The sequence below is a fragment of the Anser cygnoides genome, chromosome 1 (assembly GCF_040182565.1).
Source record: "Anser cygnoides isolate HZ-2024a breed goose chromosome 1, Taihu_goose_T2T_genome, whole genome shotgun sequence".
Taxonomy (NCBI): domain Eukaryota; kingdom Metazoa; phylum Chordata; class Aves; order Anseriformes; family Anatidae; genus Anser; species Anser cygnoides.
The window spans coordinates 120,358,515-120,646,872 of NC_089873.1; the positions used below are offsets into that span (position 1 = coordinate 120,358,515).

At 40.5% G+C, this 288,358-nt stretch overlaps 3 protein-coding genes and 4 long non-coding RNA genes across 8 annotated transcripts; 2 read left to right on the forward strand and 5 right to left on the reverse strand.

Annotated features, from left to right (window-relative positions):
- Positions 1-396: 396 nt before the first annotated feature.
- USP9X (ubiquitin specific peptidase 9 X-linked) lies at positions 397-102,332 on the reverse strand. Of its 2 annotated transcripts, none has more exons than XM_066980093.1 (45): positions 102,195-102,332; positions 76,253-76,506; positions 74,098-74,243; positions 73,713-73,792; positions 68,353-68,465; positions 67,369-67,587; positions 66,210-66,325; positions 65,706-65,957; positions 65,492-65,630; positions 63,740-63,892; positions 59,109-59,213; positions 57,471-57,677; positions 56,761-56,897; positions 51,738-51,871; positions 45,663-45,750; positions 44,016-44,358; positions 42,279-42,374; positions 40,202-40,413; positions 38,287-38,527; positions 37,940-38,089; positions 37,712-37,832; positions 37,143-37,273; positions 36,600-36,878; positions 35,772-35,897; positions 33,037-33,162; positions 29,551-29,717; positions 26,828-26,936; positions 26,079-26,225; positions 25,808-25,954; positions 24,877-25,084; positions 22,702-22,922; positions 22,108-22,298; positions 21,501-21,674; positions 19,033-19,174; positions 18,104-18,854; positions 17,462-17,585; positions 15,963-16,188; positions 14,735-14,864; positions 11,272-11,457; positions 9,364-9,584; positions 7,263-7,351; positions 4,849-5,005; positions 4,246-4,458; positions 3,648-3,743; positions 397-2,196 (listed from the first exon to the last, which is right to left on the reverse strand). In XM_066980093.1, exons 2-45 carry the CDS (start codon positions 76,346-76,348, stop codon positions 2,062-2,064), a joined length of 7,644 nt encoding a protein of 2,547 aa, XP_066836194.1. In that variant the 5' UTR covers positions 76,349-76,506; positions 102,195-102,332; the 3' UTR covers positions 397-2,061. The 2 variants fall into 2 exon arrangements, with proteins under 2 accessions (XP_066836194.1, XP_066836187.1); XM_066980086.1 differs by having other exon boundaries at positions 24,862-25,084.
- A 14,317-nt stretch (positions 102,333-116,649) lies between these two features.
- Positions 116,650-159,295, reverse strand: LOC125180961 (uncharacterized). Its single transcript, XR_010825852.1, has 5 exons — positions 158,988-159,295; positions 154,355-154,455; positions 127,517-127,664; positions 125,431-125,527; positions 116,650-120,059 (listed from the first exon to the last, which is right to left on the reverse strand). It is a non-coding gene; the product is annotated as an uncharacterized lncRNA (long non-coding RNA).
- Positions 159,296-159,570: 275 nt separating this feature from the next.
- Positions 159,571-196,581, forward strand: MED14 (mediator complex subunit 14). Its single transcript, XM_013190909.3, has 31 exons — positions 159,571-159,862; positions 161,663-161,689; positions 168,108-168,213; positions 168,894-169,067; positions 169,827-169,956; positions 172,060-172,188; positions 172,550-172,657; positions 173,529-173,661; positions 174,186-174,336; positions 176,505-176,616; positions 177,306-177,431; positions 178,043-178,121; positions 179,705-179,864; positions 180,248-180,442; positions 181,027-181,161; positions 181,611-181,687; positions 183,139-183,299; positions 183,574-183,720; positions 183,809-183,900; positions 185,029-185,181; positions 185,417-185,686; positions 186,520-186,675; positions 187,214-187,325; positions 187,971-188,102; positions 189,242-189,424; positions 190,091-190,326; positions 191,006-191,185; positions 191,384-191,491; positions 191,929-192,054; positions 192,619-192,808; positions 196,441-196,581. Exons 1-31 carry the CDS (start codon positions 159,681-159,683, stop codon positions 196,512-196,514), a joined length of 4,344 nt encoding a protein of 1,447 aa, XP_013046363.2. The 5' UTR covers positions 159,571-159,680; the 3' UTR covers positions 196,515-196,581.
- Positions 196,582-202,905: 6,324 nt separating this feature from the next.
- LOC136786643 (uncharacterized) lies at positions 202,906-220,279 on the forward strand. The gene is made up of 3 exons (XR_010825863.1): positions 202,906-204,041; positions 204,722-204,808; positions 219,484-220,279. It is a non-coding gene; the product is annotated as an uncharacterized lncRNA (long non-coding RNA).
- Positions 210,804-222,729, reverse strand: ATP6AP2 (ATPase H+ transporting accessory protein 2). Its single transcript, XM_048053851.2, has 9 exons — positions 222,575-222,729; positions 220,274-220,404; positions 217,824-217,952; positions 215,331-215,426; positions 214,998-215,135; positions 214,651-214,704; positions 213,568-213,717; positions 212,661-212,777; positions 210,804-211,812 (listed from the first exon to the last, which is right to left on the reverse strand). The coding sequence occupies exons 1-9, from the start codon at positions 222,630-222,632 to the stop codon at positions 211,618-211,620; spliced, it is 1,068 nt and encodes a 355-aa protein (XP_047909808.1). The 5' UTR covers positions 222,633-222,729; the 3' UTR covers positions 210,804-211,617.
- A 5,912-nt stretch (positions 222,730-228,641) lies between these two features.
- Positions 228,642-231,079, reverse strand: LOC136786644 (uncharacterized). Its single transcript, XR_010825864.1, has 3 exons — positions 230,350-231,079; positions 228,943-229,222; positions 228,642-228,836 (listed from the first exon to the last, which is right to left on the reverse strand). It is a non-coding gene; the product is annotated as an uncharacterized lncRNA (long non-coding RNA).
- A 37,354-nt stretch (positions 231,080-268,433) lies between these two features.
- On the reverse strand, positions 268,434-272,332 carry LOC106042146 (uncharacterized). The gene is made up of 3 exons (XR_001210935.3): positions 272,117-272,332; positions 270,390-270,515; positions 268,434-270,181 (listed from the first exon to the last, which is right to left on the reverse strand). It is a non-coding gene; the product is annotated as an uncharacterized lncRNA (long non-coding RNA).
- Positions 272,333-288,358: the final 16,026 nt, after the last annotated feature.

The following is a 288,358-nucleotide window of genomic DNA, read 5'->3' on the forward strand; positions in this document are numbered from 1 at the left end:
CAATTGTTTGAGTTAAAACCTTCAACAAGCGTTCCCAAACATAAATGGGAAAACTTTACCCAGATTTACTGAGTCCAGGTAAAATGGTATTACTAAAAAACTATGAAAAAATCTGAATTAACTCGAGCACTAGAGAAAACAAGGAAGCGTCAAAAGTGATCATCGCTACATAGCATACTCTTAAACCTGTGTCCCTTCCTTATACTAAATGCATAAGAATGCACTTGCAACTGAATTTTCCTTTGTTCGTTTCAAAACTACAGATCTTTAATTTGATAAGCAGCTTTGTTTCTATCAACTCATTTGTAAAAAACACCATCAAGCTTGTGCTCATTAAATATATATATGTATATATAAAAACATACAAAAAGTACAAGATAAATCACATTAAGAAACTTTTACAGTGTAATTGTCCTGATTACTTTTATTCTTAAGGGCCAATTTTTTTTTTGTGTATGCACAGAAATCTCAATGTGACTGTTGTTCCAGAATTCAGCATAGTGCCACTGCACAGAATTCATCTTTCTGTGCAGTCCATTAAAAAACAAAAAAAAAAAAAAAAAAAGAACCAAAAAAAGAAAAACAAAAAACAAACACACACACCACAGGACAAAACATTCTTCTTAAATCAAATTCTATTTGTGAATTCAGCAAAATAATTTCTATAAAATAAAACAGCAAAATATTTAAATAGTATAGGGTGGGCTGTATCTGTTTTGCAGGGGTATTTGGTTTTTAGACAGGTTCCAAAAAAATTACACACATTCAAGTTACCAATTTTCATTTAAATACAGTATTTACTGATGCGTTTCTTGAAGTCTTTAAACAAATGTTTATTCTGGAATAGAGATACCTCAGAATTGCAGTTGACTAACCAGTAGTTTCTTTTATAATTAAACCCTGCTTCTAATGTTAAGATTTCCTGTATATGGATAAAGAGCTAAGACAATTCTTGCTTTCAAGTAGAACTGTGAACGAGCAGAAAACCAGCAAGTTAACTTGGTGCAGTGGCACTCACAAGTACTGTGTGATTTTGTTGACTTCCACTTCACTGGGATGCAGTAGAAGGAAAGTGTTAGAAGTTTATCTAATAAGCTCTACCAAAGAAACAAAACAAGCACACCAAATACAGTCTATTATGCTCCAGGCATCCTGGCATAGCAAATTTTTGCATATTTGTTTTAAATCTTTTAAATTCCTATTACTGAAAACTAAGTGTTCTTTATCCCACCCAGAGACAGAACTGTCAAACATCAGAGATGTGAGGAACACATGTGAAACTGAAAACCACTTGTTTGTCACGTTTTCCCTCCCCATTTTATAGTCTAGGTGTAAGAAGAAAAAGTTCTGAGCGATACAGTTGTCACATTGGGACAACTGCTGTCACTTTTTTTTCCCCCTCATTGGCTACACTAACTTGGTGTGAAGCCATGCTAAATGTTACAGCATAACTATAGCTTCAAAAGTGATTAACCTAATACCAGAATGAAAAAGGCAATGAAAAAAGATCTAGAAACAATGTTACATCACCAATTTTCCACATCAACCAAATAATTAAAAGGTTACCAGCCATTACGGTTGCTCATAGTAAAATCGACTCCAGTGGCAAAGAATTAACATGAAACTATTTTTGTGGTTGACATGGATAGGCTTTTTCGTAAAGGAGTTGATCCAACTGCCATGAGGCAGGCAACACTGGTTGCAGAGCGCAGCAGATATATCAAGATTTTTTTTTTGTAGATCTGTGAGTCTCATCAAGACAAAAAAAATGTTTCTTGCTTAAGAATTAACAGTCAAACATTAATATACTATATACACCTTTGCCATTTACACATTAGCATCAGGCCATTTATTACAAAACACTATACACTTTCCACTGCAGGCGGGTTATATATTGACAGCAATTTTCTGCAGATAAGACAGTGAATAGACTCTCCACTCCATGTTGATTAGGAATAGTTTTTCTAGTTTTAAATATTAGCCAGACACAGAGAAAGGTTGGACTGTAAGGCCTGGGTGCACAGTCTTGATGGAGCAAGTTAATTGATTATGTGCATTTCACTAATCTTTTGTCTGAGGCGGGGAAACTTCTTCACTGCCTTCAAAATTTTCTTGTGCTCGTTGGCCAGTTCGCTGAGGGTTGTTCATATGATGTGCTGCCGGGCCTGTATATGGCTGTCCATGCACATGGTTATTCTGTAATAAAGCATAAACATTTTAAAAAGACATTAAACCTGTGGACTGTTTCCTAACCAGTTCCTTGGTTTTCACCTCTACATTCAAACTACTGAAAAGTATCATCAAGCACACTGAACTTCTGTAGTAGTATCTGTATGGACATACATCAGTTCCTTCATTCCTCTGAATCACATCCCTCACTTACCTTTAACTTACACAGAACGTAAACAGACTTTCAATTTGTAAAGTTAAAAGGATTAAATAGTAATGTCAGCCTTTGAGTAAAAAACATTTACATGCAAAGCAAAAGCAGAAAAAAAAGGAGACTAGAAGAGGCTGCTTATGTGGTCTGGGCATTAACCTGTGCACATCTTACTGACACATTCAACTAGCGTGAATGTTTTTCCTAAGACGATAGAAAAACCGTATCTGTATCTGTGTAGCATACTTCAATCTTTAAGAGGGCAAACTTCAATGTTACAGAACTGAATGAAATCTAGACCAGCTGTTTTCTCCAGATGCTCTGTCCCAATTTAAAAAAGTCTACACACAGCTGGAAAATGAAAATATATCTTATCTACCTATTGTTTTGCAGAGTTTAAACAACTGTGGAGAAATTAGGAACATGAGGATTGTGCGTGTTAGTGAGAAATGCTGTCTATTGCAAGAAAGTGAACACATCACACAGATAATGGTGAGGTTACAGTATGTGTCTGAACTCAGGAGCTCAGAAAGGAGTGGGAAAATCTGCATGACTTACCAACTGCTCTGCTGAGAACACCAAGTAAGGAAAGCAAGATGGAGGGAAAATAGGTTTGGGCAGGAGAGGAAATTAAATTAGCAGATTCAGAATATATAAAATTAATTGGAACAAAGAAAAAATGGCATCTAAGGAGGGGATCTACTAATTTAGTCAAATCCATTAAAAAAAAAATCTTGTTAGGATTTCTTTCAGATTTGGCTTTCCACTGGTAGATTAACAAAGCAGCCACTTAGCCTAAAACAGATTTAGATTTTGCATGTACTTGAGATTTGCAGGTCAGTGTTCATATCAAGTTACACATCACAAAGACACCCATTTTTTATGAAAGCCTTCCAATTACTCAAACTGAAAATTAGGTGTTGGGACTTGATTTTAAATTAAAGAAAAAAAAGAGAACTACTCACAAAATATCAACATGAACAAATATGACAGAATCAGATTTAGTATGCATGAGCCTAGGATGATGTCTGTCCCCCTGCTGTTTCTATGGATGATTAATCTCTGATCTGGTAACACAAAAATTCTCACGTGAAACTGGTGACGAAACCATTCCTGGCAAAATGGAGCTGAATCTTTATTTCTCCAAGGGTGATATTTCATAGTAACATGCTTCTGGCTAAATGCCTGTAATTTGAGCTATCATGAATGCTAACTAAAAAAGCTATCCTGGGACTCTAAATAAAGGGTCAAACTCTCTAGCTTTTACCTGTTGATACTGGGAACCAGGTGAATGGGGATACAATGGGGCATCTTCAGGTGGAGAAGACTCATGTTCATCTGGGGCATCAGGATCGTCTGGTTCCTAAAGTTTGAAAAAACATTTTATCTACTTAGGTAAAACATACTATGATTATTCTATCCAGAACCAATCCAATGTGCAATTGATCATTTCAGGCATGCTCAAAGAAAAGACATGCCCCCTGTCCCCAGTATCACTTATAACTTACAGAATCACAGAATCATTTAGGTTAGAAAAGACCTTTAAGAGCGTCAAGTCCTGTTGTATTGTATAGAAACTGTATTTATTACATATAATGCTTAATTGTATAAAAATTCCCACTATTAACATATTATTGGGAAAAAATTAGATTTTTTTTTAATAATTCATAATCTACTTTAAATGGTCAATTTTAATTCTATATTGCTAATTTTTACAGGACAGATGTGCGTAAAAACAGTACAAGAAGTGAAAAAAACACAGGAGTATGTAAGTAAAGCCAACAAAAGTGTAACTCCTTATTGATTGCTTATTTACAGAAATGTTTTACTCAAAGTTTTTAACAGATGTCAAATTAGTTCTTTACCTCCTCTGGGCAGAGTTCACAAGCTTTTGCAAGAGTCATTCTAGCACTGTGTGATCTCTCTAGGAAGTAGCCGTTCGATGTTTCATTGCTTTGTATTGGTGGAGACCAATTATTATAGGTGTATTGGGGATTGCCAGTGTATGGTCTACGCTCAAGCTCATCTCCAAGCCATTCTACTGCCCAGGTCCACTTTCTCTTCAAATCTCCATTGCTCTGCAGATGAAAAGTTAATACTTCAGAATTATTTTATTTCAAAAGAGAAATGTATTTCTCTTCCTATACATCAGCTCAAGAGAACAGACCACCGACATCACCAGGCCACCACTATGCTGCTTATAAGACTCCCTCAAACATTCTTTTTTGCACAAAGAAACTTCCAATTTGAAATGAAATCTGAGCAGTTTGCAGCTGCATCACATGAATGCAAGTTTAATCAAACTGCTCTCAATTCAAAATACTGACCTTATGATATTAGAAAGTCTGCATGAGTTTCACTTGAAAGTCAAAATTTCATTAAGTCAATGAATTGAATTTATTTTATATTTTATTTTATTTTTACACAGAACTGGAGAAAAAGCAGGAAGAGACAGAAAAAGTTATTACCTGAAGAATCTGGTAGGCTACAGGACAGTTGCTGAAGAGGGCTACCATGCACTTTATACACTGGTAAGCTCTTTTCTGATAATGGTTCTTAGAGCGCTGAATGGTGTCAAATAGTCCATCCCTATCATCTGGGATACCCTTAAGTGCATTGTGAATCCTACAAAAAAAAAAAAACAACAACCAAAACACAAAAATCAAGGGTTAAAATTCAGGCTTCACTTACAGTGCAATTATAAAAGGGATAACTCATTCTAAATATTCTGACTTTGGTAAAAGTGCCTTCTGCTCTTGAACAATGGGTAGGGGAATTAATCTCCATCTTCACTTCTTGCAGGGTTTCCAAATTCACACACTTTTTGGCTTTGAAAAACCACTGGAGGGAGACACGGAACCTACACTGTCAGCATCTCTAAGAGCTATGTTCATTGCAGGAAAAGTAGTAGACCTCTTTTTGTTTCATCTTTGTCAATAATCAGCAAATAGTCCCCAGGCAGCAGACATCCTAGGCCTCACTACGAGAAAGATATTGAGTTGCTTGAGTGTGTGCAGAGAAGAGCAACGAAGCTGGTGATGGGACTAGAAAACAAGAGTCATGAAGAGCAGCTGAGGAAACTGGGGTTGTTTAGTCTGACAGAGACTGAGGGGAGACCTCATTGCTCTCTTCAACTACCTGTAAAGAGGTTGCAACAAGGAGAGTGTCCTGGAACGTTAACTTCTCAAATCAAGAGAAATCTATGAGAGGGTCTGATACCAAAGAACAGCAGCAGACATCTCAGTAAGAATACAAGGAGCAACTGAAGGATGCGTGCTGTTTAAGACCAGATGATTCTTATTTTCTATAAGTTGGAAGAGATTACTATTTACTATGGACAGTCACGCTATTTAATTATGTAGTAGTTACACTACTTATTAAACTATGATTATCAGAGGAAAACTAAGAACAGGACAGAGACCAGTGCTCCAAGCTACTGCCAGAAGTGGCAGCAAAAAATCAGAGGGTGATTGCAGCTGGCAACTTTATACTCCCCTCTGCTGAGGCCTAGCACAATTTCAAGGAACACTATATTTAAGATGGCAGTCTCAAGAATAACAGTGATGTACATCTTCAAGTATAGCGAGTCATACTGCAACATTTAACCTCCTCCATACTCCATTGTTTCTAACATAGCACTATCCTAAACAAACACTTCTCACCTACATTTCCACCCTAATATATATATATATATATATTTACTTCCCACCTCTTAAAATATGCCCATCCTCCAGCGTCCTGTGAACTCAGGACTTCTTATGGAAGTATTTGCTTAGCAGGAAGAAAATATAAACAAACTATATTATATATGCATTACTTATACATATATATGCAAGTGTGCATATATATAAAAAATGCATTCTCATCCCTTACCTAAGCAGTAATTCCTACACAGAAGATGAAGAAATCTCTCCAGCCTAGTCTTGAGGTTTTGGAGTATGCTAAGCCAGATCACCATCTTCTCTCTGAATATCTTCTGAAGTAAGGCTAGGCAACTAATGAATTGAATATAGTCCTAAGAGTGTAGTCTACAAGTATATATGAGTTGACTCCAATACCCTTGCTGTTACTGTCAGTTTTTTAAGTGTGCTCTTACTTAAAATATTTTAAATGCCATATGGGACATGGTTGCAAATGATTTAGTAATTCCAGTATTATCTAAATTCACTAATTATGAAACAGAGATATTTCAAAATATTGACAAGTAGCATTTACTTTGTGTTACCTCACCTACTACTACTACTGTATAAAACTTCTAAGTAACTGACTTGCATGCATTCTCTTGGATAGTCATTATTTGTAGTAATCTCACTTTTCTAATCTCAGCTTTCAAAACCTTTATTCTCTAGACATACAAAAACCAGGTTTGAAACTGGGTGAGTATTTAATATTTTAGTGAAAATTCTATTGAAATATGACCGTAGAAAATATTTTTGTCTATGAAATCTGCTTTTCTCCCAGGCTCACACTTCATCCATGTCTCAGTATCACTCCTGTGATTGTTGTGCTTGTTAGTAATAAGACCAGAACATCATCGAACCCTCTTAGATGACAAGTTTCCAAGGATCAATCTAAACAACTCACAGAAAATACCAATGTGTTTAGCTTGACTGGCACATTAGTAAGCATCTCCTGAATGTGAACAACCTTGCATTTATAGGACTGAGTAGGAAATTTCTCAATAGTAAGGAAGATACAGGTTAAAATGTAGATTCAAGTTGTCTCAACATTTGAGATAAATGGAAAAAAAATGCTTTATCCCTGTATTTTGGTTCATATATATTTAAAACAAACCTCTGAAAAAGATTAGCAACAGAAATACTGGGAAAACAGTCTGTATCAAACATAATAATGAATTATAAAAAGACAGGTAACTACAAACCTGTGAGTTTGCCAAGAATCCTCAATTAATAGGATTTGCAGAAGCAGATCCAAGTAAGGTCGAAGCTCATATGTGTATGAATATGCAACCTTAAAAAGTAAAAATGCAGAGAACACAAGAAAGCATTCTTTGAAGCGTGTAGATTACATGGTGCAATACAAGAACACAATTTATGTGAAGTTTACTGTAACTTAAGGAATATTTCAAGATACAATGCATACTTTATTATTAGTTTAAATGCTGGTAGGTGTTTTTTTCTTTAATACATAGCAGGTTTTGTAAAGGACAAGTGTTTTATCATGAGTTTCCAACACAATTGATCTGAAGCATCTGGACCAATCATGAGATGCCAGAGAAGCTACCTTGAAAAATACTTTTAGAAACACAAAATTATAAAACAGTATTTTCCACTAATATTGCTACTTTTAGACAGTATGTTCAAGTCCATACTAAACCACAAAATATATGGCTAAGTAAAATATTAGTAAAGTGATTTTATTATGATTTTTCAAGTGCCAAACAGACACACAAAACTTTATGTTTACATAGAAAAAAAATGCACTAATCTAAGACTAGCTAATGAAAGTTATAAACAAACCTTATTTGGAGTGGAAGAGTGTGATTAATCCTACAGAGATTACAAAGGAAAAACAAAACAGCCCCAAATAATGATTCTTTCCTGAGCCTGAAGCCAAGTATGTTTTGCAGACTTGTAAAAAAAAAAAAAAGCACCTTACATACATACTCGAAATAAATACAAGGGAGATCTTAAGAAATAATGCTAAATTTTGATTCTATTGAAAGAAGACATTTTATCGATAATGAGAGAAAAGCTGAATGAAATGCACTTACATTACACCCCAGCCTACTTATTTAGAATCACAGAATGGTTTGATTTGGAAAGGACCTTTAAAGATAACCTAGTTTTAACCCCCCTCTGCCATGGGCACGGACACCTCCCACCTGACCAGGCTGCCCAAAACCCCATCCAACCTGGCCTTTAATACTCCCAGGGATAGGGCATCCACAGCTTCTCTGGGTGACCTGTTCCAGCACCTCACCATCCTTACCGTGAAGAATTTATTTCTAGTATCTAATATAAATCTCCCCTCTTCTAGTTTAAAATCATTACACCTTGTCCTATCACTACAGGCCCTGATAATAAATCCCTCCCCCATCATTCTTGCAGATACCCTTTAAGTACTGGAAGTCTGCTATAAGGTCTTCCCCCAGAGACTTCTCCTTAAGCCAAACAACTCCAACTCTCTCAGCCTCTCCATAAAAAGGTGCTCCAGTCCTCTGAACATTTCTGTGGCCCTCCTCTGGACCTGCTCCAAACAGGTCCACGTCTCCCTCCTATGCTGGGAGCCTCAGACCCAGATTCAGCACTCCAGGAGGGGTTTCACAAGTGGAGTAGAGGGGGAGCATCACCTCCCTTGACCTGCTGGCCATGGTTTTTTTGATTCAGCCCAGGACGCAGTTGGCCTTCTGGGCTGCAGGCATGCACTGCTGGCTCATGTTGAGCTTTTTATCCACCAGTACTCGCAAGTGCTTCTCTACAGAACTGCTCTCAATCCATTCTTCACCCAGCCTGTACTGATGTTTGGGATTGTCCTGACCCAGGACCTTAAATTGGTTTTGCTGAACTTCATGAGATTCACATAGGCCCACCTCTCAAGCCTGTTCAGGTCCCTCTGACATCATTTCCCCTCTGAAGTGTCAACTGCACCACTCAGCTTGGTGTCATCCACAAACTCGCTGGGGGTGCACTCAATCTCACTGTCCACGTCACAAATGAAAACACTAAACAGTACCAAAATATTAAACAGTACCAGTCCTAATGCAGATCCCTGAGGAACAAATATGGAGCCCTGAGGGACTTAACACTGTGTTCCTAACTCAAAAACGGTTGACTGCTTTCCTAGACTTATAAAAGGATTTATTTTAATATTCCACTATGATGTATACAGAAGAGTAAAATATAGTGACAGAAGATACTATCCTATGGAACTCAATATTTAATAGTATTATATTCCTATGCATATAGATCTTGCATCATACACATTCATATGCCCATCTTCCTCCTAACAGTTATTTTTACCTGCCAGAGAAGTTCACTGAGGACAGTGGAAGAGAACTGAGGATTCTCCCAACAGCAGAAACGAAGCAACTTGATGGTCTCTTCAGAATTACTGCAATCTTCAATAATTTTCTTCACATAACTGGTTCTCACGAACAAAATGTCTGCTACGTTCTGCTGAAGTGCCATTATAGGTTGAGATAAATTAGGATCACCGTAAGGGTTGGCAAGTGGAGGATTACCTGGAACAAGCAGTTATTCCAGATGAAAAGGTACCAAAACACTTTCGGTGTGTAGAGACAACAAAATATAAGTTGCTGTAACTAATCAATTAAAAAAAAAAAAAACAAAACAGGAAAAGTACATTTAGCAGTCAATTTGCTTTGAAAAATACTATGATATGAAATAACTCTATTTTCTGATTGTGAAGCTCAGCTCTTGCTGCCCAAGAGAACTACTAGTTCCTCTCAGGAAAGAGTATGCAGTGACAATCAGTGCAGAACAACTGGAAACACATTCACATGCAAGAGGAGGAATTATTGGGAGTTTCCTTGGTGGAATCCTCTTATCTCCAGAATCTGCTTCAAACCTTGTGTAACACGGCCCAACCCTATCAAATTTTAAGACACATTAAGTCTATTTACTTCACTAGGCAATGGGAATGTCTATAATAAAACACTCCAGTTCGAATCTCTAAAGCATAGATAAAAAAGTACTAATGAAAGAATCAAAATTAATATAGCTTATTTAGTAAGCTTCATTTTGTGTAGAGAGACTGTTGATTTGCTCCTGATGTTTCTTGATTTAATAGTGTTGTATTTTCACTTATTATAGGAGGATGCTTAGAAATCCAAGGAAGAACTTTCCCAGCTTACAATGCTAAAGCATAAAATAAATTTACTCTGAAAACAGTAATGATAATTAATAAACATAGTAATGTTCATACAAAACTTTTGTTTTTTTAAAGTACAACATTAAGAATACAGTGAATATATGACTCAATTTTCATAGGTAGAGTATCTTTTCCTCAGATCCTCAAATAATAAACTGGAAACAAAACCAAATCAAAGTCACCAAATGATTCTGCAGCTTATTATAGCACAGTAAATTTTTCAGTTCATTAATCTTACTATAGCACATTCTAGCCTATTGACTTTACAGCCTGACACATTGAGCTGTAATGACTTTACCATTAAATAGCTTCTCTATGGACTCCTAATTAGGTTTTCTAAACTATGCTTAATATAGAACACATACATACACAGGCTATAAAATTCACATAGCCGAATATTCTGTCACCATTTCTCAAAAGTAACTGTGCATTCTCTTCACCTTGTGGGGATATTAATGATTTATACTGTGGTAGACTAATTTCTAGCTGATTCTTAATCTTTTATAAATGAAAGTGGTGGCTTCTGTTTGTCTTTCTGACTGCAAATGAGCACCAAGTGGATATTTTCAAGAGCTATCCAAAGCAATATCTCTTTACCCGTAACTGCTATTAGGTACTTCAGAACCTGGTATATTTTTTTCCTGTACAGATTACTTTGTCCTGGTAACATGAAAGTAATTTATTATTTTCTATTCAGAATCAAAATACCTTTATGCAAGTCCTTGCAATGAGTTTAAACTATTAAACTAAATCATAAGTAGGTTTTTGCTCAGCAAAAACCTACTACACTATTTAGATGTTTTCCCATATCTTAAAGTAGTAAGCCAAGGTTTGTCTCATCTGCTTTTTCAGTTTGTCAGTATATAAAATCAGTTTTGTCTAGAACAAACATTTCTGCCTTTAAACAAGGTTTTACTACACATGAAAGTCAAACATTTTTCCAGCTGATCCTTTTCATACACAGTTAACAAAATATGCACAAAAGACATTTATTGATATACTCAATTAACTTAAGGAAAATGTAAAATTTACCGTACCATTGATAGAAGACTGCATCCGTGATGACACATTGCAACAACGGATCAGTTGTGACACAACAGTGTATAGCTTCCCCAGTTCAGCATACTGGTATTTAATTGGAGGGCCTGGACCTTCGTCCAGAGCCACAAGCATGAAGGTTGCAGGAACATTTAGTTTCAGAAGTTGTGTCTTCTCTGCTACACCTTTACAGGGGAAAAAAATAATTAAGAAAAAAAACTATTTTTAGCACTGACAATACATTTTTTCAGAAAAATAACTACACAACTAATAACTTCTCAGTTGCTGGTCTTTGTTATCATTGTTATGCTTTCTGAAAAAAGAAAATCAGTAAGATGCACAAGGAAATTATGTTCAGCTGAAAAAAATCACAATGAAGAAGAGCAGTAAATGACTACAATTTCTTAATAGCGCTCATTAACACTTAAGTAATTAGCATTTGTGTTAATAGCAAAGTTTCAGAGAAGTCTTCTGGGACAAAAATTAATTCTTTTTTTTTTTTAAAATAAGTGTTTATAGTGAGGCCCAGCAGAGGATGAACACCCTACACTGTATATTTCATGATTTGCCCATCATAACCTAGATACATCAGTTACAAATTTAAGACGCTTCCAACCGTGGCATACTATGCAGTAAGTGTAAATAAGAGTGACAAAAATCAATTCAAGGAGAGAAAAAACAAAATGAAAAAACCTGCAAAGCCAACCAACAATCCAACTAATTCAAACAATCAGTTGGTTTCACTGCAAAAGTACCTTGCACATACTTACCATTAAACCAGAAATGACCCTTCTGATCTTATATTCTGTTTCTCAGTTTGGTTAAAAAGTCATGCTTTCTCATACATTTGCAAAGTTTTTTCTTAATCTGAAATGCAACTGAACCTTACATACCATCTTTCTAGTAAGAGGAAGGAATCCAGATAGCACATTAGAGCTGTTTTACGGTATTTTTGGTTATGCTAGATAGTTTTGTAGTCACATTCTCCATAGAACTGACTTCTCTCTCTCTCTCGCATTGCCATGAATTACTTGATTTCTCAAAATGTCAGACAATTTACTCTTATTCACACAACCTGGGGTGTTGCAGAAAGGATGTATTGTAGATTTTGCTGAATGAGCACTCCACATCCATACAGACACTTTCAGTTAACAGTAGTAAGACAAGCACAACTGGCTGCCTTAAACTGCTTAGTATTTCTGTGTTTGTCTTTGCAGAGTAGATTGGGATAACAATCAGCCCCAGAAATAAAATTAGCTTATGCTTTCCCATCTGGATTCTGAGTGCTTTCCTAGTCAGAGCCTTCAAATGCACCAAATAACACAAAATGCACTGAATGACATGGAGAATTCAGAAAAAGTAAGTTACAGCAGAAGAATTGCACCTCTTTTCTATAGTGACATTAAGTCCATTCTGGGGGTCAGGATGGAACACTGCCTGACAGAGAACGCTTTGATAGACAAACTATATCAAAACATCATACATCATAGATGAAATTTAATTAACATGATTACCTAGGGTTATTTTAAAATATTAAATTCCTTTTGTGTGGGTAGACAATTTTGAAGAACTTCCAAAACTCTGTGTGTATGTTTGTGGCAATCCTATGTGGGAATACTGAAATAACTGTTTGGATTGATACACTTAACACTTTAGCCACAAAGGAATCCAACAGAACCTCAGATTTATAGCCTGCATGAGGTGATAACCAGCAATGGATGAGCTGTTCAATACATATCACAAAATTTTGTAGACTTTCCAGGGAAACAGATTTTCTCACTTCACGCTACTTGACATAAAAGGATGAGAATATCTTGTATGAGAATAAGAGAGAGAGTCTAATAGACTATCACTATAACTAACACTGTATCTTGGGTAGAACTTGATGTAGAGAAAGACACTTTGTTACTTATGTTATCACACGAGAAAGAAAAACAGCCCTGATAGAAGACCCTCATAACTGGGAAGAGTAAAATGTAGAGGTTGGTGACAATTCACTAGGTCTGAACCTGTGGCTACTCTCATCCATCTTGGAGTGCAGAAACAATCCTTTATGCATTTGACTAACATTTTAATCCTCTTAATTGCTCTTCCTGAGAGCAAATATATAAAGCAGCAATGTTTTAACCCACCTGAGAAACAGCTTAGCATTATTTTTCAGTGTGCTGGTAATGCTATATGAAAAAGTGATACAGCCGTTCATTTCAATGTGAATAACACCGATCTCAGTTTAAAAGCAAAAATTATCTTTGTTTTGAATAATTACTTTGGATATTATTTTATCCTACTCTTAGCATATAGGCTAGCGACTTTCTATGCAAAGAACCTACACAATCCAGAATTTGTTACAAGTTTTTTATACTTTTAAATCCATACCTATTACTATTTCTGTAGTGCTGGATATAATTAAGACCCACAGCAGAAATGATTGATGCTGTAAGGGTCACAGCAAGTATTTCACATCCATCACTACAAAACTGATAATCATCTCACGTCAGTTATATTTCAGCTTGCGTGTAATGGGTCTTCAATGCAGCATCTGCAAATACAGGCCGTCCTACTAGCCTTGCATTCAAAGATGCTAATCAAACATATATTAATATGCAATCATACTCAATTTCTAATTTAATCTTTCATCAGAAAATGTAGGACACTAGCATTTAAGAAAAGAAACACTTTCCCAAGCCTGGGAGAACTCTACTTAAGCCTTCCTATATTGCAAAAACACTGGCTTTTCTTGCCTGTGTTTATTTTGGATGAACTGCAATACTTGATAAACTTAGAGTGGAATTTCCTGATTGTTGCATTCTTTTACCTCATCTGATGTCTATGTTGAAAGCATTCTGGCAAGCAATGATGTCTAAGAACAAGCACAGATTAAACTATTTCCTCAGTCTCACATAGAGGTTTTAAAGGGAAGACAGTTGCAGAGCTAGAGTTTTGCATTTGTAGCTGTGAAGTTCCTTGGTTAACTAAAGAAATTAGTATCAAAGGGGCACAACTGAAGCACACAGATAAAGCATGACCAGCTGCACTACATTTTCTTTATGGAAAAATCATCCCTCTCTTTCCTGAACTTTCACCTCTCTCAACTTCTTCAGTTCCAAAAGTTAAGACAGTCCCACATGCTTCTTGGATCTCATGACCTCCCTGCAAAGAAACCTGAATGAAGCATAATCTCTCTTGCCATGTATTTTCACCCCCACAATCTTTTAGAAGGACACACTCTCATAGCTCCAAGCTTCTTGTGTTAGTCTTCCAAAGTTGGCAGGAAGACAAAAGCTCCAAATCCTAAACTGGAAGAGCACAGATTCTCTAGAGAGAATTTATGAGACACCTCATGATAACAACCTACCCAAAGCTGAGAAACTGGATCCTCATGCAATTACCTGGGAAACTGAGAAATTAATAAAAAAACAGTTTATTACAGTACATCAGAAAAAGCGTGTGTGACTTGCTTACCTAGATTGGCATACATCACAAACAGATTGAAATACTGCTGCAAATGGCGTCCATGTTCAGATACTTCCCTTCTAAGAAGATTTAGTACCGCTCTCAGTAAGTGATCACTTAAACTTAAGTTATCATAAGCCTATAAAAAAAGTTTTATTATTAGCAGTTGAACCTGTAAAATCTTTATTTAGTTTATACTTTCTACTACGGCAGAAAGCAAGAGTTAAAAGGCATGGGCTGCTGCCAAACAGAAAGGACTTAAAATACTAGCAGCTCGTCTTCTGTACCTCACACAGAAAGTCCTGAACACAGCAATATGATAATATACTAGTAAGATAGATATACAAGGAATAAGACTTGCATCCCTAAGTATCATACAAGTCTGAGAAATTATGCACGTATAGAACTTTTTAACTGAAGAAGCACATGCACTGTGAGCTTCACAGAATAAAATAAACAACCAAATCATACCTACAGGTTTATCTCAAATGTCTCCCGCAAAACAAAAAAAAAACTCCAAACAACCCACTATCAAAATATATGTAACCTTAACATAAAACTAATTCTTTTGCTGGATACAGTAGTGAAAATACTCTGAAAAAAAAGGAACAATACAAATGAAGTAAGTGTCTTACTGTAGACATTAAAACTCTTAAAAATATGGCGAAGCAAAGGCTCAGCAAAGTTTATTTTTTTCCCGTAGATTTTAATACCGTTCAATTTCAATACAGTGCAAACAAGAACACTGTTATGCCAATTACAACACTAAGATTTTGGCTTTTTTTTGTGTTTTGTTTGGCAGTTCTAGGCGTATAAAAGTAGGCAATTCACTTTCTACTCCTATGCAAAGTTAAAACTTTTGATTATTTCAGTGTTGCAGAATACAGGGAAAGTACTCTAGGTAACTCCTCTTTTTAAAAAAAAATCTAAATGGAAAACAAGGGTTCGCTTTCCTTCTCATTACCTAATTATAAGCCATTCCTTTTATTTTGTAATTTCATGTTTCCAACTAAACTCAAAGTTCTCGCTACTTAGTCTTGACAGAGATTTACGAATGAGGTGACACTGAACCCCTCTGACAGCACCTCTCACATAAACTGGTTGAGTTGCATAACGGTACGTAGAACAATTTTCCTGTAAACATTAATGCAACTATTCCAGAATTAGCTTATATTAAACACTTACAATGAAGAAATAAGAACAAGTTTCAAAAGCTTTTCATTAGAAAATTAAATACCTGACTGGAAGGTCCAGGAGAGGCAAAAGGTGAAGGACATGGTCCATCTTGCAACGAAAAATGTGCAATAAATACTATAAGTTTTGCAAATGCACCCCTAACTTCAGCACTAGGGCATTCCAAAAGATACTCAGAGAAGCGGTTTGAAACATTAAAAAGGACATTGTGTGCAAACCAAAAGCGTACATTCTTGCTGTGACGAAGAAGGATGCATAATGCATCATACCTGAAAATAAATGATACAACTTAAGAGATCATGACACTAATAAATTGAAAGATGTATTCTTTTTGCAGAATTTGAAAATACACATTAAAGGTGACCTCCAAACATTTTTGCTCACAAAATGTTTACAATCAGATAAACTGTAGTTCTTATAGTAATACTTTTTTACAGTCACACAAAAAATCAATAAAAAAGGTATTGAACTGTAGCATTTCACTTCTACCATCCATAAGAATGAAGAAAGGATTACGTTCCCTAACCTCCAAACTACTACTCAACACAGTCCTAAACAGGCAGCCCTTATTCCCTCTGGATTGGAAACAGGGGAGAGTGAATGGCAGAGAATGTTTGAGGTGGACTTCACAAGCCGTATGTAAGACTCGTAACCAAGCATGTTATTCCTATCAGGAATTTATATTCTCATTTACAGATCATTAAAAAAAAGAAGAGTAAAATATCTGTCTTGGAGAGGTCTTGTGTGACTTCTGTCCTCTCTGCAGAAATATATGAACACCTCTTGATCTCTTAAAATAACAGGGGTAACAGCTGCTTTGAAAATTGCTGTTTGAGAAGAAAGCGAGGCACACATTTGCCACGTATTACAGAACTACTTCCTAGTTTCTGATAAAATTACCGATCACGAATACTAAATTTTCTCCCTAGCTCTGCCAGTAGTAACCCGCTCTCCTCTCCCCTGAACCGAGTAACAGTTCAAAGAATGACTGTGGTGAAAATGCTGTGGTGCTGTAAGACTATTGCAGTTTGTTATAGCCCACACAGATTTGAATCACAGGCCCCTTAGCAACATTTATAAGCACTCTGAAACTTTAGACTCTTTTAGCAGAGTATGAAAGTAACAGACTTTCAGAAACAGAACACAAATTTAAGCTGCATAACTGGGTTGAAAAGAGCTTTGTTTAAAACTAACTGAACTATGAACAAACCATTTTGAATTGAAGTCAAAATACACAACCTATTATTTTGCTCTAAAAATGTAGACTCTATTGTCACAGACGAAAAAGCAGATTTAAGCTCTATTAAAAAAATAAAAAAAAAAATCAAAGTTGCTCAGCTCAGCAGCTTATTTTAAGGCTCATTTTCTTCCCAGCATTTTCCCCCTTTTTCATGTGAAGCTTAGCTTGACCACACATTTGGGGGAGGGGTGGAAGACGGGACGGACCACTAACACCTTTTATTGTCATATATATACAACTAGGATCTTTTAACAGACACTGAACGTCCAAAAACTATAATTGTTGTTAAAAAGATAAGATACCAATCACTAGCAGGGCCACGGACTATTTTCTTTGTATGAAATCCTGTGGTGAAGAGAAATCTAGCAGCAAGCTGAATACTAATCATAGTTATTTCTTCTGCTTCAGGCAACAGATGATCTTGTCCTAAAGAAAAAACAAAATGCTCACATGTAGACAAAGTAAAAGTGATTTAGTTTTAATAATTTAACAGATTCCAGATTAATATTTTGTCTGGCACGGTGTTCAAATTTTAATAGGAAACATCAAAACTGCCTTAGCTTCTATAACGTATCATTTGAAAACGTAAGCTTTAAGACAGGCATACGCAAACCTTCTGTTACATGTTATTGATGTTTAGAAATCTTTCAGCATCTCACCTGCAAGAACTGTCTTCAGCAGAACCCCTCATAAACGTAAGTACTTTAATGTAACTTAGTACATAAACTGACCAACGGTTGCCAGTTTATCGGAGTATTTTTTGCTCAATATTCATACATGCTATCACTGATGACCAACCAGCAACAGATGTCTAACTGCAGAAATCCAGAAGGTATTCAAAGCAGAATGTGTAAAATTTTCATTGACTAGACAAATTCTTGACAATGTAATCAAAACTCTCCTTACAAGAAATTAATTCGTAATTACGGCACTCACATACTAACCTGGAGGAGGATTTAAGTAGACACTATTACAAGTGAGCAACTTCTTTATGAACTGGAAATATTCTAGGCTGTACTGCATACGATTATGCATGAACTGCACGTTCTGCTTCCGGACACTTCGCTCAATGGCTGATGGCATTTTAATCTGATGGGGTTTAGTGGTGATAGCAAGTTCCGAAATGTATTTTATTAGTTCATTGTCTTTGTCTATCGTGTCCATACGTTCATAAAAAAGGATATAAGCATTCCACCACCTCTTCTGGCGTCGGTAGGACATACGCTTCATCATGTGATCAAATACTTCTCCCATGTATTCTCCACCAAAACACTGATTTTTCATTTCTTCATCATCATCCATTTTACACTCTGTCACATCTCCATCATCAAATTTGTACCACCGATTTTTCTCACCATCTCCACCATTCCTCTGGATAATGTAAGAGTAATAATGTCCACCACTGGCCTGGCCACTGTGTACAAGTACACCAACAAGCCTGTATTTTGTGCTCCCAGAGTGTTCATTTTCCGACTGTTCATTTTGTATTATTTGATTTTCAGGATTTACATCATCCCCTTCCAATTTAGCTACACCTGCCACTGTGTAAGGCTCCATGTCCAGCTCTCTTGGAAATTCAAAATAGTCATTGAACTTGATTGCACATTCCCTTTCCCAGTCATAATCAAATCGTTTCAACTGGATCGCAAGAACAGGAGGCAACTTCTTAATCAACAAGCGTTTGACTGTATCAACCTAAAAAATACAAAGCATTAGCAGTTATAAGCTCTTTAGTTCCCATTCATATGCTTTTATCAACAACTAAATTTGGTAAATTAAAGGATAACTTTTTCCTGAACACAAACCACAACTGAACCTGGAACAGCTGTAGCCATACATTTGTATACAAGTTTAATATATAAGGAATCATTACCTTTTTGTTGCATTTTTCACAATGATATGCATTTGCACCTTCCAATAAATCTCCTTTGACATACTGTTCCAAAGAATCAAGAAGGTTTTGGTGATTTCTTATATCTACATTCAGAGTTGTGAAGGATTCCTCACATTCATACCTACCAATGAATAGGCAGATATAAGAGAAAGGCATATTCAACTTATTCTTATCCATATTCATATCCATGTTCAACTTATTAATAAGGCATATTCTCAATAAGAGAAAACATATTCAACTTACGCTGATGCTGCTACATAGTACCCTACTGAAAATGGGTTATTCAGCATTTGATGTCAACCTCTGGCAAAAGGGGTTAAACAGTAAAAAAAAGACCTGAACTTTTTTTTTTTTAAATTGCTGTCTTCCTACAATTACATTATTGTATCTGCACATTGTATTTTTAAATCTACATTAACCGTAGCTACTATATGAAGACTGCAATTGCTTGCTTGTCTTCTAAGTTTGATGAAAAGACTGTGGAAGTTGAATCTTTTAGCACATCTTGTTTTTAAAGCAGCTGAAGTATCATGACAGACTCTCAGCATCCTTGAGCCAGTAGAGAAGTACAGAGAGCAAAGTAGAGTACTGTAATACAAATCTAGCGATACTGGTTTCAATTGCTGACCTTTGCTGTCAGGAATTAGACTAATAAACACAAATATCGTATCACATCTAAACACAACAGTTTGAAACAGATTTTAAACATGCCTTTTAATTTTTCTAACTGAACAAAACTAAATAGCTGTCTTCATAAACACCACTTTGAATACTTATGTCTAACTTTTTACTGTGTTCTGATACAACCTTTTAACAAGCTCAAAACAATGAACCAGAAATGCCTGAGAGACAACTAGTTAAGGCATCTTGGACATGAATGGATTTATTTGTTTTTTAAACAGAGAAACAAGCAATGAAAAATTAAAAAGGTCGTGTCTATTCAAACATAACTCTACAGGGCCTGTTTCTTTGATAAACAATCAAACATACAAAGGGTTTTATAACAGTGAACAAATTAATATTTATAAACACTTCAACCAAACAAAACAGTAATGTTCATTCACTGCTAAGTAACTCTCAAAAAAAAAAAAAAGAGAAGCTGTTAATCTGCCATACTCCACTGGTTAAATTAATCATCAGTTTTCCCCTTCCAAAACTACCATCAGGCTACATTTTTATTAAGAAGTAGTTATGCAAATTCAGTAGAGTTCCAAAAAGAAAATTAGTACATAACAGAGAGAGTACATAACATCAGGAACGAATGGTTACTCGGGATGCTTCACATATTTATCTTCTATTTATTAGTCATTACACACAAAATGAAATCCACATTTTTATCTCACGGTATTCGACTTATTTCTAGTCATATATTTTAAACCATGAAACTTAAAGAGATTCCATTTTTAAAGAGATTCCATTTAGAAGTTTTTTTAATTCACATACAAGCTCAACTGAAGTCGAAAGATTATCACAACAAAATCAGTTTGTATCAGTGTTCTTCACTGGTTTTTATTTGCTAATTGAAGGACAAGGCTAGATGGTCAATTTTCACAAAGAAGAGAACTTGCAATAGTAATGCATATAGAGATTTATCTTGTGTAAAAGTCACAAATGATCTGAAAGAGCTAGTGAACAGTAAGAAGGCCAACTGTTAGCAATGCCAAATATAACTCAATAATAAAGCCAACTGTTGAAAGAACAAATCCATCAGACTGTCTTGAATTTTGCATATGATTCTGATCACCTATCTCCGTAGGATACAGAAGAAAAAGTCTAGAGAAGTAAAACATTATGATGCCTACAATGCCCGATCATTTGTCATTTATCACCATCATCAACAAGATAGCAGGCTAGAGATATTCAGTCTGCTCTGTGTTTTAATACATACTCTACATGAAACTGAACTTCCAGTATTTCCATATTCAAATTTTATTAAAAAAAATACAACAGAAATCAGAAGGGAAACTTTCTAAATCGCTCTGCTTAACTATACCTTACACACTGAGTACAAATGGAGTTTTACTCATTGGAAAAAAAAGTTCATACTTGGGTCAGCTCTATCTGCACACTATAGAAGATAGAAAAGAGCAACAGCTGTTGGCCACGTCACAGAATTTTATACATTGCATTTGGTCCCTAAGGTGTTTTCACTTTTAATATGAAAAAGCTGTATCTTTTCCTCCCCTAATCAATACACAATGCTTCACATACAAACTGGTTAAGTAGAAGCAATAATAGTTATTTCAAATCATTTCAAGACAATTAAATTAATTTTAAGGCTGTGGAAAAACAAGATAGCAATTTCTATGAGCTTAAAAAAAAACAACAAACCAATTTTGATTCTCCACTCGCTTTTATAATGTTGTCTGCTTTACAGCATCTTCATTATAGTTTTCATACAAAAACATAGGTTATTTTTCTATAAGAACGAATCTGAAAACACTTACCGATGTGGGCATCCTTGACAAATCTTCTGATCGGCGAAGGACCCTCCTAAAACTTTACTTAACATTGCTGGATGGCCCAAAGCTTTTAAAGCTTCATCTAAACTGTCCACCAAGGAATTAAAAAATTCTAAAGCATCATGTTGTTCACGCAGATTTACAGGTTCACCCCAAAGTCTGAAAGCAAAAGCATATTATCGTCAAACACTTTTTATTCTGTTCCTCAACAATTTCTTTACAAAGAATTACTTAAGATACTAATCCTTCCTCCTGACTGAGTAAAACTACTGGTTTGTGAGGTAGTATGTCAACTGTCACTCTGTTCCTGACACTCATTCACTGATAAGCAGAAAACAGCTTGTGTGTACAAACTTCAATACTTAATTCAAAGATTAAATATCAAGCTCAAGAACTGACAGAATTAAAATTATCTTGCTGTACATTTTGGCTTATTAACAGACTTCTACCGAATAGTGAAAAGGTAGGGTAACAGATATAAAGTTGCAGAAATTCTACTAATTTACACTTTTAACATTTCTTCTACTACAATTTGTTTTGTGTTATTTCAGTGTTCCAGCAAACAGACAACAATAATAAATTTTCTATTTACCTAAATTGTTTCCAAAACCCTCTTGGTACATAGTACTGTAGCCTGGATGCTGCTAAGTGACCAAAAATTACTTGGAGATGCCTCAGAACCCCAATATTATACTCTTTTCTATCTTCTGTTTTACTCAGTGCTGGTTTGTCTTCATACTGATGTGGATAGCCAAACACATCATCTCGTGGATCAACATTGCTCTGAAAAGCAGAAAAAAAATCTGTGCAATTAGTTTTGATATGTAGCTATTTCATAGCTGGTTATATCCCTTTTTTATTTTTAACAATCTAAGGTGTTTCATATACCCACAATGAAGAAGTAAGCAATATGTTTGTATGCATTAGTGGAGCTCTGGTGACAGAAGCAGTGTATGGTGCTTTCAAGTACTTATCTATGAGAAGGAATTGTGCAAACCCTGCTCCTTGGATCTGTTCAACTGCCTCTCTGACGGCAAGCCTACTCAAGTAAGAAATATCATGCTATTGTCCCCACTGCTAGCAATGGAAAGCAAAATGATTAGTCACTTAGATTTATTACAAGTTTTTCATGAAAAATATTTTTTTATTTTAAAGATGTTAGCAAGTTGTATGTAATTAAATTTACCTCATTGTCCTGCTTTTCATCCCCGGACATATCATCGTCTACATCACTGCCTGTGCCCTCAATTGCAAGAATCCCATTTCTGATGGCTGGAATCATGTACAGCTGCTGAATGACAGAATTCATGTAACAAGTGGCACCAGCGTTTTTTAATCCTACAAATCCCTTTGGCGGTCGAGGCCCTACAGGTGGTAGATATTCCCATTCTGTAAGCGCTTCACAAGCTAAGAAAAAACAGCAAAACGTGATTAGAAAAATTACTTAGTTATAGAAGTATTAGACTATCAGTTGCAGTAGAGGACAGTTGTATAAAATTAGTATTAGTCTGCATCATGCTGCCATTTAACAGAACAAATATTTCACCTGAACATTAACTGTTAAAATTAACACACTTTTTATAAATCATAGAACTCTCTTTAATCTTAAGGTTACACCACTTTCTTCTACTCTGCAACTAAAACAGTGGCTAGACAAAAAATCAGTCTATGTAACAAACATAAGTCTTCCCCTCTGTACTAGCAAATTTCTTAGTTGAAGCATTAAAGATTCATTAGAAGAAAGAAATTAAACTAGAACATATAACCAACTTACAAGTCTTTCATATATTTATAATATTCTTAATGTTAGAATATTTCACTTAAGGCTCGCTTTTGGATGGAAAACAGTTTTAAATGTATGACTTGTAATAGATTTCTTTTTCCCCCCCCAGTCTTCTCCTTCAGACTTCTTACATCTCTTCAGAATGCATTTACAATCACAGGTTTCCTACACTAACCTGCTGTCCTGTGGTTTTTAAACACAAGCAACTCTGATATGGACAGGTATGCAAGCATGCATGCATTTACAGGCAAGCTTTACTTGCTGTATGAAACACACAGCATATACAATTCATACATATGCACTGTCTTCTGTCTGATGTACTATGGAGACTGGCCTTCTAGCATGCTTATCATATATTCAAATAGAAGGAAAAGCCATAAAATTCTTCTAATTGTGCCAAGATAAGGAATACAATAGAAAAAAGTGAAGGAAAATGGATGGGGCAAGGGGGAAAACCATAAAGCTGCCATTTTCATTTGTTCATTTGAGATGGAACCAAACAGCAAGAGACTGCAAAAACCTCACAGGCAACTAACTACTCAAGAGACTCACTGATACCACCAACTTGGCAAGCAGCACTGCTACTGTGAGAGGCAGCCGACAATTCCCACTATTTCTAGTTGCAAAGTTGCAACTAGAAATAATGGGAAACAAAGTTTCTAGTTGCAACTATTTCTAGTTGCTTATAGTTTTGCTAAACTCTAGAAGTTTTAAAATTCTGTGAAATATCAGCCCGTTTTACCCCTGTTAGTATTACATCCTAAATAGTTTAGCTATCCTATACAGGGTTGCACAAAATATTGTCTTGTTTGTTCGTTTTTAAGAAAATCTTTCATATGTTTTTTACTGATAAAAAATGGTGTGTTAACTACAAACTTTTTGCCATCCCTGTGAAAATTTGCCCATTTTTCATGACTGTAAGCTTTTAAAACACTAACTTGCCTATATTTTTGTACATACATTTGCTATAATCTTTCTCCACTAAGAAGGAAAAAGTTCTTTAAGTGTAGACCTGTGCTGAGGCAAAGCCAAAAATGAGACAAAAATGTTAGAGAAAGGACTATGACAAGCAAAGAATTAGTGTGGTGCTAAAAAGCAGAACAGAACAGTGGAGCCGTGTCTGTGTACAGACAAAGATGACAAATAAGATGAGCAACCAAGACACTGGCATTAAAACTAGGCAGAAAGTATTTGATGAGGTGCTGGGGTTGGTTAGGCAGAGCCTGAAACAATTAGACAAATGTAGAAGATGGACAGAATGAGGTTCTCAAGAGCTGGTAGGAACAAAGGCGGATAGGCAGAGATCAGAGTAGGAAGAGTCTCTTCCTACGAGACGGGGGCTGTAACGGATACACAACCATGTAATGTAGTCAGTACGTTAATGAATAAAGAAGAGTAAATATAGGTTACACTAACAGACTTTTCTAACTTTTGATGGCCTGATTTTGCAACATTAAAAGCAGCTACAAACCACAACATAAAAAAAATCTAGTTCACTTGATAACACAAACAAAAATACATTATATATATAAAAAATAGAAAATAGTTTAAAATATTACATACTAGTGATAGCTGTACCTATGTAATACATTTCAGTCAAGGTGTCTACTATCTGTTTGAGATTTCGGACACATCCAACTGCTAGTGCAACTAGTAGCTCAAAGCCAGCATTGATAGTAGCTGGTGAACTACAGACTGGTATGGCCTGCTCAGCAGGCAATTCTCCATTTCTCATGTACTGTAAATAAACATTGGATGCTGGAAAGATGAAATCATCTATCAACTCCTGAAAGAGACAGAAGAAAATAAATCACTTATTAACATAAAAATACACACTACTTTGTAACAGATCAGAATTTATTACATAAATGAATAAGAATTGGAGTACATAAAAATAAGAGTTAAAATTGAGATCGATAACCTAGCAAGCTTTTACATTTAGAACAGAATAACTCTACTCTAAAGTGGTTCAGTGGAACCTCCTTCCCCAAGTTAAAAATAAACCTATATTATTCTTGATTGGTAATTTTTTTTTCCGAATCAGTATTATATAAAGCTCTTTATCCGTTACTGCTGAAAAAACATTGCTGCTGTATTATGTCAGATACATAAAGAAAATGTCTGATTGAAGAGATGGCCAGATGTTGTGCATTTGTTCAAACCTACCAAAAACATTAACAGCACTAGTTAAGAACACGTGGAAAAAGAAAATACAGAGGCAGTGAAAGAGAGTAGTCCTATACAGGTCTATCCTGTATCTAGCTCACTATCCTTGTGTGATGTTTGCTGAGTCTTGGAACATCTCACACGGTGATTCTGAAGAATGAGAATCTCAAGTACTCCTACAAATGAAATATATATATATATATTTTAAAGAAAACACTGAACTCCAATAAGAAGCCCTCAAACAGTTAAATTGGGACCTTTTGTGTTTATAGACCACAAGAAACAAAGCTTCTCTTATTGATTTAGAAGTAACAATCAAGAAACTACAAGTCAGAAAGCTTACTTTAATGAGATTAGCACCTCCTTTTTCACAACCAATATGGTATTTCTTCTCAGGTGTCTGGAATGCTAGCAACTCTTTTGTTACTCCAAGGTGACCCTCTAAGATAGTTTCTTCGACACCTGTTTCCCCTGTTCTTTTTACTTCATCCTGCCATTTAAGAGAAAGTTAAGATACTGTAAAATAGCATACATCTAAGCAAAGCGTAAAACTATACTTCACAGCAAAACATAAAAAAGCTGATTATTAGACACAAATTGATCCTAAAACTTACCCTAATCCTTTTCAGCCAGTCAATTTCATTATTGAGAAGAACTTCAGCATTAGGTACATTAATATTACTGTTGTAAGCATAGTTCAGAAGATGTCTTAAGAGAGTGAAGTAGTCTCCAGAATGCTTAGCTCTTTCTCTTGCAGTACTCTACGTAAACCAAAAATGAATGATTTATAATTCATACATGTTTCCGTTTATAGTGCAACACTAATGTTTTCTGTAAAACTGGCAGTAAATATGAAAGAAAAACAAGAGAATTTTTAACCTTTTAGGAGTTTACAATTGTGTTTAGCTGCTAATAATTTGTTTCTGGACTGTTTAGCACCACCTTCTATACTTCACTGGGAAGAAACAGGGAAATGATCAAATGTTGAAGAGTGCCACAAGCATGCAGAATTTAAAAGCCCTACCAGACCCAGTAAAATAAGGCAGTATCTGTACGTATCTAATCTGCTAATGATTTTTACTTGAAGGTTAACATTCACTGAAGACTGAATATATATATATATATATATATAAAAATATATAAAGTTTATTGTTGAAATTCTTATCAGAAAATGAATACACACTCCCCCATCAAACTGAAACTCACTTTGCTGCTTATCTACAGGTCAAAAGGAATTTATATTTTAATGACTTGTTAACAGCAATTTACATTCATAGCAATTTACATTCTTTTGCACATATTTTGTCTTACTACTTTTACAGAGAATCACATTGTACTTAAGCCTTTACCTCTGGCAACTTACCCCTAGAACAGTAAACAGCAGGGTAATGAAGAAAAGGAGAGGTCTCTGTCCCATGCAACACCTGGTAGCCATTAAAAAGAATTGCTCCTGTGCCATCTGACGAACAGTTCTGAAAATCATTTAATAAAAAACACTGAATACAATCTCTCTATCCAAAAAGAACAGTCCAAAAAAAAGTGTGCTCATCTGTCACACTGCTTAATGCCATTTTCCTAAAACTGCATGTAAGAAAAGAAAAAAAGAATACCTCAATTATTCATTGGCTATTCACTTTGTTTCTCCAAGTAATATTTCAGACATGAGTTACTATTACAAAATCTGATCCACAAATCAAATATTTCAAAGTAAAAGAAACTATCACCAACTAACCACCAAACCTGCGCATCTACCAGCAAATATTGGATAGCTCATCAAGCAGTTTGCAACCCTAAATAAATGTTGCCTTACATTTCTTTCTAATCAAGCATAAGATGTGCCTAAAAGACAAAACAAAACAATCCTCGTAAAAACACTTTTACCTTTTACTACAGCAGTATGCTAAGCATCTATAATGAGATCAAAATTTATCATCAGAAGATTAAAGAAAAGAGGACCCCTGAAAATTCAAATGGCTGACATTAAAATAAACTTTCCTTCTTAGAACTTAATCTAACCAGTCATATTGCAGTGGGGAAGGGATAAACTTAAAGAAAAAAAGATAAAACCTATTGTAAGTTTTAAAAATTCAAAATTTTAAGATCGCCTTAGTATCATGTCTTGTAAAACCTAGAAACATAACTCTGCTTGGGTGGGAAGAGAGAAAAAAATCAATGTTATGCTCTATGAAAGTATCTCAACATGTAAGAAACTACATTTTAATGTCTTTTTGGTGTGGCTGTCATTGTTTTCAGCACTTAGGGTGACTATGGAAAGCGCACAGAAGTATTCTATTTCTTCCAGAGTTCTCCTATGGATGGTTAACTGTGCTTCAGAGACACGCAAGAATGACCATGAGGTCAGAGCAAAGAAGCACCTAGGCTAAGACGCTGTCTCTGGTATACACTTCGGAAAGCAAGCAGTAATACTTCCCCAGAACGTTCTCTCAGCTTCTAGCAGCTTGTGGTTCAGCAAGAATACCAAAAGTAGTATTTTATAGCCCCCATTGGGCAAATTCATGAAAGAACCCCTCAAACCATTTCTGAAGGTTTACATTGCTTAAATGTTACGCTCAAGAAATTTTTACAACTATGAAAGGGAAAGAAACACTGTTCCCTATTTATTCCTATTTATTCTCTTTGCTACTTCTGATTTTAAAGGTCTCTGTGGTATTTTCCTCCCACCATTTATCTTTTCTCCAATACAAAGTGCCCCAAGCTATTCAGCTGTTCCTCAGATGGAAGTTATTTCAGAGCTTTGATCTTCCTTGTCACCATTCTCTGATCTTTGCAAGTTCTACTGCATTGCTCTGAGTTGCAGAAGGACCATGGGATGGTGGGGGGCGGTTTTGTTCTTAATGATTGGTAACTCTTTATGGGATCTGACTGCTGAGCCAATGTTTTCATAAAACTTCTCAGACAAAAATACAACATCCTGTATCACAGGCTGTAATAAAATGTGCTAATAAAGCTTGTGGGATTTTCACTGTAACACTCCACAGTTTCACCTACATGTACCCAAATTCTGACGCCAGTCACCTATGAGTACCACAATCTGACTCCATGTAAAACATATTGAGAGGCTTAGAGAGCTACAACTTGACTAGTTCCACAAAGATGCTGCCACTGTGCCACATGACAGCTCCAATGTGACAGCTTTATATAAATGTTTGCAAGTCATGTGATGAGTCACAAGTGTTACCACTCTGATGCAAGAAAGCCAAAGGATTAAATTTAAACTTTCTCCACCTCCTCAAACTGCCAGGACTGTATCTTGTCTGTACATAACGGAAAGAAAGTATTTATTGAAAAGTTCTACTGCATCTAAGTCACTTCAGTGTTCTGATGTAGTGAGTGTTCACGATTTCTGAAAAAATGTAAAGCACATAATATTTTATTCAAAATATAAATTAATTATTCAAAAGCTACCAGCAGAACATTGTCAGGCTTGACAATATTCTCCTTAAGAGTACATGGAAGATAGGACTGATAAAAGAGAACAGTTCAGTTTGAAGGGACCTACAAAGATCACAGAGTCCAACTGCCTGACCACTTCAGGGCTAACCCAAAGTTAAAACTTAGAATTAAGGTCCTTATTTAAATGTCTCTTGAACACCGACAGGTTTAGGGCATCAACCACCTCTCTAGGAAGCCTGTTCCAGTGTTTGACCAACCTCACAGTAAAGAATTTTAACCCAATGTCCACTTTGAACCTCCCTTGATGCAGTTTCGTGCCGTTCCTGAGCATCCTGTCATCGGCTACCAGTGAGAAGAGACCAGCACCTCCCTCTCCTTTTCCCCTCCTCAGAAAGTTGCAGAGAGCAACAAGGTCACCTCTCAGCCTCCTTTCCTCCAGACTAGACAAACCAAGCGTCCTCAGCCTCTCCTCATAGGACATGCTTTCCAGCCCTTTGTTGCCCTCGTTTGGACACTATCATCTTGTGATAGGTATCAAAGTTACAGATTTATATTGTTAAACAGTAAAGTAGAAAAAATTATTAAAGTAAGTCACTTCTCTGTGTTTAGGCTACCTATTCATTCTGAATTGGAAAATAATACTTGTGATCAAAAAAGACCAACAAAACTTACTTGCTGTGACAGTGCAATAGTAAATCAATGATAAACGTCTGCCATGCCTTTTCTTTACTGAGTGCATCCAGTGCTGTTGGAATCAAAGCAAAACACAGGGTCATCACCTCCAATGCTTCACAGCAAACTTGTTCATCTTCCATGTCTGGTTCGTTTCCTGCATTTGTCTGTGAAAATAAACAAGAGAGCACAACGTAGGATGGAAAAAAATCTGGAGAAATCCAACCAGCTTCCAGGTGTACATACTAAATACAAACCCAAACCATGAACTTGTTTACTAAGGGATTATTAATGCCATATATTTTATGCACTTTACTCAGATGTGATTCAAAGCACTATTCAGGATGTCTTGAACTTCCAGTACTGAGATTCTTAAAGGAGGATTGAAAGCACAAACTTAAGTCAGAAGTTAAATAGAAAGTTTGTAGGCAGAAGTTGCAGCAATTAATTATTTAATAAGATGTTTTTCTGCACTACTTAGAATCCTGGAGTTTAAAGCTTTGAAAACAGTTACTACTAAAACAGAGAAAAGCTGTAGTGCTGTGTAAGTCATCAAGAAGTTCAGTTTTACAAAGCTCTGAATCTCACAATTAACTTGACCAACAGCTTCTTAGCACTGCTAGAATTAATTCAGCTCGTCACTATTTTGACGAAATTGAAATTTGGTTCAGCTGTTTCATAACGTAACATAGCTTCTGTGCATAGGTTAATCTTTCAATTAAACACTTAAATGAGGTGATTTGGGGCCTATTAACGAAAATAACTGCTTTACAAATAGAAGCAAGCCCCCTTCTCCATCTAAGTCAAAATGAATTAGCTTGAAGAAATTCTGAAGAAAATAAACCTGAGTAGGTTTCCATCTTAATTCATTGGTAATCATGCCTACAGGTTAGCAACATTAACCAGAGGAAGAAAGTAAGTGTATGTTTTATACACTGAAGGATTAAGTAGGCAGAAAGAAAGGATAACAATACAAAAGACAGGACTAAACATAAACAGTAGCAGCAGAAGACAAGTATGTCTCAGACCAGCCAGAAACACTGGTTTTAGTTGTGCAATTAAAATATCAGTAAGGTCCCTACCACTACAGTGGGAGGATATAGCAATTCTTAGATGTCTCAAGACACAAAGGTAAAAGCAGAATGCTTCAACAAGTTCAGAACTGTGCCTGCTTAACACTGATGCCTTGTTTAGAAAAAGTTATTTCTGCATGGGTGCAGATCTAGTAGCAAGGTAAAGTGAATTTTGTACTCAAAGTGCTCCTCTATATTCTGACAACAGGAGCTGACTGGTCTGTATAAACAGCATACTTGGAGTAGTACTTCAGAAAGTTATGGGCCTTCTCTAAGCTAATAATGAAATGGCAGTCCGACAGACAGAAAGTTGCACGCAGTCTTCTCAATCCATTAATAAGAGGACTGCCATTCCGTATTTTCTGAGACAGTAGTCAGAAGAAATTCTGTAAAATCTATGCTCTCCAAATAATTTATCTTGACTTTAAAGTCGAACTGAATTCACCAGTGAAGTTCAGAATACTCTTAAATTGCTCAAGAACATTCTTCAGAAGTTATAGTTAACATAACCAGTCTGAAGTGCTGCTTATTCACAATTCCACAAAGTTCAGCCCACTTTTTTTCTTGATCTAGCATTTAATGATAAATCTCTCCCCCACAGACTTAAAGTGCTCTTACGATTTAAGGGTTAAAAAAATAAATAAAATCTAGTTCAGTGGTTGACTTAAGAAACAGAAAGCATTTTTCTTAAATCGCTTGCTCTCAGTATAAGCCAGTGTCCATCAGTCACTTAAATATTCAGTCTTTATAAAACTACTGTAGCAGTTATTTTTCCTGCTCTGTAAGCAAATGCAATGTATTAGATTAATGTGTCTTTTCTTGCATCATATTCATCTACTTCTGTGATAAAATAACATTGAGAGAAAAAGTTAACTAAAAGTACTCTAATCCAGCTACTTATTACTTCTGCAATCTCTTTTTTTTTCCAATTTTCCCCTTCAATTTTTATTTCCGCTTTGCTTAGCATAAACCAAATGCACCTGCCTTTTACTACAAATGTCCATATAAGCATCAAGAATTGAAAAAAAAAACCACAACACAAACCAATAACAAAAAAACCCTTTGAAGTATGACCAGTAACAATGGTATTATGAAACTCTAAAAAGCCTTTCCTGAGACCTATGCACAGATAAATTTCATTTAAGACTTCAGCTGCTGGAAAATATTTTTACAAAATTTAACTGTAAATTTTTCACACAAAAAAAATGTAAAAAAAAAAAAAAAAAGCAAGATACTGAAATGAAGGGAAACCTAATCTGTTTCTCTAATGCCTCATCACCTGATTCTAAGATCACACAGTAAATAAGGCACATCTGACACGAGAATGTCCAAAATGTTAACAACAGAAGCAACTGCTACAACATAGTGTTAGTCAGTGAAGGAGGAGCAGTCATGACTTACCAGAGTATTATTAAGCCTTAATAAGACAATATCCTTCTGCATTATCCTCAAGCAACTCGATCACTGACCCAAGCAGGAAATAAACTCTACCATATTTAAATAATCTACAACATAACATATACTCTCAGCTGTACCAAGAGTTGTAATATAAGTCAGCATGTTGGGAGGATAAGAAGTGTGTACGTGATTTTATTTACTTTTAGCCAGGTATATTTTCTCTGCTACTCTACTGCTCTTAATATACACATCAAATGTACAGATGTAAGAGCACATCTGGACTGTCATACTAATCAAACCACATTTTAAATGCAAGTTATCGCCTCAAAATAAAAAGTGTGTGTGGAGGGCAACTTGTTTCATGGTCATTCTAGTAACAACAGAAGCAAATGCTATCATACCACTACATAAACTAAATTGAAAGGTGTTGCATTTTGCTCAAGTACTCTAACAGATCATCTAAACACAACCACTCGTAATGCCAAAAATTAGATCCCCCTACACATTCCTTTCCCTTTTACTCTCAGGAAGGTATTAATGAGTAGTAAATTTGATTTTGTAAGACAAACAAGATGTTCAGAGAACAGCAACAAAAAATTAAATTACTCTCAAAATAGTTTAATATTTCTCATAACTATAAGCAACACTGGTTAAACACAATATGTGATAACGTCACGAAACATCCCAACTCCAAACTATTTATGTAAACCATGTGTGAAACCATGGTTTACCTACCTACATAATGAAATGAAAAAAATTATGTAATTAGCATTTACATAGTTTTACCAGTGCTTCAGTGTCAATTTCAGATGAATTAGTTCTTGTTACAGACTGCATATATTCTTTAAATCAACTTTTGTACAACAGACCTTTTAAATTTGAAGACTAGAAAAATTAGTGTTGCTTATATAGGTATGGAACATAAGTGTACTGGAAACATGTCACAGCAATTTACAGAACAGATGCATTTTTGAGCTGTCACTATAATCAAGCCACAATGAAAAGAGTTTCTTACCTTTTCATAAATTTTACTGATTTCCTCATTAGAGCTGAACACCAGCTGAACTGACCCACAACCTGACGCCCAGACAATTTTTTGTACTGCTCTAATAACACAGATATCAGGTATGTATTTTGAAGCCTGAAAAAAACCACACACACACAAAAACAGAAATAAGCCAAAGTAAACAAAAACGTAAGTAACATAAAAAAGCAGTTACAGATGTTACCATGGATTCTACTTTCTCTAAATAATGAACTTTATAGAAAGTTTAAAATTAAAATTTTTATAACATTCTGATTTTTCCTTAAATATGAAAAAAGATTTTGTACCTAGAAAAGCATTTGTACTTCACTTAGTTAATATTTTATTTTTTTGTTGGTATAATGTAGCACATATTTTAGATGTATCACAATGTTAAATCATAATGCTACAAATGAATATTTTTGATAAATAACTAACTAGCAGAAGCTACCAATTTAAGTCTAGATTCTGAGAATAGGCTATTGGCTACTTGAGCGATGACTGGAACACATTTCATTTGTTGCTTTTTTACTTCAGTGCTAAAAATTCCTTGAGTTGAAAACAAAAACAAGCATGCATCTGGAAGGCAGCAGGCCTGTAAAGTAATGTAACAAGTTTAAGTTATTTTAGGATTCGGCCCTTGCTGTGATATTAATTACCACACTAGCTGACAGGTAGACAAACTAAAGCCTATCACGTGCCTCATTAATATATAAAGTGATTCTTCTGAATTCAAGTTATACAGGGTTTAAAATGAGTAAGAACACAGATCACACATTTTATGAATGTAAAACTACTCTGGTATTTTGGATGTGGTCTGAGTTAACATCCAGTAGTTTCTGCTGATGTACTTAAGCCACGGCACATTTCAACACCAAAATTAATGCCAAAACACTACTGCCATTATTTACAGTTTGCATTGACTCAAGTCCATATTGAAAGTAGGACTGTCAAAAGATTGGACAATCTTTAAAAACAAATGGTAGGCAGTTCTCAAAAATTTCAAATTTCATTTTTCTAATGGTCACATTTAATAATGAGACTCTAGAAGCTTAACAAATAAGCCAACCTCATCAGAAGACCTGAACAGTGTGCATTCTTGCTTTTAAACATTAACAGTAGCTAGAAGAAAATAGGTATTTCACCTTTGTCACAAGCAAAGAAATCTTACAGTAGCAGCATTACAAGAAAAATTTGTCAAAGAAAGAACATTTTCAAATTTAATATCATCATAGTTTTAAAATCACGAACCACCAAAACCTTTTTTAAAAAGGTGAGAGATTTCTCTCTCTGCTGTAGTCCTCTGCCTGGCCTACAGAAGCCATGGCAATTTTTTTTTTTTTTTTTTTTTTTTTTTTTTTTTACATTTCTGTTTTTTTTGATTGTGAGGTCAGGAGGGAAGAGTCTTTGACCATCAAAAAAGCAAAAGAAAAAAATTGTTCAAAGAACAAACTAGAACATATGTGAAATCTAGATCTAAAGTGGTTTTAATAATTTCAGAAAAGAGACAAAAACAGCAACACTGATTAGCCACTTCTAAAAGATGTTCAGGTTTTGCTGCTTTGATGGACCTGTTGAAAGAAAAAAATTTAATTATGTATTTATTAGAAGTCCTCCAAAATGGACCATTTTAAATGAAGGACTATTTATTCATACCTCATCTCAAAAGAATCTTCTTCTATGGAAGAAATTTAATTAAATCAGAGTTTAACTGGCTGATTTTACATATAAAATCACCTATAGGTGCAACACCACCACTAATGGAAGACAGATGATTCAGACTTGCAGTTTAGTACATTGTTCTTTCTTCAGACAATTATCTTTGTTCATAAACGAGTTGTTGTCTACTTTTCAGCATTAAGATGATAATATGACTGCTTTTATTTAGGTATCTCAGAAATGTTCTGGAGATAGCTTTGCAGAGATTCTGTACAGTATCGAACAATAACATTCAGTGCTTCTACACTGGAAACAGAGAGATCTCAATTCAAGTTGACAGAGTAAGCTACAGAAAATCTGATTTTAGCTTCACCTTCAGAATTCAGCAGAATTAACTAATGTTTTCACTAACATGACTCAATACCAATTCCAAATGTGGTTGGTCACACCATATAGTACCATAGCACTGTATTTGCAAAGCACACTGTTTAACCTTGCCCATCTCCACAATTCATTTTTCCACTTCCATCATTAAAGTGGTTTCAATATATAAAGATACACTAGTAAGGATTTTAGACTTACATTCTACTATTTAAAATCATGCTCAATATTTAAAATTTCCTCCCGTTTTCAGTGTTTCTTTTCAAGAAGAGTGTATTACTTAGAACCCAAAACATAAAAGAAAACCAAGAAAAGAACAATACAAAAACATTTTTGAAAACAAACCTCAACGCCACTAGCTTCTCTAAATCTATTACATTGAGTTTCCAAATTTCTGATATAAGTTCAATAATTATTCACAACCCATTAAAGAGCTTGTGTGAGACCTAGCTCACTTAAGTCTCTTCATGCTATTAGACTCGGAATTTCATAATTCTATATGGAAACAATTCATGAAATACTTTTAATTAGTTAACAGCTTATTAACCATATACAAACATTACTTAAAACATTTGATGACATTGAAGGAGGAAATTCCCTTTGTTACGAAGTTATAAATTTAATAATACTTAAAAAAAAAATGATACTCCTGGAAAAAAAAAAGATACACAAAGGAATTTACTAACCTCATCAGATATTTGCTGTGCAAGACGTATTGCTACATTTCTTAGCATGCACTCTGAAGTTGGGTTAGGAATGTTTTGTAGGGCGTTTTGTAGCACCACTGCCTGGTCATGCGTAGCCTGGTTTACCTGTAAGAAAGTATTTTATTTTTACATTGGGAAAAAAAAAAAGAAGATATGAAAACAAAGTTACTCGGAAGGGTTTGGTAATAGTAGGTAAGATCTTGGAAGGAACAGTTGCTTGGAAGCAACTACTTGGGAAAGAACTTCAAAGAAAAAAGAAAGGTGGAACACATGAAAGCAACTGTCCAAGAAGGACTGCAGCAAATTTTAAGCTTTGGGCTCTATGCCAGGGGCCTACTATTAGAGGACAGAAATAAAATATTGACCTACACCATATTTGTTCGGATGTAGAAAAACTAACATGTTGAACAAGCACAAAATCTATTACTTTAGACATGTAATGGAGATGATCTGAAAAGGAAGCCACAAGCCCTTCTAAAGACTCAGCAGACCAAAAGAATCTGAGTTCACATCTATGGGATAGATGTACCTCAAAACTGGAAGTTACCTGTACTGACAACCATGCAAACTTCTGAAAAGCACATATAAAGCCAGGTGAAACTCACACCTGACTTTCTACAGTCAGAAAGAAACAGGATTTGTTCTCTACTTTTTAGGTTTCTCACACAACTTTATCTGAAAGCACTCTGAGTTCTTGACATGCAACTTGCTTTAAGAGACTGTCAACGGAGAGTACAGACAGATGTCATGTCAGAAAATATAAATTCACAGTGCGCTGCTATTTGCATCAAGGAAGATTTATATTACCGGTGAAACTGTACTTGTGCCTTCCACAACCGGCTGACAAGCTTCTGCCACAGCTCGAACGTGGCCATATCCAATTGCTGTTAGCAGTAACTTGGCTATTTTTAGAGCATTAAGGTAAGCACCCCTCCGAGTTTCCATATCTGCATTTGGCAGGAAGTTATTTCTAGTCAGCATGCTCAATACAAGAGGCAAACCACCACTTTTTAAGAAGTTGTATTGGAAGTCACTGGCATCTTCTCCCAGAGGTGCACTGGCAGGCATTAACAAGGCATAAACTACCTGTAGAACGAAACACGAAGAGTTAACAGAGGAGCACTAGCTCGAATATGGATGATTAAAACATGAGACTATGCTGATGTACTTCTTAAACAATGCTTTGACAGTACTGGCCATGCACCAGTTTACTCCAGTAAACTATTAGGTATTGCTCATTACTAAACAGTGTATGATCTTAGGTTTCCACAACGTTACAGAAAAGACTAAAAAAAAAAAAAAAGAGTTGAAGATTTGTATTTTTCAAAGAAAAGGCAAAGCATCACAAACCTCTGTTAGATATAGCACTTGTGAGGCAGAAGGACCAAAGAATAGAGAGTCAAGGGATGGACTAAGGCTGCTTTCCCCAAGTTTTGCATGATCTAAACAAATAGCTCTTAGTTTCTCAACCGTAGTGTTATCTGCAATAAAAACACAATGTATAAACATTTTGTAATACAGCTACTTCAGAACAACCCAATACCATTCACAATTACCAATGTGACTGACAGACATCAGACTATAAAGTGTTGTGCATTGTTTATTTCTGTCAGTACAAACATGATCCTGCTAAAATAGTGCCACAAAATCACTTCAAAATACGCTTCTCTTTATTTTCACTGCACTGAACTGCACTGTGGGACTGAACCCCAGCATCAATTACAAACTACGTACATTTATATGACAGGCAAAAAATAACTGATTTGGCAAGTACATTTACAACCCTAATTAGTATAACAGTCATGAATTACAATACCAATAAATTAGCAGGAAGCAGAAAACGTTTCCCTGATTACATTTTTATGTAACAAGTGAGAAATGTAGTCACCAAGACAAAACAGGATGAAATTCAGTTTTACCTGGTGGCATGAGCTTCATAAGAACACGTGCTCCATCTCTAAGAGGTGGCATATTTAGGCTACTGCCCAAGTCTGCAACTTGCCAAAGGAAAGAAATGTATCGAGGATGCAGTGACATGATCTTGAAACAAGCAAATTAAAAACAAACAGGAAAACACACAAAAATAATTGGTTAAAGACAAAGTATAGGAGAAATGTTTCTGAACTATCATTTCAGTACATGCTTACCACTCCAGGCAAACAGCTTTCAACCTCTGGGTTTGGACCATCACTGTAGTGATTGCCATGGTTGCCCGGAGAACCAGTTGAAGAGTCAGAAGAACTATCAGGACTTGAAGGCATATTAGAATTTATCTGTGTGAGCTTAGCTGTAATTAGCTGCAAAACATAATCACAGTTTTATTAAGATTACACAAAAATGAAGATTCTTTACTAAATAAACATCTGATAGAATGTTAGTGGCACATTACAAGGAGGAAGGGAACTGCTTCAAAAGAATAAGTGATCTCCATTAATGGTATTTTTAAGTACTTACAAAAGACAAGCAAAATAAATAATCAACGTGCAACACTTACCGTTTTATCTTTGAGATTCAATTGGCCAATTAATTTTCTATCATCTGCAGGATCCACCAGCTCACCACCAATGAACAGTTCTACTTTTGTGTGTGCACTGTTGGCTTTAATACGATTGAGAATACAACGTCGTACTTGGCCAATTGTGTCATTTGTGTGAGACCAAATATCCAAATCTTCTACCTGTCGGCCTTGATTTGGAAAACGAACTACCAGTGTGATATGTTTACCACGGAAAGCTCTGAAAATAAACAAACCAGATAAAGTTTCTTTTGCCCTCATGAAATACGTTAATTTTTCCTGCTGTTATTTTGTATTTCATCAAATCTTTACATATGGTGGTATACTCCAGCATAAGATTATTTTGTGAAGGCACCAGCAATCATGCAAACTAAACATACATGGTAAGTTTCAAGAGCTGTACAACTGCATTAAAACAGTCAACTTTACAGTCAGGTTATAAACAGTAACAGAACTGTAAGAAGTCTTTTATAAAGTTTTAGGTCATTTCTCTTGCTTGTAATTTTCTGATCAAAAGGAAATAAAGCTCAATCAAACTGGCAACTATGTTTTGCTCTTTTAGTAACATAACACAGTTTTAACATATACCATGATGAGAAAAAGCCATCAGGTCACCAATGCCTTCTGTCAACAGTTGCTAAAAGTTTTATATTAGAATTCCACTTTTAAAATCCCAATGCTATTGAAAATTAAAACAAAGTAAAAAAAAAAAAAGGAAGAAACATTTTCACACTAGCAGTGACTACACTTTGCACATTGGCAGGGCACCTACTAGGAAAGGTGTGTCTAGATAACCCCAACAAATTAATCCCATACAACAAAACAAGGCAAAAAGTCCTTAGCTTCTTGCTAACAACACCTGTGAAAAAGTCCAAATAACTAAGTGCCCACATAAACAAGATGCACTTGCAATTAATATATACAATAAAAATGCTGTAGGAGCACTACAATTACTGCCACATCATGAAGAAACAGAAACTCTTCAGTTTTCTTGACAAAGGGTGCATTTAATATAAGAAGGGGGCAGCAACCCCCAGCCATTACTAAAAATATACATTAACTGCATCATAAATCCATATACTCAGTATATTCCTTATTTCTTTTAGGGAATTTCTCCCCACATGTAGCAGCTACTAATGCTGCAACAGATAGTTTTCTTCTCTTCTGCTTCCCTCTCTGATGAGATACATTATGTTCTTTATGAAAAAAATCTACACAACATTGGATTTAAGTGCTTCCCTTTTCTTTGTACTGAAGACAGAGTTAAAGAAGGAGCAGCTAGAATTGAAGTTTTTACCCAAGGCTTAACATTACAAACAGAAGAGTGAAGGTATACAGAAAATAAATGCACTTTGAAGTGTCATTTCTCCTCTTCCCCCTTTTATGGGGAACGTAAAGAATATTTCATTTAGAGATAGTACTAAATTTAAGCTTGCCAAGTAAGATCAGCATCTCTAAACAACTCCTGAGGAATAAGACACACACTGGCAACATGTTTTTAGTATGAAAGGGCTATGAAAAACAAAGAGGATTTGCCCATGCTAACGTAAAGAATGGTATTACTTTTAAGTAACTATTTGAAAAAAGGAAATACACCCAAAACAACCTAGCCACAAGGTACACAGTGCCAGTTCTAGAGCAAAAGACCAGAAACAAGGTTATTCTCAGGTCTCTTCTCCCTTTCATGTACAGCAGAATGCCTGTTCCTTTAAAAAAAACTATTAAAGCTACAGATCAGAGAATACAGGGATAAGACAGATACAGGGAAAACAGAATTTTGAAATTCCATAAATACAATCTATGAACAGAAACCCTTCACAATATGAAATCCAGGATGTTAATAATACTTTAGTTAACAGAAATTAAAATCATAACGGTGCATTTTCACACATACCTTGACATAGGTAGGATAGTTCTCTCTTCATGGTAATCACTGTCACATTCATTTATATACTCTCTTAAAACAGTCAACACTCTGACCATTCGTATTGCTTCTTGTCTTGCACAATTAATACTGTCTTTATCTCCATCCAACACACATAATGTATCATAGGAGGCTTTGAGACGATCAAAACAGGACTGAATGAAGTCTTCATGAATCACTACCTATTTACATTAAAAAATTGGCGTATTTACAACAAATGCTAAATAACAACATTCATAATCAAATGGTAGAAATAAAAAACAGGTAAGTTGCTCTATAAAACAGTTTTATTCCGTGTTAGAATACACTTGCATAGCAAATGAGCTCTAATTTAGCATGCACTTCAAAAACCTTGCACGAGTCATCAGTAGCTGTAACTGTAGAGCGTAAACCTGCACTTCAATAGAAAAAGTGGAAGTTTGCACAGAGAATTCTAAATTGGACTTCCTCTTATTCAGTAACTCAGACTTAATTAAAGAATCCCAAGCTGACAATCCAGGATAGGTTAACTTTCTTTACACTAAGAGTGAACACAGAGCTAGAGAACACCAGATTTTTATTTATTGTTTAAATCTCGCAACCTAGTTCCAAATAGCCTATTTTTCTGCATAAATGGACTTCAAGCTACAGTAAGTATAGCGGCAGCTGCAGCACATCTCTTCCTTCTGCCTGATTCCTAGCATCACCTTGTGCCTGACCTAGACTGACATACAACCTATAGTATCATCGTAAAAGGTCTGAAGTCTCCAGGTATAAGAAAATGCTTCCACTGCGGACTATATTAAGTCATAGCTACAGGAGGACCACGAGGTTGATCAAAAGTCTGGAGCACCTCTCCTACGAAGACAGGCTGAGGGAGCTGAGGTTGTTCAGTCCAGAGAAGAGAAGGCTCCAGGGGGACTTATAGTATCCTTCCAGTACCTGAAGGGGACCTACAGGAAAGCTGAGGAGGGACTCTTGGTCAGGGAGTGTAGTGATAGGACAAGGGGTAATGGCTTTAAACAGAAAGAGGGTAGATTTAGATTAGATAGAAGGAATGCCCCATCCCTGAAAGTGCTCGAGGCCAGGCTGGATGGGGCGTTGGGCAACCTGGTCTGGTGGGAGGTGTCCCTGCCCATGGCAGGGGGGTAGAACCAGGTGGTCTTTATTCTGTGGCAAGATACCCAACCCACTAGCCACTTTTCTTGATAGTAACTCAGAAGCAGAGGAACTACCAGCACACTGAAGCCCAATACTTGCACGTATGTTAAGCAAATCTAACACTTCCTGGAAGTGTCAGATGTAACCACTTGCAAAACAGATCTATGCATGCTTACTGAGTCCAGCCACAACAGCAAGATGTAGCTTGCATGGCTGTAAGTGTACCACCTACTGCAGCTGTGATCTATCTACCAAACTGGCAGTTTGGAAGTCTATAAAAATATTATTTTTTTTTGAAAATAACTAAGAACATGAGAGTCTTAAGAAATAAAACTGACAAGATATCAACTGGAGATTGTCTGAAGGACAATATTCCGCCCCCAAATTTGAGAAATCCCAACAGTTTACTTCCCCTGACCTTTCAAAAACTCATTACCTTCTCTCTCTATTCACTAAAGTGCATCTCCCTGCAAAAATTAATGTAGGGAGAAAATATCTGATTTGCTGGAGTTCAGCCTGACAATTATACAGAACATTGTGATCCTTTATAAGGGACAAGACAAAAAATATTACATTAGCTTGTGACAACACTCAACAGATACAGCCATACTGGTACAAGTACCACAACTGCAAGTTCAACAGACGGTTTTCTTAAGTATATGATATCAGCTGTTTTGCGAGTAGAAAGAGCAAATACACCAGATCAATTGAATGCAAAAGATTTATGAGAGCTCAGCCCATACATATCAGAAAATACTCTTAATTCCACATCTGACAGCTGGACTCAGAAGTATACTCTTTATCAAGGAAACCACCCCACCCAATTTCAATACTTTCAAGTATCAAAATAACACTGAACTGAATTTTACTACTGTTTTTCTATCACATTATAATTTGTTATTTTTACCTGATTAACTTGTAACCTTGGGCCAAGATTGGTATAGATCTCTTTAAGAAGATCTATTGCTCTGTTTGCGATGTCATCATTTCCCTGAATCACAACCTTGTGTAATTAAAAAACAAACAAAAAATGTATTAGAACATGTTATAACTTTATGGTATAAAATTTAAAAACAACTACATAGAAATACCTTGGCACAATAATAAGTCTAATTTATAAGATGGAAGTAGCAAAAATGCTTAGTTACATACAACCAATACAAATTATACTAGTTAATTGTGTAAGAGTCACAATTAAAAATTAAGTATTTAAAGGGAGTTTAGAGATAGAAAAAAGCTGATGTTTTATAAACGGAATGAAAATAATGTTTATATATTCACCTTCACATTACATTTCCATTTTTATGTAAGAAAATAAGACAATTTGTTAAAATATTAGCATTGAAGTCTGTCTTCAAGTAATGTATGTATTGTGTATTCTTGAATGCATTCTTGACTGTATTCTTGAACGAGCTAGACATACCAAACTTGCAAACTCTGTGTTAGTATTCCTTTAGGGTATCTGGGCATTTGAACTACGATATTAAGAACAGCATTATAAAACATGTACCTTTGAGATGCTTAAACAATCCATATTAAAAGATCTAAACCCAGAATTTTCAAGTATTTTAAATGACCAGGGCTGGGTGGGAGAGGTATAGGGGAATGAGTTATTTTTCTGATAATCTAGATTTCCATTAATATCTACCATATCTTCATGGACACTGAAAGCAGAGCCTACAGGCAACTTCTGCAGCATACTGGGCTGATGTGTCATGAGTTGTCATGCTGCCAAACGGCAGGGCAAATCCAATTAAGTTGATTCCCACAACTAACATACAATAGCATTGTGTCTAGCATTACGTGGGCACTTTGTACTCAACCACTGCGTGAAAACTTACTTGTATAAAAATCCCAATCTACTTTGGTTTTAACTGATTGGTTTTAACTGATTTGGTTTTAACATGATGATTAAAACACCTAACCCTTCAACAAGCCACAACCAAAACTACTGAAGACTCCTGCTTTACACACAGCATGTTGTCGAAAAAACAGTCACAACAACCATGCCACAGAGTGCTACTGTGGGTTCTACGCAGCTCTTCAAAACTAGAAAGACTGAAAAACTAAAGTATTAAATTGGATACTGATGTTTTTCACTACTGGATTTGGCAAGCTTCAGAATGCTTTTACAAAGAAGCTATAATGCTTCCATTGAAAAGCTATAACCATGTTTAGGCAAAGGGCTGCGGATACAAGAAGAATCAAACCAGTCATCACTTGGTCTAATCTGGAATCACTCCAGTATACCATACTGGAAGGAATAACATGAGTAAGCTTATGAAGTCCATAAAATGAATTGTGTGTGTACACAAGGAGAGAGAAAGACCTACAGACGATACACCACGAATGATTCTTCCTAAACAATACAGACACATTTTTATTCTCATATGCACACATAAATATACTTGATGTTTCAAATAAATTCCCATTAAATTCTCAAGTCCACAGACCAGTCTGCAAGACTACCAACTTACCTGCTGGAAAGACAGCGGAATCAACGCCTATGTACTTAAATAGAAAAGGAAGCTTTTTGTAATTCTAGTTTATAAGTAATAAATTACACATTCTTAAAATATTTAAAGAAGAAGATTGAGAAGGACTTAATAGTTAACCTTTCAGCTATTTCCTCCCATTAACTTACCCTCCAAAGGTAGTCTAATCCTATTAATTCCAGATCATCCATCATATAGGCTCGTCTCTTTGCTACTAGCTTCCCTTCTCGACAGTTCACAGCTTTGAAGAAACGTTCAAAACATTTCATTCCATTTTCTGTTAATAGGGAAGGATCCAGCTGAAGCACATTATTTTCAAAGAAGTCCTTATTAATGTCAGGGTCTAAGTCTGGTTCATCCCCCATTAGTTTGGAATACCATTTAAAACAGGCTTCGCGATCACAAAGATAAACCGCATTTTCAGCTAAACACTTCCATATTTGCTTCGCCTGAGGGGCACACAGCCACAGCTGACCATCCTTCAATAAAAATCTTGAGCAAAACAAAGAGACAATTAACAGCACTGTCTAGTTGACATCTACTGTTACAATTCAGCAAGAAATACAAGCAAAAAGTTGAATATGCATTTTATATATGTATATATACACACACCCACAAACACACACAATCATCTAAGTACAATCCTGAAAACTATATTTACATCATCAGTCCTCTCATAGTTAGCCCCATGATTTCCTGGTAAAAGTTTGCAGCCGTCAGAACATTATATTTCAAACAAGAAAGAAATAAAATTAGGCAAAAGATGCATTACACTAAAACACCAAGCACTGTATACATAATATATATAAATGCACATCTCCTAAGGTAAACAATTCATTTTGAAGTCAGGTCACAACATACGAGATTAAATCACTTCTGCAGTCATTCACAATTATGCTTTAGCAAAACCACAAAATAAGGGATTGATTTTATAGAATAGAAGTGTAAGTCAAAAATAAAAAGAAAAAAATCTAGTTGTAAGTTTTTGACTTGTGGTAAATTATTATGAAAGAACTATTAAAAACTTTAATTATGAAGGTTAACACTAAGAATGTTTCAAGAAAAACAAAGGATAATGAAAGTTCTTAAAAATATTTTTACAAGTCTAAAAAAAAGTTAAAACCAAGCAAGAAAAAGCTGTGAGTGTGAACCTGAATAGCATCAACATACTGCAGCTCTGTCGTGAGCAGAGATCCTTTGCTTTTTTATTTTATTCAAACAGCTAGTATTAAAAAGTCATCCCGTTATTTTTTATTTTTATTTTTTTTTGCGTGTGTGTCTTTTCCAACCTCCTTCTAAGGCTGACAACCTACTATCAGCGTATGACACCAGTACATATCTATTTATGAACATGGACTTAGATTTGGCATGGTGCTACAAGTAAGGACACGTGGGCATATCTTTACTTGGAGTATTTCAAAGTTTCAGCTATGTTATCCTAATATGCGTGTAGCTGTATCCTCATGCATATTGTATTCAAGTCAGTAGGGTTCTGCACACAGACAGAAAAAACCCATAGATATCTTAGGGCAGAATCACAGTTATGGATTACAAAGATGCTAATGAACTTCAACTGATTATTCCTATACTAGCATAGGAACTTTCTGGAAAAACAAACAAACAAAAAAAACAAATAAAACCCACCCACTTGGTGCATTTTTGCATCTGAGTTTTGAAAGAAGTTAATACAACAGCTTAAAGCTAAACAAGAAAAGCAGCTAGCATGACTTTTTTTCTTTCAAGTATTTAAGATATTTCTACAGAAGTAGAAAAAAAAAGATCAAGTCAAAACTAACCGTAAGAAATTAAGTCGCTCTTGTACTTCTTGCACATGACTGTATCTGCTTCCTGGTCTTACAGTTTGTGGATCATACTCACCATGCTCTGTAAATATAAAAAGTTTTATTAGACAATACATGCTGAGAAGACATGCTAACTGTAAAGGACAGGATGTATTTGAAAACTTGATAGCCAAAATATAATTAATACCAAGGGACAATAAATTTTCAGGAAGGATTATGAAAATCACTTTCAGCAGCCTCCTAACAGTTAATACTACATTCTAAATTAAAATGGGTATAGGCAAAGATTGCTGAGGGCTCTTATCACATCAACGAATACTTACGTACAGATATATGTGTTCATCATTCAGTATAATGAAACTATTACAGAATAATCAAGAAACTTCATTCTACTTATTCAAATTAATTCTTCCTCAGTTAAACACATTTTCTTTGGGAAGTAAGTCAGTTAAAATAAAAGCATATCAAGCATATCACTCAGATTATTCAGTTTTTTTTCCTAAGGATGCTCTAATTTCATTACAGAACATCTTCTCCATAACATGTTTTTACATTTTTAGGGTTTTCTCTCTCCAGAGGAACCCACAACTCCAGCTCCTTAACACCTTTCTAAGTAGTGATATACATGATAACACAGAGAGGAAGTAAGTATATGACAAGCTTACTGCAAGCTTGCAAGTACAAAAACTAACTCCTGTAATACTGACAAGCTTGAAACAGCAAATGTTGTGCAATATAAAAATAAGGCAATAAATCAAACTTTTATCTATAATTTGTCAAATCTATGCATAATACTGTTTAGCAAACTGTTGTTTGCTTCACACAAACACGTTGTTTTGGTTTCTAACACCTCCCCCCAAAAGACACAATCTAGGTGTCTCTCAAATAACTTGTTACTGTAATGATCTTCTTTAATTCCTTGTGAAAACAGAAGAAAACAGCTACATCAAGAACTAGTTTTATTTCCAGAGCTTGAGGATCCTCATCTGGATTTATTGTTGAAACAGTACTGTATACGAAAGTAACCTCTTTCAGAGAAAGGATTTTCAAAACCATTAAATCAATTCAAATTCAGAAAAATATTCCTTTTGTTCAGCAATTAAAATAACGATTGCTAGCAATAAATTAGGCATCATTGGACCTTGATGCATTTTGGAATTCTTCACAACAGGAAACACTTCTTTGTTATGTATTTTTATTATAAGCAGGACTCTGGTACTTGACATGTACTAGTAGGAAATATTTCATTGTGACATGCGTCACATTACAGCTCCATTATAAACTAATTATTACTGTATTACTTATTTGCAAGAGTTATATAGATTACTTTCAGCTAAGATGACCCAGTTGTGGGAGACTGTATCACGATAGCATCCACTCATGATAAAACTGATCTTCAGAACTGAAAAATAAATCAGTATTTCCTATTGTATTTATTTCTTTTCTTGATACAAGTCTAACAACTGAAGTGCACCAACAGTGTTTCAAAATTAAGGGAAAATAATTGTCCCAAATACTGCACTCTACATACAATAGGCTAAAAGTACATTAGCTTACGAATTTTTATAAAAGGCAAATCAGAAGACTAATAGTTAATTGATAATTTCTAGAAAAGTGGAGACATAGCCACCAGAAATCCTTCAGAAATTTAAATCTTAATCCTAATGAAGTCAGCATAAATGGGCAATTACAAAGAGATTCCTTAAGAAAGTATATAAAATTAGCAAGTGTTAGATGTAGGAAACTTAAAGAATAAGCTGTGGGACCAGCAGAGGAAACTATGACAGCAGGTAAGTAAATTGCAGAGAAAATGTAACTAGTCACCTTCAAATGTCGGGTAGTTTTTTGGTGGTTATTTTATTTTTATTTGGGGATGGAGGCCAACTGTCTGGGCTTTTTTTTTTTTTTTTTTGGTGAATATAGATTAATTCACAGACACAAGTACCAAGAATGGCAGTGATAGAAGAATTCAAGTTATTAAAGATCAGTCAGTTGTCCAAAGCCAATATAAGAGTACTTAAAAATTCTGAAAAATGGTGAACTACAAAAATTCAGTCTATTCTCTATCTCAGCTACTGTCTGTATCTCTCCCATTCACTTTCTACACTGTGCACCTCACAGCAAGCCCAACCATAACCTTCAATTTTTTTTTTGTACATAAAGGAACCAAAGGAATGACCAGAGAAACTACAGATCAAAAAATGGTTGAAAATTTACGTATAATTAGTGATAAACACATATAGGAGATTATATGGCAAAATCTCTCTAAATAATTACATTAATAGATTTGGATTTTTTAATTTTATTAGGAAATAGAAGATGAAGGAGAACTGGCTATCAATCCATTCAAGATTTGAAAAGATTTTTGATCAACAGTCAAAAAGATGGAACTATGAGCTAAGATACAACTTATCACTAAACAAAAAAGCAGCAGAAAGGAGAAAAAAATACAGGTGGCAAGCTTTACACCTTAGGCTTCTACACTACGTCCAGAACTTAACGGACTGAAACATGATCTGCAAAGATGATGAGAGCTGAACAGCAAAAGAAATCAAGAAACAATCAAGAAACCTAAGAGAACTGTAAAATTAAGAAAATCTAACCTACTGTAGTCAATAAATTACACTGTGTCAAGTCTGGTGTTTGCAAAGTTAGGGACAAAAATTTCAAGTACTTAGAATTAAGGATACTCTACCATTTATATCAACTCAAGATCTGAACAGTATTGTTAAAATACACACAAAGACATTATTAACCAGTGCAAAGGAAGAACTGAAAATATCTACATTAAAAGGAGACGGAATAAGGACAGACATATAAAAATAATATAATATATAGTTACTTTAAAAAAACTACCCTCTTTCAATATTACAATGCAATACCAGTCACCTCATCTCACAGAGGACTCTGAAGAATAGGGGGGAAGTGAGTTCAGTAGAAAGTAAAGAGAGTGTCAGTAATCAGGAGAATTCTGAAACATGGATTAGGTTCTTCTTTAACCTTAAAAAGGCGAAAATATAAAAGGGGATATGATAGAAAACCATAGAATCATAGAAAACACAGAATGGTTTTGGGTTAAAAGGGACCTTTAAAGATGACCTAGTCCAACCCCCTGCCACAAGCAAAGACACCTCTTACTAGAGCAGGTTGCCCAAAGCCCCATCCAACCTGACCTTGAACACTTCCAGGGATGGGGCATCCACAGCTGCTCTGGACAACCTGTTCCAGTACCTCACCACACTCATAGTGAAGAATTTCTTCCTAACATCTAATCTAAATCTACCCTCTTTCAGTTTAAAGCCATTACCCCTTGTCTTACTGCTACCTACACTCCTCCCTCAATCGAAGAATCACCTCCCAGTCTGTATGGAGAGCAGGGGTTGCCCTGTCCCAGGTGCAGGTCCTTGCGCTTGGCCTTGCTGAACTTGATGAGGTTCACGTGGGCCCACTTCTAAAGCCTATCCAGGTCCCCCTGGATGGCATTCCTTACTATCTTATCAACTGCACTGCTCAGCTTGGTGTTATCCATGAACTTACTGAGGGTGTACTCAATTCCACTATCCCATGACATACTAATGAATAACAGAATAGAATCATCTGTTCACTTCTTCACAGAATACAGTTATAGGAGCCTTTTCCTTCAGAAAATAAAAATATTGCAAGTTCAAAACAAAAAAATCACAAAATACATAGTGATTTTGGAGTTAATCAAAAAGATCTATGGGCAACAGAACTTTTTTTTTTTTTTTTTTTTTTAAATATGACATTTCTCTGTCCTGGGCTGTCTGGGTTTTTGCCTCTAATCTTCTCCCCATGTCTCATTCACTTTCACCAACTTGGTTTGATTCTACAGCTGTCCAGTTCTTACCATCTGTCTGTACAATCATGATAAACTTCCTTCTCCTTTCATTCATTCCCTTCCCTCCCCCGTTATCTTCTCTCCTCCTCCAGGAAGGCGTGGAAATATTGGGATGAGTGCAAACTTGATGCTGTTTTCTCTGTATTCTGCTCTACTTATTCTACAAAACCTGAAGTTGTATAGGTAGGAATTGTGTAATACTGTCTCAGTATAGTAACTAGAAGATTAGTAGATGGTGTAATACATAATTAAGGGCAGACAAAGTATCCAGGAAGAAAAAAAAAAGCTGCACTAGTGTTCCTTTGTTTTTGCACTCTTATACAAATGGGAAGAAATTTTGAAGCAGCTTCATTTCAAGAGAGCACAATTTAATCACTGAGTAGATTAAAGTTATCCTCTTTGCAAATTTTTAATTTCTACTGTGCCAAAAATGTTTGTATTACTGCTTTATTGAGTCACTGTGCGTGCGTGTGTAGGGGGAGCTGGAAAGAATAGGGGAATGGGATGCAGTTTTTTGCTTAAGAAAAAAAAACATGCAAGACATTAGCCTAACTTTTGGGCTAAAGTCATTGACAATTTGATAGGTAAATATTCGCAAAAATGACTTTTTGGCTTCTGAGTTCAAAAATTAATTTAAATTAATGAATAACAGTTCATATATGAATAGCATGTATAGGCTATTTTTGTACAAACACAAATGCATTAGAATATAGTTGCTGATTATGTTTCCTTCAAAACCTTGAGGCCAAACCCCAGATTTTCATCACTGGCCAAAGTCCAAGAAAAAGAGAGCTATCCATAGAGTTAAAATGCAAAGCTCACTATAAATGGAATTGTGTTTTTGCATCACTTTTGCAAAGTTAAACAGCACTCCAATAGCTTATAAAAGTTACATGAAGTAAAACACACACTATTCTACCTTCCCAGACAAGACTAAACTTAAGATACTATTGCTTGAGAACACAACAAACCATCTAGTACCATTTTAATATTAATTAGTATAATGTTATCATTAATGAAAACACTTAGATTAGGGTAAACTCTCCCATGTACCTCTGAATAAAAAAAATATAGCTACGGTATGCAGATTTAGCTTAAATGTAGTACTCATTAACCTGCACCAGGATGAAACTACCATTTTCACATTGCACCACTTTGAAATCTTGTTTTAATAGAACATTTTAGGTATCTGTATCAAGCACTCCAAGATTAAAATAATTACAGAATTAAAGGTTTATAGGCAACTTACCTAAGCATAGGAAGACACAACCCCACACAGACAGACTTTACAAAATGCACATATCCTGTTCTCTCCGAACAGTCAGAATTGAATTCCTACATATTGTAGTACCATTTTTGAGATGTAACTAACAGGTTGGTAGGATGCTATGTAGGGTACGCATATGTATGCATAGGGTAGAATGGTCCCTGGTTGCAGTCAATAAAGTACATGTGTGGGGGTAAATTTACTCCTCTCAGTTTTGCTGGCTTAGTTCAATACATAGAGTACTGTTGGTCCAGTGTTACAGGGACAGTCATTGTCCAACATTCTCCTTCAATTCCCTACTCCTACTTCAGCAGCTAGAAAGCTAGCTTCCTTCAAGGATAAGAATGTAAACTCATCAGTGCAGGGCTGAGTTTAAACTGAAATTTATAAATACTAACACAATATGCTGCCAAAGTATTGCTGGTAACAAACACAGTGAGAAAGCAGCTAAACAGAAACAGAACTGCATGGTAAAAATAAAATAAAATGGTACCACTGTGGTCTTAAGTCCTTCTCCCTGACAATTTCCAAACAATGGCTTCAAACAGAATTGATTAAAACACTTCTCAAAGGACCCTACAAAAATTCAAAACTAGGAGTGGGACAATATCCAAGATTATTATTAGGACTTTCCACAAAAACCACCACCCTAATCTAAGTAGGGCAAGATGATGCTTATCAACCCACAGATAAACAAGTGCAGTCACTTCCCCATATTGTGCTGTAGACCACCATGTTTTCAATCATGAACCAACAAACCATTTGCATTTTAAGCTTTTCTTGCCCAGTCTGACACCACAAAGGCTATCAAACCCACAAATGCTCTAAAATTGAGTGAACAAACAATAACAGTTATTTCATTATGAGAATTGGCTTTCAACTCCATTTTCAACTGGAGTTTTTACACACTATTTATGAGGCCAATTTTTATTTAATAACTTACCTTTAGCATACTGCCTCATGCTTTCCATATAGGCAGAGAGATTTTCTGCAACCAATGTAACTAGGGCATGATTGTGCTGAAGTTGATTGATTAAGTCATGTCGGTAAAACACATGGGGACTTCGTTGAGTTTGACTGAAATTAAAATATAAGTGTTGTAAGAAAAGCAGAGAAGTCTTGCACCTAACAGTCCATAAACCAATTTAAGAAACTAATGTCTTCAATGCAAGTTCTAAACTTTGCTAAAAGATCTAAAATAAAAAGCATACTAGGTCTCTGACAATGCTTTTATTTTTTTCTTCTGATGCACCAATAGTTTTTACCAGTTATTAAAAGCAGTTACATAATGAGGATTATACAGCTGTAGTACGTATGAAAAGTATTGAAGCAATCTGAGCAGTTAAGTATGCCGGAGGCAGAATATCTGCAGCGAGTCAGGAATAGAAATACCTGCCTGCAAACCGCACAGTAAAGATGGAGACTCTCGGCTGTAGTATAGCTACAATATGCATAACCACAGTTTCCTCCACATCCCATATTATTTTCTTAATTTAATATTAAAATAAACTAAAACTATCAACTTTCGGAATGAAAGCTGTCTTGTATTTTTTTCAATACTTCAAAAAACTACACAGCTCTACATTACCTTTTTCCTTCCCTAACAATATCTAAAAAAAGTTGGTGCAGACAAAAAAGCAGTTACATGCAACGTACAGTGTAAGAAAAAAACAGAAGTTAAAAAGAAGAAACACCACAAATAAATAAATGATAATTTATGTCTACTATAAAAAATCTCACCAAAATGCTACTCTTAAAGGATATTAGTCATATTTAGTTTGCAAAAGTAAACTGCAAGAGCAAATACATAGCTTGAGCACAACACCCACATGCCATGAGCACTATCAAATTCTAGAACGTGGGACTACTAATCGCCCCTACAGAATAACCTTAAAATGCTTCAACCCCTCTATAGCACAGCACTCACGTCTTGGCTGCATAACCAATGCAAATTTGCATGGCTCTTCCAAGAGAAAGAGGGGGAAAAAGGAGCTATTTGTTGTACTGCCTCTCTGCTGTTCCCAATAGCCTGCCCAGAAGAAATATAAATGAGATTTCAGAACTGTTCTCCCTTCCTCCAACTCTCAGAGTACACTCCAGAGCTAGCTGACTAGATTGCTGGTAGGAACTCTTATCCTTCCTGGGAAACCTGGACTCGGTACCACATGAGCTACAACACTTGACAGTATCACCACACCTTGTGAGAACAGTAGGGGAGGCAAGAAATCCTAGTTCCATAATCAGCTGCTAATGACCTTGCAGATGATAACCACACTGCACTGTAGATGTAATGACAACAGCTCAGTTGATTCATCAGAACAAAGATCACTGTCAATTTGGGTTTAAAAGACAGAAGCCATCAACTTTCTTCCCAGATATCCAGTAATTTTGTTATCTGCTACCAACAGAATATGGCCTACTGAGCAGAGACATCTTCAAAAGACTGTTTCATAATATGCAGAGTTTTCCAGAACAGCTTGGAAAAGGCATTTAAAGCACAAATTGTGTTAAAAAAAAAAAAAAAAAAAAACAAAAAACGAAGTCTGCAGTACAGAAAACGAAACACATAGAAGCATGAAGCCAGAAAACACACAGGACTTCAAATATACAGAAAGAATGTCCTTTGTTTTCACCATAAGAAACTTTCCAAGTACACTTCATTCCAGCCCTGTCAACCCCCTGGCTCAGCATAAGGTAGAAGTAAAAACAACAAAACATTGCGTGTCTGTTTTAGTGGCTACCTGAGACACTAGCTCTAGATAGAAGGATGTATTGACAAAAGGTAACATTAAATAAGAACATTGATGATTTAGGAAATACAGATGGTGAAACACTTAAGGGAACAAGCATAAGCAAGGTGTATTTTGTTGGATCTAGATGCCAACAGCTTGGTTCATACACTCATAATATTAGGCATTTGTATCAATCTCACCAAATATAACAAAGGGAAACTTTATCTGCAGAAGACTAAGTAAATCTTCCAAGATACACTTTACATTTTGCTCCTCACACCCCTCAATCACATGCACAAATGGACAATTTGGACACGTGGATTCACCTGGGTTAGCAACCAGTTCAAAAAGCTGATAATTTTAAGAACTAGAGTTATGAGCTAGGAGTTGTTGCATAGTATTTGTGAGCAACATGTAAACTGTTATTTTAATCATCTGCTAGGATGGAGTCAAAGGCAAGATGACTGTACATATGCACAGAAGAAAAAGATAATTTGACAAGACTTTTCAAGTTTGCTTTCTACAGTTAAAGCAAACTCCACATAAAACTACAAAATTATCCCATAAGCCTCTAAGGTTGGGTTAATTGATTACGTTTCCATTATAATATACTGCTTTACTAATTAACTGAGAAACATGAAAAATGGATGTTAAGAGAAAAACTTATCCTTCCATTACTCTTCTGCTAAATGGATATCAAAAGCCAACGTATAGGAAGAGAAGGTACCATTTTGAAATGAATGCCCAAGTACTTTAGAAATGCTAAGAAGAACATACAGTAATTAGACTGTATTTATTTTCTTCAAAAAATATTTGCAGTGACAAAGCCGAAGTCCCAACCAACTTAATTTAAATGTAATTTTCAAAAAAACGGTAAGATTATTTATCTGTGCATATAACTTGCCTCACATAATACTGCATATGACTCAGCTTTCAAAGTCGAGAGATCATCTATTAAGCCAGTAAATGCTATCTACCATTAAAAGCAGACATTAAAGGTCCAGAGTCATAAACCAGCAAATTCTTTTTTTAGGTTAAAAAAAAAAAAAAGTGACTTGAGACTAAGTTCATCATTGTCTTAAAGCAGTTACAAAATTCAAACTCTTACAGAAGGTCCTATCAATGTTCAATTAATTCTTCTAGGCAAGCAATTTTGGAGACCAACCTTGTACTGCTAGGGTAGACACGGGTCAAACCTAAGCACTTGAGAGTGGTCTACAGGAGACATTCTCCCTTTCAACACAGAAAAATGAATAATTTTCTGTACCCTAAGAATCGTTGAGTAATGAAGTTGACTATTTCTTAACATTAACTGGTATCCTTGCACCCATCCAAGAACTACTTTCTAATGCTATTGCAATTCTGGTTAAACTAAACTCCCAAAACATATAGTGTTTCCCTGTAGTTAAGAAGTTAAATGTTGCCAAAGCAACTATATAACCTATTTGTCACTTTGCTCAACTTCAGGAATAACTGTCAACAATTAGATCCTCCTCCCCAAAAGAATCTCTACAGTGCTAATGACATAACGTAATTTATACTTATGTTTGCCAAACATCAACAGCCTTACTCGTTCTGGACTAAACTTATAATTGCAAATGAATTTAAACACCCAAAAAGAGTAGTATAACAATTATGGAATTAACGTCACACACAGAAAGCTCTGTGTGATGTTTTGAGACAACTGTCACAATGAACAACTGTTTCAACCTATTTTCAACCCAAATTCTTGAAGGACAGTACAGATTTAAGTCGGTATGTGTTAGATGCATGCATTACAGTTTCCCAACTGTATCAATATTACAAATTATCTGGAAGCTCAGAGGACTGGAAAGTCACTAATTACTTCAAAATCATGTTTTAACTCACTATGGTGTCCCAGTCACCTGTGCAATAATTTCTGATTAAAGAACTCCCTCAAATGCATCTACCTAATAAAGGCTTCTTCACATGAAAGTCCCCTGAGTAAAACCTTTAATCCAAAGTTTTCTTTCCTACTTCACATGTTTTCAAATTCTGCATAAAGCTGATGTATTACCACATACTGCAATGCAGACTTCAGTAAAGTTTGACAAATGGAAGAGACAATCTGACCAAAAATAGGGAGAGAGATTCAAGCCATCCAACTGTACATATGCTTGCCTTAGAGCAAAACTAAATTTCTATAGTCAAAAGAAAAGTTAGGTTCCTTCCAAGATTAGTTCAGAGCAGAAACCCAATTAGTGCCTTGAATGAGCTCTGATTCAAGAATTGAAAGCAAAACTTTTTTGTTCCGGCACTATGCTAATAGGTGTCCAACTTGAACAAGTACCGAAAGTAACCAGGTAGCTACATTCCCCTAGATCTTAGAGCCTGTAAAAGGTTAAGAACTAAGACACAGAAAACAGACATATGTGCTAATAAGTTAGTATCTTTGTGACCTTGCTGCAAAAAGCTCAATCAATCATTAATGGAAAATTGTAATGGATTAAAGTGTCATGAAAACTGAGAAATAGGTTGCAAACTAAATGAATAAAGAAGCCTCCAAGAGCCAGGAATGCAATATCACAGCTCCTTAAACCAGTATCAGTAAGAAGGTAGTGTTGGGTAAACTGAAGGCTTGTTTTCTTCAACTTTCCCTGCCTTGATCTTGTAAGCAGACTTTAACAGCAATACTGATTTGAATAGTTTACCTGCTTACAAGAATGAAAATAAAGCAATTATATAGCACTGATAAATAAACAACTTTTTTCCTGAAGTTTGTAAAACTTCTCATGTGGATACAAAATTTTTTTGGCAAACAATTTCTGTAGTGAGAAAGTATGTTAATGAAATCAAGTTTCTAGATTTTAACAAGTCCTGTTTTGGATTTTCATATATATATATTTATAAATTACACACAAGATAACGTATCTTATTTATACTTTGTAAGCTAATTTTACTGTTAAGCACTAAAGTCCATACATAACAGAAAACAAACCCAGATTCTCTGCAAATCAGACTACTATTCTTCTAAAAATGAGTAAAAGCATGTTTCAGAAAAAGAGTTCACATTAATGCTCTCTTACAAAACACTGTGTTTCAATTTTTAGATGCTGTCTATACACGTTAAAACACTAAAGAGCATCTTCAAACACAGGTAAAGATTTAACTAAGGTCTCCCTGCCTCTCGTTTAAAATAAAAAAAGGCAAGAAATTGCTTCATTCCAACCCTCTCAACTTATAAGAGACACTGTATTTGCATTCCATTCTTACCTCATATTCTGTGGTGCTTCACCAAACAAACTGCAAATTTCTCTAATTTGTTTCAGTGCAGGAATGACCCATTTGTCGTTTGTGCGAAGCTCTTCTATAAAACGATCTATCCACTGGATCTTTTGTGTATCTCGATCCTTAAAGAACAAGTGTTTACAATCAAGTATATTTTAGAAACAATAATCATTCCCCTACTTTATTTGCTTCCACAACATAACAGAACACACAAAGCCATACAACTACTAGACCAACTTAGTTCTGAAGCATACATTCGTAAGATTATCTGAACAGCACTGCATCCTAGCAGAAGCTATCAGTATGATACAAACTCTGCCTGCAACAACCACTGAAGAATTCAGTACATATTTAAGAAAAAAAATATAGCTAGATAAGATCATTAGTCTTAAACTCATTTGCTTTTTCTCCTTTCAATTATTTCTACCCATTGGTCAGACTAAACTGCTATAAAATATCAAGAAACAATGAGGAGCAGTTTCTCAACTATGAAACAAAACCTGCCAATGGCTGTAAAGGTGGATAATAGATTAATTTTGAAGCATGACGAATTAAATATTTTGGCTGACATTTGCTATATTACCATCACCCTTAATTATTTTTTTTTTGGGGGGGTGGGGGGGGTGGGGAGGGGGTGTTGGAGAGTGAAACTTTTAGTGACTGATTTCACAACAGAATCATACCAGATTACACACCTGTGAACAGCTGTAATCTAAGATTTTAATATGAGCACTAAGAGCCTGGTCCATGATATCAACTGGTACATCATCGCTATGAGCCAAATTCCATAAAAGGTTCAGCACTTTGTGTGCCATCACACCATCCTTGTCATCCTCTGCAAGACGACGGATTAACTCAAGTAGCTTCTCACGTTGTTTCTTGCTTGCATTTGTCCAACTTGCCTAAAGAAAGATTTTATTCAATATGAAAGTTACGCTTTTCCAATCTCACATGCTATAGCATGAACCATTAAATTGATGCAAAAATATAGTATTCACAAAAAATAGTATTCACATTTTTTCATTAAAAATACCACATCATAGCAATACCTAAGTCAAAACTGAACAGTTCTAGCATTTACAGTTTAAATGTATTTAACTTTGAGACTTAAAAATTAAGGATCTTTAAATAAACACCACAGATATGTTTGTAAAAGTTAACAACACCGACCAGTTCACGAGTAGTCAAAACAGACTGGACTCAGCTGTTTCTTACAAATGCTCTCTCAAAACTCCTGTGCTTATACTTAAACACTCCTGATTAACTTACAATCGCTAAATGAGTAAAAATTCAGTATTCCTGGTGCCTCTGAATCTGACAGAAACAAATGTTCTCTCTATCAAGTTAACCTTTTTTCTGAGTGAGTTATCAATATAACATTGCTTCATATCCATCTCTCAGAGTCAGACATGACGGCTTACCCATAGAACTTCTGAGCATTTAAGTCAATATCTAAATTACGGAGGATTCAGCTCATATTTACCAAATCAGAAGTCACCCATTAATTGGAGCACAAATTGCATGCAAGCCAAAATGTTACTGTCAGGCATTTATCTAAAAACAGAAAACTGAGTCTACAAAGCTCGCTTGCATTTTCTCACCTCCTGAAAGTGCAACAGGAGAACAGTCCATATGACTACTACTAGAAGCTAAAAATGTAAATGTTAGCATACATAAAAAGCCAGTGAATAACACAATCTTTCAGAAACAAGTTGTTTTGTGTAATGGCTACAATCAAATCATTCTATGTTTATAAACATTTTACTTTATCTTCCTGTTTCCTCCTATGTGTATGTTAACCAGGGCAAAATTATTACATGATAAAGATGAAGTGGGGAAAGGAGTCCTTCACCTCCTCCTCTCCTTGAAGATGGTAAGTAGCAATACCTGGTAAATTTCATGAAAGGTACTCTAACACTAAGAGAAAAACATTATTTATCAAACCACCAACAATTAATAATTTAGAATAGACACAATAAGGTATTAAAGGTAAGTAATTTATTTGAAAAGGTCAATATGCATAGCATTGAAGTGACATTTAGCAATCCTACAGTCCTCAACATATGTGCATTATCCAGAAGTGATCATCAATTAATCTAGGATAATGACCCTCTGCTTTAGACAGGAAGTAAACAAAACTCACAGTGGATGCTCAATGAAGTATAACACGATCTATCTAGTTTTAATAGTACACATTACAAATTGTTGCTATATACAGGAAAGTCTTTTAACACAAGAAAACTGCCCACGTAAAGTACATGTTAAAAGAGTCACAAATCTGTAGCCAACTTCACAATCCGTTTCCTGAGTACAGTCAAAACATGCATAATTACCTTAAAACAATCGAACAGATGATCAAGCTGTTCAGGAGAGAAATCCCAAGCTAATTTTGCAAGGAGGTCATGTACATTCTTTACAATGGCTTCATGTTTTCCTGCCTGTCAAGAAGACAAAAAGAATTGACCAACGTTTGTAACAATCAATATTAACTCAAGTAGCAAGACATCCTCTATTGGTTTTACAAGAAGGCTGTCTGAAGTGCTCAGCAAGAATAGCTGATGTTGTGGGAGCAGCGTCAAACTAGTATCCATTTCACTGGGAAATCATATTATTTAAGTTTGTCTTGTATGTGTAACTATTCAAAAAGTGAGTGCATTGTGCATGTACACAAGTATTTGTTTAGAATTATGAATGCTGCTGTCACAATATTTATTTTTATATCATACTAGGATGGTAAAATGTAGTCTACACCAGCATTTAAATTTACAAATCAGTATTTTCTCTTTTTTTTTTTTTTTTTTAAGGACTCAAAATCCCCTTCTTCAGTGAATTTCACTGAATTTCATTTAAGCTGCAAGACAATTTTTAGTATTTTCACATATTTACACGTAATTTCTTGGGCTGAAATATTTCTTTTGTGCTAGCAGATTCACGAATGACTTGTTAGCCAACAGCAGCTTATAACCTTATAAAATCTATCAACCAAACAACTAATGGCAAAGTCTTGAGTTATATACTAGATAATATTTTAAATTAGAGTTTGGCATATATCACAATTTTGACATTTAAGGACCAAGACAACACAGTAAAAACAGCTAACTGAATTTTGACTCTGGGTGAGAAGAACGTTTCCTTCTTATAATTCCCAGCAGGATAGCACATCCTGTACTTTAAATCTGCACTCATGAAAAACAACAGTTTTGGACTATATGTATCAGTAGCTAGTCTACTATAGAAAAATTTCCCCCAAGTGTAGAATAAAATATGCAAGAGAGAAAAAAATCTCTGATGTAATTAATCTTTTAGAGTATTAAAAATACATGCTTGAGCAGTTTTGGAAATCATTTCCTTCTAAAAGCTTGCATCAGTAGTTCACTTAAAAACAACAAAAACAGCCCCTAATATGCTGTGCTGTAGAATTCTTAATTGTGGGCCCTAAATTTACTTAAAAAAAAAAAAAGTAGCAACATTCATTTTCATGTTATCAGTCAAATTATGAGAGAAGGAATTACTGAACCAGTTATACCACTCAATTTTGCAAAATATCTCCTCCTTTTATTCTCTTAGTAGTCCATTTTCTGGATAGAAAGAAAAACTGAGAGCATACAGGACAGAAAGACCATCTCTAGTGTAACATATGAAAGGAGAAGCATGTACTGGAGCTGTATAACACAGCATGAGGAGATACAAAACCTAGTGTGTGAACTGTAAGCTTACTGTATGGAAACAGGGAAGCCCATTTAGAGTCCTAGTTAAATGCTCTAGAATGTAAGTAATAAAATCCCAACACTAATCTCTGCAATTTTATTTCTTGTCCATCTGGATGAATTCCTGTAACTCAACAGGTTGCAACTTAATTCTTGCCTTTAGAGTCTTCAACGTTATTCCTTGAATCAAACATACTTTTATTTTGTAAATGCTGTCTTTGTAAGATCAGTAAAACTTAAAGCTTATGTTGCCTTCTAAAGCCAAAAGTAGCATATTTTTATTACTTCTCATGGACTACTTATTTTTATTCTAGTTGTATATTGAGATTCTCAGGGCACTACTGTATCATTAACTGTAAATCTGTGCATGCTCACCCTCTAAACCCAGGCAAAAACATAATGGCTCCAGTCTGAAAGCAAAACCACATCAGTACTGCACTGAGTCAGAGCTAAAATAGCCTGCCTGTTATATAAAGCTACACAGTAAATCAACTCCCGCTACCGAAATTTCATGCTCCAGCTGCTCTTAGAGGCAATCATTTAATAAGAACTTCTAAAAACTACTAAACATGCTGAGTAGTGAATATGGAAAAATAATATTCTATATTAGCAGACTTTGGTATTCTTACCTTTTTTTTTTTTTTTTTAATTTAAGTCTGTTTTAATTTCATGGCCAAAGCCACGGTGAAAACATCTACCTGAGTAAGGCCTACTGAATCCAATTTTCAGTGGAAAAAAAAACAAACACAAAAATGCAAAACAAACCTGCAAGTGCACCATGGCAACAATCTAACTGAAAGCAAGAAAAAAAAAGTGAACAGAGTAAAGCAGGTATTTGAAAGCATGGAAGATTTATTCCCAAACTGATTTTATAACTGTTGCAGTGGGCTATCCGTATCTTTTAGGGGTTGCACAACTTGTTCATGCATTTCTGGAACAGTAGAAGTATGGCTTAAACTAACTTATCCACACATCCCTGTTTTCAGGGCCTCTGAGTAATATACTTAACTGCCTGGAAGATTCCCCCCCCCCCGCCCAAATTTTGGTCACTTTTTCCTATAGAAGGTGAGGCTTCCTATAGAAGGTGATAGCTAATACAAGCCTACAAGTAGCATAATTACTTTTCTAAACCTTTCCCCACTGCCCAGATTTCTTACAAAGACAGTCTGGAAAGCTCTACAGACAAGCTGAAAACAAACAGTATGATCACCTTAATTCAAGTGATCCATGATTGCTTTAAGTTACGAGATGTAGTTTTCTACATGGGATTTGAGGATAACTAGGAAAAAAACATTGTCTTGAGTTTCAGCCTGTGTAGTTACTATCATGCTGGAACTGAAGTCTAGAGATTATGAAGCTGAAACATCAGAGATCTCAAGTCAAGCCTCCACTACACTGCCTGCAGTCCCAAGTGCTTTAAACAAACCTGAACAAGGGGTGCCTGAATAGGGATACCTATATAAATCTGTTTAAGTCAACCTGTTACAGTTCAGAAGATTGCAAACACATACTAACAAGGGGTACAGTAGTACCCAATTGCTGTATTAGCCCTCTATCTTGAAAACAAGATTTAGCCTTCCCACACTTTAACTGACCTAAGGGCTTGTACAATTACATTAACAGTTTTACTACCAATTATTTATGAACAAGGATATGTGCCCTCATGCTTATTTCTATCCTAAAACTACCCTTCATTTTCTGTATACTCAATATTTAATAATCATTATGTCTCTTCAACTGCCCTTTGTGTGATCTAAACTCATGCAGCCCGTAACTAGGTAGCCCAGTCTCACTGATCATTTAAGTAATCAAGTGAATATTCAAAAACTTACAAACGAAAGCATTTGCTGTTAAACAACTTCCAGAACAGTCGCTATTGTAAGCCTTTTTAATAGCTCCCTGCTCAGGAAAAGAATTGTAGTGAGTTAAAAAAAAAAAAAAAGTGATGAGAAACTGTACTGAATTTAGAGAATAACAATATATATTTTTACTGTATTTTAAAACATTAAATCATAATTATTAGATTTTTCATAATTCAGACTTTCCTCAACTTTGGGGTTTCCTGAAGACTTACCAACCATAATGTTGGATCATAGAATAAAGTTAAATCATAGAATAAAATAGTTTTAGCTGAAGCAGACCTACAAAGACCGAGTCCAACTGTCAGAGTATTTCGGGGCTGACCCAAAGTTAAAACATATCATTAAGGGCCTTATCCAAATGCCTCAAACACGGACAAGCATGGGGCATCAACCACCTCACTAGGCAGCAGGTTCCAACATTTGACCACTCTCACAGTAAGAAAGCTTTTCCTAATGTCTAGTCTGAACCTCCCCTGATGTACCTTTGCCCCATTCCTATGCAACCTGTCACTTAGATACCAAGGAGAAAAGATGAGCACCTCCCTCTCCATTTCCTCTAATCACAACATTGTGGAGATCAACGAGGTTACCCCATAACCTCCTTTTCTCCAAGCTTATCAAACCCAGTGTCCTTAGCCTCTCCTCACAGGACATGCCTTCCAGCCCTTTTAACAGTTTTGTTGTCCTCCCCTGGACACAGTCAAGTATCTTAACATTTAAGTTGTTTAAGATGTTGAGCCCAGAACTACACAGAACACTCTAGGTGGGGCTGCACCTACACAGAGTGACCAGCACCATCCAGTAATGGTCCAGTATTTTCCTTAGACCTCCTCTTGATATTAACATACTTTTAAAAAGCTTTGCTTGTTATCTGAAACATCACTGGATAGCTTTAACTCTAGTTGAGTTTTGGTCTTTGTTTTTTTCTGTAAATGCAAACTGCAGCTCTGTAATCTTCCTGTGCGACCTTAGAGAGATCGTATGTTTTTTTTCACTGCTTGAGTTCCAAAAGGAAGTCCCCGTTCAGCCAAGCTGGTCTCCCACCTGGCTTACTTGACTTATGATACACCGGAATTGCTTGCTCCTGTGCTTTTATAAGGTGGTTCTTGAAAAGTAATCAGCTCTTGTGGACGCTTAAGCCCTTAAAAGCAGATTCCCATGGGATGCTGTTCTTTAAGACTTTGCATACATAGGTATTTAACCTCCTTTACTGACCACATTTGAGAAGACAATTCTCAGACACAGAATCCTGAAAAAGACCGCCACTTGGTTTCAGATTTTTCTTCAGCTTTGTCTAATACCAATCATAAGAAGCACAAGTCTTCCTCTTCTCAGTATATGACATAGAATAAGCTCCTTCCTGCTCAGAAGCAGACTAGCAGCTTAATTCTTTACCTGTGCAGCCCAAATGTTGTCAAGATCCTGCAAAGTGAGGGCTTTCTCTTTGATGACAAAACGAAGAATCTTCTCTAATTTCTCTACATACTGAGGTTGATGAAGACTATCTCTCAACACAATCGATAAAATATTATTCTGCTGGATCCATTCCTGAATATAAAAAGAAAGTAGTGCCATCTCAAATTACTGAAGTGCTATCAATAATATTTAAGCAAATAAAAAAAAATACATCAGACTGTTAAGGACTGTTTTTATATACAATATTCTAACTGGGAGAAGCCAGAAAGATTGAGAACAAGAGGAAGGTATTTTGTCTTTACTTTCCTCTTTTAAAAATATCAGTGTTTTAAATAATCCAATGTGCCAGTCATTGTGATACCTTAAGGAAAATATTTTTTCCTGGCATATTAAAATCATGAACTCTAAGCATAAAAAAAGTTCAGACAAACTCAAACAAAAAGCCGATGAGAAGAACAGTTAAGTCTTCTATTCAAGGAACGAACCTTTTCTAATTCAAAATCATTAAATATCAAAACCATTTTAAGACACTTCTAGTTTTACTGGTATGCCCTACAGTATAGGGCACAAGAAGAGCATAAGCAAAAACTGATGTGTAAAAAGGTTAATTATTTATGTATTTCCACTTGCATTTTTTTTATGCTTCTAATTGAATTAGAGGCAAATATTCAAGCAGTATTTAAGTATATACAACTTTTTTCAGTGGTGTCATTGACTGAAAATAGCTTCATACACTTATTTTTTTGTTCCAACTGAAACAAAGCAGTGTGCACTTTGAGCATCACAAAAGAAAAACATATACAGCAAACTGTCCAATGCAGTGTCCGTGATCACAGACTTAAAACGTTCAATCTAGTCTTGCAAAATACATAAACCTATATATTTTCATTTAAAAACAGAGGTCTTGTCTGAGATGCCAAACTATAAAGAGTGCATAAGAAAAGAGAGCTATTTCTCCCTATTGCTTGAAAAGGTCAAACTTAGCAACAACTTCATTTTGCCAGCAGTCCTGCAGATTATAAACCATTAGCTAGTTACAATGCTGAGGCAGAATAGTGCAAAAACAACAAAATTAAGTTCTGCAAAGATCAAGAGAAAAGAGCAAAATTGCTTTAACTTTATATATGCTCACGTTATTTGTTAGTCACATATGCTTTCAAGCGTAGAACAGTATCCAAAGTTTGTGAATGTTAAATAAAATCACAAAATGTGATGTCTAGAACTTTCTGTACCGAAGAATACAGATGAACATTTTACTTTTCTACACACTTCTGCTTCTGAATGGTGGAAAGCAGTGTAATCATTCGGAATTCTCATTAGAAGAAAATAATTTGAAGTATAAAAAGTGGACTACACCCTCATTTAAACGAACATTCAATTTTTAGGTACTGTGTCACTTACGTTTCAAATAAATAACACCTGTTTCATCTATTTTTTTTTTCCTTTTTAAACCCTATATAAAAAACGTGCTATTTGAGGATCCCTTTTTAGAGCATGTTTTTAGCAGCACTGAAAATATTTCTTAATGGAAGCTTTGAAACAAATATAGCAATTTTTCCCTGAAAGATTACTATTAAAATGACATTACTATGATGTAATACCTACTGTTTACAACATTATATATGAAAACGAGTACTGTGCAGGATACATCGTATATACCTCCTTCTACAATTTAAGTGATAAGAAGGAAGACAACCTATTGAATGAATTATGATGAAGAGGAGAACTTACTGCCATTCTTTCAGCTGTAAGCCATTCTTCCTCTTCAGGATTACCATGCCGATGGGTATAATACGACACACTGGTTATTACTTTGTTAACTTCATTTAGTGCGTTCATTTTACCATTGAAAGAAGAAATTTGTAACAACCTGTAAGAGAAATTAAATGTAAGAAGTGTGAAATAAATATTGATGGATCATATCATATTAGGAATAGCATCTTACCTAAGTATCATTTTTAACCTAAATATTTCTAAGTTTTTTACAGTTTCTTCTTGTCCTGGAACTCTTGAAGCTAAGTTCTTTAGAGATTTGATTATCATTGACAGAGCATCGTTTTTGGCTTCATTCTTTGCTTCTTTTTTCAGTTCATCATCTGTTAAATTTTCTAAAAATTGTGGAACCATTTCTATAATTGGAAGGAAATATTTCTTCACTGTATGTAATGTTAGAAATTCATAACATTGTCCAAATGGCCTAAATAGAAAGAAAAAAAGTGAACAAAGTGTCATAACCCATAGTTGTGTAATATTAAGACAGTAAGGAGCAATTTGTTCTAGAAATTTAAGTCTATTTACAAGCACATGAAACATTGAAGTTAAAGGCAACTAGTTAAGAAACGTGGCAATGGGAGTGCTTCAACAAAAGACTAAGTTTCGTACTAACTCCATATTCTATTAAACATATTTGGAAAACTTGAACTATGTAAAATATTCTTTAAAAACTTACTTAATGAGAGCTGCAATTATCTGAACATTCAATGCTGATCCACTCATGAAGCGATCGTGCAAGATCTGAAATCCATTTAATGTGCCAAACTTGTTGATAAGATCTACTAGCCAACCCTGAAATATAATAATCAGTTATTATCTGACTTTTACAAATAATGATCTAGAAGTACTTTTAAGTACCTATCGCTAACAAAATTACTTAAAAAAACTATTTACAGAATAAACTATTAAAAGGTAACAATTATCAGGGAATGAGCCTATATAGTTTAAATATTCAGTTTTATGGAAATGCTTAGGAATAGACAACTCTTTTTCCCATTATCATGGCAAACAGATACTGTATGTTAGATATTCAAGGAAATTTATCAAATAGATAAGAATTTAAATGCCTGTACTTCGGGCTTGGCTGCTAAATTTCTACGGAAAACAGGATGATTCTGATACTCTTTTCTGGTCCTGGATGTGATAATGCTGCATAAAAATGCAGCAAGAACACAAAATAACATTCTTACAAACAAGGATAGCAATGCAAGGAAGTCCAAGGACACAGAGTTCTTTATCTTCTGTTCTCACATATCAATAGCTACCAGTTCTACTAAAAAAAAAAAAGCAACAAAAATTTAATTCATGTATCTCCTGAGTTTATACCAATACCAGTGGGCAAACAACGCTGAAAAATTCAGACCTGAGAACTGAAACAAATTACCGATCTGAACTGCCAGTTGGAAAAAAAAATCCCTAGTTCCCATCTTCTGGAACTGCAAGAAAAGGGAGGGCAAATTCCTATGTTATCACATAATCCCCTCCTTAAAATGTGTCACCAACAAAATCTCATTGAATGAGAAGTTAAATCCATCACCTGGCAAATACAAGCAAGCACATTAACACAGTAGGAATAGCATTCCAATAGAGTTGTGCCAGTTTACCACAGAAACCCAACTCAGTTTCATTGTGGACCAAAGACTGAAAGAGTCAGAAGAGCGAGCATGTATTAAATCATGATTGATCGAAGAGTGAAAAGCAGCAAAACATTTTATAGATATACAAAAATCAAGTACAACCACCCCCCGAAACAACTCTCTATTGCTATTGGGTAGCTAGGTAACAGTACGTAATAAAATAAGCGTTTCAATATTCAGGTCTGAAAAAGCTGATACCTTTGGTGATCGTGGGTCAGGAGGACGGGCATAAAGTTCATCTTCAGCAAGCTGTACTCCTGCAGGAACTGTTTCAGAGGGACGTGTACCATTGTATAGATGGAATTTGCAGTGAGGATTTAAGGCCATGGCAAGAAGTTCAAGAAGGGGAAACCAATCCTGGGACAGCTTGGCCACACAGAGTTCAACTAGTCGATGAGTGTTGTTAATAATACATCTCTATTAAGAAAACAAACAAACAAACAATATGGCAGGTGACTACTCCAACACGAACTATAGACTCTGAACCATTTGCACCTAGCATGCAGAGTTGCACAGGAGTTTTACAATGCTGCACTTACAACTTTGTACTTCCTCCAATAAAGGGTTTAAACAAACTTATATCTGCAGCTAAAAAAATAGTTTGGGAAAAAGACCCAAATATTTTTGGTTATTTGAAACACAATTCAACACTGAACTATTGCCTTTTCCTTCTTTCACCCATCTCTCTCACAGATTTCTATTTGCTTATCAAGATCTTCACAGTTTCTCATTTGGCACGTGCCCAGCTGTCCAAGAGGCAGCTTTTAATATTCAAGTAGCTGCTACTAACATTCAGAATTTACAAGGCTGATGAAAGTTTTTATTAAAAAATGAAGTTTTCATACCACGCACATAAAAATAAGCAGGTCTCTATACATCTGACCAAAGACAGTCTCGCGAACAAGAACTGCCCTACTGAACATTCAAAGTTCAGTTCCTGTCCATTATCATCTCGTGTTTTATTTCCTTCCAAAAACACCAGAGGCGCTAAGATGAAATAATGATGAAAGAAGGGTGATTTTTCCTCCCAAGAGCCACGTATATGAGAACGTTTCCATTTCCCTCTTGTGATGATTTCTGACATTCAGTCTCTAAAGTCTCCTCAGTCACAAATGCAGTCTCCATTCTCATTTAAATTACTATGTTTTTCAGAAACAACTTAAAACAAACAAAACCACTTACATGGATTTCAAACTTCCAGCCACTCACTGCCTCATCAGTAAGGATTTTTGTGAAAGATATTGTTAACCCATCTCGAAAAAATCGCTGGCATGCTTCACTTTTGACATCAAGGCCTATTTTAAAAGAAAAAAAAAAAAGAAAACCAGCCACAACTATTACATATGTAATTTCATTAGTTGTTACACAAACTTTTAAATACTGGAAGTAGTGACTTAGACATCAAGGGTTTGGTGTTCAAAGTTCCAGAGTTATTTTTTAAAGAGATACTTTGTATGAAGCCAAACTTATGTAAGACTGAATGGACAAAATAAATGGTGGATTAATGTTCAAGTAAAGACACCTGAACAACTGCACTCCTCTAGCTTATTTTTCAATTATTTTGAAAACATGATAGTTTTTTTGCCATGCTTGTAAAACTGAAGGTATAGTAGCAAAATAGGTACAGTCTTTATTTTTCACTCTTCCAGTACACCTGCATTTCACAAAACTACAAAATGGTTGAGGTGGGAAGGGAGCTCTGGAAGTCACCAGTCCTGCCCCCACCCCCCCCAATTCATTAATGAGACCTCCTGACAGTCAGTTCCCTGGCTTTTGAAGGCCTGATTTGGTTTATCAAATTGAATTTCTCATAGTCACGAACAACTGTACAATAGAGGTTCCTTTCAAAAGTGATCACATAACATCTGTCCTCCATGGTATTATTACACCATAAAGACTTTTACAAACTCTCACAACAAGGCTTGGCAGTCTATATGTTTACAGGGGGTGCAGCTCTCAAGCAGCTTCAGTAAAGCAAGAATCTTTGGAAAGCCCCTGTTACACCTTGAGAACTACACCAGCATTCCCTCTTTTATCACTACCAGAGGTACATGATATATACTGTGTAGCCAAGTATCAAAAATTCTACCTTAGCTTCCCCTCTAGCTCAGTCTGGGTGCCTGACATCTGCACATTATAAAGTAAAGGCTACAAAGCACAATAACAAAATGACAAAAGAGAGCAAGAGAGATAGACACTGCCTAAAACTTCTGCATTGGTAGTAAACAAAGGACTTTAACTCCCCAAGAGTGTAAAGATGACAACTTCAGCCTATATACGAAGAAGAGGACAATAGAAGGCATCCAAACCCACTCAACTTGACCTAGAGGAAATGCTCCTTTCAAATTTAACAATGAACTTAATTCTCAAATACAAATTTAAAGCATGCCCTCAAGTGATTTTTATGTTCCTCTGAGTACCAGTAAACTGCACTAAAATCTCTCTAAAACTTCGAAGTACTTCTAGCACCACCTCCTCCCACAATGGTTGGCCAGCTTCAGACAGCAAGACTTTTCAAATGAAGTTTAGGAACACCAAAACAGATTTTGTTTCAAAATGCATCGTCCTTTCTGTGTTTCACTGAACTTGGGAAGAAAGGAAAGATGGAGAACCTTAAAAGGTGCCTGTATAACTAACTTCTAGATATATAATGACCTTCTACCTTCTCCCACGATGCTCTGTATTTCTGAAACAACATATGCTACTCATGGAAGGAGCCAAGACTGGGTATCTACAAAGACAGGAGAATCATCAAAAGCAGGGTACAGGAAGACAGCAGGGTGGGAGAGGAAGCAGCAGCAATCCAAAGGCAGTGAGAAGAGAAGCAGCAGTTATATTAGCCACCTGGTATCTACTGCTTGAATCAGATTCAATATCAGTAACTCTTAGGTAAGACCACAAGCAGCCCTTTTTCGCTCATTTTCCAAATTCTAAGGGTAGAGAATGAGAAAGACAAGACAGAACTGCATGCATGCAGCTCTGAGCTGCATATTCAGAGAAGGGTTGTGGAAATGGATTATGCAATGAGAAAAAAAGTAAACATGAATTAAAAAGGCGATGTGCAACATACAGTAAATGCAAGCTGCCATTACGGGGATTGGAAAAGGAAAAGGTGGAGCACCAAAGCCCCAAGCAGAATCACCCACCTCCTCTCTAGGGCTCTGGATTTCATAACTTTGCAGCTGGAACCCCAAAACCTGAGCTGGCTCCATGCCTTGTTATGACACTGGGCCTGTGAAGCGCCCCCCTAAACCTGAAGCCTTGGGCAGTACAGCACAGAAACTTTTCAGTGGCTTGGCAAGGGCTGGCTCAGACACTGCAGAACAGAAGGTGACCTGGAGCTGGTAAGCCTTGAGGAACACACACTTGCCCACGGATGCAGTAGTTACACATGGCACTCGGATTCTGGCACTTCCAAGAACTCTTAATTACCTGAAGTATTTAAGTTCTTCTATACCCAGATACCACATTGACCTTGCTGTAATTCATTTCACTGAATTAGTTCTATCCCAACAAACTTAGCTAAGAAATTTCTGAACATGAAGCAACAAATATCTGCTGTCCTTGCTTTAAGAAAGATGGCTGAAAATATACAGTTCAAGAAAACGCAGAAAATAATTTCAGTAATGAACTCAAGGGTAGTCCCACAGAAATGCAAATGACAATCCAGAAAGAGATGATCTTTAGAAAAAGCTTTTTTTTTTTCCCTTCATAGGTTCTAGGGCCTGCCCCTCTACTCTTCACCCTCTGTAAGCCTTTGCAATTCATTAAAGCCAAAGATTTGGGATAAAAATTGAAGGCTTAAGTTATGTGGTGAAATCTCATTTCAGTTTCAATAAGCTACAAATTGTTAAGTTGCATTGCACCTTGCTTGTGCGTGTTGTACAGAGAAGTTTTGGCAGCATGTTAAAAACCGAATGTAAACATTATGAAGAACAAAATCCACAACAAAGACAGCAGTAGAGAGTCAATGAGATTTTAAAAGAAAGAATGAAGAATATTCTAGCCTACAAAAAAACTAACAAGAACCATTTTTTCCCTTATAAATTTATAGCATCCAAATCATTATGACATTTATTTCTGGAGCAAGGCGCATTATTCAAAACACTTTGCAAGTATTCCAGAATTATGTGAAAATAAACATCAGTCTTGCTGTTCAATGCTGTTTTTCAAATAGAAACTCCAGACTATCACTTGATAGTCTTATGGTTTGCTTAATGAAGAATAACCCATTGATGTCTACACATAAAAAGATAATCTTCCATAAATAAACGCATCTGCCAGGAATAATGCAAGTCACAGTCTAGACAGGATTCATACTACTCTGTCAAATTTGCTCCTCGCACTTGAACATAACAACGATGAAATTTTATTCTTAATAAATACTTTCAATTCTGATAAGTTCCTTTCATTTTAGTTCCTGAAACAATTTAAAGAGGATGCAAACATCACCCTAAAGACAGGGTCACAATGAAAGAAATTACTCCAGAGTCACTCCAGAAAGTCAATGCCGATGGCCACTGGCAACATCAGGAATAAAAGCTACTTAAGAACTCTAACCACCAGAAAAAGGTGCTTGATTAAAAAAATAAAATCAGTGGGCTCTAATGAGTTACAGATCACAATAAAAATGTATGTGGTTTAGCAGGTGATTAATTTTCAATTTCTGCTTTCAGTTCTTTTGAAACAGAACTCCTCAGGTTAAAAAAAAAAAAACGTTCATAGATAGGTAGCAAGATGTCCAATTTCTGATCTTACTGAGATAGCAAAACACATTTTCAAGTTAAGAAATTTACATAATAATTGCTTTTATTACTTCTGGAAACAGACAGTGTCAGCCAAGTTCTGAACTAGAAAAGCAGTGTCTGTTACAGCAAGTGAGCAACCTACCATATGCCTTGAGAACTGAAACGTGTTTTAAAAAGAAAGTGCCATCTTCGCCACTGTATAACTTCAAGTATCAGGGGAAAAATAAAATCTGTGATGTAACCAACACTGTAACAGTTAAAGAGCAACTATTTCTAACAGCCTTCATGGAATGACCACACAAAGGAATTTAGAGGGCAAGAAGAACAATAGTTACACAGCAATGCAGAAGCACTTTTCAAAATTGGACACTGACTTAATAAAATCATACTGCATAAAGTGTATGCTTAGATTTCCACTGTTTTTCACAGCTTCAAGAGGAAAGAAACAGATGACCAGGAACTTTCAGCTATGTATGATGCTTTTGTGAAGTACTATGATGTTAAGAGTAGCCAAGAATCTCATTCTGCTCATATTACTTCATTGCATTGCACTGACATGTTTTTATGTTTTTTTGTTGTTGTTGTTTTGTTTTCATGACTTAACAGCTCGCAATACATACATCTCCTCTCTCATAAATCACAAGCAAAAAAAATTGTAAGGCACTGGTAAAGGGTGCATTTTCTTTCTGTAAGTTGCCATTTCTTTTGTTCCTGAACAGGTGCGATCTCTTAAAAATTCTACACTCTCCTTAAAATCCCTGCCAGATCTCACTACATGCAATGAAAGCCAATTCCAAATGCAACTCCAGCTGATAAATCAGTGTTAGCAACAGTGTATAATTAACTTATTTTGGATCACCTGGGTGCAGCCTATCTTTTGTTTCTCCAGAGAGAACTCCAAAGCAAAAAAAGAGATAGAAAATGAATCAGGATAACCAAGAATTTCATGACCACAGCCAGCTTTTTATTCTTGAAACTGCCTAAGAATAACCTTTATCATCATAGAAATGAAGTCATCCTGGTCTAGCTATGTCAGAGTAAGGAACAAGCACTTTGTATGTCACTATATTTAAAACACGACTGGCTGGTAAGTATAGATACCCAAGAAAAGTATTTTTATCTGACTTGAGGTATTACACAAACACTGGAGCTACAAATATTGTCCAGAACAAGAGTCCAAAACAACTTTCCAGAAACACAACTTTCCACAACATGGGTCAAATTTGTCAGTTTAGCAAATATATACACAATCCTGACAGGGAACCATCCTAATTCCAAGTAAGCTAGCTACAGCAAGCAGTATGGTAGAATTACTACTAAGTCATGCTAATATTCTAACTTTTCCTCTAATATTCTCAAAAGCATGTATATGCCAAAGTTGAACAAAAATGCATGGCAAGATGTCTGGAAAGCTAGATAAGAAACTTGGTTTTAGAAACAAAAAAAAAATCTTTGAGTTTTAGTATCTGTTATGAAGACCAAACCCAGTAGGTCTGATATCTAACCGAATACAGAAAACAGGTAGGACAGGAATGACAAGATTTTTATTGCTGTCAGCTTCTTCAACCTCGCTACTCATACTGCATGAAGTACCTAATTTCTACCTACACTGATGTCTTTTTTTTTTTTTTTTTTTTTAAAGTTTCTGATTTATGAGGGTTCTGCATACCACTCACACCAGGGCTGTAATGGTAATAATTAAGAACTTTTAAGCCTCCACCAGGAGCTCAAAAGAACTCTCACAAGCAAAGATTTTGAGTGGTCCAATAATCATTCATTGTTTTTTCAGCTTACCTTTTTTACTCAGGTCAATAGCAGCTTCTAGAAGAACTTCTAATTCCCCTTTCGGCAATACAGGAACAACCCATCGAGGCCTATATTCAAAAGGCAAAATAAAACAAACCCACATAATTCAATTGTTCTCCTTAAAAATCAGGAATCCTCAATCCTTTGTAAAGCTTGTAATATAGGGTAAAAATAAGCATTTTTAAAAGCCCTGATGAAGACTCTACTTTTCAAAAAAATACTGACCCTCTCTTTATAGCTCTAATCCAATACAATAAGGAAATTCAAGAAATCCAGTTAAACAAAAATGCACAAATCCTACTTCTGCTGTCAAGATAGTTGCACAAGTAATCTGCACACACTGGAAAAAAAAAAGCATGAAGTATGAAAGTACCTGTTGATCATGTCATCCAACTTTGCCAGGTCTGTGTGTGGAAATGCAGGCTCCTCATCTTCAAGCTGGGGTGGAGCATCTCCTTGTCCCTGCTCATCAGGCGGGGTAGCTGGGGAGTTCTCATTGGAAGAATCAGGTGAAGACGTCTAAAATTGATGTAGAAAACACTTTTTAAGTACCATCTGTACTTCTGTGCCACTTATTTGCCTTTTTGCTTCACATTACATTTCAAAGAATCACTTGAACTATACGCCTATTATCATACAGTATAATAAAATAATTTGATTTTAGATCTATTAACAAAAAATAATAGAAAGCATACAGCATGTTTATTGTTTTATCTTAATGTTTTAAGAATTTATGTACTTTCCTATAGAGGATTTTTTTTTTTGAGACTTACTTTCAGTCACCCATCTAGAAGATGAAAACAGACTACATGGATGCTCTGTTTTTACATATCTTCTGAAGAAAATATGAATAATTTAGGTAGAAAACCTTCAGCAACAGCACAGAAGGATCATGAAAACATTTTCTGAAAACGTTTAAAATGAATACTACTGCAGCTGACTAATAACCAACCTCCAAGCACACAATTAGTTAAGCCCATTTTGATGGGCTGTGCAAACTACAATTTATTTTGTAGATGCACATTTATTTGTGCACAGAAACGGTATGGATTGTCAACAAATTGAAAATAAAGGTTCAGATCAGAAGAGCAAGATCAGAAGACAAATGAGGACCAAAAAGACCAAAACCTCAAGATTTTTTTTTTAAACACGTTATACTGGATTTGGCTGGCATGGAGTTAATTTTCTTCACAGCAGACCACATGGTGCTGGGTTTTGGATGTGCAACCACAACAGCATTGATAACACACCAATGTTTTAGATATTGCTGAACACTGCTTACAGCGTCAAGGCCTTCTCCATATTCACTCTGTCCCCACAGTGGGCAGCTTGTGAGTGAACAAGAGGCTGGGAGGGGACACAGCTGGGACAGCTGACCTGAAGTGACCAAAGAGATATTCCATACCATACAGCGTCATGTTTGGCAATAAGACTGAGGGCAGTTTTCCCCCCAGGGGAGCAACAGGCTGGGGACTAGCTGGGCATCCGTTGACTGGTGGTGTGTGACGGCTTTTGCATCACTTCCTGCTCCTCCACCCCTTTACTTATTAAAACTGTCTTCATCACAACCTGCAAATTCTCTCACTTTCCCCTTGCAATTCTCTCTCCCATTCCACTTAGATGGAGAGAGCAAGCAACTGGGTTGCTATTAAACAAACATCACCTTCATAGTGCATTAAATGAAAAGGTGTGGCTTTTCTTTTAACCAGGTTTGGTCACAATGTTTAAATGCATCTTTTTTTTTTTTCCCTGACAAAAAAAAAAAGAATCATCACATTATCATGTAGCGTATCTGAAAGTTTTTAATTTTCTTTTGAAAGCAGGATACCATGTTCAAAAAAAAAAACCCCAACACTATGTGGTTCAGGTAGTCAAGTACAATGTGTTCTCCTGCGTGCCTGACAGGACGAGGGGGAATAAAGTTGCGACAGTACACCGAAAGGGTTATTAAGCATTGGAATGGGCACAGACTTTAGACGTTTAGATGTAGAGCTTAGTGATATGGTTTAGTGGAGTACTTAGTGTTAAGTCGGAGGTTGGACTCGATGATCTTGAGGTCTCTTCCAACCTAGAAATCTGTGATACTGTGATACTGTAACACAGGCTTAGATGATGCTGATAATAAAGAGATACCTATGCCCATAAGCTCTTTTATCCAAAAAGTGCTTTTGCAGAACTGAAGTCACAGAGTAGCTTTACCAGTCTGTGGCAGACACACAACAATGCAGTTCTGAGCAATCTTCCAATATAATTCCAAGAACACTTATTTTTCAAAATAAATACGCTTGAAAAAGCTATGCCACTGCCTGAGAAGGGAGCATTTTTTGCATGCTCCCTAACAGTACCTAATGTGCCAATAGCACTGCCTTCATCCCTGAAATTTCTTGTGTACTTCCGTAAAGAAAAAAAGAATAGCTAATTTAACTAGACATCTCTAGGACTATACAAACTCACAGTTCAAATAAGTCATAAATGCCATTTGTAAAGAAACGACTCATTTATTGCTAGATAACTTGATAGTAACATACCTGATTCTGTTGGAGGGGAGGCTGGGACTGTCCATCAGGAGCCTGGCCCTGGCTATCATTGCCTCCTACCGGAGAGCCACGAGTCGTGGCTGTCATACTCGACACAGGGCAGATCTTTGCAATTTTGTCTGCTTAAGTAGTTGTTGTGAGAGAAGAAATTATAGTCCACTTATTAAAGTTGAAGTACCAGCATATGCTTGCCTTAAAAAGCTCCAACTCAAGAACATGCCATCTTGCAGAGACCATTGCATAACCTGAAAAAAAAAGATGATATTCTATATTGCTACATGCATAAAAGAAATATACTGCTATAAAGGATCTTTTATTTTAGACTTAGTATTTCTTTTTACTGAGTACAACTGACATCGAAAGGTAACAGTTGAAATATTTAACATACTTTAACACTCTAAGCAAAAATTATACTGATAATTACTGTTACACCACTGAGAAACTGACACACATCCAAACACATGCAGCTGTTTACTCTGACACAATCGTGCTTAAACTGCTACAGTAGATTTTCAATTTGAATTCAAGGTGCTGATCTAGGCCCACAAAGAAGTGTACCTCATGACCTGATTAAGAGCATAAACCAGCACATTTGTCATCTTTTCCAATATTCTCTTCCCAACAGTGTCCAACTGCAGATGTCTGAGGGGAGTTAGGGGAGATTGTTTCTACCTCAGTTAAGACTAACAGAGAGTCTGCAGCTAAACTTCTGTAAGCACGCCAGTATTCATTCTGGGCATCTGACCTGTATTCCCTTCTTCCAGCACTTGCCTATGGAAACCTGGATCTGTTGACTTTTCAAGCCCACTACAAAGCTCATCTCACCCCCACCAAGTATTTTAGGAGATTATACGAAACCAGGGACATCAGATTTACTTACTGATGTTGTAATAATGATATACCAACAATTCAATAATTGCTACATATTTAAACTTCATTATTTATCATGTAAATAAAAAAGTTTTATTTTACACCTATTATTTTATTTTAGACTCAGTATTTAATTTACTATATAGTAATTTAACAAAAATAAAAGTACTAAGTTACACAAACAATTACACACTCTACCACAGGGCACTATATAACCATGTTATCTTCCAGACCAAGTCAGGCTTCTAACTGCTACAGAAACTAACAAGAGTACTCAAAAGTTAAAAAAAAAATAAAAAAATAAAAACGTAGGGTGGTAGAAAGAATTCTGTAAGCTTTCAGTAAGAGTGATTTGGTGCTACTAAGCTCCTGATTCACAGCATCACAGGATGCGTGAGGCTGGCAGGGACCCCTGGAGGCCACCCGCTCCAAGCCCTGCCCAAGCAGGGCCACCCAGTGCAGGCTGCCCAGGCCCAGGCGGCTTTTGGAGATCCCCAAGGAGGAGACCCCACAGCTCTCTGGGCAGCCTGTGCCAGGGCTCCTCACCGCACAGCACAGAAGGGCTGCCTGGGGCTCAGAGGGAGCCTCCTGGGCTCCAGTTTGTGCCCACTGCCTCTGGTCCTGGTGCTGGGCACCGCTGAAAAGGGCCTGGCTCTATCCTCTTTGCACCCTCCCTTCAGGTATTGAAGCTTGGTTGCAGATATTCAGAAAAGAGCTTCAACATGAGCCAGCAGCGTGCCCTGGCAAGTCAAGAGGGCAAACCAAGTTTTGGGGTGCACTAAACACAGCACAGGTGGCTGGTCAAAAGAGGCCAGGAATAGAGATTCTCCATCTCTAGTGTTGGTGTGGCCTCACTAGCCTCACTATGAATATTACATGCAGTTCTGGGCTCCACTATAATAAAAAGGATGTTAAGGTCCTTGACAGCATCCAAAGGAGAGCAGCAAAGTTGTCAAAAGGCTGGAAGGCATGTCCTGTGAAGAGAGGCTGAGAACACTTGGGTTGCCCAGTCTGGAGAAGAGGAGGCCAAGAGAGACCTCATTGCTCTCTGCAACCTCCTGAGGAGGGAAGTGAACAGAAGAGAGGCACCGGTCTCTTTGCATGGTAACCAACAAGAGGACGTGCAGGAATGGCACAAAGCTGCACCAGGGGACGTTCAGAGCGGACATCAGTAAAGATTTCTTTACTGTGAGGGTGGTCAAACATTGCAACAGGCTGCCTGGTGAGGTGGTTGATGCCCCATGCCTGTTCACATTTGAGGCATGTGGATGAGGCCCCTGCTGGTAAGTTTTAACTTTGGGTCAGCCAGTTGGACTTGAAGATCTTGGTAGGTCTCTTCCAACTGAACTATTCTATTCTATTCAGGTTAACAAGTTAAAGTTTCTGCTGTAACACTATGCATATTAGTAATTGTTTTATTACAACATCTCATGCCAATTCCTTTTCAATGCTGTTGCTGTCTTTCTCTAAGACACTTTAAAATTCTTCCCTAAATTGTGCCAATTTGCAAGGCCGGTTACAAATACAGTGAAAATTTGGATCATATATAATACTCCTCCTCCACCCAGCCCCCGATCTTATTATCACCAACAAATTTAGAAAACTCTAGTATTGCCACTAAACTAATGCTTGCATCTGAACAAAACTGTGTCCTTGGAATACAGTCAATTGTAATCCATCCCCACCCTTCAGGACTTACATTTACAGAATTTACTAAGCCTGCTAAAATCTAGAGCAAAAGGCATTACCAACTCAAGTTTTCTTCAGGATGAAACTGACTTTTAAAATGCAACTTTAAAAACTAACTTGCTTTAATTGGTGTTCTTTTTTTAAGTGCCCTCCTCCGAGTATTTTTCTTCCGATGAAGTTTAGAAAGATTGCTAGGTAGAAAATATCAGCATGACTAAGTTTCCGACCATGTGAATACACGCTGTACCACAGTTCAGTGCACTCAGTTCCCCTGCGTTACCTGACTGAGGCTTCCAAGTGTCTGCATAAACCAATGAAATCAAACTTCTGCCAACTTACATTGTATTTTTCAACAGCCCTAAGCCAACTCTATGACCACAATAAACACCTCTCTCCTTCCTCAACAGGTCTGGTCTGCAATTTGGCCACACAAAAACTTGCGCTGGCACACTGACTGAGGTAGCAAAGAGGCCGGGAGAAAAGGGTGGAATCCTGGTCCAGGTTGCCCCTAAACTGCAGAAGGAAGTGACCTCTGACACCTGGGATTCCCCTACAACTTGCGTGACATGCGAGCTGCTTCCGTCTCATCTCCTTCTGATTCTAATTCTTTTGCTCAACTCATCCTCAAGGGAACCACTGCAGAGTATGAGAAGAAACAAACACTGATTATTTTTCAGTTTCTGTAATTACCTGAACTGGCACACTGCAAAACCACAGAATACTCACCCTAGTGCTAAGCCAGGACAAACCTGCAGCTCTCCCGTTACACTGACCTTACAGCAAGCATGGATTTACACTCAGATTTTGCCTCTGTGCTTTGTTGAAAAGTCTGGGCAAAGCATTCTTGTAAATTCATTTCTGCCCAAGGCACATGATGTAATTTAACTAGGAGACAGAAAAAAACGAGTGCTGCATTGACCAACTTATTCACAGTCTTGCAAATTCACAGATTAAAACAAGATCTGTGTAGTAAAAATACCCAGAATTCTGTAGACACTAGTAAATACAGAACATTTACAAAAATGACTTTCTGATGTGTCTTCTTCCTTCTATTTAGTGACTTTACACACTAATCATGATAGTTTATGCATACTACTGATATTATATTCCCATTCTTCACAGAAGCGTATTTCAGGACCCTCAGAGAAGTTCACCCGGTTTGGCCACATCAGAATACTTAAGACAAGGACAACTGTGAGGGTTGTCCACTTCCCTCTCCTCTTCCCCCCAATATTTTCTAGATGTACTCAGAGATACAAAAGCTGCTGCAGAGCTTGAAGTTACTAACTAAAACCCCTGCACCTCCGATAAACAGTCTGATTGCTTCTTACAGTATCCACACATTTTAAATTTCAAAGATATCCTTGTTGAGGTATTTTCCTTCTAATTACAAAAGAAAACATGTTTTTGTAAGCACAAATCATTATCAATTTAGGTATTTTAAACAGTAGTAGAAGGGAGTCATTTACCACTCCTGCTTTTAGCCGCCAATTTAGCCATTTATGATGTAGAGAAAGCATCGAACTGCACACCCTCACAGAACACAGTACTGCTTTAATCTCTGCATTACGTTTTATTAATTACAATTCCGTAGAACCGATTAACCGTGAAATTCTGAATTCCAATCATTTCTTTAATTCAGATTATTCAATTTCAAACGTTAAAGAGTTAAAACTCACCAAGGCATATAGTTTGGCTCAGCCCGAGATTAACCTTTACACCTAGTTATAATTAACCTGTCCATATTCACATGTAAACTGATTCAGTGGCATCCCATTTTGAGCACACACGTAGCCCAACAGAAACAATTCTAACTGCCTGTATTCAGCTGAATCCTGTGGAGACTTTGCGTTAGTTTTTGCCTCATTTCTACTATATTTGATCTAGGATTCAACATACTAAGCAGTGGTTAAAAAAATTACCATCCTCATCCAAAGGCTTTGAGAATGGATGCCTTGATACGATGTCAGGATGGAGACAGACACCTATTAACTGCCACACTAACTAGTGCACTGTTAATCAAGCAATGTGTGAGGCTATGAAGACTCAGTCAAATAAACCCCGTTGACATTCCGTTTGGGTTGCCAGCTAAGCAAATCCTGATTTGCCGTGCTTCTTCCCGTTTCTTTACGTCATGCTGAGCCGCCATAAAATTCCAGGTGAAGTTCTGCTTCTGCTGGCTCCCTGCCACGTTAGTCACACCGGGAAAAGACGACCGCAGCTTTGACTCCACACGCTGCCCATGTGGCCACTGCAGGCACCGCTCTGCCTGCACTGGGGCCTCTGTGCCGAGGTGTGAGAAGCAGCTCAGTGTGGTGGCACACCTATGCCTTGGCTGCTTGCTCCCTCAGACGTCGCTGAAATGCCCCAAAACAGAGAGCCTTCCTCCCAGGTGAGCTGCCTGTACTCTTGAATCCCAGAAAAAAGCAAGTACACGGGGACAGATGACAGCAGCAGACCTCAAAATACAGTTCATCATTCATGTGCGTTACCAAAGCCCTACCTTTTATTTAAATGGATCTGATTAGCTGTATGAGCAAGAATATGTGCCCCAGTACTAAACCCACTGGATGTGTGGTAACAATGTACCCCAGCATACTAACCTACCCAACAGGTAAGACCACAGCTTTCTAAAAATCATACAACTTTATTAAGAATTTACAATGAATACAATGAATTTTTTCCAGCATTTGCAGATACATTCCTATCTTAACAGGATCTCACAGAAGATGAGCTTTTGAACCATAAGTTCAAAAACTGAGGCAGTACAAACTTCAGATTGAAAGGTATCGCAGCCTCGCTTCATAGAGGATTCTGGGAACTGCCTTCTTCAAGTCCTAATAAATACTGACTCATCACACGGGTTGTGACGTGCTTCTCGTTTAAAAATTCTAGGCTTCGGAATCCGACCTTCTGCCCTATTCCTTCATTTCAATCAGAACACCTTCTCATCTAGAAACACGTTCCCAAAAGTGTAACACTGACCTAATTCAGCAGTTACATTCCATACACACCCCCACAGATTTATCATTATCCTCCTTCTCTGTGCCTTGTATCTTTCAGGAAGGAGGAAATGATTTATGTAATCAGAAAATAAAACCGGTGGTCCCAGCAACTTGCTCATTAACACTGACAGGCACTAAAATTGAAACGTATTCATGATTCATACAAACTCATCAGTAAGCTACTACTGAAGAGCAAGAGGTGCCTAACATACAACGGTGTTTAAAATATACCCCATCAGCTGCAATTGGAGAAACTGTTATTTATTTTAAATAATTTATATTAAAGACAATTAATTTATTCTCCCAGTAAAGAAGTAAGTGCATTTGGAACTTAGACAACTGCATCAGGTAACAATACATTATGTCAAAATAATAAATTCTTAAGTAACTGATGCCTTATCATGCAAGTTTTCAAGACACAGACTGATTTTGAGCAACTGTAACAAACAGGAATTAAAACTACTGCCATTAAGAATCAGGTTAGCCAAGTAACCTTTTTCACTGATCTTTCTATGCCATGTCTGAAATTAAGATAGTCAGCAGCACAAGTTTCTGGAACGTTGGGAACATCCATGGAAGCGTATACTTCTATTTGTCTTCAACATCAGATGAGAAAATAAAGAGGAATATCCTCAAACATACTTCAGTTTCTTCAGAATGAACAAACACATACATTTAATTTCAAAATAATGTTGAGACAGGTGAAGACTAATCTACATCTACTTATTGGTATGCAACTTCACTTGCCAGAAGCTCCTACATCTACCATTCACATGAACTGAGCGAACTGTAAAAGCACAGAGAATGAACTACTGGAACAAAGCATCACCTTTTTACTGCCAGGTCAAGGGGAAAGCAAAAGGACCGCAGCTCTCAACTGCGTAAGTATAGTCTCAAAAAAGGAGTTGCCTAAATGCATTCTCAAAGGAGGAGTTGCCTAAATGCATTCAGATTGTCCAGTACCAGCTATGCAGCATTCTATGCTGAAGAGACTGCACAGGAATGCTGCAGAAAATGCCAGTTTTTAAGCAATGATGTGTCATGCTGCTTGATCAACAAATACAATTTGCATTACACATTTAGAGATGTGACAGCCTGATCCTACTGTCCTCCACCTGTGTTTTAAGTAACTCTGGACTTTATGCAGAAGTCTTGTGGAAAATTTAAAGTTGTAGGGACATTCAAAGATTGAAGCCTTAATGTGAATCAAGATCTGGGGAAAACAAAGTTCAATAATGTGAGAGAAATGAAAGTGTCTAATTCATGTGTTACAAGAATTATAATAATGATTATGTGTGGCGTAATTCAAGAATGGGGATATAGAAATCAGCATTTTTTCAGTCACTTAAAAAACACAACTAGGCCTAGTAGTATTGATGATGTAAAGAGCAAAATTTTTTGATAGCTTTGTTACTGCAAAAACAATGTGGATTATTTCACCTTTTGAGAAGTCTTCTCAACAGCAAATGGGACGGGTTTCCCATGTAAACAGATGTGAGACATACTGATGAAGAGCAGAATCTGGCTACATTTAACTCTTCCAGGTGTAACAGTAAGCCTAAGCTTGTGGTTCACATGGAAAGGCTCATCAGATGATCAGAAGTAAAGCCTCTTCTCACATTTCCATGGCTGAAGTTGCCCCATGAGTCTTGATCTCATTTAAATGCCAAGGTTAAAGCCCAAGAAATTTTAATTAAAGCGAACTGTATTCAAGTTAAGGCTGAGAACCCAGTTTGGCCCTGCACATCAGGACAGTAAAACTGACATCTTGTTTCCACATGGAATAACATCCCAAAGGACTTGAGGAAAAAAAAACCAACAACACAAAAACAACACAAACAAGGATATCCTTTAGAACATAAGAAGGATTGTCTTACTTAAAGGCAAGAATCAATGAAGTTCAGTCCCAGTATACCAGTGGGTACTTAAGGTACAGGATGCTTTTTCCCCACAGAGCACATCAGCAAGAGGTCAAGTGTTCAGATCATACACATCATTCCCCTGGCTACCAAACAGAAAAGTCAATTTTAGTTCCTGTTCTGAAGAAGAAAAAGTGTTTTGCTCACGTGACCGTCGATCAAGTAGAATGCCAAAGACACAGCACCAAGAAACAACAGTCAATGCCGTACACACAAAACCAGCAAATAGTGTGACAATTAACCAGGCTCCCTTCAGCCATGGCCTTGCTATGCGCTTCTGCAGGCACATGTTCAGGACTCTGCCCTAGACAGGGCCTGGAGTGGGACGGCCTCTCACTGAGCACGACTGTTCCTTTGTTCACAGGAGCTCTCAATGCGAGCTCCCCTGGCTCAACTGGTATCAAACTGTGCCCTCAGTGACACTTAATACAGCTGAATGATGGATGAAAGAGGGATGTAAAATTTACAGACCCTGCAATTCTGTTTCTTAAGTACTTAAACACTTACAGGTGATCAACAAACTACATTCAAGCCACTGGTAAATAGCGAGATGACGTGTGTTTTATGCTGGGAGAGGATGATTTTGGTCACAACAGTAAAACAAACCAGACTTTGCAGGCACATCAAGAAGTCAAATAAATAAAGCAAAACACTGGTGCATGCACTATAGCCTAAGAATACCGCACTTAGTAACTCAGAGTCAATTCTATCTAGAAAATGCTAACATCTGTTTTAAAAACTGTTTAAATGTTTTGAGCTACAACTTCCATTTACTATACAGACCTTGAATTCACAATGAATATGCAAAAAAAGTGGCTAAGATTTCCTTCCACCTTATATTAAAAGAACAAGCTTCAACAGGAAACAACCTCAAAACTAAAAAAATAATTAAAAACCAGTTCTAAGAATTCTGTTACGTACATTTGCTTCAGAGTCAGATTCAATCTTTCCCAGCTAAGCAACACAATGCTACACTTTTTTTCCAATTATGCTACAGTTTATTTACTTAGGAAGCTGCCCTTCTGCATTCCAAAAATGTATTCCTGGCAATAGAGCCAATTAGGATCGAGTTGATATCGTGGGTCCAACTGCAATCTTAGTCCTTTACAGGCCGCAGTGGAACACTATAAGCAAGGACAAATCTTGGTTTCATGTTTATATTTAGACAGTGCTCTAGATTTATTAAAAGGAATATACACATTTGCAATTGATACTCTACCATCTATGGAGATACTACATTATGTCTACTTATTGCTAGAGCAAGAAAGTAAAGAATATGTCTAATGTTTGCAACAAGGATGGATAAAATGCTTTCAGTTCCTTCTTATATTTGTTGTTCGGTCATGGCCATATTAAGTACTTCACATTGTTTATCCAATTCTAAAATGGATGTAGTAGTTACAACTCTCAAAGCTATATAGTGAAGTTTATAGTCCGTAATACCTTAAGAACCCTGTTTGCTCCTTAAAACATTAATCCAAATGTTAATAATTACAAGATGTTACGCTATTAGGCTTTTTGAAAAGATTTCATTTTGCTTGATTTTGAAAAGGTATAATTAACTTTTAATGTTACTTTGCATTTGACTTGACTGCTCTGCCTTTTTGCTACAAAGAGCATTATTATTGGATGCTCAAAAGTCAATGGGAAAAATCACAATACATTCTCATTATTATGGGTAGCAAAAAATAAAGACTTAATTCCACCTAAAAATGAAAGGTTTTTCTCAGCAAGGCATGAATTCCTACAGCAATGCACTAGGGAACAAAGAAAATTTAAAAAATTCCTAACACTGAGATATCAGTGACCTCCTGTGAGTTGCCCAAGCACACTACAAAAGGAGAATGAAAGGTTTGGGGAATGGGATGCATTACAGAGTCTGAAAGAGACAGCAGACCAGACACTTATGTTTACACAGCAGTACTCATCTTCGTGTCTTCTCTGCATGAGGATGCGCACAACACAGCCTCCAATTCTTGCCAATTAATACATTTTTTAAGAGCAGACACAAATTATGTAAGTCTGTAATGGCACTGAAAGTTTTGTTTTTGTTCTTCATTGTGACAACATGTAGCAGTGGATCAGGAAACAATAACTGGTCAGCAATGGTAACAGAGATAGTTTTTTTGGCACATTGAGTCTTTAAAACTTTCAGTGGAATACAAAGCTTTGTATACCAATGCAGGTAGTAAGTAACACTTTGTTTTTCCTGCACTTCTAAATAAGATTAATTTTTAGGTAAACATATTAGAAAACACTAACAAAACAGAATGAGGTTTTCCTAAATCACATGCCCCCCCCCCAATTCATTTTAATGTACAGTCCACAAATTTATTTTAATTTTTAATCCTTATCTACGCTTACGTATTTCCCAGCACAGGCATGTTATCATCATACATAATTAAGAAATATATTTAAAATGTCCTAGCAATCATTATAGAAATCATTAAACAATTCAACCTTTTCTGCCATATTAAGTAATATTTCTGCTCTGAATCGGATGCACTTTGTGTTATGATACTGAACACAAGACAAAAAACTGTTTCCAATATTTTTCATGTAATACATTAAAACAACTTACAAAAACTCTTGTGTGAAGCTGACCTGAGTATTTAGTATTTATACTAAAATATTTAGTATGAGATAATCAAGAACCCTAAGAAATCCATAGATGTGACTTCTACTAGATCTTTGAAAACAGGATATAGTCCAAAATAGCACAGAACGGAAGAGGGGGAGAAGTGGGGGGAATAGAGAGAGGAAATCAAATTACCATCTCTGGACATAAACCTGTTAGTTGCCACTAATGCAACTTCCTACAGTCTAGTAAGTACGATCAGTTTAATATTTTATCATGAACGTGAAAGGTGTTAAAAGTTACCTGCATTCTTACATGCTTTTTTGATTATGTTTACAGTAAACAAAACAGGTTTTCTCAAATAAAATGAAAAATATATATCCAGTGATTAAATTTGAAGCTACTAACAAGGTTTTAACAAACAGGGACAAACACTCCTAGCCAAACCCTACAGGTTATCAATTCTCAATCACGTATTACTCATTATTACTGATAATTCAGAAAAAGCTATAAAATCTGTCATAAATTCCACACGTGGCATACAAACTAACGGGGCGATTACTCTGTGATGAGTTCTCATTATCATCTGGTAAGCCTGGCACAATAAAATGTGCACTGACATAGCCAAGTGTCAGGTCATTTGACTAGAAAAAAAAAGGTACAAAACTTTTTTGTGTATATTGGGAAACATGACTGGAAGAATACTTATTCTAGAAAAGCAACCAAACGTGAACACCACAATTGCATGTTTTTAGCAAGTATAAATCTCTGGATCGTTATCTTTTTAAAAGAAGCATATCATTTTGGTTGCAGAACTGGTAAGAAACTTGTGAATTACAACCTTTTACATCTAGAAAAAAAACAACAAGTGGCAACAAAGATACCCTCCACATGAATTAGTTGCCCAGTCAGAAGAGAGTGTTACATGCTGAATTAAATATCTGAAGCGATTACAAGACTGGCCACAGGACACAGCATCCACTTCTGAGACAGCCTAGTTGTTCTGGGGTTTTGAACTGCTGTTTATCTCACTCCCTTACAGTAAGGGAATAAAGATGTCCTTTTCAGACTGTTACTTCTACTCTCTCGCTCAACTTGTGAACCTATCAGAGGAGAAAAAGAACTGAGAATTCAGCAGGCAAGTACTGTATGAGCTGCATTTATAACTGACATTTTCTTTTCAAAGAAAAAATCATTGCCAATCAGGCACGTAAACAAAGTCATAAAGAACAGAGAGGACCTGCTGTCACCCTACAACTTTTGAGGAGAGGCGTAGTTTTCCACACAACATATGTCCTTTACAGTGTGGAAGACCCAAGTTATAAATACAGTAAGGTATTATTTCATGCTAAGAGATTTTAAGCTGCAGACTGCAAGAACAGAAACAACACCTGAAATGTGTGTTTTGCAAAAGTTTGGCTAGTTAGGCACAAAAACATTTCTTGGATGTTTGAAAAAGTACACAAAGCTAAGGAGACCAGCTGATACCCCTCCCAGCTACAGGACACATTTTCGATTAAGAACTAACGCCCAGACACAGAAAACATCTTTAAACATAACTCTGAAACTGTATATGATGAAGAATAATAAATTCAGTAACACTATTCTCCATACCAGGTGAGGAAGGAGGATACTGAATGCCTGCACAGAACACCGGGTAATATTTCCATCCAGTGCCATTCTCCCAGGGATAACACACTGGAAGGGGTTAGGAATTGTATCTTCTGACACAGGAGGAACTAAGTACTCTGACATTGTCATGGTTTTACATTGGAAATTTTAGCAGCCAGCAAATACAGACAAAATACAAAGTTAAATGGGGGTCAATCAGTCTTAATATGCTTGAAACAAAATGAGTAATAACAGGGTGTAAAAAAATTACTACCGGCTATAAACAGGAAAGAATACTGGTAAGCCTTCATTGTTGAAAAACAAAACCAAAAAAGCACCTCATCACAAAGCTCTTAAAAGGAGTCAAATCATGCCAGAAAAGGTGCAGTACTTATTTTTTTAATTTTTACCCCCAAAATCTAGGTGGTTGATTGGTTTTATTGGGAGTGGTGGTGTTTTTTTTTTTTTTTTTTAAAGCAAGTACTCAGCAAGAAACTACAAGGTAATGTTAAAACAAACAAAAACTGCTTTTGTTAACATGTAACCTCCTAAGCAACTCAACTAAAAAGAAAATGGTTTATTGCCTTTGCATTCTTCTGTGTTGAGGAATTTCCATTCTTAAAGCATTAAAGTAAGTGCTCAAGAAAAAGGCGGCCAAAAATTCTGTTTGTAAAAGAACTGCCAGTCTCACTTTTGTTTTGCCTTTGAGAGATGAATGTCATCACTACATTTTTCAGTAGCTTAAGCCTAACTTGAGTAGCTTAAGCCCGATTTGATCTTGTTTTCTTTGAACGTTATATCATTATCCATAACTTCAGTTCTGCAACTTATGTAGGCAGCTTTTCTTGTTATTTCAGGTTGCATTAAGTTCTATAGTTTCCTTCTAAATCAGGTCTTACTGTTAACCAGAGAACAGCATGAGTTTTGTGAATTCCAAGAAGTGTCCACAAATATAAAATTATTATTACGGAACTGGGCTCAAGCCCTTAATGACTGTTAAGGCCCTTTATCCTCCAGCTCTAGTGACCTTCAGAACTTCCTTGAAAACTGTGTTCTTCCTTTGCTGCAGGGCTCACAAAGAAATCTCAGGGATTTTTAGCATCTTTTTGTAAGCAAGGGGAATGAAGCTGAAACCAAGAAGCATACAGCTCCTCCTCTAAGAAAAGAGTTAGAGAGAATTCACACATCTACAACTGCAGACAAAAATAGAAGAAAAGTTGATGGAAAAAAAAAAGTTTGAATCGAAAGTACTCCCTTTGATCTGCTACACCAGAGCAGTTTCATGTATTTTAACAACTTCTTGCTGGGGGATAGAATGAAAAAGGTAGTAGCACTTCACCATTCCACCCTTGGGAGATCCCGCTCAACGCAGAGCTGTACAAATGTTCACGTTATGATTCCTCATGCTCTGCGCCATCCCCGTGCTTGGTTTCTGCCAGAAAGACGTAAATACGTCATGGCTGCTGTTATTTCTGCTGTGGTTTGTGTGTTCTACCAGGCTACAGGTGCATGGCCTCTCCTACCTTCATTCTTTCTCAAGTAGTGGAAGGGAAGCTTAATGGCATCTTTCAGGTTCATTTCAACTATGGCTTTAGAACATGAAAGTATTTATAGTATAGTGCACTTAAGACTCCGAGCAACTCAACAGTATAAATTACACTGTAGGAATTCTGTTAGAAAAGTGAAGTTTGAAGTTAGCCTGCCAAATCAGACTAGACTCTTCTGACTCCCTTCCTGTTTTCATGTTCTATGCAGAACTCAAGGGCTTCTCCAAACTACTTTAAACATTACATTTAAGAGAATTATCCAAAGTCTATACCCATAATATCCCGCGACATTATCAATACCTTTTACAAGTTCTCCCTTAAACAACAGAATTCAGAAAACCTACTGCTTGGTTTAATGCAAGGAGTTAAAGCATGGTACAGCATCTAAGCCAGATATTAAGTTGGAAGCATTTTATACTCCTGAATCATGACAAAGTTAACTTTATGAAATTCGTACATATTTAAAAATCCCTATATTTAAATACTTTAAGTGTTCCCAGTATTGTACCAGCCTTCATTTCACTAAAATTTTTAACTTTGCTTTTCATGTAATATTGAATTAGAAAGCACAGACTAAGCACAGGCACTCAGACATTACCATCATCATCAAGAATAAATTAAAATACCTCTAATACAGATGAAAGTGTTACCAGCATTAAAATTGATCTTTCGGTTAAACGCTGCTTCTTCATAATTGCTTAACAAGCTTAGCCAAACTTCCAACTAGTTATCAGTGTACCAACTGCATATCTCAGCCTGGAGACTTTGCAGAGAGAATTTTTTTGAAGACTGTCTGCCTGAAACATGCTCTATTCCAATTAAACTCATACAAGCCATCTGCCCAAACAGGCTGAATGCTCCAAGAATCACTGAAAATGATCTATCTGCTCCAGAGGACTTGTATAACAAATCCCCTTAAAAATCTTAGCCTCTCTGAAGGGAAATAAGAAATGGCAGCAGGAGCAACAGTTTTGTCTTCTTGCTCCTTCTGCCAGCACAACGAAGGTGGTTGTTGATTTAAATGCCAAAAGGTAGTAGCAGAGGCAGTTGGATACAAACAAGTAAGGAAGCCCACCGAAAGCATATGAAGAGCCAAGCAGGGCTGAAAACAGGAGAGTTATTTTCATACCCACAGCCCAGAGGATCCTCTGTTCCAGAAACTTAATATTCCTGTAGCTGTAAAACCTATCAGAAAGCGTATCATAACCTTTCTTTTTGGGAAATGCAGGAGATAACCGTCTACTACTACTATATCCCAAGGACTGAGCTGGGGTTTTTAAAATTCCATTGCAGTTGTGACTAAAACCCCAAAACTTATTCTATTAAAAAACAAACGAACAAACAAACACACACATAACAACCCCCCTCCCAAACACACAAAACCAAAACAAAACCATACAACTACTCTCCCTGCATAGAAAATGGTTAAACACTAAATCACATAATCCCCCTGGCTAACAAGCATCACCTCCCCCCAGTACACAAAACAGACTAATAAAGATACCAGTTTTCAGCTGAATCCATGAACGGGCCAGGAGAGAACAAGAGCGTCCAACTGTTCATTTAACACACAGTGCCTACAGTAGCACAACGCGACAGTGACAGAGCTTTACCGTCACAGTGCATAAATTAAACTCCTCAGCTTGTATTGTTGGACTCTCAGTGAGAAAAGGCAACCTTATTCCCCAGTAATAGTATTACACCCCGGTACATTTTCAAACAGAAATTTCACTGCATTTCTGCATGCGGACAAGCCTTAGCTGAAGGTATGGTTTCACAGTCTGTTTGAAATCAGGTAAGTCTCAACTGTCAGGAGAAGAGGAGGAGAGTGATGTTGTTTGCTTTCATCCCAACCACCTCCTCACTGCTAGTATTAGCCCTTGCATCATCGCATAGTCAGCCACATCAAGAAACCGTTCTGGCTGAAAGGTAACTGGGGGAAAGGAATGAAAATTATTTTAGTTTTCGTCTGGATCACACGCCATGTGAACACTAACAATGGCACAAGAAGCAGGCAGAATATATATATAAATACATATATCTCCACGGATAGAACTGACTCTTTTAGCACCGGTGCAAATCCATCATGAAATACATCTGAGAGAGGAGGAAAAGAAATGCAACACTACATGGATAATTATTTAGCGACGATAGCAACCAAGGCTCACATACACCAGAGCAAGAGGTGAGTCTTGACAATGCAGAAGCATCGTGAAGACCGATACTCTTCTCAAGCATAATGAGTACACAGGAAAAAGCGCACAGAGAAAGCTGATTAGTATACAATAAATGCCAGGAATGTCAATTCATAAATAGCACAAGTTCAGTCATGAAAGTCACATTAACTAGCCAGAGCAAACAGGGCAAAGGGTGAGAAGATTACGAAGGTAAAGGCAAAAAATCCTCTTTGCCCTGGACATTATGGTAACGCCACTGGAATGAACAATAGAAAATGACACGCAGACTCCAGCGAGTCAGGAAAATTGATTTAGCAGCAACACTTTGAATAGCCTCACCACAACCTCATAAAACTGTGACAAAGCAGGAGGCAAGGTACAAGATGTATCACACGGAACCAGGCAAAAGTTTTACTTCTGTCGACAAAGAAAATGGCCAGTTATAAACCTGTAAACAGGACTGCATCATCCAGTTATTGTCTGCAGACACAGGTTAAAAAAACTGGAATTGGAGTTGAGAGCGTGAGCAACTGAGTACAACAGCTGTACCCACCATGACAGCCAAAGTCTCACCACCTTTCAGCAAAAGGAATTTTCATATAACAACGCTGTGTGTGAGAAACAGACAGACGGACGGACAAACGCTCTCTAAACTGGTCAAAGGCTCAACGTGCCATTTTTCTCCTGCACAATTTGGGATTTTCAGAGTGCACTAGTTTCCATTGTAATTTAATTTCCATCAAAATAAAGTTTGCTTTCATCAAACTAAGTCCCCTGCGTGGACAGTTACCAACTGAGGGACAAGGAAGAACAATTGCCCATACCTTATTTGTTGCAGGAATGGTTTTCACAAGAAAAGAAACAGGACTTCAGAGTCAAAAGGAAGCTTCAAGGTTTCAAGGCAGCTATACAGAACCCCTGAGAACTGAATTCTGCCTGTGTCTTGTTCATACACATTGCTGGAGGAACTATTTTTTTCAGATTAATCTCTTCATCTTCTTCCCATTTTTCTGGGTATTGAGCTACACGGGCAAAACTGAAGAAAAGCGAAGAAGCAGAACAGCAACTTAAGCCGACATAAGCTGTGTCTGTAATGACAGAACATCTAACAAAAATCTGTAGAAACGTTACGATAGGAGGCTCTTTTTGAAGCTTATGGCCACTGTGTCATAATTCCTCATCAATAAAACAAGAGACAATACATGCCTTTTAATTTACAGAGTGAGGTGAGAAGTAATACAGTAATGTTTGGGAAATTTAAAGGTTGAGAGTGAAAAGCTCCTATAAAGGTTATTAATGGATTAATAAATCTAATCTGTATGGGAGTTAGACCGATGTAAGACATGCATTTGCAGAATTAAGTCAAAAGATAAAATACTGAATGACAATCCCACTCAATCAATCTTCCAAACTGATGGAGTCAGGGATTCAATAGGAAGACGAGCTCATAATTAACTGGGGGAAACAGCGGTTAATGACAAATGTAATTCTCAGATTGCTGAATTTTCCATCTTCGCTTAGAGAAATCTTCTTAATTCACCTGTAGCTAAGTGAAAATTTCACCCTTAAATCATAAAGTGCTTACATCATTCATGACCTTTGCACTTTTGCAAGGCTCTCTGCTTCATTTGCTTTACATAGCACACAATTTTCAAGAGACTTCCCTGAGCCACCTGATAACTCAACCGAAAAATGCATGATGGAAGCACTATAAAAATCAAGCTTTGAGTTTTACTGAAGTATTACAAACCACAAGCCCTGATGAAATAATACGCACAACAGACAGGGGAAAAAAAGTAATACTCCTATCTGAATTCCACTTAAGTCTTAACTTGGGAGTAGGCAGTGGGAGAAATTAAACTTTTCACTTGCATTTATCAAGTATCAGACCAAAAAAACGGTACCTCATATTTACAAGCTCAGCAATGACAAAACAGCCACAAACTACATATACCTGTGACAAGTTGTTGTCTGTAAACAAGACACTTACATCCAAGCAAGGAAATCTGTCCAAAGTATGCACCCAACCCCACCAATTTTGGGAAAACAAAATATTAGCTACCTAGCAGTATGCACGTATGACAGGGAGAAAGATAAAAAACCTCCAAAGGAAGATGGACATTAAAACAGGCACCCCAAATTCACAAGTAACGTTGCCAAGGAAAAAAATGGCATGAGAAACATAGAATGGGCTAAACAGAAGATATTCAGGAAGGAAAAGAAAAAAAAGGAAAAGACATAGCTAGTAGTTTTATGAGATAAATAAAATCTCACCATGGAGCAGGTAAATAACACTAGACCATGCAGGCGAATAAGATCAAACTCCAAAACTTTAAACAAAAAAAAGTTCATTTCTTATTAAAACTCTTTTTCATGATGTTTAAGATATCCTAATAAAAAACAAACATTCCCAGAGGTTGTGAAAGAAACACTGAAGTCTTTTTTATATCTACTGTACCAGTCTACAGAAACATACTCCCAAATTAATTTCTTCATAATTCCCACAGATATATAGAAAAACTTGCAACTGAACTGTTTAACATGGTTGTTAAGGCTTTTTTTCCTGCCTCAGGTGCAGAAGTTCTGAGAAATTACGTGTGTCAAATACACTAGAGAAGCTTAAGCAGATACGGTACAATAAAGAATCCTAGTGTACAACTGTCGTTTAGAAGTTAAATAATACGCGATAGTCATATTTAAAGCAAAAATTTGAACTTAGATTAACAGAAAATAGAAGTAAAGAGACAGTTTTCATTATAAGTGTGAACGACTACTTTGTATTGTATTTTCAGACTCGTGAGGAACCACCTGGGCTTATCAACATTAAAAGCCTCAAATTGTTTTACATGTAAGACAGTATAAGAACATACAACCTTGAAGCAACTCTCACAGTGGAGACTTTGCTTCTCTGCTCCCAGCTGTTAGTTACTTGCTGCTGAACTCAATAATGTATACAACTTCTACAACATCTCAGTCTTCCCAGGTGATACACGCACCAAGCAAACACCTAGCATTTAAGCAAACAGCACATCAGGTACTGAGTACGATTTCAATTTTAGAAATGTTTTACCTTATCTTTTATCTCCTTCCTTTGTGCCCAACTACTGCAAAAAGTCTTCAGAAACCTGAAGACATCAGCTTTATTTACACTGAATTTTCTACGGCAACACGGTTTCAAAGACAACTTTCAGAAGTACAAACAAATCTGCAAATCAAACTGATTTTGGCTACTGCTTGCCAACAACTAAACAAAACTAACAGGTTGGTCATCCGCTATTGCTACTCAGCTGCCTCCAGGCACTGTATCCAGAAGTTGTTACTGGTTCTCTAAATACCTGTTGCATTATCAGGAAAACATGATGAAAAAGGAAATATCATGACAGGGTGCATTACCAAAATCTACTTCATCCAGTCAAAAATCTGAGGATGGGCACATAACTGAAAAACTTCAGTGGCATACCTGCTAACCAGAGGCTGATACCAAGCACATTTTTTCCCCATGGCTGAAAACACGAATCATAATAATTTTCCTTACCACAGCAAGGTTTCCTTCCCACTTTGCTGGCCTTGCTGCATCCATTGCCACTGAGGAAAACTAAGCTTTTCATTTTTACTTCTCACCTTTTAATTTTATGAAAAGAAATCTAGGTGTTTTCCCAATCCTAAAACAACAAAGGAGAGGTAAAGGAATTAACGGCTTCTCAAATGCCATAAGGGGAATCCATGTTTCAAGTTACATCTTCACTAGACGCGTTACAAACTGTCAACCACAGCAATCTGGCTAAACTGCAGTAGGAATAAAAACAGAAAGAGTTTTCAGACAATCTGGAGGTTATCTTCCTCTCTAATTACCAGAACTATCATGAAGAAACTCAAAGAGAGCAAGAGAGCTCTAAAGCACTGAAGAAATCTGACACTACCACCTTACCTAGAGAAAGAAGTCTGTGCATCACCTTAAAAATATCTGATGGTATACGTGTGTACGTCTGTATAAACAACTACATGCAGCAAGGAAAAGCACCTGGGATTTTAAGGTCCCACTGTGATTAATAAAGCACTGTCTGGAAGACGGGTCTGGGCATATGGAGGGCTGTGCAAAAGTAGAGCCTGAAACTATAGAATAAATCACCGGAGTTTTCACCTTCAAGCTCCAGAGGGTTTGTGTCATAATTTGTAAAATAAATAAGTAAAAATATTGTGGAGATTGTCACAGTTAAAGGATTTGGGAACACGCACAAAACAGAAAGGTCAGCAATCACCAACCAATTAACATTCTATTTCTAAATCAGAAATATACAAAGCCTTCTAGCAAACAAAACTGTAGTTTACGCTTTTTTAGCTGATTGGAATGGCGGTCTCTCATCCCCTTATTCACCTAATAATAAGCCAAGCAGATCCACGCTCCTTATTTAAGATTCAAATTTATGGTCTTGTTCTGCCGAAATTTATTAAAAATTGAAGTATTTCATTGCTACAACAGCAGAAAAATTAAACACCAAAAGACAAAAAGGCTCATCTACTGAGATGCCAGTATATTTTGACAATAGCGTTCACTCTCATATTGAGTTAGAAAAATAAGGGACTTCCCCCCTTCACCGTAAATGTTCATTTCTAGCAAAAGTGAACAAAAAGCGAACTTCCACCCACAGCCAATACAAATCTGTCACCACTGTCCTACACCACAGTGCTGTCAAAGGCACTCCCCTCTAACCAAAAAAGCCCATCTGGTAACAGAGGGATCCTAGCTGGCACACATCACGACTTCGCTCTTTAGGGAACACATCTTAACACTCCTTTGTCATTTCAGAGTGCTAGAGCTAAGACCACTCTACCACAAAACAACACCTTTATGTCAGTCTAGTCCCATTGAAGCTAGGCAAAACGCTGAGCAGCATCTAACTGTCTTAAGGACTGAGGCCTACAGAATTTACAATGCACATTTCCATGCCTTTTCACTTCCGCATTTAGCTGTTACAAAGTGTTACTTCTGTAAAAGAAAGCCTCTTCTCGGGAATATTTTCTACTATTTAAATTTGGGATATTTACATGAAAGCCTAATGAAAAGTTGGCAACGAAATTCCCTCCATGAACTTTTCATTATCTTGAAGCGTTCATCTTTAAAAAAAACAAACAACAAACAAAACAAACAACAAAAACTCTAGTTTATAGCAGAGTTTGTATCTAGGAAATATTTTAGAGGTTATAGCAGAGAGTAAGAGAAGACATGAGCAAATATTAAAGAGTCATATGTTTGTGTCTTGCCTTCAACATATTCTTGAGTATCAGCTTAAAAAAATTTTAGAAAAAAAGTTGAGCTCTCCATTCATAGATGTACAACTTTAAGAAATGATGTAATGTGGAATTCCCCTCCTATGAGTAAATTCATGGCTAAATGCTAGCTACCAGACAGTATTATTTGCTAAGATGTCAAGTAAGGTTAAATTTAACTTTTTTTTTTTTTTTACATGCAAGAAACCCACATTTTTCTATTGGCAGTTACACGTGTTACGAAAATGAAATCACAAAATAGGCTTACAGACTGTTTTGTAAACAGACCAAGGATGCCACAAACAAAAGTATTCCACAGCAACATTCCTGATAGCTATGCATTACTGTTAAGCAGTTTACATTTTAACTTCATGAAAAAAGTTGAAAATACTAGCATTGAAAACATTACTAGATTTTAAAACAAAAGGTATCTCACGGATCTCTTTTAGAGGTGTAATAACAAAGAAGTAAAACAAAAGCAATTAATCAGTCTCACAATTAATGATAACTTATCCTTGAAGAAAACCACAGTGCAGTGGTGTTTCCTTTAGAAAGCAAGCAATACACAAACACACACACACACGCATTTAACTCCCAGCATTCCAATTTTTATTTGAAAACACATCGACAACAGCTAGTAGCCAAAAAGCTTTGATACCGAGCCGACTGACTTCAACTCTCAAATAAAACAAGACTAATGGGCTCATATAAAGAGAAAATACCAGAAAGTTCACAACAGAAAATGCAAAAGGAACTGTCTGTGCTGTCAAGCTCTTTCTCAAAAAAAAAACAAAACAAAAAAAAAAACAAACAAAAAAACAGTACACTAAGTCACAACTGTCTACTTGAAGATCTTATTTACCTTCCTCCCCTCTTCTATTGTGGGGAAAGTTACTAACAGCTCTCCTGTAGCCTCACCAATACTTATGTTTTTAACAATTTTTACCAAACCAGACCTATTGCACAGAAAGTGCTCAACACGCAGAGTGGGGCCCAGGGGACACTGGAATGTCTAGGAAATGCAACAATTGACACTTTGCAGGAGCAAAGTCACAACGAAATGGCTTTCTGCCACGATCTCTTCACAACTCTAAACAAGAGGACCTAAGTCAAAACACAGTCTTGTCAGGAAGTGCAGAGGGAATCTTTGTTAATCCTATTCCCAAGTCAAGCTACAGCCTTGAACATAGCAGAACTTTAAGAGACAGCCAATATAAAAAGAACAGTTTTAAAATGACAGCTCGACTCATTATGAAACTGTAATTCCTTGTAACAGTGTAAGAACTTTAAGATGGCCCTCCAGGAATAAGAGAACAAAAACTAGATTTAATATATGAAAGATGTTACTGCATTTTTATAACTTGTGAGTTCAAAGTAGCTCAAACTTCCCAGGTCATTTGTACAAAAATTTCAGTCTCGTTGCATGCAAGCATACACTTATGAAAAGACTTTCTTCCCATCCCTTGCTGCTCTATGAAAAAAATCACTTCTTGTAACTACCATTCTGCAATGCGAAGGTTTACCGCATTCCCCTTCCTAAACATAACTGCCCAACCAGCCCACTAACCAAGGGACATCTGCCACTACTGGATATTGCAGAAAAACCACCTCTTAAGTGTTCAAAACAGAGCAGAATAAAGACTGTGATCAATGTTCTACACTGATGGGACAGGGCAGGTACAACATTGTAGCTTAATTTTTATCTCTTTTCTCATTAGTTTGTGTCAGGGTGAAAGTATGCATAACAAAGTTTAGTTAGAAAGAAAAAAAAAAGATGATGTTGCGTATTTATACACCACAAATGTTATGTATGAAATAAGGGAAGTCCACAGCAATGCACACAGCACTGCCAGTTTTGCAAAAGGCAAGGTACTACAGCAAAAAGGGGACATTATCAAGCTAAGTTCCCATAACATACCCTCAAGTGTTTTGAATAAGATGTTGAACTCTGTTTTTAAATGAGGATAATGTGGATAGTAGAACTGGATGCACCCACACAGAGCTTCAAGCAGAGATGCATCCATGGCGTAAGGAAAACATGGATTCCTGAACAAGAGAAACTACGTCCGCATGTTCAAATTAATACGAACACTAACGTCCAGGAAATAATTTTCTAAAGGACACAAAAGCCTTCACGCGTACAACTTCCCAAGTGATCAGAATCCCAGTGAAGTTTCTCGTATCTTCAGATGACCACCTAACACTGGTCTCTGCAAGTGCTGGGTAAGCAAGACTACTGGTTTGATTAAGCAATGTTTGTGCTGACAAGGAAATGAATTAAGGTAAATGTAATTGTTTGTGCTGGGGGGTGCGGGTTTGGGTTTCTGTTCTGTTTTAACCATGCTTTAAGGGAAGAACAGTAAGGGACAACTTTGATTCAATTCCTTTACAGATGGGGCTAACCTGCTCAGGATGTTTTAAAAATATATCCACAGTCTTTAGATCTATTAGGATATATAAAAGAGCATCTCTGAAACAAAAGCAAGCCCACAAAGTACTGCCAAACACAATACCACTCACTATTCAAATACCAGAAATAAGTTCAAAACGTACTTCTAAACTGGAGAGGGAAGACCAGAAGTATTTCCCAAGAAACTTAAAAAATAAAAATACCAATACATACCTGACAGAAATGCAACTTTATAGCCATTTAAAAATAAGTTGTTATAACTAACAAGTGACTGAAGTGACTAACAAGTGACTGAACTCCTTAGTTTTATTCAAAGTTGTATTCATACTGCAAAGTCCTAAACTAATTTCAATTTTAAATTGAAAGATGTCTTTAAAGATGTCTTGGAAGAAAGGTACCTTTACTTTCTTAAACGTCTGTGCACCAATCCAATATTTTCATTTATCCTGAGTCTCACTCATAAGAATTCCAGCACGTTAAATAAAACAGATAAACCTAAAAGTGCATTTGAAGAGAGAGAAGTTGCACTGGCCTACTTCTGAATACAAATGCACCACAATGTGGGAAAGAAAATGTTTACATAAGGGTGATGGTGTTCTACAGATATAGAAACAGTAAACAGTTTTGGTACTGCTATCCTCATTGATTACCACCTCCAGATGTAGTCTTCCTGTCAATTCAATGGGCAGAAGTATCACCACAAGGGCAAATTCAACAAGACATGAAACAGCAGCCTGGGAAGATTAAAACAGAGACTACCCAAGAGAAATACCATGAAGATAATCTACACAAAGGGCAAGAAGAAAAGTACCGAAGATATTGAAGAGAGGAAAGTTACTATGCTACAATCTTACATGTTTATTTTTAGCTATATTTCCCCCCCCCCAAAACAATCATGCTGATCTGTGAGTTTCTTCCACTGCAGCTTTATGATTATGTTTATGTTTTTGTTCAAATCTGTCATTAGACATCACTGTGGTGCAGGGTATTGTAACAGAACAATCAATGCATGTACTCGACGTGCTTCTCCAAAATTCTTGATATTAGCTATTGTACTCTGTTGGTTCCAGAAAAAAAAAAACATTACTTTGACTCAGAATAAAAGGCATTACTTTAAAAAAAAATAAAAAATGAAACAAACAAACCCCCACTCATACATGACTTAGATTTTGCTGAAATAAGTGTGTTACTTGAACAGGAACATTTATGTTGGCGAGTCCAGGCAATTTCTCAAAGTAGAACCTTAAAAGATCAAGAACAAAGTTAGCTGCCTACAGATTTCAGTCACCCCTAATATTCCTTACTGTCACTTAAATTCCATAACTGATACAGGTCAAGCCTCCAAAAACCCATCACTAGGCCCTTCCTAAACATAACAACTTCAACGTCCATTTTTTGAGCATTTGAGAAGCCTGCTGGAAAATGCAGATTACCTGGGCCAGCTGTCATAACAAGTATTGCTACTTGTATACTTAAGAAACCATCTTAATATCTAAATTCAAAAGCTTTTCAAAAAAAACAGGCCCCAGTTCTGTAACTAGGTCAGCAAAAGTGGGCCTTGTGCTAGCTTTGATCCTGTGACTTCAGAGAGGTCTTTGGACCGATACAAATGTCCGATACGAATACAACTGCAGAACTGTGAATGTAAATCAGGTTGTACAGACAACACGAGGACAGCTGAGCCTAGGAGTCCCTTGAATATTTAACTAGACGAATTCTTTTTTGAAAGATTTTTTTTTCCTGCACAGTTGTGCACGTTGCATATCGTTGTACGTCTTCAAAACACTCTACTGAACTTCTGAAGGAGCAAGCTGAAAATCAAATATGGCATCTTAAAGTCCACCTCAACTCTTTTACGAACAAAATCACTTGAGACCGAAACGAATAATTTTGCGAGACTATTCTCTTGGTATCCAAACAATGGTGCACGAAGCGGGTCGGCACACGTTAACGGGGCGACTACCAACACACGCAAAAACCGGCAACCCATCCTACCGGCGAAATCCTCGGTTTTCTCGAGGACAATAACAGCGACTGGCCGTGGCCAACCTGCGCGCAGCCACCCCTGCCTCACACCTCGGACGGGGGGAAGAGGATGGCGTCCCCCAAAATAAATCGCGACAGCCGAGCCCTAACTCGGAGGAGAAGCAGCGGAGCGAACTGGAGGGAGGCGACGCAAAAAAGCCACGAAGGCTTTTTCGTGCATCAAAATAGGCTAGCTGGAAGCCCAGGCTAGAGGAGTGGCCTACGTGTTAATAATGTTTACAGCGGGCGTGAATGAGCTGCTGCTGCTGGTGGTGGTGCTTTTCATTGAGACCGGAGCAAAAGCGCCTCGGCAGGGCCTGATTTCCAGGCGTCGCCCGGGCCTAGGCGGCTCCAATCACTCCACCTCAGTAATGGCGTTCGGTGCGGAGGGAGGCGAGAACCGGGGGCTGCCAAGCGGGGCGCAGCGCTGCGGGCAGCCCCCGGCCCTCCAGCGGCCGAGGGGGCGGCGGTGGGGCTGTGGGGGCCCGGCCGGCCGAGCCTCCCTGAGGGGGGGAAGCGGGGCGGGGGGCGCCGCCGCCGCCCGCCGGCAGCCGGGCCGAGGCTGAGGAGCCGTCAGCCATTTTCCCTTGCCCTCCAAAACACCGGCGGTGCGGGGCCGCACGCCGGCGGCTGCCGCCCGTTATCGCCCCCCCTCCCCAAAGGCCCGGCTCGCTGCCCCCTTCCTCCTCCTCCTCCTCTTCCTCCCCGCTGCGCCCCGTCCCCGGGGAGCGCCTCGGCCCCGGCTTGCGGCACCGCCGAGCCGCCTCCACGCAGCCTCTCGGCTCCTTCGCTTCGCCTCCCGGCCCCGCCCGGCCCCGGCTCCCCGCCACTCACCCCCGCACGGCGTCCCCTTGTCCCGCGGCTGCCGCTGCGACGGCCCGGAGCCCTGCCGGGTGCTGCCCGAGGAGCGCGGCCGGGGGCTGCCTCATCCCCGGCGGCCGGCGGGGCAGGGGCTCATGGCAGGCCCCGCGCTCCCGGCTCGGGCGACGAGGGGGCGGCTCCGCTTCGCCGGGCGGCCGACGGGAGGGAGGGAGGGAGGGCGAGGAAGGAGGGCGAGGAAGGAAGGAGGGCGAAGCCGCCGCCGCTCTCGCTGGGGATCCCGGCGCTGCCCCGCTCCGCTCCGTCCCCGTCGCCGGCGGCTCGGCCGGGGCGTTTTTCCTGCGTCACCAGCTCCTGCCCGGCGGCCCTGGGCTCCGGCTGCCGACGGGGCTCGGCCGGGGCCTGCGCGCTCCGCTCCGCCCCGTCCGGGCACCGCGGTTGGGGGGGGCTGGAGGAGGAGGAGGAGGAGGAGGAGGAGGGGGGGGCTGCGCGCACACACACGGCACCCCGCGCCGCTCGCCTCGGGGGCCCGGGGCTCGGCTGGGCGGGGGCGGGCAGGAAGGAAGGCGGCGGCGGCGGAGGGGCCGGCCCGGGCGGCGGGGAGCGCTGGGCGCTGACGGCTCCGTGCGTGGGGGAAGGCGGCGGCGGCGGCGAGGAGAGGAGACGGGGAGGGAGGCAGGGAGGGAGGGCAGGAGGGGGGGAGGAGGCGAGACGCGGCGGCGGCTCCTCAGTCTCGCGGGGCCCTGGACAAGATGGCGGCGCCGGCGCGAACCCCGCCGCGCTGAGGGGCCCCGGCGGCGGCGGCGCGGCCCGCTCGCAACCCTCACACGCGAGGGAGAGACACGCGTGTAACGGCAGTGTGTGTGTGTGTGTGCGTGTGTGTGTGTGTGTGTGTGTGGCGGGGGGGGGCCGTGTCACGCGCGCGGCCGTTTCACGCCGGCTGGGCTCGCGCGGGTTCCATTGTGACCCGCCGGGCGGGCCGCGCGCGGGGCCCGGGGAGTGACGTCACGCGGCCGCTCCTCCGCCTCCTCCTCCTCAGGGCTCCGCCACGGCCCCGGGGGAGGCGGGCGGGAGGGAGGGAGGGGGGGGGGGGAGGCGCCGCCCCGCCCCCCGGCACCGGGGGCTCACGGGCGTGAGGAAATGGCCGCCGGGCAGCCCCGGGGGGCGGGCAGTCAGCCCCGGGTACGCTCGGTTGTACCCTCCCTGAAACGGCGCTTAACGTCTTATTTCGTTCCCCCCCCCCCCCCCCCCCCCCTTTTTTTTCTTCTCGGTTCCCAGGTCAAAGTCTCGCCCTAACGCCGTCGCCCAAGAGTTTCAGGGCGGGAAGCGAAGGACGCGGCCTCCCGCTGAAAACGCAGGAGGGATTTAGGTCGCCCGGGTCGGAAGCCGCTCGAGAGGCGCGGGGCGAGCTGCCCGAGCTCCTGTGCGAGATGTTTCATCGGCTGCGCCGCGCCGTGACAGGCTGAAATGCTGGTGGCCCGCTGCGGGAGCCGCGGGTGGCCGTTCTCCGTTTTCGTTTAAAAAAGCTATAACCCAAAACCAGGCAGTGACGCCTCCTGTTATTCCCTATTCTAACAAAGTTACGGTTAGCAGGCTTTTTGCTAATCGCTGGGATTATTCGGGAAGGAAACCTGAAGTACATCTTTGCATTAACCGCTCGGTAAACAAAACAAAGGGTGCAGCTGCTTCATCACTGTACAAACGCAACAGTTTTCTTACAGAACATTTTTTTTGTGCATTTTCCTCACCAACACTAAAACAAGCCATAACTGGTGAAAATCTGTGTAAGCCTATTCATTTTAGAAATACATTAAATCATAGAAATAGCAGCCCTTTTATCTCAGCGATTTTCGTGCCTGTGAGCGTATTAGTCTGGCCTCCTCGCTCCTTTTTTTGTGCCTTACCAGTTACTTTGGGCTTTCCCTCCTATTTCCAATTTATCCAGTTTATCCTCCTGGGAAATGTTTAAAAGTTACTGCGGCCATAATGCATATAACTTTCTTGCCTGTCTCAGTACTCTCTCCCTGGAGCACTTGACTCTTTCTGATGACTTACAGGGGCATGAGTGCACCTCAGACAATTTTAGCTGTATATTGTTTGAGGGTTCTTGATCCTTAAAAAATAAACCGCTGTGTTTATTGATGTTCCTTTCTTTTTATTGTTAGTTAGACCCCATTTTTTAATGGCATGCCAAATATTATGTGCCTTCTCACTATTATGGCTTTTTTGGCAGAGCCAAATAGTGACACATCAGTGGAGTTTTATAATGTGGGCAATTGTCCACCAAGAAATTGACTGTCGGTTCACATAAAAGTCAACAAAAAGGGAGAGGGAGATGAACAACACTTCTAGAAACAATACTGGTACAACTTGTAGCAAGTATTCCCTCTTGTAAAGAAGTTTTTTTTTTTTTTTTTTTTTCAGCCAAGAGAGAGTAGAAGCTTTGTTTAATTTAATTGAAACCTTCGGTCTGGAACAAACTTAAGAATTGATTCCTTTTCAGCTTTTTGGGACCTTTGGAGGTATTCTTCTTATTTTAGATTCTACTTTATGTACAGTTTGCAGAACAGCATTACTGTCCTGTAACGAGATATAAGAGAAATGTTGCATTTGTGTGCGGGGAAAAAAATAAAACACGCATTATGCTATGTTTATTCTCTTAACTTTTATATTTGACCTCCTTCCTGTTTTAAAAGTACATTCTAAAGTGCTCTGACAGAGCAGCAGTTGCTTGTAGCCGTGCTAATCAAAGGTCACGATAGGCTGAAGTAGACAGCTATTTATGGCACCAAATAAAAGAAGATATTGGGATGGCGATGGCACTTTGTGGTTGCTAAACAAGCAAAGTGTGCACCAGACCTCTGGCTGGGGAATCCTCTCCATTCTCCTGAACCAGAATTTGTGCCTGTCCCTCCTCGTGCTGGCTCCCAGGGCTCTCCAAGGGGATTGCTTTGGCTCAGCTTGTATGACACTGTTTGGCCTCTGGAAAAAATTCTCACTTTTTCTCTCTCTCTTTTTTTTTTTTTCTTTCTTCCTGGAACTGCAAATACATGTTACAATTTTATCTCTGCAGCAGCTATGGAAACAAAAAGATATGCGTTAGAGGAAATTGCTGATTAGAGAATCCATGGTATGAAGGCAGAAGTCAGTAGGCACGTGCAGAACTCACTGATTGTTTTCAAAGAGGTGTCCACGCAGACAACTATGCCAGAAAAATGCATCCCTCAGTAGTCGCTCTGGTTACTTTCCCTATGTACACAACCTTTGGTATGGTTAGAAATGCTTTTGCAACATTTTTAGTTCAGTGGGTGAACGTGGGGAATTGAAGCATTTCCCTGCAGGCTTTCCAGCTCAGGCATTGCAGTCAGCCTTATCAAATAAAAAGTGAAACTGGTCGCAGGGAAGCTGATTGTGTTCATCATTGACTAAACCAAAAGAAATGTAAAAGGAAACAGAGAAGGAATGAGTCAGAAATGTCTCTGTTAATAGGTGCATTTATCCCCATTTCTTAAACTCTGGTTAACACTGCGCTGCTCCACAGCCAAAAATAAAATTCAGGATCTAAATATACGGAAAAAAAGTTGTTCACCCAGAGTAATGCTACGGAGCTTTGCAACCCAGGAGCATAAAAGAATGAAAACCTACAAGAGAAAGCAGATTTTTACCACAGACCAATAAAAGATCATTTTTTTTCTTCCGGTTCAGCCCCCTAGGCACTGCACTATGTAATATCTACTGACGTTCAGAAAACAAAATAGGCAGTGCAGCAGACAAGGAAGTAAAATGCCGCTTGAAAACCAAACAAGTCACTGCCTGGACATTAAGATCTGTTTTAAGGGATCGCATCAAGGATCAATCTTTGCAACATTTTCGGTATTTTTGGGCCCAATCCAACAAATCACTTAAGCACATGAGTAGCGCTGTTGGTTTACATAATTTTTCATTGACTTATTTAAGCCTGCATGAAAGTGCCAGTAAGGAAAATAATAGCTCGCGCTTGCCCAAGTCTTTGGTTTATGCAGCATATATTTTGTGTAGTATTTTGGCACTAATGACGTGTGGATGTGTGTCATTTGGTACGACGGAGAATCGTAGGCTATCTCCCCTTTCAGAAAAGAACTTCTGTTTTTCAAAGTACCATTTCCAATGTAAAAACATTATCATATCACAGAGGTAACAGAACACTACGTAGACGATGAAGGGATATTTTCAGCTTGGGTAAAACAGCGAAGCCCGCGTGCAGCACAGTAAGGGCAGGCGGTGTTTGATGTTTTCACACCCACGCTCTAGTCGCCTGGTGTTGTGCACCACTGACAGGGCACCGGGGGGGCAGCTCCAGGTGCTAGGTGTCTGCCTGCTTGGCCAGGCTGGGATGAAATGGGGTCGCAAGCAGGGCTGTGGGGCCAGTGATGGGCCAAGGGGCCCATGATGCCCTCAGGGCCTGGGCACGTTTGCATTTCCCAGCTAACAGCGGGAGATGCGATCGGTGTATTGGACAGGAAAATGCCATGCGGCTCAGTGAGAACTTTGCCTTCTGTAGCCAATACGTTGGCAAGCAAAAACTAATGAAGTTACCCTAATAATAAAATTTAAGATGGGTTTAAAGTGTTTAACATGTAATTAATGTATCTAGACACTATATATTTAGGCTTTTCAGTATGGAAAAAAGCTGGACTCGAAAAGCAGTAAATTTAGAAATTTAGCTATTGTTTATATATTCCAGGCCTCCTCTGGAATTTGTGCCCTCCATACTGCCCTGTGTTTAATAAACTCGTGGTCTGGGGAGTCACCCCGGGGTATCAGACAGTACTCGGTGCACATACTAATTAACACTCAAAATTAGAAAAAAAAATAATCCTGTAGGAGTGATATATCAAGAAGTTGTAAAAACTGTTCTGGAGTGAAGCTGTATCCCTTTTCTTTTATGAATAAAGGTCAAGTATGGGCATTTCCTTTCAGTTTCTACTGAGATGGCTGCTGTAACTGCTGTTCCTCGCATCAATATATGACTTCTTTTCATACTCATAACTTTCCATCTTTCTGCTTTTGATCTCTGGTTGCATGAGATGTTAACAGTCATGTTGCAGGGAGCCCATAATGTCACTGTTGAAGCGATTAAACACAGCTTCTGCTCCATACTTACGGCTAGAAAAGAATGCACATTTAGGTAAAAATAGTAGAAATTTGATAAGAAAAAGATTCCGTAGGGAGCCTTGGTCCCTTCAGTTGAAGGAAGAATGGTCCCTGATTATGAATCATTCTTATGATAAGAAAAATGTGTCATGATATTTTTCTGTTATTTGTTTAGTTGTTCAAATAAGGGTTAAATGAATGGCATAAACAGAGACTCTGAGAAGATATCACAGAGACTGGTTGTGAAAACCTTGATTTGCAGACCCCAAACTGCATCTTGTCCATCTTTTGAAAAGGAAGCAATTCAGTGTACTTGGTTGTTCCTGCCTAGCTGGTTCCTAGCCGAACTGTCCTCGGATAAACCATGTGGTGTCCATGTGAAAAGTATCAGTCTCACAGGATTTGGACAGAGTTCAGCAAATTGATTTGACAACCATATGGTCCTCTTCATCCACATGAACCTTGAAGAAAGTCTGACTTCCTTCCAGCCTGATGAGTAGAGTGAGGGAAGACAGGAATCGTTCTTAAAGCTTGTCAATGTTATTCCTAAGTTTGCTAGACGAGAACACTGTCAACAAAACGCTAGGAATTTCGTAGATTCCTGAACTACTGCAATTTCCTCACTTTTTCTGAATGCGTCTCTGCACACTGTTTGTCATTGCACCAGCATGAACTCGAGGGGGACTGCTGTCCACAAAATGGCATCCCTTGCACATCACGCTCATTTTCACTTACACAGGGTTTCTAAACACAAGGCTTGCCACGTGAGCAGCGGAACTAAGGAAGCTTGTTTTCCTGCAAGAGCGTCTTACACCCTTCCAGCCCTGAGCTCCTTCCAGCTTGAATTACATCCCTGCCATGCTAAAGTGTCTGCTTCGTGTTAAATATGCTGGACTAGTTGGTAGCTTAATTGGCTCACAGCAAGAAGGGTGTATAATAGCTAAATCCTACTTGCCTTTCCACCAGTGCATGCTTCTTTTGTGCTTCTCCCTCCCCTTGCTAACCGTCTTCCTAAAATTTGTAGGAATTAACTTCTCTTTGAAAGCCTTTGTCCCTCGTTCAAAGTTTATTGGGACTGACTGAAAGGCTCAAGGGGAACTGATAGGCAGGGGTACAGAGAAACAACCGGATCATGTGAACCCAGTGTCATTAAGAAACCATTAAAAGTTTCAAAACAGGCCAGTCTGATAGGACAAAGCTTGCTACTGCAGTTTTGGAAGGGAAAAACAAGGCAGAGGTGTGACCTTTATCAGCGAGAAAGAAACAATAGAAAAAGCTTATTCAAGAGTAAACCACAAAATTTGAAACAAACCCACTAACATTATTCAAACCAAAGCACGGCCCCGTTGTCTCACATCTTCGATCAACAGTTTTATCCAAGCTTTATGAAATAGTTTGTCAGAAAAGTTTAAGCCCCAAAATACGTACATTAAGGAAGTTAGTAATTTTGTAAAATCAGTTTTCCTTTCCTGGAATTAAAGTTTTGTTGTTGTTGTTGTTGTTGTTTCAGTCTAAAGAGGAATTTAACAGTTCAGCGTGCAGGGTGATAGGATTTTGGAACCTTTAGTTACGTGTTTGTCCCTCCACGCTTTTCTTCTTTGTCAGAAGTTTTTTCTCAGCTATCTGTATCTTTTTGTCAGTTAGCCACAAAAATAATTCCCATTGTCAAAAACTTCTCTAAAACAGCATTATTTGTCTTTCCATGAAACAATAATAGTAAGGAAATTTCAGTTTACATTGCTGATTTGTAAAGACTGAGTTTTGGTGACTGCAACTGTAGTGCTATTCCGTTATCTCACTGTGACGGGTCGTTTCAGAACACAATGCAGATTAACTTTATGCCATATTGTATGTCATGTAGCCCTGTAGCATTTCTGAGAGATTACATACTTTTAAAATGTGTGATAAATATGAAGTGGCTCTTACTAAGACTTCTGTAGTGTTGTTTTACCTGGGAGGTTAGTGGCAGCAATAGTGTTGTCTGAGCAGTAACACTGTCCTTGTAGCCAAAATGGTATAAGGCTATAAGCAAGCCAAAACTTGTAAGAACGGGTAGTATCTTTTATTAGATCTGAAAACAGCCTTGTACGCATCAAAGCTTGTCTGTTTTTACTAGATGTATCAGCTGGCCTATTGAAACAAAACATAAGTAGATCCTTTATCATCCACAGGCAATCTGTTTTTTCTCAGAGCACTAATTCTTTTCCATTATTTTTTTTTTTTTAACATTCTATTTTGGGAAGGTATGTATAATTCAGGATCTATATATATGGAAATAACCTCAAGTGAAAACCCAAAGTTTATGTTGTAAAGAATAGTTTATTTCTGCATATTGCCTTTTTGAATATTAAGTATGACACACTTTAAAATTCCAATTGATTTGTCACTACGTCTCTCTTTTGCACTGCTCACAATTACAAATTGAGACCAAATGGACAAATCTGACACCAACAAGTTAATTTTCCTTTGGAAATCTTAACTGCTGGAATTCTGCATTTCTTCTGCTTTTAAACTCACTGCTGGTTATTTCCTATGTTAAAATGAGAGTCAGATTTCAGATCATAATGTTTGTTTGTTTGTCTTTTCCTGTGTTTGTACTTTTACATGCACATGTAGTAATACACCTTTAGGGGTACTTCTGTACTTCTGTTTTTTTGTTTGGTTGGTTGGTTGCTTTGTTTTGTTTTCATAAAAATCTTTAACAGAAAAAACAAAACCAAATTAAAACAAGCCCCCAAAACTGTATTTTTAACTTCCTGGAGACAAAGTAGTTACTTCTTTATTTTCTGAAATAACAGAAAGGTCTTAAATCACAGATGTTTTGTGGTGTTGTTGTTGTTGCTCTTTTTTTTTTTTCCCCTCTAAATAAGATTTGTAGTAGGTGAACGATAAAGTACCAGCAGTTCTTAGGGATTTTAATTTGTGACTATACATCATTATGACAGACTAATTCCGTGTCATTCTCAGGTGGAGAGTCTGACTGACGTGCATGGGTTAATGCCATTAGCAGTATTTATTTCACTGAGGAATAGTAGACTTCAAAGTTTTCCTTGAACCTTATTTCAAGGAATGTTAGAAGTATCAAAAACATATGGCTGAAAGACTGCAGCTGATTGCAGTTCAGCACAGATCTAACCCCTACATAGTGGGCTAAACCCATCATAAGTCTCTTTGTGTTTCAAAGGAGAATTAGGCTCGTAACATGTCGAACAATAGTCGTTTCAGCTGAGTACATCTCACCGAGTTGTAACCATGTACAAATAAGGCACGCGGTCCCCTGGCGCCGCATGGCATCCCACAGCAGGCCATGGGGGAAGGTGGACATCCCCCCAGCACCACTCACCCCACTCCACCATTGCCCTCCACTGACTGCAGGGAGAGAACAAGCGTAGCTTTCGGTCTGTAAGCATTCGGTGCTATGAAATTGGGGTTCTCCAAAAGTCGGATGCTGGACAGAATTGAATTTTGCAGCTGTAAGCAGGCTGACCAAGGAGTGCGCCAGCAAGCAAGTGCCTGTGGTCGGGCCCGGAGGAAGCCTGGCATTCACATTTCCCTTAGTCAGCAATTGGACAGCAAGTGTATTACAAACAGCTCAGTCCAGAGGAAGAGAAATGTACTGTCCAGGGCTTCTGAAGTATTCAGAGAGCAGATATAATGAGTAATTCATGTAGTGGGGTTGATGACAACCACTTATCTGTTCTACCAGACACAGACGAGGTGCCACCGCAGCTAATGGGGGAGAAAGATAGGGTGAGAAAATAGAAGTGATACTGGGAGTCGGAGCAGAAAGAATTATTTCCAGAGAACAGTTTCTCTAGCTTATCCTACACAATGGGACACACTGTCCAAATATTACCTACACAGTACTTGAGAACACTCATCCTAATAGCAAACAGCTGCTCGATACATGCCCTTCACTTAGCGTTCATGGACATTTGTATGACTCGAATCTTGGTCAGCTGTTCAGGAAATGGCTGATCTTCTCAGTGAGTATCTGTCCTGCACATGAAGATACCCACTGTTTGACTTCAGTCAAGCATTATTCCTCATTTTACTGCTTCAAAGGTTTAATTCATTGTATCAGACAGTAGAAATTACAAGATGACCATTGTTTATGTGCAATTTGAAGGTTTGGGGTCCAAGTTGTTCTCGGAAACTGCATATATACATATCTATATTTTAAATAGTTGTTTTAAAATTACTTTACAAAATGTAAACTGGACTTAGGGAATGTGGGGCTCATCACATTGCAAACATTTTTCAGATGTAGCATCTTGTAGTTGCCTTAAGGGTGCTAAATTTAGATGTCAAGGGTGCTTACAAGAATTAGTATGTGACACACTAGCTCAGCCTCATACATGTGAAGAAATCACCAACATTTTACCTTTTTTTTTTTTTTCATGTGTGGCTGACACTTTTTTGTTCACTTACTTTTAATAGTTGTCAAAGGCCATCCTTGAAAGCCATTTGTCCGCAATGGCAAAATTCAGTATCACGTATTTTAAGTTACATTAGCACATCTGGGAGAACTACTTAATTATTTCAAAATGATTGCAAAATGAAAAACAAACGAGCAAGCAAACAACAACAACAAAACACTTCTCTTAAACTCTATTTTTTAATTTTCTGTAAAGAATATTGTTTTCTAACACTATAATCTCCCAGTTAATGACAAAAATGGTACCTCAGAAATTGAGGATTACTGTTGTAACACTTGACATTAGCTTGGAACACATGTAGAGACTGCATATTGTCTTTATATTATACAGAGAAAACATCAGCAGCAGAGAACAGAAAATGCGTTGTTGCCTTTCTCATCTTTCTTTTGAGAGTTCATGAAAGACCATCTAAATTTATGATTGGCAATATTCACTCTCACTTTGACTGGATAAAAAGGAAGAGTAAAATAAATAAAGGAAGAGTAAGTTGCCTACTTTCAATGAACAGTTTGGATTCTCTCATCTCACATTCCAATTTCATGCAGCAGAGCACAGCATGCTGTATTCTGAACATGCTAGAAAACCCTGTTATTTTTTCTAAATCCCATATTTCTTTATCTTATTGAAGAAAAATACAAGGTACAAGTTTTAGCTTTTATGAAAGCTTAATCTTAGTAAATATTACAATTATCTATTTAACTGTTTCCCACAGAGCTGAAGTGCAGCAGCACATTTTTGTCTCTTTTGGTGTATATCACACAAGGAAGTTTCTCCAACTGCAATCTACTATTGGGTTAAGGGCAAAAAATTAGGAACTATTCAGTGTGTTATTCAGCTTCTGTGAGCACAAAATTTTAAACCAACTGTTTTTTAAGACAGGAAAAAAAAAAAGTATAATTTTTACATAAGTAAGCACTATGCATTCATTTAAGAAATTCCTGCATATAAACATGGAAATATTATTTAAAACAAATACAAAACGAAAGTGTGTAATCGCCCTTGCAGATTGTCAGAAAGCATTTCGTGCAGTCAGAAAATTCTCTCCCATATTCTCACCATACTAATTAGCTTTGACTAATTAGTTTTTTTTTCCTTCTGTGTATACAGAAAACTTTGACTTCATAGATATCACCAGCACTGTAAGATGACTATCTAATCTGTTAATTCTGTTATTTTGTACAGTAAAAATGGATGATGTGTTTAACATAGGTAAATTTTAGTTAAAAAAATCTATCATAATCAAAATATGAGTTGTGTCAATTTTAGTAGGAGTATTAAAAGATAAATATTTGCAACTGCATAATGCAGGGTTACAGCTACAGAGCTGCTCACACATGAGAAAATGTGAAAGGATAATGCACAGGCTAAGTCCTTCCCTGTCATACATGTGTATGTAGTGTATTGTTAAGTGATTACATACTGTGCATGCTTAATTACAAAATGAAAATAATTATAAAGTGTAGTATGTCTTTTCTAGCACCTTAACAATGCATTGATATATTGATTAAGAAAGATCAGATAAAAATAATAGACTATTTTGCTGCAGCTATGAGGCTTGTAGGAAGAAGATTTTTTTTTAATGCCAACTGTCATAGCTAAGAAATTTAGACAAACTTTGGTATACAAAGCCATTCTTCAGAACTGAAATAAAAGCAAATAATGTCAAAGATGAATATGAATTGGGAATGATTGCTCAGAGTTTAGCTGATTATGTACCAATTACATCATTGCTTAAAAATAAAGGTGACTGTACCTGGGAAGTATGGGGCATACTGCTGGAGAGAGGAAAATGCATGAGACAGAGAAATTTCAGGTTTGCTACCTCCTGGGGGAAAAAGAGAGACTTGTATTTTACTCCCTGTAGAAAATGGAGAGGTTAACTGTGGGGAAGAGAGATTACAAAATGTTAGAAATATCTTCGTGTTAGGTCTCTGGTTTCTGGGATTGGGCAGAGTTATAAGTGAGTCCATAGTTCCCAGGCTCGTCTTTAGGAGGTTCCTCCCGAAGAACAGGATGGAAGGATTAGGATGGAAGGACTATTTTGTGAGAAACATTCACCAACCAGCATGTAGGTGTTTCTCCCTCTGTTGGTATTTTGTATGAATTCTTTCTGAGACCCAACGGTTATTTTGTTTTCTTTGCTTGTTATCATGCACTGGATGAAGTATATTACATTCCTGGACGTGAAGGGACAGGATCCAGGGACACCAGTGATTTTGCTGAAGATGATATTACCTCTGCAGTTGTGATGGACAAGAGTTGCTGAGTTTTACATTATCTGATTAGATGCAGTCTAGATCTAATTGGTATGCCTTGGCCTGTGAAGAGCTTGCTTCTGATCCCATGCTTGGTGGGACTGGAGAATGGTTTGAAGACTAGGATGGACATCTCTGAGGAGACTTCTTTCTGAGTAAAATCTTCTCCTGTACAGGACACAAGTTCTTAATTTTTTTTTTAAATTTTTTCCCCTACATTCCAAGGCAAAATGGTATGTGACAGTCAGGAGTGTATAACAAAAGGGAAATCCTCACATAGTGCTTGAGCGTCTCTTCAAAATAATGCCTATTATATTAAGGAGCTATTTCTGCGTAAGGATGAAAGAAAAACTAAGGGTTTGATTTAACAACTCTAAATGCGTCTCCAAGATAACAGAATTCCACCAGCTGCACTCCTGCTGTATTTTTGCCAGTGGTAACACACAATGATAGAAGCAGTATCTAACATTTAAAAAGTGTTCATTTCTAATAAGAAATGAGATAATGAAGGAGAAAAGGTTACAACAAATGACAAATGCAAAGGGTAGGTATTGCTAATGCAACCAGCAAGAGGGTGTTCTGTCCTGGAGGATTCACTCCAAAAACATAAAAGGAAACGCATCAGGTTTTGCCTTTTTACTAATGGAAGCACTAATGTGAGGAACTTACAGAAGGCAAAACTACATTCTGAGGTTTTAGAAAGTAAAATCTCAAAATGTAGGGCAATAGGAAGGAACTGAACAACAAACAAACACACAAAAAAGGAGTAATTTGTTCTAAAATCTCCTCAACTCTCACTAACACAGGAAAAGCTGCTAGAAGAAAGAAAATCCTGAGTTATTATCACTAAGATGTTTTATTTTGTGAGATGGGGCACTTCCAGATGGTTGGGGTCTTCTGTTTGTTTGTTTGTTCTTTGTTTTTGTTTGTTTTGTTTTGTCTAGGACATTAGATACATGCAATTGCTCTGTTACTCTCTGCCTCCCTAAGATATATTTGAATCCCACCAAAAACTCTTGACCAAGGAGGTGATGAAGCTATCTTGTTCCTGCAGGTACGCTGAATGGTTGGTGGCTGTGTAGAAGAGAGGGACACAACCCAGGGTCCTGGTGGGAGAGGGGATCAGGTTCTCACACATGGCATGGGTGATGGCTGCTGGTGGCTCAGTACATGAGTCCTCTCTGAAGCTCTTTTTTGGGGGTGAACCAATGAGCTCCCGCCAAGACAAAATATGTCAGGGGCTCAGTGGTAGCTTGTTTCAGGAGCAGGTCGTTACAGGAGCAGGTCGTTACAGCGGTGTCTACACAGCCCTGCGTAACCCTCCAGCTCCATCGAAGCCGGCCTCACCCAGCATGTGCTGGTGGTGTAGCCTTACAAAAGCATTGCTCTGGGCTTTCAAGACAACTCTGGTATTATTTTGTGCGTTTTGAACCGAACACAGGAGGGGGAACCTGGAGGGGGTGAGGGCTGATGGCCGTGCGGCAGGGAGGCGGCCGCGTTGCAGAGGGCCTTCCCTGAGGGCAGGCAGGTGGCACAGGGCCCCACCAGGCCTGCTGCCCAGCAGGCGCTCCCTGGGGGGTGCCTGTAGGAGGGGGCAAACAGCCTAGAGGGCTACGTGCCGAGGTTATCTCAGTGAGAGCGAGGAGCTCAAGATGAAGGGGGCAAACCCACAGGAAATCAAACCACGTTAGTTCCCCTGACTATGGTACAAGTCGCACACTAAAGCATGGAGACAAATGCTCGCTGCCTGTCCGTGCTGGGATATGATGAGCAATCTCTCATGATCATGACTGGGAAAAGGATGTGCGTTAGAAAGATCTAAGGAGTTGTCTTACCAGATGGGGCCTGGTTCAGAAAGGACATTCATAGTACTAACGAAAATATAAACATGTTTAATGTTCTATGCCACGTTAGGAATACCTTCCAGCTTAAACAGTAATTTAAATGGTCCCCAAAGAATGAACGTACGATGATCAGATTGTGAAAATCAAAATCAAGCAATAGTTAAGATAAGGAAAATCACACCCTGTACTCATTAATTGCCTCCAGAATGGCTACTGTGTGTATGATGATGCCGTTTCTCAGCCTTAACGAAAGGAAGGAAGGAAGGAAGGGAGGAAGGAAGGAAGGAAGGAAGGAAGGAAGGAAGGAAGGAAGGAAGGAAGAGAAGAAGAGAAAAGACAAGTCAACAAAGAGGATACCTTCTCAAGATCACTAAGACTTCAGATTTAAGCTTCTGAGAGTCTCACTGCTAAGATCATTCATGCTCTGTAGCCTGTGGGAAGATTACCCAGGCCGTGAGCAGACTGTGTCAGTGGTATGGTCTTATTTCTGTATCTTATCTGTGAGGAGCCGGCTTGGCTAACAAGCTCTTGCAGAAACTGGAATGCGGTACAGAGATGCCAGAGTGACTGCTGGGTCTGCAACAGCACTGCCACTGTGTTTTCACATCCATGGTGTATCTCAGGCCCAGGCTGTCCTAGATAATGGAGAGTTGGTGGCATAAGGAATACATCATGTGGATACTGTTGGTGGTATTTTTCCTCTTCTTACTATTAGATGACAAGTGGTGAATGGTTTCTGCACTGTTGTTAATCTAATGTGATTAAAAGGAATGATAAAAATCAGGTGATGGTGTTGCTTTACAGAAGCTCATTTATGGTAATGAACTTTGTCCAGTGCGCGTAAATGAGGGTGGACAATTTCAGGGTTATATTTCTTGTATCCCAATTCTTAGAATTGACGTCTTTTAAAATAAAATATTAAGACGCTATGATTCTAGAGATATGTCTTATTTAGTGGTTATACTGAATCATTGTAGTAAATATTGATTTAGACAACTGTCTCCTGAGATAAAATTAAGAAACACACACTGGCTACAAAAACAAAAACAGACATATTTATAAGGGAAATTTAAATGTTTAATAGTGCTTATATTAAGGATTAAGAATGATTCTTTTCTGCTGCTTTTTTTTTCTTAATTCTGTAGGGAGGGTGGATGTTTTGGAAGTCATTGTAGGAATCTTACCGCTGAAACATTGACTGAGGTAAGCTACAGGCTTCTTAGGAGGTCAGCTACAGGCTTCTTAGGAGGTCTTTCCAACTCTTCTCCGACATTGCCTGCAATTGTGTGACTTCTCTTTGGCTAAAATCTTGTGGATGAAGGTTTGCGTTCTCAGTTAGAATCATGCTGCCTGTTGCATTTACTATCCAAATCCAGAGCACATCTGAGAACACTCTGTACAAAAACAGGAAAAGATTGCTCTAGACTGAATTTTAGAAGAATTATGTTTCATCCACTGATACATAAACTCAGTGAATATTTTAAATTTTGGTAGGTGTGCACTTAAACATGTTACTTGGTTTTGTTACAGTGATGTTATCAGTGATATTTTCCATTTTCCATTGTGAGCATGGAAATGTGATTTTTTTTTCTGATGAAAAAGCTCTTTTCTTCAAGAATAACTGTCTTTAACATGTGTGAGAAACTGAGTGACATAGGATAACAAGCAACTACTTTTAATTTCTGTATTTAGTGAAATAACTCCTAACAAGTGTATTTGATTTTAGTCTACTTTTGTCTGCTTGCAAAGAACTTTGCTTGTCAAAAATTCTAGGTACCTACTCTTCAAGCAGAAAGAATACCTGGCCTCCAGTCTCCCACAGGGAGAGCGGAGAACTAAAAAGATCTTTTAGAGAACCTAAGAATTGGTTTAGCTCCTTCGGCTGCCGAGCAAGGATTTGTAATAAAAGTGCTAACACACAGGCTACAACTCTCGGTTAAAAGCTGTCATGATACCACAGTATTTGCAATCTAAAAACCAGCTTTTTTTGTCAGCCTCCCCCACTTTATAAATGTTTTTGATGTACAAAAAAATATATATATAAAATAAAAATCTGGCATAGCTCTAGGTAATTCTTCACAAATATTTTAAAATTATAATCTCCTGTTATGAACACAAATTAAATGTATGTGTTGAAAGGCTTCTTTTCAATCTATAGTGTACAGCGGTATGGGCAGAGGCTGTCTCAAATGAGCTGCCAAATTGTTAGCAATGAACATGACATGCTGCAGGGAGGTTTGTACCTGGCTGCCCTGACTCTGTCAACTTCCTTGTGTGCTCAGGTACTGTTGGTGATGGGGACCTTTGTAAATGCACCCGATAACAATTACTGCCAGTGCCAAATTCCTCAGCATGAGCATTAACAACTTCTGAGCTTCTTTAATGCCCAGAAGAAATGATCACTACTTGGGAGACATAGATTTGTACTTCTAAGCAAGTTTCAACCACTGGATGCAAGTGCAAGCCATAGAGATGGAGATCAAGCTTTCTTACAGATAGTGCTGCAAACCCCAATACCAGTTTCCATTCCAAGGTTTTCCATCACCCAATTCTTCTCGCACGTTCTCTCCCTCCTCTAGTTCTGCTGGCTTCTTTTTGCATTTGCCCTTTTCTTTTCCAAACTTCAACAACACAATTGCATCTCCCTCGCCATTCATCATAACTTTATCTCCCTTTCTCGCCGCTGCCCATCCCTTGCCCCCTTCTGCCTCCACCACATGTGGTTCACTGGAGGGATCCCTTTTCTCTCTTTGGTTTCCCTTTCTTCACTCCAGCTGCCCCGGACCTTTAGTTTTTCATGTCCTCCTGGCCCCTCTCACTGAGGGAGGGACTTTGCTGAAAAGGTCTGCCCGTTTGAAAGGATGAGGGATAATAGCTGCTCTGACTCCCGCATTATAGCATGCTTTAGGAATGCTACATTCTTAGGAGTAAGGCATTTAAACACACATATGGTATATAGTCAGGAGTACATCTAACCACACTGCATGCCCATAACTTGTCTTCTGTCCTAACAGTTTGAACTGGGTAAAATTCCCATTTATCCATGCTGCATAGTCCCATCTGTTCTCTGCCTGGTCTAGCTGCAGTCTCTCCCCAGGCATGTGCATTTGCAGCTCGAAGTTGTGGAAGCATAACCCAGCTTCCTGCTGTCCACCCTAGGGAGAAGAGAGGCAAAGCTGTGACCAGGGCGGCTGCACATAGGATTCACCGAGTTCCCAGCCTCGCTCCTTTCCACTCCTCCCCTGCTCCAGGGACTCTCCGACTGTCTCCATGTTTCCTTTCCCCTGCTTTGTTGCGTCTTCTCATAGTCTCTGTTCCCCTTTTGCGTACTGGGGAGGATGTCATCTGCAGCTCTCTCGCTTTCTCTTCTGTTGCACTAAGCACGCTTAGGCCCCTTCACAGCTCTTGTCCTGCTGAGGCAATGAAAGACAGTGCATTCATCGCCTCCCCTCTTTCATGCAGTCCTTAACAACAACAAAACCTTTTCCATCCTTGTTCCTCTGTGCAGTTTCCAGCTTATTTTTAGTATGCCTGTGCTTGTCGTTTGTGAGATCAGCTGCGCAAAAACTGTAGGTGTAAATTTAGTAAAAAGACATCTGTAAACATTACTGCACTCTGTACCATGATTTTTTTTTTAAAGTGTACAGCAAAGTTGGCTGCCCTTATCATAGGGTTTGGATGGTAACTACCAAAGCTTTAATTTTAAGCTTAGGTTACTGGATCATTTTCCAGGCATGCCAATAAAGACAAAAATCAGAGAAGATTCTGCAAGGACAGGAAGAGGCATCTCAGACTGGTGTATAGAGTCACTCTGATACTCCAACGGGATTTTTCGGAGTCAGAAGAAAGCATGACAAATCAGTGAGGGGAAGGGTCAGTCGGTTGCAGGGGAAAAAATGCCAAGTTTGCCCTCTCGGCTACCTTCACAGACTGACTGACATTCCTGCTGCATGACAAACGCGTGTGCGTCATCTTCCCAGGCTGGGAGGGGAAACAGCAAGAATGCTGAAGAAAGGAGACAAAGCCGAGAGTACGATGGAGGGGCTTAGGGAATGAACCCCTGCATTATGGAAGGGTCAAGGCTACCAGGAGATACCCGTAAGGGAAGTGATGGTGAGGGAGCCAAAGGTACTACATGAGGTGGGAAGCATGCCAGGGACATCAGGCTTGCTGAGAGGATGCAGGGCAGCATGACACAGGATTCAGGATCTATTAAAAAAAAAAAAAAAAAGAAAAGAGTGGGTGAGACATTGCTTGTTTCTAAAGGTTCACATGATCTTTTACAATCCTCATAGACATGGCTTTCCATACTCTTGTTTTTGTCCTCTTTACATCTTTTCTGGGTTGTCTGTGATGCTTTGGTGTTAGAGAAGGAAGGCAGCCCAGTTAACAGCTTCCACCTTAAAGTATTTCTGGTCAGCATGTTTGATCTCCTCTCAGCATTGACAGTTAGTCCTATCAACAGCCAGGGGTGCCAGAAATGGCATGATAGCAGTGAACAGCTGTGGTGGTTTGGCAAAAGAATGAGGTTCTTGGCATCTTTCTTCCATAGACTCCTGAGACTTTCTGCATGCTCTTCTTACCAGCTACCCACATGTCAGGGAACTTCCTTAGCTTGTCAGAGCACAGGTGAACCACGGGGAACAGAGCAACAGCCACCAGTGTTAAAGATCACATATGGCAAAGTATCCCAGTTCCCAGAAATTATAGGCTTAAGAGGAGTGTGCAGGAGATATGGAGAGTTGCGCCAGATAAGGTTCAGCTGCATTTGAGTCTTCCTTCATACTTGGAACGTGCTACTTCCACAATATGTCATGGGCAAGTGGGAAGGCAGGTTACAGTGGATATGCAGTCATCATTAAAGCAAGCTTGCCAGTTCAGCCTCTGATCATCTCTAAACAAGAGAGGGCAGCAGCTTTTTTTTTTTTTTGATAGCTGGGGTCAACTGTCTGGCACATCTCTGTCTCACCCCTCCTCCCACTCCTGCTGGCACGGCTGCTCTCTCCCATGCAGCAGCTGAGAAGGACACAGCTGTGAGCATCCAGAGGAAGCTGGGAAAGGAGGGAGACTGATCATTAGGATTTTGAGATCCCTTATTGCCAGGCCTTCAAGAATCTGCCCTGCCAGACACTCCTGGTCAGTCTTTCTCCAAGCAGTCACTGGAAAGCTTTAGGTATAAATGGCAAACAACTGTGGGCATGCCTGCAAGTACACCACATTATGCCTACACTGCAAACTGCGCTACAGGATCATTCAGGTTGCAAATTCAGATGCTCAAGGGTTTGCAGATGTCAGAATTATGGTTGCCCTTGGCCATGCAAGCCTGGCAAAGTCTCAGTTTTCATAGAATCACAGAACAACTCCAGTTGGAAGGGACCCACAAGGGTCATAGAGTCCAACTTCTGTCTCCACACAGGACTACCTAAAATTAAAACCTATGTCTGAGAGCGTTGTTCAAAGGCTTCTTGAACTGAGGCAGGCTTGGTGCCCTGACCACTGCCCTGGGGAGCCTGTCCCAGTGCCCGACCACCCTCTGGGTGCAGACCCTTTCCCTAACCCCCAGCCTGACCCTCCCCTGTCCCAGCTCCATGCCGTCCCCTCGGGTCCTGTGGCTGTCCCCAGAGAGCAGAGCTCAGCGCCTGCCCCTCCGCTCCCCTCGTGAGGGAGCTGCAGGCCGCCATGAGGCCTCCCCTCGGCCTGCTCTGCTCTGGGCTGAACAAACCAAGGGGCCTCAGCCGCTCCTCATACATCTTGCCCTCCAGACCCTTCACCATCTTTGTAGCCCTCCTTTGGACACTCTCTAACAGTTTTGTGTCCTTCTTTTGCATTGTGGTGCCCCAAATTGCATGCAGTACTGGAGGCGAGGCCTAGTGTATGTCCTGCTTGAGAGACTCAGCTCTTTGTGGCAGGTCCAGCGTGTGATGTTCCCTGTGGCTCTGAGCATGCCCACCGTGCACATGCAAAAGACTTATGAAAGACTTACAAGTCTGTCAACTCTATCAATGCGCTTTCTTATAGAAATCAAAAGATAAAATTGCTCATTCCTGATTATCTGTAGAAATGCTTAAGCAATATACATTTAAATAGGAATACGTTAACATTAGCTAGACTGGCAGCGTTTCTATATTTTTTAATGGCTGAGCTGCTTGAGTGGGGTTTTTTGGCCTTGAAAATGGACTCCTACTTTTAATCTGATATAAAAACTGGAAAATGTTTACCTAAGTCATAGGCAATTGAAAATTAGGTTATAATGTACAATTTTAGGCAATCATAATATAAATGTTTATACTACTTGGCATATGTCTATGACATTTTTACCTTGTAAGCTAAATGAATCAAAATGCCTACTGCAGAAAAGCTCATAGACATGCACGCAGCCAATGAGATCTGCAGCAAGCCGGAGCAGCCTAAGAGCAGAAGGTTTTCTTAAACTTATTGGGAATTGGCTCCAAAATAATAAACTACAGTCAATACATTTTAACAGTTTACATACCCTGACAGAAAAAATAAACAAAGCTTTGCATGGCTATGTGCTCAATTTCCTTGTTTACCACAAGGCTATATCTTAAACAGTCACATTTCAGCTCTATTTTTAGGCAACATTTATGGAAAGGGATAGAGATGCTCAGAGCTACTGTGAACTGCGCGCTTCCCAGGGAGATGGCTGGGAGCGGCTGAAGTCCTGCTTGCTCCTCCAAAGAGGATAGCACCAAGCCCCCTGCTTCCTGACACGTCCTTCTGGGCAGTGAAGGAGGAGAAAATTTCTCCCTGCACACCTTAGGATGTGCATGGGCATCCTCGCAGCCCAGCAGCTCTGCTGGCACTGGTGCTACAGTGCACAGCCCCGTCAGCAGCCACTGGGAGTTGTTGGATGAAGCGGAAATTGCATTTCGCAAAATAAGCCCCGAGTTTAATAATTCTTGGGGTAATGTACATCAGAAGGAAATGAAAGTCCTTTCTAGACAAATGATGTATTTGCTTATAGTCTGAGGAACTAAATGTTGTGAGATGGAAAACAGGTTGTATTAGATGTCATATCAGTTTGTTATGCAGCTCAGGGGTAAACTTGCCTTTTACTAGCTATAGGCATAGTGATAGAAACCATCCCCTTGCAAGACTTGAAACTGAATTAAAAATGAAAGGGTTGGTGTGATTAGGCCATAAAATTCAGTAATACTGAAAATGAAAGCAAAACCCAGCAGTGACAGTCACATGAATCCTCCAAGCGACATAAACTAACCCCATAAAAAATCTGCTCCGATGTTAGTCTGCAAGCATTTCCTGAGCACTAGGATTAAGTGCTGGGGAAGCTCTGAGTTTGTTGAAACTTCCCCTCCACCAGCTGTCGATGTTTTTGGAACTTCCCCACTTTTCCTCAGGGACTCCCAGATTAATCTGGTGATTTGGGTTCAACACTGCAGGGGATGTGGCCTCTCACTGCAGCATTGGGAGAGGTAATCTGACTGCCAGCACTTTCATACAGCATAGCTAACACAGATAAATCAATTTAACAAGCGCCGTTTTCCCCTTTTCTCCTAAATGTGTTCACAAACGCCTATGGCAGCATTTATATCAGAGGTCAGACTGAGCAGCTGTTACCATCGTAATTTCCTATTTTCAGTCACACTTGACAAAACCGCGTTTTTCTCTCCTCGTGGAAAGATCGATGTCTGATTTCTATTCAAATTGAATAAGCAAGTAAAACATCGGGAGGTGTCCTTTTGGACATTTGGGAGTGTAAAATGTGGAGAAGTAAGTTCATATTGGTCTGCTGTAGGCTGAGGAATCACTCCCACGAAACTTGTGTCTGCACTGCCTCAGTACAGCCAAAGGGCCGGTCTCTGAAGCAGGCATGGATGGTACCATTTATGTTTGGACAGATGCCTCTAACCCTTTATCTTTTACTCCATTTGCTCCAACTCATAATTAATTATAATTATTAATATCTGAAAATGGAGCTGGAATAATTTCTGGTATGCTCATCAGTGGAGAACCCCTGTTTCAGTACAGTCTTTATAGTCAATACAGTCTTTATAATCAAGATAAATTTTATTTAGGTATGTTCATGGATGATCAGAGGGCTCCTACGAAGATAGGCAGAGAGTTGGGGTTGTTCAGCCTGGAGAAGAGAAGGCTCTGGGGAGACCTTATAGTGGCTTTCCAATACCTAACGGGGGCCTGCAGGAAAGCAGGAGAGGGATTCTGTCAGGGAGCGTAGTGATAGGACAAGGAGCAATGGTTTTAAACTAAAAAAGGGTAAGTTTTGATTAGATATAAGGAATAAATTCTTTACTCAGAGGGTGGTGAGGCCCTGGCACAGGCTGCCCAGAGAAGCTGTGGATGCCCCATCCCTGGAGGTGCTCAAGGCCAGGCTGGATGGGGCTTTGGGCAGCCTGGTCTGGTGGGAGGTGTCCCTGCCATGGCAGGGGGGTGGAACCAGGTGATCCTTAAGGTCCCTTTCAACATAAACCATGCTATGGTTCCATGGTTCTGTGCTTCATTTTGCTCAAGGCTATTTGCTGTTTTGTCCTCTTTGAAACAGTAATACATTTCTGCATGTACCTTTTAACCTGTGTGCTGAGTATACATAATACGGATGTCCATGAAGTTTCAGGAATTACATAATAGTCAGAATTCAATGGCTACAGAGGTGCATTTGTTAAATTCTTTTTGCATTGCGGTAAATCATTTAACGTGAACTCCCAGTCGTCCTGACATCACTGACAGAATTTTAGTGGCTTCATTAGAGCTAGGACATCCATGCAGATACATCCCGGACAGATTAATGAAAACCCCACAGTAAAAAAAAATCATAAGTTTGCTACTGGAAAAATGTCACCAACTCCAACTAAATTCAGTACAATGTATGTGGAGGTAATTTCTGCAAAAAATATGGGTAGCTCATAGCTACTTTTACACCTATTTTATTGTAACTGCATCTTATAACTGGTATGGAGTCACAGATACAGCTTCCCTTTATCGGCGATGGTGCAGTTCAAACAGTCTGGTTTTGTACCTGACAGGGTACAAAATGCATTCTGCATTCTAATGTTGTCCATAAAGAAGATTGTACCAATTTGTTTCAATCTTTTCTAAATGGAAGTAGTTAAATTGATAAGTGTGTGTGTGTGTGTGTGTGTGTGTGCAGCTACTGGTGTTCATTTACACTTCTCTTTCAATTAATTTCTTCTGGCAGTTGCAACACATCCTGCCTACCAACCAGTCCTGAAATTGAGCTCTGTGTGTGCTTGTGAAAAGTTCAAAGACTGTAACTAGAAAATGACTGGGCTGCAAGCAACACAAAGCAGAACTGAAACTAACGTCCCAATGTGTTTTGCTTATTGCTCAGACCTCCTTTGCAGGATGACATCTCACCCTGCCCCAAATTAGGAGGCTTGCCAGCAGGGACTGTTTGAAGCTGGTAGATAGACCACATTTTCTCATGCTGCTTAAATACATTGCCCTTTCTAGAGCTGCCATGCAGAAATAATTAACATTTGCTACATTCTAGGAACAATTTGTCTTGATAGGACACACACTTAACAACCACCTCTAAACTTTTGCTGACAGCCATTTTTACCTTTCTCCTTAGCGTGCAACTTGTTTGACGTTTAAGCAGATAGTTACTGCTATCACAATGAGTAGTTCTGCTCATTTCCAGCAGCTTCTCCCTGTCCCTGGGGAAAAAGGAAAATGAAAATGGGAAGAGGAAGGGGAAGGAGAAGGAAAAAGGGAAAAGGAAGGGGAAGGGGAAGGAGAAAGAAAAAGGGAAGGAGAAGGAAAAAGGGAAAGGGAAAGGGAAAGGGAAAGGGAAAGGGAAAGGGAAAGGGAAAGGGAAAGGGAAAGGGAAAGGGAAAGGGAAAGGGAAAGGGAAAGGGAAAGGGAAAGGGAAAGGGAAAGGGAAAGGGAAAGGGAAAGGGAAAGGGAAAGGGAAAGGGAAAGGGAAAGGGAAAGGGAAAGGGAAAAAAGAAGGTTGTTTTCAACCTTGTCAGTCTCCTGATGCTATCTTGCAATGTGAACCCAGAACCAACTGTGCTGGCAGACTCAGCAAGGCTGGGTGGGATGGTTGGGGGCAAGGGGAGAGCAGCACAACTTCCTTCAGTGTCTGTGCTTTGTCAAACAGCACACCCTTCGGTTCAACCTTTTATTTCAAGTGATGCCTCCTCCTCAGGATTCCCTTACAATTGCTGATATGTGTCACAAGGACTGAGAGCATCTGGTGGCATCTCACCCTGGGAGCTCTGCGTGTCTGGGGCTGACTCACAGTGCCTGAGATGCAACATAGGAGCCCTAGCCACTGGAGTTCAACCCACTGTTAGGATCAAATGTTCAGTGATATTGAATGAGCAGAAAGATTTCTGTGGCGTATGTGAAAGTGGGAGTAAAACCAAAGCTTATTTGTGCTTACATGTTCCTGTAATGAGACCAGTAGTACACTGAAGTCTTAATCCAGTCGGAAGTTCTTTGATTACATTGTTTAAAAATGTGCCTTCATTAAAAACTCAGCAGATCCACTTAATTGTAAATATTAATAACTGGTATAGGAAAATCAGGGCAGCCTGGAGGATCTGGGGATAGCGGCTGCTCCTGAGAAGGACATGGACATGTTGCTGCAGGCTGGAGTTGATCAGAAGCTGCTACCTGGGGCCTGAGGGGAACCTCCTGGGGTGAGGGGCAGGACCTTCCTCACCTCGTCTCCTTCCAGAGGGAGAGGAGACTTACGAGGCCTCCCCACCACCATCTGCTCCGAGCACAGACAGAGCAGCCCCTCGGGAAGCAGCATGGGGCCACGTGCTCTTTTCCTCAAGGCTGTCAGAGAACTGAGTGTTGGCGAATGACTTCCACAGCAGCTTTGGTTAGAAGTCTTTCAGAATGGCTTTATCACATAGATACAAGATAAATCGAGCCATCCAAATCGTTTAACACAAAAAAGACCCAAGTCCCTGGCTCTGTGCCAGTGCTCTTTGGACCCGGGCAGAGAAGTCGTGATGGTCGTGAAAATGACCGTGACAGCAGCAGCAACCTCTCTGACTCAGCGTGGGCTTTGGTCCCATATCTGCCCTTTTGTTGAAGCCTTATTGGAGGTCCTAGGGAGGGGACTCAGGCTTGACTCAGCTACGTTCATGTCGCCGTGTGTCATTTTCCCACCAGCTGCTTTGCTGGTCCCTCGTTGGTTCCAGATACCAAAATAACAGGACAGGAAAAGGGACCAGAGACCGAGGACCATGTCAAATTACACAAAGTAAGCAAACACATCTCCTGTTGTAATGCTAAGAATGAAAAAGTGGTGATGAAGCAACAGTTACTTGAGAAAAATGAGGGATTAACAGAAAACTGGTATTTGGGGCACTCAGAAAACCACGACCCACTTTGGTAGAAAGGAGGAGCCCCAGTGTCCGGGAGGAGGAGGCGGAGGGGTGGGACCGGGGCTGTGCAGAGGGGGAGTGGGGCTGCCTCTGCAGCCACAGCGAGCTGTTGGACAGGCTCTGCCATCGTGTCAAACCACACCTGGAGCTGCACCACACCACCGCGGAGTCTGGCTATGTGTGTGGGGGGCATTGGTTACCAGCAGTTATCTAGCGGGCGGTAACAGGGCCATCCGCCACAGCTCAGGTTTGTTGTCATACTGCTAATGCAATTGCTTTCTCGTCCAAGGCCAGCATTACCTGCAGCCCTAAAGGAAGCGCTCACATTTGGGGTGAGTCCCGCCAGCTGCAGAGGTGGACCTGAAGAGCTCGAAGTCCGATGCGTAGGCCAACCTGCAGGTGGGTTCTTGGCAGAGGCAGCCAGGGATGCTCAACTGGAATTATGTACCTATAGCACAAGGTAAACGTGCATGCCTGTGAGCCATGTTACAGAAGAGGCTGAGGTAGGAGGACATCCTGGGGCAAGGCTGGTCTCTTCTAACTTTAGACCTCTGTGGTGTAGACAGCTGCACCTGACAAAGCTCCCTTTGGAGTCAACTGGAGGGAAGCGAGCCTTTTCAGGACACAATTCATCCCATCCTGATGTAGATACACACATGTAAAGGTGATAAATACTCTGAGATTTTTAAAAGGCTGCCTTCTCCAAAGGCAGCTATTTTTTAAATGAGAGAATTGTGCCCTACAAGGGCCAGTTTCTTTCCAGCTGACACTCCAGAGAGCCTTCTGTGGCTTGTGGGAGCACACGCTTGGTCAGATGAATCCCATCATTTCTCTCCTGGGACCCGAAGGATGAGGAAACGTGAGGAAATATTTCTGCATGTTTGCAGAATCATAAACACATTCCTGTCATAAAGCAGTAACTAAAAATTGCATCAGGCTTGGAGGGAAAGGTAATGATGAAAGAAGGAACTGCATTCCATTCTCCAAAGGACAAAGAACAAAAAGCTTTTGAAAGAAGAAGAAAAATTGCCATAAATTCAGCTTTGTCAGATGAATGCAGTGTGATGCTGACCACACAGCTGCTTCTTTATAGCTTAGCCTTGACACCTGTAATGCAGTTTGTTTTGACATTAGAGTCTTAAGATCTATTTTTCTGTTGTTGCTTGTTTAGAAAACTGTTATTTGGCTCACTTAAATGCCAAAGGTAGATGCTACTCAATTTTCATTCTGAACAGTACTCTACATTTAGGGCTGTGTAAATGCTCAAGGTGATAATTGTTCAGAAATAAAGCTGTGTGGATCATTGTTATTACGTGTGGATGCCCAGGTCTCCGTCACAGCATTTTGCCAGCGATGGGAAACTGTCAATGCACCTACGTCTCCCAGGGGCATAACGAGGCAAAATACTCACTGCTGCCAGAAGAAACCCCCTTGTGCAAACACAGTGGCACCGGCAATACAGCACTTCCATTGGCAGCAATTGTTTCCTCAGAGGGGTGGTGGTTCTGCTACAGCAGAAACACAGAAAGCTTTTTCAACGTAGCCATACCCACGGTAGGGATATTTTGTCAACAGAGTGCACTGGTTAGACATCTCGTGTACAGCTGGTACAAGAAGTGGCACCTATTGTACCTGGCCTTGATGTCTGCACATTTTATTTCTTCCAGCACAGGTTTTGACTGCTGATTTTGATGCGTTTGTTCTGGGGCTGCTGGTCATGGGCTACTGAGCATATTGATGGCAACAAACACTCTCATTCAGAAAGTTGCGTCAAGAGTCACATTTCACCACAGATTACTAAATTTCCCTCATATTATTTTGTAAAATATTATACAATATATTCAAATTAGAATTATTCTTTAAGAATAAGATCTTATTCTTAAACAATCCTCCTTAACTTTGGGGTTAAGCTGAGGTTTAGTTTAAATGAGGGGGCACAAAATCATACTTACCTAGTTTCAGAAAAAGGCATGCACTCACTCTGCAATATTTTAAAAAGGCAGTAGGCATACACTCTGAAAGCTTGTTTCTCTTTCAAAAGAGTGTGTATTCCCTTGCCTCTGCTTCTACTTGGGAAGAGAAAACATGCAAAACAATGCTGTCATTTAAGCTGGGCTGCTAATATTTGATCCTCCAAGGGTTAAATAGTGTCACTGAACAGTTTCACTTCCTCTCTGTCAGAGACAGAACTACACTGTACGAAATAATTTGTTTATATTCCTTTCCCATTCCAGACAGAATTACAGAGCACATTAATATGACAAGTACTCTTGCATTCCTTTAGTACAGAGCAATTGAAAATTAATTTTTTTGAGAGGTTTCTTTTTTTTTTTTCTTTGACTCTTCTCTAAATGGAAGAAGTGATCCTCAGAAAATTTTGCATTAGATAAGTAATTGGTCTGGATACAAGCCTTTGCCCTGTAGAAGCATTTTCAAGTGTTTGGAGTGATAACCCGTGTCTCTAGAGACCAGCAATTCAGCAGATTGCTATGAGCCTGTCTGGGTAAATGCGATAGATGCCTAAGTTTGGGCATACATTTCATGGGAGAAAATTTAGGCTATTGTTAAATAACTACTTTGGATATTGTAAAGGCACGTGCTTTTATAGAAGAAGTTTCATGAAGTATATATGCCTGTTGGACCACAGATATACAACCACTAGAAGAAAAGCTCTCTGACAGCTCTCATCAGCAGCATGTGGGACCGTGTTGTGGACAGTTTGGTCTGTGTTGAACTGAAGCGTGTGGATGGGGCAGGGTGGGGAGAAGAGGGGAAATCAGGGCTGTAAAAGCTCATTCCAGACAACCTGCGGCTGTGCAGCAAGATGCTCAGCGCTCCTGCTCAGGCTGTGCGCTTTACTCGGTTGTGCAGGAAACAGTGACCAGGTAGGTAAAGAGCTACAAAAACTTTTTTGAAGTCACAGGATTGGAAGCAGGACACAAAAGTCAGGGGAAAGATATGTGGAGGGAAAACAGACAGTAGGGGAAAGGGAGCAGGAAGAAGAATTTCTGCTGGCCTAAGCTCCCTGTCCTCTGCAGCCTTCTTTGTGCAGCCTCGCCTTGCTCTGGGGACAGCTGCACAAGCCATCATTTGAGGCAGGTCCTTTGCCTGACCCTTTTGTATTCTCTGCTACCTAACTTCCTCCAGCTGAAATAAACAGGAAACGTGCCTGCAAGGACTACATGACTGTCTGTCTGTATTTAAATGGTGCAGGTGATGATCCAGCGGAGAGAACGGCCTTGCCTCTTGACTCCACCGCTCTGCTTCTGTGCCACGGTAGGTCATTTCCATTTTGTTATTTCAGTGCTGCTCCTCTCCCACGGTGTGCATTGTCTTCCTCCTGCCAGCCTTGCGGTGAAGCCGGCGCCTCCCCAGCCCGGGAGCACAGGCTGCCACCCAGGTTTTGCAAGCAGCAGGTTCAGAGGAAGGTGGGCAGTTCACGGTGTGGCTGGACTGGAGAAGGCTCCTTGGCCAGAACAGACATTGCACTGAAAAATTCCTGAAGTGGAGAAATACTTGAATGTTCCTAATTTCAAGGGAACTCCTGGTAGCGTTTGTGAGTCATCTGCCAAAGATTTATTATGCCTGTGTATTCAAATAAAGGCCGTGATATTTGCTTACCAGCAGGAGAGCATCGGTGTGTGGCAATGCCTTCTTTATCCATCCCTAGGATCTGGCCAAAGCAACATTTCCATACGCTGCATGAGAAAAAGTCCCTTGAGCTAAATTCTCTTGCAGACAACAACCCAAAGCTTTCTTCTGTAGTCTCCAATAATGCTGTTTCCTCATACTCACAGACATTTTCTCAACCAGTTGTGCTACCTTCTGCCGTCGTGTGCATGACCTTGGCCTCCGAGCAGTGCAGGTGGAAATGGAGGCCCCGTCTTTCACCATAAACTCAGTACCTAGAGCCTGGGAGCACGCCTGCAGCTCAAGCACTGCTCAGGCGGCACAGAATAAAGCTGCTGGAGGAGAGAAAAGCTTGCCTAATGCTGAATGGGGAGTAAATAATAAAACCTGTGCCGCATGATGATTCAATGGAAGGCAGAAACCCTGAGAGCTTTTCCTGTGGAGGAAAAGCGGAAACATGAAAGAGTGGTGATTGACGCTCAGTGTGTGAAAGACATATAAACAAATCCCAGTTAAGTCTCTCTTCCAGGTGAATCACTGCCACCAGTATTAAAACGTCAAAAGATACTAATGTTCAAAATGATTGCTGAGACGGCAGTTCCTTCCTAAATCCCTGTTTTCGGTTGCTCTATGTCTTACCTTTGGAAGTGAAATTTCTCCGTTAGCCTTGGCTTGGAAATGAAAACCTGGGGACTTTAGAAACTCAATTTTAAACAATGCTGCCCAAGATAAAATAGACTCCGTTGTTCTGAAAAATGTTTGGCTGCCTGACATTTTCTAGCAAAGCTGCTGGCCTTATAGCTTTCAGTCTTATGATTTTGGCAGTTTGGGGAAAAAATGTGGAAGGAGAAATACTATATAGATAATAGGGATTAGGAAAATTGCTTTGTATTTGGCAAAAGTTTGATTTCTTTTCTTTTTTTTTTTATTCAGAAAAAGGGAATTACTGGTGATACAGATACTCTTAACGAGTTTTGAAATGACTCAGTTACAAATAATTACCTGATTTTATTGAAAGTGTTATTTGGAAGCATCATGCAGCTCCTGTGTAGGCACAATAATACAAGTTTGGTATTCTGTGTGAGTGCTGCTCTGCTCAGATATGCCTACTGCAAAGCACAAAGCCCACGTAACCTGCAAACCTGTTACTTGCGTCTGGGTTTGTAGCACTAAAGCTGGAGGGAAAGCAAACAAGCAAGCCCCTTGTAAGCCATTGCTCCCTGCTCCACCGAACCCTATTACAGTGTCTTCAGTTAGCAGCGTGATCCTAACGGGGCGGCTGCGAGGGCTGACAGTGGTCCACTTACTGAAAGTGTTTAGAAATCACTGCTCTTGTGGCAGAGGTGCGTCCTCTAATGATGTTTTGAAAGAATCCATTTTATAAACAGCTAAGGACACGCTGTTAGGCAGCAGACCAGTTCTCCACCTAGCCAGTAACCTCTCTCTGGCTCCATTTCAGCAAAGTACTTAAGTGCATGCTTAACTTTAACCACCTGAACTGTCCCACTGGAGCCGCTGCAGTGACTCATGAACTAAAGTTAGGTCCCTGCTTGCATATCTTGCTGACTGCGGGTTTCTGCAGCATCTACTACCAGATGTTTCAGAGGGGAAATGAAAGAAACTCTGTAGTGGACAGTTAAGGGAGTACTTTGCTAACAGAGGAAACTTTGTATTGCTTCCAAATATCTGAAATGTGATCTAATGTAACTGCAGATATTTTGGTAGTCCAGACATAGGTTTAAACCATTTTTAGTCCGACTCGGGTCTTGATCTTTTACGTTTGTTTCCCTGGTTTCTTCTGTAATGCTCCAGACTGTCTACATCAGGCTTTATCAACTTTGGGGTTTTGTCCTAATTTATTTATGCATTAGTATTCTTCATGCACTTACCATTAAATACAGAAATGCTGGGTAAGAATGTATAGTAAAAGAAATAAAAATGCTATGCTCAGTAGATGTGACCCTGTGTTGTGGAAAGGCTAGATAAAACGTGGTGAGATCTGTATACCTCCACTTTGGAATACATACACTGTTTTTCTTTTCATTTTTCCTCTCCAAAGTACTCATATTTCATTTGGGTTGTCCTCTGACAGCTCCTTAATGGCACAGAGCAAAATCTATGCGCAACTAGCACAGTGCCGGGATAGTGCTAACAGGAGACTTTAGCCTGAAAATCTCACAACAATTTTCTATGCCATAAGCAGCGCACATTACAATAAGGCCTTTCATTGCGATTACACAACCCCACACAATGCCCCACACTAGTCAGCCGCTGCAGTCGGAGCATCGTTTTAAAGGCAGCCCTTCCCACAAATCAACACAGATGCAGGATGCCTCCGATGCGCACTGAACGAGGAAAACCTTGCTTACTAGGACCTCCTGCCTGGCGTAGAAGTGCTGTTTATTTGCCTGGTTCTGGGTTACGTGGAGTTTCAGAGAAAGGCATTTTCTTGTCATGTGGAAGCCTCTGTCATAAGCTGACTTGTGGCAGGCCAACACAATCTCGGAGAAAAAGCGAAAGACTTACGAAGGGAATCACTTTCTCTTCGAACACAGCTTGTTCTGAAGGCTGTTGCTTCGTTCCCCAGCTGACAGCAATAGGATAAAACTGGCCAACTCCCGCCTTCATCACCGGGGGGATTTATCCCAGTGCCTTCCAAAACCACCCTGCACTATTCACACAGGGGTGCTCACCCCAGATCCCAGCCGAGTCACCTCCACATACCGGGTCAAACCGTCCCTGCTGCTGTCCAGCTGGTGGCAATTCCTGCAGAGAGGCCAAGCGCTGCCTGTGTCTAACACCAGCCCTGCAGGCAGGTTTGCCCCAGCACAGGCCAGAAGGGGACCAAGGAGGAAGCGTTGTGCTGCTAACACAGGGCCAGAAGGGCCCTGAAGGGGAATGGAGGGCTGCAGGCCCTTTCTGGGAGCGCCAGTACCTTTTGAACAGCACTGGAGAAATCATAAACCAGGGGCTGTGCTCAAAATATGCTCTAATTTCCTTCTGTACGAATTCTGGCTTTCCTTAACCTCTATGGAGGCACAGAAATTGCCCATGAAATCTCCGTATTAGCTCACAAGATGGCACAGCACTGATTTCTGGTCTGAAACAGCAAATAAAGTGATGGTGAATATGTACCTTATTCTTGACTAGTTACTTTCATCCTCCATGACAGACCTCTCTCGCTGGCATTAGAAGAGAAACAAAGGCTTATTGTTGCTGTGAAGTACTGGGGTTACTGCTAGTTTCCACCTAGAAAAGCCCACACCAGAGAAAGATAGCAGTGGATGAAACATTGACTGGTATTTTGGAAAACTGTTCCACTGCTGCTAGAGCAGAGGAGCGAGGAAAGGAATAAATAGCTACAGTTCTTCAGCCCAACCAGGTAGCCCCGATTGCCTAAAAGAGTCCTTAGGGTGTCTTTTTTTTTTTTTTTTTTTGTTACTCAACTTGCAGTCTGTTTACATGCCCGTACGATATGCACAGCCACCATCGGTGTTGCTCCATGAGTCTGGAATATAATTCAGAGCAAAACCAAAATATTCACCTGGACAAGGGCGTTGAAGAAGGTCATCTGCCATGCTGTGTGAATACGCAGATCCTCCTTTGGAAAGTTACTGTCTTTCTTACCCTCATGCCAGAACCTTTTCTCTGGTGGAGAAGGAGGTTTTGTGTGTTAGGTAGTTCCTCTCTTTCGTGGCTTTCAAGCTCTGTTTGAGCGAGGAGCCGGCCCTCTGGGGAATTTTCACCCCACACTGGGCAGCTAGGGCTCGGGCCGGCTGCTCTTGCACAACAGCTTCACGGCCTGGGCCAGCGGGGTGGCGGCAGCAGTTATTGAGCAATCACTCCTCTGGGATCTTTGCAGTCTGCGGTCACCCTCCTGCACAGGTAGGTCAATAGCAGTGAGAGCTTTATCAAGCAATAGTCCTCATTTCATCTCTATACAGTGCAATAACACCATTTCAGGGCACAATTTAAAATGTATTTGCTTGCATTTGGGACTGCCTTAGCTTCCAGCCCACTGAAGTGGCTACGTGACGTGCACAGCCACCCTCATGTTGCTCGTACTGAACCAGCAGCCTCTTGCACTACCATGAATGAGGAAGAAGGAAACGGAAAGGACACAAAATCCCTTCAGTTCCTTGTGCAAAGAACAGTTGTAGTCTCACTCCTGGCACCAAAGACTGCGTCTGTGAGTCTGCCCCGATGGAGCGCCTGTCCATTAGGGTTTGTTGTTTATTACAGCAGGAGACTCCTGACTCTGATCTGTCTCACTGCTTGGTGAGAAGCAAGAACGTCTTCATACAGAAAAATTGCAGCTTTCTAAATAATGCTAGAGTTTCTATTTCGGATTGTGTCCTAAACGTTGCCTCTGCCCCATACCAGGTCCTGATGCCAGCTGGGTCCTTGGCATGGAGGTCTTCAGGCATTTCCCCATCCCTGGTAGCTCCATGCTTGGGGAGTAGATGGTACCAGAGAGAGACCTCCCCTTTACAGAGACCTCCTCTTTATTTCAACTCAACTGACGTGAAAACTGCAAACGGCTTTGTCCCTCTAGGGAGTTCATCTAACATTTGCCTACTGTGGTTTGACTGACAAACGAAAACGTTTCAAGTGGCCCCTCACCTGTAAGGAGAGTCGGAAGAGTGATGAACAGAGCTTGGGCTGCACTCGGCCCCTGAAGTCCTGCTCAGTGAGTGTGGGACACATCTTTCAAAACATAAAAGGTGATTTCTGTGTCTGGATGGCAAGTACTTGACTTGCTGGTAGGCTTACGCACAATAGCTTCTTGCAAGAAGCTTTGCTCCTGTTTTCAGGCTCACTTTGTTTGTTTTGAATATTAATGTGTAAATATATGGGTGAATTATTTCATATTTTTTGGAGAAGAAAAATTGTTTTTATAAGTGCATGAATGCATGTAACAAACTGGTATATTAAAAATAGCAACATGAAGAGAGCTCTTATCCACATAAAGAAACTACACTGCAAACAGGCTTTATTGAAAAAGTGTCTTGCAATGCTCACTTCATTCTTGTAAACAGTTTGTCATTTCAAATGTGGACTGCAAAAATTACGCACAACGGTTCAGCTCAGGAATCTGCTGGCTGTTTTTCTGAATCACTGTTGTTAATATAGGGACTGTGGGCGTCTAAAAAGGGTTCTATATATAATTCTGAAGAGCCATCTCATTCAGTTGCTGCAACTTACTTTACCAGCTTCTCCTGATTCATTTTTTTTCTGAATGCTGAGCATTTTAAGAGTACAGACTGAGCAAAAACGCTCTATATAGATCATTATAGTTTGCAGCTCCATGACTTCCCAAGAGGTTATTATATCTGAGGCACTGAGAAACAACTCTCACTGAGTAAGAAGTTATTCCATAGTGCAGTATTATTCAAGCAATTAGAAATCATACTGTGTACAAAATACTGGATCTCTGGGAAGCAATTTCTGGTGTTGCATTATGCCTACTTAAGTGTGTAGCTATGGCAAAAGAAGTGCTACATTAACAATACAACCATTTTTAGACTAAAAGACTAAGAAACTCATAAAAACAACAGTATACTGTAACCGTAAAGCACCTTTCCATTGGCTTTAGTCATCTCAGTTCTCCATTTCAGAATCTCCTGCCTTAATTTCCCTGTCATTCACAAACTCTCCAAAGTCAAGGACAGTGGGGTGTATTTCTTTTAAATCTATCACAGCAATTATTTTGTATCGTGGAGAAGTCCCTGTGAAGCAAGAGGTAACACGTACTTTGCTTCCACAGCATTCCTGACTCTAAGTGCTCCAAAATGCCCGAAAGCTGGTCCTGAATTTTTCTTGGCTAGTGCAACAGACTGCCATAAAACTAAGCACAGTGTTTCTACATATTTCCTTCTGTAGACCTGCAGTCAGCCCTTTTCTTTAGAAAATTAGTTAGTATCAGCATATTAACTTGAAGCATCACTTTAAACCCACCTTTGCAAATTGTATAGACAGGGGTTAAGAGATCCAAAGCTTAACAATTACCCAGCTCTTAGGGTGAGCCTTGTTTATAGGCAGAAGCAGAAATAGACTAATTTCCTTGCAAAGAGAATTAGGATACTTTTATTGATATTGGCTTCATTCAATTACCTCCCAGGTACTTTACAGTGACATTAATGAAAAAAGTCTCGTGACATGCCTGTGAGGTCTGGAGGTCCAAAAGCATGATTATTACCTTTTTTAAATTCACACAGTCAGTGTCTGATATGAAGACAGAAGAGTTCCTATCTTGAATGATCCTGGGATGCATCTGCTTAACAAGAAAATGTTTTGTATGAAGAAGCAAGACATTCACCATGGTCCACAGTTTAAATACCATGCTCTGCTGCATGGGCTGGACACACGCACACATCCCCCTACGCCGTCTTAAGGCACAGAGAGCAGCATGGTGCTACAGCAGTGTTTCCTCAGAGGACAGGAGTGAGGACATGACTCTTTTTACTCAAGCCTCTGCCGTCGCTCGATACATCTGGCAGGCATTCTGTCACCGCAGCCTGAGGTCGGTGCTTCCCGCCCCACGCCTGCTGTGTCCTTCTTCCCTGGGGAGGCAGGAGACCTGCTACCAGTTAAGTCTGGGTGGTCTTTCCCCACGTCTATGCCCTACAGATATTGCTGAGGGACAACAAAATCCCCAGCCGCACTCAAGTGGCCTGAGGAGAGCTGGTCAGTGGTGGACGGCTGAGGGACCAGAGGATGCAGCGCCGAAGGGCACGGTCCAGAGAGGGTCTGGTCAGGAATCCCAAGGTTTTGGGGATCAGTGCAAGTCACGCTCTGACCCCAGGCCTCCTCACTGTAAAAGCATCCATAAAAGCCCCAGTGGTGGTGGGGGGAAGGAAAGAGTGAGTGTGAGAGAGGCAGAAAAGCACAAGCACTTCTGTATGTAATGTCTACATTTCATAAGGCTTTCTGTTACCATAGCAATGAGCATGGTATAAATACCTCGACACATCTCCCTTGTGGCAGTGCATGCTGCTGCTCCTGTGCTGCAGGGCCAGTCTGTGTGCAGACATTTTGATGGGCTTGTTCAAACCCCCTCTGGTAAAACTGTGAATGGTTTTGTTCAATGGCAAAAGTGATTTTTATACTTCATTCCCCACGAGTTACTTTCTGGCCCCTCCAAATAAGCAAATGATATATATATATTTTTTTAAATAAAGACAAGACATTACATCCTCATTAATTTGTATTCAGGCTAAATAACCACTAGTAAGAGCTACACGCTAGTTGCTTTAGTTATATTGAAGTCGGACTCAGCACTAGCATTTCCAATAACAATTTAGTGCAATCAGAACTGCTAATGCTGCTGAATTCTGAGCTGTAAACGAGTTTTAACAGATTTAGGTTAACTAGTCACAGAGAAGTGTAGCCTTAAGCTAAGAGCAATAATTTAAAAGTGCCTATGTTTTGTAACACAGAAACCCTTCAATTGATTTTTCCAGGATGTGTGCGGTCTTGCATGATGCAAACAAAAATAGGTGGATTTTGTTTTAAAATATCAAGCATGATCCTTTGAATAGGAACTAAACACCTTATATTAAAAGGCTCGCTGCTTTCTTCCTTATCCATGTGGCAGGTATGGTATCAGCTGTGATCAGACTTTCCAGGACATTTCTTTTCTATTCTCCTGCCTTTCAAGTATGGAATTGGAAATAAGAAAATGAAACAACAGAAAAAATATACATGTTCCGTTACATTACATCTGTGCAGGAAGACAAACTACCTCAGATGAGGAAAAAGCATGTCTTCATTTTGAAACAAAGGTTTGCTCGTACACTGAGGTAGCTAATTCAAACTACAATCCAAGTGAAGACAATGGATTTGGTATTCTCCACATGAATTAGCTGGGTAAGTTACATATAGGAATCCTACACAGGTTGACCCAGCCTGTTGTGTGGAAAACACAATAAAAATGTCAAATTGCCCGATTTTATCTTATGATGGTTAACAGAAGATCAGGACAAAATGAGCATGCGAGAAATGTGCCTTGAAATAAATCCATACTAGGATGATTTTCTTCCCGTGGTATTCCAGCCCCTGGTAACAAGACTGTAATATGGAAATAGATGGGGCTGGGAGCAGGAGGAGAGTCACGGAAAAGACAGGCAATACAATGAAAATCCCATCCTGTACCAATGCAGCATCACTTCTGACAAGTTGAAATTTTCCAGAACAGCACTTACTCTCCCCTTCTAAATGATACAGGAAGAGGTCAGTATAGCCCAAATGTTAGGGGGGGGGCAAAAAAAAAAAAAAAAAAAAGCTCTCCCAAGCCTAATTGGGATGTCTTTACAACTGATACCATGAAGAGTATTATTTTATTAATTCACATTCCTTGGCCTTTTAAAATGAGTCTGAATCCTGAGGGGAAAAAAAAAAAAAAGTTATTTCCTCTATCTCACCATTCTTCATTTCTTATGCAAACAGCTAAAAGTAACAAGGCAGAGCAAGAGAGAGCACCACATGAGCCTGGAAAAGAGGAAAATCTGTGGTGAGCGAGAGTGAGTCAAGATGTATGTTTATCATACTGAGCATATTTGAAACACGGTTCTAACAGAATTGTACTGTAGCCGCATGCTAAAACTCAGTATCAGCTTGTACAACTCTTCACACTAAGTAATGTCCTTATCCTGCAATATCTTTTAATTGAAAACTCATCCAAGAACTAAGAAACTGAATGGAGCTTTCCTTGGAGTGAGTGCTCTATTGAAAGTGAGGTGGTTCATGCAGTGACTGGAGAAGCAAGGGGACATTGCATTAGTCGCCTCTGTTTGTTATACAACAAGCACCTTCCCCTAACTTGTAGCTAAACCAACTTTCATTTCCACCTGCTGCCCTTTAACCACAGCAGAGCACATAATCCACGGTATGTGGCTTATACTTACTTCTTAACTGTGAAATAGATTATGGAAGCTATTCAGTGGGGTCAAACAACTTGGAAAAGGAACAGAAAATGCTTGTGCTGAAAAAACATTTCTCAGCTGTTGGCCTGATTTGGGTTGGAGACCTACCATCTCAGCTGAAAGCCAATGGAGATGCAAAAATACACGAATGAATTGCTTCATGATCACATTGTTTCTTCAGTCATTAACCACTGCATATCCAATAACAAATATCTCACTGAGTTAGAATCACAGAATTACAGAATTGTAGGGGTTGGAAGGGACCTCGAAAGATCATCGGGTCCAACCCCCCTGCCAAAGCAGGCTCCTTAGAGCAGGTTGCCCAGGTAGGTGTCCAGACGGGCCTTGAATATCTCCAGAGAAGGAGCCTCCACAACCTCCCTGGGCAGCCTGTTCCAGTGCTCCGTCACCCTCACCGTGAAGAAGTTCTTGCGCATGTTGGTGCGGAACTTCCCGTGCTCCATCTTGTGGCCATTGCCCCTTGTCCTGTCCCCACAAACCACAGAAAAGAGGTTGGCCAAATCCCTCTGTCTCCCACACCTCAGGTATTTATACACATTGATGAGATCCCCTCTCAGTCTTTTCTCCAGGCTGAACAGACCCAGGTCTCTCAGCCTTTCTTCGTAGGGAAGATGCTCCAGGCCCTGTATCATCTTTGTGGCCCTCCGCCGGACTCTTTCCAGGACATCCCTGTCTTTTTTGTACCGGGGAGCCCAGAACTGGACACAGTACTCCAGATGAGGCCTGACCAGGGCAGAGTAGAGGGGGAGGATCACCTCCCTTGACCTGCTGGCCACGCTCCTTTTAATGCACGCCACTGGCCTTCTTGGCCACCAGGGCACACCGCTGGCTCATGGCCAACCTGTCGTCCACCAGGACCCCCAGGTCCTTCTCCTCAGAGCTCCTCTCCAGCAGGTCGCCCCCCAGCCTGTACTGATAGGTCCGGTTGTTCCTTCCCAGGTGCAGGACTCTACACTTGCTCTTATTAAACCTCATTTGGTTTCTTCCTGCCCACCTCTCCAGCCGGTCCAGGTCTCGCTGAATGGCAGCACAGCCTTCTGGCGTGTCAGCCACTCCTCCCAGCTTTGTGTCATCGGCGTACTTGCTGAGGGCAGACACTACTCCCTCATCAAGGTCGTCGATGAAGATGTTGAACAAGACCGGACCCAGCACCGACCCCTGGGGAACACCGCTAGTCACAGGTCTCCAGCCGGACTCTGCGCCACCGATCATCACCCTCTGAGCTCGGCCAGTCAGCCAGTTCCCAACCCACCTTACTGTCCACTCCTCTATCCCACACTTCCTCAGCTTTGCAGCAGACATTGGCTGTCCTCCTCCTAGACCTATACACTATTTTGCCCAGCACCCCTTTCACCAATAATGGTCAAAATCGGATGCCTAGAAAAGTTTATAAAAAGAGGACAAGCGTATTCCTGATTTTCTTGTCTCTAGCAGTCTGCAGCTCAAGCATTTGCCTGTTCTTACATTCCTGGCACAGATTTCCAAAACCACGAAAACACTCTTTTTACAGCAACACATATCTGCATGCAAACTGCAAGAATGACATTTGTCCATTGCTTTTGATCTGCATGAATTTCTACACACTCTCTTGAAGACCAGAGACCACTTTGGCCAGAGAAGGTGAATGCTTTTCTTTAAGTTCAAGAGTTCAAGGAGTACTCCTAAGAGACTTAGAGCGAGGGGACTGTCTCTAGCCATTTGTTCAATAGCAGAGAAAGGACTGTCCCTAGCAGCTGACACCACTCTTTCCATGAATAAAGTGCATGCGTGTATACATTGATAGTGGCCCCATAATCCCAGGTGGTGCTCATTACATTTAGGCATAACCCACCAGAATGAAATAAAGTTTGTTTGCAAATTGGGAAATGCTAGCCAAAGACACAGAGAAAAAAAATATATATTTAAAAAAATCTAAAACCAGTGCTACTCTTAGGCAAGTACTACGATTTTAAAAGTGTAGATTTGTTGAATGATAAAAATACTAAGAATGAGTTGAAGTTCTTTTAACATCTTGCTGCAGGCAGGATGTACTCCATTGTCACACACTCTGATGTGCCAATATCGTGGGCATTAAACCCAGGATGTCCCAGATGAGGTCCTGTGTTAGCATGGAAGTTGTACAAAGCTAGGCTTTCCATGCTTTCACGCTTCTATCAGATATGGAATATAACACTGGAATGTGTTAAAGAGGGTTTGTAAACAGCAAGAAGAGGAAAGAAATGCAAGTCCTTCCTTTTCTTCATTTGATTTCAGGACTGTGGGTGAGTTGGCCATGCCATGCCACAGTCTCTCCAGTGAGTAAAGGCATTTTTTCCTTTGCTATTATTAGTTTATGCATCCAAGAGGTGATATCCACGTGACTACTTTGCATTCACCAGGCACCTTTGACAGTTTTGCCTGCACTCTCTCCACCAGCACTTGAGAGTGTCCTGTAACCTCAGAATGAACAGATGACGGCTGGTTACTGCACTGAGTCTTGCCCACAGGAAGGTTATGGCAGCCTAGGACCGTACTCCTACAGGTAGATAAGCATGTTCAGAATAAGTGTTTTTGGTGATCTGGGGACCAGGACACCCAGCAGCAAATCTGCAGCAAACTGGGACTGTACCCATGGGGATTAATAAGGGAAACATTTTGCTTAATATCAAGGAATTTTATTGAACAGAGGAAGGAGAAGACATATTTTTGCAAGATACTAAAACCTAAAGAAAATAGGAGGGATCCTTCTGCTGCAGGATCCATAAAAATATACCCCACAATCCAGGTAAACGTGGTATGGTTCTCTGCTTACTGTGCTGTTACATCCCAGGGTACTTACTTTAAAGGCACCAGTGTGAGCGCAGACATGGATGAGTGTGACAGACCTCAGGAGGGTGAGAATGGAGTTTCTTTTATTCTGACCGTCCTTTAATGAATGAAAAATGAAAATTCAGAGACTTGCTGTATGGTACTGATCTCAACATTTGGCACCTGGGACTGACTCTGCAGGCCTAGTAGGTGCAGATTTCCCTTGACTCCTCTGCATGATCTGCATGCACAGGGAGTGCAGCATCCAGCCCGAGGTGGTGCTGTGCTGCTGCTTCCCAGGGATATTACCTCAGGAGAGACAAAGGGAGAAACAAAACAAAAATCCAACTGGGCAGCTGAAGAACTGGCTTATCGAGTTAAAATTTGAAATAGATTACAGCAATGCCTGACTACCAGACTACTGCATTTTCTACATATTTATGCAGATAATGCAAATAATTGCAGCTATAAACAATTTCTTCAAAGAAAAGACTATGGAGTGGAGTGACAGGACAGGATACTGTTTGGCTTATGTTAGGCATATTAAGTGAATCTTAGCTGGTGTTGGTAAGTCTTTCAATCCATGCACACACACACACAAAAAAAGGGAAAAAATGCCTTAAAGGAAATAAGCATAGCAGGAAAAAGAAAATCTGTATTCAGGATGGTACTCTGGGTACTGGATTGCAGCACTGATGGAAAGAATGCAGGTGAAAGGAAGCACGTACTATTCTGTATTGCTGTTCTGATTATCAGGCAAGGTAGCTAAGGCAGTTTGAATTATTTAAATTCAAAAAGGCCTGCAAGTAAATGTTATCTCTGCACCTTTTAATTGCCTCGGTTTTGTTTTAATTTTGTTTAGATTCAAGAATTGAGAAACACAGGAAGCTGGCAATGATATACTTGGACAAAAGTGCTGAGCAGTTACCTCATTTGTTTCCCATCGAGGCTGTATTAAGTGCAATGAAGTGATGATAATCCTTACCCGAAGGAGCAGAGGGCACTGATAGAGTGGGTTGCTCACTCCACTTGTTTTGTTCTAGGTAGATAAGGCAGTATTTTCAAAAGCGTACAAGTGCAGTCCTGGTTGAGAAGTCATGTGTCTGAGTTAGCTCCGTGTTGTGCCAGCCCCTGCTGAGAGGCAGTGCCACGTTAGCACAGCTGTACAGTCCAAAAGGACTGGAGCTGGGTAGTAAGCCTTCTTTTCAGAGTTTTTAAATGTCATACAAATATATGTATATATGTTTAGATATCTACACATACAAGTGCATACTTGGTAGATTTATAAAAGTGCTTACATAGTTAGGCAACTACTCTTAAATCATTGTGATCCTTAAGTAATTAAATCCTTCTAGAAATACTGCTAAGCATGTGCTTGGTCTTTGACCTAAATATTCTGCAAGATCTGGCCCACTGACTCTCAGTGAGGCCTTAAGTACTTGTATGGCTCAATCCTCTCTGAAAATGGGATGTGGGGTTCTGTGTCATGTAGATATTTTATTATTTCTTTTGTTGGCCACCTGAAAAAGAGTTCAAATAGAAGATAACATGCATGATCTCTAAGAGAGCAGCATTTTTACTGCTGCCCACTTTACCCTATGGCCAAGACTTGCTTCCTCTTCCATTGTTTCAAGACATTATGCTGTGAAAAACGACAGAAAATGTCCAAGACAAGAAAGGATACAGAAAGCTGGTGGCTTTTCACTCGGCAGTGAGATTTCCAAGACATTCTGGGGTCTCGTAGATTCACGTTAACAAGGCCCTGGTGTGACTGCCCAAATTCCCTTTTAATTCTCTCCTTCTTCCTGTGTTAATACAGGTAACCTTGAGCTTACACACACATCTGCAACAAGTCCTAGGCTTGGTCACTGGACTGGCTGTCAATAACAGCCAGGCCTGCTTGGTATGTTAACAGCGCCACGCAGATGAATAAAGTGCTGATTAAGAACAATCACTGTAGAGCAATCTGTAGAGACTGTGCTACCTGTGACTGATAGGCAGACCATGCCCCTTTCTTACTATCTGAGGGATTTTGACTTGACCAGAGTATTTATGAATCCCATGCTTTATTATTCTCTGCTCCTGCATATAGAATTGCCAAGTCTAAAGTGAAAATGGATTCAGAACATCACATCTTCTCAAAAGCACAGCCTGCAACAAACGATGCTTCATCCTTTATGTCCTATTATCTTCTCTGCTGCCGCCCTGAATGCTTTGAGAAATTGAAAAATCGTATTTTCCTTTCCAATGCTTTCTAGGGGAGTGGGTAATCTACCTAAGGGCTGGTTGCACAGTGTATCATTTGGGTCTCCCACGACAGCTCCAAGGCACAGACGTAAAGAGTGCAGTTCAAGTCAGGCCAACAGCTGGACATTTTAGAAGGGATCAGAAACAGGCTACACTTGTTTTGAAGGGAAAATCAAGACTATTTTGTTAGCTCTAGCCCTATTATTTACCAATTGTGAGGGATACCTAGACTCCTGTGAAGAGTGTCAGAGAGCCACATGCTTAGAAAAGGTGAGAGGAAATTGTACTCATACAAAATATATAGATGTACACACACATCTTCAAGCATTCTTTAAAATGCTGCTCAGCCTACCAGGTACAATAATATAACCTTATACTGTGGAAATATCATACAAAGGCTTGAACTACTTCAGAAAAAAAAACAGAGGATCGCTGCAGTGTCAGTGTTACTAAATGCTTACTGCTGACAAGTAAAACGCTTTTTTTCCTATATTTATCCATTTAATAACACAATTGTCTTTCTGCAAACAGTTGAATTCCAGGTGTACATGCCCTGGCCTGAAGGGCACACCTGCTGGCATGTGTGGCTCTACAGCACAGAAAATCGGCACATTTCAGCTGTGGGGCAAGTTGTGGCACATCGGCAGGGTGCACTGCATCCCTCTGCACTGCAGCGCTCACCTCGTGATCATGCACCGAAAATGTCCCAGGGTTAGGTGGTGTGGCAAGGGGCCAGTGGCTCGGCTATTTGATGAACATAATGGCTGGTGTCTTCCACGGAGAGATCGTCTCTGAGAGGGCACAACCGATATCAACTCTGAAATGACACTTCCAGCCTTGCTCTTGCAAGAGAGAAGTTTCTCTGGAGTTGCTTAGCTGCTTTATCTGAAGGCCAACGATTCAGTTGCACAGGCCACTGACGGCCCATTGGTTATTTTAAAAGGCTCCATGAAAGGTTTTTTCTATAAAAAGTGAACCTATGTCACTCAGTTGAGATACCTTACAGGGGGGAAATCCTTAGGGAACTGCAAACTAAAAAAAGACTGAAAACCACAGGTTTAGGCTGCTGCCCTCTTCTTCCTTCCTTGAAGCCTCTACTGACAAGGTATGGAAATGCTTTCAATTACCACCAAAACTGACAGAAGATGAAGGCACTCAGCACCTTGCATGATCAGGTACTTAATGTCCTTACCCTTCCTGGGGCTTTGCTGCTGACAGCAAATGAGCTGAAAGCTCCTGCTGCTCCCACCAGCCTGGTTCTCTGTGTCATCCACCTACACACACTCACACATTCATTCTCTCCCTCATAATTTATTCATTCAATTTATTTATTTATGTAGGTCACTTTCAATAGTAGTTTTTACAAATAATGGCAGAAGTGGAAAGAGCAAGAGAAAAACAAAGTTAGGGAGTGAGTTGGTGGCATGCAGGGAGTGGCAGGGGAAACTCCGCTGGTGGAAGCAAGCTGTATCATGGAAGATTGCTCCTGATTTTCTCCTCAGACAGAGCCTAAGCAAATGCCAAGTAACATGAGCTTCACAAACCTTCTTGCCTGAGATAAAACCTCACATAGCTGATTTACCTGGTGCTTCTGTAGTTGTTCTACTGTCTGGACGTACATGGTCTTTCTGATTGTAGTTGGGGCCTTTATGGACTGCCTTTTAGAGATCTAAACTAGAGACCGTTAGCTTGGTTTTCTGGGCATGCAGACATTAACTGTATTTTAAATCTTTAATTCACAGTGATCCTTGCAGTAAAGAACAGGCATATTTACATTGCCTAACCTATCTATCCAAATTGGGCTACTTCCTTTTTAACCATCCCTTAAAGGACAAGGAGTAATGTGTTTAAACTAAAAAAAGATAGATTTAGATGAGATATAAGGAATAAACTCTTTACTCAGAGGGTGGTGAGGCCCTGGCACAGGCTGCCCAGAGAAGCTGTGGGTGCCCCATCCCTGGAAGTGCTCAAGGCCAGGCTGGATGGGGCTTTGGGCAACCTGGTCTGGTGGGAGGTGTCCCTGCCCATGGCAGGGGGGTTGGAACTAGCTGATCTTCAAAGTCCCTTCCAACCCAAACCATTCTATGATTCTATCAAATTAGCTTCCTAACGATGCGATTAAACAAAGTAAATTTGGCTGATCTTAAGGCTTTTTATCAGAGAAAGAAGCAACCCTGTTCTTTCATCTTGCTTTTTCCTGTCTTTTTCCCTCTTCCTTCTCCTAATTGCACCCGTGTTCCTCACCAACACTTCCTTGTAGCATGTTTTACACCCACCTAACCCTTCACTGAACTGGCAGAAAATAAATCCAGAGAATTTAAAAGGGGACAGTTTTCTGCTGGGTTAATAAGAGGAATCAGCTCAGTGAATATGAACATCAGCCCAAGGGTAATTCAGGATCACGTAGGAGGGACCGTGAAGAGCAAGGAGGACTGACCCTTTTCGCAATAAAAAGTGGCCAGAACAGCTCAGTTTGTCTCTGCTAATGGGAGTATAATCTAGATGCCTAGAAACAGAGGAACTGTTTCTCACTGTTCTGGCTATGCAGTAATGATTTTTTTTTTCCTTTCTTTCCCTTCTATACTTCTCTGTCATGTTCTACTAGAATTTGGAGCATGAGAGCGCTATAGAGTCCCCCTTCAAGCACAGCACCTCTAGACCTCTAGGATAATCTGCCTCTACGGATGTTAGGCCAAATATGTGAAGCACTGAAAAGCATTATCAAATACGACCTACCCTGTTTTGGAGGACTGCAAAAGTGGAGCTAAAAGCAGCACGGTACTCTAAATGTGAAAGTGATTCCTCTCTGAAACAAAACTGTAGGTAAAATCTTGGCTGTTCCATCTTTTGGTATCTTCAGACCAAGACAGGACACTTTCTTCAAGACACATCGTGTCAAAGACAAGGTACTTGAACATGTGAGGCTCAGCAATAGGGTTAGTATAGAAGTTCAGAGGAGATAATCTTATACTCTGTAAATCCGTGAAATAAAGATTACACAAAGATATAAAAAGCAAGACCTTTTGGGTATTGAGCACACTGACCATTGTTCTTTCAAAACAAAGAGGACTTCTCCCTACTCCCTTCACCTTTGATTATTAGTTTGGCCCTGCTGAATCCATCTTCCTCCTTTCCCTAACATGCGGATATCTTCCTTCCTTTTATCAATGGACACAAACACAGAACCAGCAATCCCAGAAACTAAACTCTCTCTGTTCAGAAGAGTAATTTCTGAATGTACATGTGTCATCTCACAGCATTCTCCTAGCAACGTACTGGAAATGCTTTTGTCATTTCTGCTTCTCATATGACAGGGAGAAATTATGTGCTCTGCCACAGTCCCTCATGCTCAAGCTCTGATGGAAGCACACATCCAGAGGATGTGTGCCTGCTTCATGGGTTAAGCAGAAATATATTTATTTCCTATTTTCATGGTAACTTTTTACACTCAGAATGCATGCAGACACACATTCTGAACTACAGATATTGAAGAGGTAAGTGCTTGCCCTAACAATAGGTTCAATACAAAGCACCTTTTTGTAAGACTCCTTAAACCAGAGTTCTTCAGTGGCCTAATTAGTATCCTAGTTAGCTCTCATTCCCATCAGCCTTGACAAGTTATGGATCACATGTCTTCAGCCTCATTTTAAAAGCCTTCTGACACAATGAGACTGGAGTCAGACGGAAGAAAGACCAAGTGGAGGGTGCTCTGCTTTGGGCAGTCAGTTGCTTCAAGATAGTTTGTAAGCTCTGTATTTGAAAATGAAATGGTGCCCTGAAGGGAGGGACCAAAGACAGACTACTGAATGAAATTGTTCTGGGATAGAAGACAGGCTTTCCTTCTTCACAGGGGGAGAGGGGACACAACAGCCCCCATCTGCATTGCTCTTTGCTACTTCCCCTGCACTTTCTGAAATTGTGATTTATGACTGTTATTATAGGAGAGAATAATGGCCCCAGTCAAGCTCAGCACTTCCTGCTGCTATGTACTGTGTACACACACGCTTCCACTACCTGTGTCTGTGTGGCTGTACAGTAGCAGTATTCACATCAGCTCATTTGGCCATCAAAATTAGATACAGTCAAGAGCATGTGAAGAATCTAAGTTCTCCCATACTCGAGCAGCCATGTAAAATACTTACAATTGATAAGCATTTGCATATTCATTCACTTGCCCTTTTGCCTCTCTTTCCAAGAGCTGGGTATACAATTACTAGCACAGTGATGTTGTAGGAATGAATTCCTCATATACTGAAATATTATGAAGAAATTAGCAATATAATACAAATATAAATTGTGAATCTCTTTAACAGACAAACTTTAGGGTAAAACGAAGGGACAACTCCAGACGAGGGCTGAGACAGTACTTCTGGGGGAAGTTTTGTGCTCTTGTCACATTTTAGACTGATACATGCCTCATGCACAGAGATCTGTTGCTCCTTTCTGATTGCACTAACTGCAGTTAAACTAGAATTTCTTTGCGCAGAGAAATGGGTCTGATCAGCTATTCTGCAGCAGATACTCTGCATTAGATCATCATGTGGTCTCTTTTCTTTCACCCTTTGGAAACAGATAAGCTGAACTGGAAGAGGACATTCTTCCTGTGGAATGAAGGGATCCATGCAAGGAAAGGTGCGGAATAACCATATTTTAAGTACGTATGTTCACTGATTTCCCAGCAGCTTTCCCTATGTGCACAAAACTGTCCCTAGAAATGTGAGTTCTCTCTTTACATTCTACCAAACCAAAGGAAGAGGAATTGTTTTTTTGTTTTGCATGTTTTCCTACACAAAAATTTCAGTGGGGCATTACTGTACCTTGTTCTCAATTTTTACATCTTGATATAGTGGTATTTTATGTACTGTACCTTTGACTATTGCTCTAGGAGACATTAGAGAGAGGACCTTTTTTGTACGTCTATAAGTAAATGCATTATAGATTCAGAAAAAAAAAAAAAGTCATCAAAAAGACCCCTGCAGGTTTCTCTGTGCTCCTGAGTACACTTAACACAAACGGTCTGATAAGTGCAGTTCATATACTGGTGCAGAGAACATGTTTCCAAAGGCCTGTTTCGGAGAACTGTGATTAGATAATACATAACAATGAGAAACCATGGCTTAGAGGACTTTTCCATTTCAGACCATTAGAGGCAGCCCAAAGCTAACGTACGTCCCCTGGCTGGGAGATAGTGGATCAAGATAAAACTACGCGCAGACAAAATAGGACTGTTTACACTTGATACAACTATGCACCAAGTTTCCATATGATCAAAAAAAAATAAGCTACATGATAGTAAATGAAGAAGCACCGCCTTCAAAAGACTCAAAGTGCATCCACTCAAATTGCTGTGATCAGGTACTTGTAGGGCTGCTTGCACTACAAATCCGGTCAAGGGAGCTAACCCTCTGGCAAAGAGCCCTAAATCTGTGAAGGTGACTTCACCCTCCTACAGTTTCAGATTGCAAGAGGTTCAAGTAGACAAAACGCTCATTGCTTTGCAGAGGATTAGACATGGGCAAGCGGGAAAGGTAGGCCTTTACCAGTTCATCCTACTTTGCAACAAAATACATTCGCCCAACTTAAAAATGCCATGGTATGGGGAAGGGAAGGAAAAATGGGCATTTTTAATGTCGTTTCTAAATTAATTTAGTGAAATCAGTATAACTTTGTGTGTGAGCTACACTTATTGTCAAAGCTAATTCTATATTAAAATGAGAAATAGAGCGGTGTCATCCACTACAAAGAAGATATGGTCTGAAAGTACTGCTGAATTGCATGATGGCTTCTAAAAATACCAGAATGCAATGGATTAAGTACAAGTGAGTTAATAAGGTGTTACACTGCATTCTGAAGGCTGCTTAAAATTAGCTGTGAATGTTCTTTTGCTTGTCCTAAATACACTGCAGAAAGACACCATTTTTTTCCATCTCTTTCAGTCTTACTTTGAGCTGTCACACTGAAAAGTCTGGCTTTGTAGGCACTAGAGGGAGAGAGATAGCTTTGCTATTGCTCTTCTTTCCAGTCATGCTCTCAAGCCTGAAGGAAACAATTTTAATGCGTGACGTACAGAGGTGCAGCTCAGTCATTTCCCCACATGATTTATTCAGTGTGTGGTACAGCGCCATTGTACAATGCTGAATTTTCTGTTGAGAAAGCATTTTCACAAGTACCCATTTGCAGGTTCAGATCATTTTCTAAAACACAAATAACAAAAGGACAGAAGGGGCTACAGCCTTCCTGGCTAAACCTCAACTTAAAATGAAATGCTGGGATACAATGAGATTCTACCATATCTTCTGCATTCTTCACCTATGCAAAAAGGCAACAATTTTTAACATTTTGTAAGCTTGGACAGCACTACAACATGCCACTGGCTGTTGATTATCTTTGCAATCAGCAGGGCCAGGAACCTCCTTCTTCTAAGATAAATTGTAAGGTGCGTATGTGTTGGGATGTATGCAAACCTCAACACGTGGTCTGCGCCCCACAGAAATCTCTAAACAACTACTAGGCTGTGCGCTGCCCGATCCCACACAACATGCCACGTATCCCTCTGGCACAATAGGCAATAATTAGTTTAGTGTAAGGAGTTTGTGTTTCCTGGAGAACTGGGATCCTTACACAAAGGTGATTCCACCCTTAACCTACATTAACCTCCAAAACTGGCACTGACTGGAATTGTTTTCTAGGTGCTCCAGCGACCACTGAGAACAACCTGCTCCTCTTGTCCACAAGCAAAATATACCATAATCCTCCACAGGACGAGCGCTCCTGCACTGCTACAGGTGTAACATTCTGCCTTTTCCCTGTGCTTTTCTTTCAGTTTTAACAGGCCCCACATTGAAGAGCACCTGGAGTTCACTAACAGTCCACCAAGTCTGCAGTCTGACAGCTAAACATGTAATCAGATCTTCAGTCTCCGGAGTCGAACCCACTCTTGCAGCCCTTTTGTCAAAGCTGACATCTTGGAGGTTTTTTGACGGAAGTAAAGCCCAGATAAGTTTCTCCTAACTTCTATAAAAGTGCTAATTTATCCTTTCAGAAAAAGAAAAAAAAAAGGAAGGGGAAGGGGAAGGGGAAGGGGAAGGGGAGGGGGAGGGGGAGGGGGAGGGGGAGGGGGAGGGGGGGAGGGGAGGGGAGGGGAGGGGAGGGGAGGGGAGGGGAGGGGAGGGGAGGGGAGGGGAGGGGGAGGGGAGGGGGGGAGGGGGAGGGGGAGGGGAGGGGAGGGGAGGGGAGGGGAGGGGAGGGGAGGGGAGGGGAGGGGAGGGGAGGGGAGGGGAGGGGAGGGGAGGGGAGGGGAGGGGAGGGGAGGGGAGGGGAGGGGAGGGGAGGGGAGGGGAGGGGAGGGGAGGGGAGGGGAGGGGAGGGGAGGGGAGGGGAGGGGAGGGGAGGGGAGGGGGAGGGGAGGGGAGGGGAGGGGAGGGGAGGGGAGGGGGGAGGGGAAGGGAAGGGAGGGAAGGGAAGGGAAGGGAAGGGAAGGGAAGGGAAGGGAAGGGAAGGGAAGGGAAGGGAAGGGAAGGGAAGGGAAGGGAAGGGAAGGGGGAAGGGAAGGGAAGGGAAGGGAAGGGAAGGGAAGGGAAGGGAAGGGAAGGGAAGGGAAGGGAAGGGAAGGGAAGGGAAGGGAAGGGAAGGGAAGGGGGAAGGGAAGGGAAGGGAAGGGAAGGGAAGGGAAGGGAAGGGGGAAGGGAAGGGAAGGGAAGGGAAGGGAAGGGAAGGGAAGGGAAGGGAAGGGAAGGGAAGGGAAGGGAAGGGAAGGGAAGGGAAGGGAAGGGAAGGGAAGGGAAGGGAAGGGAAGGGAAGGGAAGGGAAGGGAAGGGAAGGGAAGGGAAGTCCATTCTAGGAGCTGTGCAAGAACTTTTTGGATAGCATCTTAGCCTAGAAATTCAGACAACTCCTTTCACCTCCAAAGTCTGTGTGGAGGATGGCAGCTTAGGAATAATTCTCTAAGCATGTCCTTATTTTTGAGTGAGTGTGAGGATCAGCATTTAAACACTATCTGACCACAGCTGCAGATCTACAAAGCATTTGCAGTTAAGTACGTTCTGATACCCACCCTTGTCTTAGAAGAGTGCAAGAGTTTGCACTGTCTGAATGTGTTAGCCAGCAGCAGTTAAATACAATCGAGCTGTCTATTTCTAAGTTTAGGACAGAATACCTCACAGCTGCAGTCCTTCTCCCACTGGGTATGACTAATCAGATCTACTTCCCGATAGTCTTTCCATCTCTTTAGGTGTTTGTGCACATAAATTCTTTTTGCCAAAAGTACTTTCATGTTGAAATAAGTGTTCACTTTGCATTTTTCCTTCACATGTTTATTTTTTCAAGCTCTGTGAGTAACACTCAGGAAGTGTTAGACAGGGAAGAATCGCAGATTATGGATGATATTGTCAACTTTTTCAAGGCAATGACTGAACAGTGCAATTCATCGCTTCACTGCCACGAGTTAGATCAGGGGTTCTTTCTCCTTTGTTAGCTTTTCAAAGATGAGGGGTCCAGAAAGGCTGTTACTGTTTTGCTTCCATTTCAGAATTACTTGTGGACAAAGCATTTTTACCCACAGAAAAATGCAGCTTGTATGGTTGAAATAGTAAATTGAGTTGTAATTAACTGAATTATAATAATAATGAAAATACACTCTTTTGAGGATAACAAGACCTTTAGCTAGCTTTAGTACCAGTCTGACAGAGCCAAACCAATCTAAAATTTACAGTGTACATCAACGTTGTCAGTAAAGAAGTCCAAAAAGAAGCTCAGACCAATAAGGCTATGTTCAGCATTTAAAAAATAATCCATTTTTGTGTTATTATAAGAAAGGGGACTTTTGTAAATTCAAATAAAATCAAAGATTCTATTTTATGACTTGGAGAATGTTTCTTTTCTTAAGTTGTTCACAACATATAACTAGAACTGTAGGGTACTTTACTACACACTGTACAAGAGATGCTCTATCTCACAGTGGCACACTGTTTTACAAAGCATGAATGACTGCCAGAGAACTTTCAAGCTGCTACTATATGTTTTCTTCCATTCCATAAATAGTTGACAAACTCAATCATATGAACAAAGCAGATCAAAAAAGAGAAATAACTTATTATTTTAAAACTTTTTTTTTCAAAAATTCATTCCCTCTGTAACCTTTTCAATAAAGAAAAAAAGCAGAGCACTTGTGCAGTAACCAGCTATGAACCCCCTTCCTGTAACACACACAAATACACTTTTGCAAAGTGTGATCTACTGTAGGTACAATAGCCCTGTACAGTCACAAACCAGTGATTTGACATGAAGTACTGAATTGTCAAAGAATAATGCAATCACTGATAAAAAACATTAGCCATAAAATTATTCATTTGTTCTTCCTTATTTTGTGATTACAAGGTCATCAATATTTTTCAATTAGACTTCTATCAAAACAGAAAAAATCTTACTTTCATGCAAGAGCTAAAATGGAAAAGGCTAAATATTTTTGGCTACTGGTTACGTGTTTAATGTATAATGATGCACGTTATCTCATTAGAATTTAAATACATACCTCAGCTTTTATTGAATGCAAGGCTGAAGCGTTCTAAGTTCATGATACGCAGCACTACAGATGCAAACTCACCCACAATATATGTGATTCTCTGATGTCTTCTGAAAAGGATGGAAGATACGAAACTTTTATTACTCATAATTCATATAGGCATTTGGATATAATATTGTGAAATGTCACATTTTATAAATCAAGTGATTAACACAAAATCTTTGCACTATACAATATTTGTGTGCTATTCTTTTTTTTACTATTAAAAGAATGTTTAAATGTTAAGTCCAGGAGGACTGTGTGATTATCACACGCATGCTTAGATAGTTCTCTGATTTAAAAAATTTGACAGACAAACAGAACGTCCAAACTCCAAAGCATACAAGCAGAGAATGGCTAGGAGGCTGTCTCATAGAGAGCAATACGGTTTGCCTACCTCCCGCTGAACATTTATCCCACAGCTCCAAAGAACATTAAATGTCTACCTCTTCTGGAAACCAAAAGTCATCTGCCGTCCTTCCTTTTGGCTCTTTCACAGTTAGCTCCATGACTGAATAGCAACGGGTTTTAGTTGACCAACAAATCCCTATCTGAGGTCAGGCTCCTAGGCTCACCATTACGGTAACAGTGAGGAGCCAATTTAAAATATTTACCTGCACGCTTGAGTAAATATTAATTGCAATCATTACTGTAGCTATTTCACAAGTGGGGAAGTCAAGGCACAGAGAGAGGAAATGGTTTGCCTGGAGTCACAAGGAATATCAATAATAATGTCGGAAGGAGAATGTGGTGTTCCGATTCCTTGGTGTACTCCTGGCAGCAGGAACGCTCGATCCTCCTTGGAGCACAAACCTCCTTTAAGCCAGACTAAGCAGTTACAACAGCGGTACAGTCATTATAACAGGGTAGACTAGCACGCTGCTGGTGACAGACAAGTAGCACACAGCGGAGGACACGATGTGCACAGCAGCAGCTGGCCGGGCTGGCAGCTGGCTGAGCGCGTTTCCGTCAGGCCGTAAACCGGCAGGGCTCCGCTGCATCTAGGCAAGGGCTGTAGGCAAGCCAGCTACGCTGGTGACAGGAGGAGGAAAACCACACCTAACAAAGGCACGTGAGCAGAATGAAGCCTCTGCTGGGAAATGCTTCCCCATGTCTTTCAGGTACTTTTTCTGTGGGGTGCCAGCCATCACAGTGGTTGATCTGGCCTGTTCCGCCACGAGGGGACAGACCGCAGTGCCCTGTGAGGGCATCGCTTTTTTTTCCCTGTGTGCGTAGCAGACTTTCCTGCCAGGCACGTCCCCTGGCTCCCCTGCAGCTCTAACACCTTGCCTGTGCTCCATGTGAGCCAGGCAGAGCTGAGCATCACGCTAAATACAGTGTCCAGCCCTGCCCTGCACGCCAGGAGGTTGCAGAGCTGGGCACAGGTCCCAGCAGTGTGCTGTGTGAGCGTGTAAGGCACTGCCTGTCTGCAGAAAGCCCAAGGTGAGGCACAACTGCACGCATGGGCCCACCTGGTCCGGTTTCATCCCATTCCTGCTAGAAAATTTGTTGTCGGCTTTACATGGCAGAAAATTGAAAACTGCTGAATTAAGAGAATGGATACAAATGAAAATACCGTAGAAATCTGTCTTTAACTGGGCTGAAAAACCCACGTGAACGCAGTCATCCTTCTCCTCCCCACAAATGGGCACTACTTCTCTCTTAGGAAAAAAAAACAACAGGAAAGCACAGCAATAATACTGGACTGTTAAAATTTCACTGCTTTTAAATTATTCAACAGCAGATTCAGAAGTTTCAGTAAACTACCATGTTCACAGTAACAAGGCACTACAGAAACAGACCAACTACAGTTGATTAACTATAAACAGAAAAATAAACTACACCTGTCAAATAAAATCAGATTATATCTTATGCCGAGTTATCCTCTTACACTTGCTAACTGCAAAATTCTTTAATTCCCAATCAATCTCCCAAGATACATATTACTGTACCAAAGAATACAATTTGGATTAATTTTCATCCTTTTTCATTGCTTCTGCTTGACTATTCTGCTTAAATGCACCATTATATTGTATCAGGAGTCCATTTTTTTTATTTGGAGAACTGCGTCTAGAGAATGTTATTTATCTTGAAATATTAAAACATTTTGCTATCTACAAGCAAAAAATTTGCAGAGATAATGAGTGCAGGCCTGATCAGCAGTCCACAACTGCAGTCCGTAACCAGATATACCATTTTCCATTCATGAAACTAAATGTTAAGAAATTGAGTATCTGTGAGATTGCAGGAACCAACAGCCCCAGTCAGAACTGAAGCTTTGTTGTCCTTTTTTAGAACTTGATAAATCCAAAACTCTGTTCATCAACCTTAGGGAGAGCGGTAGACTATACACAGGTTATCTACAGTCTCCCTAACTGCTGAGCAATTCATCAGGTCCTTGTCAGAACGCTGTGCAGAGTCCTCTCTCCCCCCCAAAAAAACTGGTACTCTTTACAGTAACCCCAACAGCCCGTGCTTTCTCCCTCCTATAGTTTTGCCTTTGCCACCCCAAAAGACTTGTGAAACCTATTTCCACTTTCTTTAAGGTGGGGTTTTGGGTTTAGATACAATGCTCGTTCTTCTTAGAAGTGGTAGCATAAGAAGTGTGAGTGCTGCCAACCTCAGAAAGGCAACAAGAAGCAAAACCACATATACGTATGTTTCTTTTTTCATGAGTACTATGTAGGCCAGTCACTCGATTTTTGAGCTCCTAACATTCATCTCCAGCTTACTGTCAAAACAACAAATCTTGCAGAGTCTCCCAACAGCACCATTGTTGTCTGCCCACAAGCACAAGCCTTGAGCTTCAATTCCCTGAAAACAATATCAAGAGCTTCTTTTCCTCGGCAGCCACGTGAGAGGAGAGCTCAGTGTGATCCCTGCAGCAGCTCTGATCAACCTTCTCCTCTCCAAGAGGAATGGAGAAAGGCAGCTTCCTTCAGCCCCTCTCCAGAAAAGCTGGAGAATTCACCAGGACCAGAGGAACAGCTCTAACAGGGGCAAAGTCAGATCCCATCATGATTTTCCACCTGCCTCATCAAAAAGTCTCAGCCTGCACCACTAAAATCAATGGGAATTTTATTCTGGACTAAATTGTAAGAGAAGAGATGGGAAGAAGGAGAAAGAACAATAAAAAAGAGCCTGTATTTCTAAGTTATAGGTCTTATAATATACAGCCTAATCACATTCCGGTGCATGTTGAAGTTGGCATTTTCTTCAGTAATGCAACTAGTTGGCCGTAAAATGGGTACATGGCATTTATTCATGCACATAGAGGGGGAAAATGTTTTTCATACATTTGGAAAAACACACCTTTTCAAGAACTTTCAATACACACCAAGCAAAACACACTTGTTTGCATCACAACATAATCCCAATAGTATTAATCACTCCATCCTTTATAATTTTAACAGCACAAAGCAGGCATTTCTTTCACCTGTATTGGGGGGTAAAGGAGGAGTAAAACGTAGATCTGAATATATTTTAAGGGTTTTAGGAAAAAAAAAATTCCCAAACAACCAGCAGCACCCACCTGCCAGTCTAAGGATTGTACATCTGTCTCATTTCCACTGAAGCAGTCTACCGAATTAGCTTTTGCAGAGCACAGCACCAAGTAATGGGGCTGGCACAGCTCACCCCTGTAGCAATCCAGCCCCTTCCTAACCCACACTCTGCTCCAGGTGGATGCACAGGATGGAGAGCCAGCCTGCCTTGCTCAACGTACTGCCTTGATGAGCGGCCGAGGGAACTGGGGTTGTTTAGTCTGGAGGAGGCTCAGGGCAGACCTTATTGCTCTCTGCAGCTACCTGAAATGAAGATGTGGGGAGCTGGGGGTTGGCCTCTTCTCGCAGGTAACTAGTGATAGGGCTGGAGGGAATGGCCTCAAGTTGTGCCAGGGGAGGTTCAGGCTGGAAATGAGTAGACATTTCTTCTCAGAAAGAGCAGTCAGGCATTGGAACGGGTTGCCCAGGGAGGTGGCGGAGTCACCGTCCCTGGGGGTGTTCAAGGAAAGGCTGGACATGGTGCTTAGGGACATGGTTTAGTGGGTGACATTAGTGGTAGGGGGATGGTTGGACCAGGTGATCTTGGAGGGCTTTTCCAACCTTAATGATTCTGTGATTCCACAGTGGTTATGGCAGAGCTCGCCTGCCAGCAAAGCTGCTCCTTGTCCGCTGGCAACTGGCTCATAACCTGGTGCAATGAGCACTCCCTGCAGGAACATAACTGACTCTTCTCGCTCCTGGCCTAGATGCATATTTATTTTTTTGATTAAACTGTTGATTACACATTTCTCACGTTGGAAAAAAATAGTAACAACGTTGCCTTTTATTGCTTACTGCCCTCTTGAAAAGAGATCAGTAAGAAGAGATTTTTAAAAGTCTGCATTTTATAAAACAAGTGGAATTTCTTTTAAAAAACTTGAAGAAGTGGCAGTGTTTTAATACCTGTTGAAGGTTTGGGTATTTATTGCCTGTATTACGCCTACTTTGGGGATCTATTTGTAGTCACACGGCAAGAATTTACGGTTTAACACACGAGCGAGCCGTTAACGAACCCCCCCCCCCCCCCCCCCCCCCGGGATTTACACCGCTCCCTTCCTTACGCAGCGCGCTTTGGCAACCAGCACACAAACACCGCACGCTCACTTCTTCACGGTTCCTTCTCCCCCACCCCAAAAAACACCAGTTGCTGGGGAAGCCAGAAACACGCCAACGCGCCTCGGAAAGGCTCCCCCCGCTGAGCACCGACACCCCCCCAGCGCCCAGCAGCCCGGCTCCCCCTCTCCCCACACATCTTCCCCCCGCCCTCTGCGCGGCGCCATTTCCCCTCAGGCGGCCCCGCCCCAACGGCTCAGCGGCGGCGCGAGCTCCCCGCAACGGCCACCGCCAACGGCCGCAACCGCCCGCCCCCTCAGGCTCCCCCCCCCACCGAGGCCCCACCCCTCCCGGAGGCTCCACCCCTCCCTGAAGCCCCGCCCCCTCACCGAGGCCCCGCCCCCTCTCCGAGGCCCCGCCCCCCCCCCGCGGAGGCTCCCCCCCCCCGTCCCCGGAGCGCCCCCCCCGCCCCCGGCCGTGCCGGAGCGGTTCTCTTTCCGGTCCGCCTCGGCCCCTCGCTTCCGGTTCCGTGCCGCCAAGATGGCGGCGGCCCCTGCGCCCGGCGGGCTGTGAGCGCCGCCCGCCCCGCTCCGCTCCCCGCCGACCGCCGCCCCCCGACCCGGCCCGGCCCCCCGTTCCTCGGCCCCCGGGCTGCCGAGCTCGCTTCTGCCCGGGCTCGAGGCGCCGCCGCCGCCGCCGCCATGGCGCCGGTGCAGCTGGAGAGCAACCAGCTGGTGCCGGCCGGCGGGGGCCCCGCCTCAGCACCGGCCCCGCCGGCCCCCGGCGCCGTGACAGCCGCCGCCAGCCCCGGGTACCGGCTCAGCACCCTCATCGACTTCCTCCTGCACCGCACGTACGCCGAGCTCACCGTGCTGGCAGACCTGTGAGTGCCCCCGAGACGCCCCCCTCCTTCCCCGCCGCGTTGTGTCCCGGCCCCGGGGGGCTCCGGGGCTCCTCGCCCCTCTGCCGCCCCCGGAGGTGCCCGGTTCGTGCAGCCCTGCCTCGCACCGGGCGGTGTGCGGGGGTCTGGGGGAAGCTGGGGAGCGCCCTGGCGTAAAGAGGGGGAAGCACCGCGGGGGATGCGGAGCTTCCGAGTAGACACCGTGGTCTTAATGCTCGAGTTTGACCCCACGGGACGGCCAGAAAGCCCAGCCGTGGTGTTCCTGCTGACGTCAAAATACATGAAACACCTGAAACTAAGGCATTATCTGAGGCATTTTCAGGTGCCGCAGCTCTTGGAGTTACTTAAGTGCTCCTTAAAACAGCACTTGGTTGTTTGGGAGGAAAAGGAAATATTTATGTTTGCTTCACAGTCTGTAGTGCTAATGTAGTTGTGTTTGAAGTGGCAAAACAAAGGAATGTTTTTGGGCCAAGGAAAACTTTCCTGAAAGCATTCTGACAGTGAGCGAGCCTCCTTCTCTTTTAGTTTGCTTAACCTTAGAGATGCCTGTGAGGTTTGTGTATGTTTTAAGATGTGACACACAGAGCAAAAGGGAGACAAAAAAACACGTATAGTTCTTGTAAATCACCATAGCTGGCGAGTGTGCAAACAAAGTTTTGCTTACTTGGGGTTAAGAGCGTTCAAACTCTAGAAGAGACAAGGAGTTTTAGTTTACTTTGGAAAAAGCTTCCAAATGTTAGTCAGTATCTCACCTGTATGCTTACGGTATCTGCAGGCAGCAATTAATTCTGTACGCGTTCTTGTAGGAGCGTATGCCTCCGATGTCTTCTATGCTTGTTTGATGGTGTGGAACTGGTTCTTTTGACTTGAGTGTAATTAAGGTACAAAGTAAATTAGATAGTGTGAGGAACACATGGAAAATGCTTTCAGCACTTTGGTTCACCAGGTAGTTTATAAGCTACATGATGCCTCCTCCAAAAGTGGAGTGAGCTAGAGTTTTCTACTGTATTTCCCTATAAAGTATGGATATGGCTAATAAAAAGCCTGTCTGGAAAGTATTCTTCCTTCCAACAAAATGAGTTCTTGCTCCTTTACCAGCGCCAGCCTAGTCCTGGAATGAAAACTAACTGAAATGAGGTGCCTGTAACATCTTCATAACATTATGGTTTACGGGAATACAGTCCTCTCTCCGCAGCAGTATCTGTCGTACAGGTAGCTGATAAAGCTCTGGAGCATAGCATTTTTCCCTTCGAGACTGATGGAAGAGAAACTCACTTCAGGCGAGTCAGTAAGCAGCCAAATTTAACACCCGCTGTAGATGATCTAGGATTGCTACTATGAATTAATTAACGCTTGCCACGGATGCTTACTGAGAATCATAAATTGTGAAGCGCAGGTGGTGGTACTGTACGTGTGGCTCTCCTGGTTCAGCAGAAGTCTTCAGACTTAAATGTTCTTCAAGCTCTTAAATTCATTTGGCCAGTTCCACTTTAACCGGTACAGGACTCCAGCAGGTACCAGCGCTACCGTTGCATACCTGATTCTCCCCGCTGCCCATCCCTCACTGCCTAAACTAGACTGCTTTCTAGAGATGTCAAACATGCAATTTCACTGTATTTAGGAAACATCTGCAATTGTAGAAACTTTGAAATGCTCTTTATAGGTATGTGTAAGTTCTTCATGTACTTAGCTGAAGGTTACTAACAAAATTTCTTTTGTAGTGGTATGAAATATAATGGAACAATAGGTAATACGCTTTTTTTTTTTCCTTTTTTAATGCAGATTACCAAGAAAGACTGATATGGAAAGGTGAGTTATGATAAGACCGTCTGTAATGCCTGTTTAAAATACACAATTTTGTTTACGATGTTAAGATCAGTATAGAGCTGTTTCAATAAAATATTTTTTTCCTAATTTTAGATTTTATGCAAGAAATAAGCCTTGATTGTCTTGCTGTCACTGCATAGCTCCAAGATTTTCCTCAGCATTGATGACAATACTTTTTCTTTTTTTTGGGGGGGAGGGTGGTTTTGGGGCTCTTTTTTTGCACAGTTCGGTAACCTGCTGTTGTTGTTATAATAGGTGAAATCTGTTAAGGGCATTTTTCTCTTAATGGCAGTGAAGTGACAGTAAATCTAACGTGAAAGGGAGCTGGAGAACCTAAATAGATTCTAGTTAGTGTGATAAAGAAACATTTTGATCAGAAGTAGCAGTTCAGCAATGGAGACAAGGTAAAAACTTCTTTTCTGCCTTTTCCTTTGTTATCTGTCTTTCTTATCATAACATACCATTTAAGAGAGCCATGTTCTTTACCTGTTCTGTGTGGTTTTGCATTATTAAGATTATTAGAAAGCAAGTGTAAGAGAGCAGAACAGGCCTTCCTTTTTAAAATGTCCACCATCCCCTCTCCCAAAGATCAATGAACTTGATTTGCTTTTTGTCTCTTTGAATAAATTTTATGAAATATTATTTATTCTTTTGAATAAACTTTCCTTTATTATTTGCATTAACACTCTTATTGACCTAATTTTCTTTGGAGACATATAACAGCAATGATATTCCTAAGAATGCCAATAAAGAATTCCATGTACCAGGATCATTATTGAATCAGTTATCTCAAATTTTCCGAAACTCTCATAACCTGTTGTGAAATTGATCCCGCTTTCAGAAGATCATAACCTGGGATGATTCCTTGCACCTCCTTTTTCTTTTCCTATGCATAATATTTTATAAAGAAAAACAATCTATTTGTATTGGAAAATTTCACCATATTTACTGAAGCTATGACATTTGGCTTGGGTCCAGAGCTCCCTCTTACTCACGTGGGGGCTTCCCTACTGCGTGGGGCACACAGGGTTGAAGTAACATGTTTGGCTTATTTTCTTTTACCTGTATTCTATTAAGACTGTCTTGAATGGTCACAGAGGATGTCCTGCAGCTGAAAGCATCTTGAAGCTAAATGTTTGCATCCATGTTAACTTTGACTTATTTAGCTCTTCTTGATGAAATGGCTTTCCAGCTCCGAAGGACATCTCTTAAGGGGGATGGCTTAACTACCCAAATTATTCTATTTTTTCCTAACTTTGAGAGCTGCAATGGCAGCAGTAGCTGTGCTTTAAGCACTGTTTCTTGAAGCTAGCCTAGGGACATGGCATACATACTTTGATGAAGATGTGATGATCTTATCCTCTAATAAAGTTCACATAAAATCTAAATTCTTTACGACGGTGCCAAGCTAAGAGAAGCTATGAAAAGAAAAACTGATAGAAAATTATGAATATTAATATAATATCGGCTTTTCTTTGCAAAGCATCATTTATTAGCATAATTATCACTGATAGGAATAAATCACCCTTGAAGTCTTTTTCTGTCGAGAAAGCAATTGGATTAAAAACCATAATGTGGTGTAAAATAATGTTGAATTCTAGGGAAAATCCAGGGAGTTTCTTCTTGGTATTAGCAACTGTTTTGCTCAGTACTGTCATCTTTTCCTTTATCCTCCAATAGTGTAATGCATGTGAAATTGTTTTTCTAAATACAGTAATGCCTGTATAAGATTTTTAACTGGAACCTGGATTACAATGCCTTTGCAAGGCCCTGTCTTCTTTTGTTGGCAAATGGAAGGTAGAACCTTATGCCTGTGTTTGTCAACAAACAGTTCCTGTTACTATTCTTCCAACAACTATATAAACACAGTTTTCCTAAAACCTAGAATTTTCCCTCTTTTTTTTCCCTCTAGTTAGTGAACCAGTCTGTTACTTTCTCAAATTTGCAGGAAAGGATATCATCCACATGAGAAGATTTTTAAAGAGAACCAAGTTCAGAACTGTTGTAAAAATGGGTTATTCATAACTTCAACAGCAGCACAATTGGCTATTTTTTGTGAAACACTTATTTTTCATTCCTTAATGACAAAATGGCTGCTTTTTCACTTGTTTCGTAGGCATACGTAATTTTGGTTTGCAAGGTGCTTCAGAGATATCTGGCCCAAACCTCTGCCTGAAGTAAAAGACAGTTTCAAAGTTGGTTCAGTTTGCTCAGAGTCATGTCCAGTTGAGTTTTAATATCTTCAAGGATAGAATTCCTGCAATCTTTCTGGGCAGCCTGCTTCAGTCTTTGACTAACTCATTGTGGTTTTGGTATTTTTTTTATTATTATTCTTTTTGCTTTCCTAATATATATAAGTAGTGTTCCCATGTTGTAGTTTGTGGCTGTCTTTCCTTATCCTTTTGATAGAGTCTATGTCCATCTTATAACACCCCTTTAGATATTTGAAGACAGCAGGAGTATCTCACTGTAACCTTCACTTCAGCAAATGCGAACACAGTTTCCTCAGCTGCTCTTTGTTTCTCATGTGTTCTAGCCCCTAACTTACTTCTGTATGGTGGTATGGTGATAATTTTTCTAGGCTAGGGAGTTAAAACTGGGCATAGTGCTTCAGATGCAGTCTGACAAGTGCTGACTCAAGGCAAATAATCACTTCCCTTGAGCTAGGCTGGGTTTATGCTAATACAGCCTGCTGTTGTTGCAAGAGCACGTTGCTGATGCCTGTTCACCTGTCCACAAGGACCCTCAGGTCCATTTCTGCATATCTGCCCAGCTGCTGCATCGTCTTCAGCCTCTGCGGTTACATGAGGTTGTTTGGTTACACATACAGGGCTTTGCATGTTTTCTTTGCCTCATGAGGTTCTGTGGTGGTTTTACCCTGCTGGGCAGCTGACTTCCACCATGGTTATGCTCTCACTCCCCCTCCTTGAATGAAAAAGGGGAGCAAATACAATGGAGGGGGTTCAAGGGTTGAGATAAGGACGGGGAGATCACTCACCGATTATTGTCACATGCAAAACAGACTCAGCACAGGGAGATTAGAGAAATTTATTGCCTACCACTAGCAGACTACAGTGGTAAGAAAAACAAAATAAAAACACCTTCCCCCCATCTACCCCCACCTACATCCTCCTTAGGGCTGCGGTCAGCCCCTGACGCTTCGTCTCCGCCGCTCGCTCACGGTCCCTCTCTGCCCCTGCTCCACGCGGGGTCCCTCCCACGGGATGCCGTCCTTCCCGAACTGAGCCTGCGGGGGCTGCCCACAGGCAGCAGCTCTTCCAGCACTGCTCCCACACGGCTCCGTACCACGGGGTCCATCCATCCCCCAGGAGCAAACTGCTCCAGCACGGGTCCCCCACGGGCGGGCGGCAGCTCCCCCCAGACCCCCTGCTCCTGCGTGGGCTCCTCTCCACGGGCTGCAGCTCCGGCCCGGGGCCTGCTCCTGCGGGGGCTCTCCATGGGCCGCAGCCTCCTCCAGGCCACATCCACCTGCTCCACGTGGGCTCCTCCACGGGCTGCAGCGTGGAGATCTGCTCCGTGTGGGACCCGTGGGCTGCAGGGGGACAGCCTGCTCCACCGGGGGCCTCTCCCTGCACAGGCCGCAGGGGAACTGCTGCTGCCTGCCTGGAGCACCTCCTGCCCTCCTGCTGCACTCACCTGGGGGGCTGCAGGGCTGCTTCCCTCACAATTTCTCACCCCTCCCCCAGCTGCTGTTGCATGGCGTTGTTTCCCTTCCCTAAATCTGCTCTCCCAGAGTCCCACCCAGCGTCGCTCCCTGGCTCTGGCCAGCAGCAGGTCCCTTTGGAGCTGGCTGGAGCTGGCTCTGCTCTGACATGGGGCAGCTGCTGGGCTCTGCTCACAGAGGCCACCCCTGCACCCTCCTTGCTACCAGTTCCTTGCCAAGTAAACCCAGTACAGATTCATGTCAACCAATTCCTCTGTCCAACTGAGGTCCCTTTGTTTGCTCTGTCCAGTTTGACATGACCTGCAAGTTCTCAAAGGCTGCTTTCCTTCACATCATACAGGTTGTTGATGGAAGTGTGAAGTTGTATTGGCCCTAGTGTTGACCCTTAAGGAAGATAAGTAGTAACCACCATTAAGGAAATCCAGCTGGCAGCCAGTCAGGCTTTCATGTCTGGCACTTATATATTTCATGTGTTACCAACTTGGCTGCAAGGATACTACGGGTGGTCTTGTCAAAAGCTGTGGAAAAGGCATTGTAAATACATCTCTTGCTCTCCCCTTGATCACGGAGCTGGCTATCCTGTAGAAGGCAATTGTGTTGTTCAGGGATGGTTTGTCCTTGGCAGATCTGCACTGACGGTTCCCAAACTGCTTTCATGATTGTTGCTTACCTGGACGTAGCTTCTGGAAAGATTTTCTACATAATATGTCTTGTTAACTGAGCTTAGGCTGACTGGCACATAGGTCCCTGAATCCTTCTTCTTGAAGGCTGGCGTGTTGTTTGCCTTTTTCCAGTCATTAAGACCTCATCACTGTGGCCTTTTGAAAATTACGGAGCTACTTTACGGTGGAACGGGTCAATTCCCTCAGCACTTTTGGATGCAGCCCGTCTGCTCCAATGGACTTCAGTATTTCAGGCTTGCTTAAGTGGTCCTTAACCTGGTATTCTTCTACTGTAGCTAATGCTTCACTCCCCCATACGATGCCACTAGGCTAAATGATGTGAAATATCTGAGATCAGAACTTAGCAGTAAAGACCAAGGCAAAGAATGTACTCAGTATCATGGCTTTTTCCATGTCAATTGTATCTTGCTCTGCTGAGCACTGGATTTTTGTTTCCTTAGTCTTTTGCTGCTGATGTGCCTAAAGAAGTCCTTGTTGACTTTCATCTGTTGCTAGTTTTGCTTCTGAGTTCTGATTTTCCTACACTTGTTGCTGTATGCTTGAACAGCTCTTGTGTGTTGCCCTCTCCCACCTTCTTTGTGCTTCCTATTTGCATTGTTTGGTCAGGGGTTTCCTGTTCAGTCAAGCTGGCCTCTGCCAAACCTGCTCAGCTTTCTGCTCATTGGAATAGACTTTGCTAGAAACAAAGCATTTGTGATTTTTGTTTATATTAAAGATGAATTATTTTGAAGGGTTTCTTAAATGTGGTCACTAAAAAGCTTTTTAATGTGTTCTGCTTTGCATTTATAGAACTTGTTAATGTATTCTTTCCTGAAGTTTTATCTTCCTTGAACAATTTCATTTTTTTTATGCAACCCAACATAAGGTTCTGTATCTGTAATGAAGAATGAAAGAACACAGAAAAATTGGAAAAACTCTTTGGGTTCTTGGTAGAGGCGTAGATGGATGTGAATTCCCAGTGCAATTGTGATTTAGGCGTGATAGCCATGATTATGGAAGTAGGATTATCTCAAATAGAAGTAACAAGCCTTCTGTAATTTTGTATAGTGGTATTAATGAAGCAGTTACTGGAACACTGTACTTTTTAAAAATATTTTTTGTCATTAAATTGCAGTGCTTTTTTCTGATCTTTTTTTTTTTTTGGATACCCTTTGGTTTCCAGCCACGGAACATGAGTTTGAATTTTTCTTGCTGTCATGGCTTTTTCACCACAGATGTTGGGTTGACATAACTACTTCTAGATTTTAGCAACTTCTCTGGTTAATTTTTTGGGGAGATTTCTGACATTCTAAAGTCTCACTGTAGTCATCTTCCAAATACCACTATGTTTTTGTTAACCTTAAAAAATTTTTAACAACTTGCTTTGATTACTCTAGTTACTGTACTATTAGAGCAATACTTACACAGCAGCTTGTCTATCGCATGAAAATTTAGTATCGGGCTGGATGGCACTCTAAAATACATAGTCTGGAATGAAGAGAAGTTATTGACTTAATGCCCAACTTTTTGGATGAGGCTTATAGTATGTAATGCAAGAGACTGAACCAGATGATATTAGTGGTACTTCTGGCCTAAACAGTCACCTGCTACAATCAGATTGTGCTTTATGTATTACACAAAAGGGTTTACCTCGTTACACCAACACTTAGCAGGAACAGACTCTATCTGTGTTACGAGTATGTATTTTACAGGTTAGGATCAGAAGGAGATACAAGTTCTGTTTGGTAGAGGCTAATATCCATTGTGGTGAGGAATGTTCTTTTTGTCCGCTTGCTCTTGTTACTTTAAACTTAATCACAAAAGGTATACAAATAATGATGTTGAGTTCACTAGAGAATTGTTTCTCTTAAAATTAGTAATTAATTCATATGAGTATGCTTTTTTGTTTCCCCAGACAGTCTTGGCTGGTTAGAATCTCTGCACGTTGTTAGCGTATACATGCTCAAAGTAGTGAGCTAAATAATTCTTTATCATTGCAATTTTTATTTATTTGAATGCTGGTTTAATGTCTGTTTGTTTCTTGTTTTTGCAGAAAAATAGAAATAGTACAGTTTGCAAGCCGCACTCGTCAACTGTTTGTTCGTCTGTTAGCCTTAGTCAAATGGGCTAATAATGCTGGAAAGGTGGAAAAATGTGCGGTAAGTTAGCAACAGAGTTTGGTATGGAATAATCTTTAGTACTGTGGGATTTTGGTACACTCTAACTTTTCCTTGCTATGGAAGTTTAAAACAAACCCAAACTTGTATTTCACAGGCAAACGTATGCTAAGTGACAACCAGTTTCCTTCTACTGAAAAAATATATAATACTGTCTCTTAACAGTTCATGTTCCCAAAAGCTCAGTGGCAGCAAATGAAAAAGGCATGTCTGCACGTAGTTTCTAAGAGTGCTCGGGGGTTAGGTGATAGGATGGGGAAGATGGCGATTTCAGTGTGTAAGTTCTTATCATTTTCATCCTGTTCTTGGTTAAATATGAGTAAAGCCCAGAATGTTGCAAACCAAACACCAAGCCTGGAGTGATGACAAACAAGTTTGGTAGCATTCCGGTAGCAATCATCAGATAAAGAACTCTGAGGCTTCACAGATCCTCCGCAGCATCAGAAATGGCATGCAGATTTAAAGTGTCCTCAGCATCTGAATGTAAGAAATGGCCAGAGCATTCATTCTTTGTTTTACAGACGTGATTACTTGAATGGGAAGGAAGTAACGGATAGGGATAGAACCATCTCAGTCCTATGTGCTCTAGGTGAGCTGAATGTAAAGAGCCATCGACTTGTGGATTTTTTGACATTCTTTTTCCTCCCCCTTGTCTTCTACAGATGATATCAAGTTTTTTAGATCAGCAAGCCATTCTGTTTGTGGACACTGCTGATCGTCTGGCATCTCTAGCTAGAGATGCTTTGGTTCATGCTCGTCTACCTAGTTTTGCTATCCCATATGCAATTGATGTTCTGACAACTGGATCATACCCACGCCTGCCTACCTGCATTAGGGTAAATAATGTTACAATATGTTTTGGGGTGAGAGGGATCCCTGTCAAATGCATGCTAATGAAACTAATTTTCTGATACGTGCAAATGGAAGTGTAGTTTAATACAGGCATAATGCCAAGTCTCTGTAGTGTCAGTTTCTGACAGAGCGCTTCCTATTTCAAAAAGTTTTCCTTTCCCAGTAAAACATTCTTTCAGTTTAAACTAGTTCTGCTCTAGGGTAAGTATAACAGCAAGTTTTCATTCTTTATCTATTTGTACATGCTAAGACACCATCCCAGAAAAACATGGTGTAAAAATTAGATATTCTGATCATCTGATATTCTCTGTTTTGGCTATAGCATATTGTATTTGGAAATGTACTGAACTACTCACTCATCTCTTTAATGTTGCTGCCTTTTCTTACTGATTAAATGCAAAATAAGAAGATTTGTGAAGAAATATAAACAGCAGTATCTGTGACTTAGACTTATAGCTACAGATAAGGAATGGCTTTCAACTGTTAGTATTTAAAAATGAGTTTAGCCTGTTGTAAGGCCAAGAATTGTTTTGACTGATCCAAGATGATCAGTTTTATTCCATGATCAGTCTCGGGTGAAATGTAAATAACTGGGGGGGGAGAGGGAAACACCTTTCCTCAGCTGTAATGGCTTGTAGTGTTCATATTTTCAGACTTCTGGTCTGATTAGTTTCCATCATTGCTTCTGGTAATGTATTAGATGTGTTTGAGATATGTAGATTATTTCGTGTTTATTTTAACAGGATAAAATTATCCCTCCTGACCCAATTACAAAGAGTGAAAAGCAAACCACCCTTCATCAGCTAAACCAGATTCTTCGACATCGACTAGTGACTACAGATCTCCCTCCCCAGTTGGCAAATCTTACAGTTGGTAAGAACTCGAATTACTTCTTGAAGAACAGTTTGTTTCCAACTGACTTAAAATTGTTGCTTTAGTGCTTTTTTTTTAAAAAAAAAAAAAAAAGGCTAAAAGCTGAAGTGAGATTGTTAGGCAATCATCAGGCATGTTTGATCTATAAAACTGGGATTTTGTCTCTGCATGTCAAATTATGTCTTTTCCTGTATTGAAAAATGAGGACACCCAGAATCTTTCTGAAATATTTACTTTCAAACAGAAATCTTTTGCAGGTGGTAGCAAAAGGTTGTAGACACTGTCTTGCCCTTTCAACAAGTGTATTATGAAAGGTTCTCCCCTTCTTTTAAGACAATACTGTAACAAATAGAGATGCTCATTTCCTGGTCCGTGTTAAACCTAACAATGTGACTGCTTTGCCTTAAGTTACTTTAAAAATGCAATATAATTAAACTGTTAGGTGTTTCTTGTAGAAACTTGGAATTTTAGCCTAAACAAGTTACTCAAATGTTGCTTTTTTTAGTCTGTTTTGATATTCATCTTCACGCATGAAATCTGTTCATATTTCTGCACACATTTTGTTCTGTGGCTCATTGCAGCTCCAGATCTCTTAATTATAGCGATCTGTTTTGAGATCTCTGTTTTCATTTAGCCTAAGTAGTGATAGACATTACGATGACTTTTTTTGTCTTTTTTTTTTTTTTTTTATTTTACAGGCAGGGTGGCTATAAACTAGATTATTACAGAATCACAGACAGAAAATAGGTCTGGAGTGGACTTAGTCCATATTTTTTACTAAGACAAAATTAGCCACATATAAATCATAACCCACAGATCTAGACTGAAGCTGTTTCTGAAAAATCATAGTAATAGTTTTCACTGATTCCTATGTAAACACTTGCAATACCAATATTAAAGCCTTTTTTTGTCTTAACTGTAGTGTAAATGAGTCTTCAGATTGTTTAGTTAACATTTCAATGATTAGTAGTTTCTGGTTTGGATTTACTTTGCTTTTAGAGCATGTCTGGTATGCTTCAGAATCTGCAACTTTGAGTTTAAATGGTTAAAATTTCAGTAGGAATTTTTCTAAATTTCAAGAATTGTAAAGCTGTGTATATATGACATATTTTGTTGGGTGATTGAAAAGATTTACCCACAGTTTATATTAATGACTTGTGCCAAATCGTCTGCTTTGCTACTCATTCCCTTTATGACCTTACTTACATAGTTTTGGCCATCTTTGTTCCCAGCTCTTAAAACTGATAGCAGTGTTTACAAAAGTGTAAGGACATACGTGTCAATTGCATAAATAGTGTATATAATCTTTGCTTGTCTGCATACATATAAATTGTGCAAAAGTGTATCTTCCCTACATAAAAATGACGTTAAAATATTTTAATGTTAAGTAAATGGTTTGCAGTGACATAACGTGTTTCCAATGCTAGCCTGGACTTTTTGTTTGTGAACCTCTTTTGGATATTGCTTCAAGTATTAGTTATTGAGATAGCAAAGAATTGGAAAATTAAGGTAGACATTTTGTTTACGTAACTTCACATGTTAGCAGTCAGCTCAATGTTACTCTGTGTTAAAGTAGCACAAATGTTAAATTATCCTGACTAAAGTACTGCTGTGCAAGACAGTTGGGTGCTTCTGTCCATGCTGCTTATTGGTGCTGGTCCTGTTACACAGCAGCTGTCAAGTCTTCAGAGTGGAACAGAACCATATGCAGCAGAGCAAAGATTACAGGGGAGTAATCCATGTGAGTGCCAGGAGCTACTACATTGATATTATCACAGAATAGCTTGGGTTGGAAGGGATCTTAAAGAACATCCAGTTCCAACCCCCTGCCATGGTCAGGAACACCTCCCACCGGACCAGGCTGCCCAAAGCCCCATCCAGCCTGGCCTTGAGCACCTCCAGGGATGGGGCACCCACAGCTTCTCTGGGCAGCCTGTGCCAGTGCCTCACCACCCTCTGAGTAAAGAATTTCCTCCTTAACATCTAATCTAAATTTCCCCTCCTTTAGTTTAAAGCTATTACCCCTTCACTCCTATCACTGTCTGCTCATGTAAAAGGCATCTTGTAACACTGAGGAAAATAAAACATTTTTTTCTTCCTTAGCCAATGGCCGTGTGAAATTCCGAGTTGAGGGGGAGTTTGAGGCCACCTTGACTGTGATGGGTGATGACCCTGACATCCCCTGGCGCCTTCTCAAACTGGAAATTTTGGTTGAAGACAAGGAAACTGGTGGTAATAATAATAATATTTACACTTTAATTTTAATGTGATGTTTATCTCTGGTACAGCAAATCTTGTTTATACACTGTCTTGCGTATCACAACTTGAGATAATGAAGCTGCATATAGATGTCTGTTTTTCACCATACGCTATATGCTTTTGATACCAGTAGTAGTCTGTGACGTTACGGTAGACTGAGTAAAATTTCCAGAGTAAACCAAGGATTGCATTACTTTGTTAGAAGTTCCAGCATGGCAATTGCTTGGTACAGTTGTCTCTCTTTTTATAATTTATTAATTTATTTTTTAAATTATCTGTTATTTAAAATACCTGCATTCCTGATGTCTTATGAATTATTTTTAACTCATGAAAGATGGTCGAGCCTTGGTTCACAGTATGCAGATCAACTTCATCCATCAGTTGGTCCAGTCACGGCTGTTTGCTGATGAAAAGCCACTTCAGGACATGTACAGCTGTCTGCGTATCCTTCTGAAAGTTGATTCTGAATAAGTTGTGTAATGTAGCCTTACCCTTTCTAGTAGCTGGAAGTCAAGAAAGATGGATGCCCTATTAAGCTAAGGGGAAATGTCTGGAAGTAGAGTAAAAAGTGATGGCTTTGGAGATGGTTATTCTCAGTTGCCCGTATATAAAAAAATTTATTTTACACACTTAACAAAGGTGAGGTGCTTGAAACATCAGGCTGTACAGTAAGTCAGTGAAGCAGCAGCTGTTTGCATGTGCTGATTTTGGAGATGGAATACAGTGCTGCATTAAAGGTGTGTGAGCTGACAATTCTTCCTGTAGAACTGTAGTTCTACGGTATAGTGGTGCGTTGACTATATTGCACCTGTACAAAAAATAAAATAGGATATAGCTTGTTCAGAAAATAGTGCAGTGCCTTTCTATATGCAAATGACAACTTATTTGTCAATATGAAATCATTTTCAATGGAACAGTTTCTGCAGAAACAAAACCAGTCATGTTACTTACAGGTGACCATGGAAGATGTTTAGTGGTAGATGGTTAGGCTTAGTGGTAACTGTAGGGTGAACTGTATTTCTTTATTAGTAATCTTCTTTTCCAAAAAAAATTGATGAATTGAAATCTCTGAAACAAAGCTATTGTGACACTCTTGTCTAACAACACGTCCTAGGTAAGAGGTTAAAAAACAAACAAAAAAAAACTTGGATTCTATTTATGTGTGTTTATCTCCGGATTAGTTCGTTAGTGTGTTTTCAGGTAGCATCTCATCTGACTTTTGTGCCAAATGGATTTAGGTAACATACAGAAATGGATTTATGTAGTTTACAGACTCTTTGGATGTGTTCTATTTTCTTAACTCCATTCCTCAGACTCCTTCTGCTTAGCGCTTCAGTTGGAAGTCTTGCATTCACAAACACTAATGCTGATTCGAGAGCGCTGGGGTGACCTAGTGCAAGTGGAGCGATACCATGCAGGAAAGTGCCTCTCGCTCTCTGTTTGGAAGTAAGTTGATCTAAAATGGGCTGTTAACAATAAATGAAGCAATAGGAGTGTTTTCATTTACCCAGCTTGAGCCAGAATTTTCAGAACTGTATTTTCTCCTTGACGTGGGACTCTGAGATTCCTGTTATTAAGTACCTAAATGTGTTGCTGTACTTACAAAGAAGTGAGTGGTATACATGAGAATAGTGGATGCAGTCATAAAATCAGCTTGTATTTATGTGAATATATAAATAAACGGACAATTTTAGTCAGTCTTTCACTATAGCTATTGCTTGACTTACACTAGATAAAATAAATATATAATCCAAGGGCTCTTCCAATTCCTATGTTGAATTTGTAGCCATCTAAAACTTATGTGGGTCTAGTTTACTAACTTTTCTGCATTAAAAGGTTAAACTAAAATGTTTTCTCAGTTCAACTTACATAATATTTATGCAGAACTCTCAGAATCAAGGATTAGCTACTGGAAAGCATACTTCCTGCTACTCCCAATTACATGTTTTAATTTTTCTCTTTATTTTAAGCCAACAGGTGCTTGGCAGGAAAACAGGGACTGCTTCTGTTCATAAGGTCACTATTAAGATTGATGAGACTGATGTTTCAAAACCCTTGCAAATATCTCATGAACCTCCACTGCCAGCCTGTGATTCCAAACTGATGGAAAGAGCCATGAAGGTAAAAGTTTGCTTTGCCATAGTCATCTAGATTTATAAATCAGCAACTTAAAAACGTTTGTTCTGCTTTGATTCTGAGCAGTACTAAGATTTACATTCATGTTACTCTAGGTCACAGTGTGTTATGTTGTGACTGTAAATTGTTGTTACAAACCAGTGGTCTTCACTTTCTTTAAAGTTACACCTATTTTTCAGTGCCTTTTATACCACCTCTGGTGACAAAATTCTGGGGCTGGGAGGGAACAGCAGCAAAGTTTCAGTTACGGTTAGTGCTTGGTGTGAAATACTTCATAAGGAGCCAGTTCTTCCCTTTCCTGTCTTGGAGATGCTGTGTAACCTTCTGCCGAAACTCAGCTTCCCCATGTGGCTTGAGCTGGCTCCCCAGCAGTTTAGAAAGTCTTACGTTATGGTTTGGAAATGTACAAAAAAGTTAATGTGGTTTGCTTGTTACAAGGGTTATTCAAAGCTTGGTTTTACGTTATCACTAATGAGGCCATTGTAAATTTGAGATTTATCAATGTTAATGCTGGCTCCCTTTAACTACTTGCTCAAAGCCTAGAAATTTTATTGGTTATGGTTTATATGCTGCTGCTCTACTGTTTGAATAATGATCTTAGCTTTAATGATGTGGATAGCATGTTGCATTTCATTTGTTTAAGATAATACACAAAGCTGGGACAAACATATGTTTAAGTAGGTTATTATACATCAGTGTACTGAAAATTTGTTGTAGCAGCAGAAGCCGTAGTCAATTGTTAGTGAAGACAGTGACTTGCCTGGTAGCAGCTGCTGAGTTGAAATATTCTTGTGAATGGATAAACATTTGATTTTAAGACCTTGTCTTGGAAAGCTAGTCTTTTAGACAAAGGTCCTTCTGGTATACCTGAAGGCAGGTACTGAAAGTCTTTTTTCACCAGCTCATTCTGTGCTGGTATAAACTTCTGCATTTATCTCCTGTGCTAGAATAAAATTTGGATTTAATTCACCATGAACAGTTTTCAAAACTGTGATATTAACTAGAGAAAGGGTCTGTAGTAAGCTGTGGCTTTGCTTATGCAAAATATGTAAAGAATTTAACTAATGTGAATGGATATAAATGCAAATGTTTTAATTAGGATTGCACAAGTCAGTTACAGTGAATATAAGCTGGTGACATGAGCTTCAGTGCTGGAAGTGCAACAAGCCTGTAGATAATGCCTAGATTCGGTAGGGTAGCTCATTTTCACAGTCTGCCACTACATCTTCACTTTATTGTTACCCCTATTAGCAAAACTAAAACCAGTATGTTATATTTCATGCTGTAGTTATGTATGTATTTGGACCAGAGGGCTGGAGCTGGAACAGATCTCCTATGAAATGAGGCTGAGAGAGTTGAGGTTGTTTGGCCTAGAGAAGAGAAGGCTCCAGGGAGACCTTACAGTGGGCTTCCAGTGCCTACAGGAAAGCTGGGGAGGGACTCCTTGTCAGGGAGTGTAGCGATAGGACAAGGGGTAGCTAATAGCTTTAAACTAAAAGAGAGGAATTTTAGGTTAGATGTTCAGGAGGAAATACTGTACTCAGAGGGTGGTGGGGCACTGGCACAGGCTGCCCAGAGAAGCTCTGGATGCCCCATCCCTGGAAGTGTTCATGGCCAGGTTGGATGGGGCCTTGGGCAACCTGGTCTAGTGGGTAGCATCCCTGACCATGGCGGGGGGGGGAGTTTGGAACTAGATGAACTTTAAGTCCTTTCAACCAAACCATTCTAGGATTCTGTGATGTGTGTAGAGGCAACCATATTCTAACAGAGTTTTGTTTATTTTTCCTTAGCTTAGGCTAGTTATAAATGGGTACATGCTAAGGTGGAAAATATTCCAGCCTTTATCCAGAACAAGTAGGTGTGCACAGGAAGTGATAACAGCATAGTTTGTAAAACTTTTCTTTTACATTTTCTTCTACTCTCAAAAGCCCTCCCACTACATGCTGCACAGGCAACATCATGTTAGTTTGTTGTATTTTGTAGCAATCCAAATACTCAGGTTAATAATGTATTTGGTTCACCATAGTTCTCGGCAAATTAATTCCAGAGTGATCATTTTATTAAGCATTGTTCTTGTGTGCTAGTGCATAAAGCTTATGCATCAAACTTGAACTTGCTCACATATGTATCTTTTTTTTTTTTTTTTTTACCAGATTGACCATCTATCAATAGAAAAACTCCTGATAGACAGTGTCCATGCGAGATCTCATCAGAAACTCCAGGAGCTGAAAGCCATTCTTAAGAGCTACAATGTTAATGACAATTGTATGTGTTTTCTACTGAACGTTATTTCTAGTTTGTTTCCCTTTATGCCTGGGAATGTTTTCCCTTTTTCTTGTTTTTTCGTGTTTCCATTAATTTGAACAAAATACATGAACAAAAATAAAAGGCAGTGTGTTCAGAATTAATAAGACCTAGCATTAAATGATTATGCATTGATAATTAAAATATTCAACAATATCTACCTTTAGTGTAGCATAATAGATAAAGCTGATAGAGCATTATGTTTTGGGTAGAATGATTAAAAGTTGTCTATTGTGAAACTTGTCGATCTTTGGAATTGAAAGCAAATCTTCCACTATCTTGAATGGGTTTTGGGTGAGACCTTGCTTTAACTGCTTTTGAAACCTTTGGGATTCAAATTGAACCTATAATCTTGAAGTAGCGAGTTAAAAGTTATTCAAGGATTTATAAACTTCTTCAAATTTAGTCTGTTTCTTCTGGCTGGTTTATTATTAGCACCGTTTTCACAGAGAAATTCTTGTATTCAATTCCCTCTTTATGTTGAGTGTAATAATGTGCAAATACTCATACTAAATTCAGGACTGCTGGAAGTAGATTGTTCCTATTAAAAACAAACAGGTTTGAGTGTTATTTATAATGGGCAGAGTTTTAATATGATGAGCTTGAATTTTGTGTCAAATTATTAACATCATTTTTTTTTGTTTGTTTAGCATTCATTGAGACAGCTCTTCCAACTCTTGTAATTCCAATTTTGGAACCATGTGGTCGATCAGAGTGTCTGCATGTTTTTGTCGATCTTCATTCTGGAATGTTTCAACTGATGCTCTATGGTGCTGGTAAGTAGGTGAAAAAACAGGCTGTATTTGATATCTTGCAACAACCCTGTATTATGAGGTTATTTTGTGTGAACAGTTCTGTCAAATCTGTGAAGTTCTGTAAGTAAATAAGAGTTAAGCAAATAAACACTGCATGTTGACTAATCAGATAGGTCTTTGAGTTTATGAGGAATGGAGAAGTGGATCTTCATGTTCAAGATCCACAGTTCAGTTAAGCATCTTTTAAGAGCAGGACAGACTTAAGCATTGTTAGGCATCATTTGCAATTGTTCTTTATGGCTCATGATCCCTGGCCAGTGCTGGTAATGGATGCAGTCATTTCACATGGGCTTAACTGAGAATTGCATAATATGATGTAAAGTATTTTGAGATATTGTTCAAGTCGAACTTGAGGTTTCAGATGACCTTAAAAAAAAAAAGAGAGAAAAGTTAATTCTTTTAACGTAATTGCATAAAAACGTACTGCTTTGGTTCTACAGGCATTATGGATCATCTATTCTGTGTCTTAATTGTGGTTGTTAAATTAGATGAGACATTTTCATTAACAGGTCAAAAGTTTGCTGTTTTAAGAACAGATGTTAAGATCATTTACTCACCTAATATTCTTACAGATCAACTGACGCTGGATGACATAGAGAAGTCTGTTAATGATGATATGAAACGTATAATTCCTTGGCTTCAGCAGCTCAAGTAAGTGAATTGTATAATTAATTTAGTTTGCACAGAATGAATCACCGTGTTTGTATTTTGGATGATCATGCTTGCTTGGCTTTGTGCTTTGCCACAGTAGGGAATATCCTTCATCTCTGTTCTAAGCAAATTTGAGTATTTGCTGTCTCCTCTAAATAGATGGAGGAAGTTCTGGTTTTGCTGGAAGGTTATTCCATAGTCCTTCTTTAGTTTGCCTTGTTGCGTGTAGCCTCAGGTGTTGCTGCATGCGCATGTTGCGTGAAGTCTTCTCACTTTGTCAGTAGCAGATCACTTGCTTCCTGGGGCTCTCATTTTGTTTCCATGCTCGTTTTCCATCTCCTCTATTCCACTCTGTTTCTACAGCTGAATTCTGCTTGTTTCTCAGCAAGAGCAATCTCCCTTTTCACAATACAGAGGGAAAACCAGGAATTGGCCTGGAATGATTTAAAGAGTATCTTGTCTATATTGTAACACTTCAGCCCTTGCTGGTTTAAACCTCTTCCCTCTATAAAAGCCCTGAGATTTAGGCACAAGGTACATTTGGCTCCCCTGTAAGAGGCTGTAGCAACTAATACAAATACGGTTTGCATCTGCATGAAAATTGAGTTCCACCTGCTCAGTCTTTTTGGAAATTCCCAGTACTCTCAGCTAATTGCAGAGTGAACCCTCTATTTGAGGAATTTTGCTTCTAAAAGAAGCATGATGACGCATGAAGCACTGGCACCCTGGAGAAACTAATCAACCTCCCTTTGTTATAGATAACGCACTCGAGATAATGGCTTGGGTAGTGCTGCTGTTTTTGAGGAAGCTAGGCAGTCTTTTAGGGCAGTTATATCTCATATGTGTCTATGAGAATAAACATGGCGTGTCCTGATGGAAGGATGTTGAACACCTACACCTTTTGCTGCTGTTCTCAGTGGAATTTTCACTGAGATATTAAGCCACGCATTTCTGAGCCCCTTAGAGCCTAGCTAGGCTTTCTGGTCTTGCCACTGTGGTCAAAATCCATCGGAGCAGAATAAAGTTTAATTCCAAACATCAGAATAAATTTGGTGTCTTGCTGTGGCTCTTCACTTTCAAACTTACTCAGGTGAATGAGTTTGTTTATAACATAATCTAGAGTGACGTTAACCCATCCTAGGTGACCTTCTTACTGTATTGTGTACCATCGTACAGGAGCCAAGATCTACTTTTCTATACCAAAAATAATTGAAAATGCTAAATCATAAAATGACTGTAATCTGCATGCTTTATAACTTATCCCTTCTTTTTTATATTGTAATTTTATATTGTGTTCTGTAAAAAATGATTATATATTCCATGAGCAAATAATTTCAGGGCTTTTCTTCATAAATTAACAGCTATCTGTTACCCAAGCTGAAGACAATATATAAAGATAGTAATAAGAAAATATAAACTCAAGAAATTTTCTGTGTAATTTTCTGTGTTTAGCTTGTGTGGCAATGTTAGGTGTTGTCTTGGAATATGACTGGGTCTTAATTTGACACTAATGCTTTGAACAGCAATATACTAGAATAATTTAAAACAGTCTTGGGGTACTAATGCCTTTATTTCAATGTAAGGTTCTGGCTTGGACAGCAGCGTTGCAAACAGTCTATAAAGCATCTGCCTACAGTAAGCAGTGAAACTCTTCAGCTAGCTAATTACGCTAGCCATCCAGTGGGAAACCTTTCCAAACACAAATTGTTTATCAAACTCACTCGCCTTCCACAGTACTACATTGTAAGTAACTGAAAAATGCTTCTTATCTTTTGTTCTCAGGCAGTTTGTAGCAGTAACTAACACTAGGAACAAAGTCATTGCTGTAATCCTTTTGCCTCTAACCTTTCTCTACCTACTCTAATTCAGTGGGTTTGTTAAGCAGTTAGGTTCATAGAGAGGAGGGGGCATAAATATTTATTACTCAGCAGCTTTAGCATTGTTTTTTTACTTCCTGAAAGTTTAGTCTGCCTTCTCTTCTTGGATCCCTTTCTTAGCCACAAGTATAAATATCTTAAAAAAAAAAAAAAAGAGTATGTTTTCTTTGAAAGGGGGAAGGATAGGAACTGATGTAGACATATTCTTAATTGAGGGTCTTGTTGATTTGTTGTTTTGTTTAAATATAGGTTGTAGAGATGTTTGACGTTTCTGGCAACCCCACAGAACTAGAGTACAAATACCATTTTCTCTCTGTGAGCTACGCTGAAGGAGATGACAGCCCTGCTACTGCACTTCTTTTGCAGCAGTTCAAACCAAACATTGAAGAGTTGGTACTAGACACAAAAAGTGGGAAACAAATGAAAAGTGGTGTCAAGCGCAAGGTACGTGCTTCAGAAGCCTTCGGGCTAGTTCTAGAATGTGGAAGCCAAACACATGTTCTGAACATTAATACCAGTTTTAGTATTGTTTCAAAGTTTGTGTGGCTGACAACTGACATTGAGGCTTGCTTCTCTGGGCTAGCTTCCCTGGGGAGGTGTCAGGAAACTATTTTGCAACGATTATTGTCTTTTAATTGGTGCCAGGCCTTCTCAGTTGGTCTGAAGAGCCAAGGCAGAATACAGTGCAGAGGTAGCTAGATTAGCTTGTATAAGCAAAGTGCTTGTATCTGCATGATATGTTTTGTACCATATAGACCATGTAGTCTCTGAAAGACTTGCGGGGGCTGATAAGAGTTACTTCGGGTCAGGTTGACCTGGCTTGGTGATGTGTAAATACCATTTTGAGGAAGGAGGTGATTATTAAATTACTTCAATTTCTGTAGCTCTGAAGTGGAACGAATCCTTTTAGGAGTTTGTGCTCAGGGTATGGTTCGTTTAAACCTTGAATGAGTGAGATTGTTCTCTGACATCTTTTTAAAATGTTTACTCCATATGTGCAAGTACATTTATCTTCATTTTAATTCTAGTTATCTGGTGATACATGTTCCATAGAACCTAAGAAACCAAAACGGTCGGGAGAAATGTGTGCCTTCAATAAAGTCCTAGCTCATATCATAGCCATGTGTGATACAAATATGCCATTTATAGGGCTTCGTATGGAGGTACGTATTAAGAAATATTTTGTTTGCTTCTTTCCTTCCACTGCTCTTGATTCTCTTGTCTAGATGTGACTGTCTGGAGAACTTACGGACACGTTCACTTTGTAGCTCTCTTGCTAGCTGACCCTGGGTGGCTGATGTTCTACACTGGTTGCTCTATTCCAGCTGTAGCTGGTTCTCTAATACCAAGCACTAACTACAAAACACTTGAGAAGTTTAGGGAAAAGGAAAAATGAGAGGATAAAAAAGATCCTTGTGGGAGGGCGTGAGAGACAGCTTTATACCAGATTTGCACAGCCCGTTTTTTGGCCTTCCAGTGCTTGAGGGTGTGAAACATCTGTCACCCCTAGAGAAAGGAGAAAAAAAAAAGACGAAAAAAGAAACTTGAAAAAGGTACTTACTTTGCTTGATTTGTTTTTGCATGGGATAACGTTTTTCTTTTTCATTTGTAGTTATCTAATATGGACATTCCTCACCAAGGAGTACAAGTAGAAGGAGATGGCTTCAGCCATGCCATACGTTTATTAAAGTAAGAGGATATGCTCATGTGTCTGTTTTCATTACTGTACATAAGCTTGTGAGAAAAAAGGATTGTTTGGAGAGTAACGCTAAAAATGTTGGGCGGGTGGAGCGGAGGGAGTTCGTTTCATTTCATTTTAACTATTGTGTCTTGCACTCCTGTGTGAAGCAGTGCTGTAGAAAGAGGAAAGCATGAGTAGATTCGGAGCCAACTGTAATTTGTTTCTGTCATTAGCCTAAACTGGGGAGCTCTGAAAGCAGTCTCTGACAGTTCTCAGTCCTTACGTTCAGGCAGTGCTAAGGAAGATACAGTATGGTGGTGACTGAGGAACATGTAATTGCAATTTTAGATCAGGTCAGAGGCCTACTTACTCCATGTGTTATTTAACATTGACCAATATGTAATACTGCAGAGGAAAATGCAAGGAATCCTAAAAAAAGACAAACTAAAGGTTAAGAACTTGTGGAGCAAACATCTGAGAATAATACGCTAATTTAACATGGAAAGGGACCTGTGGAGGTCATCTGGTCCAACTTTCTGCTCAAAGCAGGGCTGATCAGCTGAATTTTCCAGTCTCCAAGGGTTTTGTGGGACAGATCTCAAATGCTGACCAGAGGGGAGCGGTCACTTGATTTGTCTGGCTATGCTGATACTAATACAGCCTGGGATGCAGTGGTCTGACACTGATGCAAGGGTGTGCTGCCGACTCCTGTTCAGCATCTCTCCTGGACCCCCACACACTGTTTCTGCAGAGCTGCTACCCAGCCAGTCAGTCCCCACCTTGAGCTGTTGCATGAAGTTATCTACTCCCCAGTGCAGGAGAATTTGTTTTTGTTGAACTTCATGAGGTTTCTGTTAACTCATCCTTGAGCCAGCTGAGGTCCCTCTGAATGGCAGCCCTGTCTGCCAGCTTACTGAGTGCTTCCTTCAGTTTGGCAAACTGTATCATCTGCAAACTTTATATTCCTTTGCATCATGTATGTTGTTGAATTTGTTTAGCAGTATAGGTCTCTGTGTTAACCCCAAAGAATAAAGAAGAAAAAACAGACCTTCTAAAGCATAATCTTCTTTTATGCTGCTGCAATATGTAGTGGTATAAAGACATCAGTCTTAAAAAGGTAGGGCCTGGTGCCTCTGGCTAAAACCTTTATATCAGTGTGCTCCTACTTTCATCTGGAGACCAGGACAATTCAGCAGATCCCTTAGTAGTCTGTAATTCACAGGTGTTAAGACCAGTTTTTATATGTATTCAACTCAGAGTGCTTTTATAACACAGTTATTACAGTCCTTGAAGAGGAATAAGATATCTATCTGCGCAGTCCAGCTGTCTGTCTTGCCATTGGTTTGTTTATTCTTTCACATCCAGACTTAAAAGACTTCCAGAAATTGTAAAAAAGTAGTATTTTGCAGTTTGGGGGCTATACTGTGTACAACTGAGGACCTCTTTTCTTCACAAATAGAATTCCTCCCTGTAAAGGTGTAAATGAGGAAACGCAGAAGGCTCTGGACCGATCTCTTCTTGATTGCACTTTCCGATTACAAGGTAGAAATAATCGCACGTGGGTGGCTGAGCTGGTGTTTGCAAATTGTCCACTTAATAGCACTTCATCCAGGGAGCAAGGTAAGGAAGGTCAGGTAAATCTTGCTTTTTTTGTGTTTTACATTGTCTGCTCCAGTATAGTTCTGCTGTTGTGGTGATATGGATAACCGTCTGCTCTTAAGAATTCTCATGAGCCACAGTGCACCTGAATCAGACTTTTTTGGCTGTTGAGTTGATGCACTTTGATTATTTAAGTATGCTTCCTGGTTGCTCGTCGCAGTTCAGTCATAGTCTGTAAACTGTGGTTTAGGAACTACTAGTTTAATCAGTATTTACTGTTCTCCTAATGCTGCAGGACCAACCCGTCATGTTTACCTGACATACGAAAACCAGTTATCTGAACCAGTTGGAGGTCGCAAAGTTGTTGAGATGTTCCTCAATGACTGGAACAGTATTGCTCGGCTGTATGAATGTGTCCTGGAGTTTGCACGATCCTTACCAGGTACAGAAATAATCCCCTCGTATTTAAAAATTGTGTTTACCGGATTACTACAATTTTTCTCACTCTCTTTTCCCTCCTCTCTTCAAAGACATACCTAACCACTTAAACGTTTTCTCAGAAGTTCGTATCTACAATTACCGAAAACTTATCCTTTGTTATGGAACCACCAAGGGGAGCTCAGTAAGTAATTCCTAAGTGCATTAAAAATGTATATTTGAAAGCAGAATGGGTAGGTGTAGAGTTCTCAGAATTGTGCTACAAAATATTTCCTTGCATTACATTATTGTGGAATTAATGTTGATGAATGTAGAAAAGACAGAAATTAAGGGTGCTGGATTACTGACTTGCTAGGTTCCTAAATGTCTAGAATTTTTGAGAATTTGTATAATGTACTTCAGGTTGCGTGAAGGACAGTTAATGTGCTCCTGGTTGGTGAAAGCTGGCACAGTAGCTTTTTTCTAACAAATGTGTTGCTACTGCTCAGTGTTATACTGGGATATGTCGATCTTTTCATCTGAACATAGGTTATGTGCTTAATGCTGCCTTATTAGAAAGGATTTAGTTTTAAATGTAGTAATGTGCTTTCAAATTATGCAGTCCTTAAGTATTTTGTAGCAGTACTGTTCTCTTGTTCAGAAGCCTAGCTTATTCTGTAGTGTTTGAATTTACAGCATATTAATTACTTTGATAACTGACTGTGTACTTGCTCACACCCTTGCATTAAATGCAGGGTAGAGGTGGCAGTGACTGCATGTTTATTACAGACAAAGAATGTATTTTTGTGTGCACCTGATGCAAAGTAGTTGACGCACTTGAAATTTGCATCCTGAAAGGATTTTGTGTTCATGTTCTAAGCTAAATTTTAAGAGTATTTCTATATGCATTTGATTATGACAGTTAATCTGAGTAGCAGCGTGGGTGTTGCGTGTCACTTCCTTACATATTAGCAAGTGTGTGTGATATGGCTGAGAAAATCAGTCTACCTCCAGCAACTCTTAATCAGTATCTGTAGTGTGAATCTCTCGAGTTTAATTTCTTTAATCTCACCTTTGTTGAGATTGTTCATTTTGATTGACTTGACAGAGTAATTGTCCACTTCTGTGGTTGACAACATTCCAGCTAGCTAAATGCATAAGTTATGTCAAAGCTAACAGCATTCTTTTCAGAACCTCAACAACTTGAGGAAGTTGAGTTAGGAACCTGTTGAGGTTTCATGAAAAGTGGGGAAAAATGACAGCAAACCAGCTTTCTTGTTATAACCTCTTTAATTCTGGTTTCCAAGATCATTTCATGTTCTTGATGTTGTAGATCAGCATTCAGTGGAACTCCATACTCCAGAAGTTCCACATTTCACTGGGAACTGTTGGCCCAAACTCAGGTTGCAGCAACTGTCACAACACAATTCTGCACCAGCTCCAGGAGATGTTCAATAAAACACCAAATGTGGTGCTGTTGTTACAGGTAATGTTTTAAACGCTTCTCTCAAGGAAAGTGCAAGGTAAATAAGAGCTGGGTTCTGATGAAACTCGTCTTCAAAATTAGGTGTGTATTATGATTGCTTATGAATTTCATTGGCAGAAGGTGGTTTGGGGAACATTATATCTTTCTTGCCCTTATCCTTCCCCCCCACCCAGATTTTTGCAGACTTGTACTTAAAGGAAAGCTACCTTGTCTCTCAATATCTGTTCTCTTACAGGTACTGTTTGACACTCAGGCTCCGTTAAATGCCATCAACAAACTTCCAACTGTGCCCATGCTGGGTCTGACTCAACGCACCAACACTGCCTATCAGTGTTTCTCAATTTTGCCACAGTCACCCACGCATATCAGGCTGGCTTTTAGGAATATGTACTGCATTGACATCTACTGCCGGAGTCGTGGTGTGGTAGCGATACGTGACGGAGCATACAGTCTTTTTGACAACAGCAAAATAGTTGAAGGATTTTACCCTGCACCTGGATTAAAGGTGACTATTTGTATGTTTTCTGACATGTATGTAAAAGCGAGCTTCTAACGTGAAGCATGGATCTGATGTGAAGAGCTTTTGTGAAGAGCTGTAGTCCTTCCAAAATGTTGAGCGCAGGAGGAATTTTCTGATTTGTATGTAAATTTGTTAATTAGCTTGAATTAAAACATTTCCTTTAAGAAAGCTAGCATCAAATATCAGATTTTCTTTTCTTAATTAGGTGATCAAAATAATGTTGAGGCTTTTTCAGGGAGGGTTTTTTATTAGAACTTGGTGAATCTTTGTGATTAGTTTGCTGATTTTTCTTCAATCACAACTGAACACTGAATTGCTTTGGGTACAAGAGAATGCTATGGAGGAGATGGCCTGGGCTTTCATAACCAAACAGAGCAATTGTAGGGGTGGTACAAGAGCCCGATAGGTTTTGACTACTGATGAGTTGTTCTGTAACAGCTATAGAACTGCCCAAGTATAGGAATGGGAAGAGACATTTCCAGTTGTAGACTTTTCCTTGCTTGTAACAAAAAAGAAGAATGTTGGTATTTCAGGTAACTAGAGATGTTTCATATTAATGAGCAAGGTTTCTTGTTTGGTGGTGATGAAAGGCCCCTTTATTTTTGAACGGAAAAAAAAGGGGGGAGGGAATTAAGTTTAAATATCCCCTGAGAAACTCTTTATGAATTGCTATATTTTGTAAACTATTCATAATGTGTGTATTAAATGCCCGCTAGTAGTTCTACTACTGCTAACAACCTTAGGAAATACTGTGGTCATTTTATAAAATGAGATGTAAATGGAGAAACTGTTTGATAACAAGACTGATTTATCCACAGACATTCCTCAACATGTTTGTTGACAGCAATCAGGATGCACGAAGACGATCTGTAAATGAAGACGATAACCCACCTTCTCCTATTGGAGGTGACATGATGGATTCTTTGATATCACAGCTTCAACCCCAGCAACCACCACAGCAACCACAACAACAGGTAGCCTACAGACAAAATAAGCGTTTGTCTTCCACAACTGTGGGTTTTTAAGAACTTGACTTCCAAACGCACTGGCAATAAAAAATGGAAAGGGAGACGACAAAAGTGTTGTGCGGTGAATTTGCCCTTAGGGCAAACCATTAATTTATTTTGTCATTTCTCATTCCAGTATAAAAAGCCCACAGCAGGTGAACAGCAGCTGTGGAGGGTCACATGAGACTTGCTGCTTTAGAAGCAAAGGACGGAGGGAGGGAAATAAACTGTTTAAGATAAAAGATGTGGGGAAGGGACAGAGCGGGAGTCAGGAGGCATCTCTCTATAATGTGGTAGATAAAAAAGAATGAGGTACAGGTACGTTATGTCTCGGAAGAACTACAGAAAGACCCTGGAAAAAATAGTGACCTGTGAGCAAGGTAGTGTAGTGAGTCGAATAAATCATAGGTGGGAACCAAACTCTCATTTAGTATTCTCTTGCATATACTTACTTTTTTAGTTCAAAATGATCAAAGACTTTTGTTGTCTTGTTTGACACTTTCAGCCGTTTGCAAAACAGGCAGGAGCATCAGGAGCATATCCTCTTACTTCACCACCCACCTCCTATCACAACACAGTGACACCTTCTCCATCTATGATGCACACACAGTCACCAGGTAAGACGGCTGAGAGTGTGTATGCTAATTGTGTACTGGCAACACACATGCTGCTTTGTGCGTGTGCATGGTTTTCTGTCATTTGAGCTGTGTTTAGCTCCAAGCTGGCCAATGTAATGCACCTTGTGACGTGGAAAAATAGCAAAGTCAAGTCCTGCCAGGCATGTTTTGAAAGTACCTTTGGAGCTTTAAAAAAAAAAAAAAAAAGACCCTTGGCAAAGATGTCATCTTGAGCTGTGTAGTCTTTGGGACCATTTAATTCTTAAGGCTTACCTCTTGCTTAGTCAAAACCTGTTCATTCTAAATACCTGCTTCTTCATAAAAACTTTTTATCACCAAAGCCTAGCTTTCTGTTCCCAGCTGTTACAGTTCAACAGCTGAAAGTATTTAAGTTTGGGGAAGGGCTGGGCAAAGGGGAAATGCCATTCTTCAAGTCAAATATCTTGGAAAGCTTTTGTGTAGTGAATCAGTTTGGAAAATACAATCCTCATGCATGTGCAAAATACAGCCTTTGAGTGCAAGCACAAATCCTAATGAATCTTGTTTGCTGTCTCCCTAAAAAGCAGAGAGCTGTAGCAGTTGATAGAAAAAAAATTGACAGAAAAATGGGAAATGTGTGTGTTGTGATGTTGTATCTTTGATTAGGAAACTTGCATGCTGCAAGCTCACCTAGTGGAGCTTTAAGAGCACCATCACCAGCATCCTTTGGTCCAACACCTTCACCTTCCTCCCTTGGAATCACAATGGGACAAACAGCTAACTTTGCCAGCCCACATGGTGAGTTCCTTACTGGCATGTCTGTATATAGAGACGGGGAGAGCACATTTGCTGCTTGAAATTAAGTGTTCATGGGCATACTTAAGTTAATTGGGGAAAAAAATAGAGTTTTGTAATTGTCTTAAGCAGCTGCTTTTATATGTGTGGGTGTAACTGTTAACAGCAGTCAAAAGTAGCTGCATGGCATGTTGAGGTCTTTGCTAACATTTTAAAAATTGTCTATCAATTGTTGTTTCCTGGTTACTAATGTGGGAAAATTCCATGTGGACTTGTAGCTGAACCATGGCTGCAGCTTCTAATGAGCACTCTCTTGTTAGAATAGTTGCTTTATTTGCACTAAGTTTACTCAAAATAGAACTGGAACAGATTAGAAATTCAAATACTTGCAACTTGCAAACATTATCGAAGTCTTGCTGATTTGACATACATACATGGAAGCAACATGTCTCTCAGTCCTTTCATTTATTATGTTTTTTGAAAGCTGCCAAAACAAGCGTTTGTTGTAATCACAGTGCATTGGAAACCATTCCACGGATTACAATCAAAGAAAGTTCAGGTAGTAATTTTAGCACAGCAATAAAATTATTGAGATAAACTGAGAGAGATATACATTAGACTGTTTAAGAAGCTTGATCTGATCAGTCATTATAATGGAGAACCAAACCAAAGGTACTTTTGCAGAGATGATTACAAGATACAGCATAGATTAAGAACAGTCTATCTGAGGCTTTCATTTACTAAGGAGCAGCAGAAGCCCAAGTCTAGATGCAAGAGCTTTTTAGTTTTGTTTCAGTTATGTTACGGATTTGCCTTAATGTACCCTTTGAATTTTTTATCTTGATTTTTTTTCTCCCCATTACATTTTATCTATATGGTTGTAAAATGTAAAAGAATCTAAGGCACTTTCATATTTTGTAGATTTTGATAAGCATTTTGGAAGTGTTCAAGGTGAGGTTGAAAGGGGCTTTGAGCAACCTGGTCTAGTAGGAGGTGTCCCTGCCCATGGCAGGGGGTTGGAATTAGATGATCTTTAAGGTCCCTTTCAACCCAAACCATTCTATGTTTCTATGAATTTATAGACTTCTAGATTAGAAAACCTTGAATCTTTTTTAAAGATGATGGTCTTGTAACATCTGTAGGTACCATAGACCCAAGCTCACCTTACACCATGATGTCACCCAGTCAGCGTGCAGGGAACTGGCCAGGATCTCCCCAGGTCTCTGGTCCATCACCAGCAGCACGGATGCCTGGAATGTCACCAGCCAACCCTTCCCTTCATTCACCTGTCCCAGATGCCTCTCATTCCCCACGAGCTGGAACAAGTAGGTTACATTATTAGTGTTAAAGACTGCAAAACACTCATGTTTAACATTTCTAGTTTGGTAGGTTTGTGTCTCAGCCTAACAGTCCTTACTGTCTTTGTGTAGTAAAATATCTAAGGAGTTGAAGCCTTTATTCCAGCCTAGTTCAAGTCTTTTATAACAAATTGGAAAATGAGTTGAATCATACAGCATAAACGTCAAGAGGATTGATGCATCTTGTTGAACTACAAGGATTAGTCTTAAACTACGGAGCTCCATTACTGAGAGAAAAATCTTTGGAATGAAAGCTACGATAACCATATTTACCTACCCAAATAGTAACTTTTCACACTACAGAGCTGTAATGCTGCTCTTGCAAGACTAATCTAGACATCTTTAGATCTCATTCAGTTTGTTGTACAAAGCTGGTATCTGGTGGCATGTTGAAAAAAGGGGAGAAGGGAGTAGGATTAAATTTAACTGAGACTTTGCATCGGTGGAGGGTCAAAGCTCTAATTCTTTGACTTTGCTCTGCCTATCATTAGTTAGCCAACTTCTTAAATAAGAAAGATTAAATTTTGGCCAGGGTGCTTGTTGCTTGTATGGTTAAAGCTAACAGAGTGAATACATGTCTTAGGTTTCACCTTAAATCCTTCCTTACTACAAGTACTTTTTCCTTACCAATAGGTTCCCAAGCAATGCCAACGAGCATGCCTCCACCTCGTAAACTACCTCAGCGCTCTTGGGCTGCATCCATACCTACAATCCTCACCCACAGTGCCTTGAATATTCTGCTGTTGCCCTCTCCTACTCCTGGGCTCGTGCCAGGACTAGCTGGCAGCTATCTTTGTTCCCCTCTTGAGCGATTCCTTGGATCAGTTATTATGAGGAGACATCTTCAGAGGATCATACAACAGGAAACGGTATGGTTTAGGCTGTTTTAATACTGATTTGCAAGTCTGACTTAGTAACTGTTCTTTTTAGTACTTCTGTACTATGTGTCTTTCAAATCAGACACAAACTGCTTCAAATATAACAAGTATTTGCTATTGGACTTGTTATGATATACTTCTGAAACTTGTCGTCTCAAGCATCTAAATATAGAGAAAACATTTAGTTCTTTTTATTTTCCACACAAATAAGAAGTGGAAAACCTATTTGGTCAGGTGAAATAACTGATACAATAACAGGACTATGACCAAATTTTCTGATGCCCTGGCTTCTGTGAGTTTATCACATCAATTGTGAGTGAACTAGAACAGCCAGAGGGTTGCTATGGATGCCTCTGCTTGGCAGGAATGCCCAAGAAATTAGTTACCAATTGACAATAACTCAATTAGTCATGAATGGTGCTTTAGGGTGAGACAGACAATGCGTGCCTTTTTGCTTCATTGGCGTTTATTTGGTAATAGGGAAAGAAGCCAAATCTTGCCTAAGGTTCGTTCTCAAGGCAGTTTTACCTGTATATGTACAGGTCACAGAAATGTCACATTTCTTTTTGGAAGCACCGTAGATTGACCACTAGAATCTTCAGAGTGAATGTATGTGTTCTCATACAATTTAATGAATGACTCATTGAATGTAATTCTTCTTTCTGTACAGCTACAGTTAATAAACTCCAACGAACCAGGTGTGATTATGTTTAAGACAGAGGCACTGAAGTGCAGGGTTGCTCTCAATCCCAAAACCAACCAGACCTTGCAACTAAAAGTAACACCTGAAAATACAGGACAGTGGAAATCGGAGGAGTTACAAGTTTTGGAGAAGTTCTTTGAAACAAGAGTACGTACTTCAATCAGTAACGTTTACGTTTCTGTGCATTGCTTTCAATCTGGTGGTGTTTTGAGTGGTTCTGCTGAGTTTCACTGGGATACGTCCTTAAGGGCTGCAAAAAAAACTAACAGTTGTGCCTGCTGTTTAACATGTTAAATGATGCAGCTGTTATCTAAATAGGCAGTACTAATTGGTGTATTTCTTTAGGTTGCAGGACCACCTTTTAAAGCAAACACCCTAATAGCCTTCACAAAATTACTAGGGGCTCCAACGCATATCCTCAGGGACTGCGTTCACATCATGAAACTTGAGCTGGTAAGTTAACTTCTATGTAGTTCACTCGACTCCAGTTACTGTATTTAAAAAAAAAAAAAAAAAAGGAAAAAAAGGTGCCACATCTTTATCTCCAAACACAAATTACTTTCTATACATGTCACTAAGTGTTAATAAAGAAGTTCTCATTTTACTATTAGCTCTCTTGGAAATTCCCAAAATTTCTCCTGTAAACCGATCATTTTGAGAAACAGCAGGCATGTTACTGAACAATAGGCACACGTAGCCTGGCTGGAATCTTTCTCACTGTGTTCTTGTTTGCCATACGCTCAGTTCTTTCAGTTACTCTGACTTGTGCTAAACCTGGCAACATCTGTAGAGGAATGTTTCACTTTCTAACTCTTCCCTAGTTTGTAGACATGTATGTCACTGACGTGAGACTTTTGCTGTTCTTTCTCTGTGATGCCCTCTCTAAACAGTTCCCTGATCAGGCAAGTCAGCTGAAATGGAACGTGCAGTTTTGTTTAACAATTCCTCCCAGTGCACCGCCAATTGCGCCTCCAGGAACACCCGCTGTTGTGCTGAAATCCAAAATGTTGTTTTTTGTAAGTAGAGCTATCTGTTTTAAAATTTTGTGGGCTGCATGTCTTTGAAGTCACCACTGGTTAGGGGCAAAACATACATGTGCTGTCTCTGGCAATCGTAGTAGCTAAAAATGCTCTAATGTCTGGAAGCCTAGATCTGCGTGCATCTCTTCATGTTTTGTGCTTTCAAAGAGATGTTGACAATATATCCTAAAGCTCAGTTCCCCCTGAGCTGCAGGTATCTTCGTATGCTCAACTTTTGGTTGTTTTGTTCTTTGAGGCACTTACTGCCTTGATGGAGTGATGTACATTAGCTGTGCTGAGAAAGGAGAGCGTGAATGAGATGGTTAGAGCAAAAGTGCAGGTGTGAGCTCTGAGGCAGCGCTCAGCGTAGGGTGGTCTCGAGAACGAAATAGTTTACTCCTCAGCGATAACTTCTCTGTTACAGGATTGATGTGTGAAAACTGAAGGAGTGGAACTGCACACTGTGTGTAGGTCTAGAGTGTTTAACCATATGGGAAGTTGTGCTGAAGTACATTGTTCAATTTAACACAGTTCTTGTGTTTTGTTTTTTTTCCCCCACAGCTCCAGCTAACACAGAAAACGACAGTCCCACAGGAAGCTGTTAGTATTATTGTCCCAATTATTTATGATATGGCTTCGGGTACAACTCAACAGGCTGACATTCCCAGGCAACAGAACTCTTCTGTTGCTGCTCCAATGATGGTTAGCAATATTCTAAAGAGGTTTGCTGAACTGAATTCACCACGACCAGGTACTGTACATGTCCAGTAGATATATTCTCTCCACCCAGACATCTGTGACAAATCTCCAGTGTAAAACTAACTCTCTCTTAAGTCTGAATTCTTCTTGGTTCCTATTATACTTCTTTAGTGATCACAAACTCCTGATATGACAGGCAATACGTAACGTAATAGCAAGTACTGGCAGTGCAGCAGAGTTCTATGCCAGAAGGTTACACTGGTGATTCAGGCTGAATATCACTGTCAGAGTATTACTCCCAAGTAATAGGATGCACCTCTTGTTGGCCCAACTCTTGCTGCACAGTAGGAGTTAAAGTTTTTACAAATGGGCCCAGAATGAATCACAATAAATATGCTATGGTCAAGTGTCAGTTTTCATGGTTAACTATGAAGTTATTAAGCTTAACGGTAGAATATAAAGGGATGTTAAAAATAGTTATCAAAACTTGTCCATGTGCTGTGAATGATTAAAAAGTAATTGGTGTGATTGTATGCTCCTTTGTCAGTGTGTACACTAGCAGAGGCGCATACAGTTCTATCCACCAAACGTGCTGTGAAGTGTTTGAGCTAAATAGATTGTTCTGAATGTTCATTGGCCTGTAGGTAGTGCACTGTGAGCAGCATCGTACTTTGCTTTCCCTCTTGTTTGTCATGCTTTTTATTTTTTTTTCAATATCTGACAACACTGAACAGCAGTAGCAGGTTCTTTGGGCAGAATGTTGTCTGTAAGCAGTGGTTTGGGGACCTAATACCCAAGTGGTTCAAAAGAACAAGATCTTTCAGTTCTGCTGTAGTTGCACGCTGAAGATTGAAGCGTTTTTCCAGTAACCCAGTGAATAGTTTGAAATTGTGAATCCAGAGGTTGAATTCTCCTTCTGTATAATTATTCATCGCGTTATGTGGTAATTTTAACAATGCCTGATGGTTTATTTCGATTGCTAGAACATGAGTAATGTTTATCTTAAATTGGTATGGATATGTATACATTTTTGGAGAACTGTGATGAGATTTAAATTAACGTTTTCTGTTTAACATGTAGTAATAGTGTAGGTAAATAAGAGAGAATAGCTTTGAGTTCCCAGTAAGAGTTCTGTATAGGATAGAACTGTTGGTTGAATAGCACTTTTATTTCAAAACACTTTGACTAAACTTCAAGTGTTTCTTTTGGAAGGTGCTTCCCCACTAAGTTCCCCTAATGGGGAAGGGTAGATGCTTGTTTTGCTGTGTATTATTGCACTAAATTGTGTTTTAAGGTAAACCCTTCACAAAATGCTACAGCATAGGAAGTAATTGGCAAAGCTGCTCTTGAGTATCCCAGGTGAGATGTCTTCTGGAGATCATTAGGTAGATTAGGATAGACAACTTCTGTTTGTCACACAAGTCTGGAAATAATGCAGGACTGCAGTACAGGGAGCAGAGTACAGACAGGGAAAAAAATGCATGTAAAAAGAGCTTCTGGCCTCAAGAAGGACCTTACCCCCAGGCAAAGAAGAGTGCGGCCAGCTGAGCAGAGGATGTTTCTAGTAGGCTTTCCTCTAATTTCTGAAAGAAAGGATGAGTCTCTGTTGATTTCTCCCACCAAAAGTAGGATCTTTCCTGAGGACACTTAACGTGCAATTTCCGGTATTCTTATTGTCAAAATTTACATTATTTTATCTGACAAAAGAGAAAAGATACCTTCTTTTCTTTGGCATTGAAGGTGATGGGAGAGCCAGCAGATGAAAGTAGATAGCTGGAAGACTTCTTTAACAGCAGTACATGGGAGATCCAAAATGCATATCCTTTCTCTTATGATGCTTTTGTGCTGTGCTCAGGATTTTCCTACCTGTGTTAGCTCTTCTGCTGCATTAATTGCAATCTGCATGGTTAAGTGAATTTTTAACTCTTTCAGTCAGGAAGGAGCAGGGCTTCCCACCATGCACGTATGATATTATTGGCACTTCCATTGTAACCCGTAATCAGTGTTGCCTCATTTTGGCTGTATCTTTTTTACCTTTCTCTCTTTGTGAGAAAGTATTTTGTATTCAGCTTAATTTTCCTCTTAATAAAATGGTAGTAACTGAAAAGCGAGTTCTTTTGGAAGAGTTTTATTTTCAGATCTGTGGACAAGCACGTTATGCTGTGTTTAACAGTAAAACGCTGGCTCGTTGCAAGTACGCTGTCTTTCTGAGATCACTTTACCAATGCCTCCATGGAGAAAAAATGTTTGATTTTGGGGAAATAGTTTTATGTGAACTGAGATGGAATCGATGTCCTGGAATAACAGGGTTAAACTTGAGCTCTAAGCCTACAATCTGCGTTATGTAGTGGACTGATGTCTGGTAAGGAAAGTCCCTACTGATGCAGGAGGTGACCCGTAGAGAGGAGCTCAAGGGACTTGTGTGATATTTCTTAAAACACTTCACCACTGAGCATTGCCTAATGTCTGGTTTTCAGTGATGCAGTGGATGGTATTTTAGCCCTGATTTGTAGCTTTGATATGATGATGACTTGCCCAAAATAATCCTGGGAGTCACTAGTTTGGCAGTTAGGATTAATGCATCCCCACGTGCTCTGCTCTCATCTCTTTGCTCACACAGCTCCTTCTTCAGCAACAAAATGCAGTCTCTTCTGCTTGATGCTTCTTGAAATATGCTGGAACAATTCAGCCTGCGGTGACAGGGTACAATAGTGGCTATTAATTGTATGCTGTTATCAGGAATAGTAGATGAAAGTTACTTCTGTCTAATAATGCTTGATCTCTTGTTGGGCTATGTAAATCCTCTTGATTCTGTTGGTTTTCATTTTTAAAGCTATTTCAGAATGTGTGTGTCTTTTTAAAAAAAAATATTTGAAACTTGAGACAGCTATGGCTGACTTTTTCTGTTTTCAACAGTTTTAAGCAAAGTTTATTTGCTCTGCGTTTTATTTTGCAGCTTAGAAGCCAAGGCTAGAACCAGAGCAATTCAGTTGGGTGGGAAAATAAAATAATACAATTAATTATAAAAAAAAAAAAAAAAAGAAGACTTATGCCCAGTCTTGAAATTAAAAGTGTTTCCAAAACTAGACTTAGGACAAAAGAACATTTTCCAGCTGTTTCATACTTGAGTCTTCTGAAATGTTTAGTTTCTGTTCTTAATCAATGCAAATGGAACTTGAAAAAGGTTTTGGTGTTTTGTCTTGATAAAATGTAGCACTCTTGATTTATAACATACATACAAATATGGATTGCAGTGCCATATGTGATAAATTCTATCATAGACTCATGACACTCAAAGCTATTAAAAGTTCAGAGCTGCTGTCAGTGGCTTCTTGCAATTTCGTGACCAACAGGAGGAAGCTGAACTTTCTTCACTTGAAATAGTTTCAAATCCAGACTTCCCTGGAGGTCACTGGAATTTGCAAGTTGCAACCACCGGTTATTGTGAACCCCTTCTATCATCGTTGTGTTAGCTGAACTTGTAAATTATTGTGAACTCCTCCCTGTATTAGGCTACGACAGCAGGTAGTAGCCACACTGTAAAGTGTGCCAGCAGGCAGAGGGCACGTCCCAGCATGGAGGGAGCGCGAGTAGCGCGCTTCCTTGCCTGCTTGTTAGAATTAAGCCCTGCCTGTTGCTCTGCTGTTGCGTGTGATGCTAACATGTCTTTTTTCCCTGTTCCAGGTGAATGCACAATATTTGCAGCCGTTCGGGATTTGATGGTTAATCTTACGCTGCCCCCTGGTGGGCGTCCATAGACACTTTTAAAAGAAGGCTGAAAATGAGACAAAACAGCAAAAAAAAAAAAATCTCTCTGAAATTAAGCCTTCAATTAAAAGAGGACGTTCTAATTTTACTTTTTTTAAGAGCTAACTAATAAACTGGCAAACTTTCAGGGATGCACTTTCATCAAAATGAGTATCACCACGACTTTTGTATAGTGCTGTTGTATAGTGTGTTTTAATGGGAGACACTTCAGACTAGGTAATAGATTGAAGTATCAGCTTGCTGGTAATAGATTTAATATTCTGTTTTATACTATACAGAGTATGAAAATGCCAAACTTGTTTGTTTTTTGTTTTTCTTATGTTTTGGTGTAATAGTCTTTTTTTAAGGCAGGTCTGTCATTTTTGAATACTGTAAAACTGTGACAAACTTTATATTGAAGCTGTATTTTAATATGACTGCTTTGAATCCTTAAACAATTTATTTGGGCTTGTTGTAAACATGTCCCCAAAAAGCAATATTTAATAAACTGGATTTAAAAAATATTCTTAAACTGGATGTTGTATAATCTTAACCGTTATTCCTTTTCTGCTGTAGTTGCTGGCCAGATCTCTTGTACTCACCTACATGGCTATCTCTATATGTGACCCCACTTCCCCCATAAGCTGCTAATTTAATATATATATATATATGTATTTATCCTATGGTTTTGGTTGCTTCTAAGCCTTCAGAAAACAATGTTTATTCATTCTTGTTCATTCTTATTGTATAAGTATCCAGTAATTACTTAGTGCTTCATTTCCTACGTTTGTAAGGAACTGCATTTGTTCTGTCCCCAAAGTCATGTTTAGTGATAGGAAGCACCTTTTTTCACCTGTTTATAGAGCCCTCAGACACCTCAATAATAATAGGAGAAGTTATTAATCTTATTGTAAAGGCAGGTAAGGTAGAAGCTTGAATGTATGCCACGAAATTGGAGAGGACGATCCAAAAAAGCTGAAGATGACCAAGAAAATAACCATAGAAACAATCTCACGCTTACTCTTTGAATTGGATGTGGGTAACTTTGTGAGTGGTGACTGATGGCTGCTGTTGTAATCAGAGAAAATTTCTGTCCTTTAGAATTAGTCTGTCATTTGATCATTTGTCTTCATGGATTAGTATGCTCAAATACTAAGCAGAAGGATGTTTCAAACTAATTTTAAAAATCTTTTTGGGGTTGTATTCTAGCTTACCTTGCTAGATTTGAGGCTCCTATTGCCCCTACGACCGTCACAAGGCTTCTTTCTTTATTCTTGAATGAGTCTGTCAAGGCTCTTACGTTATTTACAATCATTTCATTGGATTCTGCTTCAGACTGCAGCCTTGAGCCCGTGGTTTTGAGTGTTGGTACTCTATCAGTAAGTACTGTTCTAGCTTGGTTGTATCTAACAGGTGATTACAGTTTGTTTCTGAAACACAAAACTTATCCACTGGAGTGAAAACCCTGGCAATCTTTAAATGTTGTTTCTGCTAATCAGTTGGGAAAGGTTTTGTAGTTCTGTCTTTCTCAACTAAACCAATGCCATCAGATTGAGAGGTGGGTGTCTGAAAAAGACTGGATATTTTGCTGGAGATTTGGGCTGGGTTTGAGGTCTGAGCATTCCCAGGCCAAAACGAAGCTTTCTGCTATGCAGAGAAATGTCTGCTGTTGTTTGTGCACGTTGGCAGCTGAGTGTACTGGAGGACAAAGGCCCCACTGAACTTCAGCACTTGAAAATAAACGTGGGGGTGTCCCCACAGGGTGGCGAGAAAACAACGCATGTAAACTAGTGACAGGTGGTTATGAGGTGATATTCCCAACCTGAGACTGTGGGGAGATTAATGAATTTTCGTGGCTCTTTGTGTGTGTGTGTATATCTGTATATACACCACTTCTGTTAACGTGCACCACATCTGAAGCCTTTATCCTAAATAATTTCTGAAAGAAAAACACTACTAGAAAAAGGAAGCATTTCCCACAGCCCAGCAACAACTCAGTGCCTTTCAGAGAAGTAACCTTGGGTGTTTACAAATGTAGTTTTAATTTTCATTTTTCATGTGTTCAGTCTAGTTTTCTGGTAGCCAACCAAACGTTCAGATAAGGAGCTGAATCAAGGTGAGATTTGTTTGAATTCAGTTTAAATCGCTTGTTGTCCTTGTATGTTTGAGTGTCCTGCAGTTTGCCTCTGAGATTGCAAATGTTTTAACTGAGTTTTCAAAGACTGCAGGAAACAAGTTCTGATGGTGAGTATTTGAGACAAAACAAAGCTTCATAAAACCAGAAGCTGTTTTTCTTTCAGGAGCTTTAGTTTGTCTCTAAGCATGTGTTTCATCTATTAGTCGAAAGTTACTCCAGGTAGTGGGCATTTTAAAGCAAAATCTACGTGGAAAAATAGCTACTACAATGGACTACTGGGAGAATAATTTGGATCGTTTGCGTTAGATGTATGATTAAACTGTCAACAATGTCATTTCAGAAGTTGTGGTATGCCAGCTATTATTTTAGCTCAAGTGGTTATTGTTCTCGTTGCCCAAATTTTCCAGATACTTACAGAATTTCAAATGTTTTTAAGGTAAGAATGCGTTTCAAGAAATTAATGTGGAATTGAAATGTGTTAACTGCATAATATCTAGGCTGTAGTTTCAAAGCCGTGACTGTTGTATAACGCTGTCATAATGTGAGAGACGTGTACATAGGTTAAATTGCATTGACTTCAAATACGTGGGCCTTTTCCTAAGACATCCCTAGAGCAGCTGATGGTTCATGGGCTGGGTAGATCATAAGCAGTGTGCTTATTTTTGGGGAAGTGTTTTTAAGACCTCAAGCTCGTCTCCACAAACGCCACGAACTGAGGAAGCGGTGCTGCGGTGCCTGACTGTGTACTCCCAGCCCCGCACGTTCTTCCAGAGCAGTAATTAGCGTCTTTGGGAAATGACCCCTTGTAATAGATTTTAAAGGAAACGTCTGGCTGCTGCTGGGAGAGATAAGAGATGCTGAGTGAGGAAGGATTGTGCTGGGGGCTGTGAGGAGCAGCACAGCTGCAGACAGCTGCCATCGCGCAAGACAGCTGTGTCCCTGTGCACAGAATGGGGTTTGCAAAGGGGCCTCTGGGGGTGGCAATTCCCTTTAATTTCTGCAAACATCAATTCATCTTCTGTTCGTCTGAGACCTGGAATCATGCTCCTTGGGCCTAAAATCAGGTATGTAGAGATGCTCTCCACTACTGTGTTCGTCTCCTGCTGCAGATGGGTGCTTAAAGAACAAAAGGTTTGCTCCCCACCACCACCTCTTGCTGTCTGCAGGTTGGGCACAGTATGGCACAGGCCACTTGCAGCTGGTCAAACAAGGAAAGATTTAAGTCCGAAGGAAAAAACTGTTTATTCAGAGACACTGTTGGTGAGCAAACACAGCCCGTGGGCTTCTAGGCATCCTAAAAGAGGATTATTCAATTTGTTTCATTTACTTTAGATGACGTGCCCTTGAAGCATCAGTAGTACCTGCGGGCAGGCAGTGATGTTAGAGCGCACATCTGAAGCCCGAGGTGACCCGTGAGGGTTGTGCGCTCTGTAGGACGGTGTGGGCAGATGGCAGCCTGGGGACCCAGCAGCGCTCCTCAGGCCTCTCAGCTTCGGAAAGTCACAGAAGTGAGGCTGACCGGAGTATTGCCAAGGAGCCCTCTTTTCTTTCATGACACAGTGCTGTGCAGCCCTGCATTGCCCGAGATGTCTGTGGGCAGTGGCATCACCTCGGCAGCCCACTGGGAACGGGCAGCTGCTCTCCGTGTGCTGCTGAGATGCCGACCCCGAGCAGGCCACCGCAGGCTGCTGGGACAGTTAGCTGGGCACAGGGCGTCTGCGGCCCTGTGGTGGCACTGCTGCTTCTCCTCGAGGGCGAGGGGCTGCACTGAGCTTTGGAAAGGAGAGCTCCTGCTGCTGCTGTTTCTTCCTGGCTCCAGGAGCCTGGGAGGAAGACTCGAGACTTGCTGTGCGAGTTGAAGAAGGTGCCAGGGGGTTGACTGCTTGTACGGATATAAAAAAAGGTGAATGAGGGGGCTCTGCTTTGAGTTTAGTGGGGAATATTGGCCTGTTGGTGGCCTCCTGTCTTTAAGCTCAGATCCTTTGCAGGTAAATGTGCCCTAAGATTCTGTTCATAAAGTTAGCAGGCTCCATCTTGAAGGTGCATGCTTTTGCCTAAACTCCCAAGTCCCCTTGGTATTGCCCTGGGGGGGCTCTTGGAGATGCTCCAAGCTTCGTGGTGCACACCAGAGGTGGTCAGCCACAGGAGGCTGCGGGCACCATTTTGCCCCATTGCTGGCTTTTGTGAGCAGCTCCACTCCTAGGTGCAGTTATATAGCACCTCAGACACTGCCTGCTGGCTGGTGCTCAGTCAGCCAAAAAGGAATTTATTTTGTCTTTTTTTTTTTCTCCCCATTCCACAGTTTCTTGGAGTTTTTTGTCCTACAGTTAAGATTCTGCATGCGTTGCACCGCAGCCCTGGAGGACATGAGTTATCCAAGCTTACACGAGGAAATGGTTGAAAACAAAAATAATGAAGCCAACCTGTCATTTTCAGGTTCTGGAGCAAATGGAGTTATTTTAATGCCCATTTCTGTCTGCATAGCTTGATTTAATGCCATAAGGAGAATTTAAGACATTTATTCACTATGGAGTTATTACAAAATTACACTTTCATCCAAATTCTAATTCCCATGGAGATAGCTGAGTTGGGAAGCACTGGCTTTTGGATTGCTGCCTTTGTTGTTGTTTCAGGGCTCTTTTTGTAATAGGAACATTGTTGTGTTTTTGCAAATCCGAGTATAGCACCGTTAGGCTAATCAACAGGAACCACCAGAAAGGGATGCTGACTAACCTGCATCGCTGTTTTAGTTCAGAGCTTCTCACACCTTAGTCCTTAAAGAAAGGAGGAAAGTGTGATGGTTGGACCAGATGATCTTGAAGGTCTCTTCCAACCTTAATGATTCTATGAAAGACAAAAATCTTACTCTGATTCTCAGATTTTCCAGTTTTTCCTCCCCCTTTGAGTTGCATAGACACTTAAATAAATAAAGGTAAGCACACACAGCCCCCAGTCCCATCCCAAATCTTTTCTAGGTTGCCCCACATGTGGAACCATGCGGGATTTGCCTGGTTCAGGGGCTGGCAGGCTAAATGGAGCTCACACCAGCGTGCTGTGAGGCGAGCTGTCGCGAGGAGACCAGCTATGGAGAATTGACTCGCATTGCCCTTGTGCGCGAGAGGAACTCCAGGAACCTTCCACTGTGCCCAGCGCTTCTTTTTTTCCCTTTTCTTTTTAATACTAACGTGGTTCTGAACCCATGTTGAAAGGAAAATGTTTTCTTTCACCCTTTAAGTTCTGGCTGTGGAAGGATGCTTAAAATGTATACTCACTCACTGTATTTTATCCTCGAATTTATCACAGGTTGAGCCCACCTGCTAGCCCTTGGGACCCTGCAGTTTTGTCCCAAGTTTGGCTGCTTCCATAATATTTTGCACAGAGAAATTGGGTCATGATTTTAACACCCTCTAATGCCTCTATTGTGTTCTTGGACCTCCGGGTCTTTGGGCAGAATCTGATGCAGGGACCCTAGGAACAAAAGGTAAATAATGACTATGGTTCACTCATGAACCAGTGCTCACTTTTGTGATTTCTGACCTCTAATTTTGGACAAGCACTTACAAAAAACGAGCTGTCAGAATCCCATTTTCCTGCTCTCCAAAAGAGCCTGTTTTTGACAGTCTCTGCTATTGTCTAGATAACAGCTTCCTCCAGCCCTCCTCCACGCACAGCTCTTTGTTGTTCTCCTCCATAGCTCGGGAGTTAAAATAAAGCTTTTAGCAAATCTGGCATTTCCTCCTCCTCTGCTCTGCTGTTGTCACAGATGATTTTATAGAACAAATCTAATTTTACCTTCAACAAGCCTTGTTGTTGTTTGTTGTAGTTTTTTGTTGTTGTTGTTTTTTTTAATAGCAATTCTTATAATGATAGTGAAAATATTCTTTTACATGAAGTGTTGATTTTGGTGGAGAATAATATCCCTCAGCCTGGCTTTCTCTGCTGTCCACATATTTTTGTAAAATTTGCAGTAGGTTTTCTATTTATATGAATACTTCTGACCTCACGGGTACCTAGGACGCGAGGATCAGTAAGAAAATGAAAATAAACATTTATTTTCCCCCTTTAACATGTAATATATTGCAGTTATTGGTTACCTGGCTCTGCTGTATGCTCAGTGGGGACATGTGCCTATCCCTTCGGATGGAACATGAAAACAGCACAGTATTTCCAAACCAAAGCTTGATGTTGGAGGGGTTTCCCACCTCTTTCCTCCTTGTCCATGCTGAGGAAGGTCGCCTGCTCTTTGCATGGTCTTCCTCCATCTCAGTCCTGGCCGTCGGTGCTCCATTGCCATCATCTGGCCTTCTGTAGCCTTTAATCTGAAGGATTTGGCCTCCCAGATTGTCTTCATAAATGTTTCTGAGGTGGAAGCTGAGTTATTTTCTCAGTACTCTCAGCACAATCCTCCCGCGGGCTCCACGTTGGAAGCAGCAGAAATGTGAGCGCCTCCCTTCAAACTGAGGGAGCACGGCGATGTGGCCCAGCACTTTTTCAATGCTGCGGTGTAAAAGACAACTCTGTAATCTCAGGAAATATTTCTGTCTTGACCGTGGAAGTAGGACGGTGACTTATTAAACACTGATTTTCCGTTTCAACCAATACATTGAACGCAACAAGCGGAGGCCGCCTCTGTGGCCTTTGTGCTGGACAGAAGCAGCTGGGGTGGGTGCAGGGGGCACAGGCTGGGGACACGGTGCTGACACGAGGCCGATGCACGACACAGGGCTGGAGCAGCTGGGTTGGCCCCTGTTTGGGCAGCTCCACCTTCAGTCACAAACACAGGTCACAGCATGAGGCCATGAAACGCCCACGACATGGAGGCTGGGTGAGCGCGGCAGCACAGGCGGCTCTGTGGTTGCGGTGGCTTCAACAAGCCACAAAATGGCCGCCCCGAGGCTCGGCTTCTGTGGTAGCGTGTGGTAAAATGGAGAGGTCCCCAGATCCAGCTGGTCACAGCCTGGGCAACTTTTGACACAGAAAGGGGTTAAACATCACGGTAACCTGTTGAAGGTGTTCCCTGTGTCTTGGTCTTTTCTAGATCCCTCCTCTGGGTCACAGCTTGTGCTTTTAAAATCATTTCGACCTCCGTAATTTTTTGGCAGTTTGGGGGAAGAGCCCGTGAGTTCAGGAGAGTTTATTTCTGGCTAGAGAATGCAGTTTCAGATGAGACATCTGATACCAAGAAAATGAAGCGCGTCTTGTGGGAATACTTCGTTCTGTCAGAATATTTTTGTCTGTTTATTTCTGCTGCTCCGGCACTTACAAGAGATGCTGATTACAAAGAACTTCTTGAAGGAAAGAAAGGCAGAGGTTACAAGGCTTTGAAAATTAGAAACACAACCAAAAAAAGAATTTTAATAGAGACCGAAGGAGAAGAGCTTGAGCAGGAAAGAAAATGAAGGTAGGAATGTAAATTTATTTATTTTCTAGCTAAAAGCTGTGTTGTATGCTACAGGGAACCTCGTGAAGGAATTTGGAGGGAGGTGTGATTAAAAGACTTGAGCTTTTTAGATATTTTTTCCCCTCCACCAAAAGCCTAATTTAGGCTGTGGTGACTACTGCCTCCTACACAGCCCTGGAAATGGTGACGACTGGGGCTTGGTGACCCCTGCCAGCACTCAGAACGTCTCGGCAGCGGTGGGATTTGCTCAGAACCAGGTCTGGGCCGTGTAAGGGCCACACGCAGGCTGGGAAGGAGGAACTCCATAAAGGCAGCTGCTGGGTGGATGAACCCCCAGGAACCTCTGGGACAAAAGGGGGGAAAAAAGGGGAAGTGGAGGAGGAACTAGAAAGTTTTGTGATGTTTACATCTAGGCTGCTCGTTCAAGATGAGGAAGCTGGTCCCATGACAATGACTCCAATTGCAAAAGGCCAGAAACTCATTTTTTTTCCCCCCTTAGGCATGATAACCTCTACAAAAATAAAAAAAAATAAAAAAAATAAATCCACAAGCATTTATTTGGTGATTCTGATAGACACTGCAGAATAGCACAGTTTTGCCAAGGAAGAAGACCCTTGAAGCAGCACCGTTGCTTGAAGTAAGGGAGTTTTCAAAGAAATATTTTCTAATTGATGTTTCAGATGACTACAACTGAAATAATCCTGGATGCTCTAGAGAGGAGGCTGCTGTTTGTTTACTTTCTGGTAGGAAGATCTTTTTCTCACAAGGTAACAAAAATAAGCCAGTTTCTGGTAGATGGCATCACCTTTGTGAATGTCAGTGGTATGGGAACCATTTTCCTGCAAATGCTTTTACTGGCTGTCCTTTTAGGTGCATTCATTCCTATTAGTCTTCTGAGTTTATAAAGACTAATTTTTAGAAAATATTGTGCATATGTTTTTTGAAATCTCCTTTAAAAGATGGAAAGAATGTATTTCCACTTTTTAAAAAAATGTTTTTAAGAAAGGGATGAAACCTCTTCTAGCAATGTGTCATTTATAAAGGTTGATGTAACAGTGTGTGCCTGTGTGTGTACATGCAAGTATGCACAAAGAGATCAAGACCAATTTACATAGGGAGTGTTTATCTTCCTTTTTGCCCTTTCCTGTTCTGCCTCCTCACCCCTCCACTTCTCTGCATGATGGGCAGGCGACTGCACTCCTCCTTCTGGTGCATTTTCTTTTCAGGTTACCCCAAGCTACTGTGACCACCTGGGTGCCCCCAGGCTTTCCTTGGGAAAACAGTGTTCAGAGATGCCAGGCAGAGCCTCTCTGCTCCCCAGGATAGCTCCTACAACCGAGCTCTCGCCTCCCTGAAGATTTCTGTCAGGCAGAGCTGCACGTTCCCTACCTCAGCTTAGAGAAGTGCTCTCTGCAGAGCCAGGCCCGCCTGGCTCCCATGCAGCTGTGGCAGCTTGGCTGTGGTGAGCAGTGTGGCAGGAGTCCAGCTGCCTCCCCAGCTCTGTCAACTCGCTGAAATATTTGAGATATTGACGATAATTGCTACAGCTGTTTTGGTATATTTTCCCTCCTTTCTTTCCCCCTTCTTGCAAAAGAGATGAAGAGTGACAGAAATAGATTCTTAGGAGCTGAGAGCTGTCTGATCACTTAAAGGGTTTTTTATTTCCATACTGCTCTTGTACATTAGTCAGGATTTTGATGGATGGCCTGCTGTAGGACATAGTTAGCGCTCCCTTTTAGCTCTGCTGTGTTCCAAATGCTGTAATTGATTATACGGGTATTGGAACAGACTTTTTTTCTTTTTATGAGTTCCCTGGGCACTTTGACCACAGCATTTCAAGGAAGTAAAACAAGGGGGATGATCAGGCAGGTCGGCAGATAGGCAGCACTGAGGTCCTCCAGAAGCCCATGACCCTACAGTGCCGGCTGTATGATCCCAGTTCACTCACTATGAATTTATCTTAGCCACACCGCCTATATCCCCTTTGCCTAATGTAAAGCATATGCTCGCTAAATTAAGGGCACATAAATTTGTCATCATAAATTCATGCACTGGAGCATAATTAAAGCGGAATCTGACAGCCTTTCTAAAAACATTTGGTGCACCCATTAATTTTGTCTCCCTTATGAAGCATTCTAAGGTATTTTATGATGTGTATTCATGCCAAGAACTTAGCTATGTATTTTTGATGATGTTGGATGACATCGATGGCATTACTAAATTTGATTGCCAGCAGCCTCTGCTGTGAAACTGTTATTCAACAACAGAAGAATCTTTTTAACTCTGAAAGTACATCAACACTGTAGTCCCTATTAAAGGTTGGGATTTATATTCTAAAAGCTGTCCCCAGGCACTCCAAGCATAGATGCTGCTTAGTGCTCCTTATTGACCTATCTGAGACCAGAATTACTAATAATTTTGTTAGACACTCATCAGGATCACAACACTGTCAGGGCACTGCATGTCTGTTCCTGTTTTGGCCTGCTCCAGTGCTCTCTTGTACCTGAACTGCTGGAAAATCAATCTTGTCTGACAGGACTGTGTTCACCTGGGCTTTTGGCAGCAGCAGTGCCAGCATCCATGCTAGCTGTGCATGAAAAGGAGATGCTACACTCTCTGCGCTCAGACCAGTGACACTGCACACCAGCCCCGTTCCTGCAGGGACACAGCTTCTGCAGACGTACTAGCTTTCATTCATTCCTCTTCCACCCTTTGCCCTGTGAGCTGCAGAAGCCCTTTGTATTTAGGGCCTTGCAAGTAAATGTAGCTCCTCTACAGAAACACCTTGCATTATTGGCAGTTCCCCATTTATTCCACTTCTTTTTCTTCTGACAGAGTTGAAAGCCTACAGTTTCACTTCAGTCATCACGGATCTCCCCAATTTCTGTCCTGCGATAGGGGTGAAGGGGGACATTTCTTTGTAAGGTGAGAATTCATAAGACCAGAGCTCTGATCACAGCAAAGAAAACCAAAAATGCCAGTCACCATCAAGAAATCTTTTTATTTTTTTCCAGGAGAACATTTATGAAGTTTAGGTCAAACCATTCACCCCACCATAGCCATAAAACAGCATCAGTAGTAGGATTGAAGTGATTATTGTTATTGTGGGTGGTTACTTTTTTGGTTTTGTTTGTTTCTTGAGACAGATGCTCATCTCCTTACAATAGACATTGGCTGTGTCACCTCCCTTATAGCTGACCTATAAATCCCAGCAGTCAGGTGAAAGGTTGTTCAACATTTGCATTTCAATGTTTTCTTCTCTTCCAGTTCATTTTGTTTTTATTAAATTTGAACATAGCATTTGCATATTTCAGATCTGGTTTGGGCTTTACTTGCCTGTGTGTCGCACCAGCAGGGTAGGGGGTGGAAGGACTTTGAAAGTTGCCATGTCTACCACAGAGCAGTCTGGAGAGCTGAAGCATACCCAAAGCCTAAATTACAACTCTGATCTGCCAAGTTTGGGCTTTGAGGGATTATCTAGAAAAAGCATCACACTGACTCTTAAAAGAACCCTTTATTGTATGTTTTACTTTCTCTTTTCAATCCAAACACCAAAAGCAACACTTCAGTTCTGTCTCAGACCTCTCCCTTTTCAGAGAAGCTGGCACTTTTTGAGGATAGAGGTACTCTCCCATCCAACTACCAGACAATGCACGCCCAAGGGCTGAAACAAACCTGACCGAACACATTCAACTCATCATGCCAGAGGCCAAACTCCCCTTAGACCAGCTATCTCGGTACAGAAGGGTTTCCCTTTGGTGACCAGCTCTCCACTCCCTGCAGCAGTTACATCCTAAATCCATCAGACAGCTCTGCAAAAGCCTTCTCCTTGCCTGGCTGAAAGTTGCTTGATAGCATATGCTGTGTGACCACCCTCCTGCCCTTGCCACTTCAAGCAGGCAGGATCCTGACAGGGTGTTTATATTTTCCCCACATCCCTCGCTCTCCCCTGGCCTCATAGGAACGCCTTGGGCAAACGGTGAAACAGTGATAATTCCCATTTCAAAAACAAAATTATGGGCTTCACTGTTGTCTTTCTTCACAGAACTTCTCGTGCCAGTTTCATTGCTTTCCTGGTAGCGTGGTACACAAAGCCTACAATTTCTGCCACATCACAAGCCTTTTTACAGTTTGTATTCTTGGGGAGATTAAATCTAAAGGTAATGATCAATAGCACATCTAATGGTGCTGACAGCACTTTCATTCTAATTAATTAATTGAATTCTAAATACAAAAAGGCTACTCCTGGCTCAGGAATCAGTATTCTAATTGCTTATTTGATTAGTAGCTAAGGATCAGTACTGCTGTAACATATAAAAGCTCAATCTAAAAGCACAATGGCCTTACAGTGGTTTTAAAAGTAGCTCGTCCTGTACAAAGCAGCTGTTATTTAAGAAATGGCACACAAGAGTGCTCAAAAGCATCTCCAGCACCTGCTAGGGGCCCACAGCCATGAAAGTGAACAAATGCGCTACTGACACGGAAAGTGGCAATTTGAATGTGTCCTTCAGAGGGTGGAAAGTGGCAGTAGTCTTAAGACTTGCTTTAAAAAGTAAAGTTCGAGCCTGCAGCAGCAGCGAAGTGGAAGACGTGGCAGGATGACCATCTCAATAGCAAGTCAGTCCTTCATTTAAAGAAGCTATATTGCAACCTTCAGAATGAGGACAGTATAGCTACCCAGCTAGCTGGCATGCAGATGTTAAACACAATTAATTACATAGTCACTTTAAACAACTGGCTCCTGGGAAACTCTTCACCAGTATCTGAAGTAGACTATTGATCTGATAAGGACCTCTGAATTTCTGAATTAAGTGAACTAGGATTGCATTAATTGGATGTAGACCAGTATAAAGCTCAAGTTGAAGTAAATCCTCACTAAAAAGGCTTTAGCATGACTAATTTTCAGGCAATCAGCACTCCACCTTGCTTAGAATAAGGAACCTGCAGGGCTACTAGCCTAATCTTGCTGAAGTATTGGAAGTCCTAGTACCAGACAGATACACGTTTTTATATTTATTTACAATATGCCTACCTGAAACACTCCTGGGACGCTGCAATTGGAACCACCTACCACCAATAAAAGCAGGTGAAAGATCAACATTTCTGATACAACAGTACTTGGCCTATCAGAATCACAATGCAATATCCTTTTACCCCCGGGGTACTTTTCTTCCATGTGAGAATCTCTCAGAGGTTCTTCAAAGCCTGTTACAATAATGCTTCCCATTTACTTTAAATGGATTACAGCAGCCCTGTGGTACAGCTGAGCTCATCATTTCAAAATTTTAGTACATAGGGTCATCTCAGAGCATTTTGTAATCACTGTAGGCTGTGGCAAAGATGTTGCAATTGACCAGGAAGTTCAAGCAAAAATCTCAGAAATGGAACTTGAGCATCTCCTTAAGGAATATGGAAATTAATATAAAAAGACACAAAAATCGTAAGTCAGGATCAAGAAATTTCAAAGAGTGACTTGAAATATCATGGAACTATTATGTCATCGTTTTTTAGAGAGTATTTTAACATTTCAAACCCCTTAGTGTTGTTTAGGACAAGCAGAACCTCATGAAGAAGCTTACTCTATTTCAACTGCTTTATGTCCAAGACAGTTGAACACAACAAAAGCTTCTGAATATTCCCACAGTATTTACATGTCTCACCTTTGCGTGCGTGTTAACTTTTCAGTGCAAAATGTTTCCTGTGATCTGACAGTAACTTGACAGTACTCTTCCCTCCTGCCACATAAGTCATTTTCATTAAATTATACTTGATTTGGAAAGATTCTACTATTGATGTACTCCCCCTTTTCTTACTTTAGATCATGCTTCTACTGAAGTTCTGTGATACTGTCTTCCACATTAAGTGATCTCAAAGCAGTCAACAAAGTTTAAAATAACATATAGACTATCACATTATAGTTCACTTTAAACATGAGGGTTCATGACTATCAAACAGGATGACCGAGCATTATTTTAACTGTTTTCATAATAAAGTTATTGTACAGCTTCATCAGATGTATTTGATGCTCAAACACCACAAATAATTACAGAATATTCCATAGTTGGGCTGCATGCTCTTGTCAGGTTAAAATTGTCCAGAGAAACTGGCATTGCACTCTTCCATCTATTTATCCTATTTTTAATCATCCATGTTAATTTTAAACCCTGTTGAAGGTAATTTTGAATTGTAAAAGAAAAAACACTAAGCGGGATTTTCTAGACTTTGGCAAAGCTGCACTTGCACTGAGTTACTCACGTCAACACAAAGCATTGTACATTGTCTCCAAGACACGAACACATGCACAACTTCAACCCCTCCAAATCTGACATGTCCAGGAAGCAAGACAAATTAATTCTTTTCTGGAAATGGATCAAATCTATCCTAGCAATAGGGAAAGTTAAACACACAAGAGGACAAGAAGATTAAAAAAAAGAAGTAGATTTCACTCATATTGCTATATTCTACAGGAATTTCTTCTACCACAAGAGCAACTGAAAGTTCCTAAGAAGTGGGTAGTTCTAAAAAAGATCCAAGCCACAGATCAACAGTTTGTGCTAGCTACACCCGCTATTTGGTTTAAGAAAATTAATGCATGCAAGATGATCCTCCAACATTTACTTTTGAAAGACAGTTAAATCTAAGCCATAAGAGACTTGGGCCCACTCTCAGATACGGGAGGCTGCTCGCAGCTGCTCCGTTCAGCTGAGCTAATCAGACTAAATAGAAGTGGCCCCACCCACGAAGCCGCAAACAATACATGCATTCAGGAGCTGTTCTTTGTTTTATTGAACGATCGAAGCAGGACTATAATCAAGTGTTGGTCCACTCTTATCATCAAAAAGAAATCTGTTCATTTTTTTTTAATAACATCAACACAAATGGAAGAAACATGAAGCATCATAATAGGAACCTTTAACTACAGGATGTTAGACTATGCTCAGACTGGTGCTACTTCAGTACTTCTAGACTCTCCACTGTATAGACCAGCCACACTAGTGTTTATCTCCAAATCATTACAGTTCTGGGTAAAGCACCCTTCTGGCTATCTGAGCCATCATCATGAGATCAAAATGCCATTTCTGCCACTAGAATCCTGATCTTGTAGCATTTAATATTTTACTAAAGAGTAACAACTATCCTCTCCAAAGTTACATATAGCCATTATAAATATTTACATCAAACATTTACAACTGGTTCATAATATACAACACAACAATTTAACTATAATTTATAATCTTCCTGTGTCATAATTTCAGTCTGTTCTGCACACAGTCACAGGCAGTACAGGGCATTTCTGAAACTCATGTTACATGATAAAAAAATGGAATGATGTTACTTTCATAACAATCAGTTTGGGGGAAGTGTTTTCTTTGTTAAACAAGCAGATTTCAATTTCTAAACCCAATCTAGTGCTACTACTAACTTTTAAAATAGGATTAAGAGGAGGAAAAAAAAGATACTTGGAAATAAATACAGCTTTAAAAATTCCACAGTTAACCATATAAGAATATTTGTTTTCACACAATGTAAAGGAGACCTTACTCTTCATCATTTCCCTGCGCTGGAACACTTCAGTTCAATCCATTCTTATCTTCTGATTTGTCATCCTGTAAATAATGCTGTCATACCCAGGATCCATGTTCCAGAGGTTGTAGGAGATGACTATCACAGCTAAAGCAAGACCTATCATCATCCACAGAATAATGTTGAAGATTACAGAGTAGTTGTAGTTGTATGGATAGGCAAGGTTATATGGATTATCTGATTCACTCTGTAACGAAGAAAGTAAGTGTATTACTTTAACAAGTTATTTTGCATACATAACACATTCTGACTACATCAAAAATCCGAGCCATCTAAATACGAGAGATGCATTTTTGTCTAGACAACTCTGATGCTAGGGCACAAAATGCAAAAGTGATTATGTGACTGACATTAATGAAATCCAAAGGAAGGGTCTGACAAGAGCCTTGTGAAATTCAAAGACGACAAATGCAAAGCCCTGCACCTGGCACAGAATAACCCCACCTGACAGCACAGGCTGGGCACTGACCAGCTGGGGAACAGCTCTGCGAAGAGGGCCCATTGGACAGGGTGAACAAAGCTGCCCCTGTGACGATGAAGGTAAACTGCATCCTGGACAGGTCAAAGAAGGCATTTATTTCTCTCTACTCAACCCCCATGAAGCAGGGCTTGCATGCACTACTGTACTGGGGAAAACAGTGCAGGAATACAAATTCTAACAAGAAACGAGGGAAGTTTTCACAGTGAAAGTGGTAAGATTTTGGAACAGGTTGTCCAAGGCTACAAGTTCCACAGCCTCTCTGGACATTTTGAGAACTTGGCTGGACAAGGACCTATGGAGCCTGATCAAACTCCTAAATTAATCCTGCTTTGCGCAGTGGGCTGGATTAGACCATGTCCAGAGGTTGTCTTTAAACTAAATTACTGTACGATTTATTCAAAATCATTAAAGGTAAGCTGACCTCTTCACACCCATGCCTACATCAAAGTCAGTACCCTAGCCCTTAAAAAGTTATGCTCAGGTAAAGAAGTGATGCAGTTTGAATGCATTTGTGCTCTCAATAGGTGAGATACAGAAACATGTACGTATACTACCTGTGAAGACTGGAGAATGGAGCGAGTCTTCCTTGTGAGGGGAGAATTAAACGTCTTTACAGCCACCACTTCTACTACTGCATTCCCACTATACAGATTATACATCTCATCTGCAAACTGGAAGAGCAAAAGTGACTTAATTTAAAGCCTAAACCGTAGCCAGGAATTAAGGAGGGCCTTGTAAGCAAGATGTACTAAACCATAACATGTCGGCTTCAGGATTAAGAGGATTGTAGGAAGTTGTAAAATAAAACCCACTATTTTTGAGTTCCAGCGAGAAAGGGCCAACTTCCAGCTGGTTTACAACATCTCAGAGTAAACGGTTACTTGCCTTAGTGAATTCATGCTTTTACACTTTTCCATCATGCTTTTGAAACTCAAAATTTACTGGTGTCAGGTCTTAATAAGTATTACCTAACGATTACGTAAGACCAGCTAAAGCATTACTTACCTGAATGGTTGGAAATTAAGATTTATACAACTTCATGGCAAGGGGAAACTAATCACTGTATCCCAGGATAAAAAAAGATTTCCACATTTCACTGGGCCAGTCTTGGTGAGACATGCTGGTGGTTTTTTAATGCAAGATGTTTGTTTAGGAGAAAGACATATCAGCTCATGTCTTATATAAGGTTTTAATATATTCCTACTCCTTCATCCAGAACACCTAACATACTATGAAAAATGTTGACATCATTCTATACAGTGACAAATTGTAATATTCAATTTTATAACTGAACAAATGCGTTTTAAAAATCAATTAAAAAACAAACATCAATAAGGCCATCACTAATGAAGTGACAGTTCACAGCAGAACACAATCAAAAAGCTAAATCCCATGTTGTTAACACAAAAAAATATTTCCTTAGTATTGTTATGAGTTTTGTTCCTTAGATAGAAAGCGTACCTTTTGCAAGGAGTCTACAAGAATTTGAGAAGCATCCTTGAACTGCTGAGAGTCTTCCCCATATCGTTTTCCAACTTCTTCCAAACCAGCCAGTTCCAGAGAATACAGGTCTGGAGAGTGATCTTTGGCCAAGTGCTTGTGTCGAGACAGCTTTGGGACACGATTGAGGACAGAAAGAATTTAATTCATAAACAGGTTACTTTAAAAACAGATTTTCACAAATTCAGTTTGCTGAGACTAATCCAGCCTCACTTTCCACAGTCATATTTCATGTTGATTAGAGAATGGAATTTTTGGCCAACTTAACCACAAAGATGTCCACAAGTGTTTTTTTTTTTCCCCTTACGCTACAGAAGAAAGCAGACGATCATCATGTAGCATCTATTTATAACATGAGATCACATACACATAATCTAGAACTCTACTAAAAGAAACATACTTTTGTTCTTGTCAGAATCCTTTCTCTATACTTGCCATAAAAATAAAAGTTGGAAGAAAAAAATAACTATAATACCTGGATACTACTATTCCCTCCACCGAAGCTGGGCTTTGCAAAAGTGAGTAAACTGCAACTTCCACCTTACTGCTGCCGACATACAAAAGTATTTTACTTAAGGAGTATCATCTACTCATCACAATTCATGCTACAGAAGTCACTCTATCTTTTTAAAGTAAATGGAACAATGATATTTTGAAGTAAAATGGTAGACAGGGCAAAGAACATGTTCTTAACTACCATTATACTTCTCAAGTAAGAAAACTAGGAAAGCCCTGCAAATTCCTCATTGAGTACTTCCTGTGGGTATGGAGAAATAGTAGCTCAGAACACCCCCTGCTCTCTCAAACACAACAAAAGAGCAGCTACAGAGGTCCAAAGTTCTCATTTCCTTCCATAAAAACAAGGCTGATTCAAACACCTTAAGAACACACTATTTAAACTGATGCACCAAACGATACACTTGAGTGCACATCACTGTTTGCCAAGTACCCTGGCTATGGCTTCTCTACCTTTAAACGGTATCTTTCAAGTTTGAGACCTCAGGTGTAGGAAGTGTTTACAAAAAATAATAATAATAATCTTACCAGGCTTGCAATATCATGTAGGACTTGTAGTTCTGACAAAAAAAGCAAGTCAACCTGGGGAAGGAGACAAAAGAAAAAGATGGGCATTTCCTTCGATGAAACCAGAGTCAGAGAAACCTTATTTTGTTGCAAGCCTCTGTATTTTCTAACGGGATATGTCTGTTACAGCATCAAAACATACTGGAAGGCAATTACTTTTAATAAAGTTACTTACAGAAGAACTTTAACCTTAGTTCTTAGAATTCAATTAGAAATAGAAAAGGGTACTCTCCTAGGCAAAGGAAGAAGAAAATGGAAAAGCGTATTAGAAAATAATCTACAAGTACTCATTGATTATATTTTTTTACCTCGTTGTTTCTGCTGAGGGAGTTGAGAGGAAGGGAGCTGAGAATGGAGTTGTCCTGGAATAAGCGGTTTCGCAGTTGGCGCAGCGTGACAGAAAGATCTTCAAATACAGAGTTTGCCTTGCCCACCATGTACACTCTCTGCAGGAATAGCCATTGTTTAATAAGAGAGATTCGTTTTTTAGTTTCTCCAATCACACATTAACAATCAACCACACTTGCAAATCATGCTCCAATGCAAAATATTTTCATATAACTGCTTCTGCCCCAACCAGACAAGTGGAAAGTGTTCTTACTATTTAGAGCATTTGCAATCAGAACTGAAGCAATACTCACTTCCTCGCTGGGGGCCAGCTGCAAGACCACAGGAGTCTCCTCAGAGAACAAAGTATGAATAGCATTCGCAACACTGTCCAGACTGAAAGGAACAGCCTGAAACACAAAGTCTGGTTAGATTTTTGGGTAAAACTGGACCTGACAATATAAAAGGAGAAAACGACTTAAGTCTGGAAAACTAAGACAGCCTCTTTTTGAGTAGAGTATGAATAATTCCAAAGTGATAGCAATCAGAGCCAAGGTACAAAATAACAACTGCACATCTGTTAATAGACTATTTATTTGCAAATATGGTGAACACAATACATTTTTAAGAACTCCAAGAGGCCATGATTGTGTAATTAAGAGGCTTACTTAAGCTGAAAGTATAGCCTCATTTACCAAGGAAGCCAGACCAACAAATTTAAAAGCAATACAAAAGGCTGAACCCATGTTACAGTAAATTGAAAGTTATGAACCACAGAAAGCTGTGGAATGAAAATATATCAGTAGAAAGACCAATGCTGAAACACCAAAGAAAAGAACCACACAGAAATTATTGAGAGCAAAAGAAGTCCTAGGATGACATTAGAACCATTACAGGTAAGCAAATAAAACTCTTAAGTTTTTGTAAACGCTTATTTCTAGGTTTTATCTAGAAAGAAGCAGAATGACATTTCCATTCACTAGTTAAAGAGCACAAAAATCTTTTTTCTAGTAGATATTGGTAAGTCTGTAGGTTATGATAATTAGTATCCAGTGGCCCTGATCAATGATCATTTGAAATTATTCTTGAATACTGGAGAACCAGTGCTTTGCCAGCATACATTTGAGGCAGTTCATTTGAAGCCACAGCAGTGAAAAAACTGAAGACTGGGAATCTTAATTTCTTTTAATGGGAAATAAAGAAAATAGGCATTAAGTACACCTTAGAACCTTCATAAGTTACAAGTGTGAATATGACTGAAGACTACTCGATCTATTAGGTAAGGGTTCTGCAGGTCAGGTGTACTACATGGTCTGGTACAGGCAATCTTCAACCAGTTTTGGTCCAGATACCATTTCAGCAAAACTAGTATGTTACTACCTGAACTAATGAGCTGTGCTGGAAGGCTGATGTGAAAGCAGATTTGCATTAAGCTGAGTTTGACCTGTGCTCGATTTAAAGCCGTGTAACGTCCTCATTAATCACTGATATTTTGCAATAGATTAAAAGACTTCCTGATAGCTGTAGATGTAATTTCATAAGGAAATCATCATCTCATCTTGGGGTGCACAACAGGTTAGCAAGATTAAACAAAAGACTATTCAACAATCACTGATGATTCCTCATAGTTTGACTGAAATATTATTATTCATAATTTTATTAACAAGAGGGCAGCAGTCCCACAAAGCCATGGTAAACTGGTACAAAATAGTCTTCTGAGACAGGCAGAAGCATAATTAACTAACTAGAAGTGACCTGAAAAACACCTTAATTGAAAAACAACTCTTTTGAAAAGGATTTAGGGATTCATGCTGGAAGAACAACAGCTCAACATGAAGAACTTGTGCACTACTGCAGTGGAACTGATTAAAGCAAACCATGTATTACTGAAGAAGCAACCATAAACTGTACGGTTACCAATATTTTGTACGGTTACTGTGTTCCTGTTAAGGTGTGTGCGGACAAAATTTTACGACAAGAAAAAACGAGCATAAATTAAAATACAGGAGATAACACCTGAACACAAGAAAGTGCCTATTTACTGAGAGGGTGGTCAGGTAGTGGCACAGGTTGCCCAGAGAGGTTGTGGAGTCTCCATCTCTAGGGATACTCAAAATCCGACTGGTGATGGTCCTGGACAACCTGCTTTGGCTGACCCTGCTTGATCATAGGGATTGGACTAGGTGATTTCAAGAGCTCCCTTTCAACCAAAATGATTCTGTGACAAGTATGAGAAAAAAGTTTCAGCAAAGATGGTTGGTAACAGGTAAACATAACATTATTTGTTGTTTTTTGTTTGCTATAGTATAATCAAATATAATCGTGTCTCATAGTACAATATTTCAGTCCAGTACTTGAGGAAAACTCAACAATTGCTTAGAGATAGAAACAGTACATGAAAGAATCAACAGCATATAAAATGCTACCATACACTTAGTTGTAAACAAAATAAAATAAAATTTAGCAATTCTGATTGTGAATCAGTAAGTTAACAAAGAAAGCAGTGGATTCTCTGCCTCTTGGTGCAAACATATTACAACTAGATGCCTTTCAAGGAAAACGTGCTTTTGTCAAACAAACTCAACACAGGAGAGTCTACGTTAACTTCAAAGGCCTTTGACCTTGTACAGGAGTCAAACTGGATTATTTATCAATACAGCCTGATCCATCATTCCAGGGGGACAGGTGAACTTCAAGCGAAGTAAGAATTATGAGAACTTCCAGGACTACAGTAGAAAGCCTTGCACTTCTAATTAGATCAAAAGAGTCACAGAAGTGGAACAACCGCTCCAGATGCAGATACTCACATTCTCAATTGGGTAAGAAATTCCTTTCACAGGCAACGTCAGCTTGTCTACTCCCTTCACCGTTACTAACACAGTAGCTCGTGGTCTGTGGAACAGATCACCCACTGCAAGCCCAGGCCAGGAAAGGTCCTGTTACAAAATAGTAGAAGACAAAACAAAACAACCACTTCTATTTCACAGGAGGACAGAGAGAGGAACCTCCCCGACCATAACAGCAAAATAATTTATTATCTTGTTGATATCTCTGTACAGAACAGCCCATTGGAAATTTCATGGGGAAAAAAGTATGGCTAGAATGCTTCCATTTTGAGTAACGCTGTCTGAAGTTAACCATGAAAAAACTGCTACTCTAGAAGCTACCAGCACTTTCACAGCAAAGTCTGCATTGAGAGAATATTATACATACTGGATACTTCAAGATTTATTTCCCATAGAAAAGTAAAAGCATAGTCTGTATTTATTAAGTAAAGCTTTGATTTTAAAACAAAAAAAAAAACCTTTCATAAACCAGCACAGGAACATATTTAGACACACTAAAACACTAACATCTTGATATGTCAGTACCACAAAGAAATGGGAGGAGGGGTGTTAGTAGTACTAAAAGACCACCACCAACCTAAAAACCTACAAACTTCCATAGAGACATTAAAGGATTCCTTAGTTACTAACTAAGGAATTTACATATTGGCAAGAGCACAGTGACTGGTACATGGCTAGTTTACTCAGGCACAAAAATACAAACTCATCTGTTTGTCATGAATTCAAACAAATTCCTCCATTTGTGTAAAAGATGTAACTGCTTTTTAAAAAAAAAGTTTTATGAAACCAAATTATTTGGATTTTGGATGTAAAATGTCATTGACATTATGAACTGTGTCACTTTAAACAAAAGAAAAAGCCTTCTATAACATCAACAGGGACGAAAACATGGTTCAGTCTGGCCTTCCCTTAAAAAGGGGAAGACAACCTAATGACCATTTTTGCCAATCTCCGATCTAATGCAGTACATATTTAAAAATCTTTACAGTATAACCTACTACACTGTCAGATTAGTTTCCTAGACTACAGCCTTGATGCAAACTGCAAAATGAGTGTTTTAGACCCGCAGTATTCTCAACAGCAGTGTCAGAAGCTGCCTACATAGTGATCTCTACCTTAATGACAATGCTTGTAACAACTTCCAGTTTCAGTGCTTAACTAAATACAGCAATCTAAAGACCTTCCTTCCTTCCTTCTCTGCCTTCTTCTAGCATTTGACATAGTAATAATTGAGAACAATTTCTACATGATGCTACCGATCTATCACAGTAAATGAATTCCAAGCTTTGGTTAAAGGAACAGAGTGAATACCTAAACACTTTTTTTCCTTTATAACCATGTCCTTCCTCAGGATGACCATTATGCTGAAAGTCAGGTGCTCAAAATGGGCTAGAACCCCACACCGTTTTGTTGAGCATCTTTACAGGCAATGCACCCAGGACCATCTGATGTATTTTTTTTCTTAATAATACAAATATACTTATTGTGAACACTAGGCGTAGAAATTTATTTTACTAGTTTCACGATTACAAGCATAATGAATTGACACCATGCTATGTTAAACAAGTTCCAAAATACAGGCTAAACAGACCTGCATTCAAACCAGTTATCTCTTGCCCAGTTGCTGTATGGAAGAAATGGGAACTGAACTCCCCCTCCAGCACTGTGAGGATATCCCAGCTTGCAGCTTTCAGCATCTGGCTGCACACAGACACTGCTAGACACCTTGCCATTAAAAACTTTCATATGCTACTTCAATAGTCACTCGTCCCTTCTGCAGCCCAGCAAAAAAAAAAAAAAAAATCAGTAAGCAACATGGAATCTGTCCATGGACTCTTACTTGCCTGCCCTACTTCAAACATCACTAAAGCTACGTTTGTCCAAAAAACTAATTTGGGAAACAAATTAGGTTTTCAAGTGCTTCGATTACTTCCTAAGCAGCCTTTTCACTTGTTCTAATTAACTGTGCTTAGCAGACAAGCTTGCTGACCTGACAAAATGCCTGCTCAGCCAAGACGTTTCTCATGATCTTCAGAATACCCAAGAAAAGATCCCTATGGATAACTCACAAGAATTTGGAGAGGACTCCACAAGTTCTTGCTACAGGACTACAGGGGATGGGAAACAGCACATAGCTGGGCATCTGAACAACTGATGAACATGACTGCTAAAGACTCTGCAGGCTTGCTTCCTTCTATAGCTGATGATTCAAACTAGCCAGCTAGCACAGCCTCCTTCTGCTCATATGACTGGTACAGCTCCGGGCTCGGAAACCACGCTCTGACAAGTCATACATGCCTCAAGACAGGATGATATTTTATATATTCCAGCACATGACAGAAAGATTTGCATGTTTCACCGAGTAAGTCCATAGTTTTAGAGTTGTTTCAAAAACAAGCCATCAAACATACCTCTTCAACAGAAAAGCCCATGGATAATGCAGCGACATCTGGAATCCGATCGCCAGGAATTGGCCAACTTCCATCTCGAAAAACAACTGACTGAGGTGTTCGTAAGATACTAAATTCATCACCACACACACCTAAAAACAGACAAACAAGCAAGCTGTCACATTTCTTACAGTCTTTCACTCACATCACAGAAGCAAAGCATACCAGAGCTTTCATTCATTCTTGTCTTTCTCATACCTACCACTTTATGCAGAATATGTAACAAGTAACATTCGCTTTAGTGCTCTGGAACACGAGGCAAGGTATCTATACAGCAAAAACTAAGCATGGACAAATCCACAGTGACAAGACTGGACGATGACTAAAGCAACCGCACAGTACGCTTCTACCTACTCACTAGCAGGCCACGAGCTGTGTGACAACTCAAGCCTGGCAAAGCCAACCCTCAGCAGAGCCAGGCAGAATCCAAAAGCCCAGCTCAGCAGCAGCTATGCACCAACACGGCTCTGTTTTCTTCCGGGACTGCACGGCGTAACCCCTCTATTTGTGTAGTAAACAGCCGGAGCCACTGAGCCCAGAGCCGACAGGATCGGTTGAGCTCATCAGCGCTGGTTTAAACAGAGCACTGCCAGGAACAGCCTGGCTCCTGCAGAACAGCTCCGGTGTCTCTGCCCTGCCTCCTCAAGCACGGGAGGTCACAAGACTTCTTGCTTGGATGCAGCACTCGGCCTCGGCTGACTGCGTGGAGCCACAATCCGCAGTACTCCTCATGCTGAGTTTTCACTTACCTGGGATCCCTCTCCCCTCTCACCTTCAACAACAAAGCTGACTAAGCATACTTGTAAGGTATAGTATGATGACATTTATGCTGTAATAAAGTCAGAGAGGACTACATAGAAATGAGAGAGAGAGTTATTTTAATCTAGCTTCCTAGTCACTTCAGCAGAACTGCAAGACTGTGTGTACACAAACCCAACAATCTATCTAAATCAATTCTAAAATATATTTGGTTAAAATTTGTGTATAAGCAGTCACACACACAATGCAAAGTTTCAGAAATATCCTTCCCCAAAGAGCATCTGTATGTGCTTCTACCATAAAAATCACCTGATACAATTCTTAAGAAAATCAAGGAAGAAAGCAACAAATATTTGCAGGCCACCTGAGCTTCAGTTCCAATTAAACAATCAGTCTGATTATGTACTTCAAAATTACATGTATGTGCTAATCTTTTGAAGAAAATATAAGCATTTACTCTCTTGATCACTGAAAATTAGTTACCAGCCCGAGCAGCTGGTAACTAATTTTCAGCAGCACAAAGTACCTCTCTAAGGCATCTGTAAACCTAAAGGCCCTTCACACACACACAAAAAAAAGCAAGAACCAGTAGTAACTGATGTGAGGGGCAGTCTTAAGTTTTCTTTAAATTAGTTTAACCAATTTGCCCTTGAAGATGTTGCTTTAAACCTGGGTCATGATCATGCATACAAATGTTGACAGTAAACCTGAGCTATGTTACAATAAACATACTAAAGGAACAAAGTACTGTGAGGCAGGTCAGGGAATGGTGGCAAAAGGAAGGCAGCAGACCAAATCAACAGATGCATACGGAGCAGGGTCAAAAATGCTTTTGTTTTAAATTGATATTTGTTCTCTGGATGGCCTGCTATCAAGTGTAATGGTAGAGCAAACCACAGTCCCTTATCTTGAAGCACATAAACGTTTCCATGCCAATTTGCTTAAGAAGGAATTTACAATTACAGTCTCACTCAATCAAATAGTGACAGGACAAGGGGTTTAAACTAAAAGAGTGTAGGTTTAGGTTAGATATTTGGAAGAAATTCTTTACTCGGAGGGTGGTGAGGCCCTGGCACAGGCTGCCCAGAGAAGCTGTGGGTGCCCCATCCCTGGAGGTGCTCAAGGCCAGGCTGGATGGGGCTTTGGGCAGCCTGGTCTGGTGGGAGGTGTCCCTGCCCATGCCAGGGGGTTGGAACCAGGTGGTCCTTACGGTCCCCTCCTTCCCCGGCCAGCCTGTGACCCCACACGACACCCCACAGCCCACACTGCCCAGGCAGCGCCCGCTGAGCTGCCGCTCGCCCCACCACCCCCCCCAACCGCCCCCCAACCACCCGCCGGGGCTGAGGAGACAACCCCCCCTCCCACCCCCCCCCGCGCGCCCCTTCCCAACCGTTGCGGCCTGGCCGTTGAGGCGCGCGACCGGCCGTTAACGGACACTAACGGCCGTTAACGCCCAGCTCGCTCCCTCCCTCCCTCCCTCCCTCCCTCCCCCCGTCCCCTCACCGGCCAGCCAGGCCGCGGCCAGCAGCACCGCCGCGGGCACAGCGCCGCGCCGCCCCATGGCACCCCCGCCGCCGGCCGCCGCACTGCCAGGCCCAGCCGGGAAGACGCCCGGCCCCGCTGCGGAGCGCTGACGGGCAGCCGCGGCGGCCAATGAGAGGGCGGCGTTCCCGGCGGCGGGGCGGGCCGGAGGAGAAAGCCCCGCCCGCTCACGGGACGGGCCCGTCAGCTGAGGCGCTACCGCGCTAGGGGCGGAGCCGTAGTTTGAGTGGCGTTTCCGCTGGGCCAATCAGATCGCGGGGGGAGCTCTGCACCATTTCCCCCTACCGGTAAATTCATGAGGAGGCGGAGCCTAGCGGGACTGAATTGACAACCGCTTTGTCCAATCGAAGCGCGAGAGGTCCGGGCCTCGCCCCTCCCACCTCCCCCCAGCGCTGCCGTGACGGCGTTGGGCGGAGGGGAGGGAAGGAGCTCTGATTGACAGCCAAGCCAACCAGTCACAGGCTCCATGCGGCGCCGTGTGAGCGGGGGCACAGATGGGGGCTCTGAGGGCGTACCCAGCCGTAGCGTTGGCGTCTGTGCTCACAGGGAACCGTTAGTGGTGGGGCGAGTCACAGAGCCGTTAGGGCTGGAGGAGACCTCCAGGATCATCTGGTCCAACCGCCCCCCTACCACCAATGTCACCCACTGAACCGTGTCCCCAAGCACCACGTCCAGCCTTCCCTTAAATAACCGTAACCTTTATAAACCATGCTGTGTGCAGGGGGCTCTGAAGTTCGGCTCCTGCGCAAGTTATGAGCACTTCAAATGAATACTCACATATTCCATACTCTGCATTGCGCATCACAAAACCAGCACCACATAACAGCTTTTGTAAAGTAAATGCAAATAGTTGTTTGTGAGATTACTGGGATGCCGTAGTAAGTGTGATCAGACTGCTTGTTTCCTTATGGTCCCTTCTACCTTCACAGCAGGGTTAAGAGAACGCACAGATGACAAGGCCTGAATCACTGAACAACAAAGAAATTGAATAACTGCTTTTTCAATGACCCTGGCATGTTCTGTTCACTGAGGAAGGCAGGAATGCATGTTAAAAACTGTATTGTAAGCTAACAATGCTCACACAACGTGTATGTCCATGGGTTCTAGTTTAAGGTTATGTGTGTTACCTCATTTTTGGTATTTACGAACTCTTGTGTGCCTGACTTTGCAAACGTAAAGCGTTCTTGCTTACCATGTATGTTTTAGCATAATTTCACAAAGTTTTACCTAACTGGGACAATGAGGATCCTGCAGCAACGTGCCTGTAGCCTAAAGCCACATCGCAGGATCGTAGGCCATCAGATAGGGGCGTGCGCTGGGTTGCCTTGTCGCAGTAGCAGCGCTATTGCAGAGCTGCACAGTCACCCTTATTCCAGCCCCCATTCGGATTGGATATAACACCCAAAATGTTGATAGAAATAAGGCCAGGATAGTGCCTCAAAGCAGTAAGTTTGTGAAACTGCTGGAGGGCATTAGGTGTATGTGATGATGTCTTAGATGGAAATGTAGTGGAAAGTGCAGAACAGAAAGGAGAATGTGAGGGAAGAAGTTTCTTCCTTTGTCTAAATCAAGGATTTCTTAAAAATGTGAAGTATTAAAGAAGGGGACAGGGTAAATAAGACTGCTTTAATGAAGTTATTTCTCTTATATCCACTACTATCTCTGCATTTCAAATCTAAGCATGTTAGCAGTCATTTCAGATTTTGTTAGGATTGTCTTGAGATTGTTTTCCATAAAGCATTAATTATGGAAGTCATGCTACAAAGAGTTTTAACTTACTTTTTTCATATTTACAGAAATATTTATTTATTTTTTTAAGTCTTAATACTAGAAATAGAACAGAAATTAGAGTATTGTATTTGGTTGTTCTTATATTCCTTTTCTGCTTTGAATTACTTTTCTTCTTGAAGTCGCAATAGAAAGATGGTTTGTGAAAAAAATCTCTCTTCCACGTTCTTGTTCTCGTCTTGGTTTCTTCTTTGCAAAAATAACAAATAGAAGCAATACATTTCATTATGAAACAGTCAGCTCTCACTAACTCTGTGCACTGCTTTTCAGTGCCCACTGGGTATCTGCATTGCAGTGAAGCCGTGGTATAAGAGAATAATACGATCACTTTAGAGGCTGGCAGAGTTCTAGCTATTTTCTCTAGGCTTAATTTAGATCCCAGCTGTGCTTCGAAGAGAGTGAATTTTGTATCCTGTAAGCAACATTTGTGACAAAATCTACACGCAGTAAAATTATTCTGTTAAACTGATTTCATTTTGAGCTCCTGCTCAGGGCAAGTAAAAAAATATGAGCCTACATGTACATTAGGTCAGAAATAATTTTTATTAAGCCATATACTGGTAGTAGCAGTCACAAAATCAAAGTGCCAGCTGTAGGCAGAATATCAGGATTCACTGGCTCTTTTAGTAGTGTGCTGTGCAAAAACGTCTGCAGCAGGAATTGCTCATGTGGTGTTTAGATGCTGCCTTTGCCTAGAGCCCTGTCTATTCTAACAGCGTTGAAGATGAAATGATGGTAGAAGAGGGAATATGAGAAAAGGACTAAGTCAAAGAGCCAGCCATTTGGACTGGACTAATGCCTTATCGTTTGGTTTCATGTATCACTACTAAAGCTAGTGTAGTTGCTAGCAGAAGCAATCGTCTCAACCATCATTTCCAAAATCATGTGGTAACTGAAGAATATTTGCATAACTGTGGCAAACACCAGGTCAGTCGTATTCTGCAGGAGAGAATGAATGCCCAGCGCCGGGTACCATTTGGACCTACCAGGTCCAGAAGAACTCCCTTTGGTACCAGGCTTTACGGTGCTGCAGAAAATTTATTCACAGAAGCTAAGCATAAGCTTTTAAAATAAAACTGAGATGATGAAACATTGTCTTCTGTGGTGCTTTCCGATCCTGGCATGCTAGTGGAACATGTGCTTAACGCAGGATGGTTGGACATCCCCTGGCCTGTGTCCTGAAGGGTCGGGACAAGTCTGCAAGCCCCTCTGTCAGGCAGCAAGTTGTGGGGCTGCTGACATGCTGGGAGACCAGGAGGGCAGGCAATTGTTTGGAAGCACATGTGCCTCGTTTGGCTGGCCATTCACGTGGCTTGCAAGTGATGGGTCTCATGTGAAGGGCTGCCAGCCCCTGCCATTGAATGGCTTTGTGGTTTCTTCCGTCCTGTCCCTGTTAGCGGATTCTGTCTATGTAAACAGAAACAGCATTCCTGCAAATGGGGAAACCAAGACTAAATCAAAGGCAGCTCAATTTCTAAAGGGCTCAAAAACAAAACAAACAAACAAGTAAACAAACAAACAAAAAACCAGCCACCCTTTGTTACTGAGTTAAGGCTTAGGCTGCATCAGAAATGAAATCAGCTGATTTCATGAAGACTGAAATTATAAGCAAAATGTAAGTTCTGCCCTCACTAAAAAGCGGAGATGTCTTCTCTAACTATTTGTGAAAGGAATGAAAAGTGCCTTTCTCTTCTGTCGGTCAGCAGATGACTTTGTCAATTTAAAGATGATTGCCAGCTTTCCGTGGGACTAAGCTACAGTTAAAGCCTCAAAATATGCATGAGAACCCCATTTTAGGGTTGTTTTTGCTAGATCCTAGATGTTCTTCATATAAAGATAACTGTATTTTGTGTGTGTGTGATTCTTTTCATAACAATTCTCTCCACAACCCTGTTTATTACTTTGCCAGCACCTGAGGGCTCACTGGAGGTCAGCATGCCACCGTGCACTCATTTTGTCCCCATCCTGCAGAATTTGTGGTTTGGATAGTATTAGGGGCTGGAATAAGTTATCATGAGGTGACTGGCAAGGAGGAGGACCCTGCCTCTCTTGCCTGTACTTCAGGTTATGCTGCTTTCTCAGCCCCTGAGTGATCTCTCTGCCTCCAGTGATCGTGGTGGATTTCAATAAATGTATTTTACAAACATGTTGTTCTTGTACACAGCACTGAAATCTGGTAAGGCTATCATTTTCACTTAAATCTGAGGAAGATGGTCATCTGTAATCAACACAGAAGAGATGATTTCAGTAGTTTCAAAGTCACATTACTCACTATCTTTTAATTAAGTCAGCTTAATCAAAACACATTTTAATGTGCTATTTTAAGGCCATTAAGGGTAGGGGAAGAGTGTGTTTTCAAAGATATTTAAATTAATTTAAATTTATATTCGTTACATTTTCATTCATATTTTCTTAATAATTTTAGCAGTAACGACTTGAGCAAAGTAGATTTGTCAGCTGCCTTTGGTAGGTAGTTTCAGCAGGCGCCTCTACGTAGTGAGCACTTTTGGCACCATCTTGTGGTCGAGAATACAGCTGCAGCCTCTCTGGATTTGTATTCCCGTACTTGAACCAGAAGTTAAATGAAACGCAGCCTCATGAGAGTCCCCGTCCTGTCCCACTACCCAGCCATGCAAGTAAGCAGTGGCTAAGAGCATCACTGAAGTGGATGACAGAAACTGAATCAGAACAAGGGAATACAAGAATTTGGTGAGAACTGGAGTGAAATCACTGTTCACTGTTTTCTTCCAGGTCAGCTGAGAATTTAAGTTACTCTGTCCCCCTTGTTTGAGCTTACACATTTTAGTAACAGGTAAAAAGGTCATCTTGTCCTAAATGCACAGTGTACCAAGAGCATCATCCCTTCTTTGGCACAATGACCCCATATAACATCAAAACCCAGCCTGAGCTCGTATGTGCAGGTGTGTGAGCTGGGCAGTGGCTGTCCTGCAGGTCTGCAAGGCAGCAGTGGGTACCTGCACACATACTCGTACACACTCGTGACAGCAATGCAGGGTACGTTGGCTCCCTTTAGGTGAAGGGTTAAGCAAATTTATGCTTTCTTCTTAGCAGATTTAAGAGCTGGCCTCTGAAACCTGCCTTTTTCACTTTCCCAACTGAAAGGGGCAAACGTGGCCTTTTGTATTTCTGGTTAACGAGGCCTCTGTGCTCTGTCCTTTTGTGGTAATCAGCACGATAGTTTTGCAGCCCCACAAGCCTAATATCCTGTTGTGACAACTCAGCCTTTCTGGGACTTGGGCTGCAAACACATCTCTTCTTCCAGTTTGAGAAGGTTGAGGATTTGGTGAGATAGAGAAACTTAAATTTGATACTCTCCGCCTCATCCCTGGAGAGATTTAATTGAATTTCACCCAGGGGAGAAATCAGTAACAGCAGATAAACAACTTAGCTTGCTGTTTCTACTAAAATAGTTAACAAAAGTGTAGTTAAGACTTAAAATATGTTTTGTCCTCATTAAGCTTTTACGTTGTCTCCATCCTGAGCTCAATAGAAGCTCCTGCTGATGTGAAGGGTCCAGGTGCTTTAGTAGTCATTGCAACTGTTAGTGTGAAGTTGTAGGGTACTGCAGAACTAATCTTACAGCTTTTTGCTTTTGAAAGGGCTGATGACGTTTCTCTTTTCCCGCAAGTTAGGTTATTCCCCACTCTGTGCTGCATTGGCTGCGGGTCTCCTCTCAGTTCGCGCATGGTTATTTTAACGCGGCTCTTAGCTCAGCAGAAAACTATTCATTTTTGCAGAGCTGGTTTTCTTAAACTTCAGGAAGCTGAAATGACTTGTTGAGAAGCGAGATGAGCATCAAAGCTAGGGCAGGGGAAGAGTCAAGCGTGCATGGGTGGGCATGGGGGAAGGGAGGTCCTCCCATTTTGGTGACCCGATGGCTTTCAATTAGCTCAGGCTGCATTGCATCTCTCGGTTGCTGCTGTTGCCAGAATAATTCCACGTTCCCTTCCCTTATTTGTGCTGTCTCCATTGCACTGGAGCTTAAGCCAAGAGAGCTTTTCTTCCCCTGGGGTGGGTCACTCCTCAGTGGGATCAGCTCAGAGCTAGGCAGTGGTGTGGCTGTACAAATGTCAGCATTGCTGCAAGCAGGCGGGCAGGAAGCACAGGCTGAAAATGGGGCTGTATCAGCATCAGCATGGACTCCGACCTGAATTAAGCAACTATGTAACCGTGGACAGCTTTTTCATCTTTGTGCCCTTTAAATCGGGCTTCCAAATGAGACACTTACTGACAAATGTGCTGTTTTCATTAATGTTTCTCACGCTTTTTTTAGTAGTGACTTAATGTTTGTGAAAATCAGGTCAGTTCTATTCACGCACAGTTGTGCTGCATCCTCGGTCTTGTTTTCTGCGGGTACTTGTGGGAGGAGATAGCATGCTCGAGAGCTGGAGGATAGCAGTATAATAGTTAGCATCTGTAAGTACAAACAGAGAACTTAAGGGAGACAGTGAAAATGGTTTTGATAATATACAATATGAGACGTTGCATCTCCTGGGACATTGCATCCCACTGCATCTTACCTCATGAAATGTGAAACCACAGCATAGTTACGTACACCTTTGGGAAAATAAATAAGGATTCAGCAATTCATCTGCAAGCCACGGGAAGACCTCTCTAGCTTGCAATATCTTTGTCTCATTTAACAATTACTCTGTAAGTAAGTTTTGGTGCTTGCTTTGGGTACTTTCCCCAGTGGACTCCCAAGCTGATTATAGTGTTTTTCAGCTGGTTTCCTTCTCTTTCCAACCCAGGTGATTGGAGAGCTGTTGTCAGATTCAGAATAACCACCGTTGGGATCCTCTGTGTTTAAAAAAAAAAAAAAAAAAGAAAAGAAAAAGAAAAAGTTTATCAGAACATGAAAGAAGCAGACTGGTCAAAGTAGCTCTGAGTTGTGGGTAAGGATGCAGTCCTGGAAATGGAAAAGGGAGGGCTTTGCCTGACCAGTTCTGTGAAAGATTGCTCCCAGCCAGTGTAGATTTGGGATGAGATGGATAATCTCAACCGGCTGGAACGAAGTTTACCTTTTAGTGTCTCAAAACAAAGATAAGCCTTTATGAAATGTCAAACAAAAATGTTTATCGTATAAAGGCATAACAGAAGTGAAGAATTATGCAGAAAGAAACAGAGCCTTGAGGTAAATAATTTGGTTACTGGAACAGGTGGAATGGAAAAGAAAAATATGTAATCTGGAATAGTGGGGGAAAATGATTTTAAAAAAAAAAAAACACCCTACTTTGTGGTTGGGTAAAAGATGCTTTAGATTGATTAATAGAATTTTGCTTATTCTATTTCTTAAAAAAAAATAAACATAGTAAGATCTATAAAAATAAGAGTCTTTCTGATAGACAGCCGCTTTTTAATGACCCTACTATTCAGGCACTATTTACTGTTTCTATGTATATTAATCATGTAGCTGAGTATGTCTGGGGGTACATTTGCAGAATTCAGTGCCTTTTTTCCCCTTGGATCTCTATACTGTCTGTTCTTGGAGAATGTAAAAATATTTACCTCCTTATAACCCATTCAAAACATACATGGAGCTCAAAGAGCCGCTACGTCCATTAGGACCAAGATAGAAACATCAGCAGCAATGTTAAACCTGGGCTGAGACTATGGGTCTATGCTGAGGCATAGATATCTGCCTGAAAGGAATAAATAGGTTCGCAGCACGTCACAGCAGTTTTGGTGCCAAAGAGGTTTCATAATTACCTGCTGAACTTGGAGGACTACTGAAGTAAGAGGAAATCTGTAGTTGAAGTAAGTGTATGGGTAGCGGTGGTGGTGTGAGGGATGGTTAGGGAGCTACAGTCTGAGTACATGAAGTGAAATACCTCTGGTATGCCTCTAAGCCACTGCGCCAGAATTCTGGATTTTTAACCTACTCCCATTTCTTTCTCTCACGTAAGGTTGTAAGGTCTTGGTCTTACCTCTAATAACAAATGCATGGCTCAATTTATTGGTGATTCTGTTTTCAAAAGTGTTGCTGGGATCTTGTGGTGATCCCATGGAAACCCCACCAGCAGGTTAGTCGTAGTCATAACAAAATCTTGCAGTGTTTCCCTCAAGCAGCGAAGCTTGCCACTGCTGCTTGCTCCAGCTTGTGTTTTTACTGTCAACAGGCCTGTAAGAATCAGAAACGTCACTTTCTTGACACTGAACGAGGAACTTTATTCAAGTTAGGATTGCCCCCAAAGCTACGCCGTCTCTTTCACTGAAAAACTTCTGGCTAGAACACTCCTGTGTAAATAAATTCAGCATTCCAGTGTGGTGATGCTGCTGTGACACCGTGTGGCAGTGTACTCTGGCTGTTAAAGGGGGACATTGTCCCGGGTACTTGTCCCAAACGCTTATACAAGTCTTGCTGTGATGTCCTGCTGGGATGTCTGGGGCCAATGCTGTGGAACACTGCAGTCATTTTTAAAAGCTGTTGTGGTATTAGTTAATATATAAATTACTTGTACTGAGGCAGCGTTTTTTTTCAAACTTGTGTAATAAAAATTAAATAATGATAATGGTTTTGAAAAGAGGGGTATTAGAAGTGCCTTATTCTGCAGACCAAAGCAATAATATGTTAGGCAGCATCAAAGCATTAAACAAGATGGTTTGCATCATTAACACTAAATGAAATGGCTTAACAAACCAATAAAAGATGGGACTAAAACAAAGTTATCACACAATACATTTTTTCAAAGTGCCAGAGACGATTTTTCTGAAGCAAACAATTTTCCAATCAAACTAGATGGTATTTAAAGGAACATGCTTTTCCAGTCACTGAATACAAGATCAAATATCACAGTTAAATACTCTTTTGCATATTCAGTGTACTGTACGTATGGGCTTCATATCAGACTCATGAAGTAGAAGGGAAGGCTGAGCATTATTTTTCCGATTTTGTAAATAAAGCAAATAAAGGAATTACATCAGGAAGAATGGAACAATTCTTGCCTCTCATTCTGAACTCCTTCTGTTAGTTAAATTGTGGTGTGGTTTTTTTTGTTGTTTCGTTGTTTGCTTTTAAGTCTGCAGAAAGTCTTTGCACATTACATTCTACAAACAAGGCTATGAACGAAACAGTACTTACAAAGATAAAAGTGTGGGCCATTTCACAATCTGTAGTGTTCCTCTATGGCAACTGCAATTTTTACAATGTGATGTATATGTGCATTAGGCTTTACAGTTACAGACAAGAAGTTAAGGTTCATGCTCTACAAAGCTTGTCTAGGTCAGGGAAGGGAAATACTGGCTGATGGCTGGCTGTGATCTGTGACTTAATTTCACGTTCTGGGATTCTTTTTGCTTTATTTTTAGGTGAGGTGAGTGTTACTGGGGCTAGAAGGCTCTCTTAGACAATCAGCGAGGAAAAGGTTTCCCACCCTTGGGCTCACTTGAGATTGGTGAGGTTAGCATTCATCTCAATTCTACTTCATATCTGCATGCATAGCTACTGTCCTGGGAGCTAAATATTTTTCAGATCCAAAATGTGTTAATCTTGCTTTGGAATATATTTTTTCCCTGTGTCTCTAAAGAGTGTGGGATGGTATAGATAAATCTGAGAGATTTTATCAAACTTATTACTGCAGAACCTGAGCACAGTGTTCTGAGATGAGAATGTATCTAAGTACACTAATTCTGTTCTTTTGCAGTTCTGTAACCTTGTGCTTTTAAAGCAAATGCTTGACATAGTCACATGACAGGTAGTACCTGGTCAACTTCAGGGACTTCAGTAGGTTATAGTCAGTGTCCACTGCTATTTCCAGTTTATGTTCTGAATTCTGATTCAGGAAAACACTTGTGTAACTATGAGCATCTCTTTAAATCCATGGTATAACCCCACAACGTCATGTCCATAAGCAGGAGGGTGGGGAAGATTTACTTTTTTACTAAAGATATTTTTCTGGGAAAGAAAGAAAAAAAAATATTCTGGCCCATTCCTAGAAGAGAAAAATGGGAACAGATTCAGTACAGTGGTTTCTTGGGTTAGGTAAGGAATAAATCCGTGCAAAGGAATAAGCAAAAGGACTCTTGTGAAGTTTGTGGATTATAGTTGCCTTCAGTTAATTTTAAGGTTATATTTAACTTTACTTTAAGTATCCGCTTAATGCTTTGCTGAACTGGTGTTTTCATCAAATACTGTTTCTCTCTCAACACATTGCATTGAAAGGAATTTTGAGCCAAACCCGTCATAATTCCCCAAACTCCTCCAAACACTGCTCCGAAGTGATTTGACTGATTTTGATTGCTCATCCCTTCTCTTCCACAGCAAACCCCACCCTCCTTTACTGACAGCCTGGAGAATGCTACTGAGCCCTTTCCCCTGCCAGAAGCAGAACTCAGAAAATGATGAACGGAAAATGAAAATTTTTTTCTCACTCTAGCTGACATTGAGTGGGGCAATGGGCTGCTCCATTCCTCCACTGGACGAGAACTTTAATGGAGGGACAGCCTCAGTGGGGACAGTCTGGGGATTATTTCTGCTGCCACAGTGGAAATCCCCTTGGTGATAGTGTCTTTCCCTGCGGAGAAGCCCCAGTAGAGACAGTCTGTTCCCCATGGGTAGGTTCAGGCAACATTTTTTTCTTCTTTTATCTTGCTCATCATCACAATTGAGCACTTTCTTCCTCTTTACTTAAGAGTGTGAGGCTATGGTCTTTCTCTGAAGGACCAAAGTAATATAGAATGAGATTTGGACAAAGCTATGGGCGTGTCTGTGATAGATACTCCTTGCACCTGAGCATAACAGTGCTCCATTCTGTAAAGTCTAGGTCATGGGCATAAGCAGCAAAATTTCAAACAAATAGAAAGGGCTACAAGAAAAATTAAAACTCGTATAAATTAGTATCAAAATAAAGCTTTAGAAAACAGTTTTCCAGATAAAATTTGGCAATATATTTTTATCTCCAGTTGTCTCCTTTTACTTGATGTTTCTCGAAGACACTTCCATCACAGATCAACACCACTACCCCACACAGCAGTGGTATTTTCTTTCTGATTGCAGAGGGCTTTGAGTCAGGCCCTACATGCCTTGAACCTACTCTTGCCTTTCTTTAAAACCTAATGATGCATTGGTTGCCAGACTGAAGAACAAAACACCAGGGACCTTTGGAGGTCCAGAGGTGCTCAGCTCCTGCTGGTGTCTGCCCATTGTGGTCATTGCTTTCACTGCAATGTCCTCACATCATGTTTCAGTGTGATTTCTCTGCTGGTGAGTGCAGTGGAGCTTGATTTTGTAAATGCTCTTAGGATCTTGGAGCATTGCTGGACAGCCTTCAATGGTATGTATGTGACAGCACGAGCATCTGGAGGGTTTGTGTGCAGATAAAGCATCTGTGATGTTGGGAAATCACTGTAGTGTTTTTGCCAGACTGAAGTCGAAATGTCCATATCTAATTGAATGGCAGCTTTTGAATCACAAACTGGAACTTTCCATGCTACAAGCACACACATGGATCTTATGGCAGAAAGAATAGTTTCCAAATCAACACAGGGAAATTATGCAGCTAACTCCCTAGCACAATTAGAGAGTACTAAAGGCATGTGAAAACAAAAGCCATTTTTAAAGCTAACAGAATAATCACAGGTTGAGGTTTTCCACAGCTTTATAAAATGAAGCCAAGGATCATTTCAGTGCCAGGTAAAAGTTTCAGTCCATAAAGAGCAGCTGTGTTGTGCTACTTTGCACAAAACAAATAAGCCAGTAAAGTTTTGGAGGACAAGAGTATACTAGACTCAACATGCCTAGCAAAGAGGCCATATTAGAAGAAAAAATGGGTTTTATTACATTAATGAGCTTGTGTTGCTGTGCTTTGGAGAAGATGAGTTAAAGTCTGTTGTCCTCTTGGTTGTGCTGTAAGTTCTGTGCCCTGAGAGCCAATCTACCTGGAGACTGCACATCAGCTGATGTGTGCAGCTGATGTAGGTGTATTCAGGTCATCGTAAGTAAAAGGGGAGTTATTGAGATAAATAGCATCTGCATACCTCAGCCTTGCTGATTATTATTTACACACCCCTGAAGTGCTAATCCCAGTCTTTGTTCTATATGGAGCTACGTGAATCAACTGAAAAGGCAACCACGCTTAAACATTGGGTGCCCTTTGTAAATTAGCAAGAGTTTGCCTGTAAACCATCCGCAGGGGTTCTCTGCGAAGTTCCCAGCCCTTCCCAGCTTCTGTCCAGAAAACACAAAAGTCCAAACCTGGTTGGGAGAAATGGGGGAAATTTCAGGGAAAAATTGCAGGGGCTGTGGTTAAAAATAGAGATTTACCTTAACATCAGCACTTGCAGTACTCCTGTGTATAGGATGGAAAAAGTGGAAAGCTCCAAGGTCTATGCAGCCTCGTGCTAGACAATGATCAGGGCTCATTCTCTGACCTCTCATTGCATTTGGGCTGGTCAGTGTGGCTACAGGGATCTCTTCTTGTACTAAGGGAAATGAAGCTGGAGTTGGGGAGAAACTCCACGCTCTCTGTGCTTGTCTGGCTCCAGCCCTGCAGGGAACCTGTCCAGGTCATGCAGGCTCGAGCACCCCTTGATGAGAGCCTGGGCGAGGGCCAGCAGCATCCAAAATTCATCACAGTCTCCCTCTCGTCCCACCCGTTCTCCTGTGCTTGACATTTCTTGGTGTGGGAAATGACGTGTCCCCCCTCCTCAGAAGGTGCACGCCACCCCATCCATGCCCCCAGCTGTCCGAGCCCTGAGCGAGCAGGCAGCAGTGGGACGAGCTCGCTTGGTACAAGCCATTTTTTGCTGGGATTCTCAGAAAGGCGCTGCATTTCAGCTGAATTCAAAGCAGCTGGATAGGAAAAAACATTTCTCCTTGTCCCTGGTGTCTGTCTAGCTCTGGCAGTCAGTGTTTTAGCACGTTATTATCTTTTAATTCCCATAGTTGTTGGGTATTGTCCAATCCATAAAGTGCAGGCCTGTTTGTATCTGGGGTAAACATGGTGAGAGCATGAAGATAGCAGAAGGGAGGCTTTCCCCTTTTTACTCAGCTTTTACTGAGAGGGAGGTAGTTATTTCAAGTTTTGGAGTAAAGGTTTCTGTTGATTCTTTTGTTATCCAAGTGTTGTGGACAGAAAAACAGTCTCAAGTTAGGGAATTTCACGGAATTTAGTTTATTACATTTAATATAAACTTCTAGTCCTTGATCCTGGTATTTAGAAATACAGAAAACAAACACGTAGGGGAAGCACCACTTGTGTCTGTGAAAGCTCTCCTCCCCATCCCCAGCCTCCAGTGCCCTCGCTGCGTGTTATTTTCCATCCTTTTGGTGGGACAACAGGCAGTGCAGGAGACAGGATCAACACATGGTTTTTCCCTTTTGCTCCTCCTCATTTCTTACTCTGCTGCTCTGATGTGGTTCCTCCACGGGCCACAGTCCCCTCAGAGGTGAACCTGCTCCAGAGCCTCATCTCAATCTTGCTTGGGCGTCTCCTTTTTGGCCTGCATTGGGCTCCTTTTGTGCCTTCACTTTGTCCAGCATCTCCCCTGCTCAGGTGTCACTCTTGCTCCTGCTTGGACACCTCTTCTTGCTTTGCTCCTGCCTAAGCATCCCTCCTTCTCTGGCATCCCTCCTTGCTTGGTGGTTGCTGCCCTTTCTGAAATGTTTTTACAGACGAACCAGAAAGTCCTCTCATAGGCTCTTTTTTATGGCATGGCAGGTCAGTGCTGTCTGTCACAGAGCCATTGTGCATATTTCAGTGTCTTTTTGCATCAGGCTGTGGTGCTTAGCAACTGTCAGAGTCAAGTCCTGGGTGAAAATCATGGTGATTGTATTAATTCAGTCCAATAATTTGTCTTGCATGTACACATACACTGTATTTGCTAGTGCAGAAGCATGTTAACTACCCATAAATAAGAGGAAATAAATTGGAAGAAATAAAGCAGTTTAACACACATGAATATTTTTGATATTTGGAAAAGTGGGGTTAATTTGTCACAATCCTTTAATTTCAGCGTCTGTTCACAGACTTAAGAGGCAGTGAACATTACTGCAACATTTCTAATTTAAACAACAAGAAGAAATGTAGAATAGGGGCATATGTATGAATACAAGCATATTGCTAGATATCAGAGATTAGTTTAAAAGGTGAAACTCTGGGTTGCTTGATGAAGTCAGATTTGAACCACTATGTTTACCATAAGCCCACTTGTATATATGCCAGGTCCATATCTCAGTAAATACATGAACTGTCCTAGGTGAAGAGTTACGTGAGTGCTAGAGGTCTATTCAGCAACCCTTATGTCCTGCTCTCACCTCCAGTTGCTGAAAGTCTGGGTACGAGTTCAAGCGATCCTGTCCAGTGGCTTCTTTTCTCCCTACTACTTGGCTTATGGCATGGTCTGGGGCATGGATGTGCACGACAAGGAAAAATAAGATTGTACAGACCTTTATGGCAAACAGCTATAAGCTATATATGTGCCCCACATGTTCTTTATTTCGTAGCTATATATTTCAAAGCTTTTATCTTTCACCGCTCAGGGGTAGATATAAAAACTTAGACCTGCAGAAGGTCACAAGCAACCACAAGGCACATGTGGTGGTGAAGTGTTCAGAGCCTTAGCCAGAAGCTGATGAAAATGAGGCAGCATTGTCACTACCACTGTTTCTTCACCACTCTGCTCTGATCCTGTACATGGCATGATGCCGGTGTTCACCTCACCCTCCCTGACTGTGTGGGCAGTGAGAGTACGCCAGGCACCCCACATAGCCACCAAACCCATGTCGTCTTCTTTATATCTCACCCTCAAGGCTACCAGCCCGTAATGCTGTAACTCTTGGGCTACCCAACGCTATCCCACAGCTTAATCTGTGCTGTTTAAAAACGCAGCTCAGGAGCTGCCAGAATTTCTGAATGCTATCTATCACCTGAGCAATGTAACAAACAAAATCATTGGCCTGAGAAGCATAGCATACAGCAGCGTGTGCACGTGTGTACACACATTTTTCTTAAACCTGTATACGTTTCATTTCTTCTGTGGTGGAGGCAGTTGCATGGAAAGCTATCACAGCGCTGTTGTCCCAAAATAGCCCTAATCCAAGCTGTCACTTTTTTTAGTAACAACACATATGGCCTCCCTTCCTCTAGCATCCGAGCATCTCGCAGTCCCCGTGACACTTGTTTGCTATGTCTCCCGTTTTGCTCGGGGGAGACCAGGACACTGAGGCAGGGTGACTCAACGCCGTGTGAGCTGCTTTGCATGCTGAAAATAGCAGACGCTTTAACCTAGCTGAAAAACCTTGGTCCCACTATTGGGCTTCCCATCTTTGGCCTTGTAGCGGAGTGTCAGCTCCGAAAATCGTGTCCTCCCTCAAGCAGTCTGATCTGCAGAGCTGTAGCCCTGGGGGAGCGCGAGACTGGCCAGAGCTGTTGACCTCCGCTTCCCCTTCCTTCAAGGTACAAGGGGCCCCTGAGCTCTTGTGCAGCTCGCTGCCCCTGCGTCACATTCGTTTCCTAGCAGGACAGCTGCAGAGCTCTCAGCTGAGCACAACCCCTTGGCTTAGGCATGCATTTTCCCATTCTCTTTCTCTGAGAAAAGCGCGGCTTTGGTTGGCAAGTGCTGGCCAGAGGCCTGGTGCTCCGGCTCCCTCCCCCTGTGCAGAAGAAGGCTGGCCTGCAGCCACATTCTCACATTTCCCAGGCAGAGGAGAACTACTGACCTGGGAGAAAATGTTGGCCACGGACCTGCCTCCCAATGCCTTTTCCATGAGAGAAGATCGCTTGAGGCTGGGTCATTCCAATTCTGTATTAAAAATAAGACCTAGAGAGAACAGTTTTATTTATTTACAAATGGTCTAGAATAGTATCCTTTGGATACGTGTAGCGCTTTCATCTCTGGATCAGAAAGCACTTTGTAAGCATTGAGTTAATTAAGCTTAAGAAACACTCGAGGGATGCGGGAGTATTATTACCCATATTTTAAAGATGAGGAAATGGAGACAGAAAGAGGACAAGAGACTGGTGTGAGAACACAGACTGAGTCACTTCTAAAGTCAGAAATTAAATCTAAAGTCAAGATTTTATATGATTTTTCTGGCATGCAACTAGAATTAGAAGTTACAGTTTTCATCTATGAAAACGTGTGTCCACCTCCATTGTAAATAAACAATAAACATTTGTAATTAGAACATTTTCTAGGCTGGATTATATCTAAAATTATATTATTATATTATATTATATCTAAAAACAATGGCCCTCATAAACATCACTGAGTTCTTTGGTCCCCATAAATCTGAAGTGCCTATTCTTGGCTAGGTACTGAGAACAGAGCTGGAGGTTTAACTTCCCCCCATCCTAAAGAGCAGGGTCATATTCCTGGTAATAAAACCAAATCAGATAAAAGTTGATGTAGGTCCAGAACATTCAATTAACACCTGTCAGTGATCAATATGAGAACAGCTGATGCTTATTTTCTCTTATACCTTTGAATTCTTACTTTCTTACTTCCCAAGAGATACGTTCTCCTAATGACTTTCCTTCTTTGCTCATGCTGGTTTCAAGAATTAAACTAAGCTCTTTTTGGCTTGCTTATCATTGCTTGTAGTAAAAATCTCCAGGGCTATATAAATTAAAGATAGAAAATAGAAATGGGTTCTGGAAAAGTGTCCCAGGAAGAGTGGTGGCGACAAACAATTTAGCTTATTATAAGACTAAGCTCGATAATTCTATAAAACAGATTTTGTGATGTAGTTTTTATGATAAAGGAGCTCAAATTCAATGACCCATGAGATCTTTCCTGCTCCAATGTTATTAACAGAAAATGTTATTGATAAAGCAGGACTCAGAATAGAATTTAGCTCATTTTCTCAGATCAGAGTTTTCTCTAGCGGGTTGGGGGTGGGTTGGTGAGCAGCTGTTCTTGTCTATAAAGTGGAGAGATACGGGCAGCGTCTAAACCACGGGATCCAAGAACGAGCCCTAAACTCTGGATCTGGATGAGCACCCTGGCAACATCTTGACTATGTGTGGAGGGAAAGCTCACCTCCCTCCCCAACTTCTGTACAAGCCCTGGCTTCCATGGTTGGTGGGGCAGGGAGGCATTCATGGTGCACTCCGTGACATCCCTTGGAAGCAGGTGGGAAATCACAGTCAATGCTTTAGCTCTGAGGCTTGCTTGCCCTGCTGTTTTGATGCATGATGAGTAAGAAGGTACCATTTTACTTAGTCTCTTTTCTGTACTGCTTTTGTACTTGGAGTGTTCTCATTTTTGTGAAACCCCTATAGAATTAGTATTATAGAGTCCGATTAGCGTCAACAGGGTCCTGAGCAATATATTCATTGGAGAAGGTCAGTTCAGTTTCCAATATCAAAACTTAAGACTGAAGAGAACAGTATAACAATGAAACAGTGATATATATATATATTAATTTTTAAATATTAATATATCCTTAGAAGTTTTTCTTTTCATTTATTCATTTTTAATGAATATTATTTAATCAGTGCCCTGGCACTATATGGAAATAAAGCACATATCAAAGTAAATATTAGGAGAATGCTACCTGTTTTAACATACAGTGCTAAAAAAATTAATTTCAGCTAAACACACTGCTACACTTCTCTCCTTCATTAGCTTTATTCATCTGATGCTAGAATTAAGTTAGTCCAAGCAATGACATCATCCTATAATCAGGCTTTTACTACTATAAAAGGAATTTTAGATATCTGTTGGAAAAAGGCTTTTTAGTGTCCTCTTTAAATATGGAATTATTTCATTCATGCTGAACTATATATCTCAATTAGAAAAGAAAGTGTTGCCAAATGAGTTTGATTGTGGGCTAGACCTAACCTATAAAATATGGATCAGAATCCAGCTTTCGAATGCTAGAAAGCATCACATTTTTGTCTCTCTTCATACAAATTCTTTACTTTGGGGATCTTCATGGGAAAAAATGCTACTCATTCTGAAGGGCATCAGAATCTGTCCTAAGAGGTCAGGCTTCAGAATTTGATCCAGTATGTTAGAAAAAACAGCCTTCGTGCAAAATGCAGTAATAGGTTTAAATATGCCAAAGGTTTGAAAGTTTTAGTGTAAAGTTTGGGGCTTGGATCTAACCCTGTGGGTCCCTTAGTAAATGGTTTTACTTCTCATTTTCAGGACCATCTGTATTGTGGGGAAGGGTTAGGTGGAGGTAAAAAAATTCCCTGTGTTAATCTAAAGTTCAAAGCCTGAAATCCACAAGTAGGAGAGAGCATAGATATAGTTTTCTCCATGGTAACATGGATGTGTATGCACCTTTTCATCTGTGAAATAGAGAATGGCTTTAAATGCTTTGGAGAATCCTCCCCACTTTGGGAATATTTGGGCTTTCTTTTTGGAACAGTGGGCACAGATAAGCTGATTGAACAATCTTCCAGCGTTTCTCATTGTTAACCCTTCATAACTTCAATTCATGTTGGGGGTGTAGAGGCTTCCTCCTCTGAGTCACTCAACGCTTTTTTCCCAGCTGGTAGCTTATGTAGCTGAATGCTCCAAAAGTAAATATAATTTCTGTAGCTAGCTGACCTTTCCCTGAACAAGATCACAGGAGGGACCATTCTGTTACTCTGTGTCCTGAGGCTCAGTGAAATATCCTTTTATCATATGGTGAGAATATGATCACCAACACTTCATCTGACTTTGCAAATAATTCCACCACTTATATGCAACTTTCACTGAAACTAAATCCATTGTTGATAAGTAACTTGGCAATTTGCTTGATGGAAAGCAATGTAGATTTATTGCTCGATTTGGATGCAAAGTTTGTGTGACGTATACTGTATAGTGAAACAAGCATATGATTCTTCTAGTGCTCTGTTTCCTTTTGTTCTGTAAGGTCTTTGGTCACAGTACTGCTTGCTAGAGAAGCCCAACAGTTTGTGTGCAAGATACATTTGTTTTTACTTTATTTATACTAGGTAAATGTGATGGTGCTTTTGCAGTTACTCATAGTTATTTCATTTATTTACAGACCAAGACATCTGTAAATATAGCAACTCACCTACATCAGGCAGACTGGCAAGAGCGTGATGATCTTCCATTCAGCATATCTGATGTCTCAAATAGCCCTGCAGTCTACTGGAACGCCAGCTTGGCTGGTGCTCCTGCTCATTCCCAGCAGAGGAGATGCTATCACAAGAGCTTTGTTTCAAGCAGCACTAGTTGGCAGCGCTGCCTTGTAGTCCCTTCCCTGAGGCTCAGCCTCCCTTTCATAGTGCCACACCAAGTACCTTTCTGAAAATCCTGGTTGAGCTTCTGCTGATTCCTTGTCCTGGATAAGAAAGAATGAAGCCTCTGGCTGACAGGCAGCCTGGGATCCTTCAGGCAAGGGTCCTGAGACCGAACATCCCAGCAGCACGGTCAGATGATGACAAGAGGCCTGGCATGGACACTGCCTTGGATTACTGCTCATTTATGCCAACTCAGTTCCAGGAGACGGCTGGCTTCCCCACTATGCTCTGGGAGCCAGCCATTTCTTGGAGAGTCATTTCAATAAAGCCACCAGCATCTCTTTTGAGGGGAATATTCCAGCTCATTGGCATTTTGATTTGAGAATTCAGCTGTTACTTCTGGATTCTCTGCCTTCAAAGAGCTTTCGGAGAAGGGCTGGTACATTATGTGTAGAGACAAAAAGGTGGCATTCATATTTTTCAGCTGTAAGTCTTTTAATAAACCACCATCACGTGTTTTCATATTACTTTGCTGGTTTTGTCCTATTTTCTGCTTCTTATATATGTAGCTAAGTGCCAAAGCCCCAGAAAAATTAGTTCACTTACATAAAATCTGATCCTCCCATGTGCTGAGCACTTACCAGCTTATGGGCATTTTCCCAATATCACCAAAGGAGACTAATGTAAGGATATTAGTCCGATGTGTTTAGTAGCAACCACCACTACAATATCCAAGACCCCAGTAGTGAAGACATTACAGGTGAAGCATGTAGTAACTCTTCCTCTTGAGCTCACCTGACACTTCCCACTATAACTCTTTTTCAGACCCTTTGCCAAACTTTAACTGATGGGGTTGCAGTTTTGCTTTCTGCATACCCTAAGATAATTATAATTTTGTTGTGTCTACCTGGGGGGAGGGAGATAAGGTTGATGAAGTTTCAGATAAAATGGTTTAGCCATTTTTCAAAATGAGGTTGGCTATAAAACATTGCATGTTTTTTTGTTTGCTTATTTTTTTTTGTTTGTTTGTTTTTTCCCATGTCAAAGAGTTCACATTCTGTTTGTATAACAACTCCAGTGCATCTTTGCATCCATAGCAGGGACAGAGTATTTAATGGGGAGACCTCTCCTGTAGCAACGGATATACTTTTTGGTTTTACTGTAATTAGCAGTAATATGTGGCCAACTTATGAGCCCTTAAATATTTTGTATTTCTGACTAAGGGTATTTTACATCTGAAAAAATAAAACCAATTGTGACATTGTGGCGAATTACAGTTTAGCAAATACCAACCCATACAATCTTCAGGACACCCAGCACTGAGTGATCAATAAGAAAGATGACTGCAGTTGAGTGTCTTGAGGGCTGTCTGAGGAGAAAGGAAAAAGGAGTGGCGGAGGTCATTAAAAATCTTACAGCATAGTTGCTTCATTTGCAAATAAGAGCAAAAACCCAGCTTGCGTCAGGCTTGCCTTTGTCTCATCTGCCCACTCACCAGAGAATTTGTTGCATTACATGGAGACACTCCTCATGGGCATTTTCACCAAAAAGGGATTTCTATCTGTATATATTATCTCTAGCTGATCCTTCTACTGCTTTTCCATCTCCATTGGCACTCGCATTTCCAACAGAAACTTCAGTTCCCTTTACCTTCCACATCTAGGACTGCATCTTTTTTGTGAGACGAACCCCTTTCAGACGCCAGAAGCCACTTCTTCAATTGCTGCCTGCCATCTTTCGCATGCCAGCAGCCAGAATTCGTCCATGGACATCCAGCTGAAATCTGCTTAATGACTTAATCTGTGCATGCAATGTTTCTGGCGTAAAGGCCGCCTTTGCAAATGCACTGGCTGGGTTTGCCAGCTTGGCACAACGCGGGGCTGCGCAGAAGCACCCAAAGGGTTTTCAGTGGGGCTGCCTGGGCCAGGTGGAGCTTTGCACTGATGCAGCTCTCCTGCCCCTCTCTTAAGGCCAGCTTGATAGCTCTGCGGGGCATCCTGATGTGCAGCACACCCATGCCCACCTTTCCAGGAAGAAGCAGACTTTGCTTCTGCTGAGCACCCCAGGAGAGGCTGTCCAACAAACGTAGGTGAGGCAGGGAGAGGGGGTTCCTCTGGGGAGCTGGTTAGGCTGTTGGTGTTTCTGCTGGCCACCTTCAACATGCCCTCCTCCTCCTCGGCTAGCTTTGCACATCGTTGGTTGCTGATCCTTTGTTAAACTCTGGGTTTGTGCTGATGGGGAGCAGCCGAAGCAGGATTTCTACCTGCTGTGTGCGAGGCTGCTCGTTAACACAGGCAGATGTTGCAGTGGGGAGGGCTGGAAGCTAACCTGCCTATTAATCTCCTGCATGCTCTCACCATGTCGTCTAAAGTCTGAGATGACCAGTAAATGGAAAGATCCTCATTTCACCTGGGGATTGCTCTCTTTTATTATAGGAAACAGTCTGTTTTCTGGAAATCAAATGCAACCTGACATTTTCACTTCCTCTTTTACTGCTTTATTTGCAAGAACAGACCATTCTGGCTTTCAGAGCCAAAGAGTGCAGCATCAAAGAGAGCGGGTTGCACTCTCCCCCTACTTTGCAGCCTACAAGTGAAAAGTGAGTTGTAGGTTTTTGTTTGTTTCGGATAACAAACTACTCCTTTGTAGATATCTGTCCCTGGCAGCTGAAGCTGGGACTCTCAGAAATCACCTGCATTGGGAAACTTGGCAGGGTAAAAGTAATGCTTCTCCTGGACTCGATATTCACAAATAGTAATTTCAGGACATAATATTTTTTAATTATTTATTTCAATATTTTCATAACTGATTTGTTCATAATATTTTGTGTGTCTTAAACTATCATGCCTCCCTTTAATTCCACGCGCATTGCTCCCCTGGAAATAAGAAAATGTAAAAGTCAATGCCGTGCTATATAGAGAAGTGTTAACTGAGTGTTAATGAGCTGCCATGTCGGCTCCAAGCCATCTCTGTAAGCCAGCACCATAAAACAGCATTTAAAGGCTATCAAGTCCATTTCATGGCTGCAAGTCCCGACTGTGTTTTGCAGTGAAGTAGATGTCCTTATTATCTAAGTGCCAGTTAAATGCTGCCAGCCTAATGTGTGCATGGGAGAAGTTGCTTTCCTGTGACTGGGGTGCTTATTTTACTGTTCACACCTCAGCTATGCACTGGTCCTCATCCAGACCACATCTGCAAACTGAAAAATAGTAAAGGTGCTTGGTTCAAGAGGAAATACCAGCAAGAGCAGAGAGACCACTGGGTGCTTGAATGTAGAGAACACAAGGAGAGTGGCTGGTGTGTGATGGTGGCTAACAGCCTTCAAACCCGTCTGAAAAGCTCTTTTAGCCCTGAGTGGCAGGAACATCACTTCAACTAAAAGAGAGGCATGGAAATTCTGGAAACGATGATAGTGAAATTAAAAAGAATACCCATTTACAATCAATGCTCCCTCCACATTATGCCACCGACTGCTATGTTCACAAAGCAACCATTCTGCAAAGTATTGTTGAAGGCAACTATGCATTTCTTCTTGTGAATCTCTTTTCTCCTTGCCTATCAAAGTGGGAAAGATGGCAGTAGTAAATTTCACCAGTCTGTAGAACAATAATGTAAGGAAAGGCAGCAAAAGAATGGAGGGCCAAAGCAGTTGCTGTTCCTGGCAGCAGGAATTAGGTAAATTGCTGAGCAAGTGGTAGTCATTGCCCTTGGATCTCTTTGTAATACCTCCTCATCCTCTTTTTGGACAGTGTGCACATAGCATAGTGATAAGCATATTTGAAGAACCTACATAAGATCAATTCTCCCTTTTTCACTGCATGAGTTAGAAAAAGATGGAAAAGTCTTCTCTTTGAACTCTCCTCTTTGGGGAAAACTAGCCAAAATATGGGCACTTGGCAAATTTGATGTACAGAGCTGTCAAATCTCAGTTTTTCTGTGGCCATTTCACCACTGTCAGGTGACAAAGGGCTTCATTGCGTCAGGTAGGCTGTGGTTAGGTGGTGGTGCAGACATACTCAATTTGTTTTTACCCATTCTAGTAGGGGAAGAGCAGGTGAAAATGCATGAGCCAGCTGTACCTGTGCCAGCTTGTGTGCAGAAGCTGCACTGGCTTGCTGAAAGGTGAGTGTTTGCTTGGGCTCAGTGCCATGAAAACACAACTGTACTGGTTCTCTGTGTTAGGATACAGCAGACTGTACAGGTGCAACACCTCAGGTCTGGTATCTTGGAGATTGCTATGTTATGCTCTGTTGCACCATGTGAGTACAACCGTTCAAGTGCCAGGGGGAGCTGAAGGAATTTGTACTTGGACAGTAAGCTGGATGGATCCAGAGCTAAGCTGTATCATGTGTGAGCAACTTCTCCAAGCCACTCTGAGTAAGCAGACTTGGGATATCTGCCTGGGCTCCGTGACTCTGTAAATAACCTTTCTGGCTCCATGTATAGTGTAGTTGGTGAATTTTATTCTGGAGGTAGATTTTTTTTCATAGTTCACTTTAGGTAGCCAGCAGACAACTTGCCATTTAATATGCCTTTGATGTTACACTGTTAGCAATAATACTACTGTATTATTCAATAATAACAGTTTTACTTCTCTTCAATTAAGTAATTAAGCATATATGTAACTAACATCAAATATTTAAGCCTACATATGAAGTAGAGTAGTTACTGAGACCTTGTTATAAAGCTTGTTGCTATTTCTTTCTCAGTTTCTTGCTGCATACCCAGCAAAATAATAATCCAGGTTCAAACATTTTGAGTACGCTTCCATGGAAGGGAGTTTTGAAAGAAAAGATGAAAAATATGGGATGTAAAATCCTAGAGAACTACAGTTGTTGATTTTTTTTATTATTATTATTTCTTTATTTATTTCCTTTAGGAACGGAGAGTGTGATTTACCAGTTTGGGATGAGAGAACAACACTCCATTGTGAAGTCTTCCCAGGAAATGAAGGGCTAATCTTCTTTTCCTCTTCCCAGGAAAAAAATAATTCCAGCCTGAAGAACCGGTTTTTAATTCTGTGCCAATCAGAGATTTCCTACAGAAAACAATGATTTAAGATTTCTTTTACACACACTGGAGAAATTGGTATCATTTGGAAGACAGTACATGAGATACATTTATCTGGCGTTCAGGCCTTCAGGCTATGATTTTTCCTTACCATTGAACTATGATTCTCAAATGGTTTCAGAATGTAAAATAGTTAAGAGTGTGATTCTGGAAAATACTTAAGTACCTGTATGCATTTCATTGAAAACACCTGACTTCGAGGATGTGCTGTTCTGAATGGGGATGGATTTATACCTGTGCTTGAGCACAGCTCTGAATCAGGGCCTCAGGCTCATTTACATAGGACATTCAACTTAATTAATCCAAAGTAACTTAAAGTATAAATTGAAAATGGATTAAGCTTTATACAGAATGGAATTAAGACTACTTTAATTTTAAAGTCTTTACAGGGTTAAATGCACTTTAACTAATCTACTTTAAATTAAGCCTTTAGTTAATTTGGATTAATTTTCCTGAGTGTCTTTGTGAAGACCAGCTCAGAGTTAGGATCCAACCTGGCAAATATTCACAGAAATACTCAATTTTAAGGAAATTATTGCCATGCTTAAAGTTAAGGACGTGTGTGATTTTAGGTATGCAGTAAAGTCTACGTGCCTTTAGAGCCATTCCCCTCTCTATGCCATGCAGTGACTTGAAACCAATTTAAATGTCTGATTATGAATGAGTTTTTGCCATGATTGATCAGTTAGTGTGGTATCAGCAAAGAATGCATAGTCAGATTGCTTTCCGTCTTTACTCTTTGAACATATGAACAGACACTTGGTGACACAGACTAGCTGGTATCATCTCCAAGCTCATTCAAACCAGACCTGGAAGATATACTACAATATTTGCCATATGTTAATTTTGCATTTCCTTCTTGATGTTCTGATGTTTGTGACAATAGGACATTTCATTTCCACATCCTTGCTAGTGATGAGCTTATTTAAACATACAAACAAACAAACGAACAAAACACAAACCAATCTTGTTCCCATGATCTTGGTATGATTGATGTATTCTTGGCCTGTTTAGTTAGTTAGATAGAAAGAATGAGGTCTGCTTCTGTTCAAGTCAAGTATGAAAAGTGTTTCTGTTGAAAATGTCCTGATAGAATGATTCCCATGAATAATTTTTGGTCCACAGTTTGTCAGTGAGGAGCTGATGTCAAGAATCTGCTGCTGGTTGGTTTTGCTTTGAACATTAACAGGCCATTTTCATGCTTGGTCATAAAAAGGATGCAAGTTCTGCAGCCAAATGTCCTAGGCAAATAACTGTTTCCTAATTCCACCAGCTGACATTGGAATCCAGAAAATTGATTTATTTGCCAGTTGGGGGTAGGAGGAAAGCTTTCCTTTTGCTCCTTCAGGAACAGTGGAGAGGATGGGAAGTCACTCTCTGCGCCCATCTGAAGAGCCACATGGCCTCTTTTGCTCTAAGCGTGCTATGAAAAGGGAGAATGTGTATCTGTTTTCAGCAGTTTATCTCCCTGACTTTCAGATTTTGTCTCATCAGTGTTCTCCACATGTTCCTCACGTGCTCTGGGAAAGTGGAAAGCTCATAGCTATCTTTAGAAAATAGTCGCCCTTGCTCTCTGGGGAGCAGAGGGCTGCTGCAGTAACCTCAAGGCAGGAAAATCCCTCTTGAAAGGGAGCCAGTATGGGCTGGTGTGGTCAGATTAATCTGCTAGCACTGATGGTGAAGCTGGAAGCGTAGCCACCGGTGGGATGGGAGCATGCCCTGCAGCACCGTATCTGCAGGTTCTTGGAGGGCTGGGGCCCTGGTGGACACACCTGAGCAGGCTGCCCTTGGGATGCCTGCAGGCACTCCACACATCTTCTGAGGTTTGCCTGGGGAACAGCTGTGCACGGGGACAGCAAGAGGCCAGGAGAGCTCATGGCTGCTCTGAGGGACAGCCACCAAGGGCTGTGTAGACACAGTCCTAGAGTCCCCAGGGGAGGAGCAGGGTGGGTCAGGCCTTTCAGACTGATGTCGGTGTTTCCCTCAAGATGCTGGCAGTGATGCTTGTATCAGTTTGCATTCAGATTAAGGTTTTTAGGTTACCCTTGCAATGAAAAGGCTAGAAACACAATTAAAAAATAAATGGAGATGCCAGAGCACAGTTGCATGAGAATGATTTTCAAAACTATGGGACTGCAGAATATATATATTCTCTCTCTACACACACACACATATATATATGTAATACTCACTATAGTGAAATCGTAGCTAGCCATAGCCCTAGTTAGGCTGTCTGCTGTCTGTAGTATATGAAGTCCTGTTCTAGCTGATAAGCACAGTGCAGCACCAACTCTCCAGCCCTTGCTGCTGATGTACTGCACAGGAGAGAATCCAGCTGGAAGTTGGCCTCCCTTTTCCTTGTTTAGATAACTCTTTGCTTTTCTGCCTGCAGTTTTTTTATAGACAAGCTCAATGCTGCATGGACAATACAGAGTTCATACGCAGAGATACTTGCACAGGGCATCCAGGAGGAAAAGGGAACAGGGAGAGGGAAAATCAGTAACATGTCTTAGAAAACAGGAGGATCTGTGGTACCCCATGTCTCATGTATGTCCTAACATGTCTCATGCATGGCCTAAATACTGAGAACCAACATTGCCGGCACTTCCTTTTGTATCTACTTCCAGATGCAGAGACAAATGACCCCAACTATTCCTTCAAGTACCTGACAGATCACGGACCTACCCAAATCTTCACAAGTTTCGTAGTAAATTTATAGGCAGGTATTGGCAGGAAAGATATTAAGGTGTTTCAGTTCATGCTTTCCCTACAAATACCTACACAAGTGCATATATATACATATATATATATAGTGCTGACTCTGATAAACAGCAGGCATTGTTATACAGTGAAGATTTTCATGGTATGTAACAAAATCTGAAGCTATTCTTTGAGCATCTGTATTGATAAGCCACTTAGTGCTGAAAAAAACACGGAGTGATATCCCACTTACAGGTGATAGTAAGGAGATTATAATGTTTCTGAATTTCTAGAGCCTACCAAACTCCCACCCCACAAACCTGTAGGCTGTATGTAGTTAACTTGGCTTACTTAAATGGTATTACACAAGGCTACAATTTGCCACATTACTTCCTTTAAAAAGCCTGCAGACTTTTTTTGTTCTTTTTTTTTTTTTTTTCTTCTCTCTAAGTGAGAAACCATTTTTCTCTTGTGGATTTTGAAGGCCTTTTATGAAATGGATGGTATAGGAGGAAAGATTATTTTTATAAAGCTAGGGTCCCTCGTGTTGCTCTGGTTTTGATTACTCTGTGTGTTTTGAGGCAGACTTCATGGTGAGTGACTCGTTTAAATGCTACCTAGTTTTTTAATATTTCATTTGTTGCCTTTAGAGAAAGTGAAATGTCCATAGGAACTACCATTAACATCCTTTACAGTGCTCCTGAAGGTTGTCTTCTATAAGAGAGATTATTGATTGTGACCCTTTGAAGGAGAATTGGCCAAAAATAATCCTTCTTGACAGGATTTCTGCTTGGGATAGGACCTGGGAGAGGGCAGTTTAACAAAAATAGCAAACGCAGTTACAAACAAAACAAAATTTATTTCAATCTCATGAAGGAATTTGGGGGATTGTGCTGGTTCTCATAATACATCACCTTGCCATGCGAAGTCTACTTCCTGTTGCAGGGCAGCACAGAAAATGCTGCTTTTATTCATACAAGGGGCCTTTTATATCAGCAAATGGACAATATTCCTTAGGAGTTAGACTTTCGGTGGCTTGACAGAGGAAAGAAGGGATTAGAGCTGAGTGTCAGAGGACAAGGTTTCCTTTCTTGAATCATGAACTGTGATTTGCAGCATCAGCCCATGGAGCAGAGACGCGATGTTCAGAGCACGACGTTCATTTCATATGCCAGTATGTGTCTGCCCTGGAGATTGTCTTCGAGGATCATTTAGATGAAAAGATTATAGACAGAGTTCTTCCTTCAAAAACACACACTAAAAATAGCGGCAGGTACAAGAGGGTTTTTTTTCTTCAAAGGACACAGTTAGCAATTGCCAGAGCAGTGAACAAAGCCAAATCCCTTGAGACACGGAGATACAGCGTCCTAATTTCTTAACACAATGCTCATTTCTGAAACACCAAAATTGGCAGGCATTGTAGAATTAAAAATCTGACCTCTGGCTTCAAGAGACGGCTGGTCCTAAGCTAAGCAAGCACGGTGCTGGTGGTTTCCCTAAGCTTATAAACAGTACCTCAAACCTTAACCTCCTTCCCTCTGTCCCTTTCAAATATCTGCTATAGATAGATATGCGACATGTCACAAGCTATTTTAAGCCTTTTGTGACACCCACAGGGAGGAAGAGGAGAAATTCAGGCAAACGTGGAGGTGTATTTTCCTCAGCTTCCTTTTATTCAACTCCAGCGAGAATTGCACATTGCTGCGAACAGAGCAGACAACTAAAAATACCCATCCCGTGCCCTGGACAGGGTTCAGTCTCTGCATTTGACTCCCTGGTGCTGTGCAGGTGAACGTGGGCACTGCTGGAGCTGTGCTGCAGGGACAATTGTTTTCCTGGAGCAGATCACGAGAAGGTCTGCAGTTTATTTCAGTAACAGTGGTAAGCCATTGACTGTAGGCTCTGAAGGCACACTTGAGTTTCCAAGTTTGGAAGGATTACGCTCCCAGTGCAGAAGACTTTAAATGAAAAGCTCTGCCGTGTGGGCTCCTTATATCGTCCTTCCCATGCAAGGATGGGTTCCCAAGAGTTCCCTGAACAATACGAAGAGATCCGTAATTCAGAGAGTTTGAAAGGTAAGATGTGTGGCATCTTCTTCATAAGCAAGCATGTATTACTGGGACTGTATGCCATTAACTTTGTTTATCACAAGCTCTGATAAAGCTTTTTCTTTTTTGATTAAGAAGCATTTTTCTGGGCACCCATGTTTTAGATAAGAAACTGTGTGGCAAACATCGCGGGGTAGTTAACATATAAATGAGTCATTCCCACAAACCTAGTAAATGCAGAGATTTCCAAACCCAGGCCCAAGCACAGAGGTTTTTTAAGGTAAATGTTTGCCTCACATTTGCATCGAGCTTGGTTAATGTTTATCCTCCCTTTGCATCAGAGCACAATGAGGGGAAGCAGATGCTGTGCATGTATCCGAGGACTTTTTATTCTGGGCACACCAAAGAGAAAAAAAAATGTTAAAAAGGACAGCTCACTTCCAGCAAAGCTTCAGCATGCTATTGTGTGTCTGTTCTTGTTCAGGAAATGTTTGCTTCACCTGTCCTCATACAATCAATTTTTAAGTTATGGTTAGTGAAATCTCTGGTCTTATTTCTTCTTAATTTTTTGCTCTGTCCCATGCTCATTCCTTCAGTAAGTCACAGTGCTTTTCCTCAAAGGCCACTTAGTTTATTTTGGATAAACGGTACTCCGATATTGTGCCCCCAAAGCTCTGTCCTGCTTAACCTTTTTTCTCTCCATGATGACTTCCTTCTTTTCGGCCTTAAATCTCTCACTGAAGCCTGTGGAAAAGTCTGTTGCAAAGAGAAAAAGGCGTAGCTTGTTCACTAAATCTGGGTTGGGGCAGGCAGGATGTAATCGTAGCAGCAGAGACTTCCTCCCAGCCTCATGGTAAGAGCTAAGAATAGCAAGTATTATAGTAGCTTAGTTAGAGAGATAGGTCTTCAGGAGCGAATAAACAAACTCGTCAGAAGTGACTTACTGTAATTTTGCCTTCTGGTCCAAGTACAGATCTCCTGTAGTCTTTTCCTCAGCCTGATTTTCTGTAATGCATAATTCATCCAGAAGTTCTTCTTAGCCTCTTCTTAGCTGCTGTAACTTATTTTTTGCTGGCTTTTCCCCAGTACGTTGTTGAGTATTCAGTGTTTGTGGCATAGTGACTGCATCTATGTAGTCATACAGATTTATTATTAGAAGTCCTTGTATAGCACTAATACTTCCGCTACAAAACATCTATACCTGTGAGTAATAGATCTTTGATCAAGACAATGACATGATAGGTTATAGAAAGAAGAAAGTCTTTTGTTTGTTTGTTTTTGTTTTTGGTGGAGAGTTCTGTTCTGTTGTTTTTTTTTTTTGTTTGTTTTTTTTTGCGTGTGTATTTTTTTCCTATACAATGTTTGAGATTTTCAATAGATGGCAACAAAACTATAATCTACTTGTCTGTTGAAAAATAAAAAATAAAAAGAACAAAATTCCTTTTACCTTCCTGTAAAAGTCCTAGTCTCTCTACCTACACTTTTCCTGAAAATAAGTTATTGCTTCAATGTTTCTGTTATTTGGGAGTGTTTACCTAGAGATACTTCAGAGTGTTTATGACAAAAATAATACTAGAATTATACAGCCATATTAGAGGAGCAAGCAGTGAATATTGTGTATCCAGATGTGAAATTTTTAAATTGTTACATGTGTACTGTATGACAATATGATATGACAATATTATATTGTATAGCAATTTTTAAATATATTTTGCTGTGTCATTTTACTACATTTACACAAGATTTGTGTAAGGACGATAATACCTATTCGATCCTTGGATTTTCATCCTCTTTGTGCATTATGTATTGTGCAAACCCTTCTTGTCCCTGTTGTCATTTATACTTGATATTAAATATAATCCCGACTTCACTGAAAACGACATTTTTTTTGTTCAACTTTATTCAGATGTTTAAAATCTGTTTTTGTTTGGACTCAGGATGAAAGCTGAACTGAAATGAGTTTCTCAGTGGGACAGGATGTCCTAAAATATTTCAATTTGAAGTGTTCCATTTCAAAAAGTCCTTTTGAAGTTTTGATATTTCGGGTCTGAACTGCTTGGCTCGCACTTGGTGAAGGAAGAGGACCCATTGACACTTAGTTCATTGTGACATTAATCTCAGCCTCTGTCAAGCCGCGGTGCCCCATGGGAAGTACAGTTCAGGTATCAGACATGCAAATTTTTTGTTCAACACCGGGCTCTCGGCTGGGCTGTTTGTACTTCCCTGTGCTGCTGCGGTGCCTGATGCAGCCCAAAATCAATGTCATATCCTCCAGTGTGGGAGGGATGGTTTGGTGTGTGGTGGCCCAGTTGGATCAGGGAACCATTCTAGGTTAAAAACTTACCCATTTTTGTTGCATTGATTATTTCAAACTCAGATCACCTCTTCAGTGTGGTTGGCATTATGGGCCACGAACAACTGGCACAACCAAGGAGTTGCAAGGTGCAGGAGCAAGCAGGAAGGTGCAGGGGCTGCCTGCTTGGGCAGTGAGGCTGAAGGAAACCGTCACCTGTGACACTGGTTTCCTTTTCTCCTTGACTTTACTGCCAGCCACCAGCCCAAATGATGCGTTAATGGGCAGTCTGCTGCCAAGTTTCTGCCTACAACCATGCCCAGGTGCCAAGAGTAAGACCTGACAGTGCATGGGCAGGGTGAGTTCCCAGCAGGAGGTTTGTATAATTCTTAGGGGCGTGGAGGGAAGTTGACTTGAACTGATGAGCAATCCAACAATTTGCAAAGGCTGGAGTAAGTGCTAAAAGATAATGAAAAATTAATAAATCACAACCCCTGTGTCATGCCTAATCCCATCCAGTGTCTTGATTGGAACTAGGAGGTGAGAGATTGTCTTCTTCATTTAATCGTATTTTTTACGTTCCCTCTCACCAAGTAAGAGGGTGCGCAGAAAAGCATATATTAGCAGCAAGCTTCCTGATCCTGCAGCAGATGTGAAGAGGTCAGCGTTTACCTGAGATCCATGTAGTGAATTAAGTGCATGAGAACAATGCAGTCCATCTCTGAACCATCACCAGAGGACGGTGTTTCTGTCGTCCTGCTTTCAGTTTTGCTTCTCAGAGTTGGCTGGCAGCTGAGGGGCTGAGGTGGTTGTTGCACAGGAGCAGAGGGAGCTGGAGCTGTGCTGTGCTCCTAGTCCTTCCCTGTGTTCTTCCCGAAGGGTGGGAAGCAGAGAAAGGGAAAAGCCTCCCAGGGAAGCAGCAATAGGGAACTGTCTTAGAAAAGCCAACTCTTTGAAGTCTGGAAGTTTAGCAAATATTTGTTTTTGTACCTTGAGGCCAGTGATGTTTAAAATGCTTTTCTTACCCTGAGGCCAAGATGTTTGTGCTTTGATTTAAGCATTCATTCTGGCCTGTATTTAAGCCACTACAGAACAGACTATCACACAAGTATGGCTCTTGAAAATGTTCATTGCATATCCACCCTCTGACTTCTACTTCATCACAAGCAGCGAGGGATTGAAATTTAGAAACAGATAAAATGTAGAGCTGACCCAGAAGGTTAGCGCTGTCACCTGGGTTCTCAAGGTTGGTTTCAGAGTTTCTTGGAGGTGGTAAAGGACTTGGCTCAGCATGCTTCTGTAAGGCTTGGAAAGCCTACCTCACCATGCAGCAAAGGAACAGCACAGGTAAGCTCCACAGGGAGCCTCCTCCAGACCTCCAGAGCCTAGTCAGATTGCTATAAAGGGAAGCCTTTGGGAAAAGCAAGTCTCTTTCAGCCAAATAGAAACCATCAAACAGCAATGAGTTTGGCCATTCCACTGAGTCCTACTGGAAACCTGAAAACTAAGAAGATCTGTCTCTCATGCACAGCCCATCTGCCTTTCTGAGGAGCTCCGGAGCAATGAATGCAGGCTGCTGCCTGTGAGATGCTCTGGGGTGTATTAACCCTAACGAAATCCCACTGACTTCAGCTAAGATGTCAACTGAGTGCTGTATTTCCAAAACCCTTTGCAAATTTATGTCTGCATTCCTAAGATGGTAGCCTTATCTACTGCTTATAAATATGTGTCAGAACTGAAGTGTTTTGTAGGGCATCCAGCACCAGTAACCACGTGATCGAGTCCCTTCCTGTATCACAGCACACTCATTTGTAAAACAGAGAGTATTTAGTTGCATCAGAGTTTGGTTTTGTAAAATGGATATTTAGTTACATCAGAGAATGGCTTTGTGGGGCAGACAAAATGTCCACAGGCACTGCAGAATCTTTAGAAAGAAAGCTTGCTCTTTTCTTGATTAAGCTTAAACTTAATATCAACAATTATTCCAGTTCTTTACACACACAAAAAAAGCTAGCAGTTCTGTACCGCAGTTGTCAGAGCTTCAATATGGGGGCAAGGCTGACAGAGTTATTCTTTTCTTCTATGGTGAATAGAGTAATACAAATGCTGCTGTATACCTGGCAGTCCTGTTCTAGCCACAGTCAGATTGCTGTCTCATTCTGAGAAAAGCAGATTTAGTTTTTTGAGATGGAGTGCTCTCTGAGATATTGTATTCCCTGGTTGTTATTGAATGCTTGCTCACAAACTACACTTCAAGCATCATACACAACTAGGTTTGTTCATAGCTGATTGGGAGACTATTGGAGGAGGCAAGGGTTGCTTTGTGAGAAGAACTTTGCTCAAAGCTGCCCGAAACTTTCTCTCACCTTCCCCTGAAATGATTGATTTAAATTCTTGGGTTAAATTAATATTACCGTGGATGTGGTCATTCTTTGCCCTTGTTGGTGCAGAAAAGTTGCACAAGTAACTGTGTCAGTTGTGAGGGTGACATTTCACCGGTGTCATTATATCTGTACAGATATGGTTGTGGATGTAGTTATATCTAAATGATATATAATGTTTCATCATCATAGGGCATCATTTATTGTCCCCTAAGGGAACACCTATGCCACAACAAGCTACATCTGAATACCAACACAACTCTATGGAGGTTGTACTATTTTGCAGGTTTCTTGTATTAAAAAGATAAAAATAAAAATAAATGAAAAACTGGAAGCAAGAGGAAGCTTTGTGCAGTGGCGTAGCCTATCACCATCACAAGGCTGATACTAGGTGCTACACCACTGATATTTTATCTCTTTTAAACCCATACTGTAAATCACAACTAGTCTTTTACTACTTGTAAGTAAGTGTAGATGAACTTTTAAATTGCTTCTAAAATGTTTCAGAGCAAAACATGTTTTAATGTAAGTGATTGCCGGCTTAAGTTAAATGGATACCAGCCATTCTTGAACGGGATTTGAAAGTACCCATGGCTAGAAAAGGCAACATTTGCCTCTTCTAAACCACTAACCAAGATTCATTTGTGAACCACAATCAGCCATGATGTCTTCAAAAAGCAGACAAATGCAGATGTAGCACCAACCGTCCAAAGCATTCAGGCTGAGCGCTCAAGCAGCTGGATGAATCGAGAAGCTATTTTTGAGCTGTATACAGAAGCTGTAGGCGTGCTGCTGTCTGCGTGGATTTGGAGACTGCTGACAGAACCAGCAGAGGAGAAAGCACTGCTCTATGGAATCAGTTCACCAGGAACTGAAGAAAATGGGAAGGCACAGATTACACCACCTTACTTTACCAGTGCCAGTTTTCAGTCTCTATAATTCAGTCTCTCTGTATATGCTTTATGATCTGTCATTTTGCAGGTTTCTCTAGATATCTGTGCCTGTTGTCATACTTTTCTTTTATGGTGTATGGTTCTGCTCCTCTTCTCTTCTCCTGGCTGAGAATCACACAGTGATTGTCATGTGTGTTGGTCCCATGATTTGGAGGTTATATCTGCTGCCTGTGAAACTTTGGGATCACAGGATCTGTCCCACACTGAAAGATAAATTTGTCAGGTAACTGGCCAACAGATTGGTTGTTAAACAGTGTTTAGAAGCTATACATACCATTTTAGGTCAACATTACAAAATTCAAATACTAATTACTGTGGTTTTTCTTAGCCACGGTCACTTACCCAGCCTTCCAATGCCTACAAACCAGAATTTCTGAATTTAAAGACGTCACTGTATCCTCAGACACCAGCAAATACTACATTTATAGCATGTGTCTCAGCAGAATTTCCTTTCCTCCCTACAATTATTTGAGGGCTGTAAGCCAACTCTAACACCCACAGTGAAATGATTTAAATCAAGATCTAAACCAGCAAGCAGGAAATCTTGGTTCAAATCATTGATTTTATCTCTTTTTGCAGTTGCAAGTTATGCTAGCTATTTTTTTAAAAGGAAAGTTAGCTTTCATGGGTTGGTAACATTTAAAACACCTTGATTTATAACAAGACATCGTACTCAATAAGGTCCTTCTTCTTGTTAAACAAATGTACTTACCTATGCATATTTATTATGATGATAAATTAAGAATTGCATTAGCAGAATCTTAATTTTGTCATGTTTCTAAGTTGGAAAATGGAGGATGATTAATTTATTTACAGATTTTTTTTCTTACTTTTGTTAAGTTGTGTTTGAATGAAAGATGGAATTCAATCAAAATTTCAAAATAGCCTTGTATTCCTTATTGTGTAAATGAAGTACCTTAAATGGAAGAGACACATGAGGGGGAAAAAAAAAAAAAAAAAAAAAAAAAGATGTTTTTCTAAGTTTAAAAGTAACTGGTTTATTACTATTAATAATTAGATTATCAGTTACTGAACTAAGCCATATCTGAGAAATTATAGAACCCATTACACCTATTTTTTACTCATAAGTTAGAGGAGGAAGAACAGGTCTTCCTTTTCTTCCCCTAAATTCTCTATGCCTTCTCAACTTGATATGAACTTACTGAATAGAACTAGGTGAGTAAAATACTAGGTGAGTGATGAAATATTATGTATGTGCAAAGAGGCTACTGCCTCCAAACCTGGATTGCTGCTTCAGCAAATGCTTGTATCAGGGAACTCGCCTGGTTCACCTGACTAGAACTTCAGCAGTAACAATATATTGCTGAATGTTACTTTATTGTGATATAATTTGGGGCCTTGAGATGTTGTTTTGATTTTACATTTAATTTAAATAAGTTCAAATAAGTTTATATTTTCAAGTGATGTATCTGCATAAACTGCCCATTGCATTTCTTGTGGCCCATAAACTTATCTTTCAAAAGAGAGGAATTTTCTCCATTGCTATCCAAGCACTTTGAACAGATAAGCACTTCTTCAGCAAACATCTACAGATATGTTTTTTGATTGGCAGCTGCAGCACATGAACACAGCTGAGCAGTGTGCTGCTAGTTTCTCCTGGCATGGGCAGGTATCCATGGGGCTGAGGAATTTTTTCCTGCAGGAGCTAGCATTGCCCCTCCTCAAGATTTTTTTTTCCTCTGTATAACAGTGTAAAGAAGGGATGGAGGTCATAATGGCACATAAGAGTTGAAGCACAGGGCATTTCCCAGGGAATTAATGTCTGGCTGGGGTTAATGGCCCTCTGCTTTGCTTTGGCCCATCAACTCTCCCAGCTACTCATTAATCCCTAGGAAATGCTCTGCGACTCAACTGTTATTGCTTAAGTGGTTAGTATGAATCAACAATATTCTGCATCTGCTCTAGGTATTTAAGACAAGAATGGAAGGTAATAAATGTGCTTTTATTATCAAAATCTGCTGTATTTGCATCCAGAAACCTTTAGTTCTCCCTCTTAACATTGATCAAATGTACTGAAAAAGGATTCCTCATCAGTACAGTGATGTCAGAGGCTGGCAGGATACAGACAAAATGTCTCACCTGTTCACTCCAAGGTCTTTTCACTTCAGCTTTTCCATCCCCTGCAGCCCATTTGCAGGTTTTTTTATGCCTCCGCCTGAGTGGGTTTTAGAACATGGACAGTTCTTCACATTAACTAGTAGGAAGTCACTTAGCCGGTAGCTGACTGTTATGTTCTAGACGGGGGCTGTTGAGCAAGATTACTGCTTACACCATCTGTCTGCTTTGCTGTTGGACAGGCCTAGAAGTATTGGAGCATTAGCAGAAAACTCTTGTGAGATAAGTCAAAAAGAAGATGAGGAGTGATGTGACTCTGCACAACTGTCTTTGCTGCAAGCCAGGAAATGATCTGAATAGGTGTGATCAAGACTCCTGAGTTGTGTGTAGAGCAGATAATATATAGGTAGAAGAAAAGGACATGGTACATCTTCATTGGGAAAAACTTTATATTTTGGCTCTTCACCTGTCCTTTATTTATCACAATTTGGAGTTGTGCATTGCAGCTGTTGGACATAACACGTCCTAAGCTTCACTGTAAAATGCAGTCCCTTCTGCCTGATGTAAGCTGAATTCAAAACCTTACATATGTATATTCTAATTTTGGCGTGCACAGATTCTGCATATGACTTACCATGGCATGAAATTCCATAATGTTGCTATGGAAGAGCTCTGATTTTATAATATCCACGCAAGCTGCAAAATCAAACTTTTTCTTGTCCATCCCTGTTATGTATAAATAAATAGGTTTAGCTGGGTCTGCACCCATTCTTATGGGAATGGGCCCTAGCAAGTCCAGTTTTCAGGGCCAGTTTAGACAACTTTAAATGAGAATTATTTCATGGCAAAGGAGTGTTGCTAGTGGAAATACATGTTAGCTCAAAATACCTTACCATTTGGTTTTGGTTAAATAAGAATACCAGTGTGTGCAAAGAATAGAGAGGAAAGCAGTACATTAGACTGAAGACACACATGGCCTTTTGAAATATTTTGTTCATTATATACTTTCTGGCTGGAGCTACTCTGTCAGGTTAAAAGTACCCTGATGATGCACTCAGTATCTTCTAAGTCCCTGACCAAGAGTGATAAGAGAGACACGGACTTACTGGAGACAGTCCAGCAAAGGGCCACAAAGATGATAAAGGGCCGAAGGGCCTGGAGCACAAGTCCTGTGAGGAACAGCTGAGGGAACTGGGGTTGTTTAGTCTGGAGAAAAGGAAGTTCAGGGGAGACCTTATTGCTCTCTACAACTACCTGAAAGGAAGTTGGGGGGAGCTGGGGGTTGGCCTCTTCTCACAGATATCTAGTGATAGGACTAGAGGGAATGGCCTCAAGTTGCTCCAGGGACGTTGGAGTAGGTGACTTCCAGAGGTCTCTTCTGACTTCAACCATTCTTTGATTCTATGATACCTTAGGCACCCTCAGCCGTATGAGACTGACAAGAGCAAAAATTTTGAGCTACCCAAGACTTGCAGAATACCCTGACCTCTGAGTACAGGACTTCCAAGCGCTACTTGGGCTGCCACTTGGCCCAAACTGCAGTACTTGTTTCCAAGAGCTCTTCAGCACACACAGGACATCCAGCTGTCCCGTGTCATGAGCAGACCCTGTTGTCCCACCAGCTGCCTGGGTGTAGAACCGGAAAGGAATCTCTCAGAATCCCATTGCTGGGAAACTGCAACTGGCCCCCTGTGATGGCAGGGCCTACCCCAGGCCCACCATGGTCCTTGTATAGGGAATGGGTCTAACCATAGTACTTGCACCACTGCTTGGCTTTTTGCTGTTCACAGTCAGTGTGTCCTCCATTCCCCTGGAAGTTCTGCTCTACTGTTTACTGGCAAACTTTGTGGCTGGGACTGCTGGACAACCAACATGTGCTCAGCAACCAGCCACCTCTAAACCCAGGACCAATTGTAATGTACATCGACAACTAGCCCCATGCATATATAATCCCTATGATGGTTTCAGCAGTTATCATTACAGGCCATAACTGGTGCTGGTATTCTCCTCTTCCCCACCAACCAGCAGAACAGACCTCGGTCTGCTAAGTCATTTCTGCAGATGTAACAACTGTGTCTATAGCTAACGTATGTAAATGTGGTCATAAAGTTATGAAAAGCTAAATGGAATTATTATTTGCATACTGGGTGTTCTGTGGGTTGCACAGAGGCTGCTCTCAACTGCTTATTTCATCTTAGGTGTGGCGTCTCCAGGCTCCCCCCTCATCCCCAAGCTAAATCACAGCATGCCTCAAAGGAACAAAACAGACAGAGCTGACTCACTTCCAGACCAGAGATGGCCCAGCTTGATCTGAATGACTAGCTCGATCCGAATGCATATCAAAAAGAGTTCAGAGGAGGCTATTTATGAACAGATGGGTGCTGGAAAAAGTGTTCACAGGCATGTTCTGAACCACCTCCAAAGACCCATGCTGGGGTAGAAAGCAGTGTGATGCAGATACCTGCCAAGTCAGAGTGAAAAGCAGACACCAGGTCTACATGCTTTTGACAAGGAGTTGGAAGTTGGTTGGTTGGTTTTATGATTTTTTTTTCTTCTTTCTTGTTCCCAACACACCGGGAATGGTTGCCCAATGTTGTTCTCTCCAGGCCAATTAATTGCCCGTCTGAGCAGACAACCCACAGATCAAATAATTTTTCTTTTTTCAGCCTGGAGGTTGATTTAGGAGAACAGCAGGGTTCACTGTCTTTTCTGGGAGATTCCAAGACAGGATCTGAGAGCCTGGCCGTGGCTCGCTGTTGGGTGCTGTACATTTCAGATAGATCCTGTGACAAAGTGCTCCCTGTCCAGTGCCTTGTGCCACTTCTGTGGAGGGGCTACAGGCCACCAGACTCTTTGGGAGTTGGCCACACATTATTACTTGTGTCATGATCCAGACTCCTACCTCCACTGGCCCAATCCATTTAAAAGCCCCTTGATGGTTTCAGGAGCAACATTTGATTTCTCTGGTATTGCTAAAACCTACAGCAGAAGAGGAAGATGGAGAAGGAGGAAAGTGAATCCAGAGGACTTACATATACAGGAAGGAAGCTGAATTCTCATGAAAGGGATATCGGATATATCTTATCAGAACTTGTCTCAGATACCAGCAGCTTTGGTCTAGGGCAGTGATCCCCCAAATTGAAAGATTATTGCTGTTTATGAGACATGGAGAGCCACATGCCCATTAGCATGGTTTTACAGGGGGTGTTTACAAAAAACAAGCTTGGTGAACTCCAAGAAAAGAAGAAATTTGCTACTATTCTATAGTGCAAAATTTTCTGCAATCACTGGGATGTGACATCCATCCCTTTGTTGAGAGCCTGGTGTCATCTTGTTTACTTATTTGGTGTCCACAGCCCCTCTGCCAACATAGTGGGGTCTTCCAGTCCACCTTATATTTTTCTTCAGACATAGAGCTTCAATAGTTAAAAGTGTGTGATGTGTGTGTTTTGAGAAGGCAGATCCAGGACAAATCATAGAAGAAAGGCACTGACTGTTAGCAGTTCACTGAGTTTACCACTTTTCACCTCTGCTCCCTAATATAAACAGCAAAGCTTTAGCTTTTCTTTCATATCAGAACATAAGAGTACTTTCATTTCTTAAAAATAAATTATTTAAAATTTCTCTGCAGTCAGCATTTTCACTAACTTAATAAAATATAATTTTCTCTCTGCAAGTCTCAAATCAAAAGCTGTTCCTTTGCCCTGTACTCCTGAGCTTCAGATCTTAAATAAAAATGAATGTATGGAATTCAAAGGATTGTGGGGTTGAATTTTACTACAAGGCTTTAGACCAACACATACATGATTTTGACATCTGGAAAAGCATAGTTTTATTTTATCAGTTGCATAATGGTATGTGATTAACTGTTCCACTTCTACGCCAGGCTGGGAAACATTTTTTAAATTCCTTAAGGTGATCTGGAAAAATACAAAATACAAGGGACTAAAATGTAACAGCTGGTGCTATAAACAGCAAATTAGTACACAGATCTGAATCTGAGGGTTTAAAAAAATCACGCTATTTAAAGATGCAATGAGCGAGTATTGATATTGTGCTGCAGAAGTGCTCACGTTGCCCTGATTTCACTGCCAGGCTCACTGCATCCTCTGAACTTGAATTCTCAGATTGCAGCTGTAACAACTTCTGCAACAGATAGACTTTTGTGTTAAAAAAAAAAGAAGGAGGAAAAAAAAAGTCAAGGAGACAGATTTGGGTTTCTGTTTATTTTTAAAAAGCTAGGAAAATATGTTTCCACAGAAGCCATGTGAGTTTTATTCTTACGCAGGCCTCTCTGGCTATTGCTGTTTGGCTACCATGCCAAAGCTAATTAACACCGTATGGAGGTTCAATATTTATTCCCCCCCCCCCCACCCCTTACTCTAAAATTTGAAATGGGATCTTTTCCTCTCCTCTCTTTTATAAAATTAAAGTAATGTTGTTTGCTTTTTTCAGTTAACATTACTGGCTAAAGCAAACAATTTCTGCTGGGCAGGCCAAATCCATCCCTTGTGTAAGTGACTGAACTAAATGTAACGTCAGGGATGATGTTCCGCAGCCCACTGCACCTTCTGCTATCAGTGTTTTGTAGTTTCTGTTTCCTTTAGATAACGTGATTCCATGTTAATTCCATATTTTTCACCTTCCCAGCCTTTTTTTTTTGAGTCCTCTGTCTCCATGACATGTGGCACCCAAACACAAGGGCAGATGTCAAACAAACCAGAGAGGAAACATCCAGCAAGCAAGACAAGAAGCTCATCTACCCATGATAGAGATAACACAGAGCTGTTACATGGCAAAATACTTGGCTACACCACCAAGAGCCTTTGCTTTATACGAATCCCCTTTACAACCAGCCTTGAGAATTTCAGCAAAGGGCAATAAATGCATATGCCTAAAGCAGGCGTGAAAGAAAATGGCTCTGGAAGTTGCAAAGAAAATTACTCCATGCTGTGGAAATATTCTGGTCTGGCACAGGCTTTCTGCTTGTGCTAAATGGCCATAAGATCCAGTGATATTCACTCACCTGCCCTTCAGCCTTACCAAATACCATCACGGGATGCAGAAAAGCAGATCCAAGTCTACCAGGAGGAATATATACCTGCCACTGTAGTAAACCACCATGGTTATGTTGGGACTTGGTGTTAAAACAAGGCACGGGGTGGAAAGAAGTCATCTGGGGAAGTCATCTGGAGCTGCCACACGCTAAGCATTGCTGAAAAAACAGCGCTCGCACAAGTGCCTAAATATGGTGTTAGTGCTTGAAGTTTTGATCCTGATTGCTTTCTTTGAAATCTTGGCCACAAAATGTGATGCTCAGCAAGGCACAAATGCTTTCAGGAGTAAGCTGGGATGCGTCAGACTGCCTGCCAGAGCCACTCCCAGGCGAGAAAAGAACTGCGATTTTGGAAGCGATTTCTTTACAAAATCATTTTCCTTCAGGGGTGAAGGGGAAATTATTTTAAAGTCAGGAGTGGATGCGTATGGAAAACTAATTACGAATGTGGCAAAGAAAGAGAGATGTAGGGTCCTTCAAACAGAAGCAGCAGCTCTGTGAACAGCAGGCAATATTGACTTCAGGCTCCAGCAGCATTATAATATTACAAGCTTTTTTCGTTTTGTTTTTGTTTTTCCCTAATTTCTCCCCCTTCTCTCATGCTGAGCACTAGTAAGAATAATTTGCTAATATCAGTGACACAGGAGTCCACGAGCACTGATGTTTGCTTGGCTAATCCAGAAGGGGGTGGACATCATGCAGATGCCTCATAGCCAGTTCCCATCTGCCCTTCCTGTTTGTGAATACGGAGCACATCTTGGGCCCTTACTACCCCTGGAAGGTCATGCTGAGGCCGGTCATGTGGACTTTTCTCTGTCTGCAAACTCATGAAGGATTGTTCTTTAGAAGAGTTAACTCCACCTGGCCGCTTCCTCAGCTGGAGCCAGTCAATACACCCATCGCTTTCAGCAGCAGCACTGCCTGTGACAGACGGGAATGATCTGTTCTTTATAGCTAAAAACTTTCCTTCTTAGAAGTCCTGAAATCTGGAAGCTTCCTATTTTAGAATGGATTATCCTCCATTCTCAAGAAAATCAGCTTTCAGTCTCTGTGAATGGGGCCTCCGTTTGATTTCACTTGTTTTTCACTGGCTTTGCCCTTGTGAATCTCCTCTAGGATTACTCCTGGCTTATACTGATACAAAAATGAGAAAATGCAGGACCCCTTAGAGCAGTTAGAGCCAAAATGTGTGTAGCAATTTAGGTGCAAATGTGCCTAAGCCCAGTATGAACAAATACAGGCAAGGAGAGAAGAAGGGCAGAGCAGCCTGAGCGGTGGCGACGCAAAGGCTGTGCAGCTATGCCATTCAGAAAACTGCAGCAGCACTGAAACACCAGCCTTTGGCTAGTTCTCAATGACAGAGCCTCACCTTTGCAAGCTCTCACATCGTGCAGGCTACAAGCAGACACCATTTTTCAGATCCAGTTGAGTCAATGGACAGGAACTCTTTAGCACCCTGTAGGTAGAACTTAAATCCCCTCTTGCATCCTAGCTTGCAAAAACTTCCTCCACTTTACTTTAGGCAAAACAGGTAGGCAGCTCAGCCTGTGTATGCCTGACCTTTCCTGCTGTAGGACAGAACGTGTACACATGGGCTACTCTTTCAGCACCTGTGGAAGGACCACACTGCGGTGGGGAGGCAGACCTGAGGGTCATGCTGATTCCCAGAGACATCACCAAACGCAGAAGCTGGCTGGCTATTGCCGTAGATACCCTGTTAATGCTGCCTTTATGCCAGCATCTTGAGAAGTTGCAGAATGGCACTTCTAAGACTAGCTAGCGTAATTGGTTTTGTCCTGCTCAATTTACCTAAGTGGCAGATTAGAGTTATTGCTTTCCTTTTACCTTCTCCCTTTTATTTTGTCTGGAGGTAGTGCTGCAGTTCATATTAGTCTCTTGAACACGTTCTCATCCCCTTTCTGTGACAGCAGCTCCTTTTGGGTCCTGGGCATTTACTTTTGAATTCTTTTAACTTAATAACTTAATGTAATGGTAGTGAAAGCAGAAGGAATAGATATGTACCTTTAATCCCAAAGGCTGGATCAAGCCTGTGCAGGGAAAGTTTGGAATTTTTTTTGGATTTTGGATTTTTTTTTTTTTGTCTTTCCTTGGTCTGTTTCAGAAGCACACGTGAGGCAGCACTGTCCTTGTTTGCCCCGCTGGGAGCCCTGCTGGGACAGCACGTTTTACAGCATGGCCCACGCTATGCCTGCTGCCAGACTGGCTGGATAAGGCCACCAGACAGCCGGGATATCTGGCTGCTGACTAACTATGTTGGGCTTGCGCCAGGAGCCATGGAAAAGATCCTGCCTGTCCGCTACGTGCTGCTCGTTCTCACCTAATCTGTCTTCCCAAGGGCTGGAAGGTGGCACGTTTGCAAACCTTGCCATGTTACCATGATCTCCCTTCTTCAGCACTCCCACATCCTGCTGGTTGGTGTTAACACGGGTATTCTCAGCTTTTCTTTTATTTGGTTTTGGGCTTCTAAAAGCACTTCTGTGGAGTGGAGTCTATTTTTCCTCCCAAGGAAACAACAATATTTAACAGTTGTAAAATGCTTTTCACCTTTGAAGCAAACTCAGTTAACTAATTAATCCTTGCAATATCCCTGAGAGGAAAGTAAACATTATCTCATTTCTGCACGTGGGGAAAGTAAAGCAGAGAGGTGAAGTGAATTGCTCGAGGCCAGTGAGAGATTTAGCGTTGCAGTCAAGATCACAAACGCAGGAGTTTTCTGCCTCCTGGTTCTGCATTCAGGCAGGTAGACCAAGTCTCCGGTGGATAAAACAGGCTGCAGGCATGACCTTCTCCTGCAAGCAAGAGTTGCTGTGGAGTATGCAGAGAGGCTCAGAGGAAGGGAGACGTGAGGGAGGGACAACCGCTGGTTTGAGCCCTGGTCCCGTTCTAACTGTGCTCCATCACTGCTCCAAAGATAAAATGAGCCGCATAGCGAGTACAGCAAGGGGAGCTGCAGAACACAGCGGGAGCTGAAAGGAGTTTTGCAGCAGCTGTGGCCAGGCAGGGCCTGTAATTTGGAAGCAATATGGAATATATGAGAACTGCTTCTCCTGTGAAGATGTGATGTGCTATGCGTGTCATCCAGGGGAATAAATAAGAATATTCCTCTGCCTATCTTAGGGTTTTTCCATCTCTGGAGAGGATGTCGGCAACTTTTCTGATAAACACTTTTTTGCTAGTCCTGTGCTCATTCCACTTAACAGTTTCACTTGTTCCAGAATTACAATGGGCAGCCTTATCTCAGTACTAGACAAGGAGCCAAATTCTCGTATTACTGACAGCAGTGCAAACTGAGAGATGCTGTTAAACTTCAGAGGAGCTGCTCAAGCTTTCTGCTTCTGTAGCTGAACACTGAACTGGCCTAAAATATCTGTCTCCGGACCAGCTGAGAGAAGAAAATGAGAGCATCTGTGCAGCACAAAGCTAGGAAACTTTGCTATGTCATCAGCCAGCACGATCCTCTAGGGAAGCTTGCACCACCACTTTGGTCTTGCTATTAATAATGAGTATTCCTGCTTTTTCTGAGGAAGATTGGTGACTGAGGAATTAACACTGCCTGTCCAAGCTCATCACGTCTTTCTTCCAGTTATGGGGTCTTTGCTTTAAAGCAAAACAAAAAGAACAAAAATATGGCAAGTAAGTGCCAATAATTTTTAGTTCTGCACTGGGGCAAATGGTGCCAAGCATTTTGTGAGAGAAGGACAAGAGAGGACAATCCATCAGTGCAGAGTACATCAACATATTAAAAAAAAATGCAAGTAGTGGGGAAAGCTTTTAATTTGAATGATATCAGTGCCCACAAGCACGACAATAATTAAAGGTCTGCCAGCACAGCTATTATACATTCTGGTTTAGTGCATTTAATATCTCAGCTGCTTCAAATCAGATCAGCCTGATGGCTGGCAAGCATGTTTCCACTCTGGATGCAAATCAAACTCAGGCACACCGTTCTGAAGCCTCGCTTTAAGAGTAGGACTTTTTTGCATAGGACAGGACAGACTGTCCTTTGTCCTTGCTGCACAGCTCTGTGATGCTGGTACACTTCCACTGCCTAGGAAAGAGGAGAATGCATTATTCTCCTTAGGGTCAGACTGATGCAACGTTGTGCCCTACTTGAGAGTAATTTTTCCAGTTCTCAGAATTTTCCCTCTCTCCTTCCTTAATCAGGCGTGTGCTGGGATGCACCCTGCATTGCATGCAGTCTGCCCCTGATGAGCTTGTTGCACGGCTGCAGCCACCTCTGACAGGGGTAGGGGGCTGACCAAGGGTTTTTCTTCCATCTCCTGGTGCTCCTGTGCTGCGCCGTTCCTGCAGAGCCACGGGGCCTCCTCAGGAAATGAAGCCCAGAGCAGCGCTGGCGCAGAACCAAGGTGGATGGAAACAGATGATCACTTTTGCAAACAGTAATTTACAACTCCGAAAAACAAGCCAACAACTTATTTTACTTTAATTTCAGGGGGAGGGGGAGAACAAGAGACGAACATGCTGTGTGACTAGCATCACCATGAACACTCCTCTTCCATGTCTCCCACTTGCCTTCACGCTGCCTGCCTTCCCTTTCAGACCGTAACCTCGCGAGGGCAGGAGCTGTCTCTCACTGGGTGTTTATGCAGATCTGAGCACAACACAACACAGGGCCTTGATCCTCTTTGGGTCCTTCTGATGCTACTGCAATACAGCTGATGGTAATGTTTTAGACTGAGGTGGCTGCTGACTTCAGCTCATGAGATATTGAAAGTGCCTCGGAGGTCAACGGGGATGTGGCACATCCTGCGACCTTGGGAACATTAAGGAGTGGAGCAATTAGGTGTCTGGGGGTCAGCAGGGAGAGCACTCGGTCTGAAGCCACCCAGCAAAAGTGCTGGTTAGGACTAAAAAGCGAAGAGTTCAAGGGGGTCTTTGGGGGTACAGGAAGGAGAGTTGGAGCTCAAATGAAGGATATAGATAGACAGACACAAACAAAGATATTTTTTTAAAAAATATCTGATGGCAGTATTTTTTATGAGTTTAACATCTGCTCTTGTACCAATTCAGTCTCTTGGAAATCACATTTTAATATTTTTCCCCCCTAAGAGACACAGTAAACGATTGTGCATGCACTTCTAGACCATTGTGAATGCAAGGTTAAGTATAAAAGCATTTCAAGAAAATGTTTCATTGTGCATTCGCAGTGGGCTAAGGGAGGATGCATCACAGCTTCATATGAGGCGGGAATCCCCTCCGTTATAGGTCAGACACTTCTTGTGCTGTGCTAATTAGGTCCCTCGGCAGCTTTGTTTTGAGGATTTTATTTTGTGGATTCACTGCTCCTCGAAGTGTGAGTGCATAGAGCTTCCTTTCCATCAGTGGGGACATTAATAAGGGCTCTGTCTATCTACCCCTTTTCATGAACATTTTAGAGGCTGATTAACTGTAAAGCCTTTCATACTCTGTCAAATAGTTCAAAAGCTATTAGGAACATGTGTCCACCTTAGCAATTAATTTAGTGTGCTGGAGAGGTTCTTTTTTTTGGTGTAAATTCTCCCTGTGTCCTTACGTGGAGTCTTGCAGCTGCTCTCAGCACCTGTCTGGTCATGGCAATGAGCAGCTCGGAGCCATTTCCCACCTCACGGGCCCGAGGCTGGAGTCCTTCCCTCTTAGCACGACTCCATTTGGTTACGCCAATGTGTCCACACAGCATCTGACCTCACATCAGCCTTGTCTCCAGAAGACACAGGACTAAAAGCACCACCAGCCCCAGTCAAGGGCTGTTGGCTAGATTCAGTTGTTAGCTAATGAATAGCATGAAACAGCATCAGTTTCAGTGACTGTGCTGTTAATTTTAATAAGAGTTTTGTTTTATGCCGATCCCTGTAATGATTAGTTTAAATATTGCTGTCTGCTATTAATCGGTGACTGCGCCGTCTGCCCGGCTGCACGCTGCCAATACGCAGTGCTGGAGGTTGCTCTAGCTGGCTCCCAGCAGGCAGCCCTGCCAAGCAGAGCCCACGGGTAGGCAGGATCCTGCAAAGAGCTGTGGTCTGGAAGGGAATCACAGAATCGTTAATGTTGGAAGAGACCTCCAAGATCACCTGGTCCAACCATCCCCCTACCACCACTGTCACCCACTAAACCATGTCCCTAAGCACCACGTCCAACCTTTCCCTGAACACCCCCAGGTGCCATATCACACTGGCCAGGCCCGTGCTTCCTACCCCTTTTCATTCCTCACTTGCAAGTGTAAGCTACCTGCTGGCTTTGGACGCTGCAGATCCTTGAGCCTGCTTTCTGTGAGGCCTGTTCCTTTTCTGCAGCATCCAGCTCTCATCCCTCTGGCTCTGATGGAAGCTGCTCTTCCACCGTGCTGCTCCTTGGCTGCAAGAGCACACCAGATTGTTAGTTAATGTCTGGGGAGAGCTGAGCATGCAACCTGATTTGGGGAAATGCATCCAAAACCGGTATCTGGATCAGAGCACCTGGAAGAGGCTGTCTAGTCAAAAACTTCAAACACGGGGAATAAGCTGGACACCAAGTTGGCCCACCACTGGGCCGATGATGCCAATTGGAAATATGTCAAATCCTCCCCTATCTGCCCTCCTCCAAGGGTTTTGTCAAGATGCCACCCCATAACCTTCCTTGATTTAACTGCGTGTGCATCCAGATGGTTTTGGAGGCTACCATTTTCCTTCATCCTGCCAAACATGCCACTACTCTGCAGCCACTCCCCGTAATTAAACCTTTTTTTCTGCCAGTTGTCTGGGATCAGGGTGGTTTCATTAGCTCTCAGGTGGTCAGAATCCTCAAAAGCAGCAGAGAAAAAAACACGGGGTATGATGTTAAGTCAGCACCAGGTCCGGTCATCACCTGGCCTGGCCTTGCAAGGCCTGCACATGGGAGAGGAACCACACTGTATTCCTGTGTTTGGTGACATCTGAGCCCACAGGGGTGACGTGTCCATGGTCCATCAGAGTGCCTCACTGTCTCAGAGACACCACGGAAGCCCTCAGGACAGACAGAAGTACCAGTGACCTCCAAAACCTCCACCAGCACAGTGCTCGTTGCTGTGGGCTCGGGAAGGGTGCTATGGAGCCTCTGGCTCAGGCTGTGTGTGGGAAGCAGTGGGGAGGGCTGAGGAGAAGCCGGAGCATAAGACAGATGGCATGGGAGGGGATTTATCCCAAAAGGAGGGAACCGGAGAGGCATGTATCAGAGCAGCCTGAAAGGCGATCACAGCAGCAAGAGCAATAATGCAGCTTTTTTGCTCTAGAATAAAAAGAGAGAGTTAGATTGACATGCAGATATCGCTGCTGGCAGATACGGTTTCCAGGGAGTTTCCAGCAGCACTATTAATAAATAACGATTTTTATTATGTGTTTTCCACTTCAGAACCATTCCCCTTCTTGCTGCTTTTTTTTTTGTTGGATTTTTTTTTCCTTTTTGACGGGACACTGCTGCAAGAGTCATTCTTGGGCACCTGTCTTTCTAATACTTAAATTTACCCAAATCTTTTGCAAGTTACCAGTATAATTTGGGGGTAACTGCCATGTTTTTCATCATTTGAGCATTGTATTTGCTTACACTGAGTGTCAGAGGAAATGCCAGTGGATGGGGAAGCTGGAAGAAAGCAGATTCTCTTGGTTCCTGTGTGGTGTGGGGATTTTTATACTCCCTTAAGGCACAAAACAGTAACCCCCCAGGCCAGGCCAGTCCCATCCCTGTTTGGTCTATGTCTCCCCATAAAACATCGAAGTTCCCAAACAGATCTTCAGAATAAAAGAGGTGGCAGATACACATGGATATCTTTGAAACAGTTTACCTTTGTCCTCCCACTTAGCTTTTTCTCCTGGGGTTGCTGATACCCAAATCTGCTCTTTGGGAACAGCAGGATGTAAATGGATCGATGTAGCCAGGGACTCTACTCTTGGAAATGTCTGGAGAGCTGCAGAAAAAGCAAATCTAAACCCAATAAATCTTACCTGAATGCCTGCATCAAAATCACATCAGGGCAGCCCATTTGTGAATTACATGCTCGTGATCAGAGAGTAACTTCCATTATTTTAAATGTAATGGCAAAGCCAATGGGCAGCACAGCAGATGAATGGGAAATTGATCATCCCTTCTGGACAGATCCCACTATATTCTGAAATCTATGTACATGGCCTAGATACTACAGTGATAAATGCTTTGGAGAAGTTTATATTATATTAGACTCATATTGTTTACATCACAGTGGCTGAATTCTGGAGCTGCGCCTTTGGAGTTTATGACTTGCTCTGAGTTTTCTGACTAGCACAGTTCATTCTGTTTTTTAATGGATTTTGCTCCAACAAATAGCTCTAAATACAAGCAGTCTTAAAAATTCACAGATATTGTTTTTGTACAGTTTTTTAATTCTTAAATCCTTTTTAAAATTTATTTCTAAACGTCACTGTAAATAAAAATACGAATCAACTAAGATCACTTTTCTATCAAACAGGCATATTCAAACATTTGATACAGAAGTTAAAGTACACAGTAAAGAGGCCTTTAGATCGGCCTCTTCATGCCTAAACCTATATAATCTATCTCTCTCTCTCAGCTTGAAAAATGCTCCTGATTTATTTTTTTTTCAAGATTTGGAGCACACTTTTACTGAAGCACAGACCATGCCATCTTTCACCCAAGTGTACCCAAGATTAGAGTGGTGCTTGCTACCTCCCTAGGGACATCTTGTGCTTTTTCTCCCACTGGGCTAGCTCCAGGATACTCTCTAGCATGCAGAAGCCCTCCCTGTCTGTCTCTTTGAATTTTTCCACCCAGCAAGGATGTCTCTTTATCTGGATGAGGCAGGGAAGATGAGGAGAGAAACTACCGCAGCTATTTTTCCCCTCTGAGTGAACTGTTCAGACACTCCAGGTTGGCTTTGCTGTCTCATAGAGCCAACCAACTCTGCTAATACATCTTGGCTCTGGACTTTAACTCCTTGTTCAATCGCCACCACAACAGTGGTTTAACCTTTACTGGGATATGAGTGTCTTTATTTTGCATCAAACTCTTCCCTAAGGAGTCAGTTCCCCTAATTTTACAGCATCTTCTCCAACAGCAAAGATTTATTGGCTGGATATTGCTACTCTAGAAGCAGCAGGGCATGGAGGTTGCTGTGCTCAAGGTTCACCTGCAATGCAAAGTGGGCAAGTGCCAAAGGCAGGCAGTGTACTTGGCATGAACTGCGCCATGTTTTCCAAGGATCCACATGTATCTGAGCAGTGGTTAAAAAAAAAAAAAAAAGCACAAGACTATGGTAAGAAAATATATATATGTTTCTTCTTCAACTACAAAAAGAGAGGAGTAGCTGTTTGGCTAGCCTAGGATGAGGGAACAGAATCATATTGACAAATTCATCTAGTCTTGAAGGAAAAGTGCTTCAGTTCAGGGGACTGGCTGCCTTATCTGGTTCATGAGATGCCTGCACCGTTTTGGGACCCACCTCCCAGCTGTAGGTTCAGATGAACTACGAAGCCCCCTGGGGGAATACTCATGCTAAAGCAATATAGAGGTCTAATCCTCAAATTTCTGACATTTTGTTAGATTATGGCACCATTACATTGTAGATTAAAAAGCATTTGTTACCTTTATTGTTTATTTTATGGGCTAGACTAATGTCCCTATGTCAGCTATTTTGCCAAAATGAATAATCATTTCAAAACTCCAAAACGTGTGTGACAAAGGTTCAGTAGATTATTTGCTGTCTAAGATTAAGTTCTACACTCTCATCCAGGGTTAATTTAGGACCATTAATAGTGTGTAGGTTGGACGTAAATTTTCAGGCATGTATTATTTTATTACCTGGTCACATAATTAAAATGTCACTTATCAAGGGACAAATTTTAATGAAGTTAAAAGCACCTTGATGACATATTATTATTTGACCTGTTATATAAGAGGATTATTTCTCGCCTGCTATCGACTGCGTTTCTTTGATAGTATGAAAATAACTGGTTTTCAGTGAGGTTTTGCTTTGGAGAGGGGGCAAAGCCATTCACTACATCCTTCTTATTACCTCCAAGACCCCCATTAGCTGAGTTATGCTAAGACCCTCTGCTTTTACACTTTGAGCCCATCAGCTTGCCCAGCTGCTGAAGAAAGGGTAAACATCGTTAGTCTGTGACAAAATGTGCAAAAGGGGGGTCAGGAGAAGAAGGCTATAATTACAGTGATATTGGCTGAAGGTCTCTCAAATGGAGCCCTGTTCAGCTGGGGCTGGAGGAAGTGACTTAGGAGACAAAGGAAAATCATAAATTTCAATGAAGTGATGACAAGGAAGGTGACAAATTAACCAATGACAAGCTTCTTGAGTATGTAAATACCACTGGAAAGAGGTGAATCTGCCATGGGACAAGATGCTCTCGTGTGGCATCGAGCCTGGCAATCAGTTTTACACGCTCGAGGCATTCACTGGGAGTTTACTTAAAAGAGAACCTGACATAATTCTCCAGGATTTTGGCAAGAAGGAATGGGACAGTTATTTGTAACACATTCCTCACTGCCTTCCTAGACTCGTTCTGGCTTAGGGCACTCTCATCTGCTTCTGAAGGTACTAGTAAGAATTCATAGATTTCTGTGAAAGGAGCCAAATAAAATATATATATATATGTGTATTTAGGGTGATACATGAGCTGTGGAGTTAATTTAAGGAGACAAAATGTAAGACTAACTAGCCACAACAAAAAAGATCTCACTGGAGAGTCATGCTAAGTTTCAAGATGGTCTCTGAAAAGTAGTAGGTCTGTCATTGCAGACACTTAAAACATATACACAAAGCACTTGTGGGAATTAAGAGGCAGAGATTCTGCAAGGGACAGAAGATGAAGGAGATTGTCTAATGCTTTCTTTTATCTCAGCTCATGATCTTGAAACTAGGCAGCCTGTTTTACAGTTACATAGCATCCAGATTACAAAGATGTGCATTACACCAGTCCAGTCCACTTAGAAAGGAATGAATATAGCAGCTTTGATCATTCTTAAGTGCGATAAAGCATTAACTACCGTTACTGCTTTCTTCAGTCTCATTGCAGTGGTGGGTTCTGCGTGGTGCCACCATCACACCACAGAGCAGAAGCACATCCTGTCGGAGAAGTACAGGGATAACCCTGGCATTTGCCCTGAGATTAGGGATTCCTGGAGTTATAAAGTGCACAGAAGGCTTTGGTGGGCTGAAGCTGGCTACAAAATGGGCTTCCCCCCCATTTACCAGCCCTGCTTTGACCTCACCTAGACTAAGCTCAAGATATTTTGCTTCTACACATCTCCTATGTTCATATAATCTGGCAAAATTTGGATGCTATGTCATCCACGGTAATGCAAAGTTTGATGAAAGACCTCATCCTGTGTTCCAGTTCCTTTCAGAGCCCTGAGGCCTAAATCACACAGAAAAGAGCAAAGGCAGGGAACCACCTTTGGTCACTTATTACACATTATGGATTTCTTCCCATTGTGAAAAACGCTCCCTTTTTCAAAAAGCCACCTTCCAACCCTCCCTCACAGCTATTGATTCCATAGGCGAAAACAATAACGCGCACCTTGCTGCAGTGAACTCGTGAATGTCTAATTTTGAACTGGAAAATGTCACAGACCTCCACTCGCAGGCAGGACTTTGAACTGAAATGTACGTCCTGTCTCTTCATCCATGGTTTCCTGCTGGTGTACATTTACTCCCTCCAAAATTCACTATTAATTTAAGCGTTGTTAATGAAACCCAGCCTCTGGCTGACAGAGGGAGGAGGATGCGATTGTCCATTTTGGTTCCCAGGAGGTCCTTGAATGGCTGTGACGAGCACCAGTAAAAGGACTTAGATAAAAAGAGAAGTTGCTAACTTTGTCCCAGTGAATCACAGTTATAATTTTCTTGAACGATGAAAGGGTTGTTAAACTGACTGGGAATACAAAGCCACTCTCCTCAGATTGAGCTGAATCATCTTTGCCCATTTCAAATGCATTGTTCCTTTCCTTACCAGCATATGATAGAGAGCCCTAATGTTTCTTGCAGGTAGGCTGCTCTCAATCCCATGACATAAATGACACAGATGTTAGTTAGTATGAGCTTTGGGTGCCTTGAAAGCCTATACCCTAAAGGCGCATAAAGATGCAGAGATACACACAAAGCCTTTTATTTATTTATTTACTTTTATTTTAATGCCTAGGGTTACAAACCCTGGATTATCATTTCCAGTATATTAAAATCATATTGTTGGTAACATTCTCACTGCAGTTGCTCTCATAGTGGACTGCATCATTTTATAAGAAAGTTTCAGTAATACTGCGTTCTTATTATGCGTTACTGGATAAGTCTGGATTTTGACTCATCTGAAATCACAAGATTCCTATCAGAAAATAAAGTCCCAGAAATTTTAGGACATTACGATAGGACTGCTATGTTTCTGCTAGAAGATTACTATAAAGGGTGATTCTTCAGGGAACCCATGTTTGTGGATAGGGACAATTTTCCCCTTCAACAATTTTTATTTTTTAATGAGTAGGATCTTTTAACAGAGCACATTAAACAATCAGGAAACATTTTGTATTCACTGCTACCTTCTTCCTATTTTCATCTTCAGACGAAGGCGTTCCTGGTGTGGCAGCCTCCAACCCCGTGGGAATTAGCACCAGAGAAGGCAGACGAGGGAAAGTGTCAGCGTAGGAAATTAGCTTTCCCCAAGAAGGGGCAGCCAAGAAAAGAAGCTTGCGTTTTGAGTCTTTGCAATAGAGGAGCAAGGGAAGACTGGGTTAGAGAAATTAAAGAGAGTTTAAAAGAAACAGGCTAGGGGCTCTTCTTCTTGGGGTGCTGAGAAAGATTTGTGGCCTCTGCATAACAGTATTAAAGACCTAAGAAACTGTCAGGCAAGGGCTGAAAGAGAGCAGGAGAAAACGGGTTAAGAAGATGTCGCTGCAGGGAGTGGTTTGTTTTAACTGTTGGGGAGGTAAAATGTGCAAGGTGTTCCCGGGATAAGCAGCACTGGAAGTCAGAAAAATGCCCTATGATGAGAAACTGGATCCTGTAATAAGTTTTGTGTTCCCATGAAAGACATGTAATCAGAGCAAATGGCTTGTGTAGCCTGTCTTACTTGTCTCTGTGTTTTATTGCTTATTTCACTACCTGAAGACACATTTTCTTTCACTGGTATTTGTATAGGGTTGCCACTGTGTTAAGAAGTTGCATGGGTTTCCAAGAGAAGGCTACACATGCACGTGCACATTTTGTTATCCTGCTGACTTAATTCAAAATACATTGGAGGAAGACATTATTCAACAACTAATGGCTGTTATACCATCAACATATTCTAATGGGCTGATTAGCAATTTTATTGTATTCAATTTGCACCATGGCAATTCCACGTCAGGTGGAAGAGCTATCAAAATGAAAAACTGCATTGAAATTAAAAACCAATAGTCCAACTTTCAGTCTGAATGAGCTCCCTGGTAGCATGATGAAGTGCAGTTATCCATGAGTCTGCCCTGCAAAAATGGTCCATGAAAGCCCTTGTAGAAGGATGGAGAAATTAGTCGTTCCTGCTACTTCACACACAAGTTTAGCAAATATGTCACTGGTGTTTTAGGGTTTCTTTTTTTAATCCTCCACGTTCTATCATGAGAATAACACTGAAAAGTCACGACCCTGCCTATTTCTGCTCTGAGGACCCTTTTTTTTCCTGCATTCAAAAACCGCCTGGTTTGTCTACTGCTTTCTAAAATACAGAAATGCAAGCAATAGTTTGTTGGCCTTTGACTCTCATTTTCACACCTACAAAGCAGCCACCTCTTCACTCACTGCTAAAAAATATGTACTGAAAATACAGCCAGACTGTCCTTCCGCTCAGAGCGTCATTTTCTCTGTTACTGGGGAAAGCATTCGGATTTTTCGTGCATTACCAACTGCCCACTACTTACCAGAGCCCAAGCAAAAGCAAAGCTCCTTCCCGAAAGCAAGCTTGAGTCTCAGAAGAAATCAGCTAACACACCAGCTCAGCACACCCAAATGCTACGGGGAGGCCTCACGGGCCCCAGGAGCTCTTGGTGGTCCTCAAGGCGCTGCGCCTCCTGTGATGAGGTTGGCCCTCCTCCAACCTCTGTCCCCATGTCCTCACTGCTCGGGCCACCTTGTGCGTGCTGACCCAACAGTTTGTGAGGCTGCACGTTGACATCTGGGGTCCCCGGGATGATCCAGTTAAAAATAGTCCTCCCAAAGAAAGAGGAGAGAAGATGAATTTGCAGCAGGTGGAGATGTTATTGCCATCCCCTGCCTTCCTCTCCCTGGTGGTGTCTTGTCCACCTAGCAGAGGCTCCGGCCACAATCTGTGGCCACTACCTGGCCAGCCTCAGGTGTTAAAGGAAACCAAGACCTGACAGCAACTTATACTAGTCATCGAGCTGTAAATCCAGCACGCAACTCTGCCGTCAGCCTGGCTGGACTGATGACGGGCTGCAGCCGCAAGGGAGATCCCGCTTCTGCCACCTCCGCGTCCTGCTGACCTGGTGAAAAAGTATCATCCCCTGGGTGGGAATGTGATCCCAGGTCAGCTCGGTGGAGCTGATGCCAGGGCTAGCCCCGCCGAGCAGGGTTCCTGGCAAGCTGTAGAAGTCAGCGTGACATGTGGCATGCTGCCCAGCGCGAGTGACACTGCCTCGCACACCCTTAGTGCCAGAGCAAATAGCTGCAGGGGGTGCAAACAGGGATACATCAGGTTCTCTGCAGCGGGGGGAAAGCCCCAAACGGAGACAGAGGTGACAACTCTGAACACACAGCAAGAGAGAAACCAGATGCAGCAGAAGCTGCAACAAACTGCAAGCATTAGCAAGGACAAATGCTGTGAGGACTGTGTACACTGAACAACATGTGACATCCTTTTAAATCTTATTAGGAATTTAAATATCCTCTTTTTTTCTTTCTTTTTTTTTTTTTCCTCCCAATGAAAAGCGTGCTCTATTGTTACTTAAAGAGCATATATTTCTGTGATAGCCTTTTAATGCAGAGCTGTTTTTCTTTAGGGTCCTGAATATATGCAAATGAAAATGAAGAGAAGAGCTGAAGTATAAAGGGAGCACAGTAGTCTGGAAAAAACAGAGGGGTAAATGACTGCAAAGATCAACTGGAAAGGCAAGCTTATTAGGCTTTTGGGGGAGGAAGCGGGTGTTATTAAATGCCTAGTGTCTCATACTATGTGAATATAACTACCTTATTACGGCGGCCCTACAGAAGTCAGAATATGCGGAGGAAACAACCTCCACTGAGATAAGTGATACAAATCAGAACATTTCCATTCCCTCAACTGTGATGCCATCAGACTCAGAAAGTGCTGTTTAAATATGAATGGCATCCTGTTTATGTGCGTATTAACAATATGTATACCAGTAAAGGCTTGCCAAGATGCAAATATTGCTCTGCACACAAGTCTTTCCCACTGAGACTGGCTAGAAAAATAGCATCAGGACGCGAGCTGGTAACAATAAGTACAGCTGAAGCCAATAATGAGGTAAAATACATATGCATATGTGAGAGGTGTAAAAGCTTGGCCCTGAGAAAGGTACCTGTTCGTGCCTGGTGACAGCAGCTCCCCATTGCCTCTGTCCCAGCGCACATGGGACAGGGACCCCGCCTGCTGCTTCCAGCACCTCTGCTGAGTGGCTTTTGTAAATGACAGCGGCTGCCAGCACAGAAGGGCTGAGGACAGTTTTGTTGCACAAGCACAACTTCAAGCAAATACAGTGATTGTGCTAAAATTTGCTTAAAAATGAAAAAAAAAAAAAAGACATAGAAATGTGGAAAAGGGTAAACAAATGGGAAGCACGCACTGCAGTATTAAGCGGACGCGTCCCGCCTGATCAATGAATGCATTAGGGCTGCCCGGTCTGTGGCAATGCTCCACGCATACACTTTTAAGGAAGAGCTGGAGGAGAGAGAATTCCCAATACAGTTTATAGGCTTACGTATTAGTTATGTCTGCTACATTGTCACTGGGAGGGTCACGGAGGGTCACCATGACATTTCTATATGCAGGCTGTGTTTTTTCCCACTCAGCTGCTGCTTTAGTCTAGCGTTCCTAGCCATGCTGGAAATTCTGACTAGGTTTTGTTTCAGCCACCAGCTGTCTAAAACAGTATTCATGCACATTCATTCAGAGAAAACCCAGAGATTTGCCTACCGAGGTTTTTCACCAGCATTTGCACAAGGGGTGTCACTGTATTTGCCAGAACGCTGGTGGAAAACCTTGCAAGTGCTCATGTGAAGGTGCCTGCATCAGGGTTTGCAGAGGATTTTTTGCTTCCCCTAATCTCCTTTGATGTTTTTGCCACAGAATGAGTAGAAAATGATCCCTAGCGAACATGTTCGACAGGGGATTTCTTCCTGTCACCTACCTTTTAATTCTCACCACCTCCCAAACTACAGCATATGACTGCTCCTACACCTTAGTGCCAAGTTTCTGCTGAAGTTCATCTAGCCTTCAGAAGCCAGGCTCAGAAAATGTCATTAGACCATTCTTATAAGACTGAGAAAAGCGTCGTGCTTTTCAGTTTAAGCAGAAAATAGTTAACCTGTGGAAAGTGTGAAATTTCTCTGAAGAACTGCCTAAAGTCACTTATCTTCTGAGCACGAATAATCTCAGCCAGAAAGCTGAGCATCTGAAAAGCAGGGATCTTTTTGTACAAAGAGAGAAATTAAACTATTTGCAGTTTAAAATGTAACAGTTACAATCCAAACTTGTTATAAAGGATGCAAACACCTGCAATGCATAATTAATCTTTGTCTGGGTCAGTTTGTATCTGATCTTTGAACAAAGTGCTGTGTGTCACCTACAGCAAGGAATATTTTGGGTTTTGCACAGGTCTTTTTGATGTGACTTTTGTTGCCCATGGAATTTTAGGGAACTGGAAAAAAAAAATTATTTATTTTTCCCTAGGTGTGTTATCTTACTACCTTTCATTGAGAAAACTTCCAAATTGTGCGTATCACCTGAGAATTGAATTAATAATTATGTGGCCTAATGTAGACAAAAGCAACTTTAAGCTCTGCCAGGCTGTAGAACCAGGATGCTCTGGTGTATTTGCAGGTCCAGAGCAGTAAACTTGCTTTCCTTTGCACTGTTTCTCAACCTGACCTCCAAAGTGACCAAGATGACCACGCTGACCAAGCAGCTGTGAATCAAGTGGAATGCTTATGCAGTTGAATGGCAGCTTTGCTCAGGCAAGAACCACAAGACCAAGTGTCTGAAATGCTGCAGGACGATGCTGCCTGTGAGGCAGAGAGATGACCAGCCCTACCAGGGGCCAGACATTACAGTCAAGATGCAGCCTTGTAAAGAGAGCTGGGTAGGCCTACCTGCACCCCAGAGACCACATGCTGCAGTTATTTTCTGTGTTCTCATATACCTATGCTTCAAAACTCTGCCATACCCTATATATTATACATTATGCAGTAGCTTGTCTACACAGTGTTTCTTCTCCTTGTGCTGAAAGAGTCAGCCCCTAGCAATTTATGGTAAATATTAATGCCCAGGGAGGACCCCTCCAAGTGGGCCTTTAAGTGTGCGATAATGCCGGGAGCCTTCGCTCTGTTATTATCACAGATTGTTCACGGAAGCTTTCCTACTTGCCTGAGTGTTTTGGTGGGTTTGTTGCAAGGCAGTAGCAGAGCATGTGTAGGGTTGTGTGGTTCCTGCCATCATGGAGGTGCACAGGATGAGGTGGGAGGGCGGGTTTCAAAACATTCACCAAACGCTGATTAGCCTCAAGCAAGGCAAAGTGTGTCAGTGTGCTGAGTCAGATCCTTTCCCCGGCTAGCTCCTCTCACTTTTCCCTCAGCCTTGGCCCATGGAGAAAATATCCTTGCTAGCTGAGGTCTGTATCCCTGAGGACACTACACTCTCTGAACACCTGCATCCCCTGTTCCCTCTGTTCTCCCACGGGCTGTGGCATCACTTTGGGTGCTTTTTGTGGGGACGGTGGCAGCGACAACAGCAATTCCTATTCCCAAGCCCCAAAACCCCCCCAGGGACCAGAGCTGCAACACCCTGCTAGGTGGAGGCGGTGGAGCAGGGGGCGTCCCGGGTTCATGGCTGGCCTGCTCTCCAGGATGTGCAGAGCCTGTTTGATCGATCACGTGCTGCACTGGAGTATTGTTGCCCTCCTACCCAAAACCTCACTGATTTCCTCAGCAGCCTGGCTGCATCTCTGGCAGGAGCACTGCAGGTAGCAGCAGCAATGAATCTGTCTCCGAACATGTATGGGGTTTGATCAATGCACACATTTATAGCACATCCCTGCCCTGAGGTTTACCTTCACTTTTTTTTTTTTTTTTTTAACTTCCACAACTAGCAGCGTCTGAACAGTTGGAGTTTGCTGATTTCCTGCCATTGTTATTTTTGTTTTGTTTTGTTTTGTTTTCCTATTGAAGCAAGCTTAGATTCTTCAAGGCACTCAGCAATAAAAATGCCTAGATTCCCTGGGAGGACTTCCCAAACTCTTTTATCAAGCTCGGATCACTGATGTGGAGGGGCTTTTATTTTATGACCCAGCAGAGGTGGCCCGCAGGCCATGGCAGTAGCTCTGGGATGCTCTAGGTAGCGTTGGTGTGTGGAGCTGCCAGGTACAGGACCGGTGCCTGCAGCGTTAGCGCAGCCGGCGTGCCGTGTCCTCTGCTGCTCTTGAATTCTCTGGATGGAGGTAAGCTGCCGTGCTGCCGCAGCTGGTTGTTGGTATTGACTGCTTTCACGTGGTCTTACCTCATCTCTTTCACCGTGAGTTTTTATCATGACGTGGAGTATGGCTAAAATCCCGAAAGCCATGGTGATTTAATTACAGCTGTATGCATAGCAAGCGAGAGCGTGCTCTTGATCACAGCCTCTGCAGTTGGGATGATAACAGAATTTCCATCACCCCTTTCTTTTCTGTCTCAGGAAAGTCTGAATACAAATTTTCACTTTCTTTGAATAGCTGTGGGGTGGGTTTTTTTGGCAGAGGAGAAGTCTCTGCAGATAGCATTCTTAGCTCTGAAAGCTACTGTCATCAGACTAAGAAATAGCTTCTAAAAACTAAAATGATCAATATATAATATACCCTGGCATAATTTCAGTCTTCATGGAATAGCTACATAAAATGCTGCATCTAATTGGCCCCTTGAAAACCAGCATTATACATTCATGTCTAGGCTGTAATCAAGCCACATCTTTAGGTAACATGTTATGACTTTAAAGGTTCAATCTGGTTGTCAAATACCTGGCAAACATGCTATGATTAAGAAACAAAAAGTATTTATTTACTTTCATCTGAACATCTCCACTTTCTCTGCTGCCTGTGTTATGTGCAGAAGAAACTCAGACTGAAATATGAATTTCACCCCCCAAATTTCAGGGTTAAAATATGTTGGAAGGTGGCCACAAGCTTCTGTAAAGCGGTCTGTATTCAGCGTATGGCTTTCTGGTGTGGCAAGAGTTAGGGATGTGGATGTGCTGGCCTCTCAGGTACCAGCCTAGTGACCCACGCTGGATGCTGGTCCCACAGCACTGCATGTCACCTGAGGAGAGCCTCAGCGCCTGGCTCTGCCTTTTTGGCTGCCCTTCAGCAGAAGCGTTCTTCTCCTGAAGTGATTCGTTCATTATCTGAACATGGGATATTGTTATTGGGACGGGAATAAGGCAGCACTAACTTTATTTTTTCATTAAGCTAAACAGATGAGACTCAGAAGATACATTAGCAGCCAATAATGGCATTACCATTTTTTAGCCAATTTTCTTATCATTGCCCTAAAAGTATGAGGAGATCCATTATAGAGTTATAGTTTAAAACTGCCAGCAGAAGAATTTAGACGTTATCCGAAATTAACAAACCCCAGCTGATATTTCTCCCACGGGTTGGACCGTATAATTTTATTTTCTTTTCCAGCACGCCTAGGTAACATCTCTGCTGCTGAGGAGACTCTTGAAAAGGTTTTGTTGTTATTAAACTGAAATTTAGAAGCAATTATCAAGGCATGCATATAGCTGAGTAGGGGTATGGTGCACTTTTATTGGACAGCTAGGAACCACTGCTTGTTTTTCTCAAATCACCACAAATTTGGTGTCTCAGTCATGCAAATGTGTCCACAAGCAATGTAGCTGCCAGCAGCCTGTCTGCTCACCTCAGCAGGGTCTCTCTCGTGTGCCCCAGTGTTCGCAGGATTTGGGCTGTGGTATGCAATGGGCTGGCAGAGGGAGAGCTCCCAGCTCAGCACCTGGCAGACGTCATCATCAGTTTGGTTTAGATAATTTTGGCTGTTTCACTGCTGATATTATCTGCAGGGGGTGCTCGCTGTGTGCTCTTCAAAAGTCTGGTGAACTTGTTGTCCCTCCAGCTGTGTGCTGGCAGCCACCGTGCAGGTTGGTGGGCACAGAGGGCACAAAGAAGGACTGGGGTACGGACCAGTCCACATGGCACCATGTTAGCCCATGAAAGAAGCAAAGAGGAAGGGAGATAAACACCTCTGAAAAGCTGTCTTGCCATGGTGATACTCTTGATGCTGCTTGTGCTGTTCCCAGCCCTTTACTAAAATTTTCTTTTAGCTAGGTTGAGTGTTACTCCCATCCTGCCCAACAAAAAAAGGTTAATCTCAAACTTCATTTCCACTCCATCCTCAAACTATTATCTTCTGCCAGCATGCAAATGACCAAAGCATTACTTCTTGTCATAGTACTGAAAGGACAGGAATGGGGCAAGTTGAAATTCAGCTTATAATTGCCAAAATGTTTTCCCTCTATTTGCCCTATTTTGACAAGGAATGGTTTATGTCAGCTGAAAGGAGTCTGAAGGCATGTCAGCGTCTTACTTTTTTTTCTGTACAACCAACTGTGTTGGCAAGTCAATTTATGAAGGCTAAATTAGAAGCAATAGACAAGAGATGGCAAAGTCTTTATTAGATAAAACAGGCAATGCAGGGTATGTGTGCTCTCTGTCTGAGAAGTTATCTGATACCAGACTGACAATATTCTTGCCCAGCGGAAATTATTAGTCTTTGGAAGGGGGATGTAGCAAAACACATTAAAAATGGGAGCGCAAGGGATGTCTATCTGCTCCTCGGTTATCACAGGTAGCGACGCCGCGCCGTGTGACAGCCACGGGGGAAACCCACCCACCCACCGCTGAAGATGTGCCAGCCTCTGGGACAGATCACAGAGCATACCGGATGACAGTGCCACGTCTCGTACAGGTGGATGTGACTAATCACACAAGCAGGTACGCAGGGTGGCACCGGCATGATTAGTTTTCAAAGCTCTCAGAGGTCGCAGACCGTACTTATGAAATTCCATCCAATTAACTAAAATTATGTTGCATGCCGTGTGTGCTTGTGAGGCTCTGTGGGTAAAGACTGGCGTGATCGCTCTAGTTCAGCAGGCTATTAGGGCTTGAAGCCCTGATTCAGCAAGGTACTTCAACACATGCATAAATTTTAAGCAGTTGAGGAGTCCTGTTGTTGACACTGGGACTACTTAGGTGCCTCAAGCTGAATAACCGCTTAAATGTTTTGCTGAATATGACAACGTTGAATAAATGTGGTACAGGTCTAGGGCTTTTAAATGTCATGTCAGGCAGAGCAAACACCGCTAACGAACACCGAGTTCCTGTCAAAAGGGTACCGTGCTTCTCCGGGGCGAGGGAAGTCTTGAAGTTGTGCTGCTGTGTGGGAGCCGAGTCAGAACTGACTGTAATTGACTGCACGCTTACCTTTCCCTGCTGCAGAGACCGTCTCTCATCTCTTCTTTGGTAGCAGTTTTATATTACTTCTCCTTATTAGGAATAATAATAAAAAAAATGTGGCTCGCAATCTAGCTCAAATTCTTGTGATTCTTGTGCAGCTTCATTCAAATTAGGGGCCATCAACACGTCCAAGATGCATTGATCTGCTGAGGAACCTCAAAGGCTGCAAAATCCAATGACAATTCATTTTTTTGTTTCAGCAGATTGAGTCAGAAGCCAGGGAGGGGCAGAGGAGGGACGTTTTCATGGTTGATATTGCATTAATGAATCCAGCCCTTTGTTCGGCTGGGGGCTGCATGCTGACAAATGTGCTGCTTCCTGAAAGCCATAACATCTTTGTGCTGTGTCCAGGTGCAGGAAGTAGGCTACAGACTGGGGCAGCCTGTTTCTAAAAAAGGATTTTTATTAAAAAACCGTTTTAAGATTAAGAAAGCAACCCAAAATCTCAAGACATGCTTAAGATCAAAAGCACTCCAGCTCAAGAAAATATCAGAGCCTCTTTTCATCCCATGGCTAGCCATCTTTCTCCACTAATGAAGCCTGGTTGAATCGACTATTATCTATCCTTTTCCATAGACACTGCCTTGTTTTTTCTTTTCCGAAATCTTCTTTATGGTCATTAAGTCTACTGCAAGCTGCAGATTAGGTAGTTGTGTGTGCACTGCGATACTGTGTCAGCCTGCTCCTTGGCTATGATTGACAGGAGGCCAGTTTCCTGGCACTGGCAATTAGTCAAGAATTGTAATACTCTGGATGCCGAGTTCTCAGATACTGTCGCATCAGATCATTCTACCCTTGAATTGTCTCAAGACCTAAGCTAACACCCAGTCAGACTATCAGTTTCATACCGCACTTCCCAGCTGGAAAATCAATAGGAGGTAAGTGGAGGGTGACAGGGTCCCGTGGAATTTGACAACTTAGTATCGAAGCGTAGTGTGCACCTCGTAGCAGGAAAACATGGGACTCGGCCTGCAATAAAAGTCACGTATTCTGTGTGGTGTTAGAACTCAAAAATTGAAGGAAAAATGTTCCGGATTAACCTATGCATCTTCTAGTGAATGAAAAAAAAATATATAGGAGCATTTCAAATAAGAATAGAGGCAGTTAGAAACAAAAGACTAGATCACAAGTCTTACACATTAGTTTAGACATTGCACATAAAAGTACAGAGGAAAAGATATCCTTCCCTCTTTGCCTTAGTCTGCTCATCCATGCTGCAGAAAGCCATTTGTCAGACTGTCTGCCCGATTCAAACCCTACGAGCACTACCCACAGCAGCCGACGGAGTACTGAGTGACGTCTGAGCTCCCCAGCACTGGGACCAACAAGTGGGTGTCTCGGTGACTGACCTATGAAGTCCTCTCACTCTAGTTCAGTGGGTGCTCAAGTCTCTTTTTCTACGGAGTGCAATAGATAGATTATATTAAAATATATATTAATCTATATTAATATATAAATTAATACATATTAATCTATATTAAAATATTGATTATATTTTGTCCTTTGAACCACGGTGGACTAAAGGCTACTCCCCAGACAGCAGCAAGATGGCTTGGGTATGTCAAAGCTTTGACATTTCCTCCTCTTATTTTTTTTTTAATTCTGTTTTTTTTTTTTTTTTTTTAATTATTGTTTATAACTATTTCCCAGATTCAACTTGAAGTTGAAAATCTCTTCCTTTGATCTGAAACTGCATTCTTCTGCAAATACATTCTTTTGCAGAGAAGAAAAACAGGTTTACAGAGAGGTATTTGAGATGTTTTCACAGCTGTACCTATTACAGGACCAATCCACAGTTCAAGCAGGGCCCAGAACTTGACAGAAAGTCTGCCACTGAATTAAATGGTCATTGGACAAGCCATGAAATTCCCTGCAGATAGTATGTAAAGGATATCAGAAATAAAATGTAGCCAAAGTCATTGCAAATGATCTAAAACAAAATATGTTCTTGTGTTTCATCACACTACTTTTTCGCCACTTGGTTTCTGACCAGCCCTTGAGGAAGACACGCTGTGTTAGGTGCCAGAAGGAGCTGGGCATTAACTACGCTGCTAATCCAGATGTGATGGGCAGTGTTGGACTAATTATTTAGCTCATGTCTAGTTCAGACAGTTACAACCCCATTAAGTACCTTCTCTGAAGAAAACCAGGCATTCAGTCCCCATGTTCTCAGCAAGCCAGGATGCTGCCACGAAGCACACCCAGAGGGACAGGTCGGTGCCTCGCAGCAGTCAGTGGAGCAGAGCTGGTGAGGAAGAGCTTAGGGGGACCCTCTGCCAGCAGGGAGGCTCTGCTCCTGGTCCCCCTTTGCTGGGGGGACAGAAGGAAAAAGACGGATGGGTGCTTCTGCCAGACCCTGATTTCAGTCACCCTGGTTGTGGATTGAAACCTTAAAGGTTTGGGGTTTTTATGTTTTGTTTTATTGGTGCCTTTTTTTTTTTTTCTCTCTTTAAATTGTA

Bases quoted from the DNA above. Each gene is read 5' to 3' on its own strand.
- ATP6AP2 (XM_048053851.2), bottom strand. From the start codon at position 222,632: ATGGGGCGGCGCGGCGCTGTGCCCGCGGCGGTGCTGCTGGCCGCGGCC. The intron at 217,953-220,273 runs GTATGTTTGATG...ATTTTGTAACAG, and splicing joins TGGGCTTTTCTGTTGAAGAG to GACCTTTCCTGGCCTGGGCT. The intron at 214,705-214,997 runs GTAAAAAAATAT...CTCCTTCCCCAG, and splicing joins CCCTCAGCAGAAACAACGAG to GTTGACTTGCTTTTTTTGTC.
- USP9X (XM_066980086.1), bottom strand. From the start codon at position 76,348: ATGACAGCCACGACTCGTGGCTCTCCGGTAGGAGGCAATGATAGCCAG. The intron at 66,326-67,368 runs GTATCAGCTTTT...ATTATATTTCAG, and splicing joins CTGACCCACGATCACCAAAG to GGTTGGCTAGTAGATCTTAT. The intron at 16,189-17,461 runs GTATCTTATCTT...ATTTATTTTCAG, and splicing joins CGTGGCCCTGCTAGTGATTG to GTATGATGCATTATGCATCC.
- MED14 (XM_013190909.3), top strand. From the start codon at position 159,681: ATGGCGCCGGTGCAGCTGGAGAGCAACCAGCTGGTGCCGGCCGGCGGG. The intron at 191,186-191,383 runs GTACGTACTTCA...GTATTTCTTTAG, and splicing joins AGAAGTTCTTTGAAACAAGA to GTTGCAGGACCACCTTTTAA. The intron at 192,055-192,618 runs GTAAGTAGAGCT...TTTCCCCCACAG, and splicing joins AATCCAAAATGTTGTTTTTT to CTCCAGCTAACACAGAAAAC.